Raw genomic sequence first — 235,046 nt, 5'->3', positions numbered from 1 at the left:
ACATGCATACATACATATGCCTGCACGTACACACACATACATGCATACACATGCATACATACATAGACACATACATACACACATACACAGATACATGCACATGCACACATACATACATAAACACACACATATACATACATACACTCACACATGCATATATACATATGCCCACATACACACACATACACACATGCATACACATGCATACATACATGCACAACATACATATACGCGCACACATACATATACACGCACACATACACACATATATACATACATACATATATACATACATACTACATACAAACACAGAGGTGGGGCTGGGGTAGGAGAGTGCTCTGTGCTCATGAAGGAGTTGATGTGCTCTGGGTCAAAGTTGTCACGTATCCACCAGGATAAGTCAGGTGGTCTCTGTCAGGCCCCAGCACACAGAAGGAGCACCCAGAGCAAGGGCAGCTCTTCTGTCCTCCTGCCTTAAGGGACAGGGTGGTGGCTGAGGGTGGGAAGAAGCACGTCTCAGCTGTCCACCATGGGAAGAGAGCCTCCTGCTCTTCCCCTCTGTGTCTGCAGCCTCCCATCTGGTCTAGCTCTTCTCACTGGCTCTCCTTCCTGTGGTTTCCGACACTACTTTCCTCCTTGACTCCTGTGTCCCTCTGCCCTGTTTATACTCTAGAATAAAGATCGACATTTTCAATTACCCTGAAATAACACAGCTGCTCTTGGAGGCTCCAGCCAGTGTGTGTGCGTGTGTGCATGTGTGTGTGTGTGTGTGTGTGTGCGCGCGCACGCGCGTGCACGCCTATACAAGCACATAAGAGTGTTTGTATATGGAACCCATGTGTGGGAGTGGGATGTCACCCATGGTCCCAATGTCCTTTGTGTCCTTTCTGTCTAGAGCCTTCATTTCTTCCTGGGAGATTGGAAGCACGTTTCCCTTCAGGGGAGGAAGGGAGACAAAAGAGAGAAATAAAAAACTGTCATTGCTGTCTTGTAAACACAGTTGCAGTGCACAGCAAGCAGAGACTCAGCAGAAGAGGGGGACAAGGGAGAGACAGGGCTGAGGAGAGGGGGCTGGGGGATGGGGTGGGGGTGGGCACTGGAGAAGAGAACAGTGGGATGCTGAGGAGAAGGGGGTCCCTTAGTTCTTCCTCAAAGCTTGAGAGAGTGGGTGTGGGCAGAGGGAGGCTGCCGGAGAGAAGGGAGACAAAAGGGTTGATCCGGGATTTTGGAGAGGATTCAAACAGGAAGACCCTGGTGGTGGGTGCCAGGTGATAGATAGACATGCCTCTTGTGGAAGGTGACATCTACCAGAAGCAAAGCAGGAGCCTCTTGCACAGTCCTTGCTATGTTGCAGGCATTGACATAAGCAAAGGATCAGAGAGGATAGGTGAGTGGACCAGCAACACAGCTGGAGGTGAGATGGGATCATCCAGCCGGGGTCAGCCTGGCCGCAGCTCTCCTTCCACATGGCCGGTCCCAGGGGATGGCAGCTGAGAAAAGAGTTGACTCCAGCACATTTGCTTGTGGGACTTTGCACAAATCCTCCCTTTTCTGGCTTATTAGTTTCCCCATCCGAAAAGTGAGAACTCTGACTGCTCCTCAGGGCTGTGGGGAGCACCAAACATCTGGATGGGATGGTCTCCCAGCTCTGTTCTCCGAAAAGCTGGTTAGAGGCGGAAAGAACGACACCCAGCAAACACTGGGAAAGGGACTCACCAGCAGCTAGACTGTAACCTCGGCAGCTGAAAGGAGGCTGAGCTCCGGGTCCACTCCCTGCTGCCCCCAAGTGGTGAGAATTGGGTACTGCAGAATATGAGTCTCACTGTTTCCTAAATTGGTCCTCCCTGGCTTTGTCTTGATGGCCAGAAATGGGAGGGGACTTGCTATCAGGTTGTCTAAGCAGAAACTTAACTGTCGCAAGGTACAAGGTGGTAACCTCAGCTCTATTTTCATGGAAAGCTCTGGATCTTCTAGGGAGCCCTCTTACTGTTCTCCAGCAAGAAGCCACTTCATTCCCTGAGCTCTACCTGTAGGCCAGGTGGTGGATCCCTTGAGATCTCAGATGCTCTACCCTGGGGTTCGGTTTGTAGCATCTACTGGAATCTCACAGTGGTTGAGCTTGTTTTGATCTCCATTTTCCGGGGAAGGAAGCAGGTTAGAAGAGGTTGTAAACTGTTTAAACACAGACTGGTGGAGCAGGGATTCAAACCCATCAGTCTCTCTGAGGAGAAGCCCTCCTTTGGGGCCAAAAATTGACCCCATGAACCCTTGATAATCAGTTGGGACTAGGCTCTGGGCCCAGGGTCAGCCTTACCACTGTGCTGATGTGCAAATGGGTAAGGTCCATTCCTTTGTTCATGAATTGTGTGTGTGTATGTGTGTGTCTGTGCATGTGTGTGCATGTGCGTGTATGTGTATATATGTGCATATATGCTCATGTGTGTATGTATATGTGTGTGCACATGTGTGTGCATGCATCGAATGTGTGTCTGTGTGCATGTGAGTGTGCATATCTGTGCATCTGTATGTGTATGTGTGTATGTGTGTTTACGTGTATGCATGTGTGCCTGTGCATGTGTTTGTGCATGAATGTTTATGTGTGTATATGTGTGTATGTGTGTGTGTGTGCGTGCACACACGTATCCATGTGATGGGTGTGTGTGTGTGTGTATGTGTGTGTGTGTGTGTGTGTGTTCTGGACTTCTCAGAGGTCTTTTCTGGCTTTGGACTCAACAGGTTCAGTTGAACAGCTTCCAAGGTTTGGGTCCAAGGGTGAGAAAGTGAAGACCTGGTGGTGTATCATGCTAGTCCTGTCAGGCTTGCACAACAATGTGTGAGAATGGGGGTGCATGGGGAAGCTGGTCTGTGAGTGTGGGCACATTCAGGCCTGGAGCAGGTACAAGGTGAGAAGCCACCCCTTGTTCCTGGGAATCTTTTCCTCACTGCCAACCTCAGAGGGGAGTTTTTCTTGGCAGGAAACAGCCTCATCAATCAGTGGCAATGGGGGGCTGACAGGCAGCCCCTCCTCATGGCCGGGGCTTCAGGCAGACTCATAAATCCCACTCTAGGCTGGCCGTAAATTCCTGTGATTCACAGCAGCCTCTTGGAGGACAGAGGCATTTGGGGCTGTGGGAGAGGTTTTTCTCTCCTGGGCAGAATAGCATGTGGAGGAGCCTAGGTCATGACAGGGGCCCGAGACAGCCTCCCAGGAGGTATGGTGCAGAGTTTCCTCCCCCAGAAAAGGCTTAGGATCATTCTGAGCTACCTCTGTCCAGATATAGGCTTCAGCTGGCTCCCTCGGTGTTCTGACCTGAACCAAACTGTGGCCATATGTGTGCAGTTTGGTACCACGAGTGTGCAGTATCTGAGATTCTGTGGGACCTATGACCAGAGTATACGTCTGTCCCATGCGCCCCTCAGCAAATGGCTCTGACTTTTCACACATATTCTGTCCTGGTGACCATGAGGACAAAGGGGCACAGGACCTTGTTTGCATGATTTGAATTCCTGGGGTCGAAAATCCAACCCTCCTCAGGCAGAGAAGGATCTGAGGGGGGCAGGCATTTGTTAACACCCGACCAATCAGGACTCCTGTCACATTCACGTCACACTTACATACCCTCGGAACTCTTATTTGTATTTTTTCTTTAAGCTGGCTTACAAAACTCAAACCTGTGAGTTTGCCTTGTCTTTAACAAGATTTGTGAAACCAGGATGCAGTGCCCTACTTAATACACGCAAATGTATATGCACACATGGGTGTAACTCTGCCCCACACATACAAGTGTATACAGTCATCACTCCTGGTGACATCGGCATACACAGATTCATCCCATTGTGAATTGAAAATACCTGGGAAAAGGTATCTATACTGAACATGCACAGAATTTTCATCATTATTTCATATCTCTATATATGCATATCTATATCTATATGTATATTTATATGGGAGATGTACTCAGGTTATAGCGAATGCAATACATTTTGCACAAGGCATACTATCTAAATGGTTAGGCCTCATCACGGGCCACACACCACTCTGTGAATATTGATTTCTAGCCTTCCTTCATTTTACAGCAAAGAAACCATGGCCCAGAACTGTAGGGACCTGCTCAAGGTCACACAGCTGTAGGCTTAGCAGCCCAGCCCAACAGACCAATACTCTGGTGTTCAGTATTCAGGAGTACATTCCTCGTCCGTGAAGGAACTGCACTGGGTGTGCAGGTCTTCCTGCTGGAGCACACTGGGATATTGAAGGCTTCTTGGAGACTGTGCCCAAAGACAGAGGACGACGCAGGAAGTGGTTTCTGGAAGCGGGCTAATGGGATGGCGTACAAGCATCTCGAGTCTCTTGGTGGGACCAAGCACTGACCTCTGATTAGCCCTCTGCTCTTTTCCCCCTTTGGGATGTCTGTGGATTTGGCTGCACCTCAGGGTTAGCAGCGAGTAGAGAAAGAGGACTCAGGGGAGGGAGAGAGCAGGCTCTACAGCAGCCCATCTCCAGGGAGCTGCTCACTGAGCAATAATTAGCTGTATCTGCTCCTAGGCTGGCAAGGAAGGTGGCCTCATTAGTGAGCCTTCTGCTACATTGCGTAATCCTTACCTACAGGCCCAGCTTCCTGCTGCCCCTGCCACCACCACCACCCAGAGACGCGGCACAGTGGTTCTCTGGTAGGGAACAGGTGTCAGTTCCAGGGAGCCAGGTTGGCAATATATGCGGGCAGCTAGAATGTGTACACACAGTATAAAACACATAGAGGTGCCTGTGGACGCGTGGTGCACGTGAGCAAACAGATGTGTACAGTGACATATGTATTCCCCGACCTTGCCACACAGGCCTGCACTTAACACATAGACATTGCACATCGATGATTTGCTGTGCATGCGCTGAGATCCACAAGGGTTGTAAAAATCTCATGCCAGCGGTTGCATGTGTGTTTACACAAACACCCAGAGTTCTAAGAGCTCAGGCATGCATGGGCTATTTAGAGATGCATACAGATCAGACCTGTGGGTTTGTGCAGAAGCCCAGGGTATGGGTGACACCTTTTCGTGCAAGGACACATGTACATACAGTTTCTTCACAGAGAGCACACACATGCATTTTTTTTTGGGGGGGGACTGTAACAGGGCTCAAGGGATTGGGATTTAATTCCCTAGAGGAAGTGCAGCGACAGACACTGAAGATGTCATTATTTCCTATCATTCTGACAAGAAAAGCAGGAGACAGTGGGCAGAGCAGAGGGGACACAGGAAGGAGCAGCTGAAGGATGACCTCAGGGACCAGAAGCAGTGGAGACTGAGAAGGTTGATGCTTCTACTCTGAGCAATCTCAAGGGTGGTCCTTTTACCTTACCCCTAACACCAGCGAGTTGTCAAGATCAAGTGGCTGGACTTCGGCAGAAGCCTCCTTCCTGTGCTCTCGGGACACACAGGGGATGGAGACCCAGTGTGTCTCATTGCTTTTGCCCAGATGGAATCATCCTAGGAACCTCCAACCCTAACCCCACTTCTTCCCCAGAGAGGGGAGTTACAGGGGCAGAACACTATCTCACAGGAGACACACCACCCACAAGGTTCTCCCCAGATCCCAAGACAGTTCTCCGCACCCCTACTTGACCTCAGACCGAAGAGAGCATCCGGGAGACAGAGGCATGGACTCTGAGGGACAGAAGGGATGAGAGCCAGAAGCAGGCAAGTGGGACTGGATGGGAGGATGCGAAAGAGCTATCCAGAAGCTTTCAGAGAGAGAGAGAGAGAGAGAGAGAGAGAGAGAGAGAGAGAGAGAGAGAGCAGGGCAGATGAATGAGGTAGAAAGACCCAGAGATGGGACAGATGGGACAGTTAACCAGAGTTAGACACTTATTCTGTTCCTGCAGGAGCCATGTCTCAGCCTCTGCCAGTGTGGAAAGAACTTTGGCCTTGAGAGATGCTGCATGACCTAGGTTAGACCACCTAACATCTGAGCTCTGGCTGTTGGTCTATATAACAGGGTACCACCTCCGCCCCTGGGAGGACTCTAAGGCTCTCTAGGGGAGGCCACCTGACCTTTCTTTCTCATACCTCCTCTGAGTTCTATGAGGATGAAGGTTTGGCACCTTTGAAAGTCCCCAAGACAGTAAACGTGTGGAAGAGGGATGTCTCTGTGTGGCCAGGATATTGTGCTGGACCACACATCACTGAGTGACGGAGCGTTTGCCCTGAATATTGAAAATGCATAAATATCCATTTTCAGCCACCGAGGCAGATATAAATATGAGCGCATGTGGAGGGGGCAGCCCTCAGCTCTAATTTACTGCCTATGCTCCCCTGGTGGCATGGGCAGTTACACTTGGTTGTCAGGAGCCTTTTCAGGTTGGCTTTAGGACTGTTGGATGCCACCTAAGACCTTCTCCTGGAGAAGTGGCAACCCAGGAATTGCTGTAAGGCAACGGGTGGCCATTCCCAGTCCTGCCCTGCATCGCCAATCCCGCCAGTGGGAGCGTCCAGTTTGAGAAAGGGACACTACCCCAAGTCTTCCCTTGATAACTGAAGGGAAACTGAGGCTCAGAGAGAATCACATGCCAATGTCCTCTAAGTATCCTGCCTTGCGGAGAAGAGTCCCGGACCCAGCTTGGGAGTGTAGACAGTGAGACTGAGGAGGAAGGTACAGCCTGCTGAAAAGACATCACCTTTCCTTAGTATCTAGACTCTTCCTTAGCCTAAGGAATTGTTCGCTTTGGTGGGAGACTCCCATGTCTCACAAGCGGGGCACCTGGATTCCCACCAGCTGCATTCTCTGAGGTGGTTTTTTACCTTGGGTTGAACCATGGGGCCAGAACTTCCTTGGCACGAAGCTCTGATGGAGGTAGAGACTTTTCATCCTTCGGTCCTTCTAGGTTCCATGGGCCTCTTGTCCAGAGGAGGGCTGAGTAGGGCTCCCCTACCCTGAGGGTGAACCAGGGGAAGGAACATGGCAGGCACCTGCTGCCAGGGCTGTGTGGGTAAAACCTGCTAATGTGGAGACATGGAGTCAAAAACATCACAGGCAGAGATCTGGGCACAGGATAGGGCTGAGGCTCAGCCTGTACGGTAAATCCATTCCTTCCGTTCTTTGTATATGGCTTGCTTATCTCTCTTATTTCTGCCAGCATCAGTGAGGATGTGTCCCCAGGGACCCAGGCCCTTGTCCTCTGAATCTATCTTGCCAGAAACAAGGGCTCGGGACAGACCAGCCTGATCGACATGGACTTTGGCTGGCTACTGCAATTGATACGGAAGTGAGACGTCCATGAAGGCCAGCCTCTGTCATGATCACGCTGGTCTGCACGTATCTTTCCTTGGAGCAGGACGGGGCTGGGGGAGGTGGAGCACCTGCCAGTGTGTGCTGCAGATGGCATCTGGGGATTTTTCAGTTGGCTCGCAGCTCCAAACTTACCCTTTTTTATGCTGTTCTGGGCAATCAGGGTAGAGTTCTCAGGATGCTGTTCTAGATGTTCAGGCTGCCTGACTCTGGGTACTGGCGTCTCAGTAGGAGGCACTGGCAGGTCTCACACCGTAGGGCAGGCACCTCTTCTGGATTGCTCTGGTCTCTGCTACCGCAGTGTGGCACCTCTAGGACATACAACCAAGTAAAGAACTCCAAAAGCCTCCAGCCCTCACCTCATCCCGGAGGAGAACCCTGCCCTGGCTAAGGATGATGGGACAAGGGGTTGCTTCTTGCTGGATGACAGGAATATTTATTATTATTATTATTATTATTATTATTATTATTAATTATTATTATTATTTATTTTCACTGTCAATGTGAGATAAACTAGCATCATCTGGGACTCCCAATTGAGGAACTGCATGGACCAGATTGCCTTGTGGGTATGTCTGTGCAGCTCTGTCTTAATTGCTGGCAGATGTGGGAGGGCCCAGGCCACTGTGAGTGGTACCATTCCTAGGCAGGTGGGTTATATAAAAAAGCTAATAGTGCACGAACCAAGGAGCAAGCAAGAGAGAAACCACTACGCAGCATTTCTTGCTGTTCCTTGTCACTGTTCCTGCATGAGTTTCTGCTCTTTTTCCTGTGGTGGACTGCTGTTACCTGAAGTGTGAGGTGAAATAAACTCTTTCTCCTCAGATTGCTTTGGTCTCTGTGTTTATTACAGCAACAGATAGCATACTGGGACTGCCAGTCTAGCCTTACCTGTTCGGTGGGCTGGTTTCCTGGAAGGCATCTTGGGCCCACTGTAGAGGAAAGAACTGACCGCTGAAAGCTGTCCTCTGATCTCTGTGCACAGACAGACAGGCAGACAGGCAAACAGGCAGACAGGCAGACAGGCAGACAGGCAGACAGGCAGACAGGCAGGCAGGCAGACAGGCAGGCAGACAGGCAGACAGTCAGTCAGGCAGACAGGCAGACAGTCAGTCAGGCAGATAGGCAGACAGACAGACAGGCAGTCACACATACACACACACACACACACACACACACACACACACACACACACACACGGATGGGGGTGCGGAAGGAGACGGAGGGAGGGAGAACAAGTAAATGTAACAAAAATTTCCAAAGCAAAACAAAACTGGGTCAGGGTATGGTGGTGCAGCTCTTTGATTCCAGCCCCTGGAGCAGAGGCAGGCAGATCTCTGTGTTCAAGGTCTGCTTGAACTACAAAAAGAGGTAGAGAGAGAGAGAGAGAGAGAGAGAGAGAGAGAGAGAGAGAGAGAGAGAGAGAGGAGAGAGAGGCAGGCTAGGTGTATAGTACAAGTCAGTGGTAGGGTGTTTTCCTAGCATGTTTGAGGCCCTCTGTTTGGTCCCCAATCCTAGCTGGTGAGAAGAAGCTTGGAGCTCTCACGAGAGATAGCAAACACACAAAGGCTGTGTGTTAGGAAGGCCTACAGAGCTCAGGTACACAGAGAAGAGAGAACTGAGGTGGTTTGGGGCTGAGGGAGGGAAGGAACTGGCTTGCCACCTTGCCTGTCGGGGTTTGTGAGGGAGTCCAGAGTGGTTGGATTTAACTCTAACTGAAAAAGATCAGTAGAGTCTGAGAAGTGACTCAGGGGTTAGGAGCCATTTGCTGCTCTTGCAGAGGCTCTGGGTTCAGTTCCCAGCACCCACATGGTGGCTCACAATTGACTTGTAACTCTGCTTCCATGGGATCCCACGCTCTCTCTGACCTCTGTGAGTCCTGGGCATGCACATGGTGGACACACATGCAGACAGCACCCATATTCATAAAATAAATCTAACAAATTTTTTAAAGTTGTGATGGGGCCAGCTCTCAGAAGGAGGGTGTGGCTATTTTTGGCCAGAGGTGGAATTGAGGCAGGGAGGAGGGGCCCGGATGAAGGTTTCAGGGAGCATCAGGAGGGCCTACTGGCTGAGTCCCTTTGCTTGTCTCAGGTAGGGATAACCAGCTACCTGAGCCTCCCACTGAGCTCCCTGGTTAGCATTTAGCAGTGGGCAGACACATAGCTTTCTCTAACCTAACACCCTTGCTCCAGTCTGATACTAGGGCTAAAATTAGCCTCCTGGCTTGGGGCCTGGGTGGGGTGGGGTGGGGATGGGGGATAGGGTGGGGGAGCAGGAGGTAGTTTGAAGTTTGAAGGAGTAGCCACCCACTCCTGTGACACACCCTTCCTCTCAGAAGTAGAGACAAAGGCTGCTGAATTCAGAAGGGACACAGGCCTGACCAGGGTTCACACTACAGCCGTCAGACTGTGACCACCTTCCTGAGATTATTTGAAGTGGGGGGCAGGAGGGCCCTACCTCTCTCAGCCAACCCCTTGCATCCTGCCAGATCCCATGGGAAGGGGCAGCCAGGTATGGTCAGGCCATTGAAGGCCCCTCCTCTGACCCATTTCTCTGTGTCCCACTTGCCCAGGTGGTTGCTGTTTCTCTTTACTGTTGCCATGGGAACCCCAGGTGTCTGAAGTGTGTGTAAGCGGGGCTCCCTGAGGAGCTGGGTGGTGTGGGGGTCAGGGGCTACCAGTGGGAGTGATCCCAGCCTGGGCTCTGAGCCCTTCTGCCTCATCTGGGCCTAGAGCTCCACAGAGGCTCATCCTGTGTACCCCACACAGGTTTTGGTCTTATCAATTTCCCCTTTCTAGTCCCTGCATTCCATCAGTCACCACCACATCCTGATTGCTTATCCTCACTGGTCAGATGTCTCTGGGACCCATCTATTCCACACCAACTTCCCCATGGCCCATGACAGCGGGCCTTCCTCCTTGTCTGCTCCCCTCCAGGTTATCTCCCAACCTTTGATCCACTTCTGTCCCTCTTGGCTTAAGAGCTATTAATGGCTCCTGCTGGCCTTTGGACAAAGCCGTGCTTCTAACATTGAGTCCCCTTATCTCCCCCCTTTGTCCCTCCTCAGGTGTTTTCTAGGTGGCCAGATCTGTGCAATGGGTATCAGCATGCACCCCAGCCTCAAGTTCTGCAGCATCGTCGAGATGTTAGCAGGTTCTCCTTGAAGGAGTGTTCCCATTATGAGCAGCACATTCTATCTCCCTTTGCTGGGTGCTTGCTTAGCATCCCATTATATCTCAATCAACGGCTGGAGTCAACAACTTTGATTTGTTTTGACCACAAATAAGGAAGGTGCACAAGGAGCCATGGGTGCATCCTCCCTCTATCTCCCTACCCTGAGCCTGAATGCTAGCCTAAAGTATGGTACCTTGTCCTTTGGGACCCAGCATTCTGGGACTGCTCCTCTCCTCCGTTTGGGGTCTCCATGGGGATCCTTGTCAGCCTGGAGCAGAAGAGGCACTGAAAACCAGCTCTCTGCTGACACTGTTAACACCGCTTGTCTCTGCCTCCTGTGCTTCTAGGATGTGTTTTGTCTAAACCTCAGAGTGTTCTTCTCAAACTTGACCTGGTTGCCAACACTTAAAACCTGGGAGATTCCACAACAAATTCTGAATTTTAAACTTCTCCTAAGCACGAGAAGACCTATCAACACGGTGCGGAATGCCCCTCTGTGGAATTGAAGACAGACACAAACCATTTACATGCAAAGCATCAAACCTGCAAGCAAGTAGGTGGCTCAGGGCACCTGCTGAGCCTCCTGCAAATCCTGAGGCTCTGACCCCTGTCAACGGGGTGGGGGTGGGGGGGTGAGGGGCTCTTCTCAGTGAGCCCCTCTTTATAGGGGTGACTTGGACCTGGCCCATCCCTTTCCAGGGGACCCTTCTGCCAAGATCCGTGGCAGTCATGAAGAGGGGCCATGCTGATCTGGGGAGTGTTCTTACAGTCTATGAGACAGCAGGGATCGTATGCAAATCAAGTCGATGAAGCCTAAGTGTTTGTCCCACCTCTGGTTCTGGGGATCAGTGCCCAAGTGGCTGGAGTTAGCAGGGCTGAGAGAGGACAGGGAGGGGCCTGCCTGCAGCTTTTGCAGTCACTGCCTTGGGCTAAGCAGAAGAGAAGACTCTTAGCAGCTGCTGGTGTCACCCTGGTAATCGGAGCGTGGTGGGTGAGAACCATTCCCTGCAAGATCCAAAAGCCAGGAACAGTGTGGGACCAGCCACACTGGTGCTGCAGAGCCTGCTTGCTAGCTGCAGTGATCCCTCTAAAAATAGCAAGCTTGGGGCTGGTGGCCGATGTTTCCTGGAACCCAGGAAAAGCTGGCTCATGAGAGGGTGACCTGGCACCCTTTTCTGTGTCCTGCTTCTTACAGGGACTTGGAGAAAGGATGGGGACTGGCGAAGGTGGTGAGCACCACTCCTGTGGTGAGGGGCATATAGAGTCCTGACTTGAAGACCTCAGACTGAGGTGGGGGGACGCCCATCCTGGCCTGCTCTCCTTGTCAGCACAGCTGAAGAAGTGCCTGACAGATGAAGCACGGTGCCCAGATGTGGTTTGCTTTGGGTAGGCTATGGGAGTTTGGGAGTGGACTTTTGACTCAGGTGGGCTCTGGCGGTCTTGGGCTCTGGTCCCAGAATGCCTGCTGAGAGTACGCTTAGGGAGGTGTAACTCCAACTCTCTCCTGCTTTACCTGAGGTGCCCTCGGTCCTCTCTTCTCATCCTATTCAACCCTCCAGGCTTTGAATATCCCTCTTGTGTCTCATGGGCTTCCTCAGGAAGATCCTCCCACAAGCCATCTAGGGGACTGGGACCACAGTAAGCTCACCTTTTCTGAGCTCCATGGGATGAAGGCCAACATGCCCTGTTGTGTTGTGTTCCTATGCCCTTCATGGATCCCTGGATAGAATATGAGTTCCCAGCTGACTGCTGGTCCAGCCACCTTTTCATGAGTGTTTTAGTGAGATGAGGATGTGAAGAGCCCACCCGTCTGCCTACACCGTAAGCTTAAAAGCCACCTCTCAGTAAAGGTAAACTAGGTTCATTCCTGTCTGTGATTAGACCTGGTTTTCAAGGATTGGGCTGTGCCCCACCCTGTAACCTTAACTACCAATTGCTCTGTACTGCCTGTTGCAAGAGTGACTATCATGTCTTTGTTTTAAAAAGTTGTTTATAACCACCTTGCAACCCTACCTTTGTTTGGAAAGGTTGTATTACCACCTATGACTATCTGCTGTTCGGTCCACCTTGTAGCCATGTCTTTGTTTCTGGAGGTCATCAGGGCTAACTTGTCATGCTTATGTTCTGTCCCTATAACCCCGGCTATTTTACCCACCAAATCCCCCATTTGTAAACCCCTGCCACTGAGATTTATAAAAACCTTTTTCTTTCTCACATCCAGTGCTGACCTCTTGAATCTTGCCTTAGGGGAGGCAGCCCGAGTACACGTATCAAGAAGCCTGCTTTAATGAATTGTTTGCTTTAATTAATTTGGCCAGAGGATTTGGATCGGTGGTCTTTCTCCTCCCAGCTTTGGGATTAGCAGATGACGATACTTTCAAGGGAGAATGATGCTTTCACAGGTGGCTATGATGATTAAATCGATCTATACATCACATGTGCGCAGCTTATGTGACAGAATATGAAGTGTAGCATTGCATAAATGTTAACTATTATTGTTATTACCAGGTCACAGGATTTTTTTTTTTTAGACAGGGTTTTGCTGTGTAGCTCTGGCTGGCCTAGAATTTGCTATGTAGATGAGGCTGGGCTTGAACTGATCAGAGATCTGTCTGCCTATGTCCCCCCCAGTTCTGGGATTGAAAGCTTGTGTCACAATACCCAGATTATAGAGCCTTTTGAGGTGTCAAGAAAATATATCTATCCTTGCTGAGGACAGCCTGCACCCGTGTGTCCCCGTCGGTGGCGTTTGAAGCGTTGTGAACCCTCCTGAAGGTCACGTGTCATTCTGACGCTGGTGTGCTTTCAAAAAGAATGGATCAAATATATGTGAATTGTTTAAAGGTCCAACGAGAAATGGCCATTCGTTCAGGCTCACGTGCTGATGCCCTCACCTACAGCCCTTTCCTCAGACACTTCTCTTCTGCTCTGTCATCAGACATCACCCCGAAGATGAGTGCTAAGCTGTGGCAGCCGGGGCAGGAACGCATTTCTTCTCTCTGGTGACAGTGGGGCAGCTCTGCCTCTGACTCATTTGACAAGCTCTGAGATTGCACTTTTGGGGGGTGGGGGAGGGGTCTCTCAGATCTGCTGGTATCTTCTCCTCTGCTGCCCCCTTCAGCCATCCACAGGACCTTCTGTCCTTGCCTCACTCCATCCGTTGTGCCAACCAGAGTGAACCCTGCCACAATAACTGGCCTCAAACTCAATGGCTTCCCAGGAGATACAATAATTTTAGAGTTAAGGTAGAGGGAGGAAAACTTGTGTAAAAGAGAGAGAGAGAGAAGAAAAAAAAAAAAAAACAAACCAGAAACAGAATCCTTTCCAGTAAATAACAACATCATCAAAGGGGACCTGGGATTAGTTTAGGGGCATGTGAGGCCACTGTGCTGGAACTTTGCCTGTAAGTGGCCCTGGGGTAGGGTGGGGAGGAGTAGGCTGAGGCGATGAAACCTTCTTATGCAAATAAATTGAAATGAGGCAGTTTTGACAAGCTGCCAGGAACAAAGGCTCTGTGATCCTCATCTCCCTTCTCTCTAAGCAGCTGGCTGGAGTGAGATGTTCCTTGGGGACCCAGAGGAGGGGCTGAGGGGAACAGAATCACAGATCCTGGACCTTAGGGATTCGCAAGCAAGGCCACCTATCCGAGCTCATTCCTAGCCTTCCCTTATGCCCTTTGATGGTTACCCACCTCTACAAGGAGAGGTACAAGCTGGGTCGGCCGGCACAGGCTTACAGGCTTGTAATTCAGTCTACTCTGGAGGCTGACGGAGGAGGAACACGTGTTCCAAGCTAGCCTGAGGAACTTAGTGAGACCCTGACACAAAATACGAGGTGAACGGGGTCTGGGGTTGTAGGGTTGAAGGATTAAAAATTAATAATAAGCCGCCTAGCTACCCAAAAAGAAGAGGTAGGGTCTGTGAGAACATGAACTTTTCGCCCCTCCCTTGCTGTACAATGGTTCCCGGAACATTCTTGCATGAAAAGTTTCCTGGAACAGCCACAATGACCCATAGCCTCCGGCCACAATGGTCCAATGGCCCTGTAAAATGTCACTACCCCTAATCACAATGTCACAAAGTCCTAAATTGTATGGGCAGTTTATGGTTTTGGAATTCCCCTCCTCCCTCCCTCTTGATCCTCCTGGTTTGTGGTTTTTTCCTTTATAAGCTCTGTGAAAATTCAGGTCGGGGTCGAACTCCTCTACTCCCTGTGTGGTGTATGAGTCTCGACCCCAGCATGCTGGCCTGAGCTCTCGTTTCATCTCGCTCACAATAAATCTTCCTCGTGTGATTACAGCAGGTCGGTGTCTGTGTCCTACTGGGTGCGCGTCTTTCCCGAGACTTGAGTGGGGGGCTCCCTTCGGGGGTCTTTCATTTGGGGGCTCGTCCGGGATCTGCGCGACCACCCAGGGGTCCTAGACCCACTTGGAGGTAAGATTCTCTGTTTTATCTCAGCGCTGTGTCTGGGTCTGTGTCTATGTTCTGTCTGGGAATCTGGTGCGATCGCTGTTTCGGTTTTGCGGACGCTCAGTGAGACCGCGCTCCAGGAAGGAGAGCGGGGTGGATAGGGATAGACGTGTCCAGGTACCCACCGTCCGTTCGCCCTGGGAGACGTCCCAGGAGGACAAGGGGGGACCAGGGACGCCTGGTGAACCCCATCTGATAGGTCCAGAGGAGACTTTACTCCTTGACGACCGGTTTGTTAGGCAAGGTCTGCGACCTGCCGATCAGTTTCAGTGCCTCTGGTCGACACGAAGTCGACGTCGGTTTTGTTTTGTTTTGTTTTGTTTTTTCTCTTTTGTTTGTGCTCGTGTGTGTGAGTGTGTGTGAATTAAGTCCTGTAGTCTGTGTTTTTCGGTACCGGTTTAAGGTCTTAGTGCACTGTCTGGGCAGATGAAGGATTCCTGCCCTGTGCACGAGAGTCTTAGTGCACTGTCTGGGCAGAAGAAGGTTTCCTGCCCTGTGCACGGGTGGAAGAAGGTTCCCCACCCCGAAATGGCGCCTGTGAGTAGATGAAGGATTCCTACTCCGAATAGTCTTTTTCTTTCTTTTTTTCCTTTTTAGAAAGCGCACCGGGGGACGCCCCAATCGCTCAGGCTCTGGGACTCGTGAGAGACGTTCCACGAGTCAGTCTTTGTTGGGTCCTGGCTCTGGGACGCGTGAGAAACGTTCCTCGAGCCGAATTTTGTCGGGAGGACCCGGCAACGGACAGTCAAAAAGATCTGACTGTGACTTTGGAGGTCGAGTTCGGCTGCCTATTTAAGTATAGGCACGGACAAGTGTGCTTAGATGTGTTAGTGTCTGTTGTCTGTATTCTGTTTCTGTGTTTGGTATCCCGGAAGCAGCTAAGGTTAAGCTGCAGTTTGGGCCAGGTACTGAAGGTACCAGGCATCTGTGGAAATTGGTTATAGGATGCTTTGTCTTGGTCTTGTTTGTCTGGATTGTTTTCTGTGGTATTGTCCAGTGTTTTTTTGACTTTTGTTTCGTGTTTGAATTTGGACTGACGACCGTGTTTAAAATCTTGGACTGACGACTGTGTTTGAAATCATGAAACTGTTTGCTTTGTTCGTTGAAGAGTTTTACTTGGTCCCCTTAATGCTTAGTGAGTAAGAAACTTAATCTTATGGACCCCGCTCTAGTGGCGGTGTGTTGGTTGATAGCCAAAGTTAATTTTTAAAATAGTGTTTTATCTGTGCTTGTGCTCGCAGCACACAGTAGAGGGAAGCGAAATTAGCTGCGGAGCTGCTGCAGCGAGCATGGGGACTTCTCAAGTCTCACCCAATTTTTCTGGCTCTTCAGGAGCTGTTTAAAAGGAAAAGGCTTAAGGTAAAAAGAAACACTATAGAGAGATTTCTTAGTGAATTACTACACCTTGGTTCGCGATCTCTGGGAATCTCATGGTGGACAGCTGAGATAAGCTGGAAAAGGATTTAAATTTTGCTTGGGAGCAAAGAATCTTAAAGGTGGAGTTTCAGCCGGTATGACACTTAGTGCGTAGCTGCCTAAAAGATCAGAAATGCTGTTAATAGGCTATAAAAAAAGGGACAGGCTGTGTTAGAAATGCTACAGAAGAATAATCTAAAAAGGCTGAGAGCTAGGTGGGGCTATAAGGAAAACAAGAACAGGAAAGGAATTTCTGACATTTGCTCACAGAAGGAGAGTGCTCATTTAGAGAAGTTCTTTAAGGAAGCCTGCCTTATCTGCTGTCTTTATTCCAAGGGAGGAGTCAGTCTCCAGCACTAAATTACTTGGAGGTAGCCAAGGTCAGGATTAATGTTTTCTTTTCCATGGGCCTTTAAACCCAGTGAGACAGTTTGGTAAAGGGCTACTACTGAGGTCCTGATAGCCCCAGGTGAACTGGTTACAATTCTTTTATCAGCCCCCTGGCATCTAGCAACCAGGTTCTAACCATCTCTCCATCCTTTTGTTATTAGTTGTTACTAGAAGCCTAGTGTCATTTGGAGGCTGGTTCTCTTGAGAGGCAAAGCCATGGAGCTGACACTGACAATGGCCTTTTTGTTCCAAGAAAGGCCTCCTGGTTTAGCTGTGTGACTAAATGCTGTTTGCCCTCTTCGGTAGACTCTATTCTCAAGATTCTCTTGTTTTCTCACCATCCCATTTGATATGCTTGTTAGTAACTGTTACAGGTCTTCTTTACCACTGAGGAAAGACGGAATCCTACTAGAGGCCAGAAAAAAAAAAAAGGGGTTCCAACACGCATAGAAGGCCCTCACTTCTGCCTGCTCTCTTCATACCCCTGAAGGTAGGGAGTGCTCCAGGTCTGCCCCCAGGCTCCAAGGGTGGGTCTCCTAGGGGCTGGAAAATGCCCCACCAATCTGGCTAAGATAAGGAAAAGATATGAAGAGAAAGTTACAGAAACTTGAAGGGTTAAGCTAAGTCGCTGAGAGAGTTATTGTAAGTTGATGCATGGTTCAGGGTCTGTGCAGAAAAGTGGACAGCACCTAATAGCTGTAGAAGAAGATGCAGAGAGACAGAAAAAAAAAAGAAAGAAAGAAAGAAAGAAAGAAAGAAAGAAAGAAAGAAAGGAAGAAAGAAAGAAAGAGGTAAAGAGTGCAGGAAGCTAGGGAGGAAAAGAGACTAAAAGAAGAGGAAGCTAGAGAGCTAAAGAGAGATAAAAGACAAGAGAGGAACATATACTGGCCACAGTAGTTAGGGAACCTAGGAAGACAGTACCTGGCAACAGAAGAGAATTCCTGGCTAAAGATCAGTGTGCCTAATGCAAAGAAAAAAAAAAAAAGACACTGGGTCAGGGACTGCCCCAGAAAGAACAAGAGGGGACACTGGAGAGCCTCTTGGTCCTAGAGTGCTGGCTATGTACAGAGATAGAAGGGAAGTGTGGATGCAGGGACCCAATGCTCTGTGCTCCTATGCCCCCCTCCAGTGGGCCAGTATCCAAAGACCTTGGGTACAGGGGCCTACTGGCAACAAACAATACTTATGGACTGCCCGAAGAACAGTGGACCTTGGCGTGGGCCGGGTAACCCACTAGTTCATAGTCATCCCTGACTGCCCCTATCCCTTGCTCATGAGAAAATTGCTCTCCAAAATGGCTTGCGTGGGCTGAAATGGCTGGGTGAGGCCATGTGTATGCATACCTACAGACTGTGTATGCGGAGCTTAAGACCTGTCTCAGTGCACCAGTACCTGATGCTGGGAGACGAATGGCTTAGCGCTGTTCTACTTGGAACATATCACTCCTGCCAGCCGGGCACTAACAATTATCACCCAACCCAGGACTTAAACTGTGATAGAGTGGCTGATGTTCTGCCTTTGAATAGAGTGTCCCAAAAGATGGGACCACTGGTCAGCTGCCATGGACTAGATTCTCTACCAGTTGGGGACAATCTGGTCACCTTGCTGCCCAATCCGGACCTGAAGCCACCACAGCACGAGTGTCAAGTACTGGCAGAAGCCCATGGGTGGAGGAAAGACCTCTGCGACTGGCTGATTGACCCCTGCTGAAACCCGAGGACCTTGTCCACAGACGGGAACAGTTCTCTTCATGAATGAAGGTCAGAGACAAGTGGGTGCTGCCATGGTGGACAACACAATGTCATCTGGGATGGCTCAACCCCCCAGTACATCAGTGCCGCAGATGCCTTTGCCATCTCTTGGATGTCCTGATGAAGCCAACAACTGTGAGTACTATTCATTGCTCAGGATATCAGGAGGGAAGAGATTCAGTGACATGGGGCAATAACGAAGCAGATAAAGTGGCTCGAAAAATGGTTATGCAGGAGCCCATCCTGGTTGCAGGCCTGCAAGAGACAGCCACTGGGAACTGGGATCGGACTAAGGGATGGCCTCACTTAGAAAAGGCCCAAATTGCTTAAAAGATAAAGGACAATGGCACACTTGAGGGGAAAGCTATACTTCCCAGAGAACAAAGAAAAGACTCACTTTGCCAAATACAGAAATGGACTCAATTAGGAGATAAAAAGTTTGTCCAAGTAGTTAAGTGTATGTAATAGACTTTAAGATTTTAGCCAGAGAGACAGTAGAAAGTATAAGGTATGTCAATAAGTGAATGCTTAGCAAGCAAACAGGGCAAAGAGACCTAGAGAGTTTGGTGAAAAGTCGAAGTGAACTTCACTGAGATAAAACCAGAAAAATATAATCACAAGTATCTCCTAGTGCTTGTAGATACTTTTTCAGGAATAGATAGAAGCTTTCCTCACCAAACAAGAGACGGCCTCTGCAATCATCAAGAAGATACTGGAAGAAATCTTCCTCCGATTTGGAATGCCCAAGGTAATCTGGTCAGACAACGGCCCTACTTTCATTGCCAAGGTAAGCCAGGGTGTGGCCAAGTATTTAGAGGTCAATTGGAAATTACATTGTATTTACAGACCTCAAAGTTCAGGACAGGTAGGGTAAATAAATAGAACTCTAAAAGAGACCCTGACCAAATTAACCATGGAGACTGGCACAGACTGGGTGACACTCCTTCCCTCTTGCTCTCTTCAGAGCAAGAAATACCCCTTCCAGATTCAGCCTTACCCCCTTTGAGATCTTATATGGGGCCTCAGCCCCCCTGACTGTATTAGATGATGTTACTGAACCAACATGTCATAGTGCCATAGTAATAATGATTTGTGTGCCAGGCTAAAAGACCTACAGGTGATACAGAAAGAAATCTGCTCACAGCTGACAGCAGCCTATGCCCCGGAGACCCCTGAGACATCCCATCAGTTCCAGGTTGCAGCTACACTGAGTCCAGACACTCGAGCCTCGCTGGAAAGGACCGTACCTGGTGCTGCTGACCACCCTGACAGCTGTCAATTCTCAGCCCTCACCAGCCGTGTACTAGCTGTTGGGGCTGAGAGCTGGGACCTAGAGGGAAATTCAGTCATGTTTGTCCTGGGTTCTATCAAGATAGGTGTGGGATAGGCTTGATTTCCATTACAAATGATGTAACATTGCATATGTTAGTACTCTTAACACTTCTTGGGACTGTGCCTCAGGGATCACAGTCCGTATAAGCTTAGAAGTTCTAAAAGCTAGTCATGACCTTGGTGGATAGGCTTGGATAGTGTCCAGGTTAGAATCCTCATGTTAAGACTACAATACCAAGCTGTTATGCTAGATGAAGCTGAGTTCTCCATGAAGTTCTAGGATTAGAACTATTAACAAAAAAAGAAGAAGTGGGGAATGAAGGATTAAAAATTAATAATAAGCCGCCTAGCTACCCAAAAAGAAGAGGTAGGGTCTGTGAGAACATGAACTTTTCGCCCCTCCCTTGCTGTACAATGGTTCCCGGAACATTCTTGCATGAAAAGTTTCCTGGAACAGCCACAATGACCCATAGCCTCCGGCCACAATGGTCCAATGGCCCTGTAAAATGTCACTACCCCTAATCACAATGTCACAAAGTCCTAAATTGTATGGGCAGTTTATGGTTTTGGAATTCCCCTCCTCCCTCCCTCTTGATCCTCCTGGTTTGTGGTTTTTTCCTTTATAAGCTCTGTGAAAATTCAGGTCGGGGTCGAACTCCTCTACTCCCTGTGTGGTGTATGAGTCTCGACCCCAGCATGCTGGCCTGAGCTCTCGTTTCATCTCGCTCACAATAAATCTTCCTCGTGTGATTACAGCAGGTCGGTGTCTGTGTCCTACTGGGTGCGCGTCTTTCCCGAGACTTGAGTGGGGGGCTCCCTTCGGGGGTCTTTCAGGGTTAGTGAGAGATGCTTTGCCTAGCATGTGTACACTCGTCTGTGCCTCACAAGAGCAGAAGCTCTTCTCTGGCAGGTTAGTGACAGGCTTCCAGCTGATTAAAATGTCTGCTTAATTTTAACTTTTTATCTTTTTTTTAATTTCTTTTTTGAGACAGGGTCTTTCTGGGTGGCCTTGGCTGTCCTGGAACTCACTCTGTAGACCTGGCCTTGAGCTCAGAGATCTGCAGGCCTCTGCTCCTGATGAGGGCCAAGACTGCCCAGCTGTTTTCTTTCCTTTTTTCAATTATCACGTCTATGTATTTAGTGTGTGTGGAAGAGAGGGGGTATATGTTTCATAGCACATGTGTGGAGATTGGAGGACAATGTTTTACCACATGGTCCTGGGGGCTCTGGCTTGGTGCAGGCATCTTTACCAGAACCATCCATTTTTCTGGCCCTCTGACTTCTCTCTCTCTCTCTCTCTCTCTCTCTCTCTCTCTCTCTCTTCCTTCCTTCCTTCTTTTCTTTCTTTTTACTGTGCGTGCATATGTGTGTGTGTGTGTGTGTATGGTATGTGTGCATGTGTGTGTGCATGAGTGTGTGAGTGTGTGTGTGCATGTGTGTATGAGAGTGTGTGTGTGTGTGTGTGTGTGTGTGTTTGTGCGCGCGCGCGTATGCGATTACCACTGTGCCCATGAAGAGGTCAGAGTACAACTTACAGGAGTTAGTTCTCTCTTACCATGTGGGTCTAAGTCTGAACTAAGCCTTTGCCCTCTGAGCCATCTTGCCATCCTCTCTTCCTTTTAAGTGGATGCAGATACAGGGAATCAGACTAATAGCATCCTGGTTATGACACATTCTCATTATTAGCCCATGCAGAGCCACTATAATTACTTGATTAATCTGCTCACTCACAGCAACAAAATGAACACCTCTGAATCAGGTCTTAACCCCAAATCTAGCCTCCTGATGCAGTTTGTGTCTCTGCCTTGTGCTCCTCCCTCGTCACACCCCAGCCTGCCTATTAGAGGTAACCGGGACACTAAATTTTGTGGCTATTACTCTCTGCCGCTTTAAAACGTATTTTTTATCACGGTCGAAGTCAGAATAAACTAGGTAGGACATAATGACCAAAACAATGAGAACTCTCCGGTCTCAGTGACTTAACCTTACAAAGATTCATTTCTCTGCTGGGACAGCTTGGCAGAGGACTCTGTCCATTGCAGAGACTCGGGGACCTAGGTATGTGGTACAGCTATGTACGGCCTTGTGACTGTTGCTGATGAAAGTCCTAGGTTTTGATTTGGATTTGGGGTTGTGGGGAGAAAGAGGAGCTAATTTTAAACTCTTAGGTGTTTCTGCTACAATGTGACTCTGAGCACTTGGGTGACAGTTCTCTCTCCAGATCTTCCCAAGGCCACCCCTAGAAGTGTAGTTGAACCAGGAAAACATCTCCCAGCCCATCTTTAGATTGATTGGAGAAGCCATCATATGAGATGTGGCCGTCGGAATGTTTTGCTTTTCTCTTATCATTATATGATGAGCATCCGTGTTGCTATGGGATATAACCATGGTTTTAAAGATTTTGTTGAAGTACATTTCCCACAGAATGATTCTACCCCATATATCCATTTTCTTTTTTAAAGTACATTTGGATTGTTCTGGTTGGTTTTTTTATTTCTTTTTTCTTTTCCCTTTCTTTTATTCTAAATGGATCTGGCTGTTGTGAATCTCTCTCTCTTTCTCTTTTTGAAACTTCGCTTTGATTTCATCATTCAAACTGTGGGTTTGGAACTACTCGGAGCTTCCTGAGAGTTTGGCATAGTTCCTGCCTCAGGATTCAGACCGCTTACCCAGGCAGCCTAGCCTCTTAGCAGCGGAGGCCATTTCACATCCCCACTATCCCTCCCCCAGCCAGCAAGCTAATGAGCGAAGTCAGGACAGCACTCCTGTGGGCCTCCGCTGCTTCTTGAACCTCTCGTCTTTCAACAGGAAGCAGGGCCATTGTGCCACTGAGGACAGCACATCCGTGCATCAAGCTTTGGTGATGAAACGTACGTTGTGCTGGGCACTGCAGATAGGAAGAACAATGCATTCATTTGCAGAGCACACGTTTGTTTCATTCCTTTCAAGTGCGCAGCTCTGTTAGACCCAGACCACAAAGAGACATTACCTGCCCTTGAGAAGCTCACAGTCTAGTTAGGGACACTACACATTAGCAGACGTGTCGTGCTGGCTGACGCTCGAGATGTGTGAGCGCAGAAAGGTCATTGTGATTTTGGAACTAGGGATGGGTTTAGTCATAGAGATGTCCAGTTCCCGCTCTCTTTCCCTTCCCCCTTCCTTCCCTCCATCCTTTCTCTCTCCTGGATGTATTTTACTTATATGGACTGAACATTCTCTCTACTGGAAAATAACGGAAGCTTAGATCTTGATTGGTGATAGATTTTCATTTTCCACAGCCTGTAAAGTTGCTAAGCTCATACCTCTGCCTTAACTTCTTCTGGTTGGGTAATTTTAAAGTGTCCTCAGAGAGATGAGGTGGTTACAGCTATCGCAGTTTCTGTGATTTCTTCCAACTTCTTCTTTTTTAAAAATTTATTTATTGTATGTATATGAGTACCCTGTAGCTGTCTTCAGACACACCAGAAGAGGGCATCATATTCTACCACAGATGGTTATAAGCCACCATGTGCTTGCTGGGAATTGACCTCAGGACCTGAACAGTCAGTCAGTGCTCTTCACTGCTGAGCCATCTCTCCATCTCTCTTCCAACTTCTTATCTGCCCCACCCCCACCCTTTCTCTCTACGGTTGCTCATGGACCCGAATGTCAATCACTGTATTCTCTTGGAGGTTAACATTAAGCTTGACCCCAATGTTAGAGCCAGGCCCCTCCTGCATTGGAGGCCTGCCTTGCCTTCAGATCTAAAGATTTATTTTATTTACATGAATACATTGCAGCTGTCTTCAGACACACCAGAAGAGGGATGGTTGTGAGCCACCATGTGGTTGCTGGGAATTGAACTCATGACCTCTGGAAGAGCAGGTCGGTGCTCTTAACCATTGAGCCATCTCTCCAGTCCATTGCCTTCAGATCTAAACTGCAGGGGATACCCCCCAAATTCTGCTTCTGTTCAGAAGTGCACTTGTTGCTCCTATCTTAGTTAAGAATGTAAGTATTCTTGTAGGCAGGGAATGACCGGAAACCCTTTATTGTGATGACTTAGCTTGCCCTGTCTGGCCCTACTTCCATAGGCTTCTAGTCTTTACCCACACATTGAATAATTTGCTGTGGGCAGCCCAGGAGACGTGGATGGCTTGAGGAGGGTGTCTCTAGCTCTTGTGTTCGAACATGGTTGAATGGTATCCACAGAGAGGGTAGGGTCTTGGTGCAGGCTTAACCTCAGCTGAATCTTGAAGAACCAGAGGTGTCAGACAGGACATGGTGCCGACAAGGCCAAGAGTTCTCTGCAGTGGCCAGGACAAGGGTCGGTGCAGAGGACGAGATGTGGCTGTGGGGACATTACTCATGTTTCTGGGTCTTCTCGTATCCTACAGACGTGGCTTCTGGAAATCAGGGATTGATGGTCAGGCTTTGGGTGGCACGTAACAGGTTTTTAAAAGAAATTACACATACAGGTATCTGTACGTGGGTATTTGATATGTATGCACGTATGTGTATCTAGTGGCTGTCCACTTTAGATAAACAATCTGGTGGTAATAAGTACATGATGTCACCCTTAAAGACTTACCGTTTAGTGTAGGACCCAGCACATTATGAGCCATTCTATGGTATGGCCCAGCACATAAGCCGTGCAGGTATCGTGCCTCTCCGTATCTGAAATGTTCTCATCGTTCCAAGCAGAAAAGCTGCACTCATTAAGCAGCAAGTTCCCAGCTCCTTCCTCCAGCCTCTGGATGCCTTTCTTCTGCTTTTTGTGAAATTTTCTATTGTTGCGATTATGCAACATATGTGTGTGTGTGTGTGTGTGTGTGTGTGTGTGTGTGTGTGTGTGTGTCTGATTTATTTCATTTGGTATAATGATTTTGAGTTTCATCTATATTACATGAATCAGAATGTCCTCTCTGTACAGAGATGAATAACATTATCGATAGAGTTTTTACTTTTTTTCTGGAAGCACTGGGTTGCTGGGCAGAATTTTCTGTGGGGAGCCACAGAGAGGTACCTACTGCATAGGATCTCTTCATGGGAGCATGGGGACAAGGTGAATCCCGCAAGAGCTGTGGCAATGATGTTATCAGACCTGGTGCGGTCTCCCCTCACCCTTTTCCTCTCCCTTTGAAGCCACCAAGGCAATTTCTGTCGTCTGCGTGTCTGCCACTGAACGTCAAGTCTGCTGTTTTAGGCTTTTGACTAGTATGGACTGTATGCGAGCCTTCTGGGATTGCTAGGCCTCCTAGCTCTTCTTTTCTCTGCGCCGCCCTCCTGGGGGTGGTGGCTGAGGCCTCAGAGGATGCTGGATTGGGGGATAGAGAGGATAGAAGGTTTCTCCCGCCCCTGCTGCTGCCCGCCAGGCTGCCTCATCCCTTTGGCCCCCCTGGCAAGTTTCATCTGTGAAGCTGGGGTTGAAGGAGACAGAACAAGCCCCAGGGGTGCCAATAACAGGGTTATAATCCAGTGGGATGAGACTGAGCTCTCTGGAGCCTCATAGCATTTTTCCAGGCCCGGCCACTTTATTACCGTAGTGCTGAGTGATGGGGCTCTGGGGAGCTGTGGCTCCAGAAGCCGCACCCGCCACGCTCGCGGCTCCCGATTGATCAAGCTGCAATTGGGCAGAGCGAATTCATGCAGCTTCCTGATACCCTCTGCTCTGTTCCCCACTCCTCTCCATTCCTCTTCTCTTCAGGCTTCCCCTTTGGGCAGTGGGGATTTGGGTCCCATGGCTGAAAGGGTCTAGAGTGGGTGTGTGGGGTGCTGTTACAGCTAACTGCGGGCTGCCCTCTCCTCCGCCCAATACTGGGAGGGACCTTGGGCGGCAGGCTGGTCCTTTCTAAACCTCCACTGCCTTTTCAGAGCAGATGGGTGTTGGACCAGTCATATTCTGTCGCTTTGACTGCTTTATGGATTTTTTGGGTTAAGATAGGTTTTTACAAATCCAGGATGTCTTTAAATTACTTGTGTAGCCAACAATGACCTTGTGTCATCTCCTGAATATTTACCCCCATCTACCAAGTGACATAAAACAAAACACACACACACACCTGCTTCAGCGTCTATTGTACTGACACAGGCTAGGGTAGCATGCAACTCCTCCCATTTCCACCAGAGGGCATCCCTTTTTTCCTTTCTTGGAGACTCACTCTAAAGCTTAGAGCTGCGCTTCTGGGGGAATCAAAAGCCAAAATGTGGCTCAGTAAAAGGGATCAGCCCATCTAGCGACAGAGGGGACAGTGCAGGCCTGTAGAGAACCCAGAGCCACATCTAGCTCTGCTCTAAGGAGCGCACCGAAAGCTGTCAGGAGTCTGTGTGCTCTTCAAGCTCCCTGGGGAAGGACATTTCACAGATGAAGAAGTTTACCAGGCTAGGGGGGTTTTATAGGCTCAATATTGGTCCAAGTCACTCTCATGAGAAGTTGTCAATGATTTACTTTCTTCCCAAGCAGATGAAAATACTAACTAAAGGACACCAGGCCTGGCGTTAAGCAGCCGCATAGACAAACTGTGATTTACTTAACAAGACTCTCCCCTCCCCCTCTTGAATACTTTCTCTCTGGCTCTATAAGAAAGCCCTCCTGCTGTCTACCTCAGACAGCAGGTGATGATGTAGCAGGCTCTGGCAATCCCTGCTTTGCTTCTCAGGGTAGGTAGGGGCTAGGTAGTGTTCCCTGCGGCGCTGTGAGTTACGTGCAGAATTGTCTGAGGGAGGAGATTTCAAGGCAAATTCTTAGCAGTTCTCCAGGGAGTGGTGGGGAGACGTAGGAAACGCTGAAGTGCTGGGGCTAAGAGCCTGCACATCGCTGACCCTCAGAGATGCCCCTGTCCTTTCCCCCACGGCATTGATGGTTGAGAGGATCACCATTTGACACAGATTGCTTCTCCCATACAGTGTTCAAACATTCATGCCAGGCTGACAAGATGGCCCAGTTGGTAAAGGCAGCAGCCATCGAGCCTGACAGTCTACATTTGATTCCTGGAATCCACATGATGGGAGAAGAGAAGTGACTTGCTTGGGTTATCTCTGATCTCTTCATGTGCACCATGGCACCCACCCTCTCCTTTTTTCCCTCCCTATCCCCCTTCCCCCAAATAAATAAATACACATAAAAAAAAAAAACCAAAAAAAAAAAAAAAAAAACCCATGCCTACATTTAAAGTCACCAAACCAGGCATAGTGAGTGGTACATCCCAGAGCTTGGAAGGTAGAGAGAGATAGGAGAATCAGTAGCTAAAGGCTAACCTCGGCTACACAGTGAGTTCTAAGGCAGCCTGAGCTACCTGACACCTTGTCTTAAAAGAATCAACCAGTTAACCCTCAGACAGGATTTATCACCAGACCTCCCAAGGAAAGATCAGACTGCTCAAACAAATAATAACTTTTCAGATAGACAAGGTCAAAATGAAAAATTTATAGTGTACAAAGAAATACCTTTTGCATGGCTGATGTGAGAAGCATAATCGGCCAATGTCTGTACCTCCTGTGCGTTTCCTGCTTCCTACTAATAATCTATTGGGTGTTTTCCTTCTTCTTCTTCTTCTTCTTCTTCTTCTTTACTTGGGCCTGTTACTTTGCTCTTTAATTGTATTGTGTGTGTGTGTGTGTGTGTGTGTGTGTGTGTGTGTGTGTGTGTGTAGGAGTGTGCCACAGGACTTCTATGAAGGTCAGAGACAGCCTGAGGGAGTTCTTTCCTTCCACTGTGCAGGTTCTGTGTGGAATCGAACTCATGCATGCTGCATGTTGTATTCGTAATCTTTCGTGGTTACCATATCCTTTTTTTTTTTTTTTGCTAAAAATTTTATCGTTGTGAAATAAGCCTAATATAAAACTTATCCTTTGAATCATTTTAGATGCACGGCTCTGTGGCACGTGCGCTCGGTGCTCCGAGCCACTGCTACTGTCTGTTTGTGGTGCTCTTCCTCTTGTAAAACCACAACTGTTTCCTCTAAGCAGAGTCTCCTCTTCTCCTTTTGATCTCTGCAGTCATCATTCTACATACTTCAGAGAGAATTATTTTTTAAAGTTTCATTTATTTGTGTGTGTGTGTGTGTGTGTGTGTGTGTATGCATGCATGTGCACATATGTGTATATGTTTAATGGTGCACATGTGTGTTCCTGGGCTTGAACTCAGGTTGCCAAATTTACAAAGCAAGTAGTTTTTGCCTGCTGATGCTCTTACAGGGCCCCACTCACTGTCTTCAAATGCCTCACAGAAGCTCCTTTCTCTGTGATAACTCCAGCTTGTGTCAAGTTGACACACAATACCAGCCAGTACACTTCCTTTCTTTTCAGACAAATCCTTACTATGTAGTCCTGGTTGACCTGGAACTCACTGTTTAGATCAGGCTGGCCTTGAACTTAGAGATCTGTCTGCCTCTGCCTCCCGAGTGTGGGGATTAAGGGTGCCCCATCCTGCCAGGCTGTTTCCTTTCTCTTTAAAAATTTGCAAAAATTTTTTTTTGCAAACAGTCTGCCATGTGACTTCATTGGCTATCATCTATTCTGCTGATTGGTATTTGAGGGCTCTCTTGTTTTACCTATTTCAGATAGTGTGGACGTGAACATAGGTGCATAGATGTCTCTTGAGAACACGGGATTGCTGGATCTCATTGTTATCCTAATTCTAACTTTTCTAGGAATGTCTGCCCGTTCCCACTATGACTAGACCACTTCACAGTCTCTTCAGTAGGGGATTGCGTTCAAGATGTAAATACAGTCTCTGTGTAATTAGAAAGGTAGATAGACCACAGAGTGTGTTCTAAGAAGCAACAGCGTGAAGTTAGAAGTCAATAACTAAAGGAAAATGGGAAATTTCACAAATTTGTAGAAGTTTAAGCTTGATCTGGAGCAACCAGTGGATCAAAGAAGAAGTCGCAGGGGAATTTGGAAGATATCTAGAGATAAATGGAGATGAAAACAGACATGGTGAAGCTTATGGGATATCACAGACGCAATGCTAAGGAGAAATTTACAGGAACAAATACCTACATCCAATCATAAGGCGGAGGGGCTGAGGACGAGGCTCCGTTAGTCAATTGCTTGCCTGCCATCAACGATGCTCTGGGTTCAGTCTCCAATATCACACAGACTAGGCATCCTAGTGCACATCTGTAACCCTGGAACTTCAGAAGCAACGGCAGGAGGATCAGAGGCTCAAGGCCATCTTAGGCTACATAGTGAGTTCAAGGCCAGCCTGGGCTACCTGAGACCCTGTTCTAAGAAGAGAAATAAAGAGAGATCTTAAATCAACAACTCAACTTTCAACTCCAAGAACTAGAAAAGGAACAGCAAAACTCAAGGGGACCAGAGAAAGGAAATGATAACAATTGGAGTGGAGAGACGTCAGAGAGCAGGAAAGTATCAAAGAGCATCCCTGAGACCAAAAGCCAGGTCTCAGAAATAAAATACAATTGATCAAATCTTAACTCAGTGCTTCTCAACCTTCCCAATGCTGCAGCCCTTTAATACCGTTCCACATTTTGTGGTGACCCCCGACCATAAGATTATTTTTTTTCTTTTTTCTTTTTTTCGGAGCTGGGGACCGAACCCAGGACCTTGTGCTTGCTAGGCAAGCGCTCTACCACTGAGATAAATCCCCAGCCAAGATTATTTTTGTTAATACTTCATAATTGTAATTTTGCTAGTTATAAATTATAATGTAAACACCTGTGTTTTCTGAAGGTCTTAGGTGACCCCTGTGAAAGGGTTGCTTGACTCCCAAAGGGGTCATGACCCACGGGTTGATAATTATTGCTTTAATCGGATGAGAGAAAGAGAGAGTCAAATTAATAAAAATCAGAAATAGAAGTGGATAGACCAGGCGTGGTGGTGCACACCTTTATTCCCAGCACTTGGGAAGCAGAGGCAGGTGGATCTCTGAGTCCCAGGCCAGCCTGGTCTACAGAGTGAGTTCTAGGACAGTCAGGATTGTGTAGAGATCCTGTCACAGAAAAAGTCAAAATGAAAGGAAGGAAGGGAGGGAGGGAGGGAGGAGACATGAGACACCATCACCGATTTCACAGGGAAGCAGGTAGGGTGTTATGAACAATCCGTGACAATGTTGGGTCACACGTGTGGTGGACAAATTACTAGAAACTCAAAATCTGCCAATCATTAAAAATTAGAAAATTAGAGCAGGCTCATGATCAGCAAAGAAATTGAATCTTGGATGAAAGATAAATCTCACAATAAAGAAAAATCCTGAGCCTGATGGTTTACCAGGGAACTGCAACGTACACCTAGAGAAAAACTAGCACCAAAAATCTTTCTAAAACTTTTTTTTAATTCAAAACTCTTCCTCCTTCTCTGAACCCAACATTCCTTCAAGATAAAGCCTGACAAAACCATTATGATACCAAGGAGGGACAACCTTCAGTGGTCAGTGTTTGATCGGCATGTGGGAGGTTCCTGCAATTTCCAGTTGCAGGAAACAAGCAGACAAAACCCCTACTATAGCCATTCTTCAGATCACCTGTGCACACCAATGGGAACCCTTTATGAGGGCCAGCAGGATGGCTCAGAGGGTAAAGGTGCTTGCTGCCACCTCTGAGAAGGTCTTCCAGCTCCCCCCTCCCCTTTGTTTCTTCAAAACAGGGTTTTATGTAATCCAGGCTGGCCTCAAACTCCCTACACATCTCAGGATGGCCTTAAACTTCTGATCTTCCTGTCTCTAATTACCAAATGCTGGGATTATAATACCCTGTTTATGTGGTGCTGGGGTGTCTTAGTCAGGGTTTCTATTCCTGCCCAAAACATCATGACCAAGAAGCAAGTTGGGGAGGAAAGGGTTTATTCAGCTTACACTTCCACATTGCTGTTCATCACCAAAGGAAGTCAGGACTGGAACTCACACAGGGCAGGAACTTGGAAGCAGGAACTGATGCAGAGGCCATGGAGGGGCGCCACTTACTTGCTTGCTTCCCCTGGCTTGCTCAGCTTGCTTTCTTATAGAACCCAGAACTACCAGCCCAGGATGGTACCACCCACAATGGGCTATCCTTTCTCCCCCACCTCCTTGATCACTAATTGAGAAAATGCCTTACAGCTGGGTCGCATGGAGGCATTTCCTCAAGGGGGACTCCTTTCTCTGTGATAACTCCAGCTTGTGTCAAGTTGACACACAAAAACCATCCAGCGCATGGGGATTGAACCCATGGGCTGTTTCATGATAGACAGATAAATACTGAGCTGCCTCCTACCACCCCAGCTCCTGGAAATCAATGGAAACTACCTCAATGTAATAAAAGCCATGTAAGCAAAACACATAGCAAACACCATACTCAACTCAGTAGGCTTTCCCATTAAGATCAGGAACACCGTGTGAGTGACCAAAGCCTACAAGTTCTACTCCATGTAGTACTGGAAATTCTTTTTTTTAAGATTTATTATCCCAAGGTAATAATTTTTAAGTTCTTTTTAAAAAGATTTATCTATTTATTATATGTAAGTATATTGTAGCTGTCTTCAGACACACAAGAAGAGGGCATCGGATCTCATTACAGATGGTTGTGAGCCACCATGTGGTTGCTGGGATTTGAACTCAGGACCTCTGGAAGAGCAGTCAGTGCTTTTAACTACTGAGCCATCTTTCCAGCCCAGTCCTGGAAATTCTAACCAGGGCAATTAAGCGAGAAAAACAAAGACATGCAAACAAGAAAGGAAGAAATAAGAACTGTCTTTTCTGACAGATGATATGATCTTAAGTGTAGAAAATCCTCAGTACACACACAACGTTGTTGCAGGGAATGAATTCAGCAAAGTTACCATCTGGAATGCAGCTGCAACCCCATACATGATGAGGACAAACTGAAAAGAAAACTATGAACATAATTTCACTTATAATAGCATCAAGAAAACAAAATAAGCCACCTAGTGGCACAGGCCTGTAAGAACAACTACTGGGGAGGGTAAGGTGGAGGATCTTCAGCCTGTCATATCTACAGTGAGTTCAAGGCCAGCCTGGGTAACTTAGATGAAAAAGTAAAAGACAGCTGGAGATACAGGTCAGTAGTGGTAGAGCATTTGATAACAGGTTTGAGGTCTGTGGTTTAACACATGGTACTGCAAACTCAACCAACCAGAAAATCCTTTGAAGTTTCCCATGAAGGAGGTAGACATGTAATTCTGAGAAACCATAAATTTGTTGACCAAAATTAAAGAAGATAAAACATCAACCAAATATATTTCACCTTAATGAACTGAAAGACTTCATAAGATGTTGAAAAATTACCAAAAGCAATCTACAAGCTTACAGCAATCCTTACCCAAATCTCAACAACACATTCTGCAGAAATGAAATAACCTCATCTGAAAATTCCCACACAGGTTCTCCAGGTGCCTCAAATAGCCAGACCAGTCTTGGAAAGCTCAAGTGCTACATGTTTCAGCTTCAAAACTTTCTGCAAAGCTACAGTAAGCAGACCTGTGTGAGACTGGCATAAAGACAGAGACAGCTTCATGGAGTGGGAAAGAGAGGCCAGTTACTGGGTGGAGTTAGACTGCTGGGGTAAGCTTCAGCTAACTCATGTCTGCCGGCTTTGTGTCTGTCTTTGAGGAGGAGATATTGAAGGTGCTTACACTTTAATGTACACAAGGCTCTGGGTTAGTGCTACAAGTTCTTCTAAGTCCAGGAGGTGTTCAAAATCATTTTTACCCTTCTGGAGATTTTTAAATGTCCATAATTTTATTTAAACCCTTCTTCCAAACATGATTATAACTATTATCATCATTAACACTGTTCTATTGTCAATGATTTACAAACACATACACACACATATACACACACACATTGGTACACGCACACACACATACACACATGCACACACACATACACATGCACACACACATGCACACACATATATACACACATGCAAACATGCACACACACATACATACACATGCACACACACATACACACATGCACACACACATACACACATACACACATGCACACACACATGCACACACATACACACATGCACACACATACACACATACACACATGCACACACATACACACATGCATACACACATACACACACATGCACACACACATACACACATACACACACATGCACACACACATACACATACGCACACAACACACACATACATGCACACACATACACATACACACACACATACACACACATGCACTCACACACTTACAATTTTTCATGTTTACTCTTGTTTTGTTTACATCTGCTTTGTCTTCAGCTTCTTTTTTCTTTTTGTTGAAGAATCTTCTTGATGAGTTCTTTTAACAACGGTCAGCTGGGGTTGGGGATTTAGCTCAGTGGTTAGAGCGCTGGCCTAGGAAGCGCAAGGCCCTGGGTTTGGTCCCCAGCTCCAAAAAAAGAACCAAAAAAAAAAAAAAAAAAAAAAAAACAACGGTCAGCTGTGTGTAAATTCTCTTGCTCTATATATGTGAAAAAGACCTTATTTTGCATTTAACATTGAGTGACTATTTGGTAACAAAGTTTACTCTCAAAAAAACAAACCAGGGGTTGGGAATTTAGCTCAGTGGTAGAGCACTTGCCTAGCAAGCGCAAGGCCCTGGGTTCAGTCCCCAGCTCCAAAAAAAAAAAGAAAAAAAACCAAACAAACTAAAAAACCCAAAAACCAAAAAACAAAAAACCTTTACTTAAAAGGGTTTGCCCCATGGTTTTCTGGCCCTTTTCCTGTTTGGGAGAGGCTGCCTATTCGTCGGCATTCCTTAGTAGACAGAAGGTCTATTTCCTTGCTTAGCCTGAGGTTTTGTCTTGCGTTTGATCTGCAGTTGTACTGTAGAGATTGTTTGAGCTGTATGTATGAAGCTAGACACACAGTGTTTACCGTACTTTCAATGTGGAAGTTGACTTTTAATTACAGGAAATAACCTTTCATAATTACCTTCAGTTGTTAACTCAAGAAGATACTCAGAAAGCCTCCTCCATCAGACTGGCCTTTGGGAAGTCTCCTCTATCAGACTGGCCTCTGGAATTGCTACTTGAGGTAGGAGGGCCTAGCCCACTGTGGATAATGCCATCTCTGGGCAGGTGGGTCTAGTTTGGATAAAATGGGCACCTGAGCAAGCCAGAGGAAGCAGGCTTGTAATCAGAATTCCTCTGTGATTTCTGTTCCAAGGTCTTGCCTCAAGATCTACCTGAACCATGCCTGCCTAGATGCCTAGATGCTACCCTGCTCCCACCTTAATGATGACAGACTAAATCTCTGAACCTGTAAGCCAGCCCCAATTAAATGTGGTCCTTATAAGAGTTCCCTTGGTCATGGTATCTCTTCACAGCATTAAAACCCTAAGTAGGACACTATGCCACTGTTTTACTATGGGATTCTATAATAAAATACCACAGACTGGATGGCTTAAAAAATAGACATTAGTTCCTCATGGGTTCTGGAGGCTGGAAAGTTCAAAGGTATGGTCCTAGCAGATTCAGTGTCCAAAAAGGACCAATCTCTTGTAACTTTTTAAAAATTATTTATTTATTTTTATTTATATAAGTACACTGTCACTGTCTTTAGACACAACAGAAGAGGGTATTGGATCCCATTACAGATGGTTGTGAGCCACCATGTGATTGCTGGGAATTGAACTCAGAACCTTTGAAAAAGCAGTCGGTGCTCTTAACCACTGAACCATCTCTCTAGCCCCCAGAATTTTAAAAAAACTTTTGCTTTCTTCAGGAATTTCCTGGCTGGACCCCAGATACTAAAGTACTTTTTTTTTTTTTTCCGGAGCTGGGGACCAAACCCAGGGCCTTGCGCTTCCTAGGCAAGCGCTCTACCACTGAGCTAAATCCCCAACCCCGCTAAAGTACTTCTAAGAGTCTGGTCTCTGACTTACCAGGTTAAGGTCCTCACATGCTACTCGGCATGGGGTTCGATACCAGAGACATGGCGCAGGGTAATAACGCGTGAACATTCTTTTGAGTCTCTTGCTTTGTAACTTATCAGGCTGTTTCAGTATCACAGTCCTTGCAAACTCAAGTGCAAAGCAGATATTTCTGTCCCCATTTCACAGAGGACTAGGTTGAGGCTCAGGACTTGGCAGTAGGCAGTGCTTCTTAAAGGGAAAACCGTAAGCGACTGACTAGCAAGCTTGTGGAGGTGGAGACTCAGTCTGGTCGTGTGCGGTGGGTACAAGAGGGCATTCCTAACAGGTCCCTGGTGATGTGGCTGCTGGCCGAGGTGTTAACCTGAGCTAATGGTACAAGCCATTACTCAAGTCACACATCCTGTCTCATTCCAAAGCCTGTGTTCCTTTCAGGGAACCCATTATGAATTACGTTGTAGGCGGTGAAGAGGGAGCAGAGAGTCCAGGAAGACAGCATCTTTTCCAAGGAGGGGCTGCTTTCCTCAGCCTCATCCCCACTCCCAGGTAGGATGAGGAAAGGTTGCTTGTGGGTTCACCTCCTGGGTAGGAAGCACCACAGCCCAGTAGCAGACAGTGCGTGCTAGAAAATTAATTTTTTAGTTAAAAACATCTTTCCTCCTCTCTCCTTCCCCCCTTTCTTTCACGTCTCGGTTTGGATGAATCATGAGATGTTCTGGGGAGACTGAATCTTAGAAAGATTGTTGGTGTAACTGGTGAGGGGTTTTGTCTGATTAATTCAGGCTTTGAAAGGAGAAAGGGGAGCCTGGGGTTCTAACATTCTCCACTTGGCATAGAACTTAGTCACAGGTGCTTCCTGGACCCCAGGCAAAGTAGGTTGAAGAATCCCAGCTCAGCCCCTTGACTTCCCATTCTTTTCTTGGCCCTTGCCTCTCCAGACTGTCTTCTATCACCATGATGAGCCCAACAGGGAGACAGTGTCTGAAGTTGGGCTCCTGAGAAGCAGAGCCTGTAGGGCGGTAGCCAGGTGGGACAGCGAGAGTGCTAATGTCTGCTCTGTGTCCAAATCCTCTGGGGAGCTCTACACCAGGAGCCCTGTGAACCCTTAGGAAGCTGGGAATAGCCTCTTGTTCTTAGATCTGTCAGTGAATGGCTGTAGGCTGTTCTGGGAGAAGTGGGATCCTTAGGTATCTCTGCTTGAAATCTATCTTTGTAGTTTGGGGCAGAGGTGCTAGTCATTAGCAGCAAACATCCTCGACAATTAGGTCTTTGGCCTGGCAAAGGGTTTATGCAGAGCACCACTAGTACCTTACGCAGGTTGAGGAGAGGGTGAGCCTAGTGAGCTGGGGAAAAATGGAGAGATAAAGAATAATGTAGAACTAACACGAATGCACATGCACACACGCGCGTGTGTGTGCGCGCACACACACACACACACACACACACACAGAGACAGAGAGAGAGAGAGAGAGAGAGAGGGAGAGAGAGAGAGAGAGAGGCGGGGAGAGGGGAGGGAGAGAGGGAGAGAGCATGGTGTGGGAGACAGAGTAGAGAAGGCTTTGTGGGTGGCCAGGTGAGGAGGTGAGAGGTGGCTGGGAGTTGCAGGTTCTAAGTTGGGCATCCAATGTAATACAGCCATGGGAGGGAGGGAGACCTGACATCTGGATCTGCTCAGTCCCTGGATGGAGATACTGAGCAGCAGCTGGGTGTGCTGGGCTGACGTGTGGATACCATCTCTGTGGAGATGGGAGAGAGTGAGTAGACTGGGGAGTGAGCAGAAGGGATGGAGGAAACGATCAGGTCCTGAGAGCTCCATATCATGGGGGTCGCCTAGGGCAGCTTCAGAAGGGGCAGCACAAAGGCCGGAGAGAACCCACTAAGGGGATCCTGGCACCGTGCTCCCCTTCTCCATCCTCCCAAGCACACTGGCTCAGTTAACCCTGTTCTCTGTCAGTGTGCCTTTGTGGATGAAGGGTGGAGAGCCTTCATAAATAAGGGACTCTGTGAGAGTGAGAATTGTGCCTAACTCAACCAGCACCCCGACTCAGCTTCTCTTATGCTCCCAGCACAAAGCAGGCTCTCAGTGAGTCTTTGCTAAAATCTACATCTGCTGACACTGGGCACCTACCCGGCCCTACGTACGTATTAGCTCATTTAACTCTGTGAGGAGCCAACACTTCCTATTGCCCAGACCCCGGAAGAGTTTCCGCAAATATCTTGGCTGCTCCATAGGTTTTCTCCCGAGACCCAGAAGCTGCCGTTGTCCTCATGGACAGATGCAGACCAGAGGCACAGATAGATGAAGTTACTTGTCCAAGGTCAAACACGTGATTAAATGTCAGGGCATGGCCTCTTAGCTCCTGTGTGGATGAGGGAAACTCACTCACTAGTCAGGGCACATGATAGTTCGTGTGGCACATATGTAAACAACTACATATGTATACCCCAGAGAATGGCTCCTGTCTACAGCAGGAAAGGAGGGCTGTGGTTCTGACTATACAGGCTTCTTCTCATACAGGCTGCAGCCTGTTTACATAGGATCCATTGCTGCCTTCATGCCCTCTGAGGACAGAGCTGTTGTGGGCAGCAGGGGAAAATAGGAAGCTCTGGTGTCATGCAGGATACCCCCAGTCCCAACTCAGCAATGATCACAGAGGTTGAATACATACTTACACCTTTTTCTTTTGTGAAAAATGGGCCCGTTCCTCTTTGCCAGGACTTCTGTGATGATTAGAAGTGACACATGGCATGTAGCACCCTGACAGTGACACACTGTGACAGTGATACCATTATGATAAGGAGTGACATTTTTGATACGTAGCCACTTCTTTGTCAGACAGTGGAAATCTAAACACTTCCTCGTAGCAAAGGGCATTCCGTGGAAAACCACCACCTGGCTACCACCTGAGATCACCCAGTCTGTCTAGCGAGGTGACCTCTGGCTGTCTCCAGCTTACTGTGGGTGATGGCTGAGTGAAAGACAAGGGACAGGGGCTGCAGAAGGGGGTGAAGGGACATTTCTGGAAAGGGGTATATCTCATCTGGCAGCCTGTAAGCAGTCCCCATTGCATGACTAGTGACAGCAGAAGTGGGTAGGGTGAAGGGTGTCTATTTGGCTGCCTTGAGCCTCCAAGGGCTTCCACACCATCCAGTTATAGGGGACTCCATTTATGTGGTGGTCTATACAGTAGGGCTCCAGGGAATGGGGCCAGGTACTTAGATACAGAAACCAGTAAATGTGACTAATGCTCCTGAAGTCGTGCGACTGAGGCTGAGAGCTCTTGTGGGGTAGCGTGTCACAACTCAAGTAAGGTTAGGGAGACCTGGAGAAGTGGACAGTCCTCTCCCAATGACCTGTCAGCTACATGGTCTTGAGGCAAGTACACGAGACCATCCTTGCCCTGATTAGTGTCATGCCACCCCGCCCGGAGCTCAGAGGAGCGAGCGATGCCTCCAAGCATGCTGTGGCCAAACTCCTACCCAACATACCTTCTGTCCTGCCTCTGTCCTGGGCGCCAGGTTAGGCTGGACCACTGTCCTTCCCTGACTCTCCTGGCAGGCATAAGGCTGGGCATACTGATACTGGAGGCAAACTGGGAGATTAGTGAGCCAAGTGCTTCCAATTCTCTCTTGAAGACACACTTAGCAACCTTCAGCTGCACCTTGGGCTCTCCCACGAACGTGGTGGGCAGGCGATGATGGAGAAGATTGTCCCTGTTCCCGAGGGTTAGCCAGTAGACAGTAAGTATCCAGAATGATGAGCTGCAGTAGAGGATGTGTAGGGGGCTGGGGCAGGGAGCAGAGAGGGCCAGGGAGGTCATCAAGAGGGCATCTTACATGAGGAACCCCCTGAGGAAGAAAGCAGAGTTTGCCAAGGAGAGATGAGGGGAAAGGTGACCTGGGAACATAAAATGAGGGTGGAGTCACAGAGGAAAGCATGCTGGGTACCCCAGAGGTCGTAGACCTGGGCCCCAGCTCTGTATCTGAATAACTGAAAGATGAAAAACAGATCGCTGCCTTCTGGGCTTCCGTATCTTCATTCGTGTAATAGCAACTGGGTGGCCTCCTTCCCCTAATCCTTCTAATGTGGAAGCTTTTGATTTTTCTCAGATACGCTCAGACGCGATATCCTGACCTCTGGTGCTCCCCTGGGCATGGAAGTGCTGAGACGCCCTGGACTGCTCATTTGATTGTTCTGGTTAATCCCAATGTGGGACTCCAAGTGCCAGAACTGAGAATGCGGGCCTGACTTCTTGGAAATGCAGCCGGAACTGGGTATCTCTTGTGGGAGTCCTCTCCTCTGGCGTCCTCTGTCCGAGAGGAGTTTTCGATTGTGAACTGTCTCCTTTCTAACTTTAGTAGCTCCCGAGGACAGCCAAACCTCAGGATCTCTTTTTGCAGGACTTGTTTCTCCAGTTTATAAGCATGCCAGACAATCAGCTCATGACCTCGCTAGAAGTGACCAATCATATTTGGTCTGTTTTCTCTGTTGCTAGGTGCTGGAAGCTGCGTCTCCACGGCGCTTGCCTAACATTTCAAAAGTCCAATCCTGGATCTGGAGCTGATGGGGGAGTTGGGGGCTTCAGGAAACGATGTTCTGAGTGGGATAATTCTAGCTTCTGCCAACTGGTGTGGGGTGTGTGTGTGTGTGTGTGTGTGTGTGTGTGTGTGTGTGTGTGTTCAGGAGGGAGAGAAAGACAGAAGCCTGAGGAATCCTGGAGGACTTCCAGGAAAGAATAGCAAAGAAAGGTCTTTGGGTCCTGCCTGGACTTTATGTCCATCCCATAGAGACACTTCATTACACAGCCTCATCATTCTCATTAGGGAAGCCACTGAATGGCTCCTCATCTCTCTGTCACTCTGCCTCTGCCATTCCTTTACTTGCTCCTGCTATAAGACCCCTTCCCACACTGATCCAGCACTCACTCAGGGCAGAGTGTTAGGTATTTACAGTACTCCTGGGTCTGGGTCCCCCAGATACCTTCTCCTCCTCCCTCCTTCTCCCCTCCCCTTCCTCTTCTTTCTCCTCCTCCTCTTCCTTCAGATACATTTTATGTTGTGTGTGTGCACAAGTGTTTGCCTGGAATCCACGGAGACCAGAAGAGGGTACCAGATCCCCTGAAACTGGAGTTGTTGGTGGTTGTGAATGTCCTAATGTGGGTGCTTGGAACTGAATCTGGGTCTTCTGCAAGAGAGCAATACGTTCCCCTAACCACTAAGCCATCTTTCCATCCCTCAACTTTTTTGATTAAAATTTTTTATTGCATCTATTTATTTTGTGTGGCAGGAGGAGGGGGGTAAGCATGGCACAGTGCACGTGTGGAGGTCAGAGGACAACTTGCTGGAGTCGGTTCTCTCCTACTGCAATGTGGGTCCCAGGGATCAGACTCAGGTTGTCAAGCTTCCCTTGCTTCCTGAGCCATCTCTCTAGCCCTCATGTAGCAATGTCTGGATAGGAAATATGAATGACTTTGCCCTGTAGCTGAGCCATATCACCTCCAAATAGAATAACCAACCTAGTCCACCACTGGTTTCTAGCACCAAGCCAAGAGAGGCCACCTACCCATGGGTTTGACATTTTCCAGAGTCTGGGCTCCTCCCAGGACAGAATGCTAAGTCAAAGACAAAATATATCCCATGGCCCCAGGGAATCCTGGGGCTTCAGCTGTGTTCAGGCTCATTTTATTGGGTGGAGGCCAGGATCACCCTCCCCCACCCCAGGGTCTACTTCATGATTCCCCTGGCCCCCAAGAGGGGTCAGCTCAATGATCTTAGGCAGCAGGAAGGGACTTGGTCAGGACCTAGCTGTGGAGAACCTGCTTCTTGAGCTGCAATTTCTTCCTCTGTTAAAAGGAGACCATTACAACCACACAATGTGGGAGGGGAAGATGATAGATTTCTCCTGGCTTCCTTAGTACACCTGCTCAGTGTGCCCCCACCTCAGCTAGCAGCACTCTGTCTTGGATGTCCTGTTTCCTCTCCAAGAAAAATCTAAGGCCTGGACCATTGCCCACAATGGCATGTTCTTTGAAGGCCCAGGGAGCCAGTTGAGGGCAGGTTTTCCCAGATCAGGTGTAAGAGCTGGACTGGGTACTCCTGTCCCTTGTCCCTCAGAGAGGTTTAGTTTTCCTCAGATGATGATCTGGTGCTGGGCCCTCCTGGCCCTTAGCCCTCAGTGAGGTTCCTCAATTGTTTTCTTTTTCAGGCAATGGTTCTTGTCCCAGTAAATTCTGTGGAGTGAAGCATTTCGAACAGGGCTGGGAGAACTGCCCTTATCCTAGTGTAAAAGGATAGTGTGGCTTCCAAGTCCTCTCCTCAGCTGGACGACATTGGGACAATAACTTCTCTGGGCTCCACTTCCCTCATCAGCAAATGCTCTCTCATTGAGTTGTCATGGAAATCAGCTGGTACTGTCAGTGAGAAGAGGACCCAAGCACAGGTCAGACACATGATTGACATGCGTGTTTGCTGAAAGGAGGAGGCAGGGAGTTCCAGGCTCATTGTTGGGGCCAGAAAAGTTACTCTGCAATGGAGTCTTAATATCAAGATCGTGCTTCGGCTGGTGGGGCACAGATGTGATGAGTAAAAAGCATGGCAAGTCTTCTGTGGGCTTTCCCCGATCCAAGCTGGTCTAAGTGGGAGAGAGTGGGATGGCAAAGGGAGGTCCTTTCTTTGTCCTCAGAACCATGAGAGCATAGCTCTTTCTATGGCCATTTCCTTCACTGCAGAGAAACCCTGTCTTCCTCAATAGCTAGGTTCTAGCTGCCTGCTTTCTCCCCGGGATGAAGAATTTGGGGCTCAGGGTATAGAGGGAAAGTATAGCATTACAAACAGTTTACCCATGGGTCACCTGTAGGTCAGCCCCATCAGATGTTGGTGACAGTCACTGAACCACAGGGCCGTATACTTCTTACTGTATGTACTCCAGTTTGGGAACTACAGGCAAGCCCATCTCAATGAGGTCCATCCTCCAGAGGCTCTCAAGAGGGGACACAGCCACTCCCAGGCAGGAAGGAGAGATGCGTTCATTCACGACTCCTCAAAAGGGTTCTATTTATGGGAGAATCTAAAAGCTCGGTGTTCGTATGTTAAGGGTAATAGAACATGCCCAAAATAGTGATCTTACCTGCTAGGCCTTATAAAAATTTCATTTTGTTTTAAATTTATGGTGTGTGTGTGTGTGTGTGTGTGTGTGTGTGTGTGTGTGTGTGTGTGTATTTCTCTCTCTGTGTGAGACTGAGTTCAGGTAGAGGCCAGAGGAATCATCTTCTAGAGCTGAAGTTACAGGTGATTGAGAACCAAACTCCCGTCCTCCGCCAGAGCAACAACCACTGTTAACGACTGAGCCGTCTCTTTTTCTTCTACATATTTGGTTTAAAGAGTCCAGAGTACCAGGCCAGCCTTGTGGTCTTCAGAAACCTTGCCCACACTGGGAAGTTTTCAGGACCCTGGAAAGCGCCTCCCCATTCGGGGACGTGGAGGGATGAAGCGTCCAGCTTTGCAGGATATAGTAGCTCTTGAGAGTCATCCGGTGAATGGAAGCCAGGATGGGGTGCCTGGAATAACTGGGCTTTTCTATGTCCTTCTGGGGTGGGGTCAGTGAGCCACCTCTGTGTGGTCCAACTACCTGGTCTGCGTGTTATGGAACAGGCAAAGGGTGGCACAGCTGGTCCCTGTGGCTGAGTCTGAGAACAGAAACCCCCAGAGAAAATAGGAATGCAGTCAGCTGCAGCCTGTTCCCCTCTCCACCCCACAAACTCTTGGTGTGCGGCAGTGCTTTACCACTCGAATAGGCAGGATGGTGATTATTCCAGCAGTGTCTTCTGCAACCTCATGGCCTGAAACCAAATCTGAGCCCTGTCACTCCCGGGTCATGCAACCTTGGGTGGGATTACTTAACTTCTACGCTTTAACCTTCTCATCTGTGATATGAGGATATAATGCATCTTTCATAGATTATTATCAGAATAATACAAAGTGTACAAAGTGTTATTACTTTGCAATGCTAAGTCTCTCTGCTCCAGCTCTGATGCAAGGGGAAAATTTTCATGGCGCTCCTACTGATCTAAGGACGGTCCCTGGGCCTGTAAACCACTGGAACACTGGTGAGATTCTTTGTGCGAGTATAGGTTTGGGTGCTGGGAGGTGAATTACTCTGGATCATAGATCTGAGACACAGAACGAAGCTGGATCCTGACCCTAGCTTTCTCCTCTGTGGTTCCCAGTAGTCTTCAGAACAAGAAAGTTCCAGACTTGAACCTTGGCCCTGCAGTTTATAGGCAGTGACCTTAGGCAAGTTGGTCTCTCTTTATTGATACCACAACACATTGACCCATCTACTCTGAGATGACGTTGGCTATCACAGGGCTGTTTTCCAGATGTTTCTGCCTTACGTGGCATCTCTACTGCTCTCCTCTGCCTCTGGTGAGTGAAGCTCTTTCTCATTAAATCCAGGCTCACTTGCATCCAGGATACATGGGGCCTTTGTAGTTAGCCCATTCATATCTAAACCTCATTGAAAAAGCTTTCAAACAGGAATAGGCCTGGCCTCTGGTGGCCTCTTTCCCTGTCCCTGCCTTTGTCTCAGCATCACTGTTCTGAATTTCTAAACAGGTCTTTTGTCCCTTACCCTCACCCCACCCTCTCCACGCCCACCTCAGCCCAGCAGTAAGAAGAAGAGCATTTACCTTATTAACAGCTTGGGTTTGACAAGCATAAACTGAGCGAGTTCCAGGCCTTATCACATGAGTTATCTCATCTATAATTAGCATTTGATTAGCATCTACTTTGTGTCTGCTAATGTAGGAAGCACTTTACATACCTTTTCTCATTTAATTGCCCAACAGCCCCTAGAAATGGTTATTATTACTAATTTTGTTTTACAGGGGAGGAAACTGAGACCCAGAGAGGTTGATGATACTTGGGGCTACTTGGGGGGAGGCCCTTGGAGCCTCAGGGAGGGAGAACCAAGTTCAGGCTTGTGAAGCTCTTAGCACGGAGCCCAGCATGCGAAGATATTCAATAAAGATGCCTTGTTCCTGCTGCTCTGTTGCCTCTGAGAGCCTCGCCTAGACGGTTCCTCATGTCTCTCGCTCCTCCAGCCTGGTGCCAGTTCTGCCATGGTCAGGGCATGCATTAAATCACATTTGGCATCGATTGTATCCACGCCAGGTGCAGCGGTGAACTTTCAGGCACCGTTAGAGTTGGTAGATGGGCACAGTGAACAGTCAACCTCTGGTCATGGTTAAGGCTCCTCCTCACCTGCTCCTGTGGTCACATCCAATGGAGACGCAGAGGATGTGTGTTATGGAATTGCCTGGATGTGGGATGTCTGAGCCTCGTGAATTCTTACTGCTTATTTATTCTGCCCAGGACTTGGAACACATTCCAGGCTGTCGTTCCTTGCCAGTAACAGCTCTGGGGCACAGGTGTAGGAAGAAGAGGGCCAGAACTTCAGGACACCTGCGTGTCCTCCTTGTGGTGGTCACAGGGCACTGCTCCTCTGTCTAGCACAGGGGTAGACTGTTTCCAGAGGGCTTGCCCAGTTCTGCAGTTCTGCATCTGTTTGCAGGCCCCATAAGAGAGACACAGCTGAAGCTGGGGGCCTAAACCCAGGGCAGAACAGGATGTGGAATGAGGCAGAGAGAGGAGTTTTGGTGGCTCTCAGCTCTCTGGCTCGAGTGACTGGAGGGTTGGGGAGTTGTTCACCGAGATGAGGAGAGAAGGGAAGGAGGATGATGAGTCGGGCTTTGGATCCATTGGATTTGAGATGTCTCAGGGGATGGGCCTACAGCTAGCATGGAGGTGAACTAAGATTTGATCCAGGGATGTGAGCTCTGAAGGATGCTTACCCGGGTAGCATATGCAGCTTGCAGTAGGACTATTAAGGGTCAAGGGTGTGTGTAAGAGAGACAATTTAGACTTGAGGCCACCCAGTAGAAAGGAGAGAAGGCATCATGAGGGAGGGCTTCCTGGAGGAGGCCACTCTGTATCCTATAGGCACTGAGAGTTGGGTCCAGAAAGAGAGCAGGAAACAACTTAATTGGAACTCTTGAAGGCCATGTTCAGTAAGATCATGTGACTTGCCCAGGGTTGCCCAGCTAAGATGTGGCAGAGGCAGGAGTCTCACAAAGTCTGTCTTATTTTAGAGCTTCTGTCTCATGACATTAATTTCAGTGTCTTGCGTGGCGTCGGGGAGAGGGAGAGAATTAGCTTCTCTGAGCTCAGGCCAGCTTTTGTCAAACATTCATGGTAGAACCCCAAATGAAAAAGGAAAGAAAGTAAGGAACTGGTAGAGCTCTGTGTCTCAGAGCTACAGGGGTGGTTCCAGTCTTAATGCAGACATGCCTTGGTGTGGGGGTTTTCTGGAACACAGTAGTGCCTGTGAACTGGGACACATTCTCCCTGTCCCCCAAATTGGTCCATTGTCATCTCTGAGTCCATTGGTATGTGCCAACTTTGGGGCAGACATAATCTAATGTGGCTTCTCCTCCTTTCATAGAGGCAGATTACAGACAGTGGACCTTAGGTAGACTGGATAGAGACCTCTGGAGGGGACCTTTTGTGCTACATAGGCCAATGTGCTACAGAGACTAGCTTGCCTGACAGAAGGGCAGGGAGCCCTGGGCACACCAGGCTGTGGTCGTGGCAGCCATGGTGAATGCCAGCAGCTCGAAGTGAGTATGCAGTATCAAATGGGGTGTGTTCCTTTCTGTGCAAATTAAAAATTAAAATTAATCAAACATTCAAATTAATTTCCTTCCCGTCTGTTTGCTCTGCTGTGCCAGTCCAATAAATGCCTGTCCACCGGGTCCACTGCATCCTGTCCCCACACCAGGGCTGGGCAGCTTGGTTTGCTGAAAGGCCTCTTAGATGGGGGAATTTGTAGCAATCAACTCAACCAGGTACCCGACCCCTAGACCAAATGTCAGACAGAAGGAAGAGGTCCTAGAAAAGATCATTAAAGCCTAGCTAGGAGGTAGACCAATGGACCCCCAAATCCCCACCTCAGCCATTGTTAATAGACACTATGAACCAGGGCAGGCTTACCCTTCTCTGCCCTCAGTTTCTGTGTCTGTAGAATGGGTAGAGTGGCGGATGGAAGAAGTTACTGCCACCTCTAGTGCAGGTCTGGGGTTGAGCTGGTGTTCTCAGGGACAACCCTGTCCACAGTCACAGGCAGCCAGTAGCCCCAGGCCCAATCTTCTCTTTCTTTTCCAGGTCATCAGTTGCCACTTAGAAATGCAGCTGAAAGTGGGGACAGTAAAGGCAGCCAGTGACAGGCAGTCTTCCTTTATGCTGGCTCTGGAGAGTGGCACGTAGAAGGTTTACTGGGACACATGCTAGGGTGAGGGAAGCCCGGGGCAGAGGGAGAAGTGGGGCTGTGATGTCACCACACAGGCCATGGGGCCGTATCATTGAAGAGTTGTCCGGAATTGGGCATGAAGTTCAGGCTTCTAGCTGCTGACTGCAGTCCTTGACTGCAGCTGCCACTGCGGGGGCAAGGCTCTAAGTCCAGAGGCTTTCTCTGCCCAGGGGAAGGGACTCATCTGCAGGCCGGCCTCACCTCTCCCAGTAGCAAAGGGACCTTTTGAGCAGGACCCTGGGGTGTCCCTGCACTCTTGGTGTAAGGGACTCTGGTACAGGCCGTGAAGCTTAGTGGGGTCAACTGGCTGTCAACAAAAGTTGTCCTGCTGAAAGGGTCCTGGGACTCTCCTCTGGACACTCCTGCAGGCACTTCCGAGCCCTGTCCCCTCTGCCCTCACAGATCTCTGTCTTGGATCCCATATGTTTCCTTCTCTCTCACTGGGCCTTCCCAGCGGCCTCTTCTTCGGGTTCTCTGTTTCACCCCCTCAGGATGCTGTAGACAATGTGCCTCCAGGAGCCATGGACAATAGTCACAAATTTGGATCTAGCCACATCCTTCCCACGATTAAAATATTCCTTCCTAGTGACTGGGTCCTGACCCTTGACGCCCTGACGTGCAGAGAAGGAACCGTTTGTCCCTGGCTAATGGCACAGCACTGAGGCTACTTCCCATTGTTTTCATTTCCTTCCCTCAGTCCCTCTCCCCTCTTTGTTTCTTCCTTCCATCCCTTCCTTCTTTCACTTCCTCCATTCTGCTGCTTCTTGTTCTTCCTCCTCCTTCTTCTTGTTCTTCCTCTTCCTCCCCCTCCTTACCTTCTTCCTCCTCCCCTTCTTCCCCTTCCTTCTCTTCCTCTTCTTCCTCCTCCTCTTCCCCTTCCTCCTCCTCTTCCCCTTCCTCCTCCTCTTCCTCTTCCCCTTCCTCCTCCTCTTCCTCCTCCTCTTCCCCTTCCTCCTCCTCCTCTTCCCCTTCCTCCTCCTCTTCCCCTTCCTCCTCCTCCTCTTCCCCTTCCTCCTCCTCCTCTTCCTCCTCCTCTTCCCCTTCCTTCTCCTCCTCCTCCTCTTCCCCTTCCTCCTCCTCTTCCCCTTCCTCCTCCTCCCTCTTCCCCTTCCTCCTCCTCCTCTTCCCCTTCCTCCTCTTCCTCTTCCCCTTCCTCCTCCTCCTCCTCTTCCCCTTCCTCCTCTTCCTCTTCCCCTTCCTCCTCCTCCTCCTCTTCCCCTTCCTCCTCCTCCTCTTCCCCTTCCTCCTCCTCCTCTTCCCCTTCCTCCTCCTCTTCCTCTTCCCTTTCCTCCTCCTCCTCTTCCCCTTCCTCCTCCTCCTCCTCCTTCTCCTCCTCCTCTTCCTCCTCCTCCTCCTCCTCCTCCTCCTCCTCCTCCTCCTCCTCCTCTTTGCATTCTTGAATTAACGCAGCTTCCCTGTGGTCAGGGCATGTTCTATGACCCCTCCCAGCAGGCCATGCCTGAGATGGCAGATACTAAGAGATCAGAGGAGTCCTGGCTGACAGTGCTCCTTCTCCCAAGCTATTTCCTATCCCACCAAGGGAAACACTCCTGGTGAGCCAGACTCACATTGATTTAGACCTAGAACTAGGGCTGACAAGAGAGTGCCCAGCCATCTTCTCCTTTTTCCTTAGGGACAGGCTCCTCAGGCCTGGGGAATGTTCCTTCCTGTTCTCCACACTCTCCTGACATATGACCCATTCCAGAACTTGGGGTCATGGTCTTCTTCCTCATGGCCATAACTGTCCATGTGTCTCTGCCCATGGCCCATGAGTCCCTCGAGGGCTGCCTGAGAATTCATCCTTAGCAAGTAGTGACTGAATGGCAGGTCTGTCCCTGAGGTACGCCTGCTACAAGCCCCCAGACTCCCCCTTCTCCAGTGACCCACCAAATTGCAATTTCAGCTCTACTGTTCAGTTGTGGACAGCGCGCCCTTTCTGCCTAGCTCCTGACACCTACCCCCCTATAGTCCCGTGGCCACGGTACCACAGTTTTTTAAGCCCCTGTCTCACACGCCTGTGCTGGACTACACGTCTCCTTCCCTGGGCAGCAGCCAGCCTTCCTGGACTTTGAGCCGAGCAGAGCCCTTCCTGAAGGCCTGGGTGGGGGTGATTAGCATGGGAGGACCAGGGCTGAGAGAGCCCTCCCGGCAACATCTTGCTCCATGAGCTCACCGTCACCTGCAGGGTCATCTCCACTTCCTCAGGAACCCTCTGACCAGGGACTGCATGGCTGCTGTGACAAGTGAAGTGGCACAGGGTAGCACAACTCAGAAGAAGCCGACTGCTTTCTGGAAAAGCAAGGTGGCACTGTGGCGGGTACTCCTGCACTGCTCCCAGGCTGGGCAGCAACCTTTCCCAGGCTGTCTGACAAGGAAAAACCAGTGAGAGCACAGGAAGAGGCCTCCCAGGGAGGAATGTCCCATCTGGGGAGAGTGGAGGAGGGCAGGGGGGTACAAGCCAATGGCAGGCTTGGGACACCCCTGGAACTCTGATGGGGCATTTTGCTTGTGTCTTCCTTTTCCTTCCTTGTGGTAGCTATGGCTCAAGATGGAGCAGACATGGCGCTTACTTATGTGAGACAGGGAGGGCAGGGTGCTGCCTAGGTGCACTCAGGAGAAGCCAAGCTCTCCCGATCCCTTGAATCGTCAGCCCAGCTGCCACGCCCACGTTTCTGAGTCTGCCCTGCCCTGTGCTAGGCTCTGGGCCTTAGGAGAAGTGATGGCTGGCTGCAGGTGCTGAGTTGTGGTGTAGTGAAACAAAGCGGGCTCATCATCCCTTGCTTTGAACACCCAGGGTTGTTCAGAGCCTCAAGGCTGAAAATCCAACTCCCCACACAGCCCACCAGAACCTATTGTCTCGGCCTCACGTTACAGGCAGCTCCAGCTCCAATTCCTTTTTCTTGTTGTGCACCGATCACATGGCTTCTCTCTTTGTCTTCTCACCACAGGGCCTTTGCATATGCAGTGCTCTCTATGGGATCCACACCTTCTGTGAGTTGATGTCTCTTCCACCCCTGGTTCTAGGTCAAACACTAAGACTAGGTGTCTCTCCTGATTCTGCAAACCATGCAAGCCCTCCCATTCAAGTCCTTCATAATGCCAGCTTCAGTTCTTGTCTTTTTTTCCTGGGTGACGGTTTACACCCCTTTCTTTCCACCCTAGGGCTGCTGGATTCATCCTGGATACATGCTCCCAGAAGGAATACAGGCTCTCGGTTCGAATCTGGGGGGCCCATGCTGAGCCTTGTTCTTTTCTTCTCTGAAAGGGGACTAGAGTCAGGATGTGAAGTGATGGGAGGCTCCTGTGCGTCGCGTGCTAAGCACAGATTAGAATGGGAGTGATGGAGAGAACGCTGCTGAGGAACAGAAAGGTGGGCATATAGCAGAGACATTGAGAGGAGGGGATAGGGAGGCAAAGTTTAGAACAGAGACTGAAGGAACGCCCATTCAGAGCCTGCCCCACATGTGGCCCATACATATACAGCCACCAAACTAGATAAGGTGGACGAAGCAAAGAAGTGCAGACTGACAGGAACCGGATGGAGATCTCTCCTGAGAGACACAGCCAGAATACGGCAAATACATAGGCGAATGCCAGCAGCAAACTACGGAACTGAGAATGGGACCCCCATTGAAGGATTCAGAGAAAGGACTGAAAGAGCTTGAAGGGGCTCAAGACCCCATATGAACAACAATGACAACCAACCAGAGCTTCCAGGGACTAAGCCACTACCCAGAGACTATGCATGGACTGACCCTGGGCTCTGACCTCATAGGTAGCAATGAATAGCCTAGTAAGAGCACCAGTGGAAGGGGAAGCCCTTGGTCCTGCCAAGACTGAACCCCCAGTGAACGTAATTGTTGTGGGGAGGGCGGTAATGGGGGAAGGATGGGGAGGGGAACACCTATATAAAGGGGGAGAGGGAAGGGTTAGGGGGATGTTTGCCCGGAAACCGGAAAAGGGAATAAAAGTTGAAATGTAAATAAGAAATACCCAATTTAATAAAGATGGAGAAAAGAAAAAAGAGGCGGTGGGGATAGTAAGCAGGTAAAGACTCGGAGATGGGGAAACGCCATGCATTTAAAGACACAAGCTTGCTGTGACATTTCTCAGAACCCTCTGAACTCCATTATTTACTTTGACCCAGGAAACCGAGGCTTGTGAAGTGGATGGGTGTAGAGGCAGAAGCAGCCCTAAGTAAGTGAAGTATTGGGTGACTGTGTATGGCTGACACGGGTTTAGCCACATCAAGGACCTTATGTTTCAGCCTGGTGGGAGTAGCAAAGTCTTCCCTGGGTGAGGCTCAGAGGGTCCAAGTGAGAACAAGGGCCCAGTGTATACAAAAGCAGGAAGTGCTGCTCCGTGTCTTGGGTGATTACAGCCCAAGGCTGCTCACCTGCAGAGACCTTCTACTGCGACTAGCTGAGCATGGCTCTGCACTGTACATAGTGAACACTTCTGTTCATGGCGTAATGTGTGCGTCAGAGCACCCTCATCCCCATTGTCCTTAACTTTCCTGTGTCCATCTACCCGTGGGTCTGTCCTTTTTTTCAAGCCCTTGCTGCCTGTGATCAGGGTTCCAGACCTAATCTTCATGGGAAGTAGCAGTTGGTAAATATCCACTTCTTCCTGGGATTGCCTGTAGGTGTTGCCAGCCTCGGCTGGCCCTTGCTTGAGGACTGGGTCAGACACACAGCCACATTGTCCTTTACTGGTCTTACAGGAGGTGGGTGGAAGCAGTGACTGCACCTTGGCAAGACACCTGCAGAACCCTTGGAGGGAGGGGCCAGGCTAGACTTGGATACACCAAGGACGAATGAAAGAACTAGACTTGGGTGCCTCGTTCCTGATGGGCCCCTTGTTCCAGCATTTCAGGTGGAAGTGGAAGCTAGAGAAGGTGCGTTAGCTGTGGGGGTTGCATTGCAAAGCAGGAAGCACTGATTCCTAAGCGTATACCGAAACGTTGCCGTGTGGCTTCCAGGACAGGAGTCGGATAAACAAATGGGACACAAGCTGCTTCTCTGCTTGATTGCAGGGCCTCTGGGAAATGGCTGTTTGTCTCTGTTTGCTTCCCTAGAGCCACCTGGATGCCCTGGGTGACTCCTCAGGAGGTGTGTGGAGCCAACAGCCCTGAGCTCATCTCCCTGGAGGCTCTGGGAAGTCTGATGGGAATGGAGAGGAAAAGGGGCCAGGGAAGGAGAAAATGGAGCCAGGAAGGGACTTAAGGAGGGGTCACAGAGCCAGGCTTAGGGACAGGAAAGGAAAAGGACAGAGGACAAATGCCACTGTGGTCTGAGTTACTCCTCTGTGTTAGTCCCCTTAGGTTCCCTCTCCCCTCTTTGAAACAGGGTTTCTCTGTGTAGCCTTGGCTGTCCCAGAACTCGATTTATAGACCAGGCTAGCCTCAAACTCAAGAGTTCCTCCTGACTCTGCCTCCTGAATGCTGGGATTAAAGGCGTGTGTTACAACTGCCTAGGCCGGGGTGGGGGTGGGGCAACTTCTTGATAATGAACTTGAGAGCTTCCAGATGGCATCCAGGCAGAGCCCAGTGTGGGCTTCTCCCACTTCCAGCTCCCGTCAGCAGGGGGAGGCTGTGCTTCATTAGGCTGCAATACAGGACCAGAGGTTGGACAGGGCTTAGGCAAGAGAAGAGACCTCCTGCAAAGACAGCTTAGGGTGGGAGGTGAGAACAGGACTCCGACCTAGATCTATCAAACTGTCATGCTGCTGCCCCAGAATCAAGTTGAAACTCAATTCGAGGTTTCTCAAACACACACACACACACACACACACACACACACACACACACACACACACACACACTCCTTATTTCCCACTTCCCGGTCTTGGTCTATGTTTTCTTTCTGAACGGGATTCCTATTCCTCCTGCCTGGCCACACGCAGCTCATGCTCTAACGGATTCACTATCACCTCCTCCAGGAAGCTTTCTAGGCTCTCCTCCCTTCTCCCCTGCCCCCAACACCTGCTTCCTCATTTCCGATGGAAGTTTCCGATACTCCTTCACCGAGCACAAGTTGGGGGTAAGTAAATAATAAATAAATGCCTAGTGAACAGCTGGGTGAATCAACAATGCCCTGCAGGAGCCGCGAACACGGAAAGTCCAGAGAGATGCTGTTTTGGAGAGTGTCGTAGCTGTAGATTCCCATTCTGCTCAACTTTACCTTTCCCCTCTTCCTCTGATGAGACGGAAGAAGAGTCAGAACAAGAGAGAGGGAAACCAGGACCTGAAGAGGCTGGACTCCAGGACCCTGATGCCCTCACAACAGCCAACATATAGGCAGGGTGCTAGAGATGATGGAAGCCCATGTCTTTCCTAGGTAAACTGAGGCTCAAAGAAGTCTAAGCATCTGTCCAAGGTCACTTAGTAAGGGGGAATCCACCTTGGACCAGGAGCCCTATCCTTCCTGCATAACAGGTGTCTTCAGCGGGGATGGATTAATGTCCGGACAACTATCTCCCAAATTCTTCCTTCCAGGGCCCCATAGTTCTGGAAGTCCAGGAAGTCCAGTCAGCACTATCCACCGCCAGATCCTAATCAGTCCTCAGGCTTAGAGCAACAATCGCTGAGCGCCCCCTGGATGGTGTGGTCTGGGCAGTTCTCTATCGTCCTTCTCCTTGACTCACCTCCAGCCCGGGAGGGCTGGACTCAAGCTCCGCGGACACGGCCCTAGCTGCACCATAGCCCGGACTTGCTCCAGCTCTGTGAGGCCGCTCTTCTCGGCGCCCCGGGTGGGGCAGGTAGAGCCGTGTGCACTATGCCTTTAAGTCCCGGCGAGATGAACGCTGTGAGTCGCAGCCGAGGCTAGCGCGGGACGTCGCCATCAGCCCAGCTCAGGCCAAGAACAGAGGGACAGCGGGGACCCTCGCCGCCCACTGCGCGCCCATAGTCGGGGCTCAGCGAGCGGCGGGCGGCGCCCGGTGTGATGCGGAAAATGTGAGAGGCAGCGCAGGGCAGTGGGGAGGTGGGCGCGGAAAAGGGCGGCGGCAAGGCAGAAGGGGAGGCAGAGGGAGAGGCCGGGGACTGGTCAGGGACAGGTGGAAGACCAGAGCAGCGACCAAAAGGATAGAGAGCACACGGCTGTGGGCGGGGGTGTGAGGAAGCCGCAGGAGCCGGGCAGCTGGGCCCCCGCAGGGGTTGCTAGCGCGGCCACGGCGGGGCAGGGCACACCGGTGGAGCGGGAACGCCCGCGGGGTGTCCTCTGGGAGCGGCGGGGAACGTGAGGTGCGGTCGGCCCAGGAAGGGTCGAGCAGCTAGGTCGTTGTGGCAGCCGGGGCCCTTGATGAGCTCCCCGGGAGGGCGAGAACCCAAAGTGCAGAGTCGGGTGTGCAGCGGCGGGGGTGTGTGCGCGCCCGGGTGTGCGCGAGTGTGAGCGCACGGGAGGCTGGGAGCGCGCGTTAGGGATTCTGCTGGCATCGCAGCGTGGAGAGCAGGAGGCAGGAGCCGGGCGCGCAGGGGAGCGCGGGGGCTCTGCCGCGTACACGTCGTGCGCGCTCTCCTGTGCCCATACACACACTCTCACACATTCTCACTCTCTCTCACACACACACAAGCACACACACACACGCACACACGCCCTTCCTTCTTCGCTGGTTGCCTCTGCCACCATCTCGGAGCTGAGTCCTGTGGAGCGAGAACCCAAGCTGGAGCTGGGATCGGAGGCGAGCCCAGCCTGGTGATGCCGGCCCAGAGCGGAGCCCCGCACGGACGGCGGGCTCTGAGGGTGAGTGTGGCTGGGTCTGGATGCTGCGGCTGGGCTGGGGCCGCAGGGGTGCAGGCGGGGAGGTAGGGTGTCAGCCCGCCGGCAGCGCCGCGTGCGCAGCCTCTGATTGGGCTGGAACCTCGGGGGCAGCCGTGGGGGTGGGGTGTGGAGTGCGCGTCCGTGAGAGGCGTGCACGCTCAGCACCCCTCGGCGTGACCGCGCTCCCCTCCTGCTACGCAGTTCCGCCAAACCCTCACCTGGCTCAGAAATCACCCAAGCTTAGAGCAACTTTGTAGAGCATTACCGGGCGTGGTGGTCCTGGAGGCGGTGGGGGTGGAGGTGCTTTAATAGTACAACTTCGGCTTTTCTTTCAGGAGGAGAAAACAAGAGGGAGAGCTGGGTGGGGACTCTGTTGGGCCCCTGAGGGGTCGAGGGTTGCCTCAGGTCAACCATGGGCTCTCTGGGACGACTATCAAGCTCAGCAACGCCCCTGGAGTTGTTCCCATACCAGATTCCTGTGACCCTGACAGGGTCAGGCGGGATGGCATACTGACAGCTCCACAAGGGCCAAGAGATAGATGTCTTTGCAAGTAGCATGAAGGTGGGGGAGTGGGAAGAGTGTAGATGTGTGACCCTGAGTGTGTCCCCGGCCTCCTGCTTAGTGGACTGGCTGCTGAAAGAAAGGGTCTACCTGGCAATGGAAACAATTGTGTTTGAGTTGTGCTACTCGGGGGAACTAGATGCCCAGCTCTCTAGAGGCTGGGGATAGATGGGAGGGGCATAACCAGGCCCACTAGCCGGGCATCCCCATCCCAGCTTTTGGGCAATGTGTGTCAAGCCTGTCTTATTGGGTGTATCCCTTTCCGGCTGAGTCTTTGCTGGTTCTGTACTGGCTGCTTCAGGAAACATTCCAGAGTTCCCCTGCTAAGTCTTTATCTCCGGCACACATTCTTCCTCCTCTAGGAAGCAACTTTTGGCTGTTGATTGATCTTGAATCCTTCCACTTCTCTTCTGTACAGATGGAGCCCATAGTCGCTTTTCCCTGGCATCCAAAGTACAAGCCTTTGGGCTTCAAAGCCTTGATCTTAGCTTGGATGTTGCTTGGAGGGGCCAGCCAGTATCTAGCTGGATTTTCTAGGAAGGCAACCTCTACTTGTGACTAGCTTTCAGAGGTAACACTTCCTTCCACCTCCATTATCTCCCTGGAGTCTGTCAGCCACCTCAGGAGAAGGCAGGACCCTTAGGGAGGCTTTCTGCCCACAGGAGGGTGCCGAAGTAGAAACTGAGCTAGGAGAACACTGTCTCAGGACGGTCCCTTGCCTCTCTGATGGGATGCTCTGATCCTGGCCCTGGAGAAGCAGGGAGAGACAGACCGGGTAATTAGATTTTGTTCATTGACCTGGAACTCTAGAGGCCTGTTGCTGGAGTCACCCCAGGACAGCTCTCTGCTGTCAGTCACCAGCATCTTTCCCGGATGGGATAGCTGCTTAGCCTGAAGCTGTTCAGCCAAGGCACTTTATTTCTCTGACTTGATCTATGGCCAGTCTGGCTAAGTTCGTGCTGCCTGGATTTGGGACCAGAGCCTGTCTGTGCTCTGTGATGGTTTGTAGCCTGGTCTGCTACTCATACTCACACTCACACTCATATTCACACTCACACTCGGCCCAGCTCTGGCCTGTCAGTATTATCTCAGGATCAGAGCTATGGTGAGCCTTGGCGTTATCCATCTGTGTGGGCCTCCTGGGCCAAAGAGTTCATCCTTTAGCAAGTAAATTTTGCCATGGAGAGCTAAAAGCAACTGTTAAGGGGAGGAGAGGAATCTTGATGCCTGCTGGTCCAGTTCCTCCCCAAGGGGCCCAGCTCAAACACAGGAGGCCAGAGCTGTAAGCCTGCAGGTCTCTCTGTCTCCTCAGGTCTATTCAGGCCTTTTGAAGTGCAGTTTGTGGCTCAGGAATGACCAGGCCTCACCTTGGGTGTGGTGGTTGTACCTGCTGGATGGGCGATGCCACAGCTTCCTCAGCCTCTGTTGGTTTCCCTTCCCAGGCAGCCCCTCCCCTCTCTTTTCTCCTGTGCTGGCTCTGGCTGGTTCTCCTGCAAACTTGATGTTCTCAGCCAAGGTTTTTCTGTTTCCTTTCAGCTATGTTCCCTCTCCTTCCTCATCTCCCTAACCTGGGCTTCCATTTTGTTCTGAGGTGCTGGAAATCCAACTGAGGGCTTACATGTTGGGCAGAGCCCTATCATGGAGCCCTGGGATTTTGTTTCTTGGGTGTGGATCAATGTCCTAGGTGACTGGAGAGTGGCTTAAGGTCTGGCATGGCCCGACTTTTGTCATCCAGGCCTTTTGAATTCCTGTCTTAGTCTTCTGTTTTAGAGGTGGCCCTGCTCCACGCCTCTGGCTGGTTCTGTCCAGAAGAGTCCTCTGTGTCTTTCTAAGCTGGGGAAAGGGCAAGTCACCACTTTGGGCCTTGGTGCTGCTGGGATAAGACTCCTCCTGAGTTCTCCTGACTCCTCCTTAAGAAGACAGCCACTCCACTCCAACCTCAGGACTGTGGCCCCTGGTTTCGTTCCCTAGCTAAGAATCTGACCCACCTCCGTTTTGTCTGGGGTTTAAATTATTACCTAAGAAAGTGGCTAGGTTGGTTGGATCATGGGTAACTCCATGGCAAAATTTGTCTCTGACCATTTTGGGGGTACTTTTAGAGCTAGAGGGGTCACTCTAGTCAGTGTAATCTTTTTCATGATTTCCAGAACTTAATACCTCCCCCACTGCCCCCACCAACCTTATCTTGGACCTTGCCTCCACTGCTTGGAATCCTGCACTTAGGGCTCACTGTATTCCTGAGATGTCTGGTTTGGAACCTGGGGTGCTGTCTGTCCAGCTGCCCACACGGGATACTGATCATAGTGCCAGTCCCCCTTGCATGAGCTGTGAAGAGGAGCGTGCTTGAACCTACAATCCTGGGTCTGAGCTGAGCAGGCCGAGTGAATTACACAAGCACGGATTGGGGGGCGTGAGAGGACAGTTCAGAGGGCATTGATGCCCGGGAGGGATTCGGGACTGCTGAAATGTTTCTGGCACGTGGTGGATGCTCAATAAATCTTTGTTGAATCAATGAATGACTGGAGAATGTGGATGAGGGTGAGGGCTTTCAGGAGATGGCCCAGCAGGAGCAAAGGCAGGGGTGTGGGAAGCACCCGGTGTGGGTAGAGTGTGTTTGCTATGGAGTAGCTCACTCGGGAGAGTGACAGGCTATAAACAAGACGACATAAAGAGAGTCTCAGTGTCCAGAGAAGGAGTGCGTGCTGATGCCAGATACAGGCAGGGGTCAGGGATGAAATTCTCAAGGGACAAAATTAGATTTGTGATTTAAACCTCGCCTGCTGCTGATGGTGGGGAGCTTTGGCCAGAGAGGCAGTGAGATGGTCCCGAGGTTTCGGGAAGTCCAGGCTTGGGGCAAGGGCAGCAGCTGGGGCAGAAGCCTGGTGTCTTTTCATGGGAAGGGCAAGTGTCACAGAGATTTTTTCCCCCGAGTTGGGACATGAGTGGATCACAAGCATAGGCCTAGAGCTCAGACTACCTCCAGTCTTATGTATGAGACACGTAGACACAGCAAGTGCCCTGAGTCACAGATGCTTCTGAGTGAGCCACTGAGCCCTTGGGCCTCTCTATAAAATGGGCAAGATTGTCTCCCCGAATGACTGGATGAGTTTGGGTGATTTATAATCTTAGAAGTAGGATGCAAAGCAAAGGAGTTGAGGTCAGCAGATGAAGAGATTGACTCTAGAGGGGCTGTGGCTGGTGAAGGGCATGAAGTTGGGGGGTACAGCATTCCAGCCTAGGGTTTCCCTGGCTATTTCCAGGGCCTGCTGGGCAGAGGTGGGTGGGGTGGTGAGGCCTCAGGGGCTCTAAGGAGGCAGTTGCTCCTGCAGTCCAGCTGTCAGGGAGCATATGGGGCCATATGGCCACATCAGGGGAGGCGCTGACTGCTGGAAGAGGGATGGCGGCTGTCACCATGGCCTTCTGGGTCTACATGGGCAGTTCCAGCCACCAGAGCCAGGGCAGGCAGAGGCTGAAATGGAACCTTGATGTCCAGGTTGGTTTGGACATGGAGGTTGGGTCTTGGCAGGTAGCCCACTTGTAGCACCCATCTGCTAGGGCAGCTGGACAGGCAGCCCTGTGTCTGGGACTTGTCCAGTTCGCTTAAGGCCAGCTGGGGCAGCCATCTTGCTCTCATATGCCCCGCCCAGCTCTGATGGACCTGTGGCCCATGAGCCTTGGAGAGCTAGTCTCAGGTCTCAGTGGAGTCTTTATGGTGGCCTGTATACTTCCTCACACCGAGAACTGATTCTGTCTCTGAGAGTTTTGGTGTGGACAGGCGTCTTAAATCAACCACGTATGATCAAAATGGCCCAGGGTGTGGATGCCAGATGGAACTGGGTTTTAATTTTTATTCAGCTGCTGCTGAGCCAGGTGAGCCTGGATAAATCACATCCTCCCCTCCCTCCCCCCAAATTTAGTTTTTTACCTGTATCATGGAGAGATTGATGTTAGCTTAGTAGAAATGTCATCACCACACTTCGAAAACATTCTATTCAGGTAATGATAGCTCATTTTGTGCCTTCTGCGGGGGATAGGGGTTGGGGGGCAGTGGACAGAAGAGCAGCGTTCAGTCCTGTTGGTTTCAATGTCCTGACTAAAGCAAAGAAGTGCCTTGGTATTATCTCCTTGAACAAAACTTCCTATAGACTTCTCATATTTTTATACTTTTGGGAGTGGTAGTAGGACCTCCTACGGCTCAGGCTGGCCTTAAACTCACTATCCAGCAGAGGCTGACCTTGAACTCCTGATCCTTCTGCCTCCACCTACAAAGTGCTGGGATCACATGTCAGTACACTTGGCTTCATATATATGTATCCATATGTATATTTACATATATTGTAAAGTATTATTTAAATTTTAGGTGTATGAGTTTTTACCTGCATTATCTAAGTGCACAGATGCATACAGTTCCTAAACAGGTCAGCAGAAGCTGTTGGATCCTCTGCAGCTGGACTTAGAGATGGTTACCAGCCACCAAGAGGGAGCTGGGAACTGAACCTGGGTCCTGTGCGGCCAGTGCTCTTAACTGCAGAGCCATGGCTCCTGCACTTTTGTTGTCTTTTTTTTTTTTTTTTTTTTTTGGAGCTGAGGACCGAACCCAGGGCCTTGCGCTTGCCAGGCAAGCGCTCTACCACTGAGCTAAATCCCCAACCCCCTCCTGCACTTTTATATTAATGTTTAATCCTGAGGGCTGCTCTACCGTGTGGGCAGAGCATTACCTCGTTCCACAGATGAGAGAACAGAAGCATCGGGGAAGTGATACTTGGGTTGGAACACACCTCTGGTCTCCTAGTCCAGTGTCTTTGCTCCAGGATTAGATTCCCCAGACTTCTGGGGTAGAAACCGCGAGTGATTTTGTCTTCTGTCTGCTCCAAGCTTAGGGACTCTGGAAAGGTCTGATCAGCACTGTTTCCATTATAGCTGGAGTAAATGGTGACCAGCTCCAGTCACAGCAGCTGGTATCCGGGGTGCTCAAAAGCATTGCCCATGTCTCCCTATTTTTGCCAAGTGGTCAAGGCGCTAAGTGTGGGCAGCTCCCGGCACAGCAGCGAAAGAAGCTAGGAGGACCTAAGGGTAGCTCTCGTACAGCTCTGGCTGTGCCAAAGTGAGTGGGGCTCAATCTTGGTGGATGGGAGGGTGAGTGAAGGTCCTGAACTCTGCGAATGACCTCTGTGTGACTCTAGGGAAGCCAGTGTTCCTCCAAGCCCCATTTCTATGTTGATTGAAAATAGTGATCTCTTAGCCTGTGTCCCAAGGCTGATTCTGAGGCTCTAGCACAAACGTGTATTTGTAAGTTGGTGGAGCATAAAGACACACATGACAATGAGCTCAGGAGTCTGTACCCTACAATCTAATGACCTGCAAGCATTTGGTGATTCACTTGCTGGGTGCTTCCTATGAGCCCAGCTGTGCTGGGTGCTGTGAGGACAGAGATGGCTAAGGCCAACTGCCTGAAGCATGTGGTCCAGAGGTGACTGTCACTCAGCTCCCTGCAGGATTCCCCGTCCCCTCCAGGCTGGTGTTCCAGCTCCCCGGCGCTGTGTATAGTCTGACTCCATGCTACTAGCTGCTAGCTTCTCCCTGCTATTTCCCCATCCCTCTGCTGTGGTTTATTCATCTTGGGTAACTGGCCTGCTTGAAGGACAGATAAACTAATTGAGGCATGTGGTTCATCCCTCAGGGTCTCCATGGCCCCTGCCACTTCCTCCCTGGGTGGCCCGAGGGCCCAGGATGTGGGCTGAGCCCACTATATTGTTTGAGAAACTTAAAGTTATGGGCAGCTTCTCTGCTGCATTGCTTACCACAGACAGCCCGCTCTGTCCGGGGAGGCTCCATCAGACTGGTGCGGGGGCGCCCAGTCACTGGCCACACATAACTCTTGCCGATGAATTGCATGGCATTCAGCAATTAGCGATTGATTATTTGGGGTACTGATAACTCTTCATGATCGACCAGTGGGGCAGGCCTGGCCAGCACTGGTACAGGTCATCCGGGCCAGGCTGGAGGATTTCCATCAAGCCGTCCATCCCTGACCAGGAGGCTGGACAAAGAGAAGCTAGAGAACAGAGGTTCAGGACCTTCCTCCAGTCTACGAGCCAGGGTTGAGATGGGGGAAGAGCATCTTTGGGGGGCACACAGGGATTTTTTGCTCACTTTCCTCTGTGTTTTAATTTTCCCTATTCTGTTTCCAATCTCTCCTATCTCTGGCCTCCTCTTTCCTGCCTGTTAAATGGGACATCAGTCACTCTGTGGGGTGGGGCTTTGCCTTTGAATGATGGCAGCTTGCCCTCATCTCTTCCTAATATTTTCTTGAGGATCAGAGATGGATTGACCCAGGACTGTAGACCACTGCAGTGTGGACAGGAGACTGGAGGACAGAGGACCAATGGCCATAGGCATTAGTTACCTCAGTGAAGGGCTGGGTCTGGCTTCTAAACCCTGAGCTAGCTACAGCGCAATGCGTGAGAAAGCAATTTCTAGGGAACCGATGTGAGGAGATGGCAGGGGGGATGTTTAACCTACATACAAGACCCAGTTGCCTTTCAGGTATGCCTGGGAGCTCAAGGCATTGTTTGTGGGCTTGGTCACGTGACCAGTGCTTTTTAACTTTCTGTTAAGAACATTTTCAGACATTTAGAAAGGCAAAGAGAACAGTACTGGAAACTCCCAGACACCCCTGACGGGATTTAACAATCTTTTTTTTTTCCTAAATAATTTTGAAGTATATCATAGACATTGTGACATTTCATCCCTAAATATTTCAACATTTGTCTCTTAAAACAAGAGGAAACGTTTCTGTCTAATCTCAAAGGGTCATGTCTGTTCTCTTCATTTTATCCTTGAGAAATGAAGATGTTGACAAGATGAACAAGCCAAGGCCCCAGAGGTCATCTGTCCTGTCCAAGGTCACACACAGAGAACAGAAAGGGGACCTAGGGAGTGGCCCTGGGTGATGGCCAGGCCTGGTGCACATAGAAGGGCCAAGAGTCTGAGGAGCCCTGGAGCCTGTCAGGTGGCTGGGATGGGACCACCTCTGGGTGGGTCTTTGGGCACAGATTGGAGGTTGGTTTCATGGGAGACAGGAAGTGACCTCTTTTGGATTGTCTCCCTTCCCTTTGTTTGCTGTGAGATTAATAAGGAACCACAATGTCAGGGAAAAAAAATCTGAAACAACTTCTTGTTTACTGTTCAATTTAGGAGAATGTTATCAGGCTCTGGCCATGTGGGTTCTAGGGAAGCTCGGCCTATCTATCCACACTAGCTGCTTCGAGGGGGCAATGGGGAAGAAGAAAATGGAGGCTGGCCTCATAGAGGGCTTAGGACTCTAATCTGGAAAACCAGGAGTGGGTGGTGTGTGTGTGTGTGTGTGTGTGTGTGTGTGTGTGTGTGTGTGTGTGTGGTGTAAGAGACAGAGAGAGAGACAGAGAGGGACACACAGAGAGAGACAGAGGGAGAGACAGACACACACACATACACAGAGAGAGAGAGAGAGACAGAGACAGAGACAGAGACAGAGACAGACAGAGACAGAGAGAGACAGAGAGAGGCAGTCAGGGACAGAGACAGAGAGTTAGAGGGAGAGATAGACACACACAGAGACAGAGACAGAGAGACAGTCAGAGACAGAGACAGAGAGAGACAGAGACAGAGAGAGACAGAGAGACAGAGAGAGGCAGTCAGAGACAGAGACAGAGAGTTAGAGGGAGAGATAGACACACACAGAGACAGAGACAGAGACAGAGAGACAGTCAGAGACAGAGACAGAGAGACAGAGACAGAGAGAAGAGACAGAGACAGAGACAGAGAGAGAGAGAGAGAGAGAATACCTTTCTGGATATGACAGTGTAGTTCTTTAGCAGCAAGGGAATAAGGTGCAGGCAAAGGAAGAGTCCTCGGTGGGATGTTTTGAGTTTGGAATCATATTTCTTCTTCTGACTCCAAAGAGAGAGCACTGATTGGTATCAGGGCTGTTTTGGGGGCACTGGGGTAGGGGTTGGAAAACCCCTGGGAGAGAGGTGACCAGAGGGGGAGCAAAGGACAGAGACAGCAAAACACTTTCTTTTTTCCTCCCTCGTCCAACTCCCTGCAGGCTGACAGACTCCTCACCAAGCCTGGGTGTCCGCTGCAGTCAGGGAAGGAAAGGACGGCACCATACCTGGGACAGCGGCCCAGTGAGGCCTGTCACCCAGTTATACTGAGTGAAGAACTGAGTGGGATGGGTCTCTTCTCTGAGTGAGGTGGGAGGGTGAGGCTGTGCCTGACTGCCGACTGGTCCTCCAGGCCTGCTGAATGCAGTGAGCTGAGGAGAGTTTGAGTCCTTGTCCCCTACCTCACCAGGCCTTCTGTTGTCCCAGTGTGTAGGGGTTGGCAGAGAGCACCACACCTGCAGTCCATGTATATCTCTGTACTGTCTACACTCTTTCTGAAGGACCCCAGGAGGGTCCCGAGAGGATCCTGCTCTCTCACACTGTGGCACAGAGCCATCTACCTGGTCAGTGTGGAGTGGGGATTTGAGCCTAGAGCTGTCTGTTGGATCATGAGCCTGGCTTCTGCTCTTTGCTTTATCCCCACTTGCTGCTCTCTTGGTGTTGGTTCCTGACTGGGTCCCATGGGCCTCGAGGAGGGGAGATATTAAGGGTTAAGCTGTAAGCTACCCAGATCATCTCTTCTCTTCCTTTTCCTGTGCTAGAGGCTTCCGAGGGCTCAGAATGCAGGTCTCCGTGGTCCCAAGGATGTCTTTCTTAAGCCCCAAACTCACTCACTTGGTCTCCATGTGCACAGAGCTTTCCACAGCTTTTATACCCATTGCTAACAGTTGTCACAGGTCTTCCCAGTAAGCACTTGTTGGGTGACTCTCCGTGGTGGCCTGAGAGAGTCATGCCTGAGAGTCAAACATGGACGAAAGCAGAATTTTACTGAACACCCATTAGTCACAGTGGCGACCAGTTTGGATTACTTTACTCATTTCTAAGGCCCACGGGCTGTTGGGCTGCTCTCCCTATTTAGTAGTTGAGGAAAGTTGGCTCAGAGAGATGGAGGGTGTTGCAGATCACGCAGGGAGAGGAGTGAAGGAACTTGCTCCTCTGGGAGGCTGTGTTCTATCCTGGGCAGGAGCTCAATGTAGAGCTAGGCAGACAGAGGTCAGGTCACAGGAAGAGGCAGCCGCTCTGGGTTTGGAAAGAGGATGTCAACGGTCCTGTGAAGGTGCAAGAGAGGGAGGTGTGGCCAAATACAGAGGTCCAGAGAGATTTGGACACATACGTAGGCCATCCTAAGACCTGAGGGTCGCACACCCATGAAGGCCATACGGTTAGTCACAGTCGAGCACACTTGGAGTTGCTGGTTTTCCTCAGGATTGGAAGGTCTGAGGTTTTCAGAGATGGCGCCTGTGGCTGTGGGCATGGCAGTGGGCAGCGGGTAAGAGTGGGAACCCCTAGGGCGTCTCTCTCTTGGAAGCAGGCAGAAGGGTGGTTCTTCCCTTCACAGCATCAGACCCTTCGCCTCCCTCAATGTAGGGTGTGAGAGGGAAGCGGGGGATCCTTGGCCCCTTCAGGACCTTCCCTCTGAGGCTGTAAATATTGTATCTTCACTATCTGCTGCGTTAACACCTCCCCCACCCCTTACTTGATTTGAACGAATGCTGGAACCGTTCTGTGCCGGGCGCTCGCTTTGTCACGTCTGCTCGTGCCCAGAGTCCCCTCCAAAAAACTCTAATTGCTTTTAAGCTGCGATAGTTGGCAGAACGCAATTTTCTTTACATTATGGAGAAAGGGTGGAAGAGCGGCCATCTTTCCTTCCCTTTTTGACTCTAATGTTTCAATTTGAGTTGCCCCTCACTGCTGCTACAGGAAGAATAGCAGAGAAGAGAGCTTGAAGCAGGAACATCTTCAGATGAGATTTTACCTCTCTGGGCCTTAGCTTCCCCCATTTCAAAGTGATCGTGTGTCCTTTAGCCTCCAATAGACAAGTACACCTTGGTCATCAGCTGCTGCATCCCCAGCAGAATGTGACACACAGTATGTGCTCAGTTAAGTCTGACTGCCTGGAGGAATAGGCCTACTATGAGTCAGGTACTTTGCCTCACATGGGAGTGTACAGGCTGAGCTGGGCAAACCTCCCATGCTGAGATCCCACTGGTTACAGAGGAAGCACATGTGTTAGAGTTCAGGGCAGGATGTGCCAGGGGAGTCAGAGAGAGTTACGTAGATGAGAAACACAGGTTGCATCCTGGAGAGGGCTAGGGGTCTGACAGGCGAGCTGGAGCCAAGGAGGAAGAACTTTTACAGCCGAAATGGCATTGCAAGGGGAAGGGTTTTAGGTGTGGCTGGACCTCAGTGGGTCTGAGCTTCTGGAGAAGGCTTTGCAGTAGCCCATGGGAGAGTGGAGAGACTTAGAAAGGTTTGGAGAAGGGGGTAAGTTCTGACAGGATGCAGTGGGGCTGGTGGGGTAGGGATGCTAGCTTGGCTCTACTGAGGTGAGTCTGGGGGATAGGTTAGTTGATAGCTGTGTTTAAAATAGGGGCTCACATTCTACTGATCATCTACTGTCTATACTGTGGTGAGAGGGGCTTAGGTTTTACCCTGGACCCTGGCATGGGTTTCCTGGTTTGGTGGGGCATCTAGGTCATGGTTCATTTCCTTGTGTTCTTCAAGACATAGCCCTTTACAGTTGTAAAGCCTAGCTCCCTCTGACTCTAAACTGACCTGCACCAATCCCTTGAGATAGCAGAGATGGACGATCAGGGACAGACATAGGCCCCCACTGGGCTTCAACTCCAGGCTTCAGGGCTCCCAGCATTACCTCCGTTGAGCCTCTCTCCTCCAGTCTCCAGCTCTCTCCTCCCCCACCCCCTTCTCCAGACAGTGTTCCTTCCCTGTTTGCAGAGTGTGTGGGGCTTTTCAAAAGCATTAATGATAGAGAGTAAATTGGAATTGGAGAGGAATCATTGCTGGGCATTCTCGGAGGGCTGCCTCTGCCCTTGCTTCTCTCAGCCATATTGAAGCGGGCAGCCAGACCAGAATATGAATGAGTCTGGGGCTGGCATTGGCCTTAATCTGCCAGCGAGCCCTGCCTTGCCAGACGGTACTCACCTGGCAAAGTTGTTTGCAATGAGGTCTGTGCAGCCACTGGCCATCACTAGTAAGGACTGGTTTCTCGGGACCAAGTTGTGTAGTGTTTATGGCTATAGAGGAGAGGTGGCAGGAGCCTGGATCAGCTCTTCCCCCAAATCCTTGTGCACATGTCACAGATCTGCACATATGTGTGCAGGTAGGGTCAGGCACATATGGAACCACAGTGGCTCCTAAGGGGCTGGGATTCTCATCTGGGTATTCAGTTCCCCCTGTGTGAGCTTGGCTGTCCCGCCCATCTCCCTCATCACTGTTGCTCTCTTACTGGGGCTTCCATTTTCAGGCTGCTTGTGATCTTTGGCGCTTAAAGGGACCATGTAGGTAAGGAGAGGTTCTAGAAGGGGACGTGACAGGGAGTAGTGGAGACTGTGGTGTTATAGAGGCTCAGACAGCTCCAGCTTTGAGCCTTGCTGTGATTCTTCCGCATGGCTACACTGCCTTTGCTGGATGGACCGTGCTCGTCTGGGTCTTCAGAGTTTGGGGTTGACGCCTGGCAGGCTCCGTAAAGCATCATTCACGACAACCCTTATGCTTCGATACGGAGAAACTGAAGCCTAAAGATGAAAGACAGAGAGGTCCCTCGCTCTGCGTGAAGCAAAATGTACCACTAGGCCCTTATCAATCTCCACATCTGGATGGAGGGTAGTTTTGTGTCCTAGTTTTGGGGGGCGGAAACCAAGGCCCAGGGCGGCTGGAATGGGGGCTTTTGCAGACCTAGGTTTGACTCAGTTTGCTGGAGCTCAGGGCAGCTGCTGCTTCTGGAGGGATCAGGAGGCCCTGAGACTACACAGAGGGACTGAGGAGCAGGGCCGCTTTGTATCAGAAGTGAAACAGCCAAGGCAGGGAGATGCTGGTCCAGATCTGTCACCCGAACCCAGTGTGACCCAGCTGAGGAAAGCCCCCTGAGGAAGGAGTCAGAGGACACTGAGGAAGGGACAATGGGCCATGTGACCTTGACCTGCTTGCTCAGCAGTCCTGCCTGGTCCTGGGCTCCTATTACCTGACCCCAGTCACAACATTTCTTATTCCCTTTGTCCTTTTAATGAGGGAGGTGGTGGCTGCAGTCTTTAGGAGAGACCTGGGGCTCAGCAAGACCATTTAACACTCTAGGGTATCCACTCTTACCCCAGTGAGGGCAACAGGAAGCTAAGCAATGAGAGACGCTGGCCACTGCCAAGTGGACTGTATGGATTAGGCCTGCAACCTGCTGTGGGGGCGGCCACACCCACCCACACTCTCAGGACTCCCAGGGACCACCAAATGTGACCGGGGACTTTAGTGGGGAAACCGAGGCCCAGAGAATTCAAGTGAGGTTTCCATCCCCCCAATCTCTGCCTCACGCAGCCAGTGCTGTCTCACTCCACACCAAAAGGCCAGTGAGGCTCACTCCACACCAAAAGGCTCCTCCTCCTATCCTAGACAGCTCCTTTCCAAGTCCCGTGCTGCATGCTCTCCCCGTGACCCCCTACACCACCTTGTCTGTAACTGGTGCCTGATATGTGCTCCAGCCTCCTCTTTAGTGGGACCAGCCTTACTCAGCTTGCTCCCTGACAGTCAGTTCTCAATCACTTTGTGGTATGGACACCCTCTATCTGAAAGGTCCTGACGTGTGTGTGCAAAAGTCCCCATTCCAGCGTATATTCATACCCAGGGCTATGTTGTTTCAGTGCTCACAGGTTCCTGGGGTTCCTCGTGAGGAGCTCCTCTTTTCTTACTGCCCAGGTGCAATACTTAATGTCTGCCACTTACTGTACTGACACAGGACAGGAAGGTGGGCATCCGTGCCCTGGCCATGTCATTTCTGTCCCACCCTGCCACCTTATGAAGGCTCATGGTGTGCCTAGGTCAGATAACCCATTACTTTATCCCACAATCATCTATTCCTGGTGTCTTCTCTGTATCAGGCCTGGGCTGGGCCCGGGAATGTAGAGAACAAGCCCCACCCCTGCCCTGGGGAAACCAGAATTGTCACCAGCCTCAGCAAGAGGAGGACAGGGCTTGGCAAAGGCAGGGACACCAGGACGTGGCCCCCTGAGTCCATAGAAGCTTCTTGAAGGGTATTGGGAAGTGACAGGGTCGGGGAGGGTGTTCCTGGCGGAGGGCACAGCAGGTGCAGGTCTGAGAAGCCTGACTCTGTTGAGGACAGGACTCCCATACTGAGTGAGGTAGAGCTAGGAGGCGCTAGGACCTGGCTTGAGGCTGGGGTCAGCTGGGAATGGGTACCAAGGGGCCTGAGTGAAAGCCATGTCCCCATCCAGAGAGTGTAGAGCAGGCCCTTCAGGTGGTTGGATCCTTACTGAGGAATGCAGCCCTTGGCCCCTGCAGAGGAGATACAAGACCCTCAGAAGGGGCTGGAGAGATGGTTCAGGACTCAGGAGTGTGCACTGCTCCTATAGACTATTTTAGTTCAGTTCCCAGCTCCCACGTTGAGCAGCTCATAAACACCTAGAACTCTAGTTCCAGTGCCCTCTTTGGGTTTCCACTGGCACTTGTACTCATGGGCACATACACAGACACAAACACACAGACACAGACACAGAGGGGGGAGGGGGAGGGAGAAGGAGAGGGAGAGGGAGGGAGAAAATGAGGGAGAGAGGGAGAGAGAGAGAATATGTCTTTAGAAAACTCTTTTTGAAGTGGGTGGGGCAGACTAGGGTGGTGGGTGTCATTCAGCCTGAGGAAAAATTTGCAGGTCCTTCCTGACCTTGTCTCACATAACTCTAGTTGTCTCCGTGAGGGTATGTTGGGAGTCAGTGGGACATCAGTTCTGTAAGTAAACGTTTAAGGGAGAGGAACCTAGAGTTGCACAGGTCTAGGTCTTCCAAGGTGGTTTCCCCTGCTTTTGTTGATAGGTTCACAGTGAGAGAACTATGGCCTGGACTCTTGGGGAGGCCTACAGTGTGGGTGTTGGGGTTCATCATCTGCTTCTGGTCTCAGCAGACCTGCTGGTACTCAAACATCCTAACATACATGTTCTCATATCCAGTGTCCCTGTAGGTAGGAGCCCTGGGGATAAGCACCATCGTACACACAGGGTCGGTGGTGGTGGGGGTGGGGGGAGAAAGCATGTTCATACAGAGTCTCCTCACTGATGGGAACTCTCAGAGACACACAGAAGGTCTTGTGGGTTTCTTTCCTTACACACACACACACACACACACACACACACACCCTCTTTGCTGTCACTCAGGGAATAACAACAGACCCACACTGTCTGACTACACAGACAGACATGCTACTGGGGTACACACACCCTCAAGGCTCACCCCACATTATACAGTAGTCTCTGCCCACCTACTCAGCTCTTCAACCTTCTCTTCAGTGTAAAGAAAAACACACTCATCTCCCTCTTCCCCGGGGCTTTCTGCAAAGGGGCCCTTTGTGTTCTCCCTCACTCTGAGCCCAGACCAGAGTTCCCCAGGGCAGTGACTTTTCTTTTTCATCTGGAGAATTTCCCTACCCCTTATCCAGCACTTATAGCCTTGAGTCCTGAGTTTGGGCCCCAGCCAGCCTGTGCACTTGGGGTGACCTTCTACTCTTGTCATTTTGGCCCCATGTTCTCCAGCCAAGGTCTCAAATAGGTCCCAGAGTTCCAGTAGGGGCCTAGGGGGTCGGCGCCTGGGGCCCGGTGGGAGCGTGGACTCCTGCCTTTCAGCGAGAGAAGTGCTGCTTAGATCTGCATTTTATATTAGGGTCTGGGCAAGATTAAAAAAAAATCCATTAGCTCCCTATTGATTTTGTTTTTCTGATTACAAAAGAAAATCCAACACTACATTTGTGGAATGCAGAAGCCACAGAAGCCCCCTTGCCCTGCCCCTCAAAGGTGATCACCTGGAGGCCTGGCGTATGTTCTCCATCCGTGGATAGATAGGCTGTTGTTTGTAAACACAGTTATTCTGAAGGAGCATCTTGATTCCCTCCCGTTGTCATGCAGCTGTGCCTCACGCTGTCGGATGGCTGCAGGATGTTCCACAGCGTGCATGGGCTATGTTTTACTTGAATATTTCCTTATTGATAAACACTTAGACCATTTCCAATTTCTTTTGTGCTCTTACTGGCAACGCTGCTATGAGCATCCTTGAGTATTTTTATGTGCGTACTTGCACTGTCTCCCCCCCACCCCAGCCCCCGTAGACGGTAGAAATGGGATTACTAGGTTGTAGGGTGTGTGGGTTTAAAATGTTAATCAATACTGCCAAATTACCCTTGCAGTGGTTGAGCCAACTTCTCTCCCTTCAATGGTCTATGAGTGTTCATTTCCCATCATCCTTGCCAGCATTGCTTGTTATAAATCATTTTAATTTTTCCCAATCTGATGGGCAAAAAATGGTATCGTGTCGTTTTCATTTGCATTTGCCTGATTGCTAGTGAGAGGGAACATCTTTTCATACGTTTATTGGCCAATTTACTTCTTCCTCTGCGGATTTCTAATTCACTCCCAATTTTTTCTCTTTTGTCTTTTTTCTTATTGATTTGTAGGGGCTCTTTGCATATTAGTGGCATTTTCTTGTCGCGCCTTACTTGCATTTTAACATTGTTTATGGTGTCTTCTGCTGTACAGATGTTGTACATGTTTATGCAGTTGGGTTTGTCAAATTTTCACTTTACAGTGTCTGGATTTAATGTTTGCCATAGGAAGGCTTCCCCACTGCACAAAGTCTCATTTCAAATATGAGTTTTATTGCTGAAAAATCTTCTCAAAGCTGTGTTTGCAGGCTCCTTTCCAGCTGTCTGTTCCCCTCAGCAGCTGCAGAACCGTCTCTGGCGGGAATGGGGTGCGGTGGCCCCATCTGTCCACCCTTCAGCTCTGTCCTTCCCTTTGTCCATCTAGGTCTGAGATAACTGCAGCTCTGTCTTTGCACCTCCATCTCTTGGATGTTCTGCCCCGCCCCTCTTCCGTCTCTCCTGGGATCCGCCCCAGCTATTTTCTCATTAGGCAGGAGTGACTAGGCCTGCCTTGGTGGTGTGGGGACAGGGTGGCAGCTGTCAGGGAATGTGCTCCCCTCTCCTTGTGTCTGCCAGTCTAGCTTCAAGTCATGCGGACTGACAAATAGGCTGTGTCCCTGTTTTCTGAAACAGTGTTCTTTCCGGAGGGCAGCTGTGAGCCAGCCCTAGTCCTGCCTCCACCACGAAGCCCTCAGGACCTCTTTCCTCTTTTCCGTAGTCTTGGACCAGGCCCTACCCTTCTCTCCCTGGTGCTCTCTCCTGTTCTTACCATCTCAGTGCAGGGAGGGCTCCTTCTAGACCAGCTGCTACGTCTCAGGTCTTGGTTTCCACGGGTGTAACACAGGCCCGGGAAGGCTATGCTTTCAACTGTTAGAGCCCATGCAGGACACCATGGAACTGGCAGGTCGGCCAGCTAGAAATCATGAGGAGCTCAAAACACGCGCCTAGCCCCTGTCACCCCTGCCAAGATCATGTTCCTACAGAGTCCACTTTATTCCTCACCCACCTGGGTACCTTGAACTTGCCAGATACCGTATTGGGCCTGAGGTCTGAAGAGAGCAGCGTCTAACTGGCTGTCTACAGACAGAACCCAGGTCTCCACTTCTTTCTCAGCAGCATGCAAATTCTCCCCACCCCCCAGCTTTAGATAGACACTGTACTCAGGGTACAAAAGGGAACACTTTGCAAAGCCTAGCTTACCACGACCATAACAAAATACCCAAAACAAGCATCTTACAGAGCAGTGGTTCTTAACCTTTATGCTGTGACCCTTTAATACAGTTCCTCATGGTGTGCTGACCCCCAACCATACAATTATGTCATTGCTACTTCAGAATTGTCATTTTGCTATTGTGATGAATCATAATGTAAATATCTGATATTCAGGGCATCTGATACGCGACCTCTGTGAAAGGGTCATTTGACCACAAAGGAGCTGACAGTTTTGGAGATCCTAGTCCATGACTGGTTAGCTCTGTTACTTCAGGCCTATAATACAGTAGCACATTGTGGTAGAAAAATTGTGCAGCAAAGCCCTTACTGCTGAAGAAAGTGGGGCCTCAATGTCCAATGAAAGCACAGTCTGATCGACCTAAGGACCTCCCACTAGGCTCCAGCCCTCCAGAGTTCAGTTTCCTTCCATAGTGCTTCCCTGGAGTCTATGCCTTTAATACATGAGCCTGTGGGAGACACTCAAGCTCTAAACTATAGCAAGATGCTAGTGGAAATACTCCCCACAGCCTTCTGGAAACGAGGCCTCAGTGGGCTGTAGAGGACAGAGTGAGAGCTTTGGAGGGGAGTCAGGGGAACTGGGAGGTCTGTAAAACATCACCCAAGTGCATAACCTAAAACCCAAGGCCGCCATCCCTGACTCATGGGCGCTGCTTTTCTGTCTCGGTGTCTTCCCTCCAATCATGATGGGTCATGTCTGTCCGTGTATCTTCCCTGCACCGGGCATCCCTCCCAGTCACCAGGCTCAGAGTGGCTTCTTAACAGGAAGTGTGTAAAGGGGTGGGAGGCTGAGTGAATGGAGGCAGTGTGCTGTCAGAGGGATCCGGTTGGGGGGAGAGGAGACGGGAGGGTGTTCTGGGTTGGCTGTGGGCTGACTTGCAGGAGATGCCAGCCCTTGCAGCTCTGTCTCCAGTCTGTATGATGGGAAACCTCTCAGACTCCACTCCCGTGTGGTGCCTTCCAGAACAAGAATATAATTTCTATGACAGGCTGTTTCTTGGTAGTGTTCTCTCCCCTGCAGTTGCTGAGGGACAGGCCCTGGATTTTCAGGGCTCTATATGTTCTGCTGAGGGGCAAGGATCCAGCAGGGCAGATTGGAAGGAAGCCTTGCCCCTGCTCTGGTCCCTTGGTCCTCCTCAGCTGAGCTTCATATCTTTCCTGGGACTAAGCACATGGACAGGCCTCGTGTCCAGGAGAGCCCTGGCTCCTACTGCAGCTCCTCCCTGCCCCAAATCATTGTCATGCTCTGCCTGTGGTCCCATTTCCATAGCAACTTCTTGTGATGCCTCTGAGGAGAGCAGGAGCTTCAAAAAGGGTTGGGGGAAGGGAGCTGGAGACCCAGTCATTGTCTGGGAGCATGGCAGTGGGGGCTTGAGAAGCACTCATGGGGATGGCTTGGTCTGCCAGCTCAGGTGGAACTGGGCTCAGGGCTGCCAGCCAGGTGGTCTGGAGGTATGCCAGGGACATGGCTGTCCTTGTTGGCCTGGGCCTGGCTGGCTCATGCCAGTCTACCGGGAGCCAGCTTGGGCAGGCATTGAGGGCACTCCTGCCTGGCTGGACCTGGCTTGGGAGACCCAGGTCTGAAGAATTGTTCAGGCTCTGGCTACTCACCTGGGCCAAGCTGGCACCGCCATGTCCTGTCTTTATCTCCAGGATTTTCAGTCATTGAGAGACATCTTTAGGGCCATCTGTATTGGGGCACAATTTAAGGCCGGAGGGCTGTTTAGCTAGTGGTCCTTTGTCTGGTCCTTTTCCTGGGATAGCCAAGATCCTGCTTGGCACCTAATTCTCTGCCTCCTTCTAGGAGGGGAATCTGCAGCTTGGGAGGCAGGAAGACCTCACCTTCTAGACCTCACTTGCCGCATTGGTGAAAGTTGCACTCACTTACATCCTTGGCTTGCTAGAACATGAATTCTTGGAGGGACTCTGGGCCTTTGCCATTTTCTGCCCACATTGCGTTCATCGTCTTGGAGTCCACTCCTCCATCTATCAGATCTTAAAGGTCTCTGAGAGGCTCTGGGAATCAGGCCTGTGCTGTATAGTCCCACATGGAAACACCAGAGAGCTCAGGGGGCGGCTCCCAGGAAAGACGGGTGAAGGCTGTGGCAAGTGAACTGGGTTTCCTAGGCACTTCCCCTCTTGTACTTCCCTCTGTAATCTTTGCATTTCATGGACTACTATTTGAGGGAGGATTACCACGGTGCTCCCTGAGTCACACACCCGTGAAATCTCGCCTGCGATGTACCTGTCATGTTTTCCCCTAACACACAGAAAAATAGTCGCAAACCAATGAGAGTAAAAATGTTTGCATCCCACTTAAATCCCTTCCCCCTTCCCATGCAGCCCAGAGCTGGTGTCTCCACTCTGAGAGACACAGATCTGGGACCCCTCGGTGATAACTCAGACAGGGATTCAGGACTTTGAGAGGTTAAAGAAACTGAAGAAGAGAAAAAAGCTTTGCTTAGGGCCACAGGATCCTAAAGCTGGAGAGTTGGGGGGTACCTGCCTTGTTTCTGGCCTTATGGTAATGTCACGTCAGAGACCCCAGGCTGGACACCTTAGCATCTTTCCTGCTTCTGTCTGGGGAACCTTTGGAGGATACTTGAAGAGGGAATAAGACAGTGGAGAGGATAAGTAGGAGCTGCAAAGATCTTTGGGGACAGGTAGGGGTTCAGGTTCGAAGCTGCATCCTGGGCTCTGTCAACCGCATTCTCTGGGGTTAGCCTGGAACCTGCCTTAGCATCTAGTGGCTGAGGAGGAGGAGGAGCAAACGGAGGTGTTGATGGACACCTACTGTCCAATAGACCACCTCTGCTAGTCTATTGCTGTCTTGGCAGAAGGAAGAAACCCTTATTTCATGAATGAGGGAAGTGAGGCTTAGAGGTTGACTGGTCCAAGATCACAGGTCCAGTTGTGAGGACAAGCAGCCAGATCCTCCACCCTGTTGCCAGATAACCATGTTCCCAGAGTTTCGATGATCCAGCTGGTGGCATGAATGTGCAAGTGCACGTGTGCCATTGAGTAGGGTGTGTGTGTGTGTGTGTGTGTGTGTGTGTGTGTGTGTGTGTGTGTGTGTGCAGTGTTAATTGCCCAGCTGGGTGCACTCAGGCCCATTTGCATGTTTACCCCTCACCCCTCATACTATCCTGTTCATCCTTCCTGACAGCCACCGCCTTCTCTTTCTTCCCACAGCCTCTTGTATCCACAGGTCCTGAGGTTCTGGCACCTATGAGCAAAAAGGTCAACTGAGCCAGACCCCAGCTCATCCCAGCCCAGCTGCGCCTAACACTACCCAGTCACAGGTAAGAGAACATTTGTGGGTTAGTGGGGCTTCCAGGGAGGGCTGTCTCAAGGCCCTCTTTCTATATGATTCCATCTGTCCCTCTCCTCTGCAATCAAACCCCAGTAGCCCTTGCTGTGGCCAGTCCTGGTCCGTAGCCAGTTCAGAAGCCTAAGGCACTTGTCCCAGCCACATGGTTTCACAGACAGCGCTGGCTAATAGGTTCCCATTTGGTATGGGGAGTGGGGTTCTCCAAAGGCAAGCTGAAGCATTCTGCCCTTAGTCCTGTCACATTGTTGACCAAATGTGTGCTTGACTCCAGGTCAGGAGGGAGTGGGAATGTGTGGACGGAGATAGTCAATGTCCAAGAAACTGTCAAGAGGCAGCCTTGGCTCTCATGTGTGGAGTTAATGGGGCTCTGCAGTTGACATTTGGGTCCAGACACCTTCAGGGCAGGACAAGGCTCAGACCCTAGGTGTATTTGTGATGAGCATTGTCAGCCAGATGACCTTAGCTTTGTGTGAAAATAGCAGATTGCCTCTTGGTCTGTGCCGCAAGGAACAAGGCAACCATAGTGTGGGAGGGAGGGGACAGGCTCTCCCATTCCATGTCCCAAGTGAGGGGATGTATGGAAGCTATGCTCTAACAGAGGAGATGGGAGGGGAGCAGACAGGACAGGAAAGGGACCTAGGGTGCTACTTGGCTTGACTGTGGATTGATTTGTGACAGATTAGTCACCTTACACCTGTGTCTGAGCCAGTTTAAGGCTACAGTGGTACTTTGTTACCGTAATGAAAGCTAGACCATGCTGCCCTCTGTTCTAGGCTCAGTGGCGGTGCGGGCTCAGAAGATCCGTTTCTGGGCCTGGGGGACAGCTGTGTGGCTCGGGGAGAAAGTTGTGCAAACAGCACACCCAGTTTTTCTTTTCCAGATGCTAGGTGTCACTCTGAAGTCCACATACCCCACCAAAACAGTCCTAATAATTGATTGGTTCTGGAAGGATTGGTTGCCTGTGGTGGTTACCAGGTGTTGGGCAGGAAGCCTAGATGGTGGGGCACAGTGTGCTGTGTTCTGCCTCACCCTGGTCAGGAGGCTGCTGCAGTTCCGTCTCTGTCCTGCGGGCGGCAGCACTGACAGGTACAAGATGGGATCACTCCAGGAAGTGCAGGGCAGGGGGAGCCTGTCTGAGCTGGGGGCTGGCAAGGCTGGCTGAAGGAGATGACTCCAGGCCAAGGCTGGAAGCCTGTAGGGTCCTTTAAAAGCCATCTATTTTTTTGGTTATAAAATGTAATGTGTGTTCTCAATAGAAAAATGCAAGTGCTTGGGTGTTTTGCCCGTCAGTCTTTTACAAAATATGTATTTATGACATAATTGGGATCAAGCTGTACTTACTGTTTTCTAACCTGCGTTTTGCACTTAATACTACACCAGGATCATTTCCCCACCATTAAATACTCTTCTATAATGTGATTTTTAATGGCAGCATAATGTTCCAGCCTGTGTTGCCGTGTCCCATTTAACTAGTTCTCTATTGTGTATTTTGATGGTTTCCAGTGTTTTGTCACTATAATAAAGCGCAGAGGGAGATCCTGGCAGGAAAGGGCTGAGGTAGAGAGGGCAACATAGGCTGTATGGTGGAGGTTGGACACTTGTATGGTGTTTTGGCTCAGGGAGCTGGGAAGGGGGCTGTTGCCGGCTGTGCCGAGGGGCAGGCTTGGCTTAGTGACCCCCCTGAAATCCTGAAGAAGCCCATGGTTTTCCTTTCTCTCCCCTGCCTCTCTGGCTGGTACTTCTCAAAGTGCTCCTGTGTTTGGGAAGGAACAGGGTAGCAGGCTGGAGGAAATGCAGGCAAGGCTAGGTTACTGTCTTACACCTCTTGGCACGGGGTGGGGTGGGCATCTGTGGTATTTCCATGGGGCCCTCGTGTAGCTGGGGGGAGCCTTGTCCAGTTCTCTTCCTTGCACTGTTCCCCCAGAGGCTGGGACGACACATGGGTATGTGTTTGTGGGGATTCTCAGGGCAGACTGTCTCCTGAGTCACACATTTATCCTTACATGGTGTGTACTACGTCTCCATGCATGGTCCCTGGTGTCACTGTTGGCTCAGCGGTTCATTCCTGTCTCATTCTCCTGACTGACTCAACACCAGCTGCACAGTAGGTGCAGCCCTTTGTGCCCATCCTCACACCTGGAGAACCATGTGCCCCTATCAGGGACATGTCAGACAAACCCTATCCTTGTAGATCTGCCCTTCAAACAGGACAGACAGGGACATTTAGAGCAGTTCAGTAGTCAGGCCAGGGAGTGATATGTGTTCTAGAGACAAAGAAAGCCAGAGAGATAACATGAGATAGGGTTCCTCCAGTGCTGGATGGCTGGGACGAGACTCCTGGCAGAGGGTCCTCTGAGCAAAGACCAGGAGGAAGAGTAGAGGCTTGAGGTTCTGAGCAAAGCAGACCCAGAAGTCACTATGGAGGGGACTCAGTTCTCAGGCTCTGGATCCCTGGTAGAGACAAGGTGGGTGGGCCAGAGAAGCTGGAAGGCAAGTCTAAAGACCCCAATCTCATTTTGGATTAGTGATAGCAGGATTAACTGGGGGGGGGGGTTTGAAGGGGCATCCACAGGGAGATGCAGACTCTGGGAATGTGAGTGATGGGCACAGCTAACTCAGGACTTGGGTAGGCTGGGAGGAGAAGACAGAAATGGGAGGTGTTCTAAGGATGGGCACACAGGGTGGACCTGTGAACGGCAGCTGGAAAGGGCCAAGGCTGCACATGTAGACATGTGACTATTGTCAAGAGCAAGGTGGCTGGGAAAGCCTCAGCACCTAGGATAGAGCATTACAGAGGGATGGGGTGCACTGCCCAGCAGGAGCCCAGCCTTTCGGGCTCCCTGGTGGCAGCCTGCCCTTTTACTGCAGCCCTGTGGAGGAGGGGTTTCAGTCTGGAGAAATCCCTGCCGGTCCACTCTTCCAGCCATTCTTCCCCAGGACCTAATGCTTGGGACTTTCTGTGATGTTTGTCAGGGCAGGGAGGTGTGCTGATTGTACTGGGCTCAATTCTATTACCGTCAATTCTATTACTTCCTGAGACAGAGAGAGAGAGAGAGAGAGAGAGAGAGAGAGAGAGAGAGAGAGAGAGAGAGAAAGAGAGAGAGGCAGAGACAGACAGAGAGACACTGTAGCAGCTCAGGTCCCACTGAGCGCCACCCCCTTTCTTGTGGTCACCCTTCCTCAGGAACCTGCAGTATTTCCCTGTTTGCCTGAGGATGAAGTCTGGAGTCCCTGTCTTGTAAATTGTCATGATCTGGCTAAGCCCCTCTTCTTTTCTATAGATGACTTGTCCGCCTGAGCTCAGTCTCACTTCCCTCATTTCCTTCTGGAATGTTTTTTCTCACAACTAGCTAAGGCTCACCTCTCTAAGATGCTTTCTTTGACACCACCACCTCATGGTTCCTTTCAGCTGGTTGGCACTTCATGCTGGTCCTCCCCAGACCTGATGGCTTACGGTGAGCTGACCTAACCTGTTGTATCATGTCAGCTCATCAACGCCATCACCATCTTCAACTTGTTTCCATCTTGCTGTCCTCGTTCTCTTGTTCCTCTTATCTCTGGTCTGTGTACTGTTCTCACCTCATGCATCACTGTCAACGCTCTTCCCAAGCCACAGGGCTCTGGGGACTGGGGTGCCCAAGCTGTGCTGGGCACTAGGACACTGGGCGAGTCTCTTTCCTATTGCTGTGATAAAACGCCATGGCCAAGGCAACTTACAGGAGGAAGAATTTATGGGGCTTATGGTTCCAGAGGGAGGGGAATCCATAATGGCTGAGTGGTGACGTGGTGTGGGAGCAGGGGCTGAGAGCATATTTTGGAACCATAAACAGGAAGCAGACAGATTGAACTCAAAATGACCCAAGTCTTTTAACTCTCAAAACTGGCCTCCAGCGACACACTTCCCCCAACAAGGCCACACCTCCTAAGCCTTCCCAAACAGCTCCATCTACTGGGGACCAAATATCCAAATGCCTAAGATTACAGGAATACTTCACACCACCAGTCACCCAGGGAAGTTATTAGAGACAGGGACCTCTGAAGTCCATCCAGGCCTCCTGATCTGGGTTTGCTAGGGAGCTCTAAGAATGTATGTAGATGACAAGGGAGGCCAGTCACCGTGTGTGTGTGTGTGTGTGTGTGTGTGTGTGTGTGTGTGTGTGTGTGTGGGCAGAGGTCAACCTTGGGTGTTATTATTCAGGCCACCCACCTTGGTTTTTTAAGTTTCCTTATTATCCTGGAGCTTGTAGAGTAGGCTAAGCAGGCTGGACAGCAGACTCTAGGGGTTGTCTGCCTCCGTAGAACTTGTATTACAAAGCACAAACCACCACTTTAGTTTTTAATTACAAAAAAATTTTGGTCCTGAGGTTGAACTCAGGTCTTTACGTGTGAAACGCTTTACCGAGGGAGCTATTTCCTTAGCTACCCCAGTTGCCTCTTGATGATTGTTCCCAGGGGAGTACAGGTGTCCATCTGACCTTTCCTTACACAGCTGCACGGCTGATGACATCACTCTGTTCAGGTCCTGGAAGAGCTCTGCTGAGACTCTTTCCTCCCAGAGCTGAAGCTGCCTCCCAGGCTCTGTGGGACAGAGGATGCACTTGGTACCCTGGACATCTCCTCTCACACATCAGAACCAGTGGGCGACCATCACTCTCATCCCAGTGGGAGACCTGAAGGGGTCTCAGCAGTGTCTTGGGTTTGGTGAAAAAAAATACTCCCTCCCTGAACCTCTGCCCACTTAGAGCCAGGGAGCTGTCCAGGGTACCGGAGACATGCGTCTCTACGGCTGTTTGAGGATTCAGTGTCACAGCTGGTGTCTCCAGAGCACAGCCCATTCCCCAACTCACTACATCTGAATCACAGGCCCAGAGATGAGGAATTCGGTTGGCCTATTCCCCCGGCATTATGGAGAACCTTCTGTGTGCAGTGATCTAGGAATGGCGTGAGCAATCTTGGGGTTAGAGAAGGCAGTAACCTGTCAGAGCCACACGACCCATGTGGGGTCGAGTCGGCCCCTGGACCCTAGAGTGAGGCAGAGTAGTAGGCTGCACAGCCGAACTCCACACCTACCTGGCTCATCATGCAGTGATGTCTCACCGCCCTGGAGACCAGCGGCCTGTGAGGGAAGCCTGGCTTCTCCATGTCTCTTCACCTGGTGCCTCCCTGGGTGCTACGTCTGACTTAGATTGGATCTTCATATTTTACAAAATGTATGTGAATCAATTGTATTTAAAAACTAGATTGTGAGGGTTGGGGATTTGGCTCAGTGGTAGAGCGCTTACCTAGGAAGCGCAAGGTCCTGGGTTCGGTCCCCAGTCCCGGGGAAAAAAAAACAAAAAAAACTAGATTGTGCTTTATTTACTTCGTGTGCCACAGAACATATGTGGAGGTCAGGGGACAACGTCTCCTCCTTCTCTCCAGAGATCAAACAGTTCATCAGGCTTAGTAGCAGATACCTTTACCCATTGAGACTTCTTACTAGCTCGCACACACACACACACACACACACACACACACACATATATATATATATATATATATATAATTTTGTCAAACAACTATATGGAATTAAGGGCCATCATCCTATTCTTGTGTGACCTCAGTCTAATTAGCTAATTGCATTACAGCATCTCTCTTTCCAATTAAGGGCATATTCACATTTTGACATTATTTAGGGGTGACCGTTTGAGCATGTATGTGTTTTTTGTGTTGGCAATGGAAACCAATGCTTTGTGCATGCTAGGTTGACCAACTCCTGCCCCATTTCCCCAGCTCTCATGACAGGGTCTTGATATGTAGTCAAGGCTGCCTCCAAAATCCAGATCTTCCTGTCTATGTCCCTGTGTGTACCACAGTGCTTGGCTGACAACATGACTTACAGAGCAGCGAACAGTCCCAAGGGGGAGCAGGCAGCCATGTTGTGATGAACACCTTGTCTTGTGGCGTGCAAGTCCCCAAGCTGCCAGGAAAGGTAGGTTCCCACCTGCTCAGAGGCCTCTTTCAGCCCGGGAGCAGAACTGTGCTCAGGATTTCTTACACGCTGTTCGTAGAGCAGCCTTGTACTGTCAGGGTGAAGGGCAGCTAGGCACAGCTAGGTCCAACTCCTCAGGGCTCTACTCTGAAGCTCGGTGTCTTGAGGCAGCTGCATTTACCATTAAGTTCAGTCTGTGAGCTCGTCTGTTTTTTTTTTTTAAATGTATTTATTTTATGTGTGTGAGTGTCTTGCTTACATGTATGTAAGTATATCATATGCATGCTTGGTGGCTGAGGAAGGAAGGCATCAGATCTGGAACTGGAGTTACAGATGGTTGTAAGCTGCCATGTGGGCTCTGGATCTCAATCTCCTGCAAGAGAACCAAGTGCTTTTAACTGCCGAGCCATTTCTCCAGCCCCAACTGCCTGTCTGTTTTTGTCATAGACAAGGTTAAGATCTGATGAAGGAAGGGAGTAGCAAAGTGTTTGGTTTTGTTCATCCTTTTTTTTTTCCTTTAATTTTTTTATTTTTATTTTTATGTGAGTACACTCTTCAGCCACACCAGAAGAGGGCACCAGATCCCATTACAGATGGTTGTGAGCCACCATGGGGTTGCTGGGAATTGAACTCAGGACCTCTGGAGGGGCAGCCAGTACTCTTAACCACTGAGCCATCTCTCCAGCCTGGTTTTGTTCATCTTTCTATTATTCACTCTGCAAACATTCATGAAACATGACTGTGGCCTAAGATGGGCTATACCTAGGGGCACCGAGATGAAGTGACTGTGGGCCCCAAGGGTGAAAGTCATAGCTATGGGTGAGGGAGGTGGGTCATAGGTGGCAGTTAAGAGTTGAATTTGCTCTCTCTTTTCAGCTCTGCGACTCCCGATGGTGTGAACTCAGGCAATTTACTTTAGTTGGGTGGACCTCAGTCTTGTTACCAGCAAATTGGAACCAATAATGTAATCTCCCTGGTGCAGATGAACTGGTCTGATGCATAGAAAGGGCTGGCATATGGTAAATATCCCACAAATCTACCTAGAGGCGCTCTGCTCCAGGGGAGTGTGGTAGAGAACATGAAGGGCTGTAGGCTACTCCTGTGAGAGGCCCAGCAGCCCTGGTGGGTCAAAGGAGGACAGGACATAACTGTCTTTGAGACATAGGAGGGGCATGCTGCACCAGAAGCGGGCAGCAGAAAGCCTGGAAGTCAATAGGACCTGGCATTATGCAGGTAGCCTGGGTAGCATGCTGCCTGCCCTCAAGCTTCCCCGGGTAGAGCGAGGTTGAGGGAGGGCATTTGTGTGTGGTGCTGGTACTTGGGTTTGGCCAGCCTTCAGCTGAGTTGAATTAAAATTCCTCTTGGAGAAGTTAACAATTTCCCAATTAAGGGACACACAGCAGTGAGGCGCCTCAGAGGCCTTTCAGTCAAGAGGCTCTTCTGTGTGGTGAAAGGCCGCCTGGGCTTGGAGTGCCTCAGGGCTGCTAAGAGGAGAGCTGAAGAGGGAGCCTTGCCAAGGCCCAGGGCAGACTGTGTGATGGGCTGGGGGACCCCTACTCCACTAGGGTCCTGTCCCTTACGGCCAACCCTATGCTGGGCCAGCCCAGGGCATTCCCCTGTGCTGCTTTTTCTTGTCTTTGCTTCTTCAGTTCCCATCATGAATGCCTAGAGTCCCTGTGTCCTGACCACCTCCTGAGCTCTGGCTAAGTTTGGGGAAACCTACAGAGCCTGTAGTCACTCCTGGGAGTCTCCCTTAGGGCATGATGGAGTTAGGAGAAGGCCTGGATCATCTTCTTGGCTCCTGGGGACTCATGGCCCCTGGTACCAAGACACACCTGCTTACCCTAGCTTTCCTGGTGACTTGTGGGTGTGGTTTTGTTGGGTGTTACCCAGCTGGCTCTCTGGGAGATTCTAGGATCTGTCCGGCTTGAATCTGACTATTTCTTGTGTGCCCCAGAACAGGCACAACCTCATGTCTGCTGGGTCCCACTGGGCTCCTTCTGCCTCCCTGATGTTTGGTGGGAGGGGCCATGATGAGCACCCCATTTGTAGACAGGGAAACAGAAACTCAGAGGACTTGTGACTCTGAGCTCAAGGGGGTTCTTGCTGGAAGACTCCTCTCATTACATGTCTCCTGGGGTCCTCCAAGTCCTTAAGCAGTGAGGGGCTGTAGAAAGATTGGCTATGTCCCCTCTTGTCAGTGAGCAATCTAGGCCTTTACCCCAAGACCAAGGGTGCTGTGCCAAGGTCACTCGAGAAATCCTCTGCCATGGTGGCTTCTCTGTCCAGCTATGGAAGGAAGCTAGAGGAAGCCTTTGCAGCCCACACTTGCCACACCCCTCCCTCCTCTGTGTGCCCTACTTTCTTGAGCTGTCACAGCCAGATCGACTGTGTAAACACTCAGAACTGTGAAAGCCTGGCCCTCCAAAAGGTCAACCAACCATGAGGCACTCCTGGGAGTCCTGGGGGAGGGGAAGCCTGGAGCCTCAGGAAAAGCAGGTCCTACAGACCCTCAAGTGGGTTGGGGAAGTCCTGATCAGCTGTTGGAAGCTGAGGGAATTTGCATTCAAATTCCAGCCTGGCTACTTACCATGTGGCTTTGAGTGAGTGACCCAGCCTCTGTGGACCTCTATTCACAGGGTGGATCCCACAGGGCTGGTTGAGTACTTGTTTGTAGAACAGAGACACATGGACAACACCCTAAGAGCTCTGATTTGGTGGAATTTGTTCTGTCCCCAGCTCTGTTCCTAAGGCAAGAGATTCAGTGTCCTCAGTTTTCCCATTTGCAGAATGGGCTCAATAACACCTCCTTTAGTCAAGTATTATAGCCCCTCAGTGGGAGTCCTCTATATGTTCCACTGAGTCATTTAATGAACTTTTTCTTGAGTACCCAGTGGGCTTTGCCTGGGTCCAGCTATCACAGACTGCATGGGGGACAGTCTTCAAGGGCTAAAGTTATGCTTTTGATATTTGAAAAACAAATAATGCCTCTAACCTGTGAGCACCACTTGCCCAAGTACAGTAAACCTTCCTGGAACCCTGGGGGCTGCTGTTCATAATGAGCCACACGTGCTCACTTCTCTAAACAAGCTTGGTTTCACTTCTGTAAACAAGCTTGGTTGCCCCACCTGCACTTGATCACACATAGGCCCCAGTTACTCCGGCAGGAAGTACATGAGGATGCATGCTTGCCCCCATTGGATGAAGGTAGGAAGTACAAGGCCTTGAGAGTTTTACCTTTAGGAGCACCTGACTAACCTAATTCAGCTACATTGGAATCCTGGGTATGGACCTGACCAGTGTCCATCATCCTGGCCGACATTAAATATAGCTTGCTTTAATAAGACAACCATGGACTCGGTCTTTCTCATCTTCACTTTCGGTTTTAACAAGTTCCCACCTCTGAACAACCTAAAGTTCATAGGACCGATCAAGGAGAAATGCTTTTTTTTTTCCCCACGGCTAGCATTTTATTCAGATAGCAGTCTCATTCATCACACATGGTCCAAGATAAGAACTCACATCAGAAGTTAAAGATTGGTCTTCAAGCATCATAGCCAACAATGCCACGTTTGTCTATGATCTCTCCGATATAAAACCACATCCACACCTCAGTGGCCATCAACCCATTCAGCACAGCTTCCTTCACTGTAAGGTGTTTGAAGCCACCAGCTTTAGCCCTGTGAATTATTTTTTTCATGCTCTGAATAGCTGTAGGGATTTCACCAGGGGTTGGGGGAACCAGCTCAACCTTGGCTGAGGCCAATCGAGGCTTCGAGTAAGTCTCGGCAGTGGCCACTGTCGACGGTGCCTTCTCCTCAAAGTTATGGATGAACTTAGCCATGGTCTGAGGTGGAAGGTTGGAGAAATGCTTTGAACCTCAACGGAGAGGAGCAGATAGAGCTTGGGAAGTCAGGGAGTGCTCCACGGTAGAGCCTGGTCCTTGGGATTCAAGAGGACTGTGGGAAGCTGGGGAGGATGAGGGATGGCAGAGACCCTGCCTGTTAGGGAGCAGTGTGAGCAAAGATCTGGCTGCACGAGTAAGCCTGGGGCACTGTCTGAGTTGCCCAAGGCAGCAATGGTAGGGAGAAGTGGGTGGGGTGGGGAGACAGACAGATCCTGTTTGTGGGATGGAGACATAAGAACTGGGGATATCTCTTCACATAGGACAGGGAGCAGGCACATAGCCTGGACCCAGATCCAGCCTGAGGGGAGGGTCAAGGGTTCATGTAGTGTTAGTGAATAGACAGGCTTCAAGGCTTCAGGTAAGGGGTAGGGAGGTCTCATGCAAGGGCTGTAAGGAGAGTCATGTCAGCTTTACAGATTGGCAAGTTTTGCTAGTTGGGGTTAGCCTGAGGGGCAGCCATCATCTGGAGCAAAAGAACCCAAAGCTAGGCTGTTTGAGGGTTATGAGAGAGTGAGTTGGGGAGAGTCTATGGTAGGCTAGGGACCCCAGACTCTCACCTTCCTGAGCACCTCTGCATGACAGCCAGGCCCTGGGCAGACCTCTGCAATTGGCCTGTTGGATTTGCACAGCAGTCTGGACAGTGCCGGGCTCTCAGGCGTATTCTAAAGAGTTTGCAACTAGGCTCTGGGTGGCCAATGTCTTCCCTGCCCAGCACCATGCCTTTCTGTCTGAACTTGAATCACCAGCTTTTACACTGGTCCTTGGTGGTGACCCCCTAGGCTTCCCTGGACAAGCTCAGTGCATTAGCACCCAAATAAAGCAGTCTTCCTTGACTTCACCTATCAGGGAAGTTAACGTTTGACCTGACGTCACACGAAAGCTGAGTTCCTGCTCTCTGGAGGGAGGGACTATGACAGTAACCTCCTCCCTGAAGTCTGATGGCCCCCTGCCTGGCTCTGCGGACCCAGGAGGTCTTTTTAGGCACAAGCCTACATGTAAGAGTCACCAGGGAGGCTGTAAAATCTCTGCCCCAGATTAAAACCTATGAGCTCCTCAAAACAATGAAAAATTTGCCTAATAAAAGAGGAGGCAATACTTAGGCACGGCCTAAATGAATGGAGTGACTTCCGGGATTAATCCAGGATATATGGGAGGGCACCCAGCCGGGAAAGGCACATGGTGGATATTGTAACAAATCGTTCGCTCCAGAGAGAAATAACTCCTAATGTGAACTGTAAGAGGGGGAGGGCACCTTGGCCTTGGGCAGCACCATCCTTCATCAGCTGGGCAGGCAGGGTCTCTGCTAGGGCAGCCTTACCTCCAGGCTGCAGACCATCAGTGACAGTCTCACCGTCCTCCCTTGGGTGGACCGACTCTGAATCTGCCTTCTGCTGCCGCTCCCTGGGATGCTTGATTCCTTCCTCATCCGGCCTCCTAATGTCCAGGCCTGTGTATTATTCCAAGGAAGGAATCTTAGAGCCTCGCAGGGTCTCTTTGCCCCAGTTTAGTTATTTAAGTGCAGGTACTCTCTTCAAACGCAGCTCTGTAGCCCACCAGTTTAGGTCCTTACATGTCTGTGTGCAGACATGAATAGAAAGGGAGGTATCAGCCCTGCCCAGAAGCACAGATGAGCACAGGGAAGCTCAACTCACAGAGAAAGGTTTTCTATGTCCTGCTTTCTACACAAGCCTTGGAGGCTGTGGCCAAGGCTTTAAAGGACCTGGGGACCATTTTCACAGGCTCTCTTGCTTGCGGCTGACCTGTTCTTCCGTTCATTGCTTCACATACTAATTTGACACTGATGTACTAGCTACTCAGTGTGGTTGCTGTTCTGGGTTCTCCTGGCACCCCTGCCCTCACACAGTTTATGGTCCTGTTGGAAAAATCCAGCCAAATGACAAAGAATTCAGGTAACCTCAGTTTATGGTAAACTTGGAAAGAAAATTTAAAGGGCTGTAAGTAAGAGGTGAGTAAGAGGCTCTGAGGGAGCCCAGATGCCTTTCTACATTGGGGACATTGAATAGAGGAGACAAGATGAGGGCCCGGAGGTGGTGGTGGTGGTGGTGGTGGTTGTGGTGATAGTGATGGTGGTGTTGTTGTTGTTGGTGGTGGTGGTGATGGTGGTAGTGGTGGAGGTGGTGGTGGTGGTGGTGGTGGGTGTGGTGATAGTGATGGTGGTGTTGTTGTTGTTGGTGTTGGTGGTGGTGGTGGTAGTGGTGGAGGTGGTGGTGGTGGTGGTGGTGGTTGTGGTGATAGTGATGGTGGTGTTGTTGTTGTTGGTGGTGGTGGTGGTGGTAGTGGTGGAGGTGGTGGTGGTGGTGGTGGTGGGTGTGGTGATAGTGATGGTGGTGTTGTTGTTGTTGTTGGTGGTGGTGATGGTGGTAGTGGTGGTGGTGGTGGTGGTGGTGGTGGTGGGTGTGGGGGCTGGAAGTATCTTGAGACCTGGAGAAGCCAGGGTGACTGGATTAGAATGAGCAGAGAGGGAGAGGTGGCTCAGAGGGACACCTGACGCTGCTGTGCATGGAGGATTGCGTGTGTACGTTGGGAGCAGAGTCCTAGGGAATGCTAAGCAGGAGAGAGGGAGATCAGATTTGTACCTCCCTCTGTGGGAGAGAATGTACCCAGTGTGGAGGGTGGGAGTGGGGAGCCGTAGTCTCAAAGTGTGGCCAGTATACACATCTCCAGGAGGGGTGGGGTGGATCATAGCCCGGGGTGGCCTGAGTGTTGGGAAGAGGCCAGTGCTTGGGTGGTTGGGTGGTGGGTAGCTGAGAGCCTGGATTGGATGAAGTCAGTTTTGTCAGGATTAGGGAAGGAACCTGGTTAGAGGTGGTAACTGTTTACTGAGTTGGGAGCTCTGGGGCAGTGGAAACCCCGGAGAACCTTATGCTGGGTCTGCTCTGTTTGCAGCAAACGCAGAGGCCCAAGTGTAAGCATCAGCTGTCGGGCCAGTGTTGGTGACTGACTTGCTGCCTCTGCTGGTCAGCTTCTGCCAACTTCTCATAAACTTAGACATATCTGGGAAGAGGGACCCTTAGTTGAGAAAACACCTCTATAAGATTGGCCTCTAGGGAGGGAAAAAAAGGTTGTGCTGTAAGCAAGACTGTAGAGCATTTTTTTTTTCTTTTTTCTTTTTTTCGGAGCTGGGGACCGAACCCAGGGCCTTGCGGTTGCTAGGCAAGCGCTCTACCACTGAGCTAAATCCCCAACCCCCCGTAGAGCATTTCTTAACTGATTGGTGTGAGAGGGCCCAACCCACATTGGCAGTGCCAGCACTGAACTGGTGGTCCTGGGTTCTATGAGAAAGCAGGCTGAGTAAGTCACGGGGCGGGGGGGACGACAAGGCAGTAAGCAGCACCCCTCCATGGCTTCTACATCAACTCCTTTCTCAGGTTCCAGCCTTGAGTTCCTGCCCCGCCTTTTCTCAGGAATTGACTGTGAACTGAGAGTATCAGCCGAGACACAGCCTTTCCTCCTCAAGTTGCTTTTGGTCATGGTGTTTGTCACAGCAACAGAGACCTTACCAAGACTCTGCTCTCTGCAGTCCTCACGGCAAGACTTCTCAGTGCGCCCACTTCTCCAAGGTTAGAGGTGTTGCCCTAACCTCTCGGCTCACCTCATGGCCAAACCAGCTTCCAGATACCCACGGCATCCTTCTAGACCCTTTATGCTGAGAAGAGAGACCAAGAACCCAGTGCTACTTGACAGGAAGATGGCAGGGAGACACAGGGAGCCTGTGCCACCTCCTGCTGGTGCTTCCCTCATGTGTGTGTGTGTGTGTGTGTGTGTGTGTGTGTGTGTGTGTGTCGTGTTCCTGAGCATGCGCATGTGGCGAGCCCATTAACAAACAGAGAAATAAATTAACAAGTATTCAACCCACCAAATGTTCCTTCTGTTCTGTATAATAGAGCACGGGAACATAATTTTCCCCTGGAGCAAATCTCAACAGCTGAACCTGTTCCTCATTTTCCTCCAAAAACTGCTTAAAATTCTGGAACGCTTGTTGGTTTCGGGTTCTTTCCCTTGCTGGCTCCTGTCCCCGATCCCCAGGCTGCTTCCCTCTGCCTTGCCCATGCCAGGCCTCGAAGGAGCCAGGTTGTCATAGTGAGAGGCCTATACATACCGAGGAAGCCCAGCTGGGGTGGGGCAGCAGCTTGGGCTGGGCCACCGAGATGTCAAGGGGCTTTTGGTGCAGTGAGCCAGTTTGGTGACTGGATTGGCCAGGGCTGGCAGAGTGAAGCAGTGGCACCCAGTGGGATTGCAACAGGCTTGCTGTGTGGCACTGAGTCAGTCGTTTCCCTTCCTGTCAAAATAGGGCTGATCATGCCTGCTGTGCCTGCATGAACATGCCTGCTGGTGTGACGTTTGGGTCTGGATGAGAGTAGTCTCCCTCAGAGGATGCCCCACCCCAGCCACAGGCCCTGCTTGGGAGTCTCTGGATTCAGGGACCCTTACCCTCTTCTGAAATACTTCAGGGCACTTCGAATTTTCTTAAAACAAATGAACTCCACTTAGTTAAAGCCTTTTTTTACAGAAAGTCTGCTCACTTATAGATCTTTCTGTCATGCTATTTCCTTATCTCCCAGTAGCCTCAGTTGGAGTGGAAGCTAGGTTGTGGGGAGTCTGCATATTGATTCTGGTGGCTTTGACTAGGCTGTTACCTTGATAAAGGCCACAGGGGAAGTTCCACTCTACTCAGGATCTAGAACATTCCTGCTTCTTTTCACAGCCCCAAGGAATCTGCCTGTATTCAGGGAAGATGCAGAGTTCCATCAGCCCAGGGACTTCCTCTGTGCTGCTCAACAGAGCAACTAACCCTGAAGACACTGCTGTAGTCAGGGCTGGCCTAAGGGCTCGCTGTAAGGGCTTGCTGTAGGGGCAGGAGGGTCATTGGCCAGGGGTCTTGGCTCTTCCATCTACTTTATGCCATGTAAGCAATCCCAACAATGTACCACAGAGCTGAGAGTACAAACAATACATTTATTTTTCCACAGCAAGGCTGGAAACTGAGACCATGGTGCCTGCATGGTTTAGTTTTGGTGTTCTAGTGAAGGCTTCTCTCCCTTTTTCTGTGTGTGCCAGTGTCTGAGCATGTGAGCAGACAAAAGACAAGAGGGCATACGTGTGTGTGTGTGTGTGTGTGTGTGTGTGTGTGTGTGTATGTGTGTGAGAGAGAGACAGACAGAGACAGAGACAGAGACAGAACAGATAGAGGCAAAGGCCTAGAAACACACACACACACACACACACACACACACACACACACACACACACACACAGTCAGTCGTCAGTTTCTCCTTGTAAGGACACTAATCTATTCAGTTAGGCTTCTGTCCTCATGACCTCATTCACCTTCCCTTTTTCCACACTTGGTTTCTGGGGGTTAGAGCTTCAGTGTGTGCATCTGGGTTAGAGAGACAATTCTGTTTGTAGCAGCACCTCTGTGTTGCTGTCCCATATAAAAGCTGCATACTCTAGACTTTGTTGCAAACTGTGGTGTTTAATTGCTCCCAGAGTCCATCCCAGCATAGGCCTTGGAAGGGACCTGGGAGAAATTAAACACCCCAGGGCTCCACAGTAACTGGGGCTTGAGCTGTTTCCTGGATGACCCACAGCTGGAGAACTTTCACTCTTACCTGGGTGGGTGATGGGTAGTCCCAGCACCCCAACTTCTCACTGCATCTAGGCTGTGTAGTGGCCCTCGTAGACAAATGAGTGTCATGACTTATACATCTGGTTGCCTCCTGCGAAGGGGCTCTTTCCAAGGCCCTTCAGAACTAGGCCTATTCAACCTTATAGCCTCCTTCCTTCCTACCCAGCCCCCACTCCACCCGACCATACACACCCTTTCCTTCCCAGCTTTTGTACCTGCAGCTTCTTAGCTTCTTCTGCCTGGTATGGAGCTGCCTCTTTACCAGCAGGGAACTCTCAACACAGTCACCCCTGGCACTCCCTGTGTGCTGAACTAAGTGCCCTGGAGGACCTTGTCCAGGGGCTGTCCCACCTATCTGTAGTGGTGGTCAAGCAGACAAGTGGGTGAGCACTGACCAAATGCCTGTGGCCCAGGGTTACCTCGGGGCTATATAGGTTTGAGCTCACCAAGGAGCTTCCATTCTGGTCAGGGAGGCAGACAGACATGATGAACAGTCAAATCTGTAGGGTAGTAGTGATAAGGAAAGAGAAGACAGGAACAGAGTCAGCAGGGTTGGGGAGAGAGCAAGTTATTCTTAGTACCTGAAAGACACAACGGATTCATAGAGAGGGCTCGGGAGGGAAGGAATCCCCCTTCCCTGTGAGCCTCCACTTAAGTGTGAGCCCCTCCTCCAGGGGAGCTCCTCCTCCATGGAAGCCCCACCTCCGTGGGAGTCCCTCCTCTGTGGGAGTCCCTCCTCCGTGGGAGCCTCCTCATCCATAGGAGCTCCTCCTCTGTGTGAGCCCCACCTCTCTGTGAGCATGCTTGGCCTGTAAGAAGGTCCCTGGCATCCAGAGGCTTCAGGACTTAATCAGAATGACAAGAATGACATACTATGAATGGACTTCAAATTTCCCTCTGGCTTCTGTGTTGAGAGGAGGAGAGAGAAGGGTAAGGGGGGGAGCACAGCAGGTGACCCGAGAGGGTGCATAATGATTCAGGAGAGAGAAAGAGTACCTGGACCAGGCAAAGCTGTGGAGTGGAAAAGATTAGATTTTGGATGGAGTGAAGCTCATTGTGGGCGAGGCAAGAACAGATGAAAGGGTTGACTCCGGGGCTTGAACCTGGCAGCTGGGATGATGGGATCTCCTGGGGAGTCAGTTGCTGAGGCCAAGTAGATGGAGATACTCAGCTGTGACCCTGTGGAGTTTGGTGTCCTGTGTGTCTAGAGAGGTGACTGGATGTCCAGATAATGACTCCCAAGCACACCAGACCCTCACCCCTGATGCCTGTAAGTTACTTCGGATGGAAAGCAACTTTGCACAGGTGGTTAAGCTGAGCCTTGAGCCTGGGTGGGCCAGGAGGAGACTGGAGCTCTGACTACAGGAAAGGAGCAGGTGGCACAACTCAGGGGGCAAGACATGTCACCTGGAGTCAAGGTATGACAGAGCCACCCGAAGTCCAGAGCAGGAGAATGGATGTGTCCAGAAGCCTGAGAAGGAAACCTATCTTCCTTGTGCCTTGCTTGTGGCCCAAGCAGTTGTTCATATTGCTTGTCTGCAGGATAGCGAGAGAGTTATTTGTATTGCTTTTGAGCCACTAAGTTGTTGGCAAAACAGTTAAAGAACATTGGTATGGAAACATGGGCCTGGAGAGGGAATGGGGTGCTTAGCGTCCTACAATTGGTGCCCTGTGGTGTGCGCAGTTAAACCATCTACAACAATGGGATCAGCCCCCTGTCCCAGGCATCACTGAGATGCTACCACCTGCCCCCAGGTGGTGGATGAAGTCTTGCGCAGTTTATCCTTGTCTCAGATGTGGCAGGGTCTGGGATGGGGTGAGCCCTTGTGTGTGCCTTTCTGGTCACAGATCCCTCTCAGCAATGGCAAGGGTCATCTACAGGACCAGTTCTAGGAAAGAGATGGCCAAGCAGAGCTGTCAGAACTGAGTGCTGGGGCTGATCTACCTGGGGTTTGAATACTGGTTCTGCCATATGCTAGCTGGGTGGTCCTGGCTGTAAAATGGGTACAGCAGCAATGCTGATCTTATAGAGACACTGTGAGGTTTGCATTCACGGACATATGAAATAGTCACTACATATTAGCTCCCCCAATCCCTGCCTCCAGGCCTGGGCTGTGAACAGGGCAATTGAGGCTCGATGTTCTGTGCAGACTACCAGGTTCTCTTGCAGCTATTGGGAGAATGTGCTGTCTGACGTGAAAAGGCCTGTCATGTTTGGGGACCCCAACACTGGGGCTCTGCCGGGGTCAGTTCCCTTCCTTACTCCTGCAAATCCCTAGACAGATGACTCACCCCTACAAGCCACCCCTTCTATGAGCAGATTGCCACGAAGCTTGTAAGGCAGGAGGGAACATGAGCGGCAGGTGGGCTGAGCCCCGCCCCCATGCCCAGCCTCCCCCCATCCTGGGTGTGGCAGAGAAGATATTTGGACAATCAGGCGAGGCTGTGACTTGTGGTTGCAGTGACCTCTGGAACAGCAGTATTTTCACGGCCCGTTAGAAGCTGCTGGGAAGCCATGTGGCGATATTTACAGCCTAAATCTCTGTCTCTATAAAGGGAGGCAAAGAGGGGAAGGCCTGGGAGGGGGAGGAAGGGGCCGGACTTTTTGATAATGTCATAAACGGAGTTTGTCTCCCTGGAAACAGCAGTGGCAGTGGCAGCCACAGGCTGACAGATGTGTATGCTGTAATATGGGCCCACGGAGGCGGTGTTGAGGACATTCAGAGGGATGGATGGGCTGTAACTCGACATGCCAGGGTTGGGGGAGGCTCAGAGACAGCCAACTCCACTAATGAGGGGATGCGGGGGAAGCTTATAGAAGGACAAAGGCCTAGAAACAGGCGTCTGAGGGGACAGAGATGCCTGCTGCCACGGGAGGCTAGGGGATACCCTCCAGCCTTGTCCCACGGCTTGGGGCCAACCTCAGAGATGGGCCAGATAGCAAACCTTTTCTCAGGTACAGGGGCTGCATTACAAGGAGGACTGAGTGGGGAGGCTCAGCCATGCCTGGTACATAGGCTCTGTACAGAGCTGGGTGTGATGAGTCCACACTGTGGAGGCCACTGGGGCCAGAGATTAACTTACGTCTGAATTTAAGAGCGGATCTTTGGCCACCAGCCAGTTGCTGCCCGCCCCTGGCCTTCCCTAGGTCCACAGAGATACCAGCAGAAGGGAGAGGCAGGAGGGACCAGGATTTGCCATCTGGAGAATAGCAGGCTCAGGGATTGTACTGCTGTCTAGAAATCTCCCCACATCTTAGGCCTGCATTGTGTGTCTGCTGCCCTTGGAGAGTCAGGTCTAGGGGAGTCATCTCAGAGCCACATATGAGCATCCTGGAACTATGCAGACCAGCTTGAAGACCAGTCCAGGAGAGTAGAGGGAAAGTTTCTAGCGGAGAGAGGGTAGGTTAAGGGCCTGCTCATGAAACCATGGCGTGAGCAATGGGCCTATGACTTTGTTCTCCTTGAATCATTTATTGCACCTGAGCTCCCCAAGAGCCGAGTGCTAGACCCAGCTTACCCTCCCTTGCTGTGTGAGTTCAGTGATGTCCTTGACATCTCTGGTGAAAAATAATCACAGCACTGAGTTCTGTGAGGGCAAGGAGCTGTTGTGGAAGGATATTGGATATTGACACTGACTGCTGACAGCTCTGAGGTGGTGCTTTCTTCTGAAGATGGATGGGCCCAGCTCAGGGTTCTCCACATCCAAGAGCACCTATGCATGCCTTCCCTGAGAAGGCCCAGGGCTTATGTGAGATTGGAAAACGATCTTCCTCACTCTGCTGAGTGGACTTGTGAGCTCGCTTCTGCTATTACTACTACAAGTGTGATGGATATGACTAACCCTGTGGGCTACCTGAGGTTCGTGTACTCTGCTCAGACTCAGGCACGAGGAGTGTGTGTGTGTGTGTGTGTGTGTGTGTGTGTGTGTGTGTGTGTAGCTGTCCTGATCCAGCTTGCATGGGATGGAGCCTGAAGGATAGTGTGCCTATATCCTATAGCCTCAGGGACCAAAGGAATTGCGTTGGCAGGATATGCTTCCATTTTGAGGTGGAATCTAAGCAGAAGGTGTGTATGGGCTAACAGGTCTAGGTTATGAGGGCAAGGGGCTAGAGGGTTGAAGCAGAGTACATCTGGGCATCTGGCAGCTAGGTGAGGCTTGTGTCTGCCCAGTGGGAACTGCTACCTGAGGGAACAACCCTCTCCCACTCACTTGCAGGCCGGGAGACTTTCCTGGGAACAGAAGCACCCCACAACCACCCTCTTGCTTCTCCCTAGACAGTTCCATCATGGCGGGCCTTTGGTCCCCCAGAATCCCTCCTTAGGAGCCATACAGCAGAGCCAATGGCCCTCGTGACCTCTGCTCCCTTCTGAGAATTCTTGACTCAGGTCCTCTCTGGAGGGGAGTTTAGTAGGGTACTGAGAAGGTGTTTGTGAGGGCTTGCAGGAGGCGTCTTCTTAGCAGTCAAGGTAGGCAGAGACCTGGTGTAGGCAGGATATTCCTTGGGAAGGTTTCTGGGCTGAATGTGTGGGGAAGCAGCTTGGCTCGGGACAAGGCTGCCGTGGGTTGGCTGGGCCTTGCACTTGAAGTCCTCACTTCCTCAGGTGTGGCACCCATAAGGGTCTGTACCTCTCACCTCTCTGTGCAGTGGGCACAATCCTTGTTTGGGATGCCAAAAGGTGCCACTGGAGAGCCGCATGTAGCTTCCTGTGTGTGTTCAGGACCAAGGTTGGGGTGGGCATAAGGAGTGGATGGGATCCAAGGTGGGCAGGACAAAACTCAGTTTGGCCTGCTTCTATTCACATCTCACTTACTAGGCTGCCACCTGCCTCTTTATCTGGCTGTAAATTGTGGGGCTGCTCTATTAAGGTTAAGAAAGCCCATTTGGAGCACAGTAGATGCTCATTAAACACCACTCTCATTGTCTGACTGTTGCATTTGCAGGTCTTCGTGGCTCTAAGCAGTCCCTTCGCCCCCATCCTGCTGCTCTGTGCTGTCACTTCTATGTCAAAGCCTCCCATTTGTCAGTCTTTGGCCCTTGTGGTCTGGCCTGCCTTTGCTCAGATTTGGAGAGTGAGGTCAGAAGGCATAGGGTTGTCACCAGGACCTGGGCTCTGAGCCGTGTTGGGACAGCCCTTGTCCTTGTCTCTCCACAGCTGCCTTCTCTTCCTTCATCAACCCGGGTACCCACAGGGGCACCCTCTTATCCCTGACCAGGTGTCACTTGAGAGCAAAAGCTTGCAATACTGGTGACTCTGAGTAGATCAGACAGTGGGGTATGGGAGGGAAGGGGGAGACCAAAGCCCACCCCCACCACAGCCCCTAGTTCCCAGAGAGGAAGCAGGTTCCTGCTAATTAGCGCCTTAACGAACCGTGCTCCTGTGAGCACTCCTGAGCCTGCTCCCAGACAGATAATTACAATGAGGTTTTGGCTGCTGGGGGGCAGCTGGAGGGGGAGGACTTCTCTAGGTTTTTCACTGTCCATGGGGATTTTCAGGCCTACCCACTCTTGCCTCATTTGGAGAAGGAAAAAAATGTGTTAATGGGCCTCTTCTGCAGCTGAGAAGGACAGGTTATAAGAGAGCTAACCAACTTCAGTTTAATGAGAAGCAATTTCCCCTTGATTTTAAATACAGCCCCCACCAGGTGGATTTGGGATAGCGGAAGTGGAGGACTAGGTATGAGACTAGTGGGGAGGGGCTCAGGGAGCCTGGGTTTCCACTTCAGTCCTGGGCTTCAGCTCACATGGCCTTCTGTTTCCACTCAAGGTATTCTGGGTAGGACTGAGGTAGCTTCACATAGAGATGAGTAAACTGAGGTTTCAGGATTTACCTGAGTCACTGGAGGTGTGAAGGTTGGTGAATGATAACCTTGGTCTGTAACACTGACCCCTTCTCTCACGGCACTGCTGGATCCAGGGGAAGGAAAATGTCCTCTTCCAGGGACAGGACAAAGGAGCTCACATTTCCAGCCACCCCTGACCAAGAGGAGATGAAGGGACAATCTGAGGGGTGCTTGCTATGGGCGTGTGCTTGCATAGCACAAGTGGGCTTTCCATCTCTCCTGGAGTGTTTAAATTGGTGGGCACATGTCCTTCTGTGAAGTCTGCCAGACTTAGGAACCTGGTTGGGAAGAAGGCATTTATCCTAGCAAATCTAGAGGGGGCAGGCTGCCTCTGAGACTGCTTGGACCAGAAAAGATCATTAGCAGATGTATGTGGAGTTAGATATCCTGGGTTGCTACATCTGTGAGACAGGCCAGAGACCTCTGCCCACACGGAACACTGGGTGTTCCTGTCTGTGGAGCATAAGGAGGGGCAGCGGCCACCAAAACCGGATACCTTCCTGTGGTCTGAGAACTCACGGCAAAGAGCCTAGGTCTGAGATTTCATGGAATTCAAACCCTTGGATTTCTAGATGGAAAGTATCAAGTATAGCCCTCACTTCCCCTACCTGGGACTGAGGATTGAGGACAGAGGCCGTGGGCTCAGCACCCAGCATCGGCAGTCAGCAGAGTCTGATCCCAGTCATTATCACTGAAATGTTTCTGTGGCCTAAACACTCCTTCCACTGTGACCTGTCTGACCTCACAGAGTCCTGCCCCATCCCCCCAGCCCATGTACCCATGTTTAGAGATAGTATTGCTTTGTCCTTGTGGGGAGTGGTCGCATGGGCAAAGCCTTTCCCAGAGCCTGCTTCTCTGCGTTGATCCTCTCTGTGAGCCAACCTCAGCTCCAGCTGAGAACACTGAATTCTGTTTTTAGGGGGTTAGACCCTGATGACACTTCCTTCCATGGGACCCCATCTTATGCAGCCTTGGCGAGAGGCACACTCCTTCCCTGAGCCTCACAACTTACTATCGTGTGACTCTAGGGAAGTCACTAAGCCTCTTTGAACTCCAGTTTGTGCCCAGAGGGTCAGAGTGGCCGCGTGTAGCAGAGTGAGCATGTGGAAATTGGCAGTGGTATCTGATGGGCAGTGCCCACTGATGACTGCCCTTGCAGGCCTCCCTTCCCAGGGTCATCTCTGCTGGAGGTGCAGGGTCAGGGCAAGGCTGTGCACCCAGCTGTGCAGTGCTGGCAGGCGCTAGCCACTGCCAGTGCTGGGGTGGGAGGCTTCTGTTTTTGGCTCTTCTTCCTGTCTCCATAGAAATTCCTGGCCTCCATCCTTCTTTTCAGTTGGCTTTGGTCTTGGTGACTCCAACCTGGCCTATGGAATTGCTGAAGGAGCCACGCTTCAATCTCTTGTCTCACCAGAGTACAATTTCCTTACCTTGGGGTGACCTTGCCTATTCATTTGGCCACCAGATCCCCCCACCCCCACCCCCCGGGGGGAAGGGGAGGGAGCTTGAGGAGAAGCAGAAGTATGGAAGGTTGAAGAGAGGGGGGACCCCGGTGGAGCTAGACAAAGACTAGCCTGTGCAGGACAAGGGAAAGCCCTAAGGCAAGAAACCCAGGAAGCACAAAGGCCTGGGGGTGGGACTGGACCAGGTTGGGCTGCTTTCTTCCTTAGGTCCTTGGTGAATTTCGATGTTTCAGAGATAAGCATCGCTGGAGTCCTTTGTTGGCCTGTGGCAGATGGAACTTTCCACTCTGCTAGGGGTAGTCTCTTCCAGGGAGGAGGCTGCTGAGAGACCTTCAGCCTCAGTTTAGCTCTGCGGCTTTGAGTCTGACCTAGCTGTGCCTACAGCTTGGGTTTGGGTTAGTTAGGCCAGAGTCTTGGGGACAGCCTGTGTACCGGGGCCATAAATTGTCCCTGAGAGCATTGGTAGTCACAGAAGGCTCTTGAGCAGGGAAGCTCTGAATAGCAACAGTGACGGGGTGGCTGCGGCAGGTCCAGAGAAATCCTGGAAGAGGGGTTAGCTCCCCACTGCTCTTTGCCAGTCCTGAAGTGACCCGAGTGAGGGATGAATCGCTGGTGTAGATCACCCTGGCGAGTGAGCATCGATTTCCATTAAGAAGCAAGACTGTGAATTTCTCTCTCTGCTGTCCTCTGACAGGCCGGGTCCTGGACCTGTCCTGAGTGATGGGTGGGGAGGGGAGAGTAGAGACCCATGTGATGCCCCCATAGCTGTCCCTTCCCCTCTCCTCTAAGCCCCAGCGTTTGGGTCTGTGTTTCCATCACAGCCTGCCCCTCCACATCCCCGTGGAGAAAGCAGGGCTGTCTGTGAAGACCTGTTTCTTTCCCTTCATGGCTTTGCACACACTCTGTATTTATTGCTTTATTTGCTTAATGTGAGGCCAGAGGCTGCGGCTGCCTTGTTCACAGCCTTGTCCCTAGTGCCCGGTACAGAGGAGGTGCTCGATAAATATTTGTTACATGAAGGATAGGAACAGTCAGTAGGCTTCAGGCTTGGGCAGATCCCTTCCCCCAGGAAAAGGCGGAGGAAGCCAAAGGTTCCCCTCTCTGCTCAGGAGCCCTGGTATCCCATAGAACCTAGGGGGCTGTGGTGGAGGCAGGAGTTGCCCAGAGATGGTGGTGGTTGGTGTGCATGGGTCAGTGAGCCCACTCACTCATCAGGGAAGGGGAGGGGCAATTTAAGAGTCAAAGGTGGCCCCACTGAAAGTAAGCTGGGTCACAAGTTTTTCTGCCACAAGTCCCTGAGTCCTCTCTTTACACTACTTTCCTACTCTCCTGGGACAGCCTCTGCAGACTCTCTTTGGTGACTCCCGTATGCACTTCCCTGTTTCTGAGTAAGGGGATTCTGTTTCTGTTCCTGGGCTTCCAGTCCAGGATTAACTATGAACTGTGACTGTTCTCCTTGGGGATTTAGACCTACTTGCCCAGCTTGCGGTTGGCCGAGCCTCATGCAGAGTCACTCTGGTGGCTTTTTCTTCCCTTGAAACTCTGTCTGATGTGTAGTTAACACTGGCTTTCTTATAGGACAGAGGCTAGCTTTAAACACTGTAATTGCTCTTCCCAATTTACCTAATGGTGAGCCTGCTCTCAGTGTAACTAGACACACAAAGGACTTTATCAATGCCACACCCCTGCCCCTTTTTTTATTTTCCACTTCAGGCCAGGGTCTCACTGTGTAACCTAGGCTGTCTTTGAATTTGAAATCCTCCTGCCTCAGCCTCCCGAGTACTGGGATGACCAGCATAAGCCACTGGGTGTGGCTGGTTTTTATCTTCTTGAGAACGTGCCTTGTAACTTGCTCCAGTTTGGATTTAGATATCAGCTCTCTTCTTGGATTTCCTGCTTCCTGGATTGAATGTCTTCTTAATAGTTCCCAAAGGTGTTGCATAGGAGACATGTTACTTAGAAGTCTTTGTTGTGTCTCACATATTGGCTGATAGTCTGGCTGGGTATAAAACTCCAGGATTCTCTTGCCTTTAGTATTTCAAAGGGCCCCTCTCTTAATTTCTACTGCTTGCCTAGCTGGTGTGTACTACGCTTGATGCCTGGAGTTTCTGGGAGCATATAGAACTCTTCCTTCCATGTTCTGGCAGTCCATTACAAGCCTTGGTGAAGGTCTGCTGTTCCAAACTGGGAACTCTAGATGGCTCCGAAAAGTTTTTGCATTACTCATTTAATGATTTCTTTTCTTTTTTTTTTTTTTTTTTTGGTTCTTTTTTTTCGGAGCTGGGGACCGAACCCAGGGCCTTGCGCTTCCTAGGCAAGCGCTCTACCACTGAGCTAAATCCCCAACCCCATTTAATGATTTCTTAACCTCCACTTTCTTTGTCCTTTCTCTTTCAAATGCCAACAAACCCTGTGTCAAGGACCCCGATGCCCTTCTCTTATGTCATATCTTCTTCTGTTTCTTTTTCTAGACCTCCTTCATTATATCAATTTGCCTTTCCAATAGAGTTTTAAATATTTTCCTGCCTCATTATATTTCAATTAAAAAATTTTTTTTGAGATAGAGTCTTTCTGGGCAGCCCAGACTAGCTTCAAATTTGTGATGCACTTGTTTTTGGCTTCCTGGGTGCTAGGATTGTAGGCATAAATTTTTTTGCAATCTACTTTTAAAAAGGGTTCAACCTCTCCTCTAGCCAGCAGAGGCAGTGGAAGAGAAACGTTATTAGAATAAGGAGGAAGTGGACTTGTTCAGCAATAGTTCCTTGGGGGTGAGCTTGATCTTCTTTCTCAGCAGTTCAGCCCTGTAGCAAACACCACATAGGACTCAGCAGCTGCAAATCAGTCCTCTAGGCAGGCAGACCCCAGGCACAAACTGGCAGCTGTAGTTCAATCCTGAAGAAGCCTCAAGGCCCGACAACTGGCCTGAGGTAAGGCTGTGGAGGCAGCAAGCTGCCGAAGGAACCTCACTAGCAGGATGAGTTTCTCTCAATGGTGGTATGGCCACAAGTTGAGCTCAACGACACTATGTAAAGTGACCCAATGCATGTGTGTCATTAGCAAAAAATAGTGAGGCTGAGCAAACCAACCAATGCTCAGTGCTCCTCTCCCTGTGGGGTCACATTTATACTCCTTCATCACTGGTCCTTTCACATGTTTGCTGTATCCAAACATCCTTTGACTTGTGTCTGCTTCAGGAAGACATTCTTCCACCTGTCTCTTTAGCAAGACATCCTCTCACCTGTGTGCCCCAGCGAACCATCATTTGACATAACTGACTTTCCAAAGAAACCAGAAGTTTCCACTTCAGAGGATTATAGGCAGCACTGCTCACCATCTCTTACATTTTTCCTATTTTTTTTTTTTTTAGTTTTTAAAAGAATTATTTATTTTCCCTGGGTTCGGTCCCCAGCTCCGAAAAAAAAAAAAAGAGAAAAAAAAAAGAATTATTTATTTTATGCACATGAGTACACTGTTGCTGTCTTCAGACACACCAGAAGAGGGCATCAGATCCCATGACAGATGGTTGTGAGCCACCATATGGTTGCTGGGAACTGAACTCAGGTCCTCTGGAAGAGCACTCATTGCTCTTAACCACTGAGCCATCTCTCTAGCCCTTATTTTATTACTTTTTTTTATGTTATGGGCGTTGTGCCTATATGTATGTCTGTGTACCATGTGTGTCCAGTACCTGCAGAGGCCTGAAGAAACTGTTGGATCCCCTGGAACAGGAGTTACAGATGGTTGTGAGTCACCATGTGGGTGCCGAGAATCAAACTCGGGTCCTCTGGAAGGGCAGCTAGTTCTCTTAAACACCGAAACATCTCTTCATTTCTCTACCCAATCCCTTATTCAATCCAGTTCTTCTGAAAGTATTTAGTGTGTGTGTGTGGAGTAGTAGTAGAAGAAGAAGTAGTAGTAGTAGTAGTAGTAGTAGTAGTAGTAGTAGTAGTAGTAGACGACTTTGGGCATTTGCTTCTGTTGCACTCTACCTTACTGTTTGAGACAGTTCTCTTGACTGAATATATAGAACTAGTGAGCTGGCCAGCAAGCCCCAGGTCTCTTTCTGACTCCAAGGGTTATAGATGCAGGTCGCTGCACCCTGCTTTTACATAGGTGCTGGGGTTCTGACCGCAGTCCTCATGCTTTGAAGCAGGCTTCACTGACTGCCTCCTCTCCATGCAGTTCTTGTTGGGGACTACTATATTTGTTTCTCTGGGGGAAATTATAATAGCTTTTTTTTTTTTAAAGCTTCCCTCTGTGTCTCCTCTTCTCTTTAAGGTGCTCCCTTTTTCTCTTTGCTTCTCTCTTTGGAACTCTGTGCCGCATAATAAAGATTCTCCCCACCAAGTCACTTTGCAGCATTTGGTGAGCACTTCTCTTGGTAGCCAGCCCCCTTCTCTAGCCTCGAACAAAACAGATCAGAAATTGCTGAGCTGCTGGGGAGGACACCCAGGCCTGCTGATAGATACTGTGGGTAATTGTAAAGGAAGGGCTGGTGTCCCTGATGCATAGCTGAGCTTGTTACCTGGAGCTACCCTGTGGCTAGTCTGCTTGCCTGGGCTGGCTCACCAGAAGCCCCAGCAACACTATCTCCTGAGAGGATTTTTAGTCTCCTGGGGGCTGAATTGGGCGGGAAGGCCTGGCTGGAATTTCATGCACCGATTTTTCACTTCTTTTCAGTACAGACCTCTCACTTATTCAAGCCCAGAGACACTCAGCTGGATGCCTCCCCAGAAGAATCAGTGATGAAGCTGGGGGGGGGGGCGGGGCGGGAGAGAGAGAGAGAGAGAGAGAGAGAGAGAGAGAGAGAGAACGAACCAGTGAGCTTCTCATGGGCTTTGCCTGCTTCCTACACAGCCCTCTATTCCTGTGTCCAGGGATTCCAAGGGTGCCCAGGGCAGTTAGTTCCCAAGCCTGTGCTCTGCCAGGTGATAGGAGACGGCCTTAGGATGCAACCCTGTCAGCGGTGCCAAATCAATTACCATTCATCCATCTGCTCTCCAACTCCAACATTATGTTGCCGCTTTTCCTTCCAGTCTGAGTCCTTGTGGATTTATGTGCAGAAGAGAAATCCTTTCTTGTAACAGAGTTTTGTAAAAGAGTAGAGGCAAACAGAACGCGTCCTCTGAACCCGCAGAGGCTTAGCTTAGCCATAGCTGATCTGCTCTTCTGCTAGTGGACGTGTAGAACCTCTCCTCTTCCCATTCTCAGGAGCAGGCTGCTTGAGCCCCCTAACCCGTCCACACCCATGTGGAGGCCATCTTGGTTTGGAACTGCTTGTTGGGAGGCATATGCTCTTTTGGGTTTACAAGATGCTGATGGTTTCCTCAAATTGCTGGGGTGACTTTTTATTCCCTAGTCACACGTCAACGGTTCTGTTGTCTGCCTGACAACATTTGACATCTTCTGACTTCAACGGCACGGGTGCAGGGGTCTGCCTTTGGTTTCCCTTGGCATTTCCCAGGCCTCAGCTGAATTGCTGAGTGTCTGAGCCTTGTCAGGTGTGTTTTGGCCTCAAGTCTCCTCACCTGACAATTGCCTTTTAAAACATGAAGGTGATTTGTCTTTTTCTTTTGTTATTGATTTGCTGAGTTCTTTATATAGCCCGGAAACATTTTTTCTTTCAAAGCTCTGGGTGCTGCAGTGTCTTCTGGCCTGTCTATGCCCCTTTGTGATGGCTTTTGTTACACTGATGATTTAAATTGCAACAAAGTCAAATTTCTCACCTGTTGGCTCAGGCTTTTAATAGATTGTTGGGAATGTTTTGAAGCCTCTTGATGTGTATTGCTAACTTATCACGGGGCAAGTTTGCCTTAATGTGCCTTTGGAATAGGCGTGCGTGGCGTGAAGGAGTGCAGCAGAGGTGGGTGTCGAGGAGCACAAGCATTAATAAGCAGCTAAAGCGCTTGACGTGCGCAGGGCTTCCAAGTGCTTTAGAGGAGAAAGCTTCCCTTGATCCCTGACACAATCCGAAAAGGCCCCTGTCTTCCTCTCCTTTGGAGAACTGAGGCTTCTCCACAGGGTGGTCACAGGTGACTTTGATTCAAGCTCAGTTGTAGCAGCAGTGACTGGCTGGGAGCTGTAGAGGCTCTAGGGAGGGTGGCTAATTAGTGTCCAGGGAAGGAGAGAAGCCACAGAGGGCCTTTCCCAAGTGGGATGCTGGGAGCCTGTGTGCTGTTGTTGCTGGCATTGGAGTGTGCACACCTAAAATCAGCCTTCCTGGGGAAGTGGGAGGGGCCCCGGGGTCTGGAGCTTTGATTCTCTTTCACCCTGTGAACTCTGTGACCTTGGGCAGGCTTAGAACCTCTCTGAGCCTCTCCTGGTAGGATGGGATGATGCTGAGGTAGCTTGCAGAGAGCTGTGGGACGGCATGAGGTATACAGGTCAGAGTTCTTGCAGCTCAAAAGGCTCTCAGATGAAGTCTGTCCTACAAGAGCTATGGGGAAGGGCAGGCCCTCAGGATTGAGACAGGAGCAGGGCCTTCACAGAGGTGGGAAAAGCCAGAGGTGGTGGTGGATCAGTGACCCTTATTGCCTCATGGATGGTCCTCTCTGAGAGACTGACCTTGGTTTAGTGAGTAGGGAGAGAGAGGGACTGCATGGTGGGGCTGGGGTGTGTGTGTTAGGTCCCAAGTTGCTGCAGTCATACTGTCCCCAGCCTCTTTGACTGGGCATCTATCCCCTTCCACTTACCCCAGGCCAAGCTGTTGTTTTTTCCCTTGGGCCTTCTTGGGCTGAAAGAGTTAATTTTGATGTGTCTGAGCAAGCCTGGCATGGCAGTATGCAAATCCATACACTTTCATAAACTGCTTAATTAGGCGAATGTTAATGAGACGTTAATTACTGTTGTGCCCGCGGATCCCACGGAAACTGGGATTATGTTTCTCTTCAAACATCCCATCTTAATTATAACTTGTGCTTAATTCTGCAGCTTTCACCAGCTTGGCGAGGGCGGGGCAGGGGCCTCCCTTTCTGGGTGGTTCTCCCAGGGATCTTACTCAAGTCCTTCATTCAGTTCTCTGACATCTGTGAAGTGCCTACTGTGTGCTGAGTGCTGTCTTGGGCCTGGCCCACTCCCTCAGGAAGCACCCAGCCCTGTGTAAGGCTGATTTGGAGGAGTCTAGGTCCCTAGGGGGCAGAAATAGACTGGTGAGGGGTTACTTGTTGGAGGAGGGAGAACTGGAGGAGCAGTAGTTCATATTTGGGGTGGTGTGTCAGAGGAGGGTCAAGCCTTGGGGAAAGCTTGGTAAAGTTGAAATTTGTCCCCTGTGTAGCTTTAATGAGGTCCTGTCCCTTTCTGGTTTTGTATCCCCCGATTTCTAATCTGAGGTAAGGACCAGTTTCCTTGCACCTGGATCTTGGAGCACAGGATATGTGCGGGGTATGCCATGGCCCAGTTGGATCTATGCTTGACCACTGAGACATACTGTAAGAAAGGCCTCACGCCCTTGACCCTAATCCCTCCCTCCCACTCTGCCTATATCCGTTGGGGGCTGACAGTGGGCTGCACCCTTCTGCTACCCATCTTTTTCTTCAGGCGCTAAGTGGCTTCAAGGTCCTATGGCCACAGCTAAACCTGCCTGGATGAACTCAGGCTCCGTGTATCAAGGTCTAGGACTCTAGAGACCCAGAAGAGCATACAGCCCATTCATTATTAAAGATGGGAGACAGCCAGGCATAAGCTTAGCATCCTAGGACCGGGTCCTTAGTGGCTGGCAGGCTGTTTCTCAAGGGTATAAGAGCACTGGACACTAGGCTAAGTCAGGCTTTGTCCTAGCACCCCTGCCTGCTTCACAGATGGAAAAAAACCATGCCAAAGGTCAAAGGTCCTGGATGGAAGTTCTAGCCACAATGTGTCCCAGTGCTCTGGCAGCTTCCTTGGGGGGTTTTCTTCTCTGCCCCTCCACCCTTGGAGGACATCTTGGAACAGAGGACTATAAGCAATGAGTAAAGGGACTCCCCTCCGTGCCTCGAGGTCAGGAAGTAGCTGGGTGCCTGGGCCTTGGTACCCTTCTGTTTGAGAATGTTGGGGCTTTTCTTCAAGCACTTCATTACAGTACGAGATGATTTACTTGGAATGTGCCGTAGTTGACCGGGAGCAGATGAGTGACCTTGCTGGAGTCTAGACATCTTAACTCAAGAGCTCAGTGATGAAGGGAAGGCTTTTAGCCCATTACCTGTATTGTGCACGATTACACCTCAGCCCTTTAGAGCCATTACTATGCCAGTGAGTATGAAAGTGGAGAACGTCCATCTTAACTCCTGTGCCTTGCGATTGACATGGCCCTGTACCTGGGGCCTGGGCTGCCATGGCCTTGACCCTCAGACTGTAGCTAGTTCTTACACTGGCTCAACCAATGCACCGTTGTGGGGTCTGGTTTAATAGGGCAGCCTGGGTTGAGAACCAGTACCTTTTTACAGTAACAAAATAAACTTTTATAAAGTATTTGTGACTGTATGTTTCTGGTAGCAGTCACAATCTGGCTCTTGATACGAGTCCTGTAACCCAAACCCTGTTCTCTGGAGCTACCCACTTACTGTTCGTCCTGTGTCGCAGGTCCTCCAGCCTCAGCAGGGCAGGGGTCTTGGTGCATATGTAGAACTGAAGGTTTCCCTTGGAAGCTCTAGCCAGAGTTTTGAGACTCGAACTCCAGGATTGGGTAGAGGCTGTGGGGACTCCAGTGTTTCCAGTTTTGCTTTGGTCACCATTGCAGGCTCTGTGATCCTTCACAGCACTCTGGCTGCCGAGGCTTCACTTCCATCCCCACAGAGGAGGAAGCCATTGGGTGTGCTTGAGTGACAAGCAGAAACAGGCTGCTTCAGGAAAACAGGCGTGAGTCATCACCGTGCTCCCTTTTAAGGAGGAAAAAGAAGCTGCCTCTTTTGAATTGTCATCTAGGCCCCCTCAGGGAGGGTGCCCTCTGAGGCCAGGCAGTTTCTTTCTGAGGCATGTCCCCCTCTGGGATAGGTACTGGCTGGCGCTAGGTGAATAGTGGGGTCCTGGAACCCCACAGTGTTGGCTAGGGCAGATGGCTCAGCGTGTTTAGTTATGGCTTCAAAAATAACACGGTAATCTTTTTATTAAAACAACTGTGTCGTCCATCGACGTGCTTTAATAGGACACTCAGTTTGAGCAAGAATTATAGACTTGCAAGACGTCCCCTCAGAAATCAACACTTTTCTCTGTGACCACTCCAGTCTATCCTGTCTAGCATGGTCTCCTCCTCGATGGCATGAGACTGGTGCCCCTTTTGGCTCTCTCTGCACTTTTGGAACTAGGAACAGGCTTTAAGGCAAAGGGGGACATTTCTGAGGGCCTGCTACACGTTGCTAGGCACCATGCTTACCACAGCACTTGCGCACTTGAGCTCACTTGTTCTTTACACTTGTGGAGGTTGGTGTATTGGGCTCTGGTTGTTCAGGTAAGGAAACAGAATCTTAGAAAGTAACTGGGGGCAGGTCTACCTGGGTGGAGTTGGCTCTCACAAGACTTTACACGTCCCTACTCTCTTAACCAGCCTTTGCTTCTGGTAGGAACCTCTCTGTGACACTCACCTTCTGTCTCAAAGGAGGTCTAACTTCAGGCCAGAGACCACTGAAGAAAGAGGAAGGCCAACAGAAGGTGGTGTGTGTGTGTGTGTGTGTGTGTGTGTGTGTGTGTGTGTGTGTATGTGCTTGGCGGCATATTGGTCTTGTGTTCACTCAGGCCACAGGCTGCCAACCCTCTGTACCTGACCCTTCCTTTCCTCATCTGGCTTGCCCTCAGGGACCATGCAGATCTCCGCATGAAACTACCTTTTCTTCCTGGATGGCGGCAGACAGTAGTCTTGAATATAGAGAAGTTCTCTGCCTTCTTCAGGAAGCTTGAAGTAGTTCCTTGCAGGCTGAGTGACACACGTCTGACAGGTCCTGCCTGAAGAGAGGATGAGCACTGAGGTTTGGGTCAGGATGACTTCCAGCCAGAATGTTCTCTGCCCCCTCCCCATTGATTGCAACTTTTACATTGCCTTAGTTCTTTTATGCAAAGAGAAGCCAAGGGTTTTTTGACGTTTTTGTTGTTTGTTTTGGGGTAGTGGCTCTTTCAAGATTCCGGAGAAATAGGAATGCACATCTTGGTTGTTTCTCTGTCAAGGACACTGAGGCAACGAAAGGGTAAGTCGATTGCCAGGGTCCCAGACTAACTGGGAAAAGCAAGGACGAGAGCCCAGAGGTGGAGTTCCTGAAGGCCTGGCTACTGCCCCAGCCACACCCTGCTGCACAAGTCTGCATCCTGCCTCCTGGCCATTCTCCTCATAGCAAGCCAAGCACCTAGGGAAGAGCAAAAGAGCCAGTACGGAAGTGGCTGAGATGTGGGGCCCCACCAGTTTGGTAGAATCCTCACAGATTAGTAAGCAGAGGTCAGGAGCTGGGGAGCGGCCTGCTCTGTGGTGCATGGTCAGTGGTGACTGGTCACCCAGTCAGTGCTTTGATCCAAGCCCACCTACTTCTTTCCTGGATTTGGTTGTAGAGACAGGGCTGGAGGATGCTTGACAAAAGGCCAGAGGGAACCCTACTAACCACCCTTTCCCTCTCCTTTGCCTCCAACCTCAAGCCACGTGGACTGGTACATTTCCAACCTCCCTCCATGTGTCATTAAAGGAAAAAAAAAAAAAAAGAAAGAAGGAAAACTTAGGAGGGGCGGGGTGGGGCAAGCCATTGACTTAAATGTTTAAATTAGCCTCACTTTGCTGAAAGCTGGGTGTCAGGATAAATCCTTTCCCACAGCGTCATCTATCTCTTCCTGAGTGGGAAGTTGGTGAATAAATGAATCTTCTTCATATATTATTATGGCTGACACAGCCAAGGCCAGGAGAGGCAGCCTGCAGTGATTAATGAGCAGATCTGGGGCTAACGAGTTGCAGATTGGGCTCCTCACCAGGCCTGGGACCTGGGGTGCATGGTATGGTGAGAGGCTGCACTCCACAATCAGGGAGCTATCTCTGTATTGGCCTGGATTGGTCAATATGACCTGGGCTGCTCCTCTCCATTCTGCTCCCCACCTCAGAGCAGCCTCTGCCTGTGGCAGGCTCTTTTTACCTGTCTCCACAACTTATTGCAATCCTCTGAGACCTGAGGAAACACAATTCAGGGTCCATAGAGAGGATAGAACTTTGTATTAAAAAAACACATAGACAAAAAACCAATGGGTCATGAGACCTTTATACCTCTCACCTGGCATTGGGACGTCAAAGACATCTGACCAGGTCTTCACAATACCCACTGAGCAGTAAGGGAATGAAAGCCTGAGGAAGAAGCACCATCTCCAAGTGGACTGCAGGGACACGGCCTCTGCCCATGCACTGTTCCCGTCTGTCATCACGTTCTGCTATGGCTGACAGGGTCCACCCAGCCCTAGGCACTGTGTTTTAGGGTCACTGATCATGGTGCCTAGTCAATGCCAGATGAACCTGATCCCAGCTGTTCTTGTTCTGGGGTCTTGGGTGTTCTAGTCAGACCAGAGCCAGGAGCCTTTAGGAAGACTGCCTAATGAATTTTTCTCTGAGACACAGTCACAAACATCAAGTCACAATAATTCCCGAGGGACCAGAAGGCCTTCTGGAAAGTACGACCTCTGAATCAGGAGTAAGGTGACCTGGGCGAGAGGTGAGAGGAGAGGGACTTCAGGATCTCCCCCTGTTTAAGGGTGGTGGGACTTTTCTTTCCTATCGTTCCTTCTCATTTCTCACTGATTGCGGAGTTGGGAGTCTGTATGAATAGGGGAACCTGCAGCGCCCTCCAGGGAGGCAGTAGAGGGGACTATCTCTTAGAGCACTCTGTCCCCATTAGGTGGTGCCTTTCTGGTTGTCTTTCAAGTTAACATGTTCATATGTGGTTCTTATAAGAGACCAATATGCAGAAGTCACCAAAAGCCATACTAGTGCTCCAAAGGAGGGAAATGACCAGCCACTCACCTTACCAGTCAGGGGCACTGACTAGGTCCAGCACCAGCTTGGCCTTCTTTGGTGCATGGTATGAGAATGGTGGCTACCTTGTGTTCAGAGATGTGCTTGTGGTTCTTGAAGCTGGCTGATAAGTGTGACCATGAGTGAGTCCCTATATATTCTGTTGCAAATAAGTGTGTGAGATTTTATGTTGACTGGGTCATCGTGGGCTCACTCCCTGTGGTCTGTGGCCATGACTGCAAGTTCGGCTGTTGCATTGTCTGAGTTCTGTGGGCTCAGGAGAACCTATGCTCTAAATCTGTGAGGCATCGTCCACCCATGTAGAGTTATTTGGAGGTAACTTGGTTGACTGGGGCAGGGTCTCTTCTGGCTATTTCTCATATTCCTTATTACCAATGCCAGGCCCAGATCCTCCCAGTGAGCCTTTGCTTAGCCACATCATTGCTATAGGATGGGGAAGAGACTCTGTGGAAACACTGGTGGAGAGACTCAAACCTCAGCAAGGCCTCGGAAGTGAGGGAGGACATCGACGTGGATAAATGATAAACCACACCAGGGATCCCAGAGACATTTTCTGAAGGAGGGGCTGATCGAGCCATGGAAGACGGCAGGGACTCAAACTTTGCAGAGAGGAAGGAAGGAAATCTAGGTGGAGGGCCAGCAAGGCAGACACTTGGCATCTTGAGGGAGGGACTGGGGTGGCCCATAAGGTCCTTGAGCAGAGAAAGGTTAAAAGGGTTGACTGTAGAGCAATCAGCACACCACAGATGCTCAGGAGATACTGGTGGAATGAGCCCAGTTAGGGAATGTTCCGATGCTAGGACTCCACCAGCTCAGTCCTAGCAGTGTGAGCATCTCTGCGCCTGCTGCTCGGACATGACTGAAGTTATTTCACCTGTGGAGAGAGAAGCAGAGGCTCAGGGGTAGCCCTCTGCTCAAGGTGACAACACAAAGCATCCTGCTGGGACCGGATCCCAGGGTGGACTTCAAAGTCTGTGGTTCTTCCTCTCCATGCCTCAGTCTCCCTATTGGCACCATGAAGGTCTCGAAGGGATGATCTTGGATTTGGTTGCTCTCTGTGAGTTTGGGGGTCTTCTTTAAACCTTAGAATTCCCCTTTAGGCATGAGATTCTAAGTCTGGCCTTTGGAAGGAGCCTCCTCATCAGACCCCTGAGTCTTTTTTCTTTCCTCTTCCACAAGGCCAGTGTGGGGTCTGGCCAGAATTGGGCTTTAGGGGTAGGACTGAGAGCTGTTGCCTGTGAGAAGCAGCTCCAGGCTCCTGGAGGGGGCAGGGTAGTCTATTTGTTCCTAGAAGCAAAATACCTGCCTCTAGGGAGAGTTTGTAACTATGTTTGTGGTCTGGTCCTTTACTGGCCCAAATGGCAGAGGGAAAAGCTGTATCTTCCTGTGCACAACCATGGCAGGTTTAAAGGACCCACTACTCAAGTGGCACAACTATGTCTGGGCTGGAGGAGTGGAGGTCCCATTTTACAGGTGAAGTTGAGTTTCATAGAAGTATATGACTCTCCCAAGTGGGCCTGAGGTAGGGTAGGCTAGGGTAGACAGAATAATGCCCTCCTGACTAATCTCGGAAAGTCCTGGAAAGGGCACAGAGAGGGTGGTCTGACTTCTGAGGAAACAGCCAAAGGCAGGGTATGGGGAATCTGGGGCAGAAAGTACACTCCAGACTCAGCACAGCCTCTCTCTAAGGTCTCTGAACACAAGCCCCTGCTGGGACTGCCACCTGCTTTCTACCCCACCGCCAGCTGTGCTGCTCTGGGTGGAGCAGCCTGTCTCTGTGTCCCAGAGAGGCGGGCATGCCTAATGAATTAATTAATGTTGGTGAAGTACTTGGAGATCCCAGGCTGAAAGGTGCTCAATACATGCGCATCAGAATGATTGTTATTACCCATAATTATGGAGTTTCTGCTGGAGAAATTATTCAGAAGAGGACCGTGTCTGGGCCAGCAGAGGGCCTGCCAAGATCTGTTCTGCAGTGGTGCAGGAAACAAGCAACCAACCAATCAAATCGCTTCTTCTTTTCGTCCTTCCTTCCTCCCTTTCTTCAGTTTTTCCTTCCTTTTTCCCTTCCTTCCTTTCTTCCTCCTCCCCTCCCTTGACCCCTCGCTCCCAGCACTCACCCCTCCCATCTCTTCCCTATTCCCTCTCCTAGTTCCCTCTTTCCCCTTCCTTCTTTCCCTCCCTGCTCTCCTCCCACCCCTCCCTCTCCCACTGCCTCTCCCAGCTCTGGGCCTGTTGCCCACTTTTCCCACCACACATGCCTTCTTTGTCTCTCATAGAGACGGGCACCTGGCACCACTAGAAGGAAAGATTGGACAGTAGCCCTTTGAATGATGGAGAGGAAAAGAATGCGGGAGTGGGGATTCAATTTCCCCTCTGTTAAGTAAGTGGATCTTTGAGGCATGCTCTGTGCCTTTTTGGGTATGAGACATAAGTGTGGCAATGCCCCTCTCTGGGTTGGCAAGCTTGATGTTGCAAGCCTTGGCCATATGATGTTTACATAAACATTGTGCGTGTGTGTTTGTGTATGCACACATGGTGTGTGTGTGTGTGTGTGTGTGTGTGTGTGTGTGTGTGTGTGTTTCCAGCCCCTCCCCACATCAGGCAGTGTTCTCAGTACAGCTTGGGGTCTTTGACTGGATTGTTGATTGAGGCAGAAGTTTCCCCAGCAGTCTGAGTGAGTGCCCCCCCCCGCACGCCAACAGTCCCTTATGGTACCCACAAACAACAATCCAGTCAGATCATTGCTTTCCGTGGTCGTTTTCCCTCAGCCCCCATTCCTCTGCTTCTATCCTTGGTGCCCATCCTCCAGAGAGGGACATGTTCAGCACCACGGACAGCGCCCGACCCACCTGCTGTCTCTCACCCTTCCAGCTGAACACAGCCTCAGAGGTCAATTTGACCCTGGCTCTGCTTGCACAGATGGGGACACACCAGAGCTAGGAGAGTGCCAGAGACATCTGAGCACCCACAGAAACTCAGCTTTAGGCCTGAACTTCATATATTTTGGCTTTTGAATCCCTACTGTAATGGGGGGTGCTTTAAAGGGACGTTTAAATGTCAGCAGACACAGAGAGCATAACACCTACTGTGTTTCCATCTCCATGGCAAGCTCAAGGGTGGAGACATCAGATTTCTGTTCTCTCCTGCACACGAGACCCACAAGTTAATGTCTCACCCACCACTTCTAGTTCTGGGTGCTGGGTACAGATCATCAACTTGGGGTTTGATTCTTCAATACCTATGAGGCTGAACAGGGTCTTACAGGGTGGAGTGGTTCGGGACAGCCCCCAGGAGGAGGTGACACCTCTAGGACTGCAGAAAGGAGAGAGAAACTGTGTGGGTGGTGGTGAGAAGCCCTTGGTGGGCAGAGGGCAGATAGCAACTGTGAGCTGGAAGGTAGGTAGAGTTCTTGCAAAGGGGCTACTGAAGGTCCTGAGGCCACACAGCCCACCAGGACATGGGCACCATGGGCTGTTTCATTCAATTTCAAGGGTAGTCTGGCCCGATGCCACCCCCTCCTTACCTGGGGTTAGCTGATTTCATCTGGAAGTGACAATAGGCCATGGTCATCTGACAGGGCCTTTGTGCCTTATCACCCTGCCTGTAATTGTTCATCCAGCACAGGCTCCTTTCTCTCCCTCAGAGTTTGTCAGAGAGATGGAACAGAGCCCCAGTGCCCTGTGGGAAGGCTGGGCCAGAGAAGGCCTCTTGCTGCCCATCGATTTGTGTTGCTTTCGCCAGCCTCCTGAGTCGCTTTGCTGGACACCATGGGGCTGTGTTTGCCTTTGGATAATGAAATAATGGCCTCACTGGAGAAGGGCTGGAGCCCCTGCTATTAGCTCAGCCACCTCCTTTAGGACAAAAATCTTCATGTTGGACTTCTGGAGCTGTCAGAGTGGTGGGAAGTCAGCAGGGTGGGCAGCCTGCTGTGGGAGGAACAGGAGAAAGACGGAAGCTGAGACAGCCAGGGCCAGCGATTTCCCAGGGCACTGGCTCCTTGGCCTTCGTCCCCAGCAGAGGGGTTTGAAGACACAAAGACATGTGTTTTATCCCCAGACCTCCTACTTGTAGGCTTTGTGACCTTGGTCAAGGAATAGTTGACCTCTCTGGGCGACATGACAGAGCTGGGTCCTCGGCACACACTGGGACTCAGAGCGTGCTGGTAGTTTGATGGTTGCTTCTGAAGGCCACGCCTTTATCTTGGCTCTGTCTTGTGTCTCTATTCCCCCAACCACTAGGAGGGTGATTTTCTTCCCACGCCTCTGCCAGGGCCCAGGAGGCCGTGTGGCAGGTTGAATGGCTATATTCAAATAATGTGTTGGAAGTGACCCTTCCCAGGCTTTGGGTTTAGTCTTCCTGCAGCCCACAGGGAGGGTCTGCAGATCACTCCAAAGTCATCAGAGCACAAGAAGCTGATGGAGAGGCTTGGGGTGCTGATGACTGGACGCCCTCCCATTCCATCTCCAAGGCTTTTTGTCGCCCTTCGAGGGGACCCACATCATCACAGGCCTTGTCCTCTTTTCTTGTGTGTGGCTTCACAGCACCCATGTCCTCTCACGTCTGATGCTACTCTGCAGAGGTCCTAACTGGTGATGGTGAAGGAGGCCACTGATCTTGAGTTTTGTACTAGTGCAGAGTGCTTTTCGAGTGCTAACTCTGTAATATCAACTAGACAGGGGCAGACCCTCCAGGGCCACTCAGAGGCATAGTAGGTCATGCACAGAGTGTATCTGGCTCAGGACAGGTCAATCTAGCATCCCTGATGACATGCCCACTCCAGTCCCTGCCCTAAACATAAAGAGAGAAGGGACATGACCAGGCCAAGTACTCACAGTCCTTAGGACTTCACCTCAGCATCTAACTTCTGGGATTTCCCTGGCCTGTCTGGCCTCTTCCCACTTGGCTCTTGAATGGTCCCATATCTGATTGGTGTTTTTCTGTATGGTGGATTCTTAAGGGAAGAGGAGGGGAATCTCGAAGGCCAAGTATTTCTAGCATTTACCAAACCTTGGCATGAGTAGATGTTCAACTAGTACTTGCTTAATGGAGGGGTGAGTGGCATTGTGGGGATTAAATAATATTAAGCACTTGGCCCACAACCAAGTATTTATCGAGTGACAAAACATCTTTGGGCAGAATAAAAGGGGGTGATGGTGTCAAGTGTCTAGTCAGCACATGGGAATAGCTGTAGCAGTAATTGCTGGCGCTCGTTCTTCTGGGAAAGTTTGGGGGGGGGGATCCGAAGAGGGCCAGGGAGGGGAGAGAGAGGGAGCACAGACATGCGAGCTCTATAGAGAGGCAGCAGTGGGAGGAGGCTGGTTATCATCCGGGGGGCCTTGACACCCGCTCTGCGTAGAGCTGGGGACGCAAGCTCGTGTGTATGTGTGTGTGTGTGTGTGTGTGCACACGTGTGGGTGGGTGTGTGTGTGTAAAACAAATAACTCGAAAATGAATTTAATTATAAGGCACTTTTAATAGCTATTTATATTTAATCCTGCTAATTCTGTGTCTTGTGTAGCCAAACTGTAATTCTATTCTTCTTACTCATTTGCTAGTGTGAGTGGGAGAGATAGGGAGAGGGAGGCAGCCCCAGAGGAAGGCAGCCCCACCCTGGGATCAGACTGAGTCGACAAGGTTATTTCAGAAGGCATCTGGGGCACTGGGATGGTTCTCTCTCTCGTCTCTCTCTGTCTCTCTCTCTCTCCCTCCCCCCTCTCTCTCTTTCTGTCTCTCTGTCTCTCTCTCTCTTTCTCTCTCCCCTCCCTCTCCTCTCTCCGCTCTCTCCTCCCTCTACCCCTACTCTCTCCTTTCCTCTTTCTCCTCTCTCTCTCCCCCTCTCCTCCCTCTACCCCTACTCTCTCCTCTCCTCTTTCTCCTCTCTTTCTCCCCCTCTCTTTCTCTCCCTCTCTCCCTCCCTCTCCAGGGCAGCACTGGTTGTGTTTCCCAGCAATAGAGATAAGGAGGGCAGAGAAGAAGATCAAAGTTAGACATATTGGTTCAGACACAATGTAGGAATGTGCCTGGACCAAGGAGGCTCCTTCCCTCTGTAGAGTGGGCACAATTCCATCCTCCCCAGGGCTGTTGGGAAGACTGCATGGAAATGGTGGTCCTGCTCTGAGAGAATGCTGTAAAAATGCTTATTCCTGAACTCATGCTACTCTTATCCATTCCAAAGCTGGCCATAGTGTGGGCTTTCACAGCTCTGAGGCTCCCAACCAACCCACTGTTCATTGGTCAAGAAAAGATGACTGTCCACCAAGACGGCCAATCCAATCAATGGCCAGAAGTCTGCTTTTCAGGACTTGACTGAGAGTCTGGGTTATTTTATGGTCAATGGCAGGTCCTCAAGGTGCTTCAGAAGCAGCGTCCCGGGCTGGAGAGATGGCTCAGCTCTTCTGAAGGTCCTGAATTCAAACCCCAGCAACCACATGGTGGCTCACAACCATCTGTAATGGGATCTGATGTCCTCTTCTGGTGTGTCTGAAGACAGCTACAGTGTATATAATAAATGAAGAAGAAGAAGAAGAAGAGGAGGAGGAGGAGGAGGAGGAGGAGGAGGAGGAGGAAGCAGCATCCTAGGCAACAGTGAGATTTACTCTGCACTGTGGGAGTAGAGAAAGAAGCGTGCTCTTGGGAAGGGACCATGGGCCTGGCCCACATAGGTGCTTCCTAAATGTATCTTGGGGGAGACAAGATCAGGTGTTAGAGTCCTCTGCTCCAGGCCCTCCTGAGCTGCAGAGACCCTGGGCAAGCTGACAACCCAGCCTGGGTCTCTCTGTATTCTCAAAGGAAGCATGAGGCTAGGTGTGGGAGATTGCTCAGAGAGTCAGGAACAGGGTCTGGTGAGGTGTAACATAGGACAGGGCTGTGGGCTCTGGTTGGTCCCTGGGGCCATAGTGCTACAAAGGCCTTAGAGCAGCCTGGTTGGGGCCAGCAGCTGAGATGGGGCTTAGACTCCTTTCCCGGAGTGAGGCGGGGTGGGAGGTGTGAGGATCCCAGGAGTAGCATAGAGTAGCTCTTCTCCAGCTTCTCCTCGTGCTCCCTGGCTCCTGCTCCCTGTGCAGAACTTGCCCTTAGTGGCGAACACTTCCTGTTTCAGGGCTTCTCTGAGGGCTTCAGGGCTTCAGTTGGCCATATCCACAAGCAGATGGATTCATACTGCCTCTTCCTCCTCCGCTGTGATGCTGCAAAGTGGATTTCTCTCTCATGATACAGGGAGGGAACTGAGTCTCAGAGAGGCTCATGGACACGAATTTGGGTTATCACCTGATGCTAAAGACAGTTTCTTTGCTCCCTGGAAAACTCTGGCAGCCTATGGAAGAAGGGTGGGGGGTGTGGCTTCTTCAGAGGGTGATGTGGTGTGAAGAACATGACCTCCTTAGGAAGAGCTCTCAGAGCCTGGACTCAGGAGGATTTTACACCTCAGGGAACAACAAAACCCACCCAAGGTCTGGCAGCCCTCATGGGTGTGGCTAGTGGTTCATCTCACTGCTCTGGACGGCACCAGACACCACTGTCTGGAGTCACACCGGAGGAAGGGGCACCTGAGTTAAATCCCGCTTCTGCCTCTCACTGGTCTAGCCAACGGCTAGACACTTGTTGCTGGAGTCTGACAGAGAATGCAAACATCACTTTCTCCTTCTTCCTCTGCTGATGTACGGCAGTGGCCATGACTGAGGGCACATTTCTCTCTGGAATAGCCACACTTTGTTAAGAGACTTTAATGCCTCTGAACCCTGAGTAGAACCATGTTTCCTTTTAATGGTGACATTATAGGCCTGGTGATAGTGCATGGAGTTTTTGGGTGGGTTGGAAGGGGCAGGGATTCTGGCTTGATGTCTGGTAGTTTCTCAGGTTTGGGCCTTTCCCACTTCCTCCTTTAGACCCCCTAGGGCCTGCTCACAGGTTCTCTCTCCTTCATTGAGGGATTTGCTCTGAGGTCCTGGGAGTTGGCAAGCAGGCAAGGTCAGCCACTGAGCCCCACTTCCCAACAGGACAGGCTCACTGGACAAGGCAGGAGAGTGATAGACTCAGGTGGGGACACCTGGACGTGAGTCTCAGGCTATGCTAAGCCCTGGTGTCTGCTGAACAAGACATATGGGCCATACTGGACCCGGTGAGGGATCAGGGGATAGGGGGACCTGGGATTGGTGCTGTGGAAAATCAATCCTGGGCCAGGAGACAGGGTAGTCAGGGTTTTTTCTTAGAACATCAGGAAGTTTGGGCAAGGGAAGGTTTAGAGCAGTGGTTCTCAAAACTTCCTAACACTGCAACCCTTTAATACAGTTTCTCATGTTGTGGTGACCCCCAACCATAAAATTGTGTTATTATTGCTACTTCATAACTGTGATTTTGTTATTATTATTATTATTATTATTATTATTATTATTAATTATAATGTAACTATCTGTGCTTTCCAATGGTCTTAGGTGACCCCTGTGAAAGGGTCATTTGATCTCCAAAGGGGTCATAACCCACAGGTTGAGAATCACTTGTGTAGAGCATTCTGAGGGCAGAGCCATGAGGTCGAGGCTGGTGCCCTGCTTTGGTTTCTGCTTCCCTGTGTGTCTTTGGGTACATCTGCACCCCCTCTGGCTTCAGTTCTACCATCTATGTGATGTGGGCTTTGGTCTGTACCAGCCAATCACTGGGCCCCTTCAGCACCTGTCATCCCTGATTCTATGAAAACCTGGAGAAGGAAGTAAGCCTGGGGTATACCCTGGGGCCTGAGGCTTAAGGGGGTGGGAGGCAGATGTATTTGCTGTTGTCTGCTGCAGCCAGCACATTCATTAAGCATCTCTAAGATGGATACACCCCCTAGTTCACCTGGCACAGGAGCCTCGGGATTTATTTCTTCCTGAATGGTACCATCCATCATGTTAGCGCTGCTGCCAGCAGGTACAGCCAGCTCCCACCTGAGCTCATGCGGGGCAGGGACCTGTTATTTTCCAGGGAGGTTCCCCTCCCCCACAGGAGTGTTTCTGTACCTGACCACTCTTTACCTCAGCGGTGTGGGAGTCGGTCTGTCTCGTAGGTGCACCCCAGCCAGACCACAGGTACAGAGTCCCCAGAGGGGTATGAGGACAACCAGGGATGGCTTCTTGGAAGTGGTGGCAATACTGGCTTTCAACCTAAACTGAATAGTTGAGCAGGAATCAGATAGGAAGAAAGGAAAGGTTACAGCAACCTATGGGCTGGGGGAGATGGTGGCCTCTAGGCAGCAATCTGGAAGACACTCTTGGTTCACTTGTGCTTACAGAGGGTTCTAGGCAATGTTTATTGACTGCCTGCCTGCCTGATGACTGACTGACCCTCTCTCCTGTTCTTATACTCTCTTGTTCCTTTAGGCTCAGGTGCTCTATACCCTCCCCAGGTGGCCCCAGAGCCATCAGCCACCATATACTGACCTCCATTTAAAACGAGTGCCCATCCCACCACCAGCACGCCCAAGCCTTGCTAGATGCACATTGAGTCTGGCAACGAGGTGACATTGGAAAGCCACTTGACAAATTTTGAGCCTCAGGACCCTTGCAGTTGGCCCCGATTCCTGTGTATGAGATGACTGGTGTATAGTCTGACTCATAGCAGGTCCTGGTATATATGGCTCTCTTACCCCGGGGGTCTTCCACTGATGACCAGCTCAGTGGGGTGCATGTCTGTGGGACTGGGTATTAGTGGGGTGTTTGGAAGGCAGGGAGGCTCGGCCCAACTCTGATGCATTGGTTGTAGGATCTAGAGCCACTGTCCAGCTGTGCTGCAACATTTATCCTGGCTGCAACATTTAGCAGCTCTGTGTGCTTGACCTTGCTCGAGGCATGAAACCTCTGTCTTGACTCCCCCTATGAAAAGGGTCTACACAGCACTGACTTCGTGGTTGTGCTTGCTAATGAAATCATACCAGTGAAGCACTCACTCGATCAATGCTAACTATGAAGTAACTCAGAAAGCAAGCCAGGACTGGCAATCTCAGTGAGCCAGGGGAGTGGCCTGAGGCTGGGGACTGGCTAGTAAGGAAGGCTTAGGGTCCAGATTGACACTTGCTTGATTCCAAAGCTCTGCTGGGGAGATTCTAGTGTCTACTAGAGGCACCTGGTGTCCAGCAAGTGTCATAGCTTCCTTGGGGAGGCGCTGAACCAGGCTTTGCTTAGATGACTTTCTTCAGAGGTTCGCTGAGGGCAAGATCTTCTCTCATCTGTAGGTCCAAGGGAACCCAGAGCCCTGGGACCACATGGCAGAAGCTCAGAAACACTTTCCTGTTGGCCTTATAGTTTGGTAGGTGAATGGGAATACTTGGTTGCTCCTAGGACTCTTAGCATTCCCGGGACAAATCTATTAAACCTCTTCTTACACCCAGTTGGAAGGAGCCCAGACCTAGCTCCCAGCGGCAGCCCCTCCAGACCCCAGTGTCCACCCAGCTGTCTCACTGAAGCTCCTCTCCCGGGGGAGCTGGCAGTTTGCTTCTCACTGCAGTGGCAGCAGATTTCTGCTTCTCCCCTGCCTTTAGCTGTCCTCCCAGCAGCTCGTTAAGGTGGAACTGAGTCCTCAGCCACCTAAAGGCTCCTTGTCTTTACCTCTGCTTTTATATCAAACTGTGATTTGCCTGTGGAAAGGTTCTTGGAGGAGAGAACAGCAAAGCTGTTCCCCATTCTGTTGCAACCAGGCTCTCCAGGAACCTTGGCCTGAGCTCTTTGGACCCTACTCATCCCGTTAGAGAGGTGCACAGGACACAGATTAGGGGCCACAGTCTGGGAAGGCTGAGCTCTGATTCCCCTTGCTCCCAAGTCTGGCCCTCTTCCTGTCCTTCTGCATCTCCTGGGGTGGGAATTACACACCTGCTTTTACACAGGATATGGCAGTGTCTTCGGTCCCTCCCTTAAGTCCCCAAGGGACTCTAGGTGCTTGTTCCTGGTACAGGTGGGCAAATGGGCCAAAGGTGAGCTGGTGATGATGTAGGGCAGAAGGATCAAGGGGAGGAGCTTAGAGAGAAAGGGACGGCTGACTCTTAGGAGCCTTCTAGTTAGGGGATGCACTGGTGTAGGCAGCTGAGGCAGGAGGCTCTGCAGGGCTCCCTCTGGCCAGCTTAAATGCTCACTGTCTCTTTCCAGGGGGCACTGCCAGGGCTGGCCACACTTAGCTCCAAGGCAGTTCCTTGTTCTTTGGTGACCAACTTTATTCCAGTCTCTTGCCAAAGTCCTCGTCTCCTTCAACAGCATGTCATCCTTGGAATTCGTTTTCCTCGACTATGCTGTGACCTTGTCATACCTCATGGGCTAAATACAATTTTGGAATTTACAGGGTTTCAGGCTTAGGAGCTGTTTGGCTTCTCTGTCTTGCTGGGCTACTGTGGTTAGCTGCTTGACATTCACACAGGCCTGGGTTCTGCTCTGTCCCCACCATGAGCTAACATGGATGTTTGGGAAGTCGTTCTGACTCAAGTCTCGGTTTACTCCTCTCTAAAGGGAGATGTAGCTGTCCATCTCAGAGAGGCTCTGGAAGGGCAGGTAGTGCCCCCTTCCCCCAAAGTACTCTGTGAGGCTTACTGTCTGCCTCTGCATATTGGCAGCAGGAGGCTGTTGTGGGCAGGCCTGGTCTCCTCCCTGTTCAGAGGCTTCTAAAAGTATGTCCAGGGGCCCCTCATGCTTGCCAGCACCTTGGTCCTGCTCCGGTCTGGCACGAGGGGCTTCGGCTAGGTGGCTAGCTGGAACAAACCTGCTTGGGCCAGTCCATTACCCCTCTACCACAGCACTTTCTGAGGCCCAAGCCTCTCCCTGCCTCTGCCTCACTAGCCACCTTCCTTCCTCTGAACCCAGGGCTCCTTCAAGCCCCTGTGGGCTTCTGCTTCTGCTGAGGTCTTGGTAAGTTTTTCAGGTCTGCATGGAGGCTAGAGTGTCTTCTTTCAGAAGCAGAGCAGGGCTGGTTTGCACTGAACTCCCTGTACCTCTGGGTCTCCCTGATGTCTGTAGTCCCCAGGGGGCTGCACAGGGAAGCTGAGGTGGGAAGAAGGTCCTTACTTGCCTTCAGAACTGCAAGGTCAGACTGGTTTCTTCCTCCTGCCAGCAGGAGGCCCTAGGGAGAGCACAGGCCACAGACCTTCCTGGGTGGCCAGACCTGCTTGTGTGGTTGCACATCTTGGAAGGGGATTTGGGGTTCTCTTCCTAGGCCCACAGCCCTTGTCTCTCCTGCATTCTGGATCTGAGGGTGCCAGAGACTGAGCTGGTTCAAGAGCAGAGAGTTGAAAACCGGAGATATCCATTCAGTTAAGAGCTACCAAGGAAGCATCGAGCTGTCTCCTGAAAGGTGCACCAGGTTTAGCGAGGTCCAGCAGGCAGAGAGTATGTGAGGCCAGGCCTTGGGTGCTAAGTAAATTGTGGATCTGGTCTCTTTCTGCTGGCCGAGAACACCAGATGAGAGGCCCCATTTAGTAGCATGCACCCCATAATATCCCTCCTCTTCCCCAGCCTCGTAGTCTCACTGTCCTTTGGCTCTCACTAGAAGGGCACATCCTTCAGGAGGCCTTCCCTGATTACTACCATACCCGGGGGCTCCCTGGCCTGTCCCGTAAAGCTCTTTCCAATGTGTCCTCCACCTGTGTGGCCACTGACAGATGATTGTCACCAGGCTTTGTATGTTTTTTTAGGGCTTGGTGGTCTCAGCTCCCAGTCCAGTGCTTGGCACAGAGTAGGTGCTCACTAAACAGCTATGTGAATATGGATAGGACACCAGCTGAGGGGCTACCAAGCAAAAAAGAGGTGGGACTGAGGGCTGCCCAGTGAGTTGTGCTCAGTGCCCGGGTGCATCGAGCTGGGCTCCTTTGTGTCATTAGGCAGCTCTGTAAAGAGCTGTTTGCAGGAACAAAAGCCACGCACCTGCCAGTGCCTCAGTAGGCAGTTGGCCTGCTGAAGAGCAATGGACTGAGCCAACTTGTCAGGCCCCTTACCCCCAAGGCAGGCTGGTGACTCTGGGGAGTGGAGCCAGCAATGAGGCTGGGGGCTGTGGGAAGCGGGGCCATTGGTGGACCCAGTCCTGACCTCCCAAAATTATGTTTCAGACCTGCAAGAGAAAGGGGATATTTTTAACCTTGTTCCAGGAAGGCATCCCAGGGGAGCAGAGAGGAAAGGAGGCAGAAGCCAAGTTGGGGGAGGGGCTGAGAACAGGGCCGGGGGGCTTCCAGAGAGCCCCGAGAACAGCTTCTCCCCCTTTGTCCCCAGCCCCGTTAAATTTTTTAAAAGCTCCAAACAGCAAGAGGGACGGTGGAGTTCATTATATCGAGTTATCTCCTCCGTTTCAGGCGAAGATCAATCTTATGAGTCTTGCAGCTCCGAGGGGGAAGGGAAGAGAAAGAAAATGGGAGGCGAAGGAAAAAAACTCCCTGGACCAATTTCCGCTGGCTAACATGATTACCCGGCTGCCTGGCAGCAGCGCCAGCTGTTGGCAGGCATGCTGGCCCCCTGCCAGCCTCTCTCAGCTGCTGGCTGCCCCAGGGCTCCCTCCTGAGTGGGGTGGGTTGGCAGGTGTGAAAGCCCCACGTGCCCCTTGGTTGAGGTTGCTGAGCTCGGCATCCCAGGGATGCTGCAAGCCCCACTGGTGCCTATCCATCCCCACTGCTCAGCCTCTGCCCCAGAACAGCCTATGCTCAGGGTCCTGCCCTGGTGAGGGTGCCCTGTGACTCCTTCCTACTTCCCACAGGAGACTTCTCCTTCAGAGAGTTAAGTCACTGATAGCTGGCTCCACTAATTTTATTTATTCACCAGCTCATTCGTTCATTCACTTAAATAAGTTTCTGAGCATTCACTTGGTTGCACACCGTACACACAGAAGTTCAGAGGCGGACAAAGTATCTGCGGTCTGTATTGAGAAAGACAGACAAGGGACAGGGACACACATACACAAGCAGGGCAAGGTCAGGTGGGGGAAAATGCTGTGAGGGTGAGTGGTTGGTGTGTCCAGGCATTATAGCGGGGGGGGGGGTGCTGAGGGGAGGGAGGAGTAGCCATCTGAGGGAAGGGCTTTGCACCAGGAGTAAGCTGTCTGCAGCCTGAGGCTGGCCCACCTAACGGAGGCTAGATGCCATAGTGATTGGAAGGGAATTCTGAGAGTGGGGCAGACCCTGGAGGCTTTACAAAGAGTTGCTGTTGCGGGACGGCCACAGCATATCCTGAGTCTGCATCCTGCTTTGAGCTGTTGTCCATGCAGCTCAGATTCCAGCAGGGCAGGGGCAGAGTAGGGCAGAGTGGGGCAGAGTGGGAGCTGAGAACTCAGGGTCTGGATGTGTTTGAGGAGCAACGGCCATGGCTGGCGATGACTTGGTTGTGGGCGTGTGGGATAAAGAGAAGTCAAGGTGGAGGGAGATACACTTTGGGCTTAAAAATGAAGTGTTCTGCGTTGGACAGGGCTGCTGGGAGAGTTAAGTGGGGATAATAAATTGTTTTCTAGTTCTGGAGCTGTGCTCAGGAGACCAGGGCTAGCATGAGGGAGCTGGAGGCAGCTGTGTAGAAAGTCTAGACCTGTGAAACCAGCCCAGTGAGGGGTCAGGAAAGGGAAGAGAGCCTGTGGACACTGTGACCTCCGCTGTCTGGAGTCTGCAGAGGAGACTACTCCCGGGAGGCTAGAGATAAGTATCTACAGGTGGGAGAGGCCATCGGTACACCACATACTGTCCAGCTCTTGGGGACCAGGACATAGAGCATGACCGTTGGTCTGGCCAAACAGCTTTCTGGGTGTGTTGTTATGACCATCTCATGGAGTGGAGGGGATCAGAGCCTTGCTCCTGAGAGCACCGCGAGACACCAGCCAGGACACCTCTGAAGACAGAAGGAGCTGAGAGCTGAGCATCTTCTCTCTCCCTCCCTTCTTCCTTCCAGCTAACTCTTCCTGTCATGATTCTGTGGTAGATTGGACACTGGACAACTGACTTAATCTCTCTGATTCTTAGGCTTTTTCCTCCTTCCTACAAAATAGAGATGTCATCTCAGACCACTATCTGATCACTATCATCACACTATCTCACTGTGTCGTCCTGGCTGTTCTGGAACTCACTAGGTAGACCAGGCTGGCCTTGAAATCACAGAAATCTGCCTGCCTCTGCCTCCCAAGTGCTGGGATTAAAGGCATGTACCTGGCTGGAACTAATCTTGAGTAAAAGCTGTCATGGGGAATTAGATAACATGTCAGCTCAAATAAGTTTTTGGAGGGCATCTGGCAACAATTAGAAAAATCTGGAGTGGGTATATGCTTTGATCTACCCTTTGGGAATGCGCCTAGAGAAATACTTGTATTACGCAAGGAAGCAGGATTCCCCACGTACCACCACCACCAGTAGGTAACATTTGAAATGAAGAGCTGGAACCTACCAGGCAACTATCCTTGGGGTTCCTAGTCATCTGGAGAGGGTGTGCCCCCTTGTGGAGGAGCACAGTATAGCATGTATGGCACTTCAAGCTCCAGGCTCTGCTGTGTTCTCTCTAACTAGGAGCCTCTGGGCAGCTCACTGATTACCATTCAACACTCCAATATCCTCAAGAGCAGTGGTTCTCAACCTTTTTAATGCTGCAACCCTTTAATACAGTTCCTCATGTTGTGGTGAGGCATAAATTACGTTCATCGCTACGTCATAACTGTCATTTGGCTACTGTTGAGAATCATAGTGTAAACATCTGATATGCACATGTCTGATATGTGACCTACAAAGCAGGTCGAGACCCGCTGCTCCAGAGAATGATGGGCTAGTGGCCCCATGTCAAAAACATGCTGTGAGGACCCGCGGGGTTAACCATGGCGCTCTTGGCCTGCTGTCTGGTGCACAAGTAGGTGCCCGGTGAGTATAAGCAACAGTGGTACCCTGTGAGGACATGGAAAGATCTATAAGGCATTGGGGAAGACACAGGAGCTGGTGCACCCCAGTGTTGACCCTGCACATACACCTCTCCACAGGTTCATGTGTACCCCAGAGGGCACTCAGTGCCTCTGAGAAGTGGCCTGGAATAGGAGTTTGTCTATTGTACTTGAATAGTAAATCAATATTATGCAGTGATAGAAATTTAGATTTTTGTTATTGGTTTTTTTTTTTTTGAGGCAGAGTTTTTTCTCTGTGTAGTTCTGGCTGTTCTAGAACTCACTCTGTAGACCAGGCTGGCCTCAAACTCAGATCCGCCTGTTTCTGCCTCCTGAGTACTGGGGTTAAATGTGTGCACCACCTGTGCTTGGAAATTTACATTTTTACCTTCTCTTAGAAGGACTGCACCAGCCTAGGGCCTCTCCTGTCAGATCTGTATTTGGAAAACCTCATCCCACCTCCATGGCTGCTATGAGTTAGATGGTAGTGTGTGTGTGTGTGTGTGTGTGTGTGTGTGTGTGTGTGTGTGTGTGCACCCTCAGGCTATGAACTTCTTGAATCCATATATTTTTCGGGTTAGATAAATGCCCAAAACCAGAAGTTTTCGAAATAGGACCCCGGATGGCAGTGCCAGGGGATCCTGCTTGAAATGCAGATTCTCAGGCCCGCCCAGCACCCATTGCTCAGAGACTGAGGGTGGCAGTTAAGTTGTGTTTGCTCAAGCCCTCTGGTGTTGGATGTACCTGCTGGTACCTGCTGGTTCTGGCGGATATAGGGCCAGCCCAGAGTCACAGGGTAAGCCAGTGACATAGCTGAATTGGGCTGGGTCAGAGTACCTGGTATATATGGGCCTTGATTCCCTCTCCTCTGATCTCCTGGGCCCTGCTGGACCGTGGTCCACATATGACCTTGAAAGGGAATGTGAGGCCCAGTCCTATGTGTCCAGCCACCAGACAATCGTCCTTGCTGCTCTGGATAGTTAGGGTGGGGTCATAGGGTGCAGTGGTGTGTGTAGTTCACATCTCTCAGGGCACAGGTCACCAGCAGCTCTGAACTGACACTGGCTTCACTCTGTGACACAGGCCTAGCTAGCATCTTTGGGCAGCCTCTCTTGTCTCTTCTGCCCTGGGGCATAGGAAGTCCAGGCTAAGCAGAGGCTTGGATGAGGCTGACTACAGGGTCTGTCTGGGTGTCTGCTCACCTTTTCCCTGCTGTTTCTCCGCAGGAGTCCTGTTGACAAGCTGTGAGCCTGGAGTGAGGCCTCAGAGAGGTGAGCAGCCAGCCCACTGTGGTCCTTTCTGTCTGTTCATCTCCCGGAGGCTGCCTTTGCTTCCCCAGCCATGTGGATTTGTTGAGGGTTTGCTGAGGGCATGGTGGTGGGGTTTGCTGTGTTATTGAGTGACAAAGAGGGCAAGGTTTGGGGACCAACTTAGGGGCAAGAAGGTGGCTCATTGTCTACTGAGGCCAAGGTTATGGGTATTCAGGACCCTTTGGAGAGGTCAGGGCACCAACCAATTGCAAGGCTTCCTGTTTCAAGAGAGAGCAAAGCTGTGAGCCCCTAGGTGAGGTAAACCAGGTGAGGAAGTTGGGACGGGGATTATTCAGTAACTCAGACATTGGCTTTGTGGGCGTCTTGTGCTGAGATCAGTAAATACTTTGAGGATTCCATTCTCCTTCCCGTGAGCACAGGACACAGCCTCCAGACTCAGGGCAGACACTTTGCCGGGCCTCAATCCTGAGGCCCAGGACATTCCTGCAGACTTTGGATTTTAATTTCCCATCAAACACCTGAATGTGTCTGCTGAGTCAGCTTCACCTCCACAAGGTAAACCAGCAGGAGAGGCTGTGGAGTATGGCATCGGTGCAGTGAGCCTTCCTTAAGCCTGGCAGGGGCGTGAGTAAGGTCCTGAGCTGAGGGTCAGGTTTCACTTCTCTCTGTGTGGTAGTCTTTCCTCCATTTTCTGATAGGTCGGAGGGTGCTTCTGAAAATTAATCCTCCTGGACGTTACTCTGTGTAGAGAGGACCATGCACACAGTCGGTGCTCAATAAACGGTAAAGCGCACACACCAGTTGCTAAGCAACTGAGGTGTGAGAAGATAGCAATGACCTGAGGGTCAGGGAAAGTGCAGGCGTCTGTAGCTGAGCCCTATGCCAGGACCTAACACCCCAGAGCAGAGGTTTGCCCTGTAGAGACATCCCAGGCTGCCTGCCTGGAGGAGGGGCAGTAATTACTACTGATTTGCATGCTCAATCACCTCTTTTTAAGTCTTCAAGAAACCTTTCCAGACTTTAATTAGCTCGTTCGTCTTAGCAACAACAGTCTTGGGAAGGAGCAGTTTGTTCCCTTCTTAGAGGTGGGGGAGCCAAGGCTGACTGGGTGGGAACAGAACCCAGCAGTGAAGTAGACTGTGGCCTGGGTCCCCACTTGTAGACCCAGGTCTACCCATGGCTTGGAGCCATGGTGTGTGTGGGAGTTAGAGCTGTCAGATCCTAAAGAAAATGGGGATGTACGTAGAACCAGGAGGTCACAGCCAGGCAGCACTTCTGACCTTCATGGATGTGACCTGCTTGTCTCTTCTCTGCATTTGGACCCTGCCACCCCTCCAGCTGCAGTGTACCTCTTTGGATAGGCCAACTCGCAGTCGCTGCCCTTGGTGTCCCTTCCTAGGGTGGCAGAACAGCCTCCGCTCTGCTTAGCAGGGTGAGCTTAAGCTATCGGCACTTGTCCCAGGAGGTCTCTACGGGGAGGGATGAAAATGGGCAGGGTGGTGAGCTGGGAAGCCTACGGATGTGTGAGATTCAGAAGTGAGGATGTGGGGACCAGGGAGCAGGGGAGAGATGGCTTCAAGTCTACAAGGATATCAGCATTGCTAGATAGTGGGCTGGCCCTGGGAGACCTCTGCAACAGAGAAGACTGCCTGTTGGACAGCGCCCAAGTGAGCGTGCTGAAGAGAGGGGGCTGAGGGCAGCCTGGGAAGAGGTGCTAAGAAAATCCAGGAGTGCATCCATTAACTTCCGCTAGGGCAAGTGGAGAAGGGTGGGGCATGTGGGGGTGTGGCTTCCTCTGCAGTCAAGGCTGGGCATGAGTTATACCAGCCTTGGGCAAAGCCACACAGGTTCCACAGGTGGACACCTGTCTGAGGGGACCAGAGTTTGATATAGGCAGCTGAGGCCAGGAGGCTCAGAGAAAGGGTGTTTGGTGGTGGAGTTGCTGGCGCTCCTGGCGCTCCCGTCTGTCCTTGCTGCATGGCTCTCCCTGCCTGATTCTGTGTGGGACTGAGGAGCTACAGGCCAAGGTAAAGTCACATTCCTGCTCCGACAGGAACAGAGCAGCGGAGGAGTTGTTGGGCCAGTGCTTGCTACATTTTTAGCTTTAAAAGCTTATTCTGTGTCTGCTTCAAATGCGGTTTCCGTTTTTGTTTTCACCTCAGTTCCCCTGTCCCAGCAGGAGACCCCATTGTCCTTTCCCGCCTGGCCTTCAGTGCTGGGCTTTTCCAAGGTCCAGAGGGTGGAGAAGCATCTGAGCTGCCCAGCTCAGAGGGGAGCGCTCAGGCTCTGGGCCTGGCTTCATACTGTCCCTTGGAAGCTGTGTGACCTTGGTTGTACTTCCCAGCATCTCTGTGCTTCAGGGCCAGTTCAGGGAGGAGTGCTAGGTGGGAGGGGAGAGTGACGCTCACCTCTCTGCATTCCTCTTGATGTCAACTGCGGGGAAGCTTCCGTGAGCACTGCTGAGCAAGAGGGACACTGTGTGAGAAGGACAGATGTCCTCAGCCAACAAGGTAGAGGTGACACAAAAGGGTAGAGTCTGGAGGCAAGATGAACAGGCTTCCCTTCCTTGGTGCAGCGAGGCATCCCTGGAGATGTTGGGGTGAGGCTGAGAGATCTGACCCATGAAAGAGGGAGAGGAGAGTGTGGGTGTCATTTGTTCTTCATGTGATAGGGGTTTCTGTATGCACAGTGTGGGCCATCTGGGGGAGGTGCTGACCTCAGGGGCAAAGAGTATTGAAGCCACGCAGGACCTGGGCTTTAGGGTCCCGGGAACAAATACAGTTCTCATATCTGTCCCAGATATGAACCTACATGGGTTGGGATGGACCTGTGTGTGTGTGTGTGTGTGTGTGTGTGTGTGTGTGTGTGTGTGTGTGTGTGTGTGTGTTCTTCCTCCCCTGTAGGAAACACTAAGCAGCAGGCAGTTTTCTTCTGTCTTCTACAGTGTGAGCCCTGGAGAGTTCCCACAGCCCAGCCTGGTACCTGGGTCCTGTGTGCTCTCCCTGTACCTGCCTCCTCACTCTTTCCAGGCCCCTATCTCCTGTCCCCCAGGAGAGGGAAGTGCCCTGGAGAGGCAGGAAGATGCTGTAGGATAATAAAAGTTATTATAACACTGTGTGTCAAGCAGGCAAGCATTGGTCTCCTGTCTCTGTCATTCTGGAGCAGAGGAAAGAGGCCAGAGGAGTGGAATGACTATCCCAAAGTCACACCACTGACCTTGGTGAGGTAAGGACCACTGCAGTCCAGGTCTGGTTCTGCCTCTGAACAGTCCTTCGAGTCTCTGACAGGAGAAGACCTCACCTCAGCTACCATTTCCCTTTCTGCTCTGGCCAGGCTCTAGAGAGGCAGCAGACACCCATTGTAAGAGCTCACCCTGCTGCCAGCCCTTTCAGACCCATATTACAGATGTAGAAGCTGAGGCCAGGAAGGGATCCAGACTTTTTGAGAGTCAATCTGACCTTTATCCTCTTGATCCAGGGGTGTTTGTCACTCTTGGTGACAGTCTGGCCAACCCTTCCACTGCTACAAGTGGAGTATATGTGTCCCATTCCACACCAGGCCTAGGGACTGGAGAGAAAGGAAAACCAGGCTTGTATAAGCAGTCAGAGGCAGGGTCAGTCCCTGCACTTGGGGGAAAGATACAAGGGTGTTCTCTCCTTTCTGCCGTCCAGACCGCCAAAGCATTGGGAGTAACTGCTAAGAGCCTTTTCTGTGGGATCTCAGACCTTGCTGTAGGAGCCCAGTTCCTGTGTAGGCAGTCGTGTGCTCTCAGACATGATTTGAAGTCTCTGCCTCACTTCCTGCATCTAAAGAGGGGGAATGGTAGTAGGACTTGTGTCATAAGGCTGTGATAAGATTGTTAGTCTCTCTGTCTCTGCATCTGTCTCTGTGTCTGTCTCTATGTCTGTCTCTGTCTGTCTCTGCCTCTCTCTGCCTCTCTCTCTCTCTCTCTCTCTCTCTCTCTCTCTCTCTCTCTCTCTGTAAGGATACATGCACTCTACACATGTGGAGGCCAGAGGTGTGTATTTCTTGATTCCTTCTCCCTCCCTCTCTCTCTCTCTCTCTCTCTCTCTCTCTCTCTCTCTCTCTCTCTGTATAGATACATGCACTCTACACATGTGGAGGCCAGAGGTGTGTATTTCTTGATTCCTTCTCTCTCTCTCTCTCTCTCTCTCTCTCTCTCTCTCTCTCTCTGGCAGATTTCTCACTGACCCTGGAGCCATTTTGACTGGGCTGGCTAGTCATCGGGCTGCTGGGATCCACCTAGCTAGCTCCTTGCCTTGGAGTTATAAAACACTGTGCCTGCCTGGCTTCTGGGGCTCCAAACTCAGGTCCCTGTACTTACGCTGCAAGCATTTTACCCACCCATCCCTCTCCTCAGTCTGAGACTAGGTTATGTATTTGTGAGGGAAGAAATGTAGCTGGGCCTTTTGGCACAGACCTGTAATCATAGCTGTTTAGGGGCTGAGGCAGGAGGATCGTGAGGGCAACTTATTATCTCAAAATAAAATAATATTAAAAGGGCTGTGGATGTGGGTAAGTAGAAGAGCGCTTGTTTATCATCTGCGAGAGCCCTAAGTTAATTCCCAGCACCAAAAAAGAGAAAAAAAAAACCTATTATCTGTAGTTCTGGAGGCTAGGATGTGAAAAATGCAGGGGCTCGGAGAATGGAAATACAGTTCAGGGGTAGATTACTTGCCTAGCGTCTGTATTTAATTTCCAGCATAAAACCAACAAAACGCATACTGAAGACGGACTCTTCTGCTGTGTCACCGATGGAGCAACCCAGAAAGGTACACGTGCTGTACATGTGCTCGTGACTGTGACACCCCTCCAAGGCTCCAGCTCCACACTGTTGCTTTGGGGATCTTTGCCAACCTGGGAAGCTTAGGGGATCCATCCAAGTCGCAGCATTCCCTTCTGCTCCCCGAATCCATGCTTTTCTTCAATGCACATCACGTTTTCCTCCATTCCAAGAGCCCCAACTTGTTCCTGCATCACCTTCAAGGTGCAAAGCCCAGAGTGTCCCTTGAGTTTGATATAGATAAGACACAGGGAACAGCCCATCCTGAGGCATCATCTTCCATTCCTGAGCTGGGAAGATCAAGCAATGGTCCTTTGGTCTTAGGAGCTTGGAAGCTGCCTCACTGCCTCTTCTGTAGGCATTACCTGAATTGGAGCTCTCGGAGGGCTTTATGCCCATGACAGATCTCTGCTGGGTTCCCAGGCTGTCTGCAGCATTCTTTGAATTTCACATGAATACTACAGGAGCAGGCTAGGGGTGGGGTGGCCTCCTGGCTTGTGCCTTCTGAGGTGGCAGGTTGAATTATATCTAGGTCCACAGGAGACATGACTGGGATGGTCATCAGGTTTGTGCTGATATGTGGAGAGATGTGTGGATGTGTGGGTATGTCCTGAGGTGGTCCAGGGCTGTGATTACTGAGGCGCCGCTCTGGAAATGTCACTCTCATGGTCCTCATGGTCACTTCTGCCCCAAACAGCCTCACACGGCCATGTCCTTAGCACGTCCTGCCAGAGTGCTTTGATGATCCCCATCTGCCAGGTCAAAGGGTCTCTCTGGATGCTCAGTTTCCCTTCCCACCACCTTTCCCTTCCCACGTTCTGAGGTATGATCCAGCAGATGCTGTGCAGATCCCGGGGCACTTCTATGCCCTTGTTTTTCTGCCAAAAATCATAGTCCATTGACTTTCGGTCCACCTCCCATAAAGTCCCAGAACACAGACACAATGCAAGCCTTTACTGTAACCAGGCTACCTCCATCCCGGTTCCCTCTGAGATCCCATCAGAATGGCCCTTGCCGTCCACATTCTGTAGCATCCTGCTCTGTCCTTCTCCTCACCTTCTGTTCTCTCTTCATGACAACAAAGGCTTTCCCTGGCCTTTCCCTCCTCTTTCATGCAGCCTTTCTTCACTTCTGCCCATCTTAGCCGTGTCAGGGCAGCACCCCACTTTGCTGACATTGTGTGTCTTAGTCCATTCAGGGACATGGTTCCAGAGACTGGGTAATTTGGGAGGGAAAGAAACTTGTTTGTAACATTTCTAGAATTTAGAAGCCCAAGGTAGAGGAGCTGTGCCTGACGGAGAGCCTTCTCGAAGCTAAAACACATCCCGCACAAGCAAGTGTATCCATGAAGCTGGGCGTGTTTATACGCAGTCGGTGAGCTTGAAGCTGTCAGAGTTGCTTCAGGGCTATAGATTATCCTAAGAAGGGAGCAGGGACCCTCCTGGTTCCTCTGTGTAACTAGACATGGAGCCTGCTATTGCCTCCCAATCCACCCCAACCCTTGTTCAATATATCAGTCCTAGATTTTCTATTGCCTGACCAAGCAGGGGGTCTGGCATGGGGGTGGAGGACTGACATTTAATGGATTTAGGAACTGTGTGTATGTATGGTATATGCACACATGGAGGGTGCATCCATCTGCCCACATGTGAACATATGAAGGCCAGAGGTCAACTCTCAGTGTCTTCCTCTATAGCTCTATATTGTTTTAGACAGGCCTTGCTGACTTGGAGTTCTCTGTTTTGGCCAGACTGGCTGATCAGGGGTTCCCTGGGATCCAGACATCTTTGTGACCACTCCTAGTGCTGGAATAGCAGTAATATGTCACCACATCCACATTTTATGTGGGTGCTGGGGATTCAAACCCAGGCCCTTATGCTTCTGCAGTAAGCACTGTACCCATTAAGCCACATTCCCACAGATTTAGTAATGCTCATACCCATTTTATATCGTTGTGTATTTGTGAGGACTCCCAACCACACTGTGGCATAAAAATAGCCAGTGTGCAGTAGAGGACAGAGAAACGGGAGATGTCAGAACGTGGGATCATGGAGTAGGATGCCGGCTATGGTTCTTGGTGGCCGGAGTGAAACGGGGAATGGGAGTTATGTGTCTGTGCTGCCTGCAGTGGGACAGCAACAGAACAACTCCGGGGACAGGATTCCTAGAAAGGAGGGTTACTGGGGACAGTGACATGGTGGGTGACTGCCTGCCTCTGTCCTCCTGACCACCCTGACAGCCGGACCTGTGGAGTCGAAGGTTTATGTTTTAGCTTGGGGAAGGGGGGACACAGGGACCTGGAGTCCTTGGTTGGAGTTGGGCAGAGGCTTAAGTAGTACTTTGTCATCTAGTCACTGGCACTTGGCCTGGGGGAGGCAGGGTACAGTGAGCAGGCACCCTCTGGGTTCTGGCTTGCTCCAGGGAGAAGGAAGCTCTCTCTGCATAGAGCACTCTGCTGCCCCAGGCAGAGGCCATCTGGCCAGAGGTGTGGATAGGCCTCAGCTCCAAGATCCCTTGCCCCTGACTCTGTCTTGCCTACCTAGCTAGGCTTGGCCATCTGTAGCTTGGACCCAAGCCATTGTTGCTCCATTTCATTCTTCTTCAAGAACTTCTGCATTCCTCACAGTCTGGGTCTGGCCTCCAGGCTTATACCAGAACTGGCTCAACCCTCTCTGTGCCCCTTCCAACTCTACAGATGCTCAGGGTCGGGGTGAGCCAGGTCTACTGCCCCATTGGTGCTGAGCCCTTCAAAGGTTGGTCTTACGTCTGTCCGATGTTACCTGTGTTCTGTGTGCGTGTGCATGCGTGCGTGCGTGCTCTGTGTGTGTGTGTGTGTGTGTGTGTGTGTGTGTGTGTGTGTGTAAAGCCTTTTGAGGAAAGAGATGCAAACAAGATGGACCATTGGCATCATAATAGGTGGGCTTTCCTGTGTTAGGAATGCCTTCTACATACTTGGCCAAGCCCAGACCTCACAACAGCCCTGCAAAGTAGGACAGCAATGGCACAGCAACAGTAATAACAGGCTTCCAAGTTCCTGCTGTGTGCCAGGTGCTGTTCTGAGCACATCACAGATATTTATTGGTTTAATCCTCACCACACCCCATGAGCTGCTATTACAGAAGCACAGAGAGGTTAAGTAACTTGCCTGAAGTTAAACCATCTGTAAGGGGGCAAAATAGGGGATTAAATCAAGTAGTTTGGACTCAGCGGAAAGGTACCGGGAAGGGGCCCACTTCTTATGTTGTCCTTTTGGTAACTGGCTTATCGCCTGTAGTTCAGGAGAAGCACGATACTGCCAAGGTCCCTCCATATTGTGCCGTAAGACATGAGTTTCTTCCTTTTTGAAAGATGACTACTATTCCACCCTGTGTGCACACCCGGATGCTTCTCTGCTCACCAGTAATACACTGCTCTTTCGTCCTGGCCGCTGAGGAACAGTGCTGAAGAAATTGGGTGGCAAATGTCTCCGATGTCCTCTCTTTGTTCTCTCCGATATCCAACCAGAGGTAGATTGCTGGTTCTTAAGAATTCTATCTTAACATTTTGGAGGCACACCCCCTCTGCTCCTCCCCAGTTGCCTGCACTGATTTGTATCCATCCTACCAACAATGTGTAAAATTTGAATTTTCCCATGTCCTTGCCAGCTCTTGGCTAGCATTCTCCTCTTCCATCACTTCTATTTTTTTGAGACAGGGTTTCTCTATGGAGTTCTGGTTGTCCTGGTACTTGCATGGTAGACCAGGCTGGGCTGGAACTCACAGAGATCCACCTGCCTCTGCATCTGAGTGTTGGGATTAAAGGTGTGCACCAGGCCCAGTGGCCCTTCACTACCTAAGAAGATGCTATTATCATTATGAATGTGTGTGTGTGTGTGTGTGTGTGTGTGTGTGTGTGTGCACTCACATGTAGTCATGGGCACACATAGGATGGCGCCTGTGTTGTGGCCAGGGGACAACTCTGAGGCATCAATGCCCTCCTTTCCCTTTATGTGATTCCCAGGGCTGGACTAGGCTTACCAGGGTAGCAAAGCAAGAGCCTTCAGAGCCACCTGGCTGCTTGTCACCACTTCCTTTGTTTCTCTGGGTTTCTTTGTTTGATTTCAGAATGAGAAGTCCTCATGTGGCATAGGCTGGCCTTGAACTTGCCATGTTGTGGAAGATGAACTGAACTCCTGATCCTCCTGCTTCTGCTTCCTACTGTTGGGCTTGTAGCTGTGGGCTGCCACGGCCCCAACGACCACCTCACACAGTCCACCTGGATCTTCCTTCTTCAAGTAGGAGCTTTTAGTGTCATGACCAGCGTACCACCAGATCTAACCCATAAACCTTGTTCTGCTGCCTTCTGGGAATTCTGTCATGGCTGGTTGGATGTTTAGGCTTTTTGGCCATTTTCAGTGGATGCCCGTGCTTGCCCACACTTTTCATATAGTGTCTGTCTATGCGTCACTTCCTCCTTCCCAGGTTAGGCAGTGCTCACAGTCCACCAGGACGGTGTGAGTTTGCAGGGAGGTGGGCTTCTCCTATTCCCAAATATCTATTGTCATGAGTGTGGCCAGTAACTCTGTGACAAAGAAGAGGCCTCGAGAGTTTTTATGCCAGACCAGCAGCCCAGAATCAGCTGAACAGTTGGAGTTAATGCTTCAGTGAGCACTTTTGGGCTCTGGCTGAAGTCACATGACAGTGAAGAGTCCCACATGTACCATTGAGAGATGGCTGGCTTTCATCTTGGTGCTCAGCCAACTCTTGAAAACCAAAGAGAACTTTGTAGCTAGAAGAATGGTCTGAGCTGGGCAGTGGTGGCCCACACCTTTAATCCTAACACACAGGAGGCAGAGGTAGGTGGATCTCTATGAGTTCCAGTCCAGCCTGGTCTAGAGAGCAAGTTCCAGGATAACCAAGGCTACAAAGAGAAACCCTGTCTCAGAAAGAAGGAGAAGCAGGAGGAGGAGAAAGAGAAGGAAGAGAAGGAAGAGGAGGAGGAGGTGGTGGCACTGGGGCTCTAAGGTTTGGGGTGGGGGTGAGGCAGGTAGATGACCACTAGTATTCCCTAACTGTGATATGTCGGACCTGCTGGGTATGGTACTCTTGGGCCATTAGCCATGATCAGGAATTGTTCAAGCCAGCTGTTCAACGCAGAAGTCCACACTACTCTGGATCCTGGACTTCACAGGTCTGAGAGGTACAGGTTTGTCTCTCCTGGGGCGACCTGAAAATCAGGGTTCACAGGTTGTGCCTATTACTTTCTGTGGTCTATCCCTGCCACGGACTTCAGTTTCCCTATCTGTAAAATAAGCATTGTTCTCTTATAATGGGGACAGTGTAGGGTTAAACAAGATGGTGTACTTAGATCTGTGCTAGGAGCAAGATGGGGAAACTGACACCCCCAAAGTGTACAAGCTTCTGTTCTACCTGGGTTCTGTGACAGGAAGCTGGTGGAGCTCACTGGACCTGCCTCTGGAGGAGCCACACTTAAGTCAGCTCCGGGCATTCTGGAGCAGCCCAAAGTCATGAGGATGTTGTTGTTCCCTTTGCTGTGATATTCCATATAGTCAGGGTGGTCTGTAGGAAGGCCCCCTAAGAGACCTGGCCTGCAGCTCAACTCCGCCATCCACTATCAACCTAATGTCTGCCAATCAGGCAATGGCATCTCGGAGGCCTGCTAGTTGCTCTGTGGTAAGAGACAAAAGTTCACCCACAGGACAGTCACTTTGTCAAGTGGGGCTCTGGTTAAAGGGGGACTAGGGACTCATTGACTTGGGAACTTGGGGAATCTCTTTTTAGTTAGGGATGCCCACCCTCAGGGACATTACGTGCTTGCCTCATTGGGTCTACAGTGGCCTGTGCTGACCTCATCTCCACTTTAGAAATGACGAAGCTGAGTGCAGAAGGAAGGGACCCTTAGGCTAGTCCTGGACTCTGGTTTTCCCATCAAAATCACGGGGACCAGACAGACACATTTGAGTTAATGTTCTGGGTATGATTTATGCCTTCTGCTAAGGAGGCCGGAGAACGCGTGGAGTAGAGAAGGCCAGGTTCATTGGCTAGCCTCTTGCCCACTTCTGCCATCTGCCTGTCCTCCCTGAATCAAGCCTCTTGGACACTCCAGGCCTCCCAAAGGATACCCCTTGTGGGGGGTCAGCAGGGAGACGGCAGCCACCTGTGTGCCCAAGGGTGCTGGCAGAGTTGAATGTCTGTGGGAGCTAGTGGCACTGACTGGACAGGAGGACAGGGCCTCCCCTTCCCCCTCTGCTCCTGCTCAGGGCAGCGAGTGGGAGAAGCCCTGGGCAGCTGGGTTTTGTGCCCACTATATATAGCCCGGCTCAGACACGCACAGCGGCTATTTCTGTGTTCCTCCTCCTACTGAGGCAGGGGGAGGGGAGAGAAAGTAGTCCATCTAAAAATATAACCGGGAAAAATCACAGCGCTGAGCCGCACCCGAGATCTGTCTCCTTCTCTCGCCTCCACCCCCGCGCCCCTACTTACCTCACTTCTGCCTTGAGGGTGCTATCAGGCTGTGGCTCCTCCTCACCCTGTCGCAGCCTCCTGGTGCCCAGGGGGTGGGGCTGGAGCTGGAGACACTGATGTCTAAGGATGGGTGGCTCCGGTGGGAGCCACAGGTTCTGAGACTAATCTCTTCGGTCCCTTAGGATGCAGAGAGGCGCAGTCTGCTGGCTGTGGCCTCAGAGGACTGGGGTCAGGACTCCGCCCTAAGCCTCAGTTTCCCCTTAATGGTGAAAAGTGCGCCTCTTATCCGAGATAAATGAGGATGAGGGTTAGCAACCAGCCAGGCACAGCAAAGTGTGCAGGACCCGGCCCCAGGTGTCATGACTACCCTGATGTTCTCTATCTTCACCGAATCCCACCCACCCTGGGAGCGTCTCCAGGACAGGGCAAGTCAGCCCAGAAGTGCAGTGCCCACTATGGCATTGTGACGGCAACAGTTGTTGGGAGTCACAGTTGCCCAGTCAGGTAGGGGAGTGAGGACGCCTGAGCTGCCTCAGGCTGCACCCTGCTATGAGGCTGTACTGGGTCTCTGACCTCCTCAGGGAGGCTTAGAGAGGGAAGCAATGTCTCCTGGGTCACACAGCTGAAGTGGTTGGTCAAGAAAACAGGCTGCTCCCCACCCCACGCATACCCCAAGCCCCCAAGTGGGCAGGCATAGGGCGCCTCCTCTGTGGTTTTCCCTTCTCCGGATGTGGGAGCCTCTGTTGGGTCTGGAAAGGCTCCCCCACAGAACACCCCTCCTCATGTCATCACAGCTCCTGGTCTCTGCTCCTGCCCTGCGAGGCTGGACCAAACCCACGGCATGCATCCTGCATTATTGAAGGCCTCTGGGTATAGGCTGGAACTCTGTGAATACTAGGCCAGCCTAGTCTACATAGCAAATTCCAGACCAGCCTGGGATAAATATTGAGATTCTGACAAAAACAAACAAACAAACCAGCAACAACAAAACAAACAGTAACAACAAAACATTTTTAGAAAGATGCACTTATTTCTTTAATGTATGTGAGCACACTGTCGCTGTCCTCAGACACACCAGAAGAGGCATCAGATCCCATTATAGATGGTTGTGAGCCACCATGTGGTTGCTGGGAATTGAACTCAGGACCTCCGAAAGAGCAGTCAGTGCTCCTAATCACTGAGGCATCTCTCCATCCCCAGCAAAACAACCTTTTATAACTTTTTAAAAGTCAGATGTGACCCAGGATGTATTACCTGCTTTTACCATTCAAGCAACCATGAGGTAGGAGTTAGCATTCTGAGAGGTTTGGTGCCTGGTCCTTGGTCACACAGCTGGTAAGTGGCCAACTAAAGATTTGCTCACGGGCCACCAAGCTACAAAGTCAGCAATCTTTTCGCTACTAGGCAGGGTGCTACTCTGAATCCCCAGAGAGTTGCCCTGGGTGGGCTTGGAGCATACTTTTGTTCCTGGGCCTTTCGACAGCCGAGTGCAGTGGGGTTGATCATGGCTGTGTGGAGCTAAGGCTGTGTTTGAGGTGACTATGTCATGGAGAGTGAGCTGTCTTCTCTGGCCAACGCTGAGCTTTGCGGAGGCATTAACAAGCCATTTAAAAAGCGCTGACAACACACTTTGCAGCCTCCTATTTAAGACGCACTAAAAAATAAGCACCTTCTCAGGGAGGAAGCTGCAGCTCAGCGGGTGAAATATGGTCGTGGTGTCACCTGCGAACCTGTTACCCATAGGCTGGGGGCGGTGGCAGTGGGATCACAGGAGGCCTTGGAAGGTGACAGGTACTTGGTGAGCTGGGGGGGGGCAGGGCGGGAATCCTCAGCTTCTGTCAGGGGACACAAGAGAGGTCTGCAGCTTTGGGGGGATTTCGTGGGCTGTGGGAGGCAGAGGAAATGAACAGGCTGTAGGCTGCTCATTTCCCGAATGGAGAAGCCAAGACCCAGCAGTGAAAATCCTAACTTCCAACTGTCCTGAACGCAGCCCTGGCCTGGCCCAAGTCCATGGTACAGGAGCTGCTCCTGTGTCTCCCTCCTGGTCTTAACTCCTATCCAGACATTCCTGGGACCAGGAAAGGCTTGGGTTTAGAACAAGCCAAACACTGAGTGAACAACAGGGAACGGGAGCGAAAATACAACCAAACTATCAAAGAAGAAAAAATATTGAACACAAATAACATCATCCACGACATAAGAAGCAACAAAAGAAGACCATCCCTGACTCTGAAACAGAGTTTACAGCTTCGTGGTCTCAGGGCAAATAGAGTCTGGGCAGAGTTGCAAGAATGTATCTCCTACCCAGTGGTGGCTGGACAAACGTCACAGAGGGGCTAGCATATGCAAAGGCTCTGCTCCTGGGAGACTCTGTAAGGCCAGCATGGCTGGGGCAGAGCTTTGTGGGGAGCATGATCCCCCTGAAGGGGGCTGGACTCCAGAACGTTCATGAAGGGGGTTAACTGACCTGGGGAGGCTACACACTTGGGTATGGCTGTAGGTAGATTTCATCTTGTTATGTGGGGAAATGGATTCAAGTCAAGATTGTTCCTGGGAGGTAGGGGTGAGCATCCAGGGAGTGGAGGCTTGGACTCACTGGCTTTCTCCGTCTTAGCATTCTCTCCCCAGCCACAGAGGCAACCCCCTTTCCTGGGGTCTGTTCTTCCTTCACCAGGTTGGGAAGCCGGTCAGGGCCAGCATGAGGATCGTAGCGGGGAGCTCTTTCTTGGAGTCAGCTGGAGACACAGCTGGAGACAAGAGATCGAGGTGGAGGAGGTCACTCTGTGTCATCTCTGTGATGTCTAACCCAGGGAGGAGTCACTGCCCAGAGGGGAGAGAAGAAAGTAGCAGGCATTCCCTAATTATGACTGATTGTGACAGCTTGCATCTTTAGTCTGAAAAGTATCTATGGGATAAGGACTGCTTTTCTCAATCGGGATAATTATGTTAATTAAAATGCTTTCTTTATAGCAGTTCTGATTAATAAAAACAGCTCCACTGCTCTCTTTAAACACTCTAACCTTCTGTCACACAGGGAAGGAGGCCCTTTCTCAGCAATTTACACTGATTCCAGGAGACGACCTGCTGCCAGGGTGGCCTGGTGGTGGGCGCTTGGCTCCACACGTGTGAGGATAGGTCCAGGCAGAGGGGACAGAGGAAGGACCAGACAGGCAGCTGGCCCAGCCATGGGCAGCATCCGATGAGCCAGGCCACTGTTGCTGCGTCTGCGGGAGAATGATAATACCACTTACTTCTCTAATTGATGTTTATTTCCTATGGAAAGCATAAAGATAATTAACAAGTCCTAATTAAGAAAACTTATGTGTTGGGGAGCAAGGTGCCCAGGCCAAAATTGTGTCTGCAGTGGAGGGGTGGGAGAAGCTGGGGACTCGTGTAGCTTTGTGAATGGGGAGGGAAAGGGACCAGGGACGCAGATGCTGGAGCATCCGGGGAGAAGCTCTGCCCACACACCCTAGAGGAAGTGGCTGGAGAACATGTTATGTAGCAGTTAGAGCAACCCCTGTTATGAGGGTTAGAATATATGTTAATCTGTGCCTAAATGTTCATGTGCGAGTGTGAGTGTAAAAGTACATGGTGTGTGTGTGAGTGTGGCTATGTGTGTGTCTATGTGTGTGTGTCTATGTGTGTGTGTGAGTGTGAGTGTATGTATGTGGTGTGTGTGTATGTGGTGAGTGTGTGTGTGTCTATGTGTGTGTCTCTGTGTGTGTGTGTGAATGCATGTGTGTATGTACGTGGTGTGTGTGTATGTGGTGAGTGTGTGTGTGTGAGTGTGAGTATAAAAGTAAATATGGTGTATGTGTGTGTGTCTGTGTGTGGGTGAGTGTGTGTGTATGTATGTGGTGTGTGTGTCTATGTGTGTGTGTGTCTCTCTCTGTGTGAGTGTGTGTGTGTATGTACGTGGTATGTGTGTACGTGGTATGTGTGTGTGTATGTGTGTGTATATATATGTGGTGTGTGTATGTGGTGAGTGTGTGTGTATGTGGTGTGTATGTATGTGGTGAGTGTGTGTGTGTGAGTATAAAAGTATATATGGTATATATGTGTGTGTGCGTGCATACACGTGTGTGTGTGTGTGTGTGTGTGTGTGTGTGTGTATGTATAGCCATAGCTGCACACTAAGTAGCTATGGTAGCAATCTCAGCCCACAGCTGTGGGAAGATGGGAGGTTTCCCCAACAATGTCAGGCTGCTAGAGCTCTGGAGTAGCCAGCAGACAGGGTGGGACCTCTCCCTTTCCCTGCCCACCTTCAGCAGCCTTGTGGTTCCAGCCCTGATCTCTGAGGCAGGCCCAGGACTCTGGCCTAGTGGGCGTGAGGGCTGCAGAGAGAGCAGACATAATGAAGAAGGTTTCAGGCCTCAGAGCAGGAGACGCTTCAGATATCCACCATGCCTTCTGAAATGGCTCCATGGAGATGGGGTCTCAATGGAGAGGTCTCTGGTACCGGCAGGAGGCACTGTGGACTCACTATGACATCCACATCCAGCCATCCCAGTTCTGAGGACATACTCAGCCTGCCAGGGCCTTTGATACCACTGAACATGAGTTCTGAGGAAGCAAACCTCTGGCACTCGGCCTCACTGCTCCTGAGATATCAGTCAGTCTCTCTCTCTCTCTCTCTCTCTCTCTCTCTCTCTCTCTCTCTCTCTCTCTGTCTCTCCCTTTCTCTCTTTCTCTGTCTCTCTGTCTCTCTGTCTCTGTGTGTGTGTGTGTGTGTGTGTGTGTGTGTGTGTGTATGTGTAGTATAGATCACACATGTGGAAATTAGAGAACAACTTGATGTTTGTCCTCACCTTCTACCTTTAGACAGCATCTCTGTTTTGTTTTTGCTTTGTTCCCTACTGTGTGCTAGGTTAGCTGGCCTATGGGCTTTTGGGGATCCTCCTGTCCCCACCTCCCATCTCCTCACAGGAATGCTGTGATTACAGATGCTAGGTATTGTGGCCCTAGCTATTCCGTGACTTCTTGGGATTTGAACTCAGGTCCTTATGCTTGTGTGGCAAGCCCCTTCTCAGTTCATTCTTGCTGTACCTTCCTGGCTACTCCCCTGATTCCTTAGGCTTTGGCCACTTGCTCAGCTCATGCCAGCCAATACTCTGTGTTCCAGACCCAGTTTGAGGCCTTGCCAATTCCCTCCTTGGCCCTCTTTAAAAGAAGTTCTAGGGGGTTGGGGATTTAGCTCAGTGGTAGAGCGCTTGCCTAGGAAGCGCAAGGCCCTGGGTTCGGTCCCCAGCTCCAAAAAAAAAGAACCAAAAAAAAAAAAAAAAAAAAAAAAGAAGTTCTACCCAGCCTTTCTTGCTATTGGAACTGAGGAAGCAAGGTTGGGAGAAGTCTCAGCTATGCTACTGGCTGAGGAAGAGCCTGCTTTTGGTCCTTGTAGCCACTGAACACAGGGCTTGTCTAGGTCCCACAGTGCAGAATCATAGTCTGGAGAAAACACTGAGGCCGGGCCTCCTGACCTTAGGGAGTTCCAAGAGTGTCCAAGGCAAAGGGGTCCCCATTGCCAAAGAAAGTCATGCTAATAGCTACTTGGACTCTTATGACAGGCTGGGCCTAGAGGCTTCCACATGTGTATACAGATTTGTAAATCTATAGCCATGTGGATAGGGACACATGAATGTACATTGTCATGCATATTTGAGGACCTGTGGGAGGGGGGTATACTGCCTGTCCACATGTGCCAGTGTTGACACACACATGTATACAACAAACATGTGTTTTGAAAATCGCACACATGTACATAGGCTGTGGGCCTGCTTCTGTACATATATACATACATACATACATACATACATACATACATACATACATACATACGTGTGGCCTTTAAACATGCATATCTGGGGCCATCTTCAGACAATGCTTCAGCTCCCTGGGTCCTGACCTGGTGTGTGGGTGGATCAGTCCCTGGGGGAGCTGCCAGGGACTCCCACCCAACCTTCATGCCAATGACAGAGCAGGAGCCCTTGGCTACACCTCATCTGAGGACCTAGTAAGACGCCGGTATCTCACTAGACCTCCCAGCTTTGTACTCCTGATGTGTAAGCTGTCGAGGAAGGGCCGGCACTAATGCAGTCAGCCAGGGTGGCTCCTGGAGTAGTCGGTCACTTGGGCAAAAGGACATGGATGGAAGGAAGGGGGCAGGGTTCAAGGCCAAGCATTGTGTGTGTGTGTGTATGTGTGTGTGTGTGTGTGTGTGTGTGTGTGTGTATGTGTGTGTGTGTGTGTGTGTGTGTGCTTGCTCTGCACAGTTTTCTATCACTACTCCCCAACATAACCCCCAGCCTTCCATAGGACTCTGGACTTTCCATAGGAATCTGGGCCGAGGATTGCTAGTGCACACACTGTTCGTCCCCCTCCCCCGATATTTGATATTGATATCATCTCAGGTTCCTGCTGAGTCCATGACCCTTAACCCCCAGAGAGCCCTGTTCTCAGTGGAGCAGCCCCAGGTCTTCAGAATCAGGCACTAGTGCGGGGATCCTTATAGGACAGCCCTGTCTCCAGACACTGGTGGTTCCTACATACATGAGGAAGCCTGGTCCAGTAGTATCTGGGCTCGCCTCTCCCCCCCACCCCGCAGTCTGCGTGGGGCTGCCCCCTCTCACCTCCACTGTATTTACGTGTCTATTTTATGATTTCAATTTTTAATGCCTCTGCTCTTTGAAGACGCTTAATGCTTTCGAGTGGAACATTTCCTTCCAGGACCTGAACGCAGATTGAGGACAGAGCAATAAATCAACTAATAACTGGAACCTCATTTTCTGCTCCACGGCAGAGAGTTAACCCCTGCCTCGCCGACTCCTCTCACTGGCAGCCGCGGGAGCTGCTGAGGGTTTTGCAGGCAGCTGAGTGGCACGCCACAGTTCAGATCTCTGCTCTGGCCCTCCCTCCTCCTCCTGTCTCCTCGAGGGTCTCCTCCGCCCTTTGATTTCCTTTTCATCCTTATCTTATTATTTCTGACCTGCTCAGAGCACATGGGGATAGAGGAGGGTCTGGAATTGAGGATTCTGGGAGCGCCTGGGGTACTGTGGGAATCCTGCATTTATCAGCAGCCTTCTAGAAGCCATGGCCTGTGTGATCAGGCAAGACCGTTCGATTCTGTCTGGGAATCAAAGCCACCATCTAGGTAAAGGATCTCGCCACATGGGTGGATCGGGATTGAAATCGAACCTCGAGGATAGCCTGAGTCTTCCTGCCTCACTTTGCCTCCAGTACCTTGAGGGAAGGAGAGGAGCGGAGCGGAGAAGAGAGAGAGAGAGAGAGAGAGAGAGAGAGAGAGAGGGAGGGAGGGAGGGAGGGAGGGAGGGAGAGAGAGAGAGAGAGAGAGAGAGAGAGAGAAAGAATCTGGCATGTGTGAAAGCGGCATTCATGGCTCTTCACTAGTTCACTCGTGTGTCACACAGGTCTGGGTGTGTTTATGAGTGCTGCATGGCTGTGTGTGTGTGTGTGTGTGTGTGTGTGTGTGTGTGTGTTTACACGCATGTGTTTCTGTGTGCTGCTCTACACAGTCCTGGAGTTCCATCGCCATCCCCGAGGATTAATCCTCAGTCTTCCTTGGGACTCTGAGCTTCCTCTTTTGTGCCTTAAGACACATTGCTTGTTGTCCACTCCGTCAGTCCCCATCTGTAACAGGAAGGTGGGAATCGTATCTCTCTGCCTATGCCTGGTGTTGGAGGCCTTGAGGTTCAGGAGGTGGTTCAAGGCCAGCGTGGGCTACATTGCAAGACTCTGTGGAGAGAATAAAAAGTAAAAAGAGAAGAGAGGATGACATAGCTCAGATGTCCTCACGAGGACAAATGCACACCAAAACAACAAAATAAAACAACAAATGAAAAGCTAAAAGGAAGGAGGCAAGACTAGTGTCTCCTTCATAACCTCATAGCGAGTAGATGAGTTAGTTGCTGGTAAATGACATAGCATGGAGCAAACATGTGGCCCTTATTGTAAGACATCAGAATCTTGCTAGGCCCGCCAACCTCAAACTCCTCAAGTGTAGGCTGCCTGCTGGCAAGGACATCGCTGTGCAGTTGGGTGAAAGGGAGGTGGGCAAAGTTATGGGGCGAGCAGCACTAAGTACTGAGTGGGATGTTTGTGTTGACTCGGAAGGAAGCAGGGAATGGTTACAGGTCCCAGCACAGGAGTGGATGGGCAATGTGTCCACTAGGTACCTGCTATCGACAGTCATCTGTATTATTCTTCCTGGAGAAGTAAGTCTGAAGCTGAGCATGGCCAGACATGCAAGCCCAACCAGGCTGCGGGGCAGAGACTGGGTTGGAGTTAATATACTCCTAACCCTGGAGCTCTATTCACAGAGGGCTATCCCAGCACTGGGGAACTGTCAGTGGCTTTCCATCCACACCATCTGCACATCATGTGCTGCCCTTCCTAGGAACCTCTGTGTACAGGGAGCTTACTGTCTCTTGGGGCTACTTGTAGTGTTTCTGGAGACCCTACTCATTCTGTCAGTGAGACAGGCTCAGCTAAACTCTCATAGCTGTATTCACCCCTTAGCAGGTCCTGGCTATGCCAGATACCAAGCCTAGTGTGGCAGGTCATGCCAGATGTTACTGTGTGTTCATCCCCAATGCCTGCTTCATGTGGAAGGGAGGCCAGCACTCCATCCTGTGCACCTACTGTGTACCTGCTTGCCAGAGGCAAAGCCTGGGGCCCTGCCTGAATCCACAGGTTGGACCCAACAGGGTGGACAGGTTGGTTCCAACAACTCATTCTTAACTCAGGCTCATAGCTGCACGGGGGATGGAGAAGCAGGCCCCCTGGGAGCTAACCCCCAGGTATCTAAACAGAGGACTCCACCCAGTGACCACTGTAGCATGTTACATCCAGTGTCCTCCCGGGACCATAAACAGATAGATTTTATTGCTGGAGGCAGTTCTCAGCCAAGAGGTGGAAATTACCATGCTATCACTTCACTGGATATCAGCTACTGTTTGGAGAAGAGTGAAGTACGTAGGTGTTTGGAGAGGCATACATGCACGTACCTTTCTTTGGGCCCATGCCAGGCAGCTTCACTCAGGGAAGGAGAGGATGCTGGGAGATGTTTATCTAGCATGACCAAGTGCCTACTGTGCTTGAGCATTGAGTGTAAACTCGTCAGGTAGTGGGTTGTGATGGGGGACACAGGGATCCCTTGCTGGAGAACACCTGTGAGAGAGCCTGGGCAGGAAGGAGCAAACACTGAGATGGGAGCCACATCCAGGCATACAGAGGGCTCTCAGTCGACCAGGCCATGTTTTCTGTGGGGCAGGTACAAGCTCATAGTTTGTCAACAGGGAAGGCTACTGAATTATGTTTTGAAAAGAGGTTGCCACAGAAGGTTGGGGAACGATGTATAGAAAGAGATGGAGGTTTCTGCCAGAAAAGTATTGTGGGAAAGAGAGAGAAGTAAACAATTTCAAAGCCACTGTGGAGGCAAAGTAGGGTAGAGAAGGCTGTGTAGGAATGCCTCACTTTCTGCTTGGTCTTCTGACCAGAGAATTGAGAGGCCAGAATTTGGGAAGGACAAGTTTTGTTTTGTTTTGTTTTACAGATTTATTATTTATTACATGTATGAATAGTTTGTATGTATGTATGTATGTATGAATGTATGTATGTATACATGTGTAAGACACACATGCCTGATGGCCATGGAGTTTAAAAAAGAGTATCAGATTTTGAGACTAGAATTATAGATGGTTGTGGCCCACCTCTTGGTGCTGGGAATTGGACCTAGGGCCTCTGTAAGAGCAATGAGTGCTCTTAACCACTGAGCTATGTGCCCAGTCTGGGCACATTTGTTTTTGATGCTGTCTTCACCAAGGATTGACCCATGAACTGCTGCATTGGCAAGACTGGAGCTCAGGAGTGACTGGAACAAGGCTGGAACATGGGAGCTAGCCACTGTGCATGATGAGAAGAGTCCAAAATAGCTAAGGTCACCAGGAAGGGACATGAGTCTAGGCCTGAACGCTGGCTTAGTGCTGTGCAGAGCTGAGGGAAGAGGAGCCACAGGAGGGGTGAGGGAAACACATCTAGTGCCAAAATGGACAGCCCAGGGGGTATGGTATCCCAGAAGCCAGGAGAGGGGCTATCAAAAAAGGCACAGGTGGCTGCAGTGACATCTGCCTCTCTCTGGGCTGCTGCTTCATAACCCTAGCACAGGAGGAAACACCCTGCGTGCAGTCTATAGGCAAACCTCGTTTGGATCTCACCAGGTAGACAGGCACTCACTGGTGTGTGTATTTTCTATAGACGTTGTCACAGCTCTATGCAGCTGCCACCTCAGAACAGCCCTGAAGCACATGACAAGATTATTAATGCCACCATGCCTACCTTTCCCCACAGATTCATCCTTCATTTGAATAATGTCGTTGTTTTATAAGTGTTGCTTAAGTGAAATCAAATTGTATATAACCTGAGATCAAAATTGTTGTTCTTTTATTTTGTTTCTGTTTTTGAGACAGGGTCTCACTGTGTGGCTTAGGCTGACCTAGAACTCACAACCCCTTTGCCTCTGCCTCTTGAGTGTTGGTAACTAGAAGGCATGCATCACCATGTTTGGTCTGAGATCTGTCTATTATCAACTCAGCAAAATTAGAGGAGTGGACTTCGTCTTCCTCTTCCTTCCCTTCCTCTTTCTCCTCTTCTTCATCCTCTTCCTCCCTCTGTCTTTCTTTATTGGAGTATTGGGGATTGAAACCAGGGCCTTGCACATTCTTGGTACCTGCTCCACCACCGAGCTACACCTTCAGCCTTTTTTGTGCTTGTCACTTTGAGACAGCCTTGCTAAGTTGCCAGATTGGCCTAGAACTCACTCTGCAGACAGGCAGGCCTCAAACTACTTGTGGCCTTCCTACTTCAGCTTCCCAGGTAGCTAAGACTACAGGCCTGGGCCCTCTGTCCCAGCAAGGCATGGCTTTTCTGAGGGAATAGGGGGTGTTTGGAAATGCCTTGGCCTGTCAGAAACATCCACAAAACATGGCTATGTGCCTGCCTCTCAGATGGCAAAATAGAGGGTCAGAGGTCAGCAAGGATCAGACTGCCACAGCTTGAAAGGGCTGCCTGGCTAGTAGGGCAGTGAGGAGGCTAGCGCCAGACACTGGCCCCAGTGGGTTGCTGGGGCTTGAGCAGTGCCCCCCACCACCGCTCTCCCTCCAGCTATGGGCCTGGCTTTTCTTTATCTGTAAAACAGAGCCAGGTAATGGTGTGTACTCTAGAGGTGAGGGCAGACTAAGTTAATTTTTTTTTTGAGGTAGGGTCTAGCTATGTAGCCCAGGCCAGCCTAAAACTCTAGCTACTCCTGCCTCTGCCTCCCAAGTGTTAGAGTTAGTAACTGACACTGGCTCGCCCCTGCTCCAAAGCTACTGCCATCTCTTATGTGCTCCCCATAGGTACCCGCCTCAGAGCGCTGCATACCTACCACACACACTTTTGGCTGGTGTCCCTCTGCATGGTCCAGCAGCATCCTGAGGGAGGCAGGTGGAGGGCTCCATCTCTATATGGCAAATGGGGAAACTAAGGGCAAGATGGTGTCTCTCTCCCTCTTGCCCCACTGTATCAAAGGAGGATGAAATCTTGTGTCAGTCGCCTTTACTGCAGGGGACATGGAGGTGACACAGAGGCTGTTCCTGGCCTTAGGCCACAGGAGATGGGGGGGGGATATAATGAGCAAAGATAGTAGCATTAACCAGTGGGATGCAGGGCAAAGAGTGAACAGATTAGGGACTGGAAGTTCCGGCAGAAGTAAATAAAGAACCAGCATCTTTGCTGACAAGAAAAGAACTAGGTAGGGCTGGTCTCTGAAGGGGTGCAGGTGATTGTGAAGTGGAAAAGAAAGAGGGGGGCGTCCTGGGGAAGAAGGGAAGAGAGTCTGGTAAGAAGGCCCAGAGGGGGCCGGGAAGAAGGCAAGCTGCCAGAGTGAGAGAGGCCAAGCGTGCTGGCTTTTGCAGATGTTTCAACCTCCTGAAGGCTGCTGGGCAGATGCCAGCAGTGGGCAGGTAGCCAGTGGATCCCCCAAGGCTTCACATGCCCCAAGCTGCCAAGAGCAGAGTTAGAGGGGCCCTCAGTTGGGAGTGCGGTGGGTCAGCTTGCTGTGCGTCCTTGAGCGCTGCACACTGCTAGATGGGGCCACCCCAGCCACGTCTGCTAGAGGGATCCATACCAGCCTTGTGGAGTCTCTCCCAGTGACACACAAGCTGGTCCTCGGAGCAAAGGCATAGAGGGGAAGGCTTAGCTTCTGGCAGAGACGCCAGCCCAAAACCCAAGGCATGGCAGAAAGTGGAGTTTGGGGAGAACCTTTGATTTAGAGAACAAGGTTTTGGCATCAAACTGTGATCAGAGAACAGAGGCAGCCCGCCATGGTGCTGCAAGAGAGAGTGCTGTGAACCTCATTAATCTGATGCCTTCCTGTTCAAAGCGACATCTAATTAAAAGGAGCTGCAACTCTATGCAGGCTGGGTGGCCCATTGTTCCCGCTGGACACGTCACACCAGGTGCTTTCAAAGTCTGTTCCTCAGGTCCCTGGGCCACTCAGTGCCAATTAGGCACCATTTAGGGCCAGGCTGCCTAGGCTGGGGAGGCTGTTTGGGTAGCAAGGCTGCCTCAGTCCTGCCGTTTTTATTCCATGCCTCTGTAAAGCACCAGAGGAACATTTGCCCTGTGAGGGTGGGCTGCGGGAACTCAGGAGCTCCTATCGTCTCTGCAGAGGCAACTGACCTTTCTCAGGACGTACTTTTCTTGTTCCTTTGTCTTGGAGCTCTGATCCCCTTATTGTCTCAGCCTAAAATATCCCAAGACATCATCCCTGTCCCTCCCCTCTGTGGAAAGTTCTAGATGCCCAGACAGAGATCAGATTGCTCTGGAAACTCAGTGGGTCTTGTCCCCAAGAAGAAGCAGGCTCTTGCCTTCCCCTGGGCAGCACTTCCATTATGCATACAATGGTTGCTTAGTAAATGCTTATTGGCCAGGATAGCTTCTCCCTTAGCACACTGACCTCTGAGAAGTCGGTGAATCCACAAAAGGCACAGAGCTAAAACCTCCAACAGTGCCACTTGGATTTTTGGGTGTGTGTCTTAATTACTTTTCTATTGCTGTGATAAAACACCATAACCAAGGTGACTTGTTAAAGAAAAAGGAGAAGGTGTTTAATTTGGCTTATGGTTTCAGAGCGTCAGGATGCATGATGCTAGCAGGAGGGAAGAGCTCACTCCCTCTTCGCATCTTGATCCACAACCACAAGGCAGAGAGCGTACTGGAAATTGCAGGAGCCCCTTAGAACCTCAAAGCCCACCCCCATGGCATACCTCCTCCAACAAGGCCACACCTCCTAATCCTTCCCCAATAGTTCCACCAACCGTGAACCAAATGTGCAAGCATATGACCCCATGTGGCCCATTTTTATGCAAACCGTTAATAGGTGGCTTAGGAAGGATTTTCTCATGGGATTCATTTACCTGAAAACCTCTGAGTTTTGGGAGATTGGAAATTTCTGCCTTTTAGGTTGCTGAGCCACCATTGAATTAGAGGCAGGGGGCATTCCAAAGGAAGACTGGAATACTGGGCATGCAGTAGAGAGCCAAAGGCTGGCTGTCCAGTCTCCTGGAGGCCAGGCCTACTGCTGGCTCTGACTGTCTATCTGTGCTCTCGGTAGATTATATGCCGCAGTTTCCAAATTTATGGGACAGGGATAGTAACCCTGTCATGTTCTGTTCCCAAGCTGTCTACAGTGAATTCAGATGAGAGATTAAATGAGATAGACGTTCAGCCTGCTGAGGGCCTGCTGGCTTTGCTTGCATACCTCTGGAGCTGGGACACTCATTTTCTCTCACGACAACCATTCCCATCACTGACTGGTGGCAACCATTAGAATGGCCATTGCATTAGTTTCCTGGGCTGCTATAAGTTAGCACAGACAAGGTGGCTTCAAATAATAGGATTTACTCTGTGCCGTTGTGCAGACTGTCTGTCTGAAATCAGGGTGGTGGCCTGGCTACTCCCTGAGGCTCCAGAGGAGAGCTCTTCTCACTCTATCCAGCTTCTGGTGGCTGATGACTTTCTTTGGCTGCTTTGATCTGTGGCTCTATCACTTGGTCTGTGCCTGTGGCTTCGTGTGTGTGTGTGTGTGTGTGTGTGTGTGTGTGTGTGTGTTTGTGTGTGTGTAAGGTATCTGTTTGTGACTGGATTAGAACCCCACCCCTATACCACCCATACGAAGGCATGTCTGCAGAGATTCATGGGATATTGAAGCCCAGTGTCTTCATTTCCTTCCCCTCTGAGCTTCTACCCAACAAGGCCCACCTCCGTATCCCCCAGCCCACACATCTGCCACCAGGGTTCCAGCTTCCTCACAGCCAAATCTGTTCCACACCACACACCGGGCTATTGTTATGGCAAAAACTCCTTTGCCAGGACTCCCCGTCCAGCCTCTGTTCCTCTCGCTCACACCTTTTAGATGTGCAAACTCCCAACACTTCACTCGAGGGCTCAGCCTGGGTCCCTCCAATTACCAGCTGCCTTGATGTCTAACACTGTAAACCCCTTCACCTCATTATAGGAAACTTCTCTTGAATGGCCTTTAAAAACCATCTCATTACGCAGGAAGAACGGTAATTACCTCACACAAGACAGATCCTGAACAAGTTGGTGCTGCTGCTGTCAAATTGGCAGGACTGGGCACACCATGCTTTAGTTTGGCCACTAGGAATGCACACGCCTTCCTCCACCGAGTCAGTCTTGCAGGCCCCACTGTGCTGGGACCTGGATACCCTCATCACTGTTGGTGATCCTAGGAGGACAGTCTCATAGAGTGATCAGAGCCGCCTGCAGTAAGGACCACACCCTTCCCTAGTGTCTGATAGCTAGGATCCTCCAGGCACTTGGACAGCCCTGCTTCTTCCTGAGTTTGTCTGGAGAGGAATGAGCTTTTCCCGTGACGCAGAACGTAACAGTGGACTAGAACATTGAAAGTCAGTAAATTAGTTCTTGCCTTCAGCCATGTGTGTAGTCTTTGCTTAGGACTTTTAAAAATTGGACCCCATCCTGTTCCCCACCTGTGTGGAGGCTTCCCTGCTGTCTGGCTAAAGCCTCTGCTGTCTCAGTACTGGCATGACCTCAAGCTTCACCTCTTTACGGCATACTCATGGGCAAGTCACATGACCCTTCGGAGCTCTTCCTCTATCTACAGAATGGCTGTGTCTACTTCAGGATCATGGTGAGCAGTGAGCTGTGGTTAATATTGGGTACAGTTGAACAATGGAAACCTCCATTTCCCGGGATCCTTCCCTCGGATCGTAGCTGCTGGGGAGAGGGAGGGTGAACTCTTCCATCAGCTTCTTAATGATGGGTGGAGTATGGATTTCCACATGATGAGCACCCACTGTGTGCTAACTTTGTGCTAGACTCCAGGTGTAATGAGCAGGACAGCTGCGCCTCCTTCTTTGGGGGAAGTTCAGGGACGGGAACATATTTTAAAGTAAAGCCGTGTGGCTGCAAATGGTGGCTAGGGACTGGTAGAGAATGGAGTCAGACACGACAGTCTATGAGGGCTTCTCTGAGGAGGTGTCTTACTCCATAGACAGCTGTGGAAGGGGAGCTGTGCACGCCAAGAGCACAGAGCATTCTATGCCTCTGAGGGCCCTGGTGTGGAGGGGAGCCGGAGGGAGGCGGGAAGAAGGGCAGGGCTGTCAGGCTGGGGCTGGGTCACGGTAAAGAAAACAGAAGTTGTTGTCGTTAACTTTTAATATTTCATCTTTATTTTTAAAGATGTGTGTGTGCGCGCGCGCCTGCGTGTGGGCCCATGCGCCCGTGACTTTTATGCATATGGTGCAATGCCTATGGAAGCCAGAAGAGGGCGTCAGATCACCGAGAGCTGGAGTTGCAGAGGTTTGCGACCTGTCTGATGTGGGTGCTAGCAACTGAGCTTACGTCCTCTGCAAGAGTAGGATGTGCGCTTAACCTCTGAGTCCCTTGGAGTTAAGCGTTACATCTGGAAAGGATCTAATCTAACTTGGGTTCGTCTCTCTGCCAGGGGAAGGCTGAGTGGTGGACATAGAGGCACAGAGAACGGGGTGAGAAGCTCTGTGATCTGGAGGGTGGAGGTAGGTCTTGCTAAGATGGGTGCTCATTGCGAGGTGGGCCGAAGAATCTGTGTTGGCCTAGAGAGTGGCAGCGGCTTCCAGGCTTCAGGCTGAAACAGTTCCGACCTTCTCGGAGACAGAGGCCTGGAGTGGGAAGAGGATTGGGGAAGTCGAAGGGTGAGTGGTTGGCAGTTCCCCCAGGAAGATGGCAAGTATCCTGGTTGTAGCCACTAGGAGGTTTACATGTTATCCACCCTGCCTCCATCCTTCATAGGAGGGACCTGAGGTCAGAGAGGCGGCATATCTCTTCCAAGGCCACACAGTTTCCAGTGCTCACAGCCAGGGTGTACACCTAAGCTCCCAACTTCTAATGCCTTTTCTCAAATCTTTGGCACATGAGAAGAACAGGGCTTGGTGAGAAGTGGCATGAGTGTTGTTGGGCTAGCATCTCTCTATTTCAACCTCCATATCCACCCAAAGTCATCTCTGGACTCAGAGCACACTTTCCTTTAAGTCCTCACGAGGGTGCCCTTGGCTAGCAGGCCTCAGCACCCTGGGGAGATGGGGCAGATCATCTCTGTGGCCTCACTATGTAAGGAAGAGTCCAACAATGTTCTTCCACTGTTGGGGGCAGGGCAGCTCTGAGACCGTGCTGGGTCTCCCTGGACTTGGAGGAGAGTGGAACTTGCTCCCTCTACCCAGAATTCTTCTCCTCTGGCAGAGCTAGGTGGGGGAGAGGGAGCAAAACTCTTGACAGCCCCAAACTTGGACAGAAATAGGACTGGGCCCCCACAGATGTCCTGAACCTGCCATAGACTTTGTCTTACCACGTGGTGAAACCTGAGCCCCTTTCCTTTGGGCAGCAAAGATCTCAGCTTCCTGCCTTCTCAGCAGAGCTGAAAAGCACCTGTAGGATATGGCTTGTGGTTGCTAGTACCCACATGCAGATGGGAGCTCCAATCTGCAGGAAATGGGCAAGGTGACCAAGGCAGGACTGATGGCGTGTGGTCCGTCCTTGTCTCTGCATGTGTCTGTACATGAGTACACACATGTGCACATGCCTACATGCTTTAGGGAGAGCCTCAGGTAGGGGCCAGCACAGAAGGAAGGGAAGAGATAGTGTAGAGGGTGACTAGGAGGGAACTTAGTATCAGCCAGGTCCCCTTCCACAAGGATGAGCAAATTCAGGAGGGGTGAGAGGTGCCATTGTAAGTGTAGTTGGCCATACTATTTCCCCATTGTCACTACAGGCTTCACCCTGGGCCACCTCTGAACTCACCATATCCTGTCCCCTAAAGTCTGTACATGACAGCCTTTGGCCAGCAGGGTAAGTGCAACAGCTTTTATACAACATGGAGTTTTGTAGACTCCTCGATTGACATTGGCTCCTGGTACAAAACTGGTCACAGTAACTGGTGACTCGGTTGCAAACAAGGCTAGAATTCATTGTGGGGACATTGAGCCAGGGGTGGGCTTAGTCTGTGACCAGAATTGGGGAATGTGTGTGACTGGGATCAGGGCCCAGTGCTGGACCAGGGTCAAGACTAGTGTGTTCCATGAACCAGGGCTCAGTGTATGATCAGGCCAAGTTCCAATGTGTCACCAGGCTCAGAGCTCAGTGTTTGACAAGAGTCAAGGCTCAGCGTGTGGCCTGAGTCGGTGCTCTCTTTCCTCCAGGCTCCCTGTGCACACTTGTTTGTCTCCCTGTGGGGCTTATTAGATGTCCAAGGCTGATATCACAGACTCTGAGCCTTGATGAGCAAATCTTAAATCCCTGGGAAGAAGCCTGGTGATGACACTGACAGTCATCTGAGAAGTTACCACACCATGGATGCTGCGAGGACACCGAGTGGTGGCGATTTGTGTCGCCATTTACAGATCAGTAGTTTCGCTTAGTTTTCAACTCCTTGTTCCATTTCTGTCCTCTGGAACTGAGGGGGATGTTCCACACACTCACCCTGCCCAGCAAGATCTCCTGTTGACCCTCCCCCCCTTTGCACATGAACTCAGGTGTGAATCCAGCCTTGCTAGGAATGTCAACTGGGCTTCTAGACCAGGAGACCTTCCTCAAGGTCTGAGGCATGTGAGCAGATCTTGTGCTTTCAGAGTTGGCACTGGGTAGAGCCTATCCGCAGATCCCATAGGAACCAGGGTCTGGAGTTTGATCTTCCCTGAAGGGTAAAGGGATGCATCAGTCCCACTAGAGACACTTGGGACACTGTGGCCTGTGATGGAGTATAAAGGATCCTTCCCAGTGCCTCTGCCATCCTCACAAACGTCCCCTCCTTTGCTCCTTGGCAATGGGGACACGAGAGCTATCCCTTCCTCTATATAGTCATGGATAGTCCCTGCTGCATTGGAGCCCACACACAAGGTATATTAGTAGAGGAGGGGAACCAGGGCCTACGAATTCTTCCTCCGGCTACCAGTGCTTCCCATCCCAGGTCAAACCACTTGCAGAAATGGAAAATCCACTAGTGCACCACGAAACCGTGTTTTCCGAGTGGGACCAGGACTGTTCTCACATTGCTCAGCAACAAGAGTCTTTCTGTTTGTGACTCACTTGGAAGATTTCATCCCCTCACCCCCCACCTCTGAGTCTCACCTCCCACTGCCAATAGTTCTAGATGTTGCCTTTTTTGTGGGACTTAAGGAACGAAGGTCTTACTGTGACACATGTCCTCTTGGGGTTTCCTCTACTCCATTGTGTGGCTGCCATCCTGATTCTATGTTGGGCTTCATCTCTCTGCCTATCCCTACAATACATTATCCCAGTCTAAGCCTGTTCAGGCTCCACTTTGGCATTAGGCCCCTGATCCCTGGGTATCCACTCCACCATGGAAATGCAGTGTGTCGAGGGAGGGGTAGAACCATTAGAAGCCAAAGAGAGACCTCTCTCACTCTTTCCTGTCAATCTCCTCAACTCTCCCTACAACCTAGGCCTCGGCATGCTGCTGCTGCTTTATGTGACTTCTGACTTTGTGGCCTCTGGCTTGCTTCTGGAAAGTTCCTTCCCCCAAGCCATTCTCTACTTATCCAAACTCAGCAACAGCAGCTGCTTAGACTGATGCTGAAAAATCCTTGAAGTAGTTCAACTTGACTCTGGATCCAGTGTGGTACCAACCTAGACTGCTCTGTCCTATAGCTGGCCTAAGGCCCAGACCCCAGCCAGCAGCCCCACCCACCTCCTAGCCAAACTAGTAGCTTTCGAACAGGGACCTTGGCCTCAGATCCACTCTGATATCTCTGTATACAAAGCACTCATCTTGAGCTTGGCATAGAGAAAGTGCCCCGTGCTGGCTGGCTTTATGTCAAACGGACACAAGTTATAGTCATTTGGGAAGAGGTGACCTCAGTTGAGAAAATGCCCCTCCCAGATTGGCCAGTAGGCAAGCCTGAGCTGCATTTCCTTAATTAGTGAGTGATATGGAAGGTTCCCACCTCATGGGGGCAGCACCACCCCTGGGCAGGTGGTCCTGGATGGTATGAGAAAGAGAGCTGAACAAGTTATAGGGAGTAAGTCTATAAACAATGCCTCTTGATGGCTTCTGCGTCAGCTCCTGCCTCCAGGTCTCTGCTTCGAGCTCCTGCCCCAGCTTCTCTGGCTGATGGACCACAAGCTATAAGATGAAGAAGTATGCGCTTTCTTTCCCAGGTTGCTTTCGGCCATGTTGTTTATCACGGCAATAGAAACCCCAAGGCATGCCCCCAAATGTTTTAGCTGCTATTTTTAGGAGTGTAAGTAGTGAACCATCCTCATGGTGAGAGCTGTCATCATAGGAGAACCTCGGTCAGCTGAAAGCCACCACCTCCTGAGGCTCTCCAGGTGCGGATTCTCCTCCCAGAGTTGTGCCTTCCTATGACTGATTTCCTGTGCCCTGGGACAAAGCCAAATCACAGTGAGGTGATTCCAGGATGTGGGGTTGGTATGTTGGGGGGAGTAGCTCACAGGGCTGCTGCTACAAGGAGTCCTGGGGGCAAGTTTGAGGGTTTAGGGGCCCTCCTGAGTTTATCCTGTCCCCAGCCATCCTCCCAGACTTCCAGGAGTGCTTGCTACATGTCCAGGAGTGCTGATGTGTGTGGGAAGAGCCAGGCTTCTGACCCTGTGACCTTGGCTTTGGTCTCCTCTTTGCTCCAACTTCCTGGATAGCAATCTAACCTGGTCTCATGGCTACCAAGTAGCAGACTGTTAAACCAGGGTCAATGAGTGTTAATTAAACAGTGTGTCCGAAGTGGTGGGGGTGCAGAGGGACAGACTCCAAAGGCCTGGTTACCAGGATGGGATAGGAGGCAGTCGTTAGTGTGCACCTATGTGCCTGCCCAACACTAGACTAGTTACTGTGAGTTAGGAATCTCCCTGTTTGCAGATGCTGATGACAAGAGGAGGGCCCAGGACTGGAGGAGACTTGAAGGTCTTCAGCAGCAAATGTGGATGTCCAGGGAGACAAGGTTGGGCTTGAAGGAAGTGGAGCTGACTTTGGAGGCTCCCATAAAGGTGGCTCCCACCATGCCAGAAGACATTTAGTGCCCCTAACTAGCTTGTGTATAGAGCAAGTACCCTAAGGTCAAAACATTGGGTATCCGTTAGTCCAGTCCATGAGGTGTGTGCTGGTCTACAGAGCTCCCTGTCCTCCACTCCCCGTCTCCCTATGGCCACCTTACACCCTTCCTGCACACCGTCTCCTTTGGACCTAATGACCTTGCTGTTCTTGATCTCTGCCTCTGGCTTCCTTTCAGCTCTGGCTCATAGAGGCCAGCACCCTCCACCATGGCCACACCTCTCCCCACTGTCTCCACCTAATTCTCTCCTCTCTCCATCTGGAGCTCAGCTTGGCCTCATGCTTGGGCCAACCCTGCCCAGGTACCCTCTTCCACAGCATCCACCTTACATCCGCACCCCCCACCCCCAGCTCTGGACAGCACCTCTAAGCCAGACTTTTGATGGCCCCCTAAAACTTCTGGGGTTTCAGTTTCCTTGTCTGCTGAGCAGGCTTGAATGGTGGCTGGAATATAATGGGCTCCAAATGCATGCTTTCTGAATCGTGGAACCAAGGGGACAAGTTCTGGCTATGTGCACCACCTGAGAATTGTGGCGATCAGAGTAGCTGATGTCTTACAAGGGCTTGGCAGGCTTGACTGTGTTGTATGGCCTGCAGCACCCAGGGTGCACAAGGGGATGTTGGCGCCCCGTGTTGAAAGCACTGCTTCACTGCAGACTGCCCCTCCTCTCCATCCAGTCACCACCGTAGCCCCACCCTCGCTGATCCTCTGCTTCTTTTTCAGCTTGGCTCACTGCCACCTCTTCCCTTGTAATCCATCCTCCACCTGGTGGCATCCAGCAAGATCTTTCTGAAGCACAAATTGGTCCTTGTCACTCCCCACTTAAAACCCTTCAAGCTCCTGATGGCTCTGAGGATAAGAGCTAAACCCCTTAGACCATGAGGGAAGGCAATGGCCTCCCTCTCCAATCCATTGCTCTAGCCTGCCTCTGTCTGCAAAGCCTCCTCTCCGATGTTTCCTCCTCCAAATCCCTTCAAATTCTTTCCCTGGGGCCCTTTCCTAAATCCAACTATGAACTAGACACCCCTTGTCACATTGCCAAGTCCCTTGGACTTCCATTCACACAACCTTCTATCATGGCCCCACTAGGCTGTGAGTGCCCTAAGATTGGATCTTGGATGTTTGTATTCTTAGTTCTCACAAAGCATTAGTGGACATTAACGGAATGAATGAATGAATGAATGAATGAATGAATGAATGACTGGGCAGTTCTCAGGATGCAAGGATTCTGGGCTGGAACTTTACATCTGCCTGGGTAGGGGTTGGGAGGAATGAGGGCAACGTAATGTGTCTTTGTGTGTTCTGGAAGTGGCCTTCCTTTGTGCATGTCCCACTGGCATCTTGCCTGGATGTACCTCCAGAATGGCCCTCCTGCAATGACAGGGCCTGTGGTTTCAGAGAGGGGTCCTGAACTGTTCCCTTGGGAGGCATGGGGGCCCTGACCCTCACTCCACATACACAAATTCTCCTTTCCCTTGGACATTTCACTATACCCTCCCCGTGTGTGTGTGTGTGTGTGTGTGTGTGTGTGTGTGTGTGTGTGTGTGTGTGTGTGTCCAGCATCCATCCCCACCCAACATGTCTCTCTGGCCTGACCCCACTGACCCAGGCCTGCCTTGGCCGCCTCCCTATTCTTCCATTTCTGGCTTCCTGGCCAGCTTTGCAGGGCTGACCCGTGCTAGCATTCTGGGGTCTAAGCCTTGCCTGACAAGCCAGCATATTTGGTTCCCAGCGCCTGCCAACCCCTGCCTTATAATTCTATGTTGTGTGCCAGGCCTTGTCGTGGGGATAAGAAGTAAGGCAGGCTGCTTCTGGGTCCTCTAACCCACTGGCATCTTGCCTAAATGTGCCGCCAGAATGGCCCTTCTGGGGCAGCATTGCCCTGAAATAGCTGAGGCCCCATCTTCACTGAGGGACCCCAACTGGGCCCTTGTGGGCCCAAAGAGGACCTCACTGCAGGTGTGGAGGAGACAGGGTCAGGGAGGGGTTCAGGGAGGCTAACTGGAGGAAGATATGGTATGCAGGTGGGCCAAAGAGGAGTACAGGGAGGTACTGGGGGGCACAACTGCCCACTCTGCGCTGTGCTCCACACAAGTCTCACCCCAGGCACCAGCATGGCCAGTGGGTATAACTAGGTCCATCTAACAGATAGAGAAACAGGAATGTAAAAAGACCCCAGGTCACCAGAGACATCGTCAGGCCTGGACTCTTGTCTGTTGTCATTTTAGACTCCTCAGAGAGAATGCTAGAGCAGAATCTGGAAGAAGGGAAGGGAGGCTGATGCCAGCCACATCCCACAAGGCAGGCAATGTAGCTGCTGGCAGTGACTTCCTGGGAGGGGGGTGGGGCGGGTCAGGTTGGTCTTGTCCCCTGCACCACCTACTGTGGGAGAGCACCTCACGAGAGATGCTCCACGGCCCCTCCCCCAAGAGGCAAGAGGCAGGCACTTTGCCTATTCGGAGGATAATTCCCCATTATACAGAGATATTTAGCTTAATAGAAGCCGACAGATCGTTCAGGGCAGTAATGTACTCCAGCTTCAAGCGGTTAGTTTCCTCAGCCTGAACTCCTAGATTAAAGACTCCTTGCCCATGCCCGCCCCGCACTGGTGCCTATGACCTTGACTGCAGTGGTAGGGTAGGTTTCTCCCTCCCTATCTCTCTTCTCTTGTTTTGCTGGTTTTCTCCCCCCACCCCTTTTAAATTTTCTTCTTATATATTCAGCTGAAAGGCTACTGCTGAGAGCCTGCATGCTCTGGGGACAGGCGCATTGTGTTCGGCTAGCATCCGTCCTGGGGCCTGGCTGGGCCAGAGCACTGGCTCAACTAACCATGTGGTGCTGGAGGACATGGGGTGACTGGATCCTCTGCTGGTTATGGGCAGAGAGGCTGGCAGATTGTCTCTACCCTCTCTGCCCAGATCCAGGCCTACAGAGGCTTGGCTTGTTCTCGTCTCTGAGTGCTGAGCTTGGGCACTCCAGGAAAAAATGGAACCCAAGGTCTATGTATACTGGAGGAGGGGTCTTCTGGGTTGGGACCTCCAGCACCCTGTGACCTGCTGGACTTGGCAGCAGCAGAGCATTCCATGTGGGGAAATTCCGGATTCTTCCAGGCAATGGTAGGATAATCTTGGGGATGGGAGTGGGGAAGTTCTCTAGGGAGCTGCCTCTGAGGGATTCTGCGGTTGGTGTGCTGTAGAACCCTGGACTGACTGATCCCACGTCCTCTCTGGAACTCAATTTCCCATCTGCTAAATGGGATTGTGCATTTTAATGTATATGCTCCTGGTGTGGGTGAGGGCGGAAGTGGAGAATAGGGCTCTGGAGTATAGTGATGCGACTAGCAGCTGTCCTGGGCACTCTTCGCTTTTGGTCTCTGTCACACTCACTCTGACCTGTGCAATCTAGCCCTGATTTGGTACACAGACAGGATCTAAGAAATCACCACAGGAAGAACCCCCCTGAGTAGTGCAAATCCTCATCCAACATGTGGGCATCCCAGACTCCCTTGCAGCCTTTGGGGACAGAGTTCACTCTTCACTCAAGACTGGGGTCTGCAATCCTTTCTCGCTGGGCTCTGCTCTGCACTCTACCATGAGCGCTGCACTGCTTTGTCAGAAACCTGAAGTTCTGTCCAGGTCCCGGAGGCTTCTGCTGGGGACATTGGCATCCCTTCCCAGTGGTGTCTCTCTGAGCAGCCCTTCTGACAGGGTGATAGAGTATGGCTCTCTGGAGGTGGCTAGTCCATTTCAGGCTCAATAGCTGGCTGTTGAGATAGTTCAGTAGTTAATAGCACTAGCTGCTTTTTGCCAAGAACCCAAGTTCGAATCCTAGCACCTACATGGTGGTTCACAACCATCTATAACTCCAGTTCCAAAGGATCTGATGCCCTCTTCTGGCCTCTGCAGGCACCAGGCAACACACATGGTATACAAGAATTGCATAGGCAAAACAGATAATATAAATAACATAAAAATATGCATAAAATAAAAAATTGATTAATTAAAATTAAAATTTTAAAAAGGGTTGGAGTGGCTGATCACATGACTCCAAGAACTCTAAGCTATCAGGTAATTCATACAGGCTCCACTTTGAGTCTGGTTCTTGGAGTTACTCATAGGAACTACCCCGGTTCTAGAAACTCTTCTGTCTACTTTGCCCATTTATATAGCAGGAGGAGGGATTTGAGCAGGGATCTCTGCCCTCCCTACTGGCCCTCCTGGGCTGGGTTTACCTTCAAAGCTCCCTCTGACTCTGTCAATCTTGTTTCTGGCAGGATCTGCCAGTGCCAAGAGAGCCTTTATAGAGCCAGTCTGACTCCCCTCCACTTAAAGCCACTCCTCATGAGAGCCATTCACTCGCAGACTTGGAATTGACTGTTTAACCACTGAGCTTCCTGTTTAACCACTGAGCTTCCTGTTTAACCACTGAGCTTCCTGGCCTCTAGGTTTCTGTTTTGTCCATGAGGAAGTCACACAAGGTCTTGCTTGTGTGTGTGTGTGTGTGTGTGTGTGTGTGTGTGTGTGTGTGTGTGTGTGTGTGTGTTCTGGAGTCCCTGTCATGATTTGGTATACACCTATCCCTGTGAAACTGGAGCAAACTTCACAGACTCCTCCAGCCTGCCTGTCTTTTCAGTGTTCTGCATAGCATTTCTAGAACTTTTTAGAACAGCTTGGAAGCTAACTAGCTCAGACCCAGTTGGCCTTCTAGCCCTCTGCAGGGAGCCACAGGAGCTGGATGTTGACAGTTATAGATGCCAGTCCTTGATGTCTCTCTTCCAAAGACTGTCCGTCCAACTTTTGGTGGAGTGTGTGTGTAGACAGGGAATGGAGTCTTCAGAAATGAGATGACCAACCCAGACCGCACATCTAGCAAGGGCAGGGCAGGGCAGGTAGGAACTCCAATCTAGGATGTTTCAGGACCCAACTCAAAGTTCTACCCCATACTGCCCCTGCCCTCAGCCCCACACTATTCCGAATCACTCCTGCCTATCCCTTCTCCCAGGCTCAGCCAGAGTCATCTTGAGCAGGCCCCTGCTGGGGCTCCTCTTAGCCACCCATCTGGTCCTGTCTGAGGGCTGGCTTGTCTCCTGTCAGTCTGAGGGTGAGGCCCACTATGCCTTTTCCTGTGTTCCCTGCACAGGATGAAGGAGCAGAAAAGGGGTTCGGGAAGGAAGATGCGCCCCCAGGGGCTGAGACTCAGGAGGGGTAGGCGGCTCCATGGGTGTCGCATCTGCTTCTTATTTTTCAGAGTTATTTTAAGCCAGTGGTCTGGTTGTAAGAGCAGCACGAGTCTGTGGATGTGGCTCTGGACTCTCCCTCTTCCTCTTGTCTCCTTACCCCGCCTCCTCATCCCAGGCATCAGACAACTGCTGTTGGTGCTGCTGGGGCGGGCATCCTCCCCCACAAGCTCTCCAGTCTTCTCCCCTCCTCCTTGGGTGACTGTGACAGCCAGCCCACTGCCCCCCCCCACTCTGGGGGGAGCAGCCTAAGGCTCCAATTGGCAGCTTGAGAGGACTTTTAACAATGAAAAAAAAACCCATCATTGCTTTTATCTGGTTAAAGCCCTCCAGTGGCTTTTCTTGTAGTTGGGATCAGAGCCAAAGCCCCCATCTTGGCCTTCAGTGCCTCAGGCTCCTCGAAGCCTCATTTCCTGAGGCTTGGGTTCAATTGTGTGCCCCTTCAGGAAGACCTCTCCTGACCCTCTGACTACAGCACCCCCAGTTCTGCTTCTGTTCCCTCCTCTGGGGCTGGATTTTAGGGTTGCCACTGAGCTGGTCACTCTTAGGAAGTGTCTTGTTTCTCTGCTTATCACCTGGCTTTGTGACAAGGCCAGACTCCTCTATCTCGTGCCCTCACACCCCCATGCATTGCTGGTACCTATGGCCCACCCAGCACTTAGGACTTCCTTAAAAGCATTTTGTGAATGAACAAGTAGGAACAGATGAAGTCACGAGCAGATGATGAAGCTAGTTACACTGGCAGTTGATGACGTGCGCGCGCACGCGTGTGTGTGTGTGTGTGTGTGTGTGTGTGTGTGTGTGTGTGTGTGTGTGTGTAAAATCATTTGCCCTTTTAACCACAGGCTTGGGAGGCCCTGGCCTGAAGCTCTGCGTGTGTAGGATGCTCACAGGTGTGTGTGGGGGCATCATTTCCTGGTCAGTCATGTGGGGTCTTTCACCTCTTAGGCCTTTATGACTCCACCTGTGGGCTGATGCTATCTGCCTGGCAGCCATGGCCTCTGAGGTCATCTATGCCAGCACTGGTGGGGAGGGAGTGAGTCAGGAGTGCATGGCAGCTCACCTTGGTATTCTGCTCCTGGAGTGTAGGCCCGGGCCAAGAGAGCCGCTGGGAGAGCTGCCTGGATCTCACTACTGGGAGACAGACTGCATTCACAGTCAAGGTCCCTAGACACAGTGACAGCTTCAATGGGATACATTTTCATCTTTGTGGATGGCCTTGTGTTTGAAGAACTTTCTTTGATACGTTTATTTCTCGAATCCCTGGCTCTCGATTGCTATGCATTATTTTCCATGAAATAAAAGTAAGAAAACAAAAAAGTCCCACTCCACCTCAATTACATCAGGCCAAGGTGGCTCCTGTCTCATTCCCTGGGCTTTTCCTGTGAAGACAATTGGTAGGATGTGGCCCATGTGGCTCTTGACTTTAGGTGGATGGTATCCTCGCTCTGTGCCTTAGTTTCCTCCTCTGACTCATGAAAGGGGTTACTCCTTCATTATGAATGCTACCATCTTGGCAGGGGAGCCAGATGGAGAGGTGTCTCCCTGGAGGAAGGAACCCAAGTTTCAGGCCCCAACTCTGGTGGGGCCAGAGCCATGTGTGGCTGCTACAGATTTCAGCTGTTACCTAAACCTGGGTCTGGGACCTGGAAGTGAGCATCTGCTGCACAGGTGGGGCCAGCAGGGATGATTGGGCTCCAGAAGCATGAAGTCTCTGTGCCTTGACTCTGCCTGCCTTGCTTCCTTGACTTCCTACCCCTTATTGTCAGGGGATCACTGCTGTGCTGTTGCTCCCAGACTGCTGGTTATTTTTAATGGCTGAGTACTATTCCATTGAGCAGAGGAGCTAGGAATCTCCTTGTTGTCTTGGTTGTAATGTCTAGGTAGAGACCAGTTCTGTTCCCAAAGGGTTTTCTCTCTAGAAACATTTTCTCCCAGACAATCTCAAGGCTAGCTATCAAGGCTGCTATGTCAGGAGTCTGATAGATATGCACAGGGTGGTGGCTTGGAAAGGTAGAGAGCCTTTCAAGGGTAGCCTAGCACACTATCCTGGGGCAGCATGGAGTTTATGACCATGAGACGTGTAAGTGCTGTGGAGGGCAAGCCTGAGGCCATTCATATGAAAGATGGTGGGCTCCTGGGAGGGTAAGAGCAGGCTTGAGGGAGCTGGGCTATGGGTTTTCTTTTGTTGCTGTCTAACCGTGTGACCGCAGGCAAATCCTTTGCCTTCTCTGAACCTCAGATTTTCTATGGACTGCAGCTTAGATAAACAAGGGTTGGTCTCACTGTGCTGTTCAGTAGGATACCACTAGACACCTGCAAATTAAAATGTAAGTTAATTAAAATAAAATGAAATGAGCCAGGGATATGACACCGAGGCTAAAAGGCAATCAGAAGACCACAGGCTGTACCCCTACACTATGCTACTGACCCATTCTTGCCTGGGAGCCACACCTAGGGGCCACCCCCTCTACCTCTCCTTCTCCAAGAAGAGATTCTGGCTGAGAGACAGGGTGCAGTAACTATACAAACAGACCCTTCTAGAATTGCTGCACTTAGGCAAGTCACCTCTTCAGGAGTCTGGCTTCAAGCTCAGAGCTGTTCCATTTTGTCCTGGCCCCACAACAAGATCTGAAAACAGAGGCCCATAATCGTAGGGTCACAGCCCACTAGGGCTCAGTAGGCCCCAGGAAATAATTCCAGATCTGTATGCCCAATACAGTTTCTGCATTGAGACCAAGAACCAAGGTTCAACATGACGGCCACCAGCCACTCATGCATATGGATATGTGGATATTGATGCTAACTGATTGGCGTGTGTGTGTGTGTGTGTGTGTGTGTGTGTGTGAGAGAGAGAGAGAGAGAGAGAGAGAGAGAGAGAGAGAGAGAGAGGATTCTTTCCTGCTGTAGGACCTGGGGATAGCACTCAGGCTCCCAGGCAAGAATGGGTAGCATAGTATAGAGGTACAGCCTACGGCCTTCTGGTTGCTCAGACAGGGGGTGCTAGGAACTCTGGCTCCTCCCTCTCTCCCTTTAGGGAGGAGCCTTTGTACAGAGGTTCTTCTGCCACCAGGGAAGCCTAGGGGTAGGAATAAGATGCCAAGCTAAGAAAGCAAAGGCAGGCCTGGCTGACCTCACCTCAGATTTACACTGTTACCCCAATATTGCTGCCCTGGTTCCCAGCCCCACCCAGCCCCTCTGTCCCTAGAAGACCCCTACACTCTCCCCTGTTTCTCCTCGTTTCTAGGGATCCTAAAGCAATGTCCTGGTTCTCTTGAGTCTGTGGGCTGCACAACTCTCAGGGCTCTGACCCAGTCCAGCCCTGACCAGCCTCGAACTGATTCCTGTCCCCACCTGGTCATAGGAGCACCTTGTGCTTCAGGACTCAGTCAAGCACTGGACCAGTTATGGTGGGTGCACACCAATCACCTCTTCTCCCCAGCTCTAGGGACACCTGAGTGCTCTCAGCCCTGCAGGAGGAAGGGCACCTTTTTAAACACTTCTTATCAGAATTATAGGTAGGGGTTAAGGAAAACCTGCTTCAATAAAATGAAATTATCAGCTCAAGTAGCCGGTGGCATCCAGTGGTAGAGTCAGTTTCAAGCAAAGCTTGATTGAGTGGTTCAGACAATGTGAAAGACTCTGGCTTCTGTCCATGTACTTTATGCCCCTTTCTTGGTAATGGCTGCACTCCCTAGAGGCATTTGACACAACCTGGACCAGTGTGTTTCTAGATTTAAGTCTGGGGTTGAAGAAAGAGATCTGATTTCATGATAAAACAAAATAGAGTTCTGGAATTGACCTATTGGCCCTCATTGGCAGGATTTGGACTATCCTGGGCCTTTAACTAGGTCCACAGTTCTTAAAGACACTGATGGTCTTGGGGGCCAGGGTCTGGTCTTGTCTAGGCAAGTAACCAAGATGGAGCAAAGGTTGTTTCTCAAAGAAATCTTGAAGCCTTGCTGCAGAAGACTGGAGACATTACAACTGAGAGAGACAAGTAACATACGCACACATTATTTGCCCAACAGGCCATCTTGGAGCCAGACCACATGGTACGACCATGCTGTGGGCCCTCAGACAAATCTCTGCCCCTCTTCTCTGGGCTTAGTTTCCTCATCTGACAGGCCTGTCAAGAGGGCCACCTGACACCTGACACCTGGCATCTGGCATCTGGAGCTCAAGATGCCCTTGTTCTCTTCTTCTCCCTATTTTGGGGACATTTGAGACATCTGTTTTTTCTTCAAACTTAGAATGATCTGCAGGAAGAGCATGTTGGTCAGAATCCTGTAAGCTGGGCTTCAGCCAAGGACCTGTAGGCAGAAGGCAGGGTCTCTGGAGAAGAGGGGAAGAAAAGCGGAGACTGAGGCAGAAATGGCGGTCTGGCACGGCCATGGTTTTGGGCAAAGTCCATTCAGTCCTTTGGCATGGTCCCTCCAGAATGGTCTCTGGAGAAGGAGTCAGTCTCTCCACTCTGCATTAGCCAACCATTGGCCACTCACAGGGCCTAGCATTGCTCAAGCAAGGGGTGCCCATTCGAAGGGCATTTCTCTGGAGAAAGGGAGCTATGAGCTACTGCAGGGCTCTCTAGTCAGGAGAGATTGGGCTGCTGTCCCCTCTGCCCAGTCCCCAGCAGCCATTCTGTTTCCTGTCCCTGTGTCTTTCTTTGTTCTCCACTCTCGTCCATTTTCAAAGGCCCACTTCTGGTCCCTTCACTCCCAGGGAGTCTCTTCTTGCTGTTCCAGCCAGCGATGATCTCCAAGGATCCTTGTTCCGTATAGGAGGACAGATACCCAGCACGCACTTCCTCATAAACACTCTACTGGCTACTGTGTCAGTGCCAGCGTGTACCGATTTGTTTGCCTTGACCACTAGGAAGCTCAGAGACCATTTGTAGCTCTTTCTACTAAGCCTCCAGGACACAACTGTTCAATAAGCCTTTTCCTGCTTTTGCCTTCTTGCCCTTTTTTTTTTTCATTGTCCTGATTTCTTACTTTTAAGCTGTGCTGCTGACATTGTTCCCAGAAGCCTCAGACTCTTTAGGAAAGAGGCAAGGCAGAGCTAACCAAGAGGGGCTGAAAGGAAGGCGCTGTACCCACAAATGCTGGCCCTTGACATTCCCAGAGGCAGCCTGGGAAAAGGGTCTCCCTGGCACAAGTCCAGGTTCATGCCCAAGGAAGCAGACACCATAGCCGGCCCATGGGGGCCCCCGTCCGGTGCCTGCCCTGCACTCCGTGACTTGAGAAGAGCATTGTTCTGCTCCCAGCCATCTCCTCCCTCCCTGGCTTATCAGAAGCTAATGAAAGAGGCTGGAAACCCAATCCTCTGGTAATTAAATTTACTTAACGGGTATTCAAGTGGAGTAATGAGAAGTTTAATGCAGTGATTAGATTTTTCTTTAATTAATTAAAATGAGAGCTGTGTGTCTTGCCAGCAAGCCAATTTGACCCTATGCTTCAGAGCAACTGGTACGCAGTGGGAGACCTGCATAAGTAAGTAGGGGCTCAAGGCAGTGGCACCCCAGGCCCTGGCCCGGCTGCCCTCAGAAGTGATGCCTGTTCGGGCCCATCACTCAGTGCTTGCTTCTGAGCTGGGGAAGGGCCAGGTCTGAGCCATCTGAAACCCTAGTAACCAGGGGTCCCCACCTTCAAAGAGCCAACACTGAGCCATGTGAAGTTCAGACAAGAGAGACAGCGAAGCAGATGATAAAAACGCAGGAGGATTCCCAGCACTTTGATAGCAGGGGTGATGGGGGCGGCACCTTCTCCTACAGTCCAGCCAGACCCGGGTTAGGACTAAGCCAGTTGTGCTAACAGAGGAAGTGGATTAATATGTAGGAGAGTGGATAAGGCTAAGTGGATTGGGGCTCAGGGTGGCCCTGGTGACCCATAGAGCTCTGTGCCTGGGCATCTGTTCCAGAAGGCTGGCCTTCTTTGCTATGTTTTCAAGGAAGCCGTCCCCTGGGGCCACTTTTGCTGTGCTGGCATAGAGGGGTCTGGGAATGCTACCCTAGTGGTGTAGACTGGACACTAGATAGGCCTAGCCAGAAGACTGGTCCCAGGGTGTGTCACTGCCATGCAGCGGCATGGAGCCCCAAGGACTCAGCATCTTCCCTGTGCTGGCTCCAGACCCATATGCGCCGAGCACTGTGGTGTATCTTCAGCAGAGGGGCAGGTGCTGGGGTGGGAGGACTGAGTGGCCCTGTTTGTCCATCTGCACTGCCAGCTCTGCCGCCTGTGGGCAGGACTCCCGTGCCAGACCCTGCTCAGAACGGCCTAGATGAATCAGACACGGTCCCTGCCCACAAGGCTGGTGGGGGAGGTGGGAAAAAAAAGCCCCAGGAACAACAGCTCTGAGCGATCAGAGCTGAGGTGGGGGCGGTCCTGGGGCTGGGGTGATCCATGGTTCTGTGTTTAGAGCGTTGGTTTGGAGCAGGTAGGAGGTGGAGGGCTGGAGGTGGGGACAGCAAAGAAAGGAAAATGAAGAGGAAGTCACCCATGAGGGGCTGGATCCCCTGGGTACATGGCTCTTCCTCAGGACTAGCTGTGTGACCCTCACAGTGAGCCAAGGCCCTCTCACTAAGGGTAGGGCTGGCGGTGTGCTTGGCATCGGGCTGGTAGTGGCACCTTACTAAGAAGCCATGTGTGTTCCTTTCCTAGAAGACTTGGGGTTGGGCGGGGCTCTGTAGGGTGATGCTCATGCAGATACCGGCCAGGCCAAACTGGTGTGTGCTGGGCCCGTGGCATCCAGGCCTGCACACTGAAGTACACTCACTCTGAGAGCACGGCCTCAGGGTACCCTCCTCTTACCTGGGGAGGGCAGGGATGGGAACCAGCAGAGCCTAGGGAGCCAATCAGAGAGTGAGACAGCTGAGTCACTCAACTCTCGGAGGTGGGTGGGCCTTTGGCCTGGGGAAGTGAGGGCACCCTCAGCTGGGCAGGGATGGATGGGGTGCTATCTGACTACAGCTCAGAACATGGCGCTAGCCAGAGCTGGGGTGGGGATGTGGTGGCCTTCTGTCTCCATCCTCTGCCTTCTCTGTCCCCCAGACCCCAGCCCTCTGACTCCCCTCACCCCCATTTCCCTCATCTATGCCCATCCCTGAACATTCAGGATTACAGGAGCTACCCATCTGAGGAAAGGGAAGGACCCGCTCAAGGCCACTGGCTTTGCTCTCTGTGTCCCACTAAGGGACAACATCTGAGATCACATGATCTTGAGTTCCCTCTCCAGATACTTCCCATTTTCCCTGGGGTGGGGGCCTGAAGGGCGTGTGCTCACCCAAGCTCACTCTACACAGCGGGCACCCCAGAAAGATGAGTCCATCCTCCCTCAACTGTCTCTCTCAGTTGTCCGCAGCCTAGGAAACCAGGTCCGTGGATATGAAGTCAAGGCCCTGGGCTGAGGTCAGATCCTCTCGGAGGATCCCTAATACCTCTGCCCCAATCCCATGGCTTTCCACTCTCACTGTCTTCCAACCAGAAACAGGGCTCTTCCCTGAGGTCTTGCATGCTTCTCCTCCCAGTCTCTGGCACCCCAGCTGCCTTCCAGACTGGGCCCAGAGGCCTCCTTCGTGGCCCCTGCTGCGGGTGCAGTGCCAGGCACTTCCTGTGGGTACTGTCTCTCAGCTATTGACTGCCTACCTCTTGGGTTCTTGGGCATTCTCTTCTGACAAATCAGCCACATGGGAAGCAGAGGCTATCATTTGTACCTGGTGTCCTAGGCTAGTCATCCCGAGTCTGCCACACAGTAGGTACACAAGAGGAAGCCTACACGCTCAACATCCCATCTTCTTCTATCTTGGCTCGGGGGTCCCCTCATGGTGGGTATATCACAGGATTCAACCCCTCTCCATCTAGTGATTTCTGGGGTGGCTGCCAGCTTCCTGCTTCAGTAAACTTCCTTGTATGCACCCCCCCTCCGTACCCACCTATAGGGGAAGGATCAAGACGATGGCATCAGGGGCTCTCAGATAAGTCTTTTTGGTTCTTTTTTTTTTTTTTTCGGAGCTGGGGACCGAACCCAGGGCCTTGCACTTCCTAGGCAAACGCTCTACCACTGAGCTAAATCCCCAACCCCAAAATGTGTAGCCCAGGCTGGACTCGAACTCGTGATCCTCCTGCCTCTGCCTCCTTCAGCAAATCCTACTGGTGTGCGCCACCACAACCGGCTCAGACAAGTCTTAAATGTTCAGGCACAGCAGGCACAGCAGGCCCAGGATCAAGGGACCCCTGCCTGGGCTGCTGAGACTGGTGGAAAGCTACACAGGGCCATGTCTGGGTTCCCTTACCTGTTTTTCTAATCCTGGCTGTGTGGTTATGAGCAGATCCTGCAGCCTCTCTGTGCTTGGGTTTCCTCTTCCATTGAAGAGGCAATGGCAAGCCTCCTATAGATGATTGCAACCGAGAGAGGTGGCTCAGTACGGTTCAAGCCTACCATGCACTCAGGACATGGTGTGCATGCCCTCCGTCCACTGCTGTTGCTGCAACAGCCCCACGAAGGAGTTTGGAGGATGGCACTCAGGAAAGGTTTCAGAAGATAGGGACAAAGGAGCAGCATGAAAGGGGACACGGTGAGGCACACGGGTAGAAGGAGACATGCCAGGGGAAAAGCAAAGAGCTGTACCCACGTAGGAATGTCCTCTCATGAGAAAGCCCCGCTTGCTCTACAGCCTCCTCTGCCAATATCTCACTGCTGTGGTCAGGGGGTGTCTCCAGAACTTTCCCTGTGCCTATATAAACATAGTTACTGTGTGATACTGTAGAAAAGAAGTGGAATCATATCTATATATCATTCTGCAAGCCCCATTTGTCACTTACCGGTGGAGGGGCATCTGTCAACATCACAGCGCAGGTCTATGGTATCCTTTTTAATCGTTGCCTAATATTCCATGGTTGGGATTCAGTGTAATTTATGTGCCCAGTCCCCAGCTGATAGATATTTAGGTTGCCTCCAATTCTTCACTTCCGCAAACAGTGCTTCAGCGAATATCCTCGTGCGTGTATCTGGCTGGCACATGTAGGCTTTTCCGTAGGATGGATTTCTAGGGTAGAGTCGCAGGGAGGGGTGCACATGTTGTTTTGACAGCTCCATTGCTCTTTGAAAAGATAAGGCCAGCTGCTGCTGGTCCTTGGTGAGGGGAGTGGCCGCCCCACCACCTTCTACACCCAGCACGGTCGGTCTTGTTAGTTTTTGCCAATCTAGAGAACTGCCTCGCTGTGGTTCCGACACTCACTTTGTGCCTTCCCAATGAGGCCATCTTTTCATGTGGTTATTGGCCGCGAGTGCTTCTTCCTCTGTTACTCAACTGTTTAGATCCTTTGCCCATTTTTCTTTTCTCTTTGCCTTTTTCTTATTGATATAAAGGAGCTTTTAGCACATTAGGAACGGTCAAACTTTCGTCTGTTGCTTGCATTGGAGATATTCTCCCTAGCTGGCCGTTTGTCTTTTTAGCTCTGTTTATGGCATCTTTGGCCATGAAGCGGCCTTACATCTTTATTTAGTCAACTCTGTCAGGGTTCTCTGGGCCTCTGAGGCACACGTCTGGCTTTCAGAGACTTCCTGTAAGGCTTTCTTGGAGGAGCAGGGACAAGGTCAGGTGTGACTGGCATGGTCCTTCTACTGCAACTGGGGCCCTTGTGCCAGATGAGACAGTGGGAGATGGGGCGGGGGAGGCTTGAAGAGGTTGTTCTGGAATTGAGCGGCTGTGCCGACAGGGTGTGATAGAAGGAGAGAAAGAGGGCTGGCTGCCATGGTGTTCGGCTTGGAGGCTGAGGGGCCGGTGCCCCCATCACTCTCAGTAGGGGATAGGACTAGGGAGGGGAATGTCTGTGACGAGTATGTGCTCACTTCTGTGGGACTCATGCACATGAGCACATACATGCATATGCATGCATGCTTCATGTATATTCCAGAGGTTCTGGATAGTGTTACGTCTGAGCTATGGCCTGGTTGGGAAGGGTGTTTACTTTTGTGGGGTATGTGTATCACCTCTCTCTGTCTGTCTCTGTCTCTGTCTCCCTCTCTGTCTCTCTCTTTCTCTCTCTGTCTCTCTCTCTCTGTCTCTCTCTCTCTGTCTCTCTTTGTCTCTCTCTTTCTCTCTCTGTCTCTCTTTGTCTCTGTCTCTCTCTTTCTCTCTCTGTCTCTCTGTCTCTCCCCCCCACATCTGCCTGTCTCTCGTCCGTCTCCCTCTTCTCCCTCCTTTCTCCCCACTCTCCCCTATCGCCACTTTGTTTTCCATAAGGAACCAGATGCAAAGACATTATGTTATTCACTGAGGGTCATAGAGCTACTAAATGGTGCAAAGATGTTTGTTTGTTTGTTTGTTTGTTTGTTTGTTTTTTAGGTAACTCGCCGTGCTCCCCCTCCCCCACTTATTACTAATATGGCCAACTGGAGTCACTGGGGACTCTTAAGGACAATTATGGGGCCTGCGTTTAATGTGTGGCCCTGAGACATTTCATCTTTTTGTCCTGTGCACCATCCTGAGAGTGGTACAATCACAGAGCCCACCTCCTCGGGTGTCTGTGGGCAGTGTGAGTCAGTACACTTCACACGGGGGCTCATTGGTGTAGTGGCGATGACGGGGATGACAGTGACGGTTCTGGCAATGGAGCCGTTGCCTTTGTGCTGGCACTGCCTTTGCCTCCTCCTGTCCCTCCACAATCCCTCCACCACCGGCCTCATTCCTATTTTCTTCAGTCCCCCTAGGAATCCTGTCAGCATTTGCTTTTGAACCTTCGTCCTCTGCTTTTGGTCTCAAACCATTCCCAGACTATGAACTAAAGCCCAAGCTGCATGGAAAACAATCACAGGAGAGGAGTTCGGGCGGTCTCTGGGGGCTCTCTCGAGGTCTCTCTGGCCAGGTACTCCATCCTGTTCGCTCATCTGTCAGGGCCCAGACCAGGAAGTCCAAGGTGAAGAAGGCACTCACTCCCTGAGCATGCTCAACTGCTCACTGTCTGAGCTGACCCACGCCACTCCTGAAACCTGGCCCCAGGAAGAAAACCTCTCAAGATCTTTAGCAAGAAATCGGGAGCAAGATGCAGTGCGTGGCTAATCCAGAGCACACCACCCCCGCCTGGGGAGAGGGGGTCCTGTGCACAGCTCCACCCACACTGCCTTGTGGGGTGCGGGGAATCCTATGGTCTAGGCATGGCTTCCAAGTGTCTCAGCTCGGGAGTTCTCAGGCCCACAGCATTTTTGGATTTCCCAACCATGCAGGAAAAGCCTCGGGAAGAGTGGTTATTGCTGCTGGTGGTGTGTCTGCTTTCCAGACCAGCTGGTTCTTCACCAAAAACAGGACGAGATGCTGGACTGGGGAGATAGCTCAGTAACTAAGAGCGCCAGTCTCAGACCTGGGATCGGTTCCTGGCTCCCACATGGCAGCTCACAGCTTCTGTAACTCCAGCTCCAGGGAATCCAGCACCCTCCTCTGGCCCCTGAGGACACGTCATGTTTGTGGTATATAGTCATATACACAAACAAAATACCCGTACACATGAAAATAAATTTTAAGGATTACAAGGTCAGGATTAAAAGGTGGTGGGATGCCATTCCGGCCCTCCTGAATGGCTACACCTAGCAGAATCCATCACTCCGCAGCCTCACAACCATCTTCAGGAAGCCCTGTCCCCAGGCCCTCAGGGTCCTGCTCTTCCAGGGTAATCTTCACTTCAAACAGCCTCTGCTCCCACCCAGTTGCCAGCACATTCCTGAGTTCTGTAGGGTGCTTTACGAGAGATGGCACAGTGGAGTTCATAGCAAGGCAGGGTTGTGGAGCAGAGGCAAGCATACATGGAAATCTGTATCCAGCCGCATGAGAAGCTGAGTTGACCTAGAAAGTCTTTCTAACCACCTGTAAGGAGCCAGGTGGCACCTGGTGTTTGAGGAGGGGGTATTCCACTGCGCTCTGTCTCGCTTCTTAGAAAAAGCGGAAAAGGGAGGGATGTATATAAACTTTAAGACACTAGTTCTTATGGTATCTTGGGGTAGGCAGACTCCCTGTTCTGTGCTCCCACAGGAGCACACCGCATCTAAAGTGATAATTGCCACGTGAAGCGCCAACGAGTTTGAATAGAAGCCTACAATTGAGTTGCCAAAGCCCTGTGGGTCTCTCCTCCCCCGATGGGCAGCTGAGTTGGGGTCCTGGAGTCTTTCTGAGAACTGGCTTCAGTCCCAAGGCTAGGTAGCCATTCTCAGGGTGCCCTGGCCTTTCTTAAGTCAAATTCAGGCCCCTGTAGGCTCCCAATGGTCAAGGCAGTATCACCTTGCCTCAGCTCCTACCTCCCTTCTCCATGTGGGGATACCCCCACTGGGAGCCCCTCTATGGGGTCTGGGAGCCCCTCTCTTGAGGAGAAGAAACCCCACAGCTAGCAACTGTGGTGGTCTCCCCCAAACCTCAATTATTGAGAGGCTCCTGAGGGGTCTAGTTCTGCCTTCAAGAATTCCATGCTGGGAGGCCAAGCTGCCATCTCTCATATGGCTCCAGGGCCTTACTGTTACATCAGTAAGGACCTTGGAAACTTGGCATCTCAGGGCCTCATCTACCTGCCTCCCCTTGGTTACTGAGAAGCAAGTACTGGGGGAAGGGGGAGGGCGGGAGCTTAAATGCACCCAGCCACTCAGGGAGTACTGCCAGAACCAGTGGCCTCCAGTCACTGTGCCCGGTAGGAGTGTGTGGGTGTTTGAGGGTGATTCATTGCTTCTGCTCATTGCCCATTGGCCTAAGCCTCTCCCACAGCCCAGAGGACTACAGAGGGCATAGAGCACGTGCTTTCAGTGGGTACACATTTTGCTCCCAAGGTCAGTCAGAACAACAAAGGCCAAGACTGTGGCTTCCTGTTTGTTCATCCTGCCTAAAGTTTATTGCATGGCTGTTGTGGTCCATGTCATGTCCTGACTAGGACAACTGATTCTGAGGCCTGAACACCAGGATGAAAACTCACCTCTGCCTCTTGATACCTGTGCAACCATGGGCTGATTCCTTCTCTGTGTTTCTTTCTTCTCCTTTGTAGAATTAAACTACCAGAGGGGCTGAGGTTCAGTTCAGTGTAAAGGGCTTGTATGTAACATGTCAGGAACCCAGGCAATATCTTGGGTATACCACAAAAGAAACAAATCAAGTGGAACTATTGACGACGTCTGTCTTAGTGGGGTTGTGAGACTTAGATGAGCTGGTATCTATGAAGTACTAGACAGTGCCCAGGGCTCTGTGGGTGCCACCACCACCACCACCACCATTAAATCAGGGGCTGGAGAGATGATTCAGAGGTTCAGAGCATTGGCGGTTTTCACAAGACCCAGGTTTGATTTCCAGCACCCACAAAGAGGCTCATGACTATCTGTAACTCCAGATCCGGGTGATCTGATTGCCTCTTCTGACTTCCCTGGATACCAGGAACACACATGATGTACAAATGTACATGTAGGTAAAACACTCACATGTAAAATAAAATAAAATAATTAAACTAAGAAGAATGCTTCCCATAAGGTTGGTGCTAGAAAACGAGCATGGCACGGAAGACATTCGCAGCCAGCATGTGTGGGGGTGGGAGGAGGCACAAACCACACTGCCAGCGAGACACTACCACACCATCGCTACGCTGGTGCCGTAACAACGTGACAGTACGAGTGTTGGAGAGCACTCAGAGAAACTGGGATACTCAAGTTTTGCTCATGGGAATGCAAGACGGTATAACCACTTGGGAAAAACAAAAAACAAAAAAAAACCATGGCGGTTTCTTACAAAGAGAGCTTACCGCACAAGCTCACAGTGCTTCTGCTAGGTACTTGCCAAGAGAAACAGCTTCACTCATGCAAAAAAACCCATCTGAATATTTATAGTGGCATTAAGTCTACAAAAACTGGTCAACAGCACAAGTGCTCTTTAACTGGTGAGCGGATAAATAATGGAATACTACTCAGCCGTAGAAAGGAAGAGATTCTGACATAAGACAACACAGATGAGTCTCAAATGCATCGTGTTAAGTGAATAGAACCAGACAGGAGGCTCCACGTAGATTTCTCTTCATAGACACTGGAGAGAACGAAACTGCAGGGACAGAAACAGGTCAGTAGTTGCCAGAAGTTAGGGAGATATTGGTTATGGAAGGATTGCCCATAGAGACTTGGGTTGGAACTGTCCTCTACCTGGATTGTGGCGATAGCTGCATGCCTGTTTACAGTAGTTGAGACTCAGAACCGTACACTAGAAAGAGTGAGCAGAACTGCACCTTAGTTATGCCTCAATTACTGTACCTGAGAGACGGCGTTCTGTGAAACTGTTGAAACAAGGACAGGTGACATACATGTGAAGGAGAGCACTGTGTCGTGGAGGCCTCCACACCCTCCTCACTCCGTGGGCAAGGGTTCTTTGAGTTGGTGCCTTGGACTGAGACCCAGGTGAAGAGGAGTTAAGTAGAGGCATTAAGGCAACCTGGGCTGAGGGAGGAGGACCAGGCCTGAGGGCCATGCTCTGGGTACCACTGAAGAATAGATGGAGTGACTGAGGCATGGTGTGATGGCCTGTGAGGAGAGGAAAGGAAGCAATGCTGAGGCAATGATTAAAAGGAGAGGGGCGCCTTGGATCATGGGAAGGTGAGTTCCAAAGGAGGATGTTGGCCAGCCACAGGCCCACAGGCCCACAGGCCCACAGGCCCACAGGCCCACAGGCCCACAGGCCCACAGGCCCACAGGCCCACAGGCCCACAGGCCCACAGGCCAAGGCAGGAGAACTGGTGGGCAGCAATGGGCCTCACTGTTACTACCATGGGATGGTGAATTAGAAGCCAGGCATCCTGGGTGCTAAGGGCTGAAGACAAACCAGTGAAGCTTCCGGCAGGCAGGAGATAGATTTGGTGGGCAGCGTGACAATGGTGAAGAGGACTGGGAACGAGGCTGTCCTTTCATGAGCTGTGTCAATAAAACCAAGGTGGGCGGACCAATGCCTCATGAATGAAGATCAGGAGGGAAGAAAAGGCAGGACAGGCAGTCTCTACTCTTAGGCTATGGTCACTCGGCGTGGGCACTTGTACTCAAGTGGGCTAGAATGGGGATAGAAGCTGGTGCCTATAGGCCTATCCTGTACAACATGAAGCCCTGTGGGCTAGGCAGTGGGCATCCATTCAGGGCCACCCACTCCAGGGTAGCTAAAAGTCCATCTCTGTAATACTAACCTTCCTGTTCTTCCCCCACAGTGCATGCTGGGACTGAGCCTGGTGGGCTGCTGTGCCCCGGGCCTTTGGCAGCCCCTCTGCTTGGCTCCTTGTGCCATGTGACCCAGGTAGGGAGAGAGCAAGGCAACTCACCAGGCCTGTGTTGTCCTAGGTATGAAGGCTCCGTGTGAGGATGGGGGTCCTGACCAAGGCAGCGCTTAGTGACTGAACCCCTGCCATTGAAGGACATCCAGTCTAGGGCTTGAGGTCCCTGCAGCAGGTGCTTGTGTGGAGAGGCCCAGCTTGAGTCTCGGAATGTAGATGCCATGCATGCGTGCCCTGCCCCTGGAGGCTCGGCTCCTGCACCTCCTCTGCTATCGTTTTTGCTTTCAAATGCTTGGTACCACAGCCACCTGACAGCCCTCTTACCAGGAGGTTCCCAGTTCTCAAAAGGGTTCCTTCCTCAATGGGAGGGTTCTCTCAGTCCCAGGTATGGCCTATCTGTACCACTTGTTCCCTGTTCTGACCAGCTTTCAGCTAGAGGCAGTTGGCCTGCTTGGGCCACAGTCACTTGCCCCAAATCTGCCCTCCCCCAGCCCCCACGCGGCAGAGCTCTGAGGCTGCGATTGTAGTCCTGGTCCCATGTGGTAGTGTATACCTTTAAGTCCAGCATTTGGGAGATAGAGGCACTGGATCTCTATGAGTTGAAGACCAGCCTGGTCTACAGAGAATTCTAGGATAGCCAAGGCTACCCAGAGAGACCCTGTCTTGAAAAACCAAAAAGAAAAGAAAGAAAGGCAAGTCTCTTTCTCACTCTTAACAGCAGAGCTAGGCTGAGGAGGTCATGGGGCAAGGCGAGCCGGGCCTGTGTGCCTGTGAACAGAGCTGTGAGACAGGCGGGCGTGGAGCTGTGAAGGGAATCAGGAATAGAAGGAGCTCAGAGTGTCTGAGGTGTGAGAAGGAGGAGAGGGACCACAGGGATGAGACAGGGAAGGGTTACAGGGCCTTGGAAGGGCCTTCTGCAACCTTTTACGCAGGGGAGGGAGGCACAGGATGTTTTTATCCTGGATGAGGGCATCTTCCCAGTATTAAAGTAGTATGTCTCCTACCCAGCTGCCTACCTGAGTAATTAAAAGCATGCAGTTGGAGCCCTTCCTCCCAAGGACTAACTAACCACAGCTAAGGCATTTGATATTTGTCCTTCTGGACCTTTTCCCGTGTGCTTACAAACATATTTTAAAAACAAAACTGCATGGTTATACCAGGTGTATGACTCCATTACAGGATTTTCTGCCAAACATGTGGACCACCCAGGTTTAGCCATGCAACTCTTCCCTTCGCATCCACTGTGTAGATGGTCTGTAAATTCTTCATCAATTGTTAATCCTGTCGGGGCCATTTAGGTGGTTTCCCGCATTTGGCTATTTATAAACCTCACTCAAGGAACCTCTGGGTTTGTTGTCTCTGTACATTCCCACTGTGAGACCTTCAAGATGTTTTTGGAAGTGCTCTACCCAAGTCAGAGAATGTGCCTGTTTCTACGTTTGATCTGTTCTTGTACAACCAGATACACTTTTGGGAGGTCAGGCTGCCTCACACTCGCACAGAGCATGCACAAGGCTGTCCTTCCCAGCCACTGTCACTAGCAGCCACTTACATTCCTGCCAATCTGATAGGAGAAAATGGTTTTACCTTGCATTTCTCCAGTTGCTAATGACACGGTACATGCATCCATTGGCCATTTCTGAGTCTCTGCTGGTGAGTAGGTTCCACTCAGGCCTTCTGCCCCTTTCTCTCTTCCCATGTTCACGTATCAGTAGGTGTGTGTCAGGTGCTTTGTCTGTTTTGAATGCTAGCTTAGTTAGGAATGTGGCAGGGAACTGAACTGACCCAAACACCTTCTCCATGGGACTTAGGTCTTCATGGAAGAAAACCAGATGGGAACATGAAAGATTGCACATACAAGAGTGCAGGGGTTGGGGGTAGGGAGCAGGAGGAGGGGCAGGAGAGGAGGGGCAGGGGAGAGGAGGCTCATTGCTTAAGCACACTGGCTGCTCTTCCAGAGGACCTGGGTTTCATTCCCAGAACCCATGTTATAAATGGTGGTTCATGACCATTTATAACTAATTCCAGAGGAGCTGATGCCCTCTTCTGGACCCCAGGGTACTGCACACATATGTGCATAAAAATGCATAAAACACTACACATAAAATAAAGACAAAACACGAGAAAGAGAGAGAGAGAGAGAGAGAGAGAGAGAGAGAGAGAGAGAGAGAGAGAGCAGGAGAGGGGCATCGGGCATCGGTAGCCTGGATAATACCAGGACTTGATCTTCCTGCCTCTACCTCTCAGACATGTACCACTGTGCCTGATTTGTGGTGCTGGAGATTGAGTTCAAGGCTTTGCGCACGCCAGACAAGTCCTCTACGTCTCCAGGCCCACCATATGGACTTCTCTACTTGTGGTGTTATGTCAGCAGCTCGGAAGTCTGGGATTTTGGAGTTTGAGGTTAAAGATGCTCAATTTGTAGTCAGAACAGAAGGGAGAGGCTGTAGGGAAGGGATCCAGCTATGGAAAGAGTGGACTATACTATGTATGAGGCCCAGAGCAAAAATGAAAATAGATGGCCCTTCAGTTAATTAATTAATTAATTAATTATATTTAATTTTCAAGTGATGTGGGACAGGAGAGCCTTAGCTAAGTATAGGGCTCTTCTGCGCGTGGGGGCCAAGTGGTACATACACCTGTGTTCTAGTCCTGACTATAGACATGTAAAGGGCGTGACACCCACAGGCATCCATAGGAACTGTAGGGTTGGTTGGCAGAGTTACAGGGCTATAGCTCCAGGGACAGTTTTGAGCTAGATTTCTAGTCTTGAGCTTAAAGGTCGGAGTTAATGCCTTGAGATTAAGTGAGAGCTGAACAGGAGTGAGCAAAGACAGATGAGAAACCCACGACTCACTCACCCGAGACCTCTGCTGGTTAGAGGCTAGGAGCAGAAAGGGAGCTGAGAGCGTGAGTGAAGGATCCTCGGCTGTGTTTTCCAGAAGGTCTCAGCGTGGTCAGATGGGCTGACTCAGTGAGACCCGTCAGTGGCTGCGGGCTGGGCAGAGGCAGTAAACTTCGTCTAACTGGTGGGTGAGAGGTTACAGAGCACCACTCTTAGGTTTGGGTTGCAAAGAGATTTTCACGGATCGTTTCTTGGATACTTCCTTTTTCATCTAACTTATGGTTTGTTTTAATCCCTTGAAAGGTCAACATTTTCCTGTAGTCTAACAGGTCACTTTTTCCCCCGAAATTTTCTGCTTTTGTGTGTGTGTGTGTGTGTGTGTGTGTGTGTGTGTGTGTGTGTGTGTGTGTGTGTTTACATCTTATGGTTGTTTATGAGATTGTAACTATATTTAAACCCGTGGTGCATGCGAAGTGTTTGATTTGTGGTAGGGATCTGTTTTAATTACCTCTCTGTTGCTGTGATAAACACCATGACCACAAGCAACTTACAGAAGGAGGGGTTTGTGTGAGCTTATAGTTCCCAAGGAAGTCCAATGTCTTGGGACATCTTGACAACAGATAAGCCCAATATGTCACCCGAAACAGGAAGTGGAACAGGAAGTGAGAGGTCACAGGTCAACCACTCACAGGAAACAGAGAGAAAGGAAGTGGTATGAGGCTATGAACCCTGAAAGCCCGCCCCAGTGGCATTCTTCACCCAATAAGGCTGCACCTCCCCAGCGCCCCTCAGCTCCCCAAACTGAGCCACTTCCTGGAAACCATGTTCAGTATGTGGGAGGTGAGAGGGGCACTTTTCATTCAGACCACAACAGGAGGTCTGTCAGTGAGGAAGGCGCTTTCTCCTGAGCCATAGTCTTTTCAGCCTCTGCCTATGTGTGGCTGTCCGCGGGGTTCCCTCAAGTCCTTCTTGCCACCATCCTGTTGACCTTTGCCTGGGAAGAGACTTTGAAAATTGGGACAGTAGACTCAGTGGTTGATGGGGGCACCGTGAGGAGCAAGGGCTGGGAAGGCTGAAAGGACAGAAAGGGGAGAAGGAAGTCAGGGGCTAAGACGCTTGCTCCTCTATGCCCAGCACACAGCCCTTAGCTCCACAGTTTTGTGAGGCTGCTGTGCTATTTCTTCATCTTCACACAAGGAAACTGAGCTTCAAAGGTGCTTCATACCTCAGCTAGTGGCTAGTGGCTCACCTCTTGGGGTGCTTCTAAAACTAGAAGGCCTACATTCTGTTCCTCTCGGAGAGGTGGAAGGCTTCAGCACCAACTGTCCCCACACCCCCTCCGCATCCCTGTCTGCCATTTGGCTGGGTTGGGAAGGTTTTCCCATTTCCAAAACCAACCCGGAAAGACCAAAATACTCCTGGCAGGGAACCACACTTGAGCTTATAGCTAACGTCTTCATTATCAGTTAACACCTCTGAGGGGTTAGCTGGCAGCCAGGGGAGGGTACCGAGTGGTGCCTGGTGAGGTGTATCTGGGTTAAGAAAGGCCGGGAAGTGCAGCTGGCAGTTCACAGCCTCCCCTGGCTCTGTCAGGAGAGGGAGGTGATTGGACCACAGGAGGGGAGGTGGGGGGGGGCAGCAGCTCCAAGAAGCCTGGGGTGGGGCTCAGAGAGGGAGCTGGCGTGTATTAGGGCACCTGCTACAGGCAGTACTTGGATGCCTAGTGTGTGTGTCTGGTGTCTGGAAGGTCAGGAAATCAGCCACTCGTGATCCAGCCTGGGCCAGCTGTCAGCAGTCACTCAGCTGAGACCCATCTCCAGCACCCACAGTTCAGATCTGTCATCCAACCCTGCAGAGGGGGAGGAGAGAGAGAGAGAGAGTGAGCCATCTGGAATATCCTCCAGTTCTCTGAGAGCCAGTCCACCTACCACTGCCTGGAGGGTTAAGGTTCAGTTTGCCGCCAGAGTGAGATTCAGGGTTCAAGGTATACACCTGATCAGGGTTCACTGAAGCAGGCGGCTGACTAAGATAGCCCAGGGGTACAATTGTCTCATCCTACTTCTATTGCCAGTTAGCTCTGGGGAAGGGACAGGAGGGACCCCACTCCTCTCCTTACCTCTCTGTTCACGACAGATCTGCGTCTATAGGTGGCCATCACATATGTAAAAGTAACAGACATCGAACTGTTCTTATTGTGTTTCACTCTGGCTTAGTCTTGCTGGGGCCCTAAAAGCAACCTCCCCACCAGCACCCCATTTCCTGTCACCTGCCCCCTCCCAAGGCACCGGTAATCCTTGATGGTAACCAGGCCCTGAGTTACCTTGCTTCTAGCTGGAGGCCTGGCAGGTCCTGGGTCAGCCTGTAGCCCAGTGCACTCAAGTTCCCCAAAATGCTGTACCTGCTCATGGAGGACACCCTGAGGGAGGGCAGGAAGCTATGGAAACTTCCAGCAGGGGAGGAAATGCCTGATACCTGAGAGAGGAGCTGAGCAAGAGTTCAAAGGGCTTCTGTGTGAATGGAAAGGCAGAAGGACTGGGTGGCACTCACCTATAAGAGGAAGGTTAGCAAGCAGACTTGATGCGGCGGCTCTGGGAAACTGGAGGGCCACAGGGCAGGAAACAATGGCAGAGCTGCCCTTCGTGCCAACACTGTGACAGCCTGGCTCATACAAGGCCTGGCTTTTCTTCCTAGTGTTGCCTCCAGACTGCCACCTGACTTTAGGGCATGAGTTAAAAGCCCACAAGCCTCATGGGTCATGCCTATGGACTGGTGCCAGCCTGAGGGTTACATGAATATATCCTGCTGTGGTCACTGTTCCAGCCCAGTGCCTTCTCTGAGTGGACAACTCCAGGAAGATGGCTGGGCCTCGGGCTCTGCTTTCATGCCTGGGAGGGAAACAAATGTATAAGCAAGAGGCAAAGCATTCGAGGTCGTGTGTGTGTGTGTGTGTGTGTGTGTGTGTGTGTGTGTGTGTGTGTGTGTACCTTTTGTTCCATTTAATGGTTGTTTTTTTTTTAAGTGAAACATCATCCATATACCATGAAGGCTGCCATTTGACATAGTTTTTAGGATATGCACTAGATTATGAAACCATGGTCACTATCTAAGTCCAGTGTGTTTCTGTCACCCCAAAAGAAACCCTGTCCCTATGAGAACCTCCCTGTTCTCCCCTAGGTTTGTCCCTGGCAACACCTGACCCACTCTGGTTTCAAGCAGGAGTCACCGAACCCCTGGCCCTCGGCATCATTGTTTCGTGTTCCTCTAAGCTGGGCCGTGTCTCTCTGTCCTGTCCATTATCATGACTGCATAATAGTTTACTACGTGTGCCACATTTGTGTATCCAATCAGTCAAGGACATTTGAGTAGTCCTTACTTCAGAGCCATTGCGGATAGTGCTGTCGTGAACACATGTGCCCAGCCTTGTTTTGAGTCTCCTGGACCTGCTCTAAACTGTGGGCTTGCCGGTTCTGCACCATGTTTAGTTTGGATGCATTGGGTATAGGCTCTTGGGCACTGCCACCTCCTGCTGGGTCAGGCCTTGATTACAAGCATCGATGGAGAGGGCTGCGGACTTTGGTGGTCCTAGGGGGCATTCTGGAGGGGGTCCACTGGGACTGAACTTCACTCCCCGGAATGTTTTCTAGGACTTGGGGAGGGAAGAGAGTTTCTGGGGGCAGGATCAAGGGTCACCGGGCCCAGCCTCAGTGCCTCCCTTCCTCCAATGCCTTCTGTCTCACTCTATATCCCCTGTCATGTTTCTAGGAAATAGACAGTGGCTGGAGAGAAAGGGAGACTCAGTGGTCAGCTTCAACCCTTCCTCACATGGCAGCTGGCAGTCTGAGAAGCCAGGGCTGACGTGACTCTAGACTAGTATGCTCCATGTTCCAAGATGACACACAGCATTCTCCTCTCTGCTGGGTGAGAGCTGGGCCGTGCCTGGCCAGGAGCTTCCAGGGCTCCGCAGAGCCAAGGGCAGTGCAGACACCCAGGTTTCTGCTCTGCCACTTAATGGGTAATTATACCCTGACATGCACAGAGGCGAAGAAGGGATTTTCTGTGAAGCAAAATCTCCTGTGAAATATTCAGGCCACGCTGGGCTTTGCCTCCCAGGCAGCCTAGTCACCATCACTTGGCTTGGCCAGGGCTAGAGAGGCCATGTGTACCCAGAGGCAGCATGGGGCTTCTTATTTCCTTCTAAGCAGACAGAGAGGGCCTCAAGGGCCAGTGAGAGCCCAGCTTAGAACTTCAAATGCTCTTTCTGTCTCTCTGTCTCTGTCTCTGTCTCTGTCTCTCTCTCTGTCTCTCTGTCTCTCTGTCTCTCTCTCTCTCTCTCTCTCTCTGTGTGTGTGTGTGTGTGTGTGTGTGTGTGTGTGTGTGTGTTTTGAACATCTAATCATATATGTGTGTCTCCCTGTGTCTGTGTGTTTGGGGTATGTTTTTGAGTGTGTGTATCTGTGCATTTTCCTCTTTCTTGTCTGTATATGTTCAGGTATGACCGAGTATGTAACCCTGATCATGCCGGTTCGTATGTGTCTATCCAGCATGAATGTTTCCCGTATTTGCTTTCAGCTATCTTGGAAGCTTCTCAATGAGCCTGTTTTTCTGACTCTACATGTGGCATTCTCGGGTTCCCTCAAGCAAAGCCTGGCCTGCAGTTGAGTCTGGTCAGGGTTTGTGTGTGGCCTGGAAGTCTTGAAAGCACTCACACCTTCCTGGCTCAGGGGTCGCAGACTACCGCTGGTATGAGGCCTGTCAGTGTCTCTTTAACTGTGATCACAGTTTAGTACTTGATTGAAGGTGTTAATGGTATTTTCTTCTGAGAGTTCCTTAAATTAGGACATGCCTGTCCCTTTGTTGGTGGCCTTGGTACCTTTGCTTCGACCCCTGTAGCCCTAGTCCATAAACCTCCTACATTTGCTCATGGAGCACCCCCTCCCCCACCTGGCTTGTACACCTCACTCACTTCTTCCTTCACACCTTCCAGGCAGGACTAGAATTGTTTTACTCATATGGTAGAAGGCCTCACTGAGGTCTAAACAGGCAGAGGCAGGCCTGACGTTCTGATGAATGGGGGCCGGGGCAGACCCAGCTCTGGGCCCTTGGTAGAAAAGACCTTGCCTGGGAAATGGAGGAGCCAAGCTAAAGGATGCTCCCTTCCCACAACCATCTCTCCTCCCTCCTCCTTCCTCCTTCCTCCTCCCTCCTCCCTCTTCCCTCCTCCTCCTCCCTCCTCCTCCCTCCTGTTCCTCCCTCCTCCTCCACCCTCCTCCACCCTTCTCCTCCCTCCTCCTCCACTCGCCTCCCTCCTCCTCCACCCTCCTCCTCCCTCCTCCCTCCTCTTCCACCCTTCTCCTCCCTCCTCCTCCACCCTCCTCCTCCCTCCCAGTCATAGTGTCCTGGAGAGATGGCCACATCTATCTCTTCCTCTCAAGCAGGCAGGTACCAGGGTGTTGCCGTTCTCATTGATATTTCTTCGTCGTGGCTGTAATTAGCAATTCTGCCTGACTGAGCCTGGTCTGGCAGACAAGAAGAAGAGCTGTGGCTTACGAATGTCAGCTGTTAATGTCACACTGGCACACCAATGGAGGGCTGAAGGAGGGAGAAGAACTGAGGGGCCTGGTCTGAAAAAAGTCAAGCCCCCTTCTCCACTTCATTCTTCCACTCTGTCTGCCAACAGACACATGTGGCCCCTTAACACAGCTTACCTTGGCACCCACCATCCTGCCCATCCCTGGAACATTTACACTGCCCACCCCTATTCTTCCATGTTGGCTTGGCCAAAAGAGCAGCCTCCACAGTTCTGGGCAAGTCCTAGCTGTTCTGTATAGGGTCCCCGTAGCCCCGGAAGACTCCAGCAAGGGCCTCTTGGATTGCTGGAGGTGACAGAATGCCGACTCAACCTGTCCTTAGCACAGGGAAGATGGCCTCCCTTCCAGTGAGCTGGCTTCATTTAGGCATGGCTCCCGTGTGGACATGCATGCTCCCAGATCCTGGTCCATCCACCTCAGGTTTCTGCTCTTCTTCCTACACAGAGAGTGCTTAGTCAGCAACCACCCATCATGGTGCTATTTGCCTCCAGCTACCACTATCCAGATGACTAGCCTTCAGTTCCATGAGCAGAGAGGGCCAAGCCTGACACTACCAGACAGGTTACATGAGTCAGATACTCATGTCTGACTTTGCCTCTTGCTTGCCACTGGCTGTGGCCTATCCAGGACTTGATACCTAGGCCTGTATTAAAACAAAATAGCAGTGCAGGTCAATAGTCTCTTCCCCTCCCCCTATCTCTTCCCCTTCCCCTCTCCCTCTCCTCCCCCTATGTATGCATGTAAAAGCACATGTATGTACATGGATGTAGAGACATATATGTGTCTACACCCATGTGGAATCCAGAGGACAGCATTAGGTATTGTTCCACAGTTCTGTCTACTTCTTTTGAGACAATCTCTCACTGTCCTGAAGCTCCAAAGTAGGCTAGTCTGGCCAGCCATTGAGCTGCCAAGGGTCTGCCTGTCTATGCTACCCCAGCACATAGGATTCCAAGTAACAGCCACCATGCCCAGCTTCCTTTTCATGTATTCTATTGATCCAACTTGGGTCTCAAGCATGCAAGGAAAGCACGTTACTGCCTGAGCCACCTTCGGGCCCAGCTGTGTTGAGAGCTCATTTGTGCCAGGCTCCGTTAGAATCATTTCACAAGCATTTGATATCCCACTCACCAGCTCTGCTTTACAGATGGGGGAAACTGAGGTGCTAAGTCAGATTAGCTGCTGGGGATAGCGAAGATAAGCTGTGGCCCCAAGAAGCAGGCCGTGTGGGTCCCAAGATCTTCCAGGAGCCTCTGCCTGCCTCTGCACCAATTCAATTTGTCTAGGAATATCTGTTTGTGCATGTGGAGCTCCAGGGTAAGAGGTTGCACCCCACCCCCCAACATGGACACAGTCCTGAAGCAGGTACTCACTCAGTCCTCAGTCAGCCACCAGGACGGTGACAACAGAACTCCACATTTCCCAGTGTGTCCACACCCCAGGAGGACATTGTGCAGCTGAGATCCCAGTGCAGAGCTGGGACTTGACCAACACTTGTTAGGTGCTTTGTACTAAAACCTATGTCCATGCCCTCAGGGAACTCATGGCCTATTGGGGACAAAAGCTTGAACAGGGCTGACCAATTGCAGAGGAACTGGCCCAGTGGAGGCTTGGTAGTGCTGACAGGGGAGGGATGGATTGGAGGAAGAAGGCTACCCAGCAATGAAAACATTAGAGCTTAAGGAAAAGCAGGTGTGTTCGGACTGTTGGGAAGGGGACTCCAGGAAGAGGGGACCGTCTATGCAAAGGCTCTGAGAAGGCCTGGTACCCACCACAGGCAAGCCAGAAATGGTCCAGCTTTGCTTCTCACCTTCTCGGCATGGGTAGGTCAGCGTCCATGGGTGGGCAGTTCCCTGGCCTAGGAACTGAGCCAGCCGTAAAAGGATGTGTGGAGACAAGCTGGGACTGCTTTGGACTTAGGAGCCGGATACCATGAGCCAGGCCTGGAGGACAGCTGGGGTCATGGCTGCCTCCACAGCTGTGAGGGACCTTCAGGTCAGAGCATCTGCCATAATGGGCAGAATGGAGGCAAAGGCCAAGCAAACTGGAGTCCCAACAAGGCAGCAAGTATTGAGTACCTCAATCCTTCTATGACGTGTTAAAGTCCTTGGCCAGAGGCAGGGTTTCAGCTCTTAGGGTTAACATAGAATTGGGCTATATGCCACGTAGGGACTTGTGGTGGACAGGCCTGGGGGAGAAGGGTTGATGCAGGGTCACAGAAGAGCACCAGCCTGGCATTGAGCTTGAACAAGCGATGAGGCCTTCCTCTGGAGTCTTGTCTCCCAGCAGTGTCTATAGCTTTGGCTTAGACACCCAGTGGCTAATCTTCTAAATCTTTCCCTCACACCCATGGGGCCATAAAAGCAGTCCTGCCCATGTTCACAGAGCCCAGGCAGGTGCACATATGGGCCCACTGTATGCCAGTTCACGCTCATGCATAAGAAGGTAGGGTGCAGCATGAGTTCTGGAAACATTGGTCCACAGCCATGTGTGGACACAAGAGCCCAGGCATGACCAGCAGCCGGCCCTACAGGGATACCTCTGTCTCTCCCTCCATAGCCAGAGGTGGCAGGGACTTGCTGCTCCTGGGTCTGGCTCTCCCTGGTACCTCACAAGGCTCTCTGAAGTCCCGGAGACAGGCCCAGCCAAGTTACTGGGGACTTCTCAGTGACTGGCACTGTGGAAAGGCATGTGCCTTGAGGGGACAGCTTAGGTTGACAAGACCTTGCCCAGACATCTCTGAGAGACTGCTGGTAAATATACCCTTGTGTGCCTTCTAGATGCCTCCCAGAGCAGCTGTACAAGATCCTATGAGGCACTGTCTAGAAGGAGACATCAAGAAAGCCAGAGGGTCTCATGGCCCACAAACCCCTGACCAGCCACAGTCTCAACCCTCTGTCAACTAGGCCTGGAGTCCCAGCTAGAGGATCTGGGTCTTTCACCTGTTGTCAAGAGCATATTTCAGCTATTAGCGATGGCAGCCAGGGATTTGAGAGGATTTCTCTTTCATTTCTTAGGGCTTTCAATAAGCCTCCTCCCTCCCTGCTCCAACCGCTGGGGCTGCACACACACACACACACACACACACACACACACACACTACACACTCGGGTTGGGGAGTAGGTGGGGATAGATCTGGTTCATTCTTCCAGAAAGGGCTCCTTGGCCTCCCCCATCCTCCCGGCAGACGCACAGTACTGCAGATCCTGGCTGCAGTCTGAGGCCAAGGTTGACCCTCGTCCTGCTGACCCTGTGGTGGGGACCTGAAAATTTCCTCTGACCAGGGCCCCAGCACTAGTGGGTCACTTTTCACACTTACTTATGGCACAGAGGGTGACAGATACTCTCTCACCCCTTGGGCCCTCCCATTTCAGCCTCCTGGGTCTGAGGGACAAGGGTTTGTGACTGTCTCCAGTGAGCCCATAAGTCATGTATGGCCCCAGAGCCATGTAGCAGTGCCCAAAGCACAGAGGAGGACTGCGTGTTGGTGGTGAAGCAGAGACTGGCTGAGATATCTCAGGGAAGGGGATCCCATAGGAGGAAGTAGAGAGGAGGCCGAAGAAGCCACTGCTATTTCAGAAGGGAGCTTGATGTAGGGTTTTGGCTCAGTGAGGAGATGTGGCATGCTAGGAGAGGGTGAGGGGTATTTTTGGCTAGCCCAGCCTGCTTAGCTGGGAGACTGCGTCCAGGGGAGTTCTCTGCTGGAAGACTCACCACCCCCACCCCTCACCCTGGCACAGCCCTCAGGGGACCCAGCCAATCTCTTATTCCTCCTGCCAGGGCATGATGGCGGGTGTCAGCTGTGCTGCCTGTTGAATGAAAGAATGGTGCACTTGGTTTAAGTTAGCTATAAGGGGGTGGGGGGCACAAACTTGGTTCGTCTATACCCACAGCCCCGTGTGGCACCTGCCTTCTCCCAGCATAGGATGTGTGTCCACTTGTGTGATAAAGGGGACACACGTATGTACCCAGGACTGGATCTGTCGGCTTCAAAACCTTACAGCCTGGAGCGGGGGCGCAGACTCTGCAGGACTGGAAGCGTTAGTTATAGACCACGAAGAGGCAGACAGGCCCCTCATTCAACACCACCGAGGAGTAGACACCCTAAGCTGGGGCACGGGCGCCCGACTGCCAGGCAGCTGGTCCTGTGAAGACTCAGTTCCCTACCCTCTTGTCCTGAGGTCCCCAGCCAGCTCCATCCATCTTGCCTGATGACCCACACAGGAAATCTCTTTTCTTACTCCCTGCAGACCAAACAGTCAGGTTGTGCCTTGTTCTCAGAGGCTCCCTGGACAGGAGCCAGACTGGACCTGGCAGGTGCAGCTGAGGAGGGGAACGGGAGTTGTGGAGCCATGCTGTCCCCCTTCTACTGTGACCTTATTCATGATAAGCACTGTGAGCCTTGGAAACCTTCAGGCTAGTGCAGCCTATGAGCATGTCCTGATCACTAGGGCAAGGTTGAAAGGCGTGAATGTGTCTGTCATCCCATCCTGCTTGGCCCACCTCCATACCTTACCTCAGGCCATGCACAGGACTGGGCAGTGGGTGGGCATGTGGCTGGGCCATTGTTAAAAGCAGGAAGTGCTCAGAAAGGCAGGGGCAGAACTGGACTGTCTGACATGAAAGGACCCCATGACCCTCCCATTGTGCAGCCGTGGGCCAGACAAAGAGCCCAGGGCCTGTGGAGGCAGAAGGCTGGCATGTATGTGCCTTGCATATTGTATTGAGGACATTACTGTTCCGTATGGTAGCCCAGCCAAGGAAGTGGACAGTGACCAGACTGGATCGTATTTGGAGCCTCAGATGGTACAGTAGGCACTGTTATCCCCATTTCATGCACAAAACCTGAGACCCAAAGTGTCTTGCCTTGGAGTGTGTGCGGCACCTCCACAGTGGATGGGGGACCAGCTAGAGTTGAATTCCTGCCCAAGGAGGCTCTATTTGCTGCTTTGGGCTAAGAGAAGCCAATGTTTTCCAGACGTTCCTCATTCCCTGTTAGTTTCCTAATGTCCAAGAACTTCTGGAAGTCTGACCACAGAGTCTCATGCTTAAATTTCATCCTACCGCTCTCAGGAAACCTTGTCAGCCCAGAGGCTTGCTGGCCTCTCCTCTATGGCTCTGCTTTCTCAGTGCTAGCCATCTTGGGGATTAAACCAACCCCTAGAGCCTGGAACACCCCTGAAGGCCCTTTTCAGCCTTCTACCCAGACCTGTTTAACCCACCCCCCCATCTCAATCCTTTCACACACCTCCCATCTCACTTCCTGGAGGCAGGCTGAAGGCTTCTGTTTCCTCCCTGCCCATGGCTAATTGCCATTGCCTACCCTATCTCCTACAATGCCCAGCCCCTTGGGGAGGAGGAGAACAGGAAGTTGATTCCAGCTGCCCCGCAGTCTCTCCCCGCTGCCGCTGCCTGTCCTGGGAGCACCTGTGCATCAGGAGGTGACTTCCCTATACTTGTTCATGCTAGCCCTCAAGCCCCGCCCCTGGAGAACTGAGGGCACACCCAGTTCCTGAAGGCCACTCGCTCCCTTCCTCCTAAGTTAGAGATGGCACTGTAGATTGGGCACTCAGAGGCCCGTCCGTGCCTAGCTTGGTTTGCCTTCCCTGCAATAAATTCCAAAATGGCTCTTCGACCAAAACTGGCTAGCCTCGGATGAAGGTGATCCGGAGACAATCTGTTTTTCCAAAAGTAATTCATACTAAGTAGTATATGACTGCTAGAGTTTTTCAGACTATGGCACTCGTACATGAAGGAAGAGTGTCGCCACAGTGGTGTCATGGACTGCCACTGCTCAGTTCTTACCGTGTCAAGCACTGTTCTAACACTGTGCATATATTAAATCATTTAATTAATCCATCAACTCAGATGGATTTCTAATGAGTAAGAAGGGAGAATGTTGAGAGAAAGGGGAGTGAAGCGGGAGGTGGGGAGGTGGGAAGCAAGTCTCTCCCTCCTCTCCTTCCATTCCCACTTGACACTGAAGAGAAAAACCCCTCTGTGAGCACTTCCAGCCACAGCAGACATTAGCAAGGGAAATGTTGCTGCTTGGGGCTCACAGTCCTCTGTGGGAGGGTGGGGTTCAGGTGAGACTCCACCCCAGTGCCTCAGGGTGCCTTGGAAATCTGGGTGTTGAGGTCATCACACAGGCCTACTGAGGAATCAGAGGCACTGGATTCCTCCTAGGCCCGGGGTCCGTGGAGCATCCTCCAGGGCTTGACTCTCAGCCTCAAATGGAGCTGACACAGGAATCCTATGTTGCAATGGGAAGGCCCATTCTTGCTCCTCAGAAAAGAGCTTGCTCCTGAATAGCCCCAGTTGGGGTTGGGAAGGCCCAATTCTTCAGGACTTTCCCTCCCCACCACTCCTCACCCCTCTTTGGCCAGGTTGCTGGGCCCCCTCCGCCTTCCACCAACCTGTCTCCATCTCCAAGCCCTCCTCTGGAGGAGACTGGGCATCTGCTGCTAGGCTGCCCACAGCCTTTCCCAGCCACCAGCTCTCAAGGTCAGGCTCGCCTGGGTATCCAATAACTGATCTAAGAAACTGCCATTAGAAATCTCCCAACCTCGGCCAGCTTTTCCCATTTGCCCGGCACTCCATATTACAACCTACCCTGTCACAGCCTACCCTGTCACAGCCTACCCTGTCACAGCCTACCCTGTCTAGCTTACCCTAGCTCAGCATCAGGACCCTGGAGCCTCTGGACTCAGGCAGGGGTGGCACCATTCTGAACTGACCCCAACCTATCTGAACTGCTGTGTGTTATGAGACAAACTCTGTCCTCTCTGAACCCCTGTGTCCACACCTAGGATGGTGTCTGGTCCTATGACTTTGATGTCAAAGTGACAAGGAGAAAGGACAGACACTCAGGTGAGGGTCCCTGAGGAGACCTGCTTCGGGGGGTGGGGAGGTCCTCAGGTGGGAAAGTTCTGTCTTGGGACTATTGCAAAACAAGTTCAAGCACATTTTTCAGAAAAGGTGGCGTTAAGGCATCTGAACCAGACTCTTAAGAAGGAGGGGCCTCCTTGACATGGGGCCTGGGTCAGGCTGGCCTCCAGAGTGAGAGGGGAAAGGGAAAGGAGGTGGAGCATGGACAGCTCTGAGAAGTGACGGGTCTCCCCTGCACATCTGACCACAGCAAGCCCATACCCATACCTGGCGATCTCAACTGTCCCCTCAGGGATTCGCCAGGCCTGACAGACTAGTCCCCCACCCTACCCCTGCTCAAGCCTACATCCTCTAAGAATGTCTTCTGTCCTGTCCTTGTAGCCTTTGTACCTGCTGTTCTCTAAGCTGTCTCCATGTCCATAGTCCCATGCGATCCCATGATCCCATGACACCAACCCAACCTAGAGTTGCTACGAAGTGACCTGTGTGCTAAAGCCCACTGTCTATCACAGCAGAGTAAAGCCTAGCTGGATGTCTCTGCTGCCAGCCCAGCTGACTACTTCTTCAGAGGCTCCAGTCTATCTACACGATTTTGTAGGCTGCCAAGTTGTGCCTCTCTGGCCTTGCTCTGCCAGGGAACATGCCTGTGTTTCTGGCCAGCACTGAATCTGCTTTGCCTGATGGACCCGAGGTGAAGAGCAAATTCAGGCTCAGCTGGTGTTTGTTGAGTGAACCAACTCTTTAGGCCTCTGTTTCTGGATCTGTACATTGAGGGAGAACTCTACAAGTGCTGGGCCCCAGCCGCAGCAGGTGAGAGGGAGGCTACACCCAGCTCAAAGTGAGGAGAGGGAGAACTGGACTCCAGGGTGTGCCCAGCTGAGGCATAGGCAGTAGAACAGGGCAGGGCCTTCCCCTTAAAGCCTTCTATGATGGCCTGGGCCATTTGTGTGCCAGGACTGAGGTGACCAGAGTAAGGTGGGACTCCTAAGGCCCCTTCCCTTCCACCTCCCAGGAAGCAGATGGGCCAAGCTTGGGCGGGCGGTAGATACAGGCCTGGCATTTGTGTATGTGTGTGGTTTTTTAAAAAATCTGACACATTTTTGTCACGTCTTGGTTCATCAGAACAGTAAAGGAGGCGGGAGTGTGAAGAATGTTTTAACTCTCAACTTTGTAAGAGTTCCAGGTTCTCCAGGGCTCCTCCCCCTCCACCAGCCTCCCCCTCCCCATGGAGCCTCCAAGCCCATCTGTTCCTCAGTCCCTGCTCCCTGCCCCCATCTACCCATCCATCCCTCTTTCAGCAGAGAGGAGACATAATTGGAGGCAGCGGCTTGGGACCGTGAGAAGGGCTACTAGGCAGGGAGACAACAGCTTTTGCTTTGTGGTCCTGCTAGAGCCAGGCTTGCTGTATGACCTTGTGTCGTTTCTACACATGGTGCCCCATTTATGTGTTCCTGTCAGGTCTGGTCCACCACCTGTGGGGTTCTCTGGCTCTCACATGCATAGAAATGTCTGCTAGAAGGGCTAGAAACAAGAAAGATAAAAGTAGAATTCATGCAGAAAGTTCAGGGTTTATGGGCGGAATGGAAGGAAACTGATCAGTCTTTGCTCCTCCTCCCTCCTCCTCCTCCTCCTCACCACCATCATCACCATCACCATCACCACCACCACCACCACCACCACCATCATCACCATCATCATCACCATCACCACCACCACCACCACCACCACCACCACCACCACCATCATCATCATCATCACCATCACCACCACCACCACCACCACCACCACCACCACCATCATCATCATCATCATCATCATCATCATCATCTCAGCAGCCGCCTGCCACATTCACCCAAGAGAGAAGATGGCCCAGGGCTAACTGACATCTGAGGTCAAGTGAGGAGGAGATGGGAAGTACTGGGAACCCAAGAACTTCTTCTGTTCTTCTTGGTACCAAAGGGCCCCAGAAAAGGATGCAGAATGAGTGCTGATCCCTAGAAAACTGCTCCTTAACCACCAGCCCTGCAGTCCCCAACCCTGGCACCAGCTTCCGCTACATTAGTCATGGAAATGCCAGCTGGCCTAGAAAAGCAGAGTTGTCTACAAGGCAGGCTGGCAGGCACTACCCTGGTGGGCACGAGAGGTTTGTGATTGAGGAGGGGCAGTGCCCTAGGGCAGCTCAACTAAGGCTTCTTCATTCCATGGCTTAGAGGTCGGGGCTCTGGCACCCTCACCATTGCTTGGCAGAGAGGCCTTGGTGCCATTGCCGAGAACAAGAAAAACAGCACCTAGCTCCACTTTTGTTCCCTACGCCCTCCCATACCTCATGGGGAACTCCCAAGTCTAGCGTTTATGTCATACAGCAAGGGCAGAGGGGCAGGAGACAGGTGAGGCCCGCCTTAGAAAATACCAGCTCACTGCTGCCCAGAGAGCTCCTGGGTTTTATGCCGGCCCCTGCATGGGCCGCCAAAGGACGGCTGACGAGTCCAACATGCCCCTTATGGCAGCCCCAGTCAGTCCCAGGGCCGGCTGAGTCAATGCGCCCTGCTCGAATCTCACCATATGGGCGCTGGGCGTCTGCAGGGGGTGGAGCTGGAGTTGCCATGAGAACCCGCACGTTGGCATTTCCTCTTTTGGGAGGCTGAACCATGTTCTGCAGGCAGTGTAGGCTTCTGAATCCCAATTCTCTGTGTTTTTAGGAAGGGAAAAAGGGCAGGGGAAGGGGGTGGAAGAAGGCGAGGAGAGAGAGTGGCGGAGTCAGACAGCTCTGAGGGAGCAGCTGTCTGTCTGTGGCTGTCGAGGATGGATCAGGGGCACTCTGCACCTGGGCTCAGCCTAGGGGCAAAGCTGGGTCTAGGCTCCTTTCCGATCACTAGTTCTGGCCTTAAGTAATTTTTTCCCTTAAATTGCATGGCCTTGCCCCATTCCTGGCATCTCCATCAAATCCCTTGGAGCTTTTCTGAGGTCTGTACTCTCTCATATCTGTCCTCGGCTGCTCAGAGCAGTGGAAAGTGGTATAGGGAACATCTAAAAGCAGAACATAAAGGCCTCGCTGTATAAACCCTTCTCTGCAGTGGGCTAATAGCGCCGACTGGGGGGCTTCCCGTGTACCTAGGGAGAGGCCAGCATAGTGCTTTAGATAATAGTTCAAGACATGACTCCAACAGCAGATGACTTAGAGATACCCCCGACCCTGGAAGGAATGCCCACCTGGGATGGTGTGCTATGGGAGCTGATGTGACTAAGTCCTGGCGGGGGGGGGGGGGAATACCTGGGCAGGGGGAAGAGTCAGGGGACCAACAAATAGGAGACTTGTAGCAGAGGAGACAGTGAGATCCCATTCCTCCAGGCACGAGGCAAGTCATGCCACACTGATGCTCTGTCTCTCTAGGGGCCAGGGAAGAGTCCATGAGATGGAAGGGTGCCCAGGAGAGGGACATCTGGCTTTCTTTCCATGAAACTGTGGGGTAGAGAGGTGGGACACCACAACCCTGGTCCTGCCTCCAGTAATAGCAGAGCCTGGATGTGGAGTCCTACTGTGTGCCAAAATCTCACTTAGTTCCTGAAGTAACCAGAAGGAATGGCAGTATTTGACCCCTGAAAGGACTGAGGCACAGAAAAGACTTATAACTTATCAAGGTCACCCTAGTAGAGGGAGTAGCACTTCCAGGGTGTCCAACCTCTAACCTCTGACCTTCAGGCCTCACCATCTCCAGCAGGCCACTGTGAAGGCTGAAAGGAGGTGAGGAGAGGCAGAGGTCTGCCTAGGGACACTGACCACTTCCTGCCTGGGTTAACTACTAACGCCCAGCTTGGAAAGGCCATGTTCCTGGCCTCACATGGATTTGGAATGGGTCCTATCTTTACTGAGTACCCACTCCAGTTCCCACAGCATGTTGGTAAACTTTTTTTAGCCTCCATTTCTTCATCTGGAAAGTGGGGACCACCGTGGCATTGTCCAGCCAAACTAGATGACTAAACCCCTACGAGTTCCAACAACACCAGCTCCTTTCTCAGCCTGTTCCATGGGTTAGCTGCTCCTTGTCAGTCAGGACTCCAGACTGATGGCTAGCCACCATTTTAACATGTACATCCACAGTTGTCATGGCAGCAGGAAGAAGCATGGCCAGCTTCTCTTGTGATTTGTGTAACTTCCACTGAAGTTCCATTGTTCTAAACATGTCATGAGCCATGCATAACTCTGAAGGGGACAAGGAAGTACAACCCTTCACCACATGCTTAAAGGAAAAAAAATCACCCACAGAACTGGTAAACATCCCTTCATAATGGCCTCAGGCACCTGCCACACAGGGATGCTATGAGCATTGAGTGAACTAAAGGGGACACACACAATGTACCTAGTGAATATGAGCTCCCCTCCCCTGGGCCCTGAACTCTAAGGGGACCCACCTCCTTTCTCTTTCCTGGCCATGTCCCTTAGATAAATTACCAGGCCTGACAATCCCTATCACAGAGATAAAGACCTTTGCTTTGGATGGAGACAGATGGCAACTTCCCCAGGGCATGGTACGATGGCAGCTGGGGCAGGAAGAGCAGACAGGTGCCTCACTCTGCAGAGCCCCTTTTCCAGCCCAGAACCTCTTTTTAACAAATGGAAGAAAAGCCCCAGCAGATCCTGGTAATACCTTAACTCTATTAAGGACTTCATAAGACCCAGATCAAATTACATCACCTGCAATCGAACAGTAAATTCGATTCCATTCAACAAATGTTCCATTCAACACCACGAGGGCCTAGGGGCTCTGGGTATCCCACTTGGCTGGGGACCTGACTCTCAATTCACAGAAAGGTGCCACTCTCCCTGGCATAGGCGTGCTCTAGAGTTTAAGATCAGAGGGTACGTAAGTCCCGGTGGACCTTGAGCAACTCCTCTTTGGGTTTCGGTCCCCCCCCCCAATTCAGAGATCAGCCCAGTCCCCATCCCCACCTCTGACCTTACTGTTCTGAGGGCACTTCTAAAACTGAGGAGACCATGGTGGGAGTGAAGGCCTTCCCCTCCTTTTGACCTTTCCCCACTAGCCAGGCCCTGAATGCTAGACCGGACTCTGCCCTGCGGGCGCTCAGTCATGGAAGGACAGAAGGCTGAACATCTGTGACAGATGAGAGGCAGACATCACCCAGAGGATATGTTGACATGGGGGAAAAGATTTACTTGTTCTACACACACACACACACACACACACGCACACGCACACGCACACGCACACGCACGCGCACACACACACACACACACACACACACACACACACACACACCACATGTCTCTTCCAGCTGCAGCCACAGGCAATAGATGGTGGGTTTGTTTGAGAAGACGAAATAGCTGTCAGCCGCAGTCTCTCAGTGTAGTTCTGGAAGCCCAGAGAGGCTCTTGAGTCTCCGGGGATGCTGGAACGAGACCCCCTTCTGCCTAATGAGTCCCTCTCAGCAGTGGTGGTAGTGCTAACTCCTTCTGGCACTTTGCGTTGATGAAGCACTGTGTGTCTGCCTTCCTATTTGATCTATACTGTGGCCCTGTGAGGGATGCTTCTGTCCCATAATTCAGAGAAGGCAAAAGATTTGCCTCAAGTCAATGAGTCACAACTTTCCCTCATGCTGGTCTATTTGTGCCTGTCTTTCAGGAGTCACGTGAGCCTCCCTCTGGGATCTGGCATGAAGGAGAAATGGATTCTGGATTTTCTGCTCTGGCTTCCCCTGACTTCTCCAGAATTTAAGACATATCCTGAGACATCTCTTGCTCAACCTCGGCCCAGAATCCCTGAGGATCGATCCAGAAACCCAACAACCTCAAAACCTAAAAACATCAAGACCCTTTCCCTGGACACGGACTGGGCAGAAGTAGCCAGTTCATCAGGTAAAGTGGTCAGCATGGCACTGGCCAGGCCGGTACCACCCTCTTTCGCTTGGGGGAATTCTGCTGATCGAGCAAAGCTTGGGCGAGCTTGCTCACCATTTGAAACTGTTCGCATTGTGTGATCTCAAAAATCTTGAGTGGGAGATGGCTCACCCGTCAGGTCTTTTGCCTGTTAGTACCAACCATGAACAAAAGAGATCCTGGGTCAAGATGGTGCCAATACCAACCATGGCTTTATACACATTTGAGGTTTGGTAATTTGACCTTCAGAAGGATCCAGACCGTGTTTTCTAGATCTGGCTGTCCATAGTTCTGGGCACGGCCCAGACCCTGCAACCATCAGATTCCCTTAGCCTCTCAGCAACACTAGCACCTGCCATTTTTAGATCAGTTGGGTTTCATTAGCTTGGTTAGCTCTTTCAATACCAGCCTGCAAATTAGTGGAGGGAAGGTGTTAACTGCCTCCTAGGTTCCCATGCAGCTTTCTGAGCACTGTTCATTCAGCCTCTGTCACTCATTCACTTACACAGAGCATGCTGATTGAGTGTCACGCCCTGGGACGCAGGAGTGCCAGAGGCAGAACTTGCGGTTACATTACCATAAACAGAGAACTCACTCTTCCTCCAGCCTATTCCATAAACATGACCTCTGTTGCAGTGGAGAGATAGCTCTATGGACAAAGTTCTTTCCGTGCAAGTGTGAGGGAGAGAGTCCAGGTCCTCAGAAACCATGAGAACACCACAATCCCTGCCCAGGATACAGGAGGCTTAGTTAGATCCAGAATTGGCTGGTGAGACATATGGGTGACCTCTGGATTCAACTGAAAGACTCTTTGCCTCAAATAAGGCAGAGAGAAATCAAGGAAGATCCTTGATATCAACCTCGGGCCTCTGTATGTACACATACTACATGCACTTATGCAGAAAAAGCATTGCTTTTGTGTATGATTGTACATGCATGAGTAGAGCTACCATAGCTGTCTTTCCAGTGAAGGTAGTCTTTTTTCTGCACCATGTGTCTGATCCGGACCTGTGAAGCCACCTTTGAGGCTAAATACACTCTAGATCCAGCCCAGGAAACTCTGGCTCAGCAGAGGCTCAGGGGTGGCTGAGGACAGCCATCAGAGTCAAACCTGTACACTCCAGCCTGCCCATCACCTCCCCTCCCCCATCCTCATCCCATCCTCTGTGCCATCCACACATGGCTTCTCTCCTCTCCTGTGACAACCCTTCAGACTGCTTTTACTCTCTCCTCATCCAGAGACTACCTCATCTTTGACCTGGCCTCTCCCTAGACAACTTCTATCTGTCCTTTTCTCACCCTTCAACTGACTTCCAGATCAGGAGGAAACTGGAATTCAGGACAAGGATTCTGCCAGGATTGGATCTAGACCTGGCCTCTGGACTCCAATAGGATGACTCACAGCTCAGCCCAGACAAAACCTGCAGGGTCCAGGTTGCCCCCTGCTGGATGCCCAGAGTTGCCATGGCGACCCTCTGCCAGTCTTCCCAGCGTGGAGACAATCAAAAAATAACAGCAAGGGCTCCTTTATTCTGTGTCCCACCTGGGAGCCATTTAAGCCTCCCAATTCCTTTTGACACATAATATTTTTTTCTTGCTCTTAAGATTATCTTGAAATCCCCCCTCATTTTTAGGCTCCATGGCATAGTCTCCAAGAGCCTTTGATCTTAAACACACACATACACACACAGGTGCACATGCTGTGCACCTGTTTACACACCACTCCGGAGACAGCAAATTGGCCTCCTGATGCTTCAACAGCAGAGCTACAGCGAAGGCATGGCCCCTTCTCTTCATCTGCACACCACTTTGCAGCTTGCAAGGCCCTCCCACGCCTGGAGTAATGTAGGTCCATATGTGTAACCCCACCTCTATAGTTTCTTATGAGGAGATGGGGTCACCTTGTGGCTGGGCATGGCTGCATCTAAGCCTTTTATTCCCTCCTGTTCTGTTCTCCCATCGCTTCCTGTGTGAGCCATGACAGTCGGAATAGGGAGTGAATGCCTCTCTCTTGCCCTCCCTGTTTGCCTCTCCAGGAACAGTGTTGGGAGCTACTTAGAGGACCACACAAAGCTCTTACAACCCTCCTGGTTGCCTTGGTTCCTGACCTTTCCTTTGGAGTCTTCCCGACCCATGCTCTTGGCATCAGCAGGCCAAGCAGTTAGCCACTGCCTGTCCCCAGCTTGCTCTGTATCCAACCACTCCATGTCCTTCAGTTCTTCCTTGCTATGCCATCCTTTTTGTTCCCTCAAGCCTCTCCTCCAGACATGTCTTCCACAGACTCCTGTCATGCCAAAGAATAGCACTGACACTGAACACGGGCATCGCCACATAGCCTGTTTGTTTTGGATCCGTGAGCAATTTCCTATGCCACATGTTGACCAAAAGCATTCCCACTGTGTGGTTAAAACTCTTAGACATTGGGCATCCAAGGAGGATTCTGAGTCTTCAGAAGAATCAGAATTCTCTCCCTGTAACTCCCATAGCTGCCCCAAGTGAAGGGAACTCCTCAGATGGGTCTTGAAGGCACTTCCCTAACCTGTGTGTGTATGGTTTTTGTTTTCTTCCAGTGCAGGGGACTGAACTCAGGGCTTTGCCTATGCTAGTCAAGTTCTCTGTCATCAAGGCACTTTGGGCTTGGGTTGTGCAAGTTAAGGTCTACCACAAGGCTGGTGAAATAGCTCAATCTGCAAAGTGCTTGCAAGGACCAAAACTCATGTTACAAAATCTGTCCTGGAAGTACGTTCACATTCCCAAAGCAAGAGAGGCAGAGACAGGCAGCTCCCTGGGCCAGCCATACCAGTTGACTCAGGGACCAATGAGAACCCCTGTCTCAAACTACAAGGTAGACAATAGCTAAGGAACAATACCCGAGGCTGACTCCTGACTGCCACATGCACATGTATACACCCATGCACACACAGCACAAAGAGGGTGCAAAGGAGGAGAGACTGCATCTCTGTGGGGATTTGAAAGCAGTGCAGGATCCTGGGGACATTGGTAAGGATAACAGGTTTAAGTCCCAGGCCTGGTCTCTGCTGTCCTTCTCCTCAGATCCTCTGTTTAGCAGGGGAATTGGAAGCACACTAGGAGTGCAGGGGAGTGGGGCCCTGCCTTAGAGCTCTGATCCTGCAGAATTAGGTGAAGTGGGTAACCCCTGGGAAGGGCATAGGCAAGCCAACATGGTATTCTTGGCTCAAGCCTACTTTACTTGTTCCCTGAGACTCAATGTACCCAGGCTCCTCCTTGCACAGTCGGTCACTGAAGCTAAAGGGCACGGCCAGAGGCTGAGAGAGACTTGGCCTTCTGTGCATGACCATCCTCTGGCCATGGATCCGGTAACTCATGCTACAGCCATCAATCTATATGGGAATATGGCCCAGCCCTAGTGTATGACTATAGAAAACCGTGGGGTGAAGTCTCAGGGACAGGGGGAGGGACGTCTTTCAGAAGGGCCATGTGCCCACCTGAGCCTTGTTTTCCTCTCTGCAAAGTGTTACCAACAACGTGTTGGACTCAGAACCCTGTGTACTCCCATCAGCCACTGTGCCTGGCACACAGTAAGCATTCCTTCAATACTAGCTAAGATAGACTCAATGGCTACTGTACCTAAGTGATCTTGGGGCTCAGCCTCCTCATCTGTAAAATGGGATTGATGCCAAGCCCCTCCCCTTCTACCGCCATTTCTTCCCCAGAACAGAAGCCCAGGAGAGGGAGGCAAACACATAGATACCTTCCTGTCTGTCTGTCAATCCATCTGCAATGGTGGCGTCAGTTTTCATAGAGGAGGGGAATCTGCAAAGTAGTCAAAAAAATATTTCCTCTGTGACTCCAGAAGCCCAGCTGTTCTCTTTCAAGAAAAGTGCTGAGGGCTGAAAATACAGGAACAATCATAGAGAGACAGGAAAGTGGGGTGGGGGAGGGAAAAGAAAAGTGAAGGGCACAGGGTGGGGCAGCATGGAGTGCAAGGTTTAGCCAGGGCCTTTCCTGGGCCACCTGGAACAGCATTCAGCAAGGCAGCCATTTTTCCCAGAGGCTTCTGAGATCCACCACTCACCAGCGTGCTTGCCCTGTGGGACCTGGGCTCAAAGGCAACACTAGTGGAGGAAGACACACGTAGCTGCTGGACTGGCATTGTTCTATTTATGAGTCATCCTACCCCACCTGAAGAGAAGTCCTGTGGAGAATGTTCAGGCTTACTCAGCCCCAAGACCACTCAGGACTATTGTGGTTGCTCCATGGGCCTTGTTCAGACGTGGCTTCCCCACCCTTTCTCTTCTCTACCTGCTCTTCTCATTTCTTCAGATGCCTATGTTCCTGTCTGCAGGCTGGGTCCTGTCCCTCCCTCTGCCTCCTCTAGAAAAGCCTTTAGATTCCTCCCTGCAAGACTGCCTCTCCTTTTTGTGGCTCTCGTCACTGTCTGCCTCCTGTCTGATCCTCCCATAAGCAGGGTTACCCCTGTTCTGACCCGTGCTCCCACAGACAAACCTGAGTGTCCTGGGTTCTGAATCCTGGTGCCATCTGGTCAGGTCTGGCACAGGCAAGGCCTGGATCAAGAGCTTGGGAGTTGGTGTTCTTACCTGGATGGACCTCCTTACCCTGCCCACCTCTGGACCCCCACTAGCATAGTCACTGGGGAGACTGGCCTCCCAACGCCATGTCAGTAACACAGGTGGTTAGCCCACATGGGAGCTGGTCCATGCTTTCTTCAAGAGATGAGTACCCTGACTGCCACCGACCTCTCAGTGGCCTTGAGTGACTTTCCTGCCTCCCCTGGCCTTCAGTTCCTCATCTCTGCTCTAAGTGTGCCAGCACGGGATTCCTGGAGCAGTAGGAAGTATGAAAAAGCACCCGAGGGCACAGAATAAAGACCTGGCAGTGCCCCTAGGGTCCCAGGGTCCCTCTGGCCTCATGTAGAAGAACCCACCCTTCCCTGGCCATCTTCTGACCATGCTCAACCATGAAACTCTACTAGTCTTTCTGTACAGACAAAGCAACCTCTGGAGTTTAGAGGAGGAAGTTACTCCTGTGCTGACCTTTATCAGAGAGACATCTGGGTTTGCTGGAAGTGACGTGGGCTGATGGCCTCTGAGCTGACTATCCCTGGAGTCAGTTCTGCCCAGTTCTGCCCAGTTCTGCCCATCCCCTACTGCCCACAGAATGTGACCTGCATTTGTTGTATATAGAAGAAAGAGCAGCTAAAGTCTCCAGCTTCGTTCTAAGCCACAGCTAGGTCCCTTGACCATTTTCCCCTTCCCCACCCTTACCCCCCCCCCCATTTAGCTCTCTTGGTTGCCATGACAGCAGAATCCTGGGAAGTAGGACTCCTTGGAGGGACAGAAACAGAGTGAGACCATGTGTGTGTTAGTGTATTTGGCCAGGTGGGTGTCCCCATGACGCTGTGGGGTTGGACTGGGGGCTGTGTGTTTGGGTGAGGTCTTTTCCAGGTCACATGCCTGGCTCTTGCATGTTTCATGGACACACGTCTAGAGCACAAGCAGAGACAATCAGACTCTTGCTTATTCACTACTCTGTTGATAGGGCTGGAAGGTGACAGGGTTGGAAGGAGTCGGGTGCCTGTCCCCTTGCTGCCTCATCAGGCTCATGCAAATGTTCCTCTGTTCCCTTGCCATGGGAAGCAGGCAGGCAAAATAAGCATATGGGGAAACTGAGGTCTTCCCATGTACCTGCTCTTTCAAGTTGGGGCTGTTCTCAGGCCTCCTGGGTCCTCAGATAGTAGTGTATCTGAGGGAGCATTTGGTGTGTTGCAGCCCCGGGCTTCCTCAGTCCCCTGCCCTAGTAAGAATGGTCCATGTCCACTGCAAGAGGAGCGCAGCAGCGAGGCCCCTACTCACTCATCCATCCTCAGAACTACACGTTGGCTAAGAAGAGTCTCTGAACTCCTCTAAGGTAGGTCTGGAGCCAGCTCTCCAGGAAGGCTGGTGAGACCCTTGAGATGCCGAGAGGAAGGCCCCCAGCGAGGGTCTTCGGAGGCGGCAGCAGCCATGCACTTGTCTGGGACTAGCAGGCATGAAGGACACATATAGGAACCCAATATGTCTGTCTGCTTGCCCTGCTTCAGACATGAGCTGGTATTTACCTCTAGCCCATTCTACCGCCAACTCACCGAGGTGAAAATGCCACAGCCAAATTGAAGTGTGAAGTTGGCTGCTGCTGGAATGAGTGGCCTTGAGGTTGGATGACTCTAGGGAGAGTGATAAGTGAGCCCTCAGCCCATCCTACCCATCCCACTGTATGACGGGGACCTTTTGACCCCAGTTTCCTGGTAGCAAGCCTGCAGCCAGGACCTCTTACTCCAGACCCCCTCTGCCCCCTGAGTCGTCTGAGGCAGCCTCCCTGCCCTGGTCTGGGTAGAAGGATTACGGCTCTTAGATTGTGTACATGGGAGGAAGGGAGTCTGGATGTGTGGGGCAGGGGGTGGGGCGCGATGCAGTCTGAGTCACTGGAACTTCCTGAGGGCATACCAGGCCTGTCTCCCCACTTGCCTGCTGAGCCACCACAACGGGCACAGGTATTTCTGGCTGGTTTCACACCTCAGCAGGTGGTGTGAACACACTGCCTCAGTGTGCACACCCATGTTTAAATTTGAGACTGCAGAGAGCCTTCCTGGGGTCTGAAATCTCAGGCTGCCATCTGATCTATTATTCCATGTGCTCCCACCCAGGGAGCCCCTGTGCCCAACTCAAACTTCCAGGACAGTCGCCAGGGTCAGGGCTTGCTATGGGTCCTAGTTTCACCAAGGTCACCTTCTCTCTCTCAGTGAAGTGGATACTGCCCATCCTCTGCGGGGCAACCTCTTCCCATGGTTTCAAAGTGACCAGTAAGAACCTAGCTAGGAGCATGGCATGCTGATACACACACCTTTAATCCCAACACTCAGGAGACAGAGGCAGACAGATCTCTGAGTTTGAGGCTAGCCTCTTCTACAGTGTGAGTTCCAGGACAGCCAAGGGTAGCTACAAAAAGAAAATCAGTCTCAAGCAAACCAAAACTGAATAAACAAATAAAAGGGCCTGGCAAGGGCTCAGCCTGCCCCTGTGCCTGCTCTGGGGCCCACTTCCCCCCTCCAGAAATGACAAGTTCCTTTTTCAGTGGCAGAAATGGCACATGTGGAGGGGGTAGGGACAGAAAGAGGAAGAAGATGCTTACGTTTGCCCCAGGAATCCCCGTATCAGGGCATCCTCCCTCACCCACCTGCCCTGGGTCAAGCAAGCAGAGAGAGCTGGACCAAGGGCACTGTCTGTGGTTGTGGCGGCTCTCTTCTGCCCAGAAGGCAAACCCTGCAGAGGAGATTAGGAACTTTTGCCCATGGCTGATGGGTCTTGAAGAACAGATAGAGATGTAGAAAGGTCTATGGCTGACCTACGCTGACTCAAATGACAAGCACTGCATTTCGCCCTGACGCATGGCACGCAGGTGTACAACACAACACAGGTATATCCCCCCAAACATCCCCAAACTAGATATCCACAGAGCAGCCCACCCTGGCCCTCTGCTCACAGTGGCTTCATCCTCCTGAAGGTGAGGTGTGCTGGCCCTATTCCAAGGGTCAGAAGGCTCAGTATAGGCTATGTCACTGAAGTCTCATGAGTGCTGCGATCAAACAAGGCAGGCAAGGGAAGAACAATACAAGTGCTTTCCCAGAAAAGGCTGTTCTCGAAGCTCCACCCAGTCATCATACCCATCATGGCCTTGTTGACAAATAGAACCCATCTCATGCTAGGAATCTCTTCTGCCCACCAGAAAACAGGGCCAGCTCCCTGAAACTTTACTTTGCCTTCTGAGTCTGGGCCAGAGCTATAACTCCTTGAATATGGGACCTGAACTGGGGCAAGGGGATCTCACACGTGGACATAACAGTATGGAGAAGCACACCTGAGTTTGGTAGATAAAGTGAGTGAGTTTGTGCAGGCAGAGCAGATCCCATGGAGACTGCAGACCACAGGTTCCTGACCTCCCTCCTGTCACCTAATTCACGTGGCCACTGTCCCCAGGGTGTGACCTGACATCATAGATATTCCGGCTTCTCCTTTTAGCACCATCAAGAGCTTGCCTGGACGAACAAGGGAGAGGGCCTGGAGGCTACCTCAAGCTACCTCTGCCTCAGCCTGCTCCAGAGGTGGGTCTCCTCTGATCCATGGCCATCCCTTCCCATATTATCCAAGGATTCGGGTCCCCCTGCTAACTGTCCAGAGGTCCGACCTGTCTTGCTGTCCCCTAGTGGCCACTCTGGCATGTTTCTGTTCACTCTCCACTCAGTTTGACATAAGCTGATATCAATTAGACTGATAGTTCCTGCCTCTCACACATGGCCTGTGGTCCCAGACTAAAGATGCCCCTCTTACAGCCCTTAAAGCCCAGAGTAGGCTGTACCTTGAGGATTCCTCCATTCACTCTCTGACTATGCCAGTATGGATAATTCCACTGCCCCCTACCACCCCAACTTGTCCCAACTCTTCTCAGCATGGGCTAGATAGCCAGGCAGGAAGGGAGCTCCCGGCTTACCACCCTACCTGACCAAGAAGGCTAAGCTTAAGATCCAAGTCAGAGGGAGAATCAGGAGGCCTGGACTTCAGATACTTCACTGCTATGTGGCTTTGGACAGCCCCAGGGCCTCTGTGTGGGTCTATAAAGCAGATATTGAGGGCAGCAGGAGTCTACAGAAGATAAAACAAAAGTGGGCCTCCCTCAGCCTCCACCCCTGGGAGAAGAGGCCAGCCTAAGGCTTATTTAGTGAGGTAAGGCTTTTAGGATTTCCTTCTTCCCTCCAGGAGAAGGAAACCACTTAAGGGATATGCCCTTTGGTGGGTATCAGGACTTGGTAAGGGTTGTCAGCTCAAGAAGTGGGCCAGGCTCGCACCCTATTTGCTGGAGGCGACCTAGGGATTTGGATGCCTCCCCTGACAGAGCTAAGCATACCATGGACACCTATCAGGCTCCTGAGAGCCAATTCTGGCAGCTGTGGCTCTGGGGCCCTGGATCCACTTTTCCTCTCTACTCCTTGGAATGGGATGCCTGTGCTTGGGTGGGCCAGGTGCTGGCAGCCCAGCTCCTCCCCCCACTTCCACTGTGCCTCCCCGGCTGCTGTCCTGGACTCAGGCCTTAATGGAGCGTAAACAGCCTGGCAGAGGGAAGCCTCATTAGGTCTGATCTAATTAGGAGGCTCTGTGCAGTGGAGGTGGGTGGGGAGGGCCACCCATTCCCAAAGCTTGCTCTGCACCGGGAATGTCATACATGTAGGTTCCTGGGGTCCCCCCGATAGCCTACCGAAGTAGACTGTCCCAGGCGTCTGCAACGAAGGGGTGCTCAGAGAGTACAGGTGATCTGCCAAGGTGATAGAATCAACAGTGGCTTCCTTAGGATGTGCACCCCACAGGCCTCCCCATTTCCTGTGCTTCTCAACCTCTAAGGCAGGGGCATGGCCCCATTTGCCTACTGTTCACAATTTGGCCTCCTCTCTCCATCCAGCACCACCAAATGCCACAGTAGGTCAGATGGTGGGAGGCGGGATAGGAGGCAGACCTCTCTCTCTCTCTCTCCCTCCCTCCCTCTGCCCCCCCCCCATCTCTGGCTCCCTCTGTGATCAGGATAGGGGAATGGATGCCATGCCAAGGGGCCCACCGCCCCTTCGTTAGTCTTAGCTAACAAGCTGTTTATGGGTACGACATGACACCTGCTTTCTTCTTTATAAGTTCAATAATTTATAGGCATATTAGCAGCCTAGTGGCTGCCCTGGGCCCCAGCCAGACGGGACGGGGCGATGCAGCCGGGTGCCTCTGCCGATATTTACTCTCTCCCACCATCAATTATTAAGAAGCCCTCCTTCAGTTTTGCACATAATTACACGCGCCGTTATGGTTTGAACTCCCCTGCTCTAAATCCCTCTGGAGCAGGGCCCAGCCTGTCCCACAGGGCTGCCATAGCCCAGGGACCCAGCTTCCTGCAGACTAGGAGAGGTGGCCTAGCTCAGCCTTGAACCCCCTTGAGTCTCTTTGGCCAGCAGTAGTCTTCCCCCAACCTTGGGTGAGGTCTCTGCACCCTTGCTGTCTGTGTGACACACCTCCCCACCTCAGTACACATAGCTGTCTTCTTCTCACTGTTTGATTCAGCACAGCCATGACTACCTGCAGAATGTCTGTCCTGACTCCCCAGTGCCTGCTTTGTGTGTGTGCAAACACAGCCTGTATCATACTGGGTTGAGTCTTGTTTGCTAGACCATGGACTCTGGAGGTATAGAGAAAGCTATGGCAAATGTTTGCTGAGTGATAAATGCACGAATGGATGGATAGAAGGATGGATGGGTGGCTGGGTGCCTGTCACTAGTGAGTCCACTGAAGCACTTGCTTCTTTATCCCAAGACAGCAAGTCCTTCCCAGTTAGTCCTCTTGCTCCCAGACCCCCTACACCATCTTGGTTTAGACTGAGATTGTTCTGGGCAGCCAAGCCGGGACTCTCATCTACATGCCGTCACAAGAGGGCAGGGCAGGGTAGAGTGAGAGCCAGTCCCTCAATCTCACATCTTCTGTGTGGGTTGGAGAAGTCGCTCGCCCTTTCTGATACTGTTTCCTCATTGGCTAAATGGGGATGACAACAGTCCCCCTGTGGATGTGGTTGAGGCTTCCGTGAGGACCTATCAAGACACAAATGTCGAGTCCTATTCCTTAGCCTCAGTCTTCGTCTGTGAACTGAGCCTGCAGAAACTTGAGCTGTCTTGAATCAGAAGGTCCCATTCCCACCTTCTTTTGTCCACTCTCCTCATAAGTCTCACAGCTGGCCCTAGGCTTGGCTCCTGAGGCTCCACACAGACCACAGACTGATTAATCAAAATGTTGCCACATCTCAGCCTACACTATTTAGGAAGCTGAGAAGTCCCCCATGTAACCAAAATCAAGCCAGAGGCCATGCCCTTCCATAGTAACAGCAAGTAAATTCCAAGCCCAGGGCTATTTCTCTGGGGACCCCATGCCTCAGTCTCTTTCTTAAGAACAAATAATAGGGGGCTGGGGATTTAGCTCAGTGGTAGAGCGCTTACCTAGGAAGCGCAAGGCCCTGGGTTCGGTCCCCAGCTCCGAAAAAAAGAACCAAAAAAAAAAAAAAAAAGAACAAGTAGTAGGATGGCCCTAACCCCGGGGTTGTTGAGAGATCAAATGAGTTACTGACTGAGCAGTTAATACAGGAGCGGTGCGCTGTTTGGGGGTGTGGGGGGCCCAAGGTGTGGGGGTGGGCCTGACTTCCGTCTGTCTTTGAGAGGTGGCGGTCACCCCCTGTGTAGATACTTTTTCTACATGTGTAGGTATCTGTGCTCAGGTCGTAGGCTATGCTTTTGAACTTGACACGATGCTGTGGCCTCGTTTGCTTTGTTCCCTGTTATAGGATTGCCCACGCTGACTTGTGTGACTCTTGTGTCTGTCTGCACCGTCATTTGTCATTCTGTTGGGTGATCACGCCGCTCTGTCCATCACCCTGCCATTGAGAGGTACATCCAAGGCTTCTGACCCTTGCTGTTGCAAAACCCTTGTGGGGGGCGGGGGCCTCTTGCTTCTCTGCGATGTGCACCCAGCAAGGCGCTGCTGAGTACCAGACTGTGCACCTTGTCAACCTTATCAGGCGGTAAGCTAGCTTCTGTGCAGTTCCTCACCCCACTGGCAGACCCATGCCCTGACCCGTGGTGGGAGCAAGGAATGGCTTCACGCATGTAGCGGGTAGAGCATCCGTTAGCCAGGTGCACAAACCACACCCACAGTGGCTTAAAACAAATACATATGACTATATAGATTGCTCACAGAGGGGATCCAAGTGAGGTAGAGCTGGCCTCTCAGACTCAGGGTCTCTTGGGTACTCCATGAAGGTATCCAGAGAGCTGTGGTCTCCTCGGGGCTCTGCTCGGGGAGCATTGCTCCTTTCCAAGTGGGCTTCTCGTCAGAGCTGCTAGTGGCACGGAAGCAGTTTCCCTTAGAATAGGCAAGCCACCACGGACAAAGAACATCCAAGATGGAAGCCGCATCTGTTTTATGATCTTATATCCCAAGTGACATCCTGTCCCTTCGCCATATTCTACTCCTCAGAAGTCAGTCGCTCAGGGTTAGAGCACTTGATTGGCATGTGTGAATCCCTGAGGCAGCAAGAGGGAAGGGAGCAGGAGTCAGTTGGTCCATCTGCACTCAGAGGGGCTTGGGGAGACGCAGTGGGAGATTGGAAGGCAGGGGTCACTAGAAGTCATTTTAGGTCTGCCTAAGGGCAGGGCGGCTGAAACTTGGGAAGCGGAGTGGCTTGTCCAGGGTCACATGACATTGAGAGAGAGCTTCCGGAACTAGAACAGAGGCTGCTCGGGTGCCTCTGAATCTACTACACTGCCTCTGACCTCAGATAATAACAGGTTCTGAGCTAAGTTAATAGACAAGTCTCTAGCATGTCGGAACTCAAGATGAGTGCTTAATGAATGGATTTGCTAACAGTGCTGCCTGTTTGCACGCATTAGCTCAAATTTCTCCTCGTGTCTCCGTGGGGACTGCCAAGCTCAGACCCTTAGGAGCAGCTGCTCTGCCAAGCACGGAGCCCAGGGTCCCAGAGAGCTGCAGAGTGGTCCCTCTGTACAAATTGCTATTTAGATTTGCAATTTATTTATTTATTTATTTATTTAGCTCCCACTTTAACCTTTTTATCCCCAGTGGAGAGAACACTACTTTGGCTCCTTCCATTCCAGGGCAACTCAAGGTCAGGAGCACCATTGGGGCTTTTCTTCGGGACTTTGGAGTGGGCAGGGTACCCACTGATTGGCTTCAGACAGAGTTCTTACTTTTCAGCCCCCATAGATGCCAGCCATATCCAGGCCAGGCAGCCTCCCGACCGTGCCAGGGCTTCTGCTGAAACCTCAGAGTCTCCCAGCTTCCCCTCAGTGCTTAACCACCACCCCTAGAGGGCTGCTGGCTGCTCTGCTCCAGCTATGGCACCACAACTCCAGCCCTGAGTGAAGCCCTCTGAAACCAAAAGGGCCCAAAGCCTGGCCACAGGGCTACTTCCAAGTGGGGACTTTTCCTCCAGTTCCCTCAGGTCCCTGCTCTGCCTCATCACAGGACCATCACAGGACTCTGGCTGATGGATTAACTGCCAGGTCCCAATCCCTTCACTCCAGCCCGAATCTCTAGGACTTCACTAGGACATGGACTCCATAACACCGGCATAAAAGGCTGCAGAGTGTGGCGTAGTCTGGGGCCTCTGCTGTTGCTCCCAGGTATTATAGAATTCAGCGTTCTAGGAGCCTAGAATTTTCATCTAAGGAATTCAGGAGCCTCATCCCAATGTCCCCATAGGCTAGGCAGGGCTGAAGAGCTCTGAGGCCTTGGCATATAACTGAGGGAACGTTGGCCCAGAGAGGGGCAGTTGTTCCCTTCAAGGTCACACAGCAAGGTAATGTTTAGCTTGTGACATAAACTGGAATATGAGGTTTGCCCGAGCACCCAGCTCCAAAGGCTTTGAGTGTGAGCTCTACCTCTTCATCCATGCCCACTGCTGCTCACCCGGCTTCCACCGACTCCTAGCTCCTCAGCTCCGTTTTTCTTGCTAATTAGAGGTCTCAGCAATGACTCTGCTGTCCCAGCCATTTTAGAGCCGTCATTAATTTCAAGTGCCTTCAGAAATAACCATCATCGTAAAACCCTATGAGCTGCTGGGATGCAAGCAGGCAGGACCAGCAGACAAGGAGGCAGGCTTGTGTGTGACACCCTCTCCGGTCTGTGCCTCAGGGGATCCCTGTTCCTGTTAGGGCCCTGCCTCCTGAAACCTCAGCCCTAAGGGTGAGAGAAGAAGAGAGCTGGGCCATGCACAGTGAACGCACAAAACCAAAGTCCAGCCTGGCTTCTCTCGTGCAGGACAAACGTGGGCAGTGCAGCAGTCAGCCGAGCTTTGGCTCTCTCGCGTGTGTGACAGGACCAACAAGCTCAGTCCTTCTTTGTTGCGTTTATTTTTATTTTATTTTGAGACAGCTGTCTTGGGAAGTTGCAGCAGCCCCACCCCCCACCCCACCCCCATCCCTGCTGCCTCAGTGTCCTGGATGCTGGGATCACAGGTGTGAGCCACCACAGCTGGCGGCCATGCCATTCTTGAAATGAGAAGGAAAACAGACCTCAGAACCCTTACAGATTGGGTGGTGTGTTTTAAAAGGTAGCCCTCTCATCTACCTGCCCCGGAAAACTTACTCCCGCCCCTGCTCTGTGGCCAGAATTCAGGCTACAAAAGACTGGTTCCTTGAAGCCATTGGCTCCTACTTTGTTAGGAATTTCCTCATTGTACAGGGAGACCAGCATCTCCTTTGTGCCCATTCGCTCGCTCTTGGGAGCTCCTAGTGGAGGGACAGAGAGCAACAGTGGGGTAGGCCTTGCCTAAGGCTGTTAAGTCTGGGGAGGGAGGCAGGCTTAGAAGATACAGATCCTCGTTTGTTCTTGAAACAATGGAAACTAGGAGAAAGTCTCACTACCTAGGAGGAAGACCAACAAAAGCCTGCAGGTGTCCAGTGAGCACTCCTTGGCTGTACTTCTGTTTCTAGTAAAGTCCCCAAACTGGACCATCCCAATGCTTCACCAGTGGCCCTGGGATCTGTGAGAGCATTGAGGGCCACCCCACCAGTCATCTGGCTAAGGAGGGGACCCAGTGTTAGCCTACTCCCTTTGGGGTCAGAATGATAAGGTCAGGGACAAGGCCCCAGCAGAGCCCTCATAAAGGCTTCTTCAGACTGTAGTGGTCCCATCCTCCCCAAGCCCCCTTTCCCATCGTTTCCTCTGGTGGAGTAAGATTGAGAACCTGAGAGGGACCGTTTCTTCAGGAGACATAGAGAAAGAGCTATGGCTGGGCTACCTTACAGTGGAGGAGTACGACCTCAACGTAGCTGGGGTGTCACCTCCATCGCCCCAGGACACCGAAGGAAGATGGGTAGATGGGCACCACAAGATATCAGCCTAGCACACCAGCTTCCTCATCTAGAAACTAGAGACTGACAATGGGGCCGATGGACTCTCCCCCATTTCTCCGACCAGATCACTGAGGCAGGGAGCAGGTGAGTCGGGGGTGGAGATCTGCGGTGGCCGCGCCTTGCCTGCGTCAGTCGCCGCACCAGGAATAGCCCCCGCCCCCGCCCCCCGCCCCGCATCGGGTCTGGCAGAGCCTTTACGCAGGAGCTAGGGAGCGTCTATTCCTGTCGGGCTGTGGGAGGAGGCGGCGAGGGAGGGCGGGAGCTCACCGGTAACTCACAAACAGCCGGGGTGGGGGAGCTGGGGAGACTGGGAAGGGGGTGCAAGGATCACGGAATGGGGGACCCATGAGCCGCCTGCGCTAGTCTCTGGAAGGGAGGGGACTCGTGTGGCCGCCCCACCTCCCCTCCTACCAGTAAGTCCCTCTGCCAAGCCTGCCTCCCACTGGTTTACTCAGCCCTGGAAAGCCATTCAAATTCCCTTTCCACGGTTTACAAGCAGTGTGACCGTGGCCAAGTCACGTAACCTTTCCGAGCCTGGGGTTCCTGCTCTTTATTTCAGGGGAGTAGTGGTGCCTCTTCCTGAAGTTGTTGGAAGAAGAATGTAAGATGCAGGGAGCAGCACCCACACCTGCGGGAAGGGGCTCTAGGTAGGCCTGAGATAAGGATGGATGTAGACAAGGCAGGAATGTCCCAAGCAGTGGTCTGCCAGTGAGGCTGAGAGGTATCCAGGATCGGTTTCGCTGGAACAGGTTTGTGCAACTCTTTGGACTATGTGTGTGAGGCTGGTCTGTGGAAATCAAGACAGTGCTGGGGGTGGGGACTTGAAGCTGGCCTCTCCAAGACAGACAGGCATCTCTGAAATGCCAGTCTGGTTCCTTGGAAGGCGAACAAGGCACTGGGAACGGGATCTTTGCCCACCCCAGAAAGGCACAGGCCTTGCGCTGGTCTCTTCCTGCCCTGCACAGCTTCCTTCTTTGCCTGCCTACAAACTACCGGGAGTTCTGAGGTGCTAATGGGGAGAAGGGAACTCTGCCTTGTGGTGTCTTCATTGATGGTTATTCTAATAAAGCTGGCATGGTTTTAAGGGGCATCTGGCTTCAAGCAGATGGAAAGAGATACTGTAGAAGGATGTGAGGTCCCAAAGGGTTGCCTGCCTACACCGCAGCCCTTACCAGGCCACCTTGCCAGGCTAGTCTCTGATCTGTGGCCCAAGAACAGTCTGGGTCTCGATATAAAGGTCTTATTCTTTGGAGTCATCTGAAATGTGGTAACCACCAAACTCAGTATTTATTTTAGGGAGTTAGATGGTAAATAGCTGAGCCCAGACTAAGGGTCTATACTCCCCTCTGCTGGTCACTTAGTAGAGTGTCATGGTCCGGAGCCTTCCAGGTAGACCTGCTGCCCTCTGCTGGACAGGAAACCCTACGGGGTGGAGACTAGGATGCTAAAGCAATTCTAGACCTGGCCCCCGGGTAGACCCACTTAGCCAGCTCGGCCTCCACATCCCCTTCCTGTGCGTCCCAGCGGCCGGCCTCGCCCTAAGATCCCTAGGAAGTGGTGGTGGTGGTGGTGGTGTCTTGTGGGGAGTGGGGGAGTGTCCTGGACAATTCGAGAGGAGGGGTCAAGACCTGACCCTCCTCAAGCCGTCCTCTAAACAACCGTGGCCAGGTGGGGGTCCCTGTCTGTCCACGTGCGTGTGTCGGTCCACATGGCAGTGTGCAGTGACCCCAGTTAACACGTGTGAACACACGCGCTCACATGCACACGCATGTGGCCAGAGACAAATCACACGCCAATAGGTGCACGCACTCTGGGAAGACCGCGGGCTGGGCTGGCTTAAGACTTGCTGGAGCCTGGGACCCAGAGGGGCCCTGCGTGGTGCAGGGCGGGAGCGCGGGGGCGCCGGCCCGGGAGCGTTCTTCGTCTGTGCCCCGCTGCCACTCTCGCTGCCCCCTGGGCTCTGGGCAGCTGCCGGGACGCTCCTCGATCTTCGCCTGGTTCTCTGAAAGAAGGACCCCCACCCAGGTTTTGCGGCCGCGCCTTCTCTCTCCTCCCCCGCCCCGCTCCAGAGCTCGCTCACTAGCTCCCTCCCTCCCTCCCTCTGTCCCTCCTCCCTCCCTGGCTCGCTGCTCGCTCCTCTCGCTCCCTCCCCACGCCGCGGCAGAGCGCGGAGCCCGAGCGGGAGCCGGCGCGGGAGCCGGAGCGGGCGGCTGCTCAGGAGGCGGCCGGACCTGGACCGGTCCCGGTCCCGGAGCGCGCGGAGTCCCCACCCGCGCCGCTCGGGCCCCTCTCCCGACGCGGGGCTCAGAGCAGCATGCGCAGCAGCTGTCCACCGGCCCCAGCCCTGGCCCCGGCACCGCTGCGGAGAACGCCCGGCCTCGACCCCGGCCCCAGCGGTAGAGGCGGTGGCGGCCGCTCCCGGCCGGCCCGAGGGACAGAACCAGGCTCCGGGAGCCCGCGACAGGCGTCCTGAGAGCTACGGTTTCTCAGCCCGCCGCGGCCGCGGCCTCAGCCTCCGCCCCCGACTCCTGAGCTCCTGCCCTAGGGCCGGCTGGGCTCCCGCCCGCGTGGGACAGACAGACGGAAAGCCAGCCCTGCGAGGGCGCGCGGACCGGGCGGAGGTGTTGTAGGAGGAGACGGAGGAGGGGGGCTGGGCTGGGGCTGGGGCCGCGCCGGCAAGAGAGACATGCGATTGGTGACCAAGCCGAGCGGACGGACAGCGCGCCCGAGATGCAGGTGAGCCCCTTCGCCTTGGCCGAGCCCGAGTCGGCAGCCCTGCGGCGAGTGCCTCTGGGAGCTGCTGTCGGCCCAGGCTTCACCCTCCTGGGGCTATGTAGGACACCTTGTACCACCCAGACCCCCTTTGGGGTCGCAGGCCTGACCCTCAAGTTTCAAATGATTTTCCCATTTCCCTTCCGCCGGTCCTAACAGATCCCAGGTTGGCAAGCTGGGACCCGTGGTCATCCCTACCATTCTTTTCCATTCCTGCCCTGGTGCCCCCTAAATCATTCTCCCACTCTGGGCAATGGTCACCTAAGAGGATACGTTCTCTGAGCCCTGGGTGAGTCTCCTTCGGTGGACCAGAGACCACCCCCCCGCTTGGGGACACGGCTAGCAAACAGTTTCTCCCCAAGCTCCTGCTCGGATTGCCCCTCTCTCCACAAGAGCCTTGTCAGCCTCTTTCTGGCTCCTTTCTCGCTCCTCCTGGGTGAAAGGGAGGTGGAGGGCGGAAGAAAAGGGAGGGGGGGAGTCCAGTTGAGGAAGACCCAGGAACCTTCGGGGCTCCCCTTTGTCTGCGTTCAGCCCGGCTTCTCACCTCCTCCTGCCCCACTTTTCATACCGAGGGAAATGGGTGGGAAGTGGGAGCCTGCTGAGAAGGGGGAGGTGAGGAAGGAGCCTCTTGTGTATGTCCCCCAAACACACCCTATTCGGGTGGGTTTTGGGCTTCCTGCCCTCTAAGACAACCAGATGTTTCTTTCTGGGTGGGTCCCACTTTGAAGAGGGGTGGGGCCAGGTAGGTGGGCAGTCCCCTGAGGTCTCTTATTGCTGGGGTCCCTGACCAGCCCCTGACCAGCTCTTGTTGTGGCTGCACCTCCCCTTTGTTCTCAAATGCCCTGTGGTGGGTGGGTGCAGTGGCGACTGGGGCACATGGAAGATGGGAACAGCTCTGCCCTGGTGGGTGGGAGTGCAAGAGGCTGCGGTGGGGGCAGGACCATCTGGGCCAGCCCCTTTCTGCCAGCCCAGCCTTTCCTCAGTCCTTGGCTGGGCTTGGACAGCCAGAGGGCGCCCAGCTCTCCTGGTTCCCGGCTCTGGGCTCAGCCCTGCTGGCCATTATGCCAACGACTTTAGCACGGGCCTTGGTGCCAAGGGAGCTCAGGGGCACCAAGCTGGCAGAGATCCTGGGGTTTACCTGGCCCCACTGAGGACTGCTAATGAGGGGTGGTGGGTGTTCCACTGCTCCTGGCCCTTTGTCCTTGTGTGGGCCAAGAGGGGTACAGAGTCCTCAACCCCTGGGAGGGTGCTGGCACATGGTTTGCTTGGGAGGCAAGAGGGAGGTGATAGAAAGGAGAGGCAAAGAAAGCATTGGAGCCATGCTGAAGGTGCCAGGGAAAAGGCACACGGCCTCAGAAGACCCGAGGGCAACACCCAACCACCCGGCCTAAGAAGGGCAGGACCCCCCACACACCTGGTGGGGCTCTTGGCTCTACGTCCCTTCCCCCATCCCTAGCTAAAGTGTATATGAGACAGCCTTGGGCAGAGCTCCATCATACCCTGATGTTTCCTAGACCTGGAGCAAGTGAGGGTTAGGAAGCAGCCTTTACGGGATGGGTGTGTGCTGCATGCTGAGGTTGATGCCTTGTGAGTGGAGGGATCCTCGAGCCTGAGAAGACTGTAGAGAGACGTCTACCTGTCACGATCCTCTTTGATCCTGAGGACTCATCTTTTCCATCCGTCTCTAAACATCCATTTCTCAATCTAGACAATTGTATGTTTGTTTTAATTTTTGAACTCAGAATTCTAGAGAACCCCTGCCCTCCTCCCCCAGAATGAGCTGTTGCTTAGCAAAAAAGTTGAGCAGGTCCTGTGTTCTGATAGCTTCGCTGAACCACTGTTAGGTGCCTGTGAAAGCAGAAGGCTGGCCCTGCAGGCGAGAATCTTGGTCTGGCTTTTGTGTGTGTATGACTTTCCAGCCCCAAGTTCCCCTCCCAGGACAAGCCTACTGACTGGATCTTGTTCTGTCCCTACCAGTCTTCCCCATATGCCTGAATCCTCTCTTGGCTTGGTCTAGCATCCCTTCCTAAAAGGCCCTCTCCTTCCAAAAGCCTCCCCTAGCTGCTCTTAGTGCCCGCAGCTCTAAGGAGCCACATTGGTTTCACAGATGATGGCATAGCAGCCCATTCATTCATGCGTTTATTCTGAACATCCCGCTGAGCTGCCTGCTTGGCTCCTGGGTAGACCTCGTGGGTTACCCTAGTATCTAGGCAACCTTCTGGACGAGGGAAAGATGCCATGAGGCCCTAGGACCTCCTGGCAAGGGCAACCTGGAGGGGACATAGACTCCTTAGCTGCATGAATGAGTAGAGCTAGATACGCACTAAAAATGTCCCAGGTAGACTGGAGAGAGCCAACGCACAGTGCTCCAGAAGTGGGAGTTTCTCTGTGGAGCTGGTCGAGTCCTGACGTAGCATCAGGTTTTGCAGTGACACGGGAATTGGGGGTTTCTAGAGTAAGGGGTCTCTCCAAAGGAAGCTTTGAAAAGGCAGGGTCACTTCTAAACAGGTTTGAGGCCTCTTGATTCTGACCTCTGTGTGAGGAACGGATAAGTGCTTATCTCCGAGTGCCGTGGGCCAATAGAGGCTCTGCTGAGTGTACAGCGTCCCCAGTGTCACCCACCTCACGGTGAGAGTGGACCTGGGAGCCTCAGCTCCACCACTGCCTAGTTCTGTGACTTTGGGTAACTTACTTAACTTCTCTGGGCCTCCATGTCCCTTCCAGTAAAGTGGAGTTAACCAGTCTCTACCTTAGTGGAGGTGATGGCAATTAAGTGTGCTGATACACACAATGAGTGCGCTTAGATGGATGCAGAGCGCACAGTGAGTGCTTAATGAGCACCAGCTACTCAGTTTATATCAGCTATGTGCTTCCGGTTTTCTCATTGTAGGTGGTGCTGAGATGTGGTTTTATAGGTGAGAAAACAAACAGAAGGGCGGAGTGACCTGTCAAAGGCCCCCATCTTGGAGGCGTGAGCTCACTCTAAAGTGCTCTCCTCCTGACCATGGGTGGAAGCTGTGCCTACTGGTCCAGGCCTAGCCGGCTAACTTGTTGATCCATGCATTCGTATTAAAGATAGTAGTACTTGCCAAGGCGTGGTGACACACCCCCGCCATACCAGCCCTTGGGAGGTGGAGGCCGGTGGATCTCTGTGAATTCAAGGCCAGCCTGGTCTACATAGTAAGTTTTATGCTATCCAAGGCTACACATAGTGACACACACACAAAAATAATGAATAAAATAAATCGTAGTGGTGCTCGTGATAGCATAGTGAACATGTGACCCAACTCTCCGACTGCAGCGATTAGACTTCTCTTCTTCCGGCGTACTTCTCCACACTTCACCCTCGACTCCTTTTACTGAGACAATTACCACCCTACATTGTGTGCCTAGATTTCTCTTGCTTCTTGCCTTTGGGGCTGAGGCTGTGGCTCAATGGTAGGACACCTGTCTAATGTGCCTGATGCTCTGGGTTCAATTCCCAGCCCCGAAATAAAACAATCTATTTAGCTATAGAAGAACTCGGGCATTTTTAGTTATTTTTTTTTTTAGCTCTCTATAAAGCATAAACAAATACAGTCCTCTGGAACTGGCTTTTTCACTCATTATCACGTCATTGCAAATGGTAGTGGATATTCAGCACCCATTCATTTTTCCCTGGTGGATTTGGTTGTCACTTGAATGTAACACAGTGTATTCCTGGCCCTCCTATCAGTGAGCATTTGGGCTGTTACTCTTTCTGGCTCCGAGAGTTACTTTTTCTGTTACTGAGTGCTGCCACAAACCCCCTCTCCCTGTCTCCCCAGGCAGGCAGTGTGGGAAGTGCCCTGAACTGTTGGCCTGCATGACATGTTCCTGTTTGGCTTTCCTGGGAACGGTGCTTTCCTGGGAACTGTGCCGATGTGTTTTCCAAATTGGTTGGACCACTTTACTCCCCAGCCCCCCGCCACAGAGGGCGGCCACTCCCACTGCTCCCATCCCCAGACAACTCCACGCTGTCTGTCGGCTGTCTTGATTTTTTTTTTTCTTCTGGATTGAATGAGTGCAAAGTGGGATTTCATTAAAGCCTCGATTTGTGTTTCTGGGATTCAAGGCTGGTAGTGTATGAAAGGGGGTTGGGGCAGGCAGCATCCAGTGTGGGTCGGATGTTCACTCAGGGGTTTTTCCCCTCTTCCCCCACGAAGGTCAGTTTCCTCTGGCATGGCGGTATTGTCTGTAAAAATTCTGAGCTTGAGTGGACAGGAGTGGTGGGAGGGGACCCCACGGAACTGGAAATGAAGGCAGAGCAAGGCTTATGTCCCCATGCAGCAAGAACAAAAGGAGAGGAATTCTGGGAGACCCAGTGTCTCTGGGTCTACTTCAGGGTGGGAAGGACTGACCTGGCTCAGGAGGTACAGGGAGCCTGTGCTCAGCTCTCTGAAGATCCCTTCCTGTACCCTCGCACTGACATGAGGCTGGGACTGGTGACGGGAAGGGTGTGGTGACCAACAGCTGGATAGCCAGATGTGTGCATTCACAACTCTCTGAGGCGCCCTCTCTGATGGCTCTTGCCCGTGCAATGAATGAAGGGTGACCGAGCAAGATGGCTCCTGGCTATCCAAGGGTCCCTAAACCACAAGGCCCGGCAGAGGAACTAAGAAGCCAGGTGCTGACAGGCTAAGTTGGAGTAACTTCCCTGCCAGCCCGGTGTACACACAATTGATTTCACCCGCCTTCCCGCCCAGGCCTGGGCCCCTGGAGCTGGTTAGAGACAAGCGCCAGGGCTGGCGGAATAATTATGCCTATTTCATGTGACACCCAAATTGATTGCCGCCAGGGTGACATTACCAGGGCATTGTTCCTCATCTCCAACCTCTTATTACATGTTATTAGGGTGTGTGGTGTGTGTGTGTTTTTTCTGTTTTTTTTTTTTTTTTTCCGTTTCAGGGAATTAATCTCGCCCTACCACCTCCTCTGCTGCTGTCCTCTGCGGAGAGTCACTCTCGGCCTGGAGAGGGGGCAGGGGCCTAGCCAGCATCCCTTTTCCACATGGTCCTGAGTGAGCAGGCCTGCAGATATGGGTGGGGGCGCTATCTCTAGTCCCTTGGCTTGGATCCAGGATGTGGATATCTCAGAGCCAAGAGAGGCCGATGAGATGCAGCTTCCAGAAAGGCCTCTGCTTGCATGCATCCTAAGACAGGCCGCTCACAGTGAGGCCAGGGCAAGCTGCTCATCCACCTCCCTGTTGTCTGGTTCCACTCACTGTCCTGGCTCATCTCTCTGTGCCAGCCATGGACACTTGATATCTTCAGCCTTGACACTGTTCTTAGAGATTTGCAATGGTTCTCACCTCGTGTGGACTGTGTCATGGCAACTTAGTGGTCACCCAACTGTGCAGGGCCCAGCATAGCCTGTGTCTGACCAGAGGATCTACCAGCCCCCTGGCATGAGCTCAGTTTACCATGTGGGAAGAATGGGCGTTTGCAAGGGGCTGGCCAGGACTGAGCAGAGAGAGCTTGACCAGCCAATGCTAGGAAGAGTGTGGTGTTTTTATTTAAAGGTTGTCTAACCGTGACATAAAAAAGTCAGCAGATCTTGCTTTATGATGTATCAGGGTTTTGGTTTCCCCCTTTTGTGAAGCATGAGTGTCCAAAGCCATCATTCACCCACGACCTGGCGCCACCATGAGATATATGGCCACATTGGAATGGCAGAGAAAGTAGTAACTGTGTACAAAAAAGGTAGGCCTGCGATAGTGGGCAGCCTCTGGCGCTCTTAGACCAAATTTTCTCATCTGTATGGTGGTCTCCAAGATGCGGTTCCTCTGGATTCAGACTGGCTCAGGGTCTTGACCTAACATCCCAACCTCAGTTTGCTCATCAGTTCAGTGGGTTTGATGCGCTCAGGGCCAGTGAGGCCGTCATGCTTACTACATGCTCAGTATAAATGCCTCTTTTCCGTCTTCATGAGCTCTGTGTCCAACCTGGTGAGGCCACAGGAGTCTTCCAGCCCCTTTGCAAATGGAGAGATTATGGTCTCAGGGGGTAAGAGCACCTCAAGAGTTTGCAGGTCTCTAGAAGAGCTGTCAAGACAAGCAGAGGTAGAGCAAACCCTAGCTCTGTCCTTTGTTGCTGTTTGACTTTCAGCAATGATATGATTTCTCTGTGCCTCTCTCGGCTCCCTGATCAGGAGAACTGGGAGAAGCATACCAGCCTCCTAAGCGATTGTGAAGATAATACCAGTTGACTGGTTGTGTGTGAGCTACTCTGCTTTGTCTGCACGTTTGTAGGACACTAAGGAAGGTGAGGCAGAGTCTAGATTATCCAGAGTTCCTACCGCGCCGTGACGTTGAACAGATTCACAGTTCCTCTCTGTGTTTCCAGTATTTTGGATCACTCTATATAGTGTTGGGTGGCCTGGAACTAGGTTGAACAAGCTGTCCTCAAACTCACAGAGATCCCCCTGCCTCTGCTTCCCAAGTGCTAAGATTAAAGGCATGCACTGATGTAACTAGTTGTTTCCAACTTTCCACCCATGGAATCTCCCCGGTCTGAATAGGTAGATGTTCTTTCCATAGGACGCCCAATGCCAGGTGCCCTCCAGGAGGTTCCCAGCATCCATCACCATATTGATCCAACTGCTAGTTCACCGCAGTCCCTGCTGCTTCCCCTCAAGTTTGGCCTGCTCCAACATGTGGATCTATGCTCATCTCTCTCAAGGATTGGGGCTCTGTAGATGGTGGTAAGCTAGGGCATCTTGAGAGGCCCCAGGGAGTAAGGGGATGGAATAGCTGAATTCCTGCTTGGATGGAGGACGGGCTAGGGGGCTTTATGGGTGCCTTTCTGCCCCTAAGGGTGTAGATTAGCATCTCAGATCGGAAGGGTCACATGGAGGTGCAGGTCCTGGGTTTCCCTATGAGTTTCTCTATCATCACCTCACCTAGGCTTGGCCAGCATCTCTTCACCTAGGGGACAGTTCCCATTCAAAAAAGGGAGTGCTCTCTAATGAGGCAGACCCAGCACACGTGACCCTGTAAAGTGAATGGCAAGCTCCAAAAGCCATCCTGTCGTCTCCCAGGATCACAAAGCAGGATGAGGTGCCCTGGCTGGGATCCAGGATACAGCCAGTGAGCGCTTGGTCACCATAGCTGACTTTCTCTAGGCCCTATATATAGAAGCCTTTAAACACTAAGATGCTTTGACAATTAAAATTCATAATTTATCCCACAAATGGCCTAAGGTTGTGGGCTTGCCGGAAGGCTGGCGGCTCCCGAGACAGGCTGTGCTTGGGTGAAGTGGGCAGGGGCCTCTCTCCCCTGCACTCAGGGGCCAGATGCTCCTCCAGGGCAGCCCAGGGAGTTGAGGACAGCCAAGGTGCCTGGAGACTGGCCTGACCTCACTTGACCTAGGCTGATAGGTAAGCAGTTCATCCCATTGGTGTCCTTCAGCCACAAGCCAGGTAAACACATTAGGGAAAAGACTGAATTTCCCAGGGTGCCAGAGAGGCTGGCAGGGCTGGTGGAACCCAGCCAGGTGATCCCTCACCCACAAACGCTTTGGTGTTCTCTCTGTATCACACATGTATACTAGTGTTTTCTCTGTGTGTGTGCACATAACACCTTGGGAGCCTAGCAAGTCTTTGCCAGAATCAAGAGCTGGAGGAAAATAAAAAATTATGCACGACAAAGGACGTGACCTCAATTTTCTTCCAGGTTGATTTCTCTCTCCTGTTGGGGGTGAGGGAGGTAGCTAGGGGTGAGTGCAGCCAGAAGAGGACACTCTGGGCTGTTCCAGCCAAGACAGCACTTCTTTACAGCTCAGTCTAGTTGCTGATCCTCCTCTCAGGGTCCCCCTCCCCTGGGTCCAGGTGGCCTGCTCCTGGGCTCTCAGCTTAGCCCTGCAGACTAACACTACACCCCCCCCCCCATTAGCAGCTCCCTCCTTGAACCATTATCAGCCATTCACACCTCGGCAGGGATGAGTCAGAACAACCAGAATGGAGCGTCTTAAAGGAGCCCAGGGACTGGGCCAGGATTTGGGGCATGAGAGCCCCAATGGGAGTCTCACACGCTTTCAGATTGGCCTGGCCACAAACCACCTCCTCCATCATACCTTCCTTTCTCTGGCTGGCTTCCTTTCTCTGCCCTCTCTACTTCTCTTTCCGAATACCTTTTTGAGATTAGGTGTCCGGGGACAGGGTTGAATCCTATGCCTAGTGTTTCAGGGGCTGCCCCAAGAGTGGTGTGATTCTTTGACTAGTTGAGGTGGGAGAGGCTAGGAGTGCAGAGTTGAATGAAATCCACCTAGCATGTTAATCTGGGGGCCATAGAGAAAGGGAGAAGGAGAGAGACTAGGAGCAATGCTCCAGAGAGGCCCCACCAGCTGAAAGTTTTACAGACCCGTCATGTTGAGGAGAACCAACAGGTTGCTGTGGAATGTCTCTAGAAGGGTACTATACTGCCCCAGCCTCTTGGTCCTAGCTGCCAGTGAACAGGCAACATGTAACTGGCAATATCATGCTTAACATGGATCCACTGAGGCTGAAGACAAAGAAAGGCCCCAGCAAGTCAGCAACTGGGAGCAAAGCTGCCTTGAGAGGCCCAAGCTTTACCTGGCTTCTTTTGTTCTTTGGTGACTGAGTCCCCTCACTTTCTCATTAGCTTCCGTCTGCCCATCTAAAGATGGCTAGCTGAGGGGTTGGGGATTTAGCTCAGTGGTAGAGCGCTTGCCTAGGAAGCACAAGGCCCTGGGTTCGGTCCCCAGCTCCGAAAAAAAGAACCAAAAAAAAAAAAAAAAAAGATGGCTAGCTGATCAAATCCCCTGCAGGGGCAGTGGTGAGAACAGGCTAGGTTAACAGGCCCCAGTCTGACAACTGGACGTCATACAGTGTGAGGTAGAGGCCACACACATGGTCCCTGTGCAGGCTCTGGTTCCACCCACAACTGATACCTTGTTTTGCGGGGTTTCACTGTGTCACTCTGGCTGTACAGACCAGGCTAGCCTAGAACTCACAAAGACCTGCCTGCCTCTGCCTCCCTGGTGCTGGGATTAAAGACACACACCACCAAGCCTAAATCTCTCTCTTCCTGTTGCCGTTTTGCCACTTCCCTGTCCCCGTGCCCATCTCTCACCCACCACCCACTTGTCTTTCCGCCTCTCTGATCCATCCTATGAAAACCATGTGACTCTCTTCTGTCACCTCTCTTCTCTTCCACGTGATCCTTTATGGATAGTGAGGCTGAGTACTCTAGGGAGTCCTCTAGCTAGCCTGCCAACTCTGCCACACCACAGACCTTCCTGTGCCCAAAAGCAATGTGCCCAGAAGTCCAGGGGACTGCCACTCCTAAGGAATTCTGAGTGAGCACCGTGAGATACCAACAGAGAGCCCAGCATACCTAAGCCTTCCACCCATGCTGCAGCTTATCCCAAAGGAGGAGAGACTTGGGTCCAAACAGGGGTGTGGGTTCCCAGGCAGCCAAGTAGAGAATCACTAAACACATGCCAGGAGGCCCATGTACTGCAAGGACTAAATACGTGGCTCTCTGAGGACCAGCAGATTCCTGCTTCTCTGGGCCACATTTTAATAGGACCCTCATGCGTGCCCTTGAACAGGTGTGTGCACACTCGTGCACGCTTGTGCGTGTGCACACCACACACACACACACACACACACACACACACACACCAGGCAGCTGGCGCTCCCAAGACCAGCAGACCCACCAGAGGGACAGAGTGCTGCTGCCTCCTGGCTTTGTGGCCTCATGCTGATGCAAGTGAGTCCCTTCCTGCACCTTGGTTTCTCGACTGTAAAATGAGTGCAAAATGCCCTTGAGACCCCTGTCTCCTGGGTTTCTGAGGTGGTGTGAAAAGCTCCATCCATGCAGCCTACAGCTGCTCTTCCCCAGTGTGTTAGTCCCTTCCCATTTCTGACAAGCTTTGTGAGCCTGGCTTAGTGCTGCACCCAGAAGCCATCAGACACTGCCTATGGGGCAACGTGGGCCCAGTCCACGTTGTGAGGAATTCCACACCCTTTCCTCCACCACCAGCAGTTCTCCCCACCAGAGTCCCAGTGTGAAGGAGCTCCCATCAGGGGAGCTGAGCAGCCCGGGGCTCACATAGACCCTCTCAGCCCTGATGAAACTTCCGCTCATGTCTTCACCCTCCTCTGTCTTCAGACAAGGATGTTTCACTGTCCAGCGTTTTGGGTGTCCATTCCATGAGACTCTGAAACCCAATGTCTGATGATACGTGAAGAGGGCTAGGAAGAGCAGGCATTGCCCAGGGTAAACCATAGGCTGGAGAACTGCAAATGACCAGTGTCAGGCAGCAGTGTCTGAGCCAGGCCATGTCTACCCCGGGACATTAGAAAAAGTTGTGGCAGCCCTGCTGCAGGAAAAGTTCAGAGCCCCATCTTGAGCTACACTGATAGCTCAACTGCTTCCCAGCCTCACTTTGGGGAGGATTCAGACTACTGCAGGGTCTGGGCATCACGCCCTGGGCACTGCGATCCTCTATCTGCCACCTGCCTGTCTCTGATGTTTATTTTCTTTGTATTTATTGTTCCAATTTTGAGTTCTTGCCCTCATGAGAAGCCCTTCAGGGGGCAAGGATCGGAATTAAAGCACTGATTAAAAAGCATAAAGCACCCTGAAAAGTACAGGAGCAGCCTTGGGCCGCCAGGTCCCAGGGATGAGTTACACACTGCCCGCTCAGTAGCCTGGGTGACCCCAACACACCCTGTAGGACTGTGTGTCTAGAAGCCTACACTCAGCATGCTCTGCTGCCACTGTGCTGGTATGAGCAGGTACTCTAGCCTCTCGGGGCCTCAGTTTCCCTACCTTTCAGGACAGCCACCTGTAAAAGACGAAGGTTGACAGGCCGGGGAGATAGCCCAGTCTGTAAAATGCTTACCATGAAAACATGAGGCCTGGGTTCAGATCCCACCTAAAGTGCCAAGTACGGTGGTGTTTACCTGCAATCCCAGTGCTGGGGAGGTAAGGACAGGGATCCCCAGAGCTTGTTGGTCAACCAGTCCAGCTGAATTGGTAAATGCCAGACTCAGTGAGAGCTGTTGCGTGAAGGTATAAGGTGGAAAGTGAGAGAAGGCGCCACCTGACGTTGACCTCTGGCCTCCACATGCACACATATAAACATGCACTCACACACATATGTGCTTACACACAGAAGAGGCAATTCGGGGCTTACATCTGACCTCATGGCACATGGCCTGCTATTCTGTGGCTAACGGCCTGGCTCGGAATGGTAGCTGTACAGGGCAAGGCTGCCCAGCTTTTCCCAGGTTTCCTAGTTCAGTGGCCCTGGCAGAGGGATTTCCATTCCCCATAGCAACCTCTTCTTGATCACATGTTGCCTTCCACACAGCGTGAGTTCTTGGGCAATTCCCGATGGCAGGTGACACAGCCTCTGCGGGGACAGCAGCAGTGTGACCCAGAGTTGAACATATGTCACGTGGTGGCTGGCATAGGCTGAGGCGTTGGAATCTGTTTCCCACTTTGTTCAGCTGCCAGGACACTCTCCCCCCCCTTTCCTTATGCATGACATCACCCCCTACCACCCCCTCCTCTTTTCCTACCATCCTCTTTCACCTGAAGTTCTCTCGGTCAGGCCGACTGTCATTTGGAATGAAGTGAGATGCACCACAATCACATGCCACTACTAGGAAGACTCAAGTGTCTCTGTGTTGTAGGCAAGAGATGACATCTGAGTGACTCACAGATGACTTTGTCGGGGAGGTGGTCTTTGGTGTGGAAGGATGAAAAGGCCTTTGGGACAGTTCCCCAAAAGGAAATGGCTTAGAGGCTGGGTGTGCAGGGCCAAGTGGAGGCAGTATGTGGCTTTGTGGAGTGGGAGGTGATGGGTAGATTCAGATGCTGTACAGATGTGCATGAAGGGTTTGCCAACATCTCGGTGTCCTTACTCTTCCCATCTCCCTACTTCCTCCTCTTCTCCGGCAGCTCCCAGGCTAGCCCAGGCCTGACTGAGATGGACACTAAAAGTCCTATTTACCTCCTGAGGTCCCCAGCCTCACACCCACACCAGCCCCAGCTGCTGGCCCAATTACTTATTGATTGCCTGTCAGGATGTTTGCTTTTCTGGTGGGTCACTGGAGCGTGTGTGACTGTGGAAAGTGGTCCTGTGGGGGCAGGGTAGGGAGAGGCTCAGACACAGAGGAATCCGGAGAGAGAATGAGAGGGAGGAAGGGGGTGGGTGGCAAAGCCCTTGGGGATAACAAAACTGTGCAGATTCCATAACATGTCAATGACACCATGAGTTCTCTCTGGTTAATCAGTCACTTAGTCGATCAACAACCAGGAAGTACCTGTCAGCTCTTGGAGACCGGTAGAGCATTGAAAGTGTGTGTAGCTGGAGCTTCTAGTCTGCACTGGTCCCCGCTAGTGGTTGAGTGACAGTCACGGTCTCTCGGAGCCTCACTTGCCATGGATGACAACTATGATAAATTGTGGCTTGAGGGCAGAAGCTGTGTCAAGAGGTGAGGAAGAACACAGATTGGGCACAGATAGAATTCCCAAGCCTGGCCTCCCCATGCTGCAGTAGGCTCTACAGAGCCATGAGTGCTAGACAGCATGCAGCAGTGCAGCCCACTAGGGCCAGAGGCAAGGGTGATGGGCAGCAGACGGTTTTCATCTCTCTGGTGGCAGAAGGCTGTAGTGGACCATTGCTTTGGTCCATCCCTGAACACCTCTTGGTTCCTCCCCACCCCATCACCAAGCCAGTTCCCACAGAGGACAAGGGCAGGCAGCACCAGGAACGGGAAAGCTCTGCAGGGTTGGTTCCTGCACACTCCTGGATCGTTCCACCTGCAGCCTCCAGCAGTTCCCACTCCCATCTCTCTGTCGCCTCCCACCAAGTTCAGCATGTCTTGGGACCCAGCCTTCACCAGCCTGGCACACTCGGTGGTACAGTGTGGGTGGGTAAAACTGTCTGCCCTGGTCTTGGAGGTCAAACCGTTAACTCCAGAAAAGCCCTGCGGAGGGAAAAGATGATGGAAACCCAGAGAGGTGAATGGGCAGGACTTCTGAAACGGGACAACCTGCATCTCAGGGATGAGGAAAGCCCCAGACTTCCTGGGTCTTCAAGCCAGGATTCCTGCAGTCTAGAGAAATGATATTTTAGGAAGAATGCCAGGCTTAAGGCCAGGAAGCAGAAAGCATTCATGCCCTGGGCTGAGTAGCTGATGCAGTCAGGGCTAGACCCTTGTAGAAGAGGTGCTCCAGGGCTCACAGGACCCACGGGATCCCCAGTGGGATCTTTCTGCAGAGGCTCTCTGACTGGGTCCTGGCTTCTGGGTAGAGCCCCATCCTGGAGCAGATTTAGTGTCTTCTACAGGTACACAGGGCTTCTAAGCCTCCCCGGACTCAGTGGCAGAGTTGGGCGGAAAGTCCGATGGTGTCTGGCAGGGAGGCGTGCCCCGTGGGCTGGGTCCATTTGCGTTCTTCCTTCCTCTTCAGGACTATTTCCAGAAACCTGGCCTGGAGCCCTTTGATCCTCTGTGAATCAGAGTAGCTCACCAAGGCTGGCTTTATCCCTGAGGAAGCCCTGGGTGAGTTGAGACTCAGGACATGTCTAAAGTGAACTGCCAGTGAACCCTAAACGAGATGGCACTGCCCCTCCTTCTGCAACCTTTCCATCTGGGATGGGGGTGGGGCGGGGTCTATCCCAGCACTGCCTGCTCATCGCCACCTTTGTCCTGTGCTTGCTTCCGGCTGCAGGTGAGCGAGAGGATGCTGGCAGGGGGTATGAGAAGCATGCCCAGCCCCCTCCTGGCCTGCTGGCAGCCCATCCTCCTGCTGGTCCTGGGCTCTGTGCTGTCAGGCTCCGCCACCGGCTGCCCGCCCCGCTGCGAGTGCTCAGCGCAGGACCGAGCAGTGCTCTGTCACCGCAAGCGCTTTGTGGCGGTGCCCGAGGGCATCCCCACCGAGACTCGCCTGCTGGACCTGGGCAAAAACCGCATCAAGACACTCAACCAGGACGAGTTTGCCAGTTTCCCACACCTGGAGGAGCTAGAACTCAATGAGAACATTGTGAGCGCTGTGGAGCCGGGCGCCTTCAACAACCTCTTCAACCTGAGGACGCTGGGGCTTCGCAGCAACCGCCTGAAGCTCATCCCGCTGGGCGTCTTCACCGGCCTCAGCAACTTGACCAAGCTGGACATCAGCGAGAACAAGATCGTCATCCTGCTAGACTACATGTTCCAAGACCTATACAACCTCAAGTCGCTGGAGGTCGGCGACAATGACCTCGTCTACATCTCCCATCGAGCCTTCAGCGGCCTCAACAGCCTGGAACAGCTGACGCTGGAGAAATGCAATCTGACCTCCATCCCCACTGAGGCACTCTCCCACCTGCATGGCCTCATCGTCCTGCGGCTACGACACCTCAACATCAATGCCATACGGGACTACTCCTTCAAGAGGCTGTACCGACTCAAGGTCTTAGAGATCTCCCACTGGCCCTACCTGGACACCATGACCCCCAACTGCCTCTACGGCCTCAACCTGACATCCCTATCTATCACGCACTGCAACCTGACAGCCGTGCCCTATCTGGCAGTGCGCCACCTGGTCTATCTCCGTTTCCTCAATCTTTCCTACAACCCCATCGGTACAATCGAGGGCTCCATGCTGCATGAGCTGCTGCGGTTGCAAGAGATCCAACTGGTGGGCGGGCAGCTGGCCGTGGTGGAGCCCTACGCCTTTCGTGGGCTCAATTACCTGCGTGTGCTCAATGTTTCTGGCAACCAGCTGACCACCCTGGAGGAGTCAGCCTTCCACTCGGTGGGCAACCTGGAGACGCTCATTCTGGACTCCAACCCACTGGCCTGTGACTGCCGGCTGCTGTGGGTGTTCCGGCGCCGCTGGCGGCTCAACTTCAACAGGCAGCAGCCTACCTGCGCCACACCTGAGTTCGTCCAGGGCAAGGAGTTCAAGGACTTCCCCGATGTGCTCCTACCCAACTACTTCACCTGCCGCCGGGCCCACATCCGGGACCGCAAGGCACAGCAGGTGTTTGTAGATGAGGGCCACACGGTGCAGTTCGTATGCCGGGCAGATGGCGACCCTCCACCAGCTATCCTTTGGCTCTCACCCCGCAAGCACTTGGTCTCAGCCAAGAGCAATGGGCGGCTCACAGTCTTCCCTGATGGCACGCTGGAGGTGCGCTACGCCCAGGTACAGGACAACGGCACGTACCTGTGCATCGCAGCCAATGCAGGCGGCAACGACTCCATGCCCGCCCACTTGCATGTGCGCAGCTACTCGCCTGACTGGCCCCATCAACCCAACAAGACCTTCGCCTTCATCTCCAACCAGCCAGGCGAGGGAGAGGCCAACAGCACCCGCGCCACTGTGCCTTTCCCCTTCGACATCAAGACGCTCATCATCGCCACCACCATGGGCTTCATCTCCTTCCTGGGCGTGGTCCTATTCTGCCTGGTGCTGCTGTTTCTATGGAGCCGGGGCAAAGGCAACACAAAGCACAACATCGAAATTGAATATGTGCCCCGGAAATCGGACGCAGGCATCAGCTCAGCTGATGCACCCCGCAAGTTCAACATGAAGATGATATGAGGATGGGGCAGGGTGGGGGCGCAGGGACCCCCCACTTCCGGGGGAACACTGGGCAGGGAAGGTGCCTGGCTGCTGCCCACTCACCCCCAGGCCTTCCCACCTTTCCCTGCCCTCCTCACACACTCTCCCCTCCCCCCACGCGCCCCCGCTGCCACGCCAGCCTCGCCCTCACCGCCTGCCCTCCTTCTACCAGGATTTCAGAAGGCCAGGCCTGAGGACCCCGCCTACATAGGGGCCAGAGTTGACAGACGAATCCAAAGCCGACGAACCACGCGGCAGAGTCAATAATTCAATTAAAAAAAAAGTTACAAACTTCCTCTGTAACTTGGGTTTCAATAATTAATGGATTTTTATGAAAACTTGAAATAATAAAAAAAGAAAAAAACTATTTCCTATAGCTAGTCGGAATGCAAACTTTTGACGTCCTGATGGCTCCAGGGCCTTCTTCCAACTCAGTTTCTTGTTTTTCTCTTCCTCCTTCTCCTCCTCTTCCTCCTTTCTCTTCTCTTCCCCTGTGGGGAGGGATCACTCAGGAAAACAGGGAAGGAGATTCCAGCCCCACCCTCTGGCCCACTCTGCTAGGCGCCATTTGGAGCCCTGGTGGCACTCAGCTCCAGGGCCCAGCTCTAGCTGGCTTTTTGCAGGAAGTAGGGAAGGGGATAGGACTGCCCGGGGGGTGGGGCTTGTCTGCTGGCTGCCAGGCAGCACTACCAAGGGGAGGTGGGTGCCAGGCTCGGGTGTGGCTGAAGCTGGGACGGGCTGGGGTCCTCCTGGGGAACAGTACAGTCGGCGGAAAGAGTCAGGAGCCAGAGGCAGGCTGACTCCTCTCCTCTGGTCCCAGCTCTGCTGCTCACTGTTGTGTGACCTCGAGCAGGTCGCTGGCCCTCTTGGGCCTCAGTCTCCACATCTGTACAAATGGGAACATTGTCCCTGCCCTGCCTACCTCACAGGGCTGTTGTGAGGAACTGATGAGATGATGTATGTGAAACACTTTGTAACCTGTAAAGCGCTGTGCACATGTGTGTGGGTGACTGCTCTCATTATGGTCATTATTTTCTCATTGTGGGATGGGATCCCCGTGGGCTCAGGGCTGGGGAGCGAGAGGGGCAGCTCCTGGGGCTCCGATAGGCTCCTCCTAGGACACTGGCTGGGCTGGAAAACTTAATAGATTCTTCTACCTCTGGCTGAGAGGCCCCCTAGACGCCAGCTTTGGCCTGGACATGTACAAAGTTGGGAATACCAGCTCTCTCCAGGTCTTATTCGCAAGTGTTTATTGAATATCTGATCTATACCACTTCCTGTGTACAGTCCTCAGGGTCAGAGGCCATTCTAGGGCAGCCTAAAGACAGCGCAAACTGATCCTGTCACCAGCTCTCAATCTTTCCGCTAAGCCATGCTCTGGGGCCTATCACCGGCTTGGCAGAGGTCTCTTGGATTTGGATCTGGGACCCAACTACCCGTGAGCTGACCAGGAGAGCCAGACAATAGCTTCCACCTGCACTGTATAGTTCAAACCAACTCTAAATGCTCCCAACTCAGCCTGGAGAGGGTTGCCCTGGGCAACAGAGTGACAAGTTAGGTGGTGGTTTGTCACGTCCCTAGAAAGCATCCTTGGGCCCTGTCTGAAAAGCCAACAGCAGCTCAGTTGGCCGACCTACTTCTCACTGCACCTTGTGTCTGTGGGCAGAGAGAACATGGCCAGGTCCCTGG

At 51.5% G+C, this 235,046-nt stretch overlaps 2 protein-coding genes and 4 long non-coding RNA genes across 16 annotated transcripts; 2 read left to right on the top strand and 4 right to left on the bottom strand.

Moving 5' to 3' along the window:
• The first annotated feature begins 9,583 nt into the window (after positions 1 to 9,583).
• LOC134480055 (uncharacterized) lies at positions 9,584 to 34,458 on the top strand. Its single transcript, XR_010054188.1, has 3 exons — positions 9,584 to 11,845; positions 32,136 to 33,803; positions 33,936 to 34,458. It is a non-coding gene; the product is annotated as an uncharacterized LOC134480055 (long non-coding RNA).
• Positions 34,459 to 52,156: 17,698 nt separating this feature from the next.
• Positions 52,157 to 234,367, top strand: Lingo1 (leucine rich repeat and Ig domain containing 1). 10 transcript variants are annotated; one of them, XR_010053964.1, is made up of 5 exons: positions 52,157 to 53,748; positions 74,326 to 74,435; positions 80,320 to 80,435; positions 81,312 to 81,454; positions 87,732 to 88,218. XR_010053964.1 is itself a non-coding variant. In XM_017595646.3 (5 exons), exon 5 carries the CDS (start codon positions 231,492 to 231,494, stop codon positions 233,334 to 233,336), a length of 1,845 nt encoding a protein of 614 aa, XP_017451135.1. In that variant the 5' UTR covers positions 52,229 to 53,748; positions 74,326 to 74,435; positions 199,739 to 199,971; positions 231,219 to 231,310; positions 231,480 to 231,491; the 3' UTR covers positions 233,337 to 234,367. The 10 variants fall into 10 exon arrangements, 8 of the variants coding, with proteins under 8 accessions (XP_017451135.1, XP_017451136.1, XP_008764492.1 ...); XM_017595646.3 differs by lacking the exons at positions 80,320 to 80,435; positions 81,312 to 81,454; positions 87,732 to 88,218 and adding exons at positions 199,739 to 199,971; positions 231,219 to 231,310; positions 231,480 to 234,367 and having other exon boundaries at positions 52,229 to 53,748; XM_017595647.3 differs by lacking the exons at positions 80,320 to 80,435; positions 81,312 to 81,454; positions 87,732 to 88,218 and adding exons at positions 126,319 to 126,363; positions 199,739 to 199,971; positions 231,480 to 234,367 and having other exon boundaries at positions 52,229 to 53,748.
• On the bottom strand, positions 81,449 to 84,933 carry LOC120094169 (ATP synthase subunit g, mitochondrial-like). Its single transcript, XM_063266403.1, has one exon. The coding sequence runs from the start codon at positions 84,277 to 84,279 to the stop codon at positions 83,980 to 83,982; it is 300 nt and encodes a 99-aa protein (XP_063122473.1). The 5' UTR covers positions 84,280 to 84,933; the 3' UTR covers positions 81,449 to 83,979.
• On the bottom strand, positions 95,569 to 96,528 carry Atp5mgl1 (ATP synthase membrane subunit G like 1). Of its 2 annotated transcripts, none has more exons than XR_010054406.1 (2): positions 96,445 to 96,528; positions 95,569 to 96,114 (listed from the first exon to the last, which is right to left on the bottom strand). It is a non-coding gene; the product is annotated as an ATP synthase membrane subunit G like 1 (long non-coding RNA). The 2 variants fall into 2 exon arrangements; XR_005488209.2 differs by having other exon boundaries at positions 95,569 to 95,969; positions 96,445 to 96,527.
• On the bottom strand, positions 125,764 to 129,209 carry LOC134480186 (uncharacterized). The gene is made up of 3 exons (XR_010054407.1): positions 128,772 to 129,209; positions 127,713 to 127,832; positions 125,764 to 127,103 (listed from the first exon to the last, which is right to left on the bottom strand). It is a non-coding gene; the product is annotated as an uncharacterized LOC134480186 (long non-coding RNA).
• LOC120094170 (uncharacterized) lies at positions 177,484 to 182,280 on the bottom strand. Its single transcript, XR_005488210.2, has 5 exons — positions 182,175 to 182,280; positions 181,640 to 181,804; positions 177,828 to 178,044; positions 177,670 to 177,727; positions 177,484 to 177,571 (listed from the first exon to the last, which is right to left on the bottom strand). It is a non-coding gene; the product is annotated as an uncharacterized LOC120094170 (long non-coding RNA).
• Positions 234,368 to 235,046: the final 679 nt, after the last annotated feature.

Source organism: Rattus norvegicus, chromosome 8 (genome assembly GCF_036323735.1).
Source record: "Rattus norvegicus strain BN/NHsdMcwi chromosome 8, GRCr8, whole genome shotgun sequence".
Classification (NCBI taxonomy): domain Eukaryota; kingdom Metazoa; phylum Chordata; class Mammalia; order Rodentia; family Muridae; genus Rattus; species Rattus norvegicus.
The sequence above is the reverse complement of the archived record's forward strand: the minus strand, read 5'-3'. Positions and strand labels throughout refer to the sequence as shown.

Excerpts from the sequence above, each read along its gene's own strand:
- LOC120094169 (XM_063266403.1), bottom strand. The coding sequence starts at position 84,279 with ATGGCTAAGTTCATCCATAACTTTGAGGAGAAGGCACCGTCGACAGTG.